This window comes from Myotis myotis, unplaced genomic scaffold (genome assembly GCF_014108235.1).
Source record: "Myotis myotis isolate mMyoMyo1 unplaced genomic scaffold, mMyoMyo1.p scaffold_m19_p_9, whole genome shotgun sequence".
Lineage (NCBI taxonomy): Eukaryota > Metazoa > Chordata > Mammalia > Chiroptera > Vespertilionidae > Myotis > Myotis myotis.
This window is the reverse complement of record NW_023416401.1, coordinates 32,564,679-32,853,036: the sequence shown is the minus strand read 5'-3', so window position 1 is coordinate 32,853,036 and position 288,358 is coordinate 32,564,679. Positions and strand designations below refer to the sequence as shown.

The window sequence follows — 288,358 nt, the reverse complement described above, 5'->3', positions numbered from 1 at the left end:
AATATTTTTCCTCCTCACGGTGCAGTTTCCCTCTGACACAACCAAAGATTAAAAACATCATATGCTCCTGCCCAGAGAAGGAGGCGGGTGCCTCTGGAGTGCCTGGCAAGTCTCCGTTAAAGGACCAGCCACCAAGGGAGAAAAATCTTCCAAATCGCTACTGGCCCAAGCAGTGGCATGGCACCATGAGGCTGGCACTCTGAGCTTTCCCCCAATTGCCTTCTCTCTCTCAGGCTCCCTGGGAGATGAGCTGTGAGCCTCTGAGCTGGACGTGTTACGGTGCAGTCCCAGCACTTGCCTGGGGAGGTGGTCCTCAGTGGAAGCTTTGTCTGCAGGGCTGGGCGAGTCAGGGCTGGCTCACGCACAAGCATCATGCAGCAGCCCCAGGGGCTAAGGTGCTAAGGGAGGTGAGGAGCCATCCCTTCTCCTCCCATCTCAGTGGGGCCCACAGTTCCTGAAACCTGAGCCCATGCAGTTCATTTCACGGTGAGAGAGAAAGCTTTAAACACAAATTGTCTAGCAGCGCACAAGCAAAGACCACGAACTGGCTGCGTCTTGTCATAAACTCCGTGAGACAAAACACAGCCAGGCCCACACAGAAAGAGGTGGTGTGGCTAGCTCACACCAGAGGACCCAGGCTGGACTGGAACGACCCCTTTGGTCACATTGCTTCTTACCATTTCCTTAGCGAGAATGAACTGAAGACAGATTTCAGAGCTTGCTTTTTTGTAGAATGTATAGTACATTGCATGTAAGTAAACTCATGTGATTCTGATCCTGTAGAACTGAGTCAGCCATTTTTTTAAAAAAGTATGCTATTGTCTCCAGAAAGTTTGGAGTTTATAATAATCTCAGCAGGCCCTACCTTTTAAATAGTTATTATTAATTTTATTTTGAATAGATAATACATTCATATATTTAGATGTCAAACCTATATAGATTATCTATATTAAGAGTTCATCTCTACCCTGTTCTCATTCCCCACTGACCCCAGAGATAACCATTTCTATTACTTCCTTATATAATCTTTCAGTGTTCCTTTATGCACACAAAAATGTTTTTATATGTGTTAATCTGAATAATGTCCCCCAAAGAGGTTCATGTACTAATTCCCAGAACCTGTGACCATGCTACCTTAACCTAGCAAAAGAAGCTTCGCAGATGTAATTAAGTGAAGGATCTTGAGATGGGGAGAGTATCCTAGATTATCCAGGTGAGCTCAATCTAATCACAAGGGTCCTTACAGATGAGAAGAAGGAGGGTCAAAGAGAAAAAAAGAAAGAGAGAGATTAAAAGATACTACATTACTGGTTTTGAAGATGGGGGAAGGGGCTACGAGCCAAGGAGTGCAGGCAGCCTCCAGAATCTGAAAAAGGTAAGGAAATGGATTCTCTCCATAGAGTCTCCAGAAGGAACACAGTCGTGTTGATCTATTTTAGATTTCTGACCTCCACAAATAAATTTGTATTGTTTTACACCACTACATTTGTAGAAAGTCATTACAGAAACAACAGGAAACTAACACAACTTATTTTTACCCTTTTTTTAAAAAACAAAAGTTAGCACACTTTGTATAGGGTGTCCCATTTCTTGGTGCAATTGTAGACTTTAATAACCTTAGAAGTATAACTGCTACAGACTTACAAACAACATCATTTAAAAGTTCTATTATTTGAATCTCTTTTACACTTATTTAGTTGTGTGAATCTTAAATAATATATTTTAATTTTGTTTCAATATTTCTGACTGAACAAATACTGACTGAATCAAAAACATTAAAGTTAAATTTTATTATTCCAAATTCACAAGCGTAAATAGCGGAATAAGAAATGTACACAATTAAGTTTTCAAATCATGTTTTTTTTTAATTTATAGTATTTCTACTTCTGATATCCTTACAGTTTAAAATAGCACAAAACTTTTTGGATATGGTGTACATTCTTCAGCACTTTGATTTTTGTCCATCAACAAGATATTCTAGAGATACTTCTGTGTCAAAACATAAGAGCTTCCTAATTCTTCCTACAGCTGCACACTGTCCTGTCATGTTGGTGTACAGTCCCTATTAATGGATATTTGGGTTATTTCTAATCACACAGAGTGCTGCAGTGGATCTGTATGTGTGGATCTGTAGGGCACATTATTAGAGGTGGGGATGTGGGGGTCAAACCTACTTTTTTGTAACAATAGTAGGATGTGCACATTGTTGGCAAAGATGGTAGTGGTGACTCCTCCCACCTGTGTGTGCACGATCTTTTACACTGTGACCTTGCTGCTCCTGTCATCCAGAGGACTTGCTTTGGCTAATAAAATGTGGAGAAAGCGACTTCCAAGCCTAAGCCTCCAAAAGCCCTCCAGCTCCTTCTCTCTCTCAGAAACCTGAATCTTCCATGTGAGGAAGCCTGGACTAGCCTCCCTGAGGCAGTGAGACCAGTGGAAGAGGTGCAGCCAACAGTCAGTGAGGAAGGTCTTAGTGGAGCCAATACATGACTGCAGCTGCATGAGTGACCCCAGAAGAGACAGCAGCAATGCCAAGCTAAGTCAGTCCAATTGCCAACCCAAAGACCTGCCGTGAAGTGTAAACAGAGTGTAGCCCTGGCCGGTATGGCTCAGTTGGTTGGAGCATCCTCCCAAACACCAGAAAGTGGCAGGTTTGATTCTGTTTGGGGCACATGCCCAGGGTGCAGGTTCGATCCTTTCAGGGTACATGGATGTTCTCTCTCTCTCTCAAAAAAAAAAAAACAAAAAAACAAAGTAGCTTTTTTTTTTTTCAAATAAAATGAGTATAAAGCTACTCATTTTTTAAGGCATTTATTATGTAACAATAGACAGCTGCTGCCTCAGGGAAGTAGTTGCTCTCAACAAGATTTATTTTGAAAGAATGTACAATATGTTAGCCACAGTAAGGCAAAAACCAACTTTTAGGACAGTCTGTGGACTCTCCGAAGTTGCCTAAGAAAGTCCAGTTCAGCTAGTCTTGTGGTTAGTGGTAAGTGTAGTAACTATTCAGATACACCTCAACCCTGAGCATGCCAAAAAACTGGCTAGACAACCAAAATTTCTCACTTTCAGAAAGAGAAAATAGAAGCTGACTCTGTATGGAGCGGTGACTAGATTAGGAGAATTTTCTCTAGGCGGCATCACATTTCCTTGTTGGGCAATTTCCATTGTTAAAGGAAACAACTCTGCTAATTCATCCCTTCTGACACATACTGAGGCTCTTCTCAGTTCAAGGAAGGAAAATGAAGATCTGATGGTGCCCTGGTCACCTTGATCTGGCTCAAAGGGAAGAGTACATTTGATTGAACTAGCACTCCAGTGTTTTTCAAAGTCAAGATAATCAATTTAATGTGTTGGAAATAGCATTTTAAAATGATATTTATACACCTTTGTTCACAGCAGCATTATCCACAAACACAAAAAGGCAGAAGCAACCCTGTTGCCCAAGTGGATAAGCAAAACATGGTAAATACACACAGTGGAATATTAATCAGCCTTAAAAAGGAAGGAAATCCTGACAGATGCCAGGACATGGATGAACCTGGAGGACATTAAACCAAATGAAATAAGCCAGACACAAAAAGGCAAATACTAGTACTGTATGATTCCACTTATATGAGGTACCTAGAGTAGTCAAATTCATAGAGACAGAAAGTAGAATGGTGGTTTTCAGGAGCTGAGGGAAGAGGGGAATGGAATTTCCATTGGGGATGATGAAAAATTTTCTAGAGACGGATGGTAGTAATAGTTTCACGACAATGTGAATGTAATAAATGCCACAGAGCTGTATGCTTAATAACAGTTAAAACTGTAAATTTTATATTATGTACTAGAGGCCCAGTGCATGAAATTCGTGCACTGGTGGGGGGGGGGTCCCCTCAGCCCGGCCCGCACCCTCTAGCAGTCCAGGAGCCCTCAGGGAATGTCTGACTGCCCCAGAGGCAGGAGAGGCTCCTGCCACTGCTGCTGCACTCACCAGTCGTGAGCCCGGCTCAGGGCTTCTGGCTGACTGGCACTCCCCCTGTGAGTCCTCCTGCATTGAGCACCTGCACCCTGGTGGTCAGTGCGCAACATAGCAACTGTTCGTTCCACAGTTCAGTCGATTTGCATATTAGCCTTTTATTATACAGGATATTTTACAGCAATAAAAATAATTATTAAAAAATATAGGTTATACGGGTGTGCTCACTGTTCAAAAATATATCAGGCTCTAAACTTACAATAGAAAGTGTCAAAGTACATTGCCCATAATAAGGGTAACTGTTATTTTGTGAAACTTTAGGTACAGTTAAGGGTATATGTGTGTGAGTACTAAAACATGATGTAAAATGTATTTCTGATTGTGGTTTTAAAAAACTGGGGGGGAAATATGCTAGGGGCTAGTCCCCATTTCTCATTGTTGTAGTTCCTCCCCACGCCCTCCTTTGTTGTTGTTAATCTCACCTAAGGATAGTTTTTCCATTGAGTTTTAGAGAGAGTGGGGGGGTGAGGGGAGAAAGAAATATTGATTGGTTGCCACCTGCATGTGCCCCAACCAGGGTCAGGGATAGAACCTGCAACCCGGGTATTGCCCTTGATCGGGAATCAAACCCGAGACCCTTTTGTTGTGTGGACCGATGCTCTTACCACTGAGAACACCATCCAGGGCAGTGCCTTCCTCTTTTAATTTGATGCACTTTTCTCAGCAGAAGTAATTTAATTTTGACGTTTATTTATTCAAACAGAAAAATCCTTTCCCTAGGGTCTTCTCTTCATGACAATCATTTTTCTCCTCCTGGCTGCTCATGGTAACTAGATTTCATATGCTAGATTAGCCAGTGAATTCATGTACAGACATTTGATCATTGTGCTCCATGAACTGTTAACGAACGCATTAGCATACATTGTGATGAGAGATTATGACATGGGCTTTCTGCTTCAACCCAGAAAAAATGGAGTTCCCTTCAGTCATACAGTGTTTGAATTTAAAAAGTCCTTGGTGGTTATGGCTTCTAAACCTCTCCTGCTCATAGGCATCTTCAGTATAATATCCAAAAACAGTGGGTTGTTCATCTTGTGCCTAGCATTTCCAATGACCATGAGGCACACAGACTCATTGTTGAATGGCTTCCATTATAGAAAGTGGTAAGAGAGCAGTTTCATGGCAGAACTTAGAGGTAAGTCACTCTGGAACCTGGGGAAACATCTTCTATTATCTGAAAAACAGGTTCTGAATATATCCATTACCCACATTTCAAAGTTATCCTTCATGGGGAGTTTGTATTGGCTTAGAAGAGTGCACTACATTCTTTTGCATGAGGCTGTCCACTTTCCCAGCACCATTTATTGAAGCTACTTTCCTTTCTCCATTGTATATTCTTCACTCCATTGTCATGAATTAATTAACCATATAAGCATGAGTTCATTCTAGGCTCTCTAGTCTGTTCCATTGATCTATGTGTCTGTTTTGATGCCAGTAGCATGCTGTTTTGATTACTATGACTTTGTAAGATCAGGGAGTGCAGCTTTGTTCTTCTTTTTCAAGATTGCTTTGGCTTTGTGGGGTCTTTTGTCACTCTATACCAGTGGTTCTCAACCTTCCTAATGCCACAACCCTTTAATACAGTTCCTCATGTTGTGGTGACCCCCAATTTCAGTGTTACAAATTGAACATAATTAAAGCATAGTGATTAATCACAAAAACAATACGTAATTATATATGTGTTTTCCGATGGTCTTAGGCGACCCCTGTGAAAGGGTCATTTGACCCCCAAAGGGGTCACGACCTACAGGTCAAGAACCGCTGCTTTATACAAGTTTTAGGATTTTTTTTTTCCTGTGAAAAATACCATTGGAATTTTTATAGGAATCTGCAGATAGCTTCGGGTAGTATGAATGTTTTAACAATATTAATTCTTTTAATCTATGAGCATGGGATATCTTTCCATTTAGTTGTGTCTTCAATTATTTTATCAACATCTTATTGTTTCGGTATATAGAGTAGACGATGTTAATTTGCAGTCACGTCAGATGTCATGTCCCCCAGGTGCACTGCTTTTCAGAGAAATCTAAGTAATGATCACAAGCAAGGGGCACACACACATCAAAGGTCATTTGAGCTGAGGTTATTTGATTTGGGAATTCGGTAATGTTCTTCATTATTGCTACTGCTTTTTGTTTGTTTTGTTTAAAAAAAAAAACAGCAATCAAATGCACAAGTTTAAGATATTTTAATCACAAGTTTTCTGAAGAACAACTCATTATCTTCCTAGCATTTCAAGCTTCATTTATTCCTTTCTTATATCCTGTCCCCATGGCACCAGTACTCAGGCGCTATTTTAGCAGATTTTACTTAGTAACTTTTAGCATCAATACAATTTTGCCTTTGTTGCTGTTGTTGTTTATACCAAATTAGAAAGGTTAACAACAAAATGACACAAACAGAAAACAGGATAGGATACACTTCAAAGTACTCAGAAGCAAAATTTACATAATACCTCTGGATGTTCTTTTTCATTTTTAATCTTTATTGTTGAAAGTATTACAGATGTGCCCCATTTTTCCCCATTGACCCTCTCTACCCCGCATCACCCCATCCAGGACTTCACCACACTATCGTCTGTGTCCATTGGCCATGTATATGTGCATATAAGTCCCTCCCCCCACACTTCCCACCTTCCCTCTGAGATTCATCAGTCTGTTCCATGCTTCTATGTCTCTGGATCTATTTTGTTCATCAGTTTATTTTGTTTATTAGATTCCACATATGTGTGAGATCATGTGATACTTATCTTTTTCTGACTGTCTTATTTCACTTAGCATAATACTCTCCAGGTCCCTCCATGCTGTCTCAAAGGGTAAGAGAGCCTTCTTTTTCACAGCTGCATAGTATTCCACTGTGTAAATGACCACAGCTTTTTTATCCACTCATCTACTGATGGGCACCTGGGCTGTTTCCAGATCTGGCATCTGAATGTTCTTGGCACCTTGACATATTAAACATCTCAAGCTGAAGGGATCTGAGGAATAACAGGTGCAGGAAGAACTTTATGACCTTCCCCTGAAGCAGATTACAAGACACTCGTGTGAGAGGTGCCCTCCCAATTCTCCTCCCCTACATCACCAACTAAGTTGGGTTTTAGACTCCCAAAGATTGAATATTTACTAACATTTTTCACTATCTGGAGTAAAAACTGGAGGTTTTATTTTCAGATATTTTGTTTCATTCAGAATTATTGTAAAGTCAGGACCTACAAACAGATTTTACCAGTCTCTCTCCAGGCCTTCTGAGTTCACCCAGGTGCCAGATTAAAAAAGAAAACAACTCGGGCCTGTCTCTTAAAATAGGACTGCAGAACTTATGTGGGCTTTTTATTTTTTTAAATCAAGAACTATTAATCCATGGGGGGGGGGGGGGGCAGATACAAGCCACCTGGGTTTGTTTTTTCTGCTTTTTAAAAAAGTAATTTTACTTTTAAGAGAAAGCTATAGCTCCAACTTATCTGCTTTTTATACTAATAACAAAATCTATTTCAAGCTTAATTGATTACATAAGTTAAAATGCATTTTGTTTTTATATTAAGACCAGTAATAGCAGAGAAAATGTAGCAGGGGGAAAGTAAAGCAAGTGAGAGAAAGAAGCAAGGATTCACACACCCCTGTCAAGAAAATTACAAGGACCACACACACAGAAAAGAGACCCAGAAAACAATAGGGAGTTTAGACTTTTATGGAGCAATGTCCCTTTTCCCTTCACCTGGATATTTCCCCCAAGACTTCATAAAGTCCCTGTTTCATTACTACAGACTTCAGCATACATACCAATATCACCAGAAGAAAAAAAAAACAACCTTGAGTGTGAACACAGAACTGCTCACTGGAGCTTTGAAATTTCAGTCTCTGAAACAGCTTACTTCACTTACCCAGGGTTTAGAACTGTCTTTAAAACTCACTTTTCAGGATTTGGTAAATCAAGAAATGCAAAAGCAGCCAAGACTCCAGATCAAGTCCTTACAGGGCAACTTTAGGCAGCTATTGTGCGTTTCTGGTCTCTATTGGCTCTAAAACCACTAACGCCACCCATTGTGAGAAAAAAACTATTCTAGAGCAAGGGTAAGGAGGTTTTCAAAGTGGCCTACCAACTTCCTAAGCATAGAAACAATGGGGCGGGGGGGACTGAGAATATAACTCATTACATTGGACTAAATAACGTTTTCGATCTTTTTAATATTAAAAGTCAAATGGCAGGGTGGGAGTTTACAATACAATCAGGATTCTAGCAAGCACTGTGGAAAGTGTTGGGAAGGAGGTCTACAATAGGAGAAACTTATAGAGAAAGCACAGCAATAAGGAGATGCAGTAACAACAGGAATGAAGGAAAATTGGCATTTTGGGCAACGGTGACAGAATATGATGAAACATAGTACACGTCCTTCCACCAAGGTTGGTAATCAAACTGATAGAGCAATGACCTGTGGCCATGAAAACTAGAACCCCAATTAATGGTTTCGGTCTGAACAACCTGGAAGTCTACAGCCTTTCCCAGTTTTAACTCAGGGATGGAAATAAAATATTGAGCAAGGTTATCTCATACCTGGAAAAGTTGGCTCCCTGGCTGAGAAAGAGGAGGATAGTCATTTGCCATGAAGATCCTCACCTTTTGGTGGAAATAATAACTGCTCATAGAAAAATGGGGAGTTGAGGCTTTTGAAGAATTCTAAATGCCCTCCAATATCTCAATGAGCAATGAAATGTATCCAAAGTCACTCACAGTCTCAGAATGGGTGATCTGCCAGTACAGGGGTTCAACATTTCTGACATAATTTTTTGCTGCCCTCACCATTTTTAGATATACTCTTCTTTGCCCACTCTGCTTTTTTTCTCTACTTTGTTAATGTCTCAGCAATCAAGGTCACCCCAACGCTTTTCCTAAACATATCCTCCTTCAGCAATAATTCTGGTCTTTCTCTCTGAGTCCAGAGGTTTCTATGAAATAAACTAGCACTGTTGCTGAGCTTTATTTTTATTCAGTATTTTCTCGTCATGTATAGACATGAATTGCCATTCAGTGAAACCTACCTAGTCTTTGTCATTTGGGATGAATAGAGATTTTTTGGGTGCACTGTTTTAAACATTCAGAAATAGAAGCAACCATGCAGTCTTCGAAAAGTAAATCAAGAGAAGAAAATGTCTTGTATTCTTTGATATGGAAGTATCTGTATCAAATTACTAATGTTGTACTAAAGAGGCTTGGGACATATTGTATTTATTTGCTTATGACACTTATTCTCACTATTTTCATCTTGTGGTGAGTAAATAAAAAAATGGACTAAGAACAAGATGACCTTTCCATTTTGTCCTAAACGAGAAAACAGGAAGAGTGAGTACTGCCATCTCTTGGTTACACAATGTAGTAATTTTAAATTGTTACATTTAGTAGCCAGAAGAATGCTGTTAGTCATCAAGTGACCAGAAACATTTGTCTCGTATGAGTCAGTTCTTTAAAGTATTTCCTCATATCTTTCTTCTTAAAGTAATCACGGATATTTCGGAACCTCACTTTTCTTTCAATAGTAGACATAGAGAGAAAGTGCTGGTGGGTTGAATAGGTTCCCTTAAAGACTAACCGTTCTAATTATATTTAATAATTCTAAAAAATTCTCAGTGGGGAAAGAGAAGAAGTGGAGAGCTTTTTTGTTTAATCATTAAAGCCAATTCACAATAGCAGGGGCCAAGAACTTGAGTGGAAGGCTGGGCTTCCTAAGCCAATAAAATGCTGTGGCAGAAGCTCTGAAACCCACTTCCGGGTTTCAGCTACACCAAGCAGGAGAAGAAGTATAGGAAGTGTGGGCAGGGACTAGGCACATCCTGGGAATGGTCTATTTTTGAAGGAAACATTGTACTACTTGTTGGAAGGAAGCTCTGAGTTCACCACAGGGCACTGTGGGGCCAGCCTCTTAGTCAGCTGGGTTAGCTGCTGGGGAGCCACAGACACTGTGACTGCACGACACATATTTTGCTAAGTAGGACTAAAGAAAAGACTTGGAGTGGGTTGGTAGAGAGCATGTATTTTTTTAATAAGAAAGTTGTGAATTTGAAGAGGAGAGAATTCTGGAATGGCAATGTAAACCTCTCAGAGTGTGTGTGTGTGTGTGTGTGTGTGTGTGTGTGTGTGTGTGTGTTTATCCAAAAAGGAAGCCATCAAAATAAGCTTTTTAAAAGGCTCATTGGGAAACAAAAAAGGCTCATCCAGGTAGCATGAAATAGAATATAAAACCCAAGTGAGGATTTTAGGAATATTTGGGATAATAGAGGAAATATGGAAATGTCACAGCAGTTGAATGAAAGGAAGTGAACGGAACTTGACATTTATCTGGATATCCTCAAGTCTACCCTGATATTCTCCTTTTGCTGTAGAGACACATGATACTTTTCCACATACACTGACATGTTTTTGGAGATAAAAGAGTGGAATTTACTTCTCCTTGTTATATAGCGCACACAGATACACACACACACACACACACACACAATTTCCATAGGGTGCCAGAGAGCAGACTGGGTATACTGGACCTGGTTTATAGTCATATATCTCTACCACATAGCCACATGTCTCCACATGAGCCTTGCATTTCTAATCTACAAAATAAGTTTGTTGGACTCTCAAGCTGGGGTCGGAGGAGATCCCTGCATCTATGGATCATTTTCAAAGGTTCAAGTTTGAGAATTACCAGACTATTTTATTTCTAACTAGAGACCTGATGCACAAAGATTCGTGCAAGAATAGGCCTTCCTTCCCCTGGCTGCTGGCACGTTTCCCTCCAACACCCAGGACCCGGGCCTTTGCTCTAGCCACCGCTTCCTGCCTTCGCTCCGGGACTGGGAGCCACCTCCCGCCTTCGCTCTGGGCCAGCCGCCGCCATCTTCGTCACATTAATTTGCATATTCCCTCCTTATTGGCTGTGGGCACCGCCATATTTGTTGCAAGGTGATGGTCAATTTGCATATTCCATCTTTATTAGATAGGATGGCCTTGCTAGCTCTCAAATTCTAAGACAAAATTTTTTTTTTCTTCACTAAATCCCTCTAGACCTAGAGAAGGAAGAAAAGTCAACAAGCTTATTTTTTCCCCTCTATATTTCTTCTCCCTTTATTTTCCTTTCTCTCTTTTTTTAAAAATTGATTTGAGAGAGAGAAGAAAGGAGAGAGCAAGAAATATCGATGTGAGAGAGAAACACTGATTGGTTGCCTATGCATGTACCCTATCGGGGATTGAACCCACAACCTGTATATATGCCCTGGGAATCAAATCTGCTACTCCTTGCTGGATGGGACAATGCTCCAACCAACTGAGCCACACCGGCCAGGGCTCTTCTCCCTTTCTGACATGCACTCATACCATTGTTCTGGATTTCTAGAGCAGTGCTTTCCAATAGAAATACATTGAATATAAAATTTTCTAGGGACCACATTCTTTCAAGTAAAAAGAAGCAGGTGAAATTAATTTTAATAATATATTTTATTTAACCCAATATATCCAAAATATTTTTTCAATGTGTCATCATTGTAAAAATTAATGAGAGAGTTGAAAGCCTTTTTTAGAACAAAAAAATTGAACATCCAGTCTGTATTTTACACTTACATCTCAATTCAAACTGACCACAATGTGAGCGCTCAGTAGTTACATGTGACTGAGGTCTGAAGATCCTAAGTCCAGGAGCGGACGCCGCACAAATAGAGCCCTATTGATGAGAGCTGACTCCCTGCAGTGCAGACTCCCTGAAAACGGCCCAGTTGACTTACCTAATCCCAGAACCCACAAAAAAGGTTCAGAACTGGAAGGCACACCTCTCCACTCAAAACTCCCCGGTGGGAATGTTTCCTTCCTCTAGCCAATAGTCCATCCCTTCCCAGGACACTTGAAAAGTGGTGTTGCTTTCCTTCCTCAACCTAATGCTGCTTCCTCACAACACACCCAAGTGTTCTTCTCGACAAGCCATTCAATGGGGAAGAGAGTAATGAATCCATCTTTGGACTCAGGCAAATAGTGATTACCCGCAAACCCCCTGCTGTCGAAACAATGAGCATGTGCATTCGTGTTCTTCATTTTGTAAACAATGGAGAAACTTCCGTTCATCCCCCAATTCTATTGCAGGAGACCTGATTCAAAGACTACTTGCAATTAATGTAAATATTTTTTTGCTGTTATTGTATGTCATGATAGCAAACGAGCATGGGGATAATTAAAATCTAATTTGGACGTCAGCAATCTAGATTTCAGTTTGAGACATTATGCCTGTTTTTTATTTAAACACCTGGAATAGTGAGTAATGGGAGTAAATAAGGAATGTTGCAAATTGAGATGAGGTAGACTGTTTCATATGAGAGAAGATAAAGATTTTCTTTTTCATTCAGCCAACACACTACCGTCTTTCCATTCTCTTATATACTTGGGCTGGCAGCGTAGTTCAGAGGCGTAAAGAGAAGCACTGGATTCAAGTACAGTCAAGCCTCGTTCATCTCAAACCTCTCCCATCTCGAACAAATCAGTTTTCCACCAAGTTGCTCATGGGAAAAAATGTCTCTGTTGTAGAACAAAACTTGGAATCAGCCTGGCAACACTTTCATGCTGATACCTGTATGATCAGTCATGTGTCTCTCAGGCCGCAAACAAAGGAGAGAATGCATGAGTGTGAGTCAGTTTACCACTAAACCTGGCGCTGTTAACATATCAGGAAATTGTGCTGCGAATATTTTCTTTCTCTTTTTGCTTTTGTTTGCTGCTTATTATTACTAAATATTACAGTAAGTCACCATGGGTCCTACGAAGGTTAGCGATAGCAGCAAAGTGAAAAAGAAAGTTGTGAGAACAATAGGAGAGCTAAAAAATAAATAATTGCAAAGTATGATAGAGGTGTTCATGTGTCTGATCTGGCTACCAGGTATGGCGTGGCAAAATCAATGATTAGCACAATTTTAAAACATAAAAAGGCCATCAAGAGTGCTGATGTTGTTAAGGGTAGAGAAGTGCTCACAAAACAACAATCACAGGCAACTGACAAGCGGAATCATTTGGGATCTGGGACAGATTAATTCAATTTACATTATTTCTAATGGGGGGGAAATGGTTCTGTTTTCGAACAAAACACTTCTCAAACAGCCTTCTGGAACAAATTAAGTTTGAGAACTGAGGTTCAACTGTATTTCCTATTTTCTTAGGGGAAAAAACATGAGCACAGATTATCTAGATCAACATCAGCTTACTTAGGTATAGTTTGTCACAGTGTGCCTCTCCCACTCTCTCCTTCATCCCTCTAAGAACAGATTTATACAGACCCTGGGGAGTGGGGTCGGGGTGGGGTGTGACATCAACATCAGATACACCTCTGAGGAAATCACTGGTGGAAAAACGAAGTCTCATTATATCACACCAAACCCACTGCTGTGATGCCGATTAATCTGTGTGCTCTTGATGTTGATGGTTCCACACAAGCACCATCAATGCTCTCCCTCCCTTTGTCATCATTGGTATCAATTCAAAAAGAGCTCCAAGAGAAGGAAGAGAGATTGCAGTGTACACAGTGTAAAGATCAGAATTACAACACTGCCTGAATTCAGTACATTACATTAGTACTGTACATTTTTGAAGAGTTGACACTTGCTGAAATGATGCCCCATTCCAGTGTTCCCTTGGACAATTACTAACTCTTCTGGGTCCTTGTACTCTTCCCAGTTGCTATGGGTATCTGAGCATCAGTTCCACAGAGGAGGGAGGTGGACTCTAGAATAATTAATGTGAACAGGGAAGGTTAAACAGTTCAGTGGCCTCATCAGTCTTAAATTTCGTAAAAATAAATGCAAACAGATTTTCTTTGTAAAAATAAAAGTCCTGCATTTTTTGTGGCCTGGTTACCTGCCTATCCCTAGGCAAAAGTGGACTAAGACTTCCTTCATTTACACCAGCCATTATCTTCTACTTTTACCCCAAAAATGATCTTTCCTCCTATTCCCATCCTTTACTCAATCCTAAGAGATTGTAGAAAAGACTCACATTTACCACACTATACTGAGTAAATTAAAAATTAGCTTAAGTCCTTCAAGATTCATGTAATCAGTTTTCTTCATTTTGCCCCCTCAAGTATTTCATTCAGAAGCAAAGTCCTTGGCGGGGGCGGGGGGGGGGGGGAATAGAGTCCTTCCCCAACTTATTCTGGCCATCTGAGGAGTAGAGAGTTGAGCCTATCTCTCTACTCCTATAAGGAATAAAATGAAGTAAATCATTCCTTCACGAAGCACAAGACTCCACCCTTTGGGACTGGGCTCCGCCCTTAGGGATAAGGTTCATCTCTGAGGGTCTTGACTCCACCCTTCGGGTCGGGGCTCAACTCTACCCGGCTAGGTTGGGTTCTCTGGGTCTAGGTCAGCGGTTCTCAACCTGTGAGTCGCGACCCCTTTGGGGGTCAAACGACCCTTTCACAGGGGTCACCTAAGACCATCGGAAAATACATATATAACTACATATTGTTTTTGTGATTAATCACTATGCTTTAATTATGTTCAATTTGTAACAATGAAAATACATCCTGCATATCAGATATTTACATTATGATTCATAACAGTAGCAAAATTACAGTTATGAAGTAGCAACGAAAATAATTTTATGGTTGGGGGTCACCACAACATGAGGAACTGTATTAAAGGGTCACGGCATTAGGAAGATTGAGAACCACTGGTCTAGATTCATGCATTACAGACTAGCTTTACCTTTTCAGGCCTTGAATAGGCTCCTTAGGGCTACTCTTTGGGGTTAGTTAGGCTCATCCTTCTGAACTGGGCTCAGCTGTTCAGGGCTAGGCTGGGCTCTCTGGGTGTAGGCTCAGCTCTTAGGAAATAAGGTTATCCCTTCGGGGCTAGCTTCAGCTCTTAAGGCTAGTCTCGGCCCTTGGGGGCTAGGCTCAGCTCTTTGGGGTTAACTCGGCTCTTACTTACACTCTAACAAGTTATCCTGTTACTGTTCTGTGAATGCGGCAGAAGACAGAAAACTCCTGGCCATAGACAAAAGACTTTACTACTAACAGCACAGCCTATAACATCAGCACATTTGCATCAATTTCCCTGGCCCCCACATGACACCTGCACAAGCAGTGGCTTACATTATAGGGTCAAGGGCCCAGCAGGTAGCAAACAAGCCACTTCCCCACTGTGACCTACTTAATCACCTCTGTGACTAACCAGAGAAACTGCTCTGTATCAGAAGACAGATCAGCCTAACATGCTCAAGAGCATGCTGGGACAGTCAGGGCCCTCGGCGGACTGCCTCTCCCAACGGCGCTCACACACATTTATCATTCCCAGCTTCCATTCAAAATTACCTTAATCCGAAAGCCCACAACACCGAGGGCTCATAGCCCTGGGCTGACTGTCGAAGACTGCATAAAGTGTTGTATTCATCACTGAAGGAAAATGGGATTGTAGGATGTGAATCTGTCTTCCTATGTTTGAACAAAAACACCCAAACATAACCCCCAACCCTTCCACAGTTTCAATTCCTGCCAGACTGTTTACATAAACTCTCAGTTCCCGTTAGATTGTGATACTGAAAAAGAAACACCACCCACTCTCCAATTTGGATGGAGAAGTCAACAACAAAAAAAGAAATATATGTCCAATAAGCAATTCAAACTTCATATGTCCAAAAACAAAGCTTCTGGTCTTCCCCATACCTCACACCTGCTCCTCCTGAGGTCCCTGCATAGCAGAAGGCAGCTCCATCCTTCTGGTTGCTCAAACCAACAATTTAGAATCATGCTTGCCATATCTGTCTGCCTGTCTGTCTGTCTGTCTATCTATCCATCTATCTATGTATCTATCTGTCTCATTTCACAGCCTGCTCAGTGAATCCAGACCCTAACCTGTGCGCTTGCTCCATGGTGAAGCCACCATCATTTCTTGCCTGGGTTATTACAATCACCTGCCAACTATTTTGCTACTTCAGTCTTTGCTTTCTTGTGTTATATCTCAATCCAACAGCTAAAGTGATTCTTTCAACATGAAAAGCCAGATCATATCACTCCTCTGCTCAAAATTTCCCATTGACTCCTCATTCAGAAGTTTTAAAAGCTCTTACCCTGGCCGGCCAGGTCTTATACAGTCTGCAACCCCTGCTTACTTCTCTGATCTGATCTCTGACTACCCTCCTAACTGCCTCCCCTCCAATCACTCAGACTTCCTGTCTGCTCCCGAACACACTGGGTGCACCCTGGCCCGGGCACGTGCACTGCTATTTCCTCTGCCATGCTCCTCCCCTAAATGTCCACAGGTATCTGCTCACTGCCTGCCCAGCAGCCCCCACACCTCTTCTCTATTTTTATCCATGGCACTTACCAACATTTGACACACTACAGATGTTGTTTCCTTATTAACTCTTTCCTCCCACTAGAATGAAAGTCGAGGATTCTTTCTCCACTTATACTCCGTGCTATATCCCCAGTAACTAGAACTGTGCCTGCCATACACTAGGAACCAATAAAAGATTGTTGACTTCATTAATTCAGCAAGTTCAGCATCTATCTTTTCAGTTTGCAGTCCAAGAGCAAGAGAAAGACAAATCAACAGGAAACTATAATACAGTGGGTTTAGAGCCAAATTTAGAGGAGTGTAAAGTATTCCAGGGTCATAAAGAAGGACTAGATTGAGGAGAGCCAGATGGGAATTATTTTTTTTTTAAAAAAAGGACTCTCATGCCCTAATTCAGTGGTTGGCAAACTCATTAGGCAACAGAGCCAAATATCAACAGTACTTCTTCAAAATAGACTCACCCAGGCCAAAAACCGACTTCTGCACATGGGCCACGAAGTTTCAATCGCACTGTACACGTGCCCGCACGTGGTATTTTGTGGAAGAGCCACACTCAAGGGGCCAAAGAGCCGCAGTTTGCCAACCACAGGGCCTAGCTAGTTTGGCTCAGTGGATAGCGTTGGCCTGCGGACTGAGGGTCCCAGATTCGATTCTGGTCAAGGGCACATGCCCGGGTTGTGGGCTCGATCCCCGGTAGGGGGTGTGCAGGAGGCAGCCAATCAATGATTCTCTCTCATCATTGATGTTTTTATCTCTCTCTCCCTATCCCTTCCTCTCTGAAGTCAATAAAAATATATTAAAAAAACACACAAAACAAATAAGGACTCTCAGAGAAGGCCCTCTGACATCCTGCTTTGTCCTAGTTTGGCCTACCCAGAATCCTAGCCCACCCAAGGAGTTCTGGTGGTTTTGTTTTCACCGTGATTATAAATGTCAGTCATTGTCTTCATAGGTAATAGCAAAATGAGGGAACATTTACTTATAAAAAATGATAGTCCAAGCCCTGGCTTGTGGCTAAGTTGACTGGAGCATCATCCTGGAGACCAAAAGGTTTCAGGTTCAACTGCCAGTCAGGGCACATCCCTAGGTTGCGGTTCCATCCTCGGTCAGGGCAGGTGCAGGAGGCAACAGGTCAATCAATGTCTCAAGGTCAGCATAAATGCAACCCTCAGTTCTCAGCAAGGGTAAGCACCTTATCTGAGGTGCTTTTTTTTTTCCTTTAAGGGTAAAGATTTAATTTTGAGGAACTTCACACTGCACATTTTTTAAGAGTCACATGAGAAAGAAAAAAAAATGTTATCTTCCCCTCATCCTAGAAACAAACAAGTAGGGCATAAAACTTCTTTTTAAATCACAACATTTAGAAGTTTAGTAACAGCATCCCAAAATGAATAACAATGGAAGGGGAAAAGCATTAACTATCTATTTTATATTTATTTACTTGGGGGTTTCCCCATGTGGTAATGATATTTCTTCTTTCAATTCATGTCACCAAAACAGTAAAAACCAGGCCCAGCCGGTGTAGCTCAGTGGTTGAGCATCAACCTATGAACCAGGAGGTCATGGTTCGATTCCCAGTCAGGGCACATGCCTGTATTGTGGGCTCTATCCCCAGTAGGGGGCGCGTAGGAGGCAGCCAATAGATGATTCTTTCTCATCATTGATGGTTCTCTCTCTTCCTTCCCCCACCCCTGAAATCAATAAAAAATGTTTTTGGAAAAATAAAAGCAGGAAAAAATATATAAACCTAGTGGCTGCTGAAACTGAAGAGGTTGCTCTAGAGTCTGTGGAAGCATTCCGGGACCTCTGCTTGCTGGAAAATTTTGCTGACATTTTTTCTTTGTAATTGTTTGTTTTGTAAAGAATAACAGTAAACATTCTAATGTCCACATCTTGGTTAGTCTTCCACTTTATTGCTTGGATGTGTCTTTGGTTTTGGTAAGGCCACAGTCTGCTTTTTGCTTCGTTTTGTTGTTGTTGTTGTTTTGAATGGAGATTGATTCTTTAGGTCACCTGCTGATGATAAGGGTGACTGGGAAGGCTGGTGGTAAACCATGCAACACTGGTCCAGGAAGCTGACAAGGAATAACAAAGAAGTGAGCGAAATTGCAGCTGTCACGGAAAACTTCAGGAATTACTGACTTGTACAACAGTGGCAATATTTGGTCCTTGTCTTTGAGAAAAGCTGATAGGATTAGCTTGAGAAAGGTTCCGTTCCTAGTGCCCCTGGTTTTTCTCTGGAATGGGAACCCTTTAATTCAGTAGAATGGTGGTAAAGCCCCTCAGATGCAGGTTCCAGGATCATGCAAGTGGCACCACTGATGAGCACAACAGTGAAATCCTCAGCAACTTGCAGGACCTGATTCAGCATACCTGCTGCCTTCCACCCATCATCCCTCTGACCAGGACCAAGGACCAAGCATATTTTGTCTCCTAAGGACAGTCAATCCTGCAGGATTCTGCCCTGGTCTCTGGGTTTTCTGATAGGACCCTCTCTATCTGGTTCAGAAGGTTCCTCTTCTTGAATTCAAGCTAACGCCGGTCTGAATTGACTGGCACCTGTTCTCCTTCCCCTGTAACAAGCCCAGGCCAAAAGTTGCTATGGCTCTGGTTTCTAGACAACCAGAAGCTGCTCGTCTTTTTTTCTATCCTTTTAGTTTGTGCAATATATTCATCACCAAACCTTTCTGGCTGGTTTGCCTTTAAATGCGTCTCCCCCCCCCCCTCCCCCCCACTTTACAATACTGTTCCGTTGGCATCTGGAGCCATGGAGCCTGCTGACCACAATGGCAGGTGCTACTCTTGGGGAACCCATCTACCTTGCATAGGACCTTCCAACAGCAGCTGCTACTTTCTGTTTGAAAGCTCATACCCCAAGTAGACCCACCACTACGTCAGTCTCCAGCCTGGGGGATTTTTCTGGCCCTTAGCTCATTTGCACAACAGAGATGACACTAAACCCAGGGGCTCCCATGTCCCCCCCCCCCCCCAGCCCAGGTGACCGGCTCTTTCTGATTATTCATCTGTGGATGACACATCTTCCCCGTTGGGAGGACTGAACCTTTATGTCGTAAACTGCCCAACCCGAATCCGTTCTGGAAAGACCCACTTCAAACATTTGAGCCCAGACCTCGAAACGCTGTAAATATTCTTCCTTGAACTTTCTTTCTGAGACCTAACTAACTGAAATTGTCAAGGTGGTGAGCTCTTTTCGCAGTGAGCCTAATAAACAGCTTTGCTTGCTCAACAGGTTTTTCCGATGGTCTTTTGGGAGCTGACCGAAACTATGAAATTTTAAAACGTTTAACTGTGTACCAAGTAAAATCGCCTCATACACTATGAATGGTACACAGAGTACCCATTGACAAACATTCCCTTTAAAGCAAACGAGAGGGAAGTGGTTGTTCCAGCACTGTGCTCTCTCCCACTCTCCGCCCCCCCCTCCCTTATTTTCTTCTCATGTCCTCATCACCAAGGTCCTTTTGGTGCCTAATCTCTCCCCTCCTTCTATGACTTTAAAGGCAGGAACTAAGGGAGAAAATCTGACTGTTGAGCAGATAATATCGTGAAAGTTAGAAAGTAATACCAGACACTGTGGTTTGAAAAGATTGTTAACCTAAGACAGAATAATAAACCACTCACGGAGCCACTTATTACATTGGCCACTCTGTAGTCAAATTTCAAGTAAATGTGAAAATTTACCACTCCAGTACAGAGCAGTATCAAGCCCGGATAGTTGCTCACATGGTATGATTTTTTGTTTGTTTGTTTGTTTTATTGCTTAAAGTATTACAAAGAGTATTACATATGTCTCCTTTTTTCCCCGCCTTGACCTTCCCCGGCCTCCCCTACCCTCCAGTGTCTTGTGTCCATTGGTTATGGTTATATGCATGCATACAAGTCCTTCGGTTGATCTCTTACCCCCTCTCCCACCCAGCAACCCTCCCCAGCCTTCCTGCTGTAGTTTGACAGTCTGTTTGATGCTGCTCTGCCTCTATATCTATTTTTGTTCATCAGTTTATAATGGTCTTTATTATCCATGAATGAGTGAGATCATGTGGTATTTTTCCTTCATTGACTGCCTTATTTCACTTAGCATAATGCTCTCCAGGTCCATCCATGCTGTTGCAAATGGTAAGAATTCCTTCTTTTTTACAGCAGCATAGTATTCCATTGTGTAGATGTACCACAGTTTCCTAATCCATTCATCTGCTGATGGGCACTTAGGCTGTTTCCACATGGTATGATTTTAGAGTGTCAAGAAGGCTCCTCTGCCCAAAATTTCTGGCTTTTCTCCCATTTCCTCCACAATGCACAGGTGTTTTTTTCTTTATTGATTAAGGTATTACCTATGTGTCCTTAACCCCCATTGTCCCCCCACCCCCCCCGCTCGTGCCCTCACCCACCCCCTAGTGTCATGTCCATCGCTTATGCTTATATGCATGCATACAAGTCCTTTGGTTGATCTCTCCTCCTTACCCCCACCCTCCCCTACCTTCTCTCTGAGGTTTGACGATCTGATCGATGCTTCTCTGTCTCTGGATCTGTTTTTGTTCATCAGTTTATGTTGTTCATCATATTCCACAAATGAGTGAGATCATGTGATATTTATCTTTCTCTGACTGGCTTATTTTGCTTAGCATAATGCTCTCCAGGTCCATCCATGCTGTTGCGAATGGTAGTTCCTTCCTTTTTACTGCAGTGTAGTACTGTGTAGATAAGATGTACCAGTTTTCTAATCCACTCAACTACTGATGGGCACTTAGGCTGTTTCCAAATCTTAGCTATGGTGAATTATGCTGCTATGAACATAGGGGTGCATATATCCTTTCTGGTTGGTGTTTCTAGTTTCTTGGGATATATTCCTAGAAGTAGGATCACTGGGTCAAATGGGAGTTCCATTTTTAGTGTTTTGAGGAAACTCCATACTGTTCTGCACAGTGGCTGCACCAGTCTGCATTCCCACCAGCAGTGCATGAGGGTTCCTTTTTCTCTGCATCCTCACCAGCACTTGTTGTTTGTTGATTTGTTGATGATAGCCAGGTGTGAGATGGTACCTCATTGTCATTTTGATTTGAATCTCTCGGATGATTAGTGATTTTGAGCATGTTTTCATATGTCTCTTGGCCTTTTGTATGTCTTCTTTCAAAAAGTATCTATTTAGGTCCATTGCCCATTTTTTAATTGGGTTGTTTATCTTCCTTTTGTTAAGTTGTATGAGTTCCCTGTAAATGTTAGAGATTAAACCCTTATCTGAGATAACATTGGCAAATATGTTCTCCCATGCAGTGGGCTTTCTTGTTGTTTTGTTGATGGTTTCTTTAATGCACAGGTTTCATAGAACATGAAATTTTAACTTTAACTTAAGGAAAACATTAACTTTAACTTAAGAACTCCCTTTCTGGTGCTTTGAAAGCACAAAATCTGGGAATAACAACTATTGGTGCTTATTGATCAGTCAGTTCAGACTAATATTTGTTAGCTTCAACAACAAATATTGATTGTTAAAGTTCTGGAGGCTAGAAATCCAAGATCAAGGTGCTGACAGGTCTGTGTTTGATGAGGACCCTCTTTCTGGTTTGCAGATAGCTGCCTTCTCGCTGTGTCCTTAGAGACAGAGAGAGAGCAACCTCATATCTCTTCTCAAAAGGGCACTAATCCCCATTCATGAGGGCTCCCCTCTCCTGACTTAATCACCTCCTACAGGCCCCACCTCCAAATACAATCACATTGGGCTTCAGTATATAAATTTTGGGGACAAAAACATTCAGTTCCTAGCAATCATTTACTATTGCTAGGAGCTGTTTAAAGGTATTTGTGTGTGTTGTGTTTACATTTTTAAAGAACCCTGTGAATGGAAGGTACTGTTTTACCCAATTTAGAGATGAGGAAATCAAGGCTTCAACGTGTTGGTTAACTTGCCCAAATTCACACAGCTGGTAAGAGGCAGGCCCAGGCAGTCTCACCACATTACTGCTTCCCTAACATTATGGGGAGCGGTTGAATAATACAAAAACAACACATGATATCCCTGGCCATTGTAGCTCAATTGGTTAGAGCGTTGGCCATGGGAGGCGGGTTTGATTCCCAGCCAGGGCACATACCTAGGTTGTGGGTTCAAACCCCTATGGGAGGCAATGGATCTATGTGCCTCTCTCAGATAGATGTTTCTCTCTCCCACTCTCTCCCACTTTTCCTCCCTCTCTAAAATAAATTTTTTTTTTCTTGGCCGCTGGGCACTTGGCACCAGAAGCCAGAGCCCCTCGGGGCTCCCACCCCGCCCCTCACCCCACCCCCCGCCTCACCAGGTCAGTGGAAAAACGATCAGAGTAGTGGTATTTCACTGGCGGCCCTAAAATAAAAATTTTTTAATCTGACATTGGTACAATCCTCATTGTTCTTACAGTTTATACATTCACTTTCTTTTTTTTTTTCACTCACAATCTATATTTTAGACCATTTTATTTTTTTATTTTTATTTTTTTATTAAATCTTTATTGTTCAGATTATTACATTTGTTCCTCTTTTTTCCCCCCATAACTCCCCTCCACCCAGTTCCCACCCCACCCTCCGCCCTCACTCCCCACCCACTGTCCTCATCCATAGGTGCACGATTTTTGTCCAGTCTCTTCCCGCATCCCCCACACTCCTTCCCCGCCCCCCCTCCAAGAATAGTCAGTCCATTCCCTTTCTATGTCCCTGATTCTATTATAATCACCGGTTCATTCTGTTCATCAGATTATTCACTTGATTTTCAGATTCACTTGTTGATAGATGTGTATTTGTTGTTCAAAATTTGTATCTTTACCTTTTTCTTCTTCTTCCTCTTCTTAAAGGATACCTTTCAGCATTTCATAGAATACTGGTTTGGTGGTGATGAACTCCTTTAGCTTTTCCTTATCTGTGAAGCTCTTTATCTGACCTTCAATTCTGAATGATAGCTTTGCTGGATAAAGTAATCTTGGTTGTAGGTTCTTGGCATTCATCACTTTGAATATTTCTTGCCACTCCCTTCTGGCCTGCAAAGTTTCTGTTGAGAAATCAGCTGACATTCGTATGGGTACTCCCTTGTAGGTAACTGACTTTCTTTCTCTTGCTGCTTTTAAGATTCACTCTTTGTCTTTTGCTCTTGGCATTTTAATTATGATGTGTCTTGGTGTGGTCCTCTTTGGATTCCTTTTGTTTGGGGTTCTCTGCGCTTCCTGGACTTGTAAGTCTATTTCTTTCACTAGGTAGGGGAAGTTTTCTGTCATTATTTCTTCAAATAGGTTTTCAATATCTTGCTCTCTCTCATCTTCTGGCACCCCTATAATTCGGATGTTGGTGCGCTTGAAGCTGTCCCAGAGGCTCCTTACACTACCTTCGTATTTTTGGATTCTTTTTTCATTTTGCTTTTCTGGTTGGGTGTTTTTTGCTTCTTCGTATTTCAAATAGTTGACTTGATTCTTGCAATCCTCTAGTCTGCTGTTGGGAGTCTGTATAATATTCTTTATTTCATTCAGTGTATGCTTAATTTCTAGTTGGTTCTTTATCACAACACTGAGGGTCTCATTAGATTTCTTGTAGATCTCATTAAGTTTATCGGCAGTTTCTAGAAAATTATTGAAAGACCTTAAAAGTGTGGTTTTGAACTCTATATCCAGTAGTTTGCTTTCCTCCATTTCTGTCATTTGTGTCCTTTTTCTTTGTCTCCTCATTTTTTATGCTTCCCTGTATTGATACAGTGGTTTTCTGTGCTAAGTGTCCTCTAGGGCCCAGTGGTTCAGCCTCCCCAATTACCTGAGGAGGACACTCTTGGTGCACCCCCTTGTGGGTTTTGTGCACAGTCTTGTTGCAGTTAAGCCTTGATGGTTGTAGGTATCACTGGGAGGAATTGGCCTCCAGGCCAATTGGCTGTGAGAATCAGCTGTGTCTGCAGTGGGAGAACTTCTGTGCTGGAGACACCCCTCTGGGGCAAGACTTGCTTCAATGGGGCTTTGGTGGACACTGAGTCTGCCCCCTGAGTGTGTCCTTTATGGTTCCACAGGGCTGCAAACTGGATGGTCCCACTCTGACCTCTGGGCTTCCTGGCTCCTGGATCTCTAGGGAGGTGCTAATCTAGCATCTGCCTGAGGCTATCCAGCAAAAGCCTCCCTGCAGGGTTTGGGCAGGGCGGGTCCCACGGGATCAACAAGGTGGGACTAGCAGTTATGGCTGCTCTCAGTCCTGCCCTCAGAGGCTTTGCTTCTCAATGTCCCGGTAATCGCTGCAAGCCCCGAGAGAAAGTTCCGACTGCTGCCAGATAGTCCCGCTTCTCCCGTATGAGTCTGGGTCCCTAGAGACTCGCCTGGAACTGGAGCTCAGAGCCTGAGACTCCCTCCCAATTGAAAATGACAACCGCGCCCTCAGCTGCCAGCCCACTCCACATGTACCTCCGCACCTTAGTATTTGACTTCCGCACTGTGCCCCCTCTGAGTCTCGGTATGCTTTTCTCTTTCCTCCTAGTTGTAGAACTTCCACTCAGCCAGCCTTCCTGTGGTTCTGGGTGATGTCCGTTCCGTCTTTTAGTTGTATTTTTGAAGTGGTTGTGCGAGGCAGCAATCTCTGGTGTTTACCTATGCCGCCATCTTGGTTTCTCCTCACTTTCTTTCTTTTTTCAATCCTTACCCGAGGATACATTTTTCATTGATGAAAGAGAGAGAGAAAGAGAGAGAGAGAGGAAGGGAGAGACAGAGGAGAGACATCGATGTAAAAGAGAAACATCACTTGGTTGCCTCCTGCACATGCCCCTACTGGGAATCAAACCTGCAACCTAGGTATTTGCCCTTACTGGGAATTGAGCCCACAACCTTTTGGTGTACTAGACGATGCTCCAACTAACTAAGCCACCCAGCCAGGCCTACATTTGTTTTCTTTTTTCCTCATCAGGACTCCCCCTTGAGGAGGCAAGATAGATGCTACTTTTAGCCTCAGTTTGTCAGTTCAGTTTCCTCTGGGATAAGACTGCATGCAGCAGGTTGGGGAGGGAAGAAGGAAGAAGCAGAAAGGGACTGAGGAGAGACCAAACTGAAGGGAAAGGGTGCAAAATTCAGTTGAACACAGATACAAAGAACAGATTGGAGGTTGCTAGAGGTGGTAGCTGGGGGAGAGGAGTAATAGGTGAAGGTGGTCAAAAGTTACAAACAGTTATAACATAAATCAGTCCTGGGGATAGACGGTATAGCATGATCACTATAGTCAATAATGCTGTATTGCATATTTGAAAGTTGCTAAGAAAGTAAACCTTTAAAGTTCTCATTACAAGTAAAAAAGTATTACTATGTGTGGTGATGGATGCAAACTAGACTTATTGTGGTGATCATTTAGCAAGATAAAAATATCGAGTAATTATGGTATACATCTGAAACTAATACAATGTTGTATGTCCATTTATATGTCACTCTTCTGCTGGGACCTGCTCTGCTCACACAAAACACTCTTTTCCTGTTAGTAAGTCCCCCAGAATGGCAACCCACCTTGAGGAGGAAAAACCATAAGAGAGCCAGGTTCTCTGTAAAATATAGAAGGCATTAACAAAGCAAGAACACTTCCAGAGACTTACCATAAATGAAACAGTCATCAACAGAATAAGAGAGTGCAGAGTTAAGGCTCTCACTTGACTGCCCTGAAGATGAAGGAAAAAAAAAATCCATATTGGGGTTTGAGCTAGTGCATAGGTTTTAAATTGCTTTAGGGAGACTTGCAATTCCAAGAATGAGAAATCTATGGCAATGCAGCAAGACAAGGACTATTTAAAATGGTGTCCATGAATGGGTGACTCTTGCAGTTTCTAATAGCTACTTAGATTGCACACTTCCATGTGGTGGGCACATCACCTACTTACCCATTTGTTTCTCACAATGACACCATGCAGTAAGAGTTATTAGCTTCACTTCTGATTAGGCTGCTGGGACTCAGAAAGGCTAACATAACAGCTAGAAGTTTCTGTATCGAGATTCAAAACCAGGTTTGTCCTGCTCCAAAGGCTGTGTCGTATTCCGATAAAGCTCCCGGATCAGTCCTACCTTATCCTTACATCAAAGAGAAAATACTAGACTGGGCTGGCAAACACAGAGTCCCCATTTATGCACCTCTGATGCTATCCCATTCACTGCCTCGGGGCATCTTAAATCGCCTTTTTTAATAAACAAAGAAGCATGAGAGGGCTTACCTACAAGGAAATCTAATTCATTTGAAATACAACATAGATTTTTAGCTTTAGTTAGATTTATTTTTAGAACAATAGAGTAGAGGCTTTTTAACTCTTTTGAACCCGATCCACGGAATGAAAAGCCCTTTACATCACGTCTTAGTTCACACGAATGCGCACACGTGTAACAGAAGTTTCACAGGACAATCCTCGCTACACACTCAAGAAGCACTCAGACATTTTAGTTTCTAGTCTAGTCTTAGTTGGTGTTCATAGTCTCCCTTAACGATCCTTTATTTTTATTACTGTGGTAAGAATGCCTAACATGAGATCTACCCTCTTAACAACATTTTAAGTTTACAATACAGTGTTGTTAACTACGGACACAATGTGGTTCAGTGGGTCTCTAAAACTTATTCATCTTATATGACTGAAACTCTGCACCCATTGAACATCTCCCGATTTCTCCCCCTGGCCCCTGGCAACCAGGAGCGCCTGTGCCTCTATTTTAGAAATCTCCCATTAGTGGGATTCTGCAGTGGGAAACAGTATAAAGACGCCTCAGAAATGTGAGACAGATCCTTTCTTTTTTCAAGATAGTCATGATCCACTGTATTGATGTCAGGATCCACATACGTGTTTGAATTACATTCATTGCAAGGGACTTTGAATTATTATTTTTTTTTTTTGCTTTAAATTAAATAGTACAGTAAAGGTGGTATGGAAGACATGTGACATAGGTAGGAAGAGACAGAGGAGGCACAAAAAGAGAGAGAGATTTTTAAAATGAATTATTGATGGCAACACAGTGGAAATATTAACATCCTCATGCATTCTTAATTCTTGAACTGAGGAAGAGATGCCGCTTTTATAAATGCTGCTTTTTTTCCCTACAGGCTGATTAAAGATGATGAAATACCAGATTGGCTTCACTAAGTAGACATCTTAAAGTCCAAAGAAAACTAAAGCTCAAAGATTAATTCATCTTCCGAGTCTCAAATAGTATTCATCAGCTCACTTGCTAACCAGGGCAAGTCTCTCTCTGAAGCAAAATGCACCAAAGAGCATGGATATCATTGTCCACTAGATGGCGACATAGAACAGGAGTAGCCCCTTCCTTAGGGGGTACTCTTCCTTAGGGGGTACTTTACTGACTGGTAGGTTGATATATGCTACAGAATTTCTAAACCCAGGGCTACCCAAGAATTCTCGTGAATTTAGCCTGAAAGTTTACCCACTGCTCCTGGCATGTTCCTGCCTCCTCTTGGCCCATCCCAGGAATTTAGCTTTATTCTTGCTGACAAACTGCCATTTACAATTAGTAATATTCTTGGCTATTTCCTGTGGCAGTACTGATGAACTGCTGCTGTGTAAAGTCGAAGCCATCATAATGTCTGCACTTATTAATAATCTGAAAATTTACCATATGCCATTAAGCTTTTATTTCTTGCCTCTTCCATGTAACATTTAAGAAACATTATGGGTCACTGTGTCATTTCCCATTGTTAACAATTTCTATCTCTCTAAATTATCCTACATATAATAAAGTTGCCAGAAATATTTAATGGACATTTTAGTTTTTATCGTTTAACTGAAAAAAAAAATGGTAACGGTATTTTCAAATACACATGGGAAAGCCATTTCCCCTGAAAGAACTAATAACTGGTAAGTTGAAAATGTATCATAAACAAAAATGTATGCTTTTTGCAATATGGAAAGAGTCTTTTAAAATAATCATATGTGTGAGAGACTTTTTAAATTTTCATCAAATGATGCCTGTTCATAAGACTTATTTACACTTACTTGCAACTCTCACTTATTTGAATAATTTTTTAACATAGGCAAAGAAAATATATTTATGAATGATTGTCTCTTGCTAGTTGTATTTGTATATCATTTGAATTTTTGTGAGTCCATATTACTTTTACAAAGAGGAAAATAAAGATGTTTTGTTATAAAAATAATATGTAATGATGAGGGAAAACATGAACTTTATTATGGCATCATTTGGAAAGTTATTACTAACAGATTAGTTGAATGCTCACACAATTTAAGTGCCATGTATGTTAACTTTGGCTGTGAATTGCTGGTTTTAGAAATAATATTTCTTAATTTAGGTCATTTCCACTGTATTCTTATCAATAATTAACTATCCTTCTTAAAGTGGAAAGAATATCAAGTTGTTCATTATCATTATTGCAAAACAACTAGTAAGACAATTGGTAGAAGCACTTCTAGTTGTTAAAAACAGAAAAATCAGTATATTGAATATTTTACCATGCTTCAAGCTGCACAGTAACCCGCTTACATTAGCTCATTTTATACTTGTAATAGGTGTGTGACCTACGGGGGGCGGGGGCAGATCAAGGTTCTAAGAAAAAAATTTCTACATAAGGTCATACATCTAATGAGTTCCAGAGCCAGGAAAGGACAAACCCCATGATTCTTTTTTTAAAAATATATTTTGATTTTTTACAGAGAGGAAGGGAGAAGGATGGAGAGTTAGAAACATCGATCAGCTGCCTCCTGCACACTCCCTTGACCGGAATCAAACCTGGGACCCTTGAGTCCACAGGCTGACGCCCTATCCACTGAGCCAAACAGGTTAGGGCCCCCTGATTCTGAGTTCAGGCTATTTGTTTTTCATTTTTGTGTGCTTGAAAACTGAGCCCACAAATGTTCCCTACACATGGATGAGGAAGTCTTTTTAGCAGACATTTAAAGTATTGGATGCTCCTTCTTGCTTTTTCTTCACCTACGTGGGGAGTGAGCCAGGGGAGGCACAGGAATGATTCAGAACAGGCTGTGTGTCCCCATCATGCTCACACCCAGTGGTGATTGGGCCCTTCCCGACACCTGTGGGGTAGAGTGTATAGGTCCTAATGATGCTGAATCTTGATGTCATATTGATTTGTCACATTGTCCATCATCACCTTTCAAACTGCAACTCCCTGAGGTATATAGCATGTGTTCATTCAACTGATAAGCATGTTGAGTGCCAGGGACTTGTATCTGGTGCTGCATGCACGGAGGTGAGCGCAGACAGGCTCCCGGCCCACGTGGAGTCTGAAGTCTAGCAGGGTACACAGACACTGACAAAATCAGCACACAGACAAACATACAATCACTAATTCCACTGTAAGACCAATGTAAAGGCTATATGAGAGTCAATTGCAGAGTCAGGCATAATTTAGAGGGAGGGGTGTGTCAGGAAGTTTCTCTCAAGAAGCATTGTTTAAGCTGAGTGAGTCCGGATTTACCAGGGAAGATTGGAGGAAATGTTCCAAGAAGGACTGTGCTATACAAAGGCCCTGAGGTAGGAAAATGCTTTACTTGTTGGAGGAACTGGAGCTCCCGTGGCCCCAGTAGAGTGAGCAAAGGGAGGTGGTAGAAGCTGGGGACAGAGAGGCAGGCAGGGCCCCAGCATTGGGACCTTGTTGTCCATATTAAGAATTTTGGATTTTATCCTAACAACAGTGGTAAGCCATTGATAAGTAGAGAATATATGGAATCTTTATGTTTCTAAAAAATGACATCAGCAGTTTTGATGAGATTGAATGGAGTAAGGGTTCACAATGGAACAACAGCTCAGAGGTGCCTACTGTAGTCTGGGAACAGGTGGCAGCTGATGGATGATTCTCTCTCATCATTGATGTTTCTATCTCTCCCTCTCCTTTCCTCTCTGAAATCAATAAAAATATTTTTAAAACACACACACACACACACACACACACACACACACACACACACAAAACACACACACACACACAAATCAGCAGCCTTAACCATTTTGCTCAGTGGATACAGCTTCGGCCAAGGGACTGAAGGGTCCAGAGTTTGATTCTGGTCAAGGGCAGGTACCTCCGTTGCAGACTCGATCCCCAGCCCTGTACTGGGATGTGCGGGAGGCAACCAATTGATGTGACTCTCTCACATCAATGTCCACCCCCCTTCCTTCCACTCTAAAAATCAATGGAAAAATATCCTCGGGTGATGATTATTAATAAAACAAACAAACAAAAAAGCACAGCAAGTGTTAATTCCCTTCTTCCTTCTGCCAGCGGACTCTACCGCCACTCATATAGATTCACCCACATTTCCACCAAGATAGAAATAGACATTAAACTCTTCCTAAAAGTGCTATTGTACACATTTTACAATAAACTCTTTGTAGAGAAGGACAATGGTGTCCAGTGAACCCACCCCAACCCGGGAAATCATAATTCCTCCAGCAGAATCCTGCTCTGCTGGTGCTGAGCAAGCTTATGCCGCCCACCGTCCTCTTATTTGTAAAACCAGAACAATAACCATCTGTATCCTACAAGGACAAAATTAATTGGTATTTTCATATATTAACTAATATAGCCCTGGGGTTCATAGCAGGCTGTGAACATTTCGCCTAACCTGATGTATTTTCAGTTTGCCCCACGGGTGCTCTGGTATTTTCATATATTAACTAATATAGCCCTGGGGTTCATAGCAGGCTGTGAACATTTCGCCTAACCTGATGTATTTTCAGTTTGCCCCACGGGTGCTCTATCTCCCCCCAGTGCTAAGGTGAGGCCTGGAGGACACAGGCCTAAATCAGGGACCTTCTGTGCAGAGTGTTGCACCTGCTCAGATTTGGCAGCGGAATCAGGACTAAAGTTTCTAACTTGGTCTCCCCAGTTCAAATGTCTATTATTAACCCCTGAAAGAGGTTACTGGGTCAGTTATTTGTTTATTTTCTTGCTTTATTTGTTTGTTTTGTAACTCTGGGATTTAAGAAGATCATACATGAGAGTGATTTGTGGAAGAGAGGGTTTCTCAATCCTAAACCTGGTTTTAAGGAACCCAGAGGCACAGTTGAGGTAGCAGCACCTTTTAAGATTCAATTAAAATTTGCTTGAGCCTTTTCCCCAATCTCTGTGAGAAGCCTAATGATCTCCCCAGATTTGTTTATTAATTGTTGAGAATTTACAGACTTGTCTTTACTTCTGGTTCCAAAATTCTGGTCTTGCTGAACTCACATCCCTCTTGGGGTCCACTCCTACTTCTGACTTTTGTTCTGTGCTGGCCAACCCAGACATAGAATTCAGCCTCTGCTTTGATTTCCCCCAACAACTTTCCCAAGCAGAGCCTTTTGGAATTCCATTTCTCTCTTTAATCTCTCTCCCTTCTACTCTCTTGACTGTTGTGCCCCCATTCCCAAACTCCTGTTGACGTTTAGGTTCAGATTGATTTAGCTATGACTTTACTTCCTTGTATTTTCTATCCTTGGCCCAGGGCCTTACTTTCCATCTACAAGTGGATAATCGAGGTATTATTCTAAACAAAAATAGTTCTCTTAAGAGTAACTCTGGTGCAGCCTGGCCAGAGTGATTCAGTTGAGCTTCATTCTATGCACCAAAAGGTTGGAGGGGGGGCCTTACTTGGGGGGTGGGGGTTGAGGTGGGGGAGTAGCTGATCAATGTTTCTCTCTCTCTTTCTCTCCCTTCCTTTCTTTAAGTATGTCCTTGGGTGAGGATTACAAAAAAAAGAGTAACTTTTGTGCAAATTTTTTAAAAAAGATATATGCACACACACATAGAAACACAAAAACACACATATATACACATGCATATACCTAATACATATCATACATGTGCATGTGATATAATACATAGAAATATATAAATAATTGCATAAATAGGTAATTGAATATATAATACATATTTTTAAATATATTTTCTTGATTTTTCTACAGAGGGGAAGGGAGAGGGATAGACAGAAACATCGATGAGAGAGAAACATCGATCAGCTGCCTCCTACACACCCCCCACTGGGGATGTGCCTGCAACCAAGGTGCATGTCCTTGACTGAAATCAAACCTGGGACCCTTCAGTCCATAGGCCAATGCTCTATCCACTGAGCCAAACTGGTTAGGGCTATAATACATATTGTATATACATATACATACATACATATATACCCTGCTGCATGAATTCATCTACATAATCTAATCTAAACCACGATGGGACTGTGAACTCGACCTCCTGTCTCCTTCTGTAGGGTTCTAATTCTCACCTTTCTGTTTGTGCATTGCTGCAGACCCTCCTCTCAGGGTGAAATACAAGGAAGTAAAGTCATAGCTAAATCAATCTGAACCTAAACGTCAACAGGAATTTGGGAATGGGGGAGAGATTAAAGAGAGAAATGGATCCCATCCAGTTTGCACTGTTTAGTTTGGGAAATGGAACTGTAAATATTTGTTCAGTTAGTCATTTATTCAACCACACATTCATTCAGCATACAGTAATCAAGCACCCACAATAGAATGCCATATCGAATCCTATGGAAGAGAAAAGATGGGTAAAGAAAGGAGGGGTTCATAGCTTTAGAAACTTAAAATCCAGCTGGATGTACAATGCTTAACACGAAACAAAACGTTCCCAAATGCACAATTCTCATCAGAGGAACAGCAAATTAGAGCAGAAAGCTAAAGCCTCGCAGTGTACACCAATGCTGCTGTTTCAGCAGAATGAGCGGGAGGAAGAAGCCACTGTGGTTAAAAGAAACTGCTGGCTTATGGACTTTTTGAAATTACAATTTGCATGCTCTTCTAACAGTGTTAGTTCTGCTTAGGTGGCAGAGTGGCTTTCATGAAAATTTGAGCTCAGCCTTGCCTTAAGCCTGTTTTAAAAAAAAGAGGTCAGGTAAAATGACTGTAGTAACTGCACCAAGCTGGTTGAAAACCACAGTGTCTTTCAGATGAAACAAAAAAACCACATACTGGAAATTTTTTGCCCGCTAAAAACCCCTCGAAGTTGTCTCAGAAACACACATACAGGCAATTTCCTCTTTTCTCTTTAGGACTGTCCTCAAAGGAAACAGCTTTCCAAATCTGCAGGGTTAGGCCAGTGGGGCAGTTTAGCAGCCGGGGTTAATTCTGAATTGAGCAGTAAGTGCTCCCTGAGTAGTAAAGTAGCCCATGGTCAGGGAGAACCTGGGCGTGCCAGTGGCTGACTAAATTGCATGTGCCTTGAAAAGGAGTTATTCTGATTCACCTGGGTCTACACAAACTCATAAGGCAACTAAGAATACGGTCCCACTAACAGCCGGTTGTTGTTTTCTGTCAATTTGGTTTTAGATTGTGGCAAAAGGGGAAGATGAGAACTGAGACAAGGCAAAATAATAAGGGAAGTAACTTATTTTTTAAACTCCCTAATGTGGTTATATTGGGATCAGGGACTTAATCCTTACGTAGCTCTTCCAAATCTCTTCCTATAGTGCTGCAACTTATAACTGAACTCTACACTGAATATTCTTATCGTTTAATACATTTTAAACGACCTTGGGACAGAAATGAGCAATGACTGAATACTTTTGTAAAAACCCCCTGCCTTGTGTTTCGTTAGAATGTCTACATAAAAGCTGAGTAACTTCATCAGTGTTCATTTCACATCAGGTAAGGGCAGAAAACAGGAGTCTTTTTATCCTGTATGTTGATAAACATGGTCTATGTGTGTAATCAATGATATTTTTAATTCACAAATCAGATGTATACTGAATGTACCCAGGGAGGAATTTATATACGAATTTCGTGAAGAACAGCAAGTATTAAGATAATGAAGGGAGAGTATTAGTGTGTACAGAGGAGAGATATGATCGCCTATTTCTCGGTGGTAAAAAATATGATAAATGAACCTCAAAAACAGAGTGATACAGGTACAGGAGTCTCCCCTTATCCACAGAGGAGATGTCCCAAAACCCTCCGTGGAGGCGTGAAACCGCAGATAGTACCGAACCTCGTGTAAAGTGTTTTTTCCTACATGTACATATTTATGCTAAAGTATCATTTATAAATTAAGCACAATAAGAAATTGACAATAATAACTAATAATAAAATAGAACCATCATGACAATACAATAATAAAAGTTATATGAATGTTGTCTGTCTCTCAAAACATTTTATTGTACTGTACTCACCTTTCCACTTAAAGGAAGTATTTTACAGCTTCTCTGGCATTGGCAGCTTCACTACTCTTGCACTTTGAACCATTACTAAGTAAAATAAGGGTTCCTTGAACATCAGCTCTGTGATACAGCTACAGTCCATCTGATAACCAAGTTGGCTACTAAGTGAGTAACAGGGAGGAGTATACACAGCATGGAGATGAAGGATGTTGGGATGAGTCACGTCCTGGCCTGCCTGAGACTCGCACAATTTTATCACAGTACTCAGAATGGCACATAATTTAAGCTTATGAATTGTGGAATTTCCCATTTATTTTCAAACCACAGTTCTCTGTGAGCAACAAACCACAGGAAGCTAAACTGAGGATGAGAAGGACTACTGTATTCATGTTCTATTGAAGTTAGACAATGCTCTTCTAGGAATTGGTTCTGTTTTTCCTTGCACGCTTCTGTGCCAAAATTCAAGAGGAAATACTAATTGTCCTCATTTGAAAACATTTGCAAGATGAACCTGGCATGCTGGATGTGAACCTGAGAGAGCCGTGCCTCATTCTCATAAGCTTGCAGTTTCTAGTTTTCATATTTCCCAAATCATAGAAGAACTGCCATTCCTGGGGGATCCTTACTTCTCACATAATGCTCCATTTTATTCTATTTGCTTATTCATTACTGCTGGATGAAATCAGGCAGTCACATGATGTACTCTATCTTGAAAATCCTTTAAGCTGATGCTTCAAATTCTATAAATTATGTCGAGATTTAATATTAATTCTCTAAGTTTGTCTGAATGCTAGATAAGTCCTCTCCTTATATTAAAGAAGTGATATTATAAACAAGTGGGGAAAGGACAGACTATCAATAAATGATGTTAAAAATATCAGTGGTGCCCAGCAGGCACGGCTCAGTGGTTGAGTGTCAACCTATGAACCAGGAAGTCACGGTTCAATTCCCAGTCAGGGCACATGCCCAGGTTGTGGGCTCAATCCCCAGTGTGGGGTGTGCAGGAGGCAACTGATCAATGATTCTCCCTTATCATTGATGTTTTTATCTCTCTCTCCCTCTCTCTTCCTCTCTGAAATTAATAAAAATATATTTAGCCCTAACCAGTTTGGCTCAGCGGATAAAGCATCGGCCTGCGGACCAAAGGATCCCTGGTTCAATTTCGGTCAAGGGCACATACCTCAATTGCAGGCTCCTCCCTGACCCCAGCCCTGGTCAGGGCGCATGCAGGAGGCAAGCAATTGATGTGTTTCTCTCAGACTGATATTTCTTTCTGTCTTTCCCTCTCTCTTACATTCTCTCTAAAAATCAATGGAAAAATATCCTTGGGTGAGGATTTTTTTAAAAAGCCTTACAAATAAAAAATAAGAAAAATATATTTTAAAAAATACAACAGTGGTGACTATCTAAGAGCAGTAGGGTTTCAGATGACTTTAAATATATTTCTTCATATTTTAAATAATTGCTTGAATTTTAATAATGATCATGAATTGTTTATATAATCAGAAAGTTATTTCCATTGTAAAATTTACAGTATTGAAAAAAATGGTTTCCTATATGTAAGTAAATAAAATGAGATCTTCACCTAATACTCTCTTTACAAATGTAACAGAAAGGATAAAGCCCAAAATATATGAAGCAAACTTTTACTAATAGAAGGAAATATACAGATTATCTTCATGACCTTGAGTTCAGCAGAATTTCATAAAACAAGGCAGAAAGCGCATGCAACATAAATGGCAAGGTTTATAAATTTGCTTATAATTAAAAAAAAATTTTTTTTATTGATTTCAGAGTGGAAGAGAGAGATAGAAACATCAATGATGAGAGAGAATCATTGATGGGCTGCCCCCTGATAGGGATCGACCCTGCAACCCAGGCATGTGCCCTTGACTGGAATTAAACCTGGGACCCTTCAGTCCGCAGGCCAACGCTCCATCTCCTGGGCCAAACAGGCGAGGGCTGCTTATAAATTTTAAATGACACCAAAATTAATGCTTAACTTTAAATTTTGATTTAAAAACAAGCCACAGATGAGAAGATGTTTGTAATATGTATTAAGTATTTAAACTACAAGAGTTAATATTACTAAGCAATAAAACAAAGCCCCAACTTTTTAAAAAATGGGCAAAAATATGAAGAGAAAAGGGAAACAAAATTCACAAAAATATGCTCCTCACTATACTTAGAGGAGTACAAATTAAAGTAGATACCACCTTATATCCCTCTGATTATCTACAAAATGCTTAACCTGAAAATATGCAGAATAGATGCAGAAAATATGAAATTGTGTGGAGTGAAAATAAATGCAACTATTTTGATATCAATGCACAATACAATAAAACTAAAAATTTATGTTCCTCATGACCTTGAAAGTCCTCTTCTGGAGAAGCTTGCAAATATGTGCACAGGAGACAGCTACACAAAGTTGGGAACAATCTAAAATCCATTAGGGGGGGGATGAAAAATAAAGGACATTATATCCCCAAGGTCATTAAAGGAGCAGTTTTAAAAAATGAACTAAGTCTCTATGTCAGGGGTGGGCAAACTTTTTGACTCGAGGGCCACAATGGGTTCTTAAACTGGACCGGAGGGCCGGTACAAAAGCATGGATGGAGTGTTTGTGTGAACTAATATAAATTCAAAGTAAACATCATTACATAAAAGGGTATGGTCTTTTTTTTTTTTTAGTTTTATTCATTTCAAACGGGCCGGATCCGGCCTGCGGGCCGTAGTTTGCCCATGGCTGCTCTATGTAAATTAACATTATTAATATAGATCACAAAAACATACCATTAGGAGGGAAAAAACAGATTGCAGAAATATTTAAACAGTATGATACAAATTATTTTAAATTTAAAAAACACTATCTATTGAAAATATGCAGAATAGATGCATATTTAAATTAAATTATTTAATTTTTTAAATTATATAATAAATAGAATAGGTTCTATTTATTATATTCTTATATAATAAATAGAATCATTTACCTAAAGACACTATAAGAGTTATCTCCTGGGAGAAAAGTAGAGGGAGGCAATTGAGAAGAGGAACAAAACGGATCTCAATTTTTTCTTTTCTTTTTTTTAAAAAAATATATTTTATTGATTTTTTTTTAATATATTTTATTGATTTTTTACAGAGAGGAAGGGAGAGAGATAGAGAGCTAGAAACATCGATGAGAGAGAAACATCGATCAGCCGCCTCCTGCACACCTCCCACCGGGGATGTGTCCGCAACCCAGGTACATGCCCCCGACCGGAATCGAACCCGGGACCCCTCAGTCCGCAAGCCGACGCTCCATCCAGTGAGCCAAACCGGTTCCGGCTATTTTATTGATTTTTTACAGAGAGGAAGGGAGAAGGATAGAGAGTTAGAAACATCAATGAGAGAGAAACATCGATCAGTTGCCTCCTGCACACTCCCTACTGGGTATGTGCCCACAACCAAGGTACATGCCCTTGACCAGAATTGAACCTGGGACCCTTGAGTCCGTAGGCCGACGCTCTATCCACTGAGCCAAACCAGTCAGGGCTCAATTTTTTTCTGAATATTATATTACTGTTACTAAAACACACACAAAGCATATTGCAAAATACAAAAGTAATATACTTGGACTCTCGTTTCCACTGGTCACAGATGCAACCAGCAGACCAGAGTCACAGAGCACCCGGTCTGCAGGGCCCTTGGGTGGGACTGCAATCTAGCACTAATTGGACAGAGCAGTGCTCCAGCCTCAATTTCTATTCATAATCATGACATGGATAAAACACTACTGGATGCCCACAAGAAGTTGGTGGTGTCCCCCTAAGAGCACCCACTGTGACCCACCTCACTCATAGACACTACAAGATACTAATAGGATGTTCTGAAACAGAATCCCATGGCTGGAGGAAAAAACAGCTCTCAGCCTGAAGAAGATTATACTGAAAAAAGAAATTGAAAGCATTTTGAAGGAAAACTCAGATTAAATACGGGATTGGTTAAGTCAATCTGAGAATATCTCGCCTCTGAAAACAACAACAACACCTGCCTTTAAACATCTGTACGCAGCCAAAGCACACCAGGCTCTCTCAACATGAGGACCACACATTATGGAGACAGAGGGCATTTCTGCGTCAGGCTCTTCATCAGTGCACGTTGCTCTGTTTAACCTTATCCTTTGTCCTGAACTTTTGGAGGCTCTTACAATCAGCCTTATTCTAAGCATGTCTGTGGCGATGTTAAAAAAAAACTGGAAATAGAAAAAAAAAATCTTTGCCAAATCCTTCAGAGATTACTGTATTTGCATATGGTTTAAAACGAAACTTTATCAAAGCTTTTTTATTAAATCATAAAAAGGGTAATTTACTTAAAAATAAACATTTGTTCTTTCCCAATGTTACTTGGGGACCTTTCTGGCCGGGTTGGGTGATTACAGCTGGACCCAGTAGCAGCGACAGGAGCGACCGTATCTTTGGCTTTTAACCATGCAAGACCTCAGAGCGCTTAGAAGGTCAAGAGACCAAAACAAGAGCACAGCCACTCCTCTGGGACCTCACTGGACGCTGCTTGGGCAGAGGTGGGGCTGGTGGGATGACAAATCTTCCCCCGGCTTTGCTGAAGGAAGCCAAGCTCTGTGTTGATTTATAGCTGTTAGTGACTATTTTTATTTGTCAATATTCTAAAAGATTATTGGGAAATCTGCATCTTTAAAAAATTATCTCTCAACTCAAAGATAAGGCAAGCAGTTTTCTTTAAAGTCGTCAATATTCCTTGCTGTATCTCAGCCTGGCTTTTTAATTTTATTTTATTATTGATGAGGGGGAGAGAGAGAGAGAGAGAGAGAGAGAGAGAGAGAGATCGGTTGCCTCCCACATGCACCCCAACCAGGACTGAATTCACAACCTGGGCATGTACCCTTACTGGGAACCAAACCTGCCACCTTCTGGTGCACACACTCCAACCAATACAGCCATACCGGCCACGGCAGGTAAGAGGTTTTCTTTTGAGAAAAGTATAGCTTGATATTTTTCCCCTCTAGATTTCTAGGTCAGTATAAGGATAAACTGTTGGATGTTTGATACGAGCATCACAAGTGCTGTGATTGAAATAGCTACATTTCTCAGAAGACTCCTATGTTTTTTTGTAACCTCCTCTCCATTTTAACAGGCCTAATTAAAACAAATTAAGCCTGATGTGTCTTGGAAATTGAAATTCCACCAGTGTTGTGTATTAATGATACCTGAGGCACTCATAGATATGCACTCTGTGTTTTTGACAGGCCCTGGAGACAAGGCCGGTGATCAGCAGGTGCTGACACCCATCTGGCATACCGGCCAGTGTCCCTTTTAGTTGGCTAGTACCTGAGCCTTACCGGGAGTTCAACGCTGTGCCTACCACCCTGTCCTGGAAGATCATTATGGGCCCAGATGCGTGGGTCTGGGCAGATTTATATCTCAGGACTGAAATCTGGTTGAGCCCTTCCTGGCCCCTTGCTTTTCCAGCCTTCCCGTTGCTGGAGCACAGTGTGGTCCTCATTGCCACCCTTAAGCTCAACCGGTTTCTGGGACCAATCAGAACTTCGGCAGGAAGCATCTGAACTTCTCGAACTCACCACCTGGATGTAGTGCTGAGTCTCTAATAGGGAATACAAGGTCTGACACCTGAGGACCTCTACAGCCTTTCTTCCCTCCTTCCCTCCTCTTTACATACACACACACACACACACACACACACACACACACACACACACACACACAGTTGTTCTCAGGATGTGCCAGCCTGTTTAATAACCCAGTCATAACCTCAGTCACACTGCTTTCCTCTGCCTGGAACGTTCTCTCCTCTGCCTGAATGCATCATTTTTCAGCAAAAGTGGTTGGCTGATACGATAGTCTTTGATCACTCATGTTTCTTTGAACACTATTACCTTTTTTTCTGTGCCCAAAGCAAGCTCTAGTTCCAGCGGAAAGCGTGGCCTCTGCAGGCTGCCCCGGCTGCCCCTGTCATACAAGTAATACACTCACCTTGTACTCCTACTTTACATGCTATCATTAAAATCCTTCTACAACTTTTGTGAGGGAAGAACCATTACAATCAAACCTCAGTTCTCGAATCTCTCTCATCTCAAACAATTCAGTTTTTGACCAAGTTTTTCAAGGGGAGGAAACATGTCTCAATCACTGAACAAAACTTTGGTTCTTGACCTGACAACTATTTCATGCTGATGCATCTCTCCTCGGGACACAAAGGAGAGAATGCGAGTTGATTTACCGCTAAACCTGTGCTATGAATATTTTTGCTTTTGTTGCTGGTGAAATGGATGATTAGCACAATTTTAAAACATAAAGAGGCCATCAGGAGTGCTAATGTTGCTAAGGATGTGAAAGAAACATTGATCACAGGCAATTGAAGAGGTAGAAAAAGAGTTGTTGATTTAGATAAACGAAAAGCAGTTAGCCTGTGATAGCACTTCAGAGGCGGTGACAGATGGGAAAGCAGAGATGCCACAGACTGACCTCCTGAAAAATACCCCTGGACTGAGTGCTGAAAGTGATTCGTTTGAGGCTAGTAGGGGGCGGTTCAATTAATTCAATAAAAGAAGTGTTTGTTTATAGATTAAACAGTACATTATAAGAAAGGTTAAAACGGAATCCATTGGGGATCTGGAACAAACTAATTTAATTTACATTATTTCTGATGGGGAAAAAATGATTCAGTTTTTTAACACATGCTTCCCCAACAGCCTTCTGGAACAAAATTAAGTTTGAGAACCGAGTTTCCACTGTATCCCCATTCTACTGATGAGGAGACTGAGCTCAGAAACGCTACACTACTCACCCAAAATCACCCTTTTGGGAAGTTAGGAAGCTAGCTTCTTAGATTTCAAAGCTCTTCATTACTATCTCCATGGCCCAGTCTTAGACTCACTTCTTTTTTGTCCCTGTTGCCAGAGTTCACGTGTTGTTACATGGTCAGTACCAAAGTCTCTAGGACTGCCGCCCGGCTTTGTCCCACAGCTCATCCTCCACGAATGGAAGGCTCCCTCTGACCCTGACTGAGCACCCACACCTAACTCTGTGTTGGCACCAGTCCCTCTCACTGCCTGACTGCCTGGCTGCCTGGCTATCCAAACCCCACCCGACCCCGCAGTGATCATGCTCCCTTCCCGGGTAGGGTGGTAGACTCACGCAGGCCAGAATTTGGAAGCTGACTGCTGGCAGAAACCACATCTCTTATTCCACACCCTTTGCCTACTGCCATGGAACCTAATTTTCTCTCCACCAGCAGCTGGAGCGGAGTCTCCAGTGTTCAACCCACCCCAGCAATCAAGTCCACCTACCAGTCTGCCCCCCTCCCCAGCCTTCTCCATTGGATCCCACTTCAACAAGCTGTATAGTTCTCCCCTGAGGCCCTGAGCAGGACAGTCTCAGCGGAACTAATTCAACAAGACTCTGACTTAAGCCTCTTATCTTTATTTGTTCACTGGCGTCATAAGTTGGGTTTCCCCAGAAGCCAGCTTTCAGACAAAGATTTGAGGCCAAGAAGTTTATTTTGGGGGTGACCCAAGGAAATGTTGAGCGGGTTTCCCCTGTGAGTACCTAGGGTTCAGTGTCACTGAGGAACTATGGATGACAGCACAGAACATACCTCTGAGTCAACCCACTGAAGTAAGGCAAGGAAGCTTGGGGGTTTTTTCCTCCCATTCTCATGGTCATTGGCTAAGGGCTGCACCCTGCACTTTGGGCTGAAGCCTGCAAGTGGAGAGTTGTGGGTGTTTACAGTTGGTTGCTCTGGCATAAGCTGTTATGACAAATACCTAGGAGTTATAGACAGAGCACAGATAGCATCTGATATACTCAGTAAAAAAAGCATTTAAAGCTGCTGTTTCCGTGATTCTGGAAAGCCTCTGGAGGAACTATTCAGTCACAAAGAATATTGCCTAAGCCCTAGCTGGTTTAGCTCAGTGGATAGAGCGTCAGCCTGAGGACTGAAGGATGCAGGGTTTGATTCCGATCAGGGGCACATGCCTGGGTTGTGGGCTCGATCCCCAGTAGGGGGCGTGCAGGAGGCAGCTAATCGATGATTCTCTCCCATCATTGATGTTTCTGTCTTTCTCTCCCTCTCCCTCTCTGAAATTTTATACACACACACACACACACACACACACGAATGAATATTGCCTATGGAAGTCTTCCAAAGTTTCTTATATTTGGCTCATGAATTATACATCAGAGTCCATTAGGATTGCCGTAGAGCCCCCTCCCCATCTTCAGAACATGCACCAGAATCCTCAGGTCTTTCAGGAAACTCAGAGGTCTTTCCCGTGTTTTTTGCTCTTTTACTAACTGTGAGAATATAGTTCATCATTCATATTTAGTGAGTCCTCTCCTCATATGAAAGGGATGAACTAGTGGTTCTAAAGAGCACTAATGAAATACTCTTCCTACTCTCAAGGAACCTGTAGTCTAGTTGGGCAATTATAATATGTATTGTTATTCTTCTTTGATGGAAGAATATGGGGTAAGAACTAAAAGGGTGAGTTGCTTAAAAAGTAGAAAAACTAGATTTTCCTGCTAGGAAATCTATAAGAACAGAAATCAAGTTATCTTGAGACTAGAATTGAAATGCCGGAATCACAGACTTGAGTCCCTTATTTAAACCTCTTCCAAGTTACTGAAGATGGCATGATTTTTCTTTTAAATTTTTTTTTTCAAGTATAGACTATGAGAGAGAGAGAGAGAGAGAGAGAGAGAGAGAGAGAGAGAGAGGAATGAGAGGATGTATATCAGTTCTGAAACCAATGATTAATTTCTCTGTATAAAAAACTTTCTTTCCTAACCAGCATTTCATCTGAGGTAATAATGACACATTCTCTTTTTTGAAATTAAATTTATTGGGGTGGCATTGGTTAATAGGATCATATAGATTTCAAGTATACATTTCTATGATACACGATCTGTATATTGCATTGTGTGACCACAACACAAAGTCAAATCACCTTCCATCACCAAATATTTGGCCTCCTTTACCACCCTCACCTTCCCAGATGAAATGCTGGTTAAGAAAGAAAGATTTTTTATACAGAGAAATTAATCATTGGCCACAGAACTGATATACATCTTCTCATTTCTCTCTCTGAATCTCTCTCTCCCTCTCTCTCTCTCTCTCTCTCTCTCTCTCTCTCTCTCTCTCTCTCCCTTCCCCTCGCTTTCTCCCTTTCTTCCTCTCTCCATCTCCATCTTTATCATTTCCTCTATTTCAGGGAAGAGTACTCATGTCAGATATTTGTGAAAATCATACATATTCCTGGTCAATTCAGTCGTCTTCTCTGTTTTGGGTGATTTAAATCATGCATAGTAATACTAGCATTTCTTAGCTGTTGACAGATGAGTAAGTCTCAGATTGTGTACTTCATAGGAATTACAGGGGGGTTCCCAAGAGCTACAAATTCTGCAAAACAGATCCCTTAAGTAAATAATGGAAAATGATAGTTTATTTTAAGTCCTTTGAAAAGTTGAAAAATGATGCAAATGGAAAGGACTCATCTGTTCTTAGTCAGCTTTTGACCTTTGACTATATAAACACAAGAAACACATGAGCTAGATAGAGCTAGGAAACAGTGTTCCTTCCCTGCTATCTAGAAGCACTAAATGAATCTTTCCATTGAGCTTTACAGAGATATATGAGAGCACCGTCACACAGAACACTTGATTTAATAATGTATTATTAAAGAAGAAGGCAGTTTTTAAGATCTTGGCAATCTCGGCAACTTTAAAAAATCTGTTAAGTGAGTAAACTGGAACAGATCTTTTCTAGTTTTTTTTTCTCTCTCTCTAAAATGTTAATGTTGGGACTCATCAAATCAGACTATCTCAGAGCCCACACATGCCATCTTGACATTAACACACAACAGTTAACACACAGTAGTGTGCAAGTCCCCGCCAAAAGCATCTTGCTTCTACTAAAGACAACAAAGGCCCTAGCACTGACATGAAGTGCCCTGTTACTATGCACTGAAATTACCTGGTAAGAAGTGGCCTCCAGAGGAATAGGGGAAATGTCTCCTCCAATCTTTTTTTTTTTATCTGAAGAATCAGTTTAGGAGGTTATTTGCCACCTTGACCTTTTAGCAGCTAATAATGCTTTTCTTCCACTTCTTTTAGGTGAAAATGTCTCTCCTAGAAATCCTATTTAAGGCAAATTCCTATGGAGCCTTCAAGGGGCAGCCCAACACTAACACCCCCAGTAAGACTTTGGCTCCTTCCTCTAAGTTCCAATTTCATCTGTATCATAATTGTTTCTCTGTAGTGTGTAAGATCTACCCAAGAAGGTAGCAACCGAACTCAAGGGGCTCACCTCTCCAGTGCTTTATTCAAGAACAAGATATGGTTGTTGTGGGTGGTTTTATTTACTTGGTGCAAGTAAAGGAGACAAGTCATTCATATCCAAAGCTCTGTTTCTCTGAAGGGAGGCTAAGTCATTGCTTATAAACACTATTTAGTCAATTACATGTTGATTTCTTATTTGCAGTTGGCTACATTTATCCTATTGAGTTCCTGTTAAATTCATCCTTACATCTAGTCTGCAAAATACTAAACCACATTTTTAACATTTAGCAAGAACAACATCTATATCTTACCTAATAATAGACAAGCATGTAAATTGACCATCCCTCCACTCCGTTCATCAGCCAATCAGGAGAGTATGCAAATTAACCCAACAAAGATGGCGGTTAATTTGTATACGTAGGAGCGAAGCAGCGGAGCGGGAGCGGCGAAGACTGAAGGCTCTGGCCGGAGCGAAGGCCTGGGTCCCGGGTGCTGGAGGAAAACTGGTGCCAGCAGCCAGGGGAAGGGAAGGCCTATTGCACAAATCTCTTCGTGCAACAGGCCTCTAGTATATATATTAAAGCCTAAGCAACCGTTACGACTAAATGACCAGAATGACCAGAATGACCAGTCGACCAGACACTACGATGCAGACTGACCACCAGGGGGCAGACGCTCAACACAGGAGCTGCCCCCTGGTGGTCAGTATGCTCCCACAGGGGGAGCGCCGCTCAGCCAGAAGCTGGGCTCATGGCTGGCAAGTGCAGCTGTGGTGGCAGGAGCCTCTCCCGACTCTGCAGCAGTGCTACCGAGCAGCAGGCACAGTGGGCCGGATGAGCACAAGCGGAGCGGCGCCAGCTCCTCCCTGGCTGCCTGCCACTTGGCACACTGCTACATCCCCCAAGGGGTCCTGGATTGCAAGCAGGCACAAGCAAGACTGAAGGAACCCCCTCATCCACCCCCCCCCCAGTGCACGAATTTGTGCACGGGGCCTCTAGTAAAACTATGAAGAAGATATGTACTGTTACTAAACTGAAGCCCAGAAAGACTAACTTGCCTAAAGTCACATAGCTAGAAAGCAGCAGAGAGAGGATCCGAACCAGCAGTCTGATTCTAGAGCCGATTCTCTTAACTATCATGACAGGTATGCCAATGAGACAAAGAAATCAGCTGAAGGCACATCTGGGACACTTGAGGTAAGAATTATTTTCCTGGAAGCAGAAGTGGAATATATACAAGCATGGTGCCCACTGTAAAAAAAAAAAAAAAAAAAAGGAATTATTTTCCTTCTTGGAAAGCTGTCATCTACATAGAATACCTGGAACTGCTGCAGCTATCTTGTGAGTCACAGCTGAGTCTGGTGGAGGAGAAAGATGGAAGGTACTCAAGTTTTTGAGGACATCCTTGAGCAACTGAATTATCTAGCCTTGGAACTGTTCTACCTCTGGAATTCTTTTCATGTGAGATAATGAATCCAATGCTGTTTAATCTATTTTAGTTAGGTCTCCTGTTACTTGCGGCAAAAAGCACTCTCACTGATACACATACATATACACATAAATTCAACCTCAGGCATACAACACATGTAGGGAGGCCAAATATTGGCACCATGTACAGCTTTTCATTCAGCCAACAAATATTGAATATCCTTCATATGCCAGGTACATTGCAAATTGTTGAACAAAACAGGTTGGGAAGGGCAGGTTTTTGTACCTATGGAGGTTATAATTGTGTGGTAAATGTGGACATGAAAGTGAAAGCAGGCATATTTAGGGAAGCTATCATGAGGACTAATCTAGACTAGGAAGTTAGAGAAGGCCCTAATAGAATCTAACAAAAGCATACATACCAGATTCAAAGAATCCATGCCATATCAGTTAGTATCATCCACTTTTAGTGTGCATGTATTTAATTGGTGATATACTTTGGTTTTAGTTGTGTAAGAACTGTAAGTACAATGTTGTGTGCATAATTGTGTTGGGTTTATATGTATTTAGGTAACTTCATAATAAAATAATTTAAATCAGCACCAGAATATTTTCCCCTTTTAAAGGGGAAATACTGCAGCCAATTTTGGAGAAGCAAACTAATATAAAAGACAAAACAAAGGAAAGGGAACCAGGGTATTTGGCATCTATTTCTAGCTCACTGGCTGGCAGCCCTCTGTGACTTGAATTCCATAATTTGTAAAATATGATTCATCAGGAGTTGCAATAGAATATTTTAGAGTGTTTAAATTAATGAGGAATAAATCCTAAAAACCCTTGCAATGCTGTGAACGTTCCAGAAGTTATTCATAATTATTTCTTTGTTATAGCAAATAAAATGGGCAAAATAAAGGAGGTGGATACAGGACATGAAACACAAGAACAGAAAGCAGAGGAGGGAAAAATCAGGAGGCAGTAAGTGGCTGGCAAACCCTCCACAGCAGGAAACTTGCTGTGCATATTGTAGCTGTTACTGAATAAGTACTTACTGGAACTTCCAGAGATGACCAAACATCAAGAAGGAAGTGATTTTTTTTTTAAGTTTTATTATGGAAAATTTCTAACATGCACAAAAGTACCAAGAATAGTAATGAGAACTACCACGCAGCCTCAACAGTCAATCACTCGTGCTCAATCCTGTTTCATTTATATCTCCCACCCCTCTTATCTGAAGCAAACTCCAGATATCATATTATTTCACCCTTAAATAAGTCGGCAAGTATCTTTAAAGCAACAGAATGGGAACCAAGGCATTTGGGGGGTCTATGCCTAGCTCACTCGGTGACAGCCCTCTGCATCTTCAATTCCATAATTTGTAAAATGATTTGTAGGGAGTGAAAGGGATTTTTTTTTTAAGTAACCACGGTAAAAAAAAAAAAAAAAAAGAAAGAAAAAAAAAGATGATTACATCCTAATAAGGCTCTCCAGAAGGGAATCTCACCCCATAAATCCAGGTCCCGGCTTCATTCCCCCAAGAGCCCAAGGCGCCCTTCCTTTCAAGGCTGGGACCCCAGAGCAGCTGGCAAGACCCAGCCTTTTAGGGCGCTGGCTGGTCCTCGCCCCGCCCCTCTCCCCGGGAAGTCTCCGCCCACGAGGCCCCAGCAGCCCCCGCGCGTCCTCGCGCGCCCCCGCGGCCTCGGCGTAGGGAGCGGCTCGCCGCCCCGGACGCGCTGGGCCTGGCTCCGGAGCGCGCACGCCGTGCGTCCCGGGCTCGCCGGGGATCCGCGCCGGGCGCTGCGGGGAAAGACTGACAGTTTGGTCCGCCATGTTCTTCGCCGCGGCGTTCCGGGCCCGGGCGGCTGGCCTCACCGCCCAGTGGGTAAGGAGGCTCGGAATGAGCCCGGGCACTGGCGCCGCCCTTCTCCCTCTCTCCTTGCCTCTTTGGTGGTGAGCACACGAGAGCCCTGGGCTCCGGGCCAGCCTTCAGGCGGCGGCAAGGACACTGCGGCCTTCGCCCTCTCCTGGGAGAGGTTGCTGCAGCGAGGAGCTCCGGGGGAGGGTCGGCAGATTTAACGGAGGCGGGTGCGTGGCCTCCTCTGCAGGACGGGGAAGTGCCCGCCTGATTTTGTGAAGAAGAGGATGCAGGAGGGCCGCTCGGTGTTGTGTTTTGCCCTGTTTCACTGTAGCGCCTGGGTCGGCCTAGTGCCCGTGCTCCCGAAGCGGGCAGCTGGCACGGCGAGCCTGGTGCCCTTGTGGCCGTCGGGTCGCATTGTTCTGGAGAGAACTCTGGGTTGTAGGTCTGGCTTGCTTGGTTTAGGAGCGTCTCCCGAGGCCAAGAGAAGGATGACCACAGTGTTTTCTTTTGTGCCTTGCATATCGGAAAAGTTCGGCACGTTCGTATCGAAGGACGTAAAAGAACAGCACCAATACTGCACAGCAGGATTTTAGAGCTTGAATGGTGGTTTTGAGATCCAACTGCATCTCATTTTAGGCCAAGAAATGGAATCTCAGAAAGGTTGCAACATTCAAGTTCACTTAAAATGCAGATCCCAGAAACTGTAACCACGGGGCATTTACTGGAAAGAACGCAGCCCTTTTGTCTCTGCAGTAAAATAGAAGGGTTGATCAGTTCGCAGCGGAAGAGAGGGATGTAGATGGTGCCCAGGAGTGTAGAATGAGCTCGGGGCTTTAGAGCGACACCAGAGTTTGGATGGTGACCTCACTGCGTTTTTCGCGTTGTGACTTTGGCTGTTATTTTTCTCAGTTTCCTCAGTTGTAAAATGGGAATACTGTAATGTGCTGAGTTTAGTCTTTTAATAAACGTTTGTGGTCCCACTGTGGGTCATGCACTGATGGACTCCAGGTTACAATGTGGGTAAGGAGGATAGGTGACACTTGGGGACGACGTTCTATGTGCCAAGCACTGTGTTAAATATTTACGTTCTAAATCTCGTTTGTGAGGTTGGTACTCTGATTTCCCCATTTTACATAATCAGATTTAGACAGCCCCTGTTCTTGTGGCGTTAATAGTCTTGTATAAGAGGAAAGACAATGCAAGAAAAGACTATTGATAGTTGGCAAGAGAAAGCTTGAAGGTATGAGAAGCACAAGCTGTGTTGCTAGACTCCATTGTTGGGAGGTAAGGTGAGTTCCAAGATGAAATGAGAGAGGTGGCAGGGCCCAGATCTTGGAGGTCCTTGCGTGCTATCCTGAAGAATTTGACTTTATCTTAGAGGCAGTGGAGAATCAGTGAAAGGTTTTAGAGGAGCAGAGGGGCATGGTCAGGTTTCTGCCTTGGATGGATCACTGGATGGGACTGAAAGGAAAATAGGTTTGATGGGAGCCAAAGGCAGGGAGACCAGATTAGAGGCTCTTGCAGAACCCCAGGTGAGACTAATGAGGATCAGACCTTGTCTACTAATAGAAAGGATATAGAATACAGATAGATTTTGGTTTCTTTTGTTTTTGAGGGAAGAGGTTAGAAGGTGTAAATTGAAAAACAGTGTTAACTGAAAAAAAAAACTTCAGGTAGTGGAAGAAAATCAAATTGGTGGGTTTTTTTTAAAATATATATTTTTATTGATTTGAGGGAGGAATGGAGAGGGAGAGATAGAAACATCAATGATGAGAGAGAATCATTGATTGGCTGCCTCCTACATGCCCCACACTGGGGATCAAGACGGCAACCTGCGCATGTGCCCTGACCGGAATCGAACCATGACTTCCTGGTCATAGGTCGACATTCAACCACTGAGCCACACCAGCCAGGCAAATCACATTGTTGTATGCTAACTTTGGCAACTTTCTCTTTTTTTATTAATCATTACCTGGTATGTAGTATGTACCTAGTAAATATTTGTTGAGTTGATGAATAAGTTTAATTTTTTTGTTCATTTTCCCCTCAATTTTATTGAGAAATAATCAACATACATTACTGTAGAAGTTTAAGGTATACAGCATGATGGTGTGATTTACAAATTTAATTTTTTAATTACACAAGTAACATTGTCAGAAAAATATAATATTAAGAACAGCAAATAAAATAAGCTCAAAAAATGAAAATCACCCATAGTCTCATCAACTTGGAAATTACCAAAATGTTTAATATTTTGAAGTCTGCAATTAATAGACCTTAACAGAACTTTAAAAAAATCAGGTGATATTGTTCACACAGTTTTGTAGCCTGTTTTATTCCTCATAATACGTTTTGATCAGCTTTCCTTATCAGCAGACATTTTATACGGTCATTTTTAATGCTGCATAGCATTCCATTGTATGTTCTATAATTTATATAACTTGGCCCGTCTTCTAATATTTTACAAATAGTGGGATATCAGATGACCTAGGGAAAGTATGAATAAAGAGGTTCCTAATAAAATTGCTTTCCTAAAAGAGAACCCTTTAAAGAAACCATTTACATTTTCAAACCATTTACATTGCTTATTCTGTTATAATTTATGCTTTGTTAGCTAGCTGCTGTTTTCTTCAGCAACAGGCTTTTCAGCTCATCATTGCTTAAAAAATATCAAGAACTTAGTACTATGTCTAGAATTGCTTGAAAGACACTACTTCTATAACCTTGAGCCATATTTCTTAATCTCTTTGATCCTCATTTTCTTTTCTGTAAAGTGCAGTAATACCTTGAGTGATTGTCAAGAATTGCCTAAAAATTATGAATTATGGATGAATAGGTACTCAGAATAGACTTTTCTTCTTTCCTTCAGTAATTGTCTGTGGCTTTCTGTAATGTTGACACCACTGTATACAGCTCATTACTGCCTCACACCTAAGTCAGTACTTAGTTTTGTAGGGGTGAGAGGATTGTGGCATTTTCAGGGGTTGTGTTTTCAGTTTTAGAATTTTCATGTTTCATTTTTATGGTTTCTATTTCTGACTTTTCAGTCATTGATATTTTTCTTTATGTCCTTAAGCAGAATTGCAGCTGTTTTGAAATTGTCTGGTAATATCCATTGATTTTTTTTCTTGAAAATGGGTTGTTTTCTTTTGTGTGTATGCGCATATGGTTTTTTTGTTGTTATTGTTTGTTTGTTTTTTATGTTGAGTGATTTTGGATTGAGGATTGTATGTCATAGAGGCTTTAGATTTTGTTAATTCCTCCAAAGAGTTGTTGTTGTAAGCAGTTAATGTAATTGAACTCAAACTGCAATTCAACTCCCTTGAGGGCAGCAACTCAGATATTGGTTCAGTTCTTTCACCAGAGCTGCTTGGAATCTGCCTCATGAGCATGAATGATTTGGGGTCATCCACAGATTTTGGGTTTTCTCCTCGATATTCCTTTTTTGGGATTTCCCACTTTCCCATGCCTGTGATTGTCCCAAACTCACCCTGTGTTTATTCATACCATCAAGGTTGCAGGTTTTCCCTTAGGAGTTTACTGCCCTGTACTGTTGAGGGTCTGCCTTCAGGCTAAAAGATGTAAGGAAAAAACAACTCACTTCTCTTCTAAGTATAGGCTTCCCCTCCCTCCTGTGTTTGCATGCATTTGGTTTTTCTCCAGTGCTTTCAGAAAGTTTTTTGTCCTCTTATTTTTTAAAAGAAGTATTTCGTCCAGAGTTTGTAATTGTTACTCAGTGGTTTGGACTGATAATATCTATTCAACTACACTAGAAGTAGAACCTTCTGTGGTGGCATTTTTCTTTCTAAATTTTAAGTTTTATAGAATGAAATGCTCTCATTCCATTGGAGACTCATTTTTTATATATTGCTTTTCTTAATTTTCTGTCATTGTTGAGAGTATTACAGATGTCCCCATTTTTCCCCCTTTGCCCCCCTCCACTTGACTCTCACCCCACACCAGGCCTTCGCCGCATTATTGTCTGTGTCCATGGGCTATGCACATATGCATATAAGTTCTTTGGTTAACCGCGCCCCACACACCCCCAGCGCCCCACACACCCCCAGCACTGCTGCCTTCCTCCCTTCCCTCTGAGATCTGTGAATCTGTTCCCTGCTTCCATGTCTCTAGACCTATTTGTTGATTTTTAAACCTGATTTTGCAGTGTCCGAAGGTATCTCCATTTTGCCTTAAAGATTCTAAAATTTTTAAAAGTAAAAAGAAAAAAGGCATTTGTGTTAATTTTCTATTGCTGCTGTAACATTACCACAAGTTTGGTGACATAACACAACACAAATTTGCTGTCTTATGATTCTGTAGGTTAAAAGTCTGACATGGTCTAAAATCAAGGTACACTTCTCTCTGGAGACTCTAGGGGAGAATCTGTTTTCTTAGCTTTTCCAGCTTCTAGAAGCTGCTCTCATTTGTTGGATGATGGCCCTCTTCCATCGTCAAAGCCAGCAAGGGCCGAGGAGTTTCTCATGTCACGTCATGTCATATCACTCTGGCCTTGCTTCTGCCATTTGTCACATATCCTTTTCTGACTTTGCTCCCTCTTCCAAATTTTAAGGGCCTCTGTGATTACCTTGGACTCTGATTATCCAGAATGATCTCCCTATTTTAAGGTGAACTGATTAGCAACCTTAATTCCAGCTCCTTTGCTGTGTATATTAACATATTCACAGCTCCCCAGAATTAGGACATGGGTATCTTTGAGGCATTATTATTCTGCCTAACACAGCCCTAAACAATTTCTTTTTTCAGCCTTAAACAATTTAGGGGAAAGAGAAAATGACAGATTTTTAAGTATTCAGTGAGGTTCAGTAGGCCATTTTTGGCATACTACAAATTCAGATCTTTCTATTGGATATGTGAACTCAGTCTCCATTTCAAATATCTAAATAGCTGAACTTCCCTCTCTTTAGCACTGTTTAATATCAGTGCAGTACATTTGGTAATAAATTGTAGGTTCATTTACCATGTTGGTCTGGTTTTCTATTGGGAAACCTTGACTCACCACTTTTGGAGTCAGGTCAGGAAGCATGTTATAAATCAGGAAATTTCTTTCAGTAAACATTAAGGACCATGTTCAAACACTTTTTGCTTTGCCTTGTTGGGGGAGAAGGAAAGCACCTTTATATGTGGGATACTTTGCTGGGTGTTACCCCATTTTGTAGGTGAGAATCTGAAGATGCCCAGGCAAATGTGCCCAACATTACATAGAATACGCCTGAACTGGGTTTGTTTGCAAGTCCTATTTTAAAAAAAATATTTTTTTAACCTACCTTTCTGAAATCGCTCAAGTTTACTGAGGAAAGTTGGTGAGTATGGTGAAGTTTTAAATCTAATAGGTGCTATAAAGTGGTTTCACTTTGCTTAAGGAAGAGAGACTCTGGTTCAGGGGCCTTAGAGAGATAAGAGGAGGAGGTTAACTTTGGTCATGATGGATGAGGGAGGTATAGGGTGACATAACGTTGTCAGTACAGGTAGCTCCATGTACAAGGACAGTGAATGTGAGAGAGCATGACACTATGGACAAGAATAACCTGCTGTGGAAGGTGAGACTGGAATAGGTCACAGAGTAGAGGCCTTTGGTATGTCATACCACAGAGTTTAGATTTTATTCTGTAGGCAGTGATTTTAGATTGATCCCCACCACGGCCACCTCCTTCTCCCCCATCATAATTTTAGGACAAACATCTCTGGAGATGTGGAGAAGGGTGAGATTGCAAGGCAAGAGACAGAAGGCTATTGCTGTAATCTAAGAGGGAAATGAAAAGAGTTTGAACTGGGGATAGTTGTAAGAAACATGAAGTAGTATGAAAAACAGAATTGAAAAGTTGTTTAGGTAGAATGGGTAGGACTTGGTGACTGTCTAAAATGAGAGAGAGTAAGTGAGAGAAGGGGATCGTGGAATGTTTTTCATGATCATAGTTTAAGCCACTGTCTGTAATGACTGTCTAAAGCTGAATTACCATTGGGTTAAAAGAAATATTTTGTTACTTTTTTTTAAGCAAGGTGAGGCATAATTTTTTAAAAGTTGTCATGAATAGCAAATTGACATAAAGATAGGAAAAATGTAATCATAATATGGCATTTCTCTGCATCAAAAAGTTACTAGGTTTCCTTGGGGATCAATATAGTAGGCAAACATATTTGAAAATTTCAAAGGTGAAAAGGTGCAGAACCTACCTATTCGTAGAAGTATATGACAAATCTATGAATCCTTTCTGTAGAGAAGCAGTTATTTGGAATTAAATCTCAGAATTACATAGCTATGATGGCTAATAAATTTAACTATCAGGAACAGGTAAATATATGATTGTGTTATATCACTACCTTTACTTGTTATGTTTGCCTTCTTTGAATTGTTCAACTCTTCGCCAGTTCCATACTTGGTAATCCAATGTTCTACCATCTGTGTTTAGTAGAACTCAGAAATTGGAGGATTTCTGGACCATAGTTGAACTGCTTTTGGGGGTAGTGGGTGTTGGGTGGGGGAGAGGTGGAGAAGGTAGGAATGATTGGAGAAGCAACAGAGCAAAGAGAAATGAAATGCAAAGGAGAGGGGATTCCAGTGGGTTTCTTCCAAACAATTGAGTATGGTCAGTCTATAGAGCATCCATCATAAGCAGCTTTCTGAAACTTTTTATGGCTGGAGTTTTTAAACTAATTTAGTAAAGAATTGAAAAGGAGGATGCAGTTGACTCATTAATACAGAGTATATGACTCATTTGTACAGAATGAAAACCTGTTTATGAATATCCACACTAAATGAAAGCTGGCCTCCAACTTGATTCACACAAAAGTGAAAGGCTGTAAGTTAATGGTATATTAACTCTTCAAATGTATGCTAACAGAGTGTTGTAGAAAGGATACATGACTGGGTTTGATCCTGGCTCTTCCACTAACTCTATGTGTGACCTTAGGCAAGTAAATAACCTTACCTTTGGACCTCTGCTTTTTTATACCTCTCCTAAAATAGAATGGGCAGGATGTAGTGTAGTAGACTATAACTCTTAAGATCTTTTACTTCTGTAAGTTGATTCGATTGTTTTTAGTTATGGATCTTAAAGTATTTCCATATGAAAAATTTCTTAAGGCTTGTGATTTACAAAATTTTCTTAAAATTTTTAGGGAAGACATATAAGGAATTTGCATAAGACAGCTGTGCAAAATGGAGCTGGAGGAGCCTTATTTGTGGTAAGTAATTAACTTAGATTTCTTCAGAATGAAAAGACTTGAAAATTTGGGTAACTTTGTTATAATAATCCAAATATCTTAAATAGCCATGTCTTTAGTATATCCTGGCCATTGTGGGAATTTAAATATAGATAATTGAATTCACTACTTTTAAAAAGATATATGTGGTTCCAGCTGAACTTCTCAAGTTTAAATTGGTACCAGAGCAAATCTAAGAATAAGAATTTAGATTATTATTCGGTGAAATTACTATGAATGAGCTTTAACCCAGTTTCACACTTTGAATTTTTAAAACTCAGTCATTTTGGTTCACTGAAGATTCTGAGGCTGCAACTTGGGGATTCCCAAAATGGCACTAGTTTGAAACTTACAGATTTTAGTAATAGAATGAATACGTTGGTAGTTGGCCTTTGTATTTTTGGTTCCCAGGGTTAACTACAGGTAAAGGTCAGTGAACTCCCTAGCTTAGTTGCACAATTCAGAAAATATAAGATAATTTATCCCTCTTCTCTGGCAAAGGTACAGTGTTCAGGAATTAATCTGGTGTTGTTTAAAGGCAATTTACTGGACTAGTATGATTTAGAGTTAGTGGTATAGTCTTGTAAACTGAGTTATTCCAAAGCTGAATCTTAATGTTAGTTGGCATACTATCGATAAGTAGATTCCTGCTTTATATTTTATCATCTTTATCAAATATGCCATGTGTTTGAGATCATTGTCCAAAGTTTTAATTTTCTTTTTTCTTGTGTGTCTTTGAAAAAGAACTGAGAGTTAACATATTAAGAGATTCAGTTCTGTGTTCATCTTACGTACAAAACATTAATCATTGTAAGTGTTAATCTTAGTGTGACTCATTTGATTTCCTGTTGACATGCCATTTCTTGTCAGTTTTTAAAGAGGGCTTGCTTTTTTATGAAGAAAAAAATAAAGCTTCTTGCTGTTGGCTAGTTTCTATTACAGAAAACTAGCTGTTGGCTAGTTTCTGTTACGTGGAGAAGGCTTTTGTACCTTCCCTAAAGTAAGTGAATCCCTTTGACAATTTGATACAGTCTCTTTGGAAAAATACACGTATGTTCACACTGAAAATTCTGTCTTCATAAGGCTTCCAATACTTAGTAATGTTTTGGTAATTACATTTGAAGATCCTATCCTCTAATCAAGTTGGATAACCCTTTGTTTTTTGGTCCTAACGCTACTTCTCTTAAACCATTAAATGGTAATTTCTAAAACTGTCTAAAATTTTGAATTCTGCTAACATTACTTGGGTAATTATACTCATCACATGTGTATTTACTAATTAGTTTAGCCATTCTTTTTGATGCAAGGATAGATTGATTTGTATTGTGTTGAAAATAAAGTGAAGAGATTAAATGAGCAACAGTAATGTGCAAAATTATTCACACTTTTGAGGAATTTTGATCATTTTGGAAAATATTTTTTTCCTTTTGTGTAGCACAGAGATACTCCTGAGAATAACCCAGATACTCCATTTGATTTCACACCAGAAAACTATAAGGTATGATAAATTAATGTTAAATTAATGGTACAAAATATTTAGTATCTTCCAGATGTATAAAAATGGATGCTTTTCCTTTGATACAGAGGATAGAGGCAATTGTAAAAAACTATCCAGAAGGGCATAAAGCAGCAGCTGTGCTTCCAGTCTTAGATTTGGCCCAAAGACAGAACGGATGGCTGCCTATCTCTGCTATGAACAAGGTACTGAATTCATTTTTGCCTTAGTTCAAAAAAAGGAGATTGTGTATGAAATTTCTTGTATAGAAGTTCCTCTGACAGCCATTAATGTCAAAATATAAGAGTTTGAATTCCTTTAATTATGTTTTCTCAAATTACGTATGTTTTTGTTGGTTCCCTTAGTAAAACAGAAAAAGTAGAGTTTTTTACCCTTGTAAGAAATAATAAAAGCATTATAATGAGGTTTTCTTTTTTCCCCTTCTTTTTGGTCATACTACAGATAAAAGATCCCAAATGTGTATAATTTGCTGTCAAGATATTCTGAAAATCAATGTACTATAAACACCAGAATTAAAGAAAAAGGATCTGCTTATAGCTAATGGTGAATCTTTACAATATTTTTATCTTTGGTAACAGGCTTTAACAAAAACCCATACAATATATGATATGTGACACTTGATTGTGGCACCTTGGAATCAGCAACCCATAACAGAAATGTTATGAGTGACCCATTTAAATGAAGTTAGTCTATTCATACATATTCAAGATTTCAGGTTTCTTTTACTAGTTGTATTTTCAGTACTAATCCAAATATCAAGTTTATTCCTATTCTATTAATATAACTGCATTTGTGTGGTATTGTGTTAAAGTGTATAGTTTACAAAGTGCTATACAAAACCATATACGGTATTTGATTCTTACGAGAATCACAAAACTAATAAGTGTGATGTAATGGAAAATATATTTGACTTTGAGTTAAGTCATTTTTCTTTGGACATCCTTCCTCAACTGCAAGTAAGATTTTGAACTAAGTAGGTATTTTCTAAGTGTTGTTATGATTTCTAAATGATAAGAGCTGGGGACTACTTCTAATTCTTTACATTTTCTAATTGACTTACAGGGATTCTGCTCTACTTTATTTCTCTTTTCACTTTTTAAATTTTATTTGGTCTGTTACCATTGTCATCTTTCTTGGAGAGTAGGAATGTCCTCAATTTATCTAATGGAATCCCAAGTGCAGATTTTTTATTTAGTTCATTTATCTCTTACTTGCTTTGTATAGTACCCTAACACTGTTGTGGACCCTTAGTATTTTTTTGACTATGAAAAAATGTTATAAAGCAAGTTTGGTTGGTACCATAGTTAGTAAACATAGCCAGATGTGTGTGTGTTTGTTTGTTTCTTTAATTAATCACATATTTCTTTGGTGGTTTCTAAATAACTTATATTGGTTTCTATATTATAATAGCCAACTTTATAAATAATTATTGAGATGTTTTTAAATCATAGATACTTTTTAGCAAAAATGTATTTTTTTAAATAATGACAAGCTTGTTGAAAGTCTTGCAGCATGGCAAATTTAGTAGAGCAAAATAAAATAAATGAGAAACTAATGTGAGAACATTTCAGAAATACTGTCCTATTTCAAATTGGATGTGTATGTGTAAAAGCAGAAAATAGCATATAAAGAATAACAGTGATGGTGAACCTATGATACGCATGTCAGAGGTGACACGCGAACTCATTTTTTTGGTTGATTTTTCTTTGTTAAATGGCATTTAAATATATAAAATAAATATCAAAAATATAAATCTTTGTTTTACTATGGTTGCAAATATCAAAAAATTTCTATATTTGACACGGCACCAGAGTTAAGTTAGGGTTTTTCAAAATGCTGACACGCCAAGCTCAAAAGGTTCACCATCATTGGAATAGGATCAAGATTCTTTCCACTTTACATCTGAGACTTTTAATATTTCTGTTTCTCTCTGACCCCAAAGAAAAGCCCAGCCTTACAACAATAACAAAATCCAAAAACTCACACATTATTTCCGTAACCATCACTATGGTGCACAGCAGCAGCCCCAGGGAAGTTTTTTCAAAGTAGACGTCAGGGCCTTACTCCCAGTGATAGGGCTCCAGTACATATATTTTCAGGCTTCAGCATGTGTATTTTGAGAGAGCTCCCCAGATTTAGAGGTACATGCCTGGTTTAGTATTACCAAATTAATCTTTTCACAGGTGAGCTGTGTTTAGATGTCTTCTAAGAACACATCAGAAATGCAATTTAATGAGCTCTTCTTTCATGTCAAAACGAGAATATATACGTAATTTTTAAGAATATCAGCTATCAAATCTTAAGACCTGATCAGGTAATATTAAATCACCCAGAAAGTTGTAGCCAGGATTATAGTCATGATAGACTGTGTGTGGACCAGCCCTAGCAAATAGCTAAAAAACCTGTTTTCTCTAACAGACTTGCCCTGACCAAGAGAGTTGTGCTCAAATATTGAGTCCCTTGGTCCTGAACACCCCCCACCCCCACACCCCTTCACTCTCCACCTTTCACCTCCCCACTGCCTCCCCAATATATCAGAACAAGTATTTTCTGTAAATTCATTGATGTGAAAGGTTGGGAAGTAGTAGTCCAGAAGATCTATTGGAAATAATAAGGTTTGATTGTTCTGAAGGGGTGTGTGTGTGTGTGAGTGTGTGTGTGTGTGTGTGTGTACCAATACGAGCTAGTAGGTAAACTTTGATTCTCAACTTTTTCTGTACCCATACCATTTGCACACACTATACTTCACCAGTTACATCAAGGCCTTTTTGAAAAATGGGTGAAAGGTTGAAAATATAATTTAACTTATTAGGGTTTGGTCACCAAATTTTTGCTATTTAGAAATTTTAAATTGCAAAATATCGAGTTAAATGACCAAAGTAGAAATTCTTAATGAGAGACTTAAAAGTTTAGAGAAAAAGACACTTTTGCAGAGATAAGGGCTGGGGTAACCATTAATTAGCCTCTGGGCTTTGTAGTGTAAGTGTAAGATGTCTGTAAAAATTAAAGGATTTATACTTTGCAAATAAGAAATACAGGTATATTTTCTGCTTTTGAAGAACTTTTCTGTTTTTACCAAATTGAAGCAGTAACAAAATATGCTTTTAACCAAGCTCAATTATTAAACCTTATAATTATGTTTTTTTAAAATTTCCTACTATTTTTAGGTTGCAGAAGTTTTACAAGTACCTCCCATGAGAGTATATGAAGTAGCAACTTTTTATACAATGTATAATCGAAAGCCAGTTGGAAAGTATCACATTCAGATCTGCACTACTACACCTTGCATGCTTCGAAACTCTGACAGCATACTGGAGGCCATTCAGAAAAAGCTTGGTATGGGACACATTATACGTATAACTTTTATGAAAATTATAATTGTCTTTCTAGAGTTGATCAATTTCTACCTAACTTTTCCAACTTTTGTCATCTTATTGGATCTCTACTTCATGAGTAAATTTTGTCTTACTGTTTGTCTACATTTATTTCTTATTTTGTTCTCCTAGTTCTCAGCCTCAAAGTTGAATTTTCATCTTATCTTTTTCTAGTCATTAAGTATGTTGGAAAAGCTAGGAATTTTAAAGTTTTCATTATTTACAAATTAAGTTTCATTGTGTAATAATAGCATGTGGTATGTAAAAAGTGACTATCTTATCCTTAGGTCCTTTCAAATTAGCCTTTGGACAAATAAAATAGTAAGAATGTGTCAGGAAGAGAAATTTGAAATGGGGTTTTATTATAGTAGCATTTACAAAATTGAAAGGGCATTTTTCCACACAAAACTGTCATTACTGCACATATAACTTTACATAAGTAAAGTAAAAGGAGGTTTTTGGTTTTTTTTAAAATTTTTGTTACTGAATATAAAGTACTTGGATGTGGTAAAATTTGAGCAGTATTGAAGTATATATAACAGAAATCTGAAATCTGTTCATAATCGTACCCTCCACCTTCAAGATACAAATTCTGATAATAGTTGAATAATTAGTTTCAGGTTTTATATTGTTTTCATTATTGAATACATAAATGTAATGTGTCTGTGTGCTTTTTGTACTTTTTTTGACTACAGCATAATAAGTATGTCTGCCTCATATTTCTATTATCTCTTAAGTTATTTTGCGGTTACTTTTATGTATATTCCTCTTTGCATACCTGCTATATATACTGAGATTATTTACAGGAAGTAGAATTGCTGTGTCAGGTTTTGACAAAATGCCTTCTCTAAAGATATTAGAGTAATTGTTTTCCTCTCATTCTATTTTTAAATTTATTTTTTTTATCCTTATCCGAGGATATTTTTCTATTGATTTTTAGAGAGATGGAAGAGAGAGGGAAAGACAGAGAGAAATATCGATGTGAGAGAAACACATTGATTGGTTGCCTCCTGCAAGCGCTCAACCAGGGCTTGGGCTGAGGAGGAGCTTGCAACCATGGTACATGCCCTTGACCAGAATCAAACCCGGGACCCTTCAGTCCACAGGCCAACGCTCTATCCACTGAACCAAACCAGCTAGGGCGTCACATTCTTAATGATGTTTGATATTAGCAGTTTTCTGAGTCTTTGCTAGTCTTACAATATGATTTTAGTAGGTTAATTATCACTGTCAAAATGAAAATTGTACTGTTGGTTTTACTGCTATTTGACAACAAACACTGGAGATAAGTCACCTGAAATTTGATTGTTTTAAAGGAACGAGTTCACATAAGAAATCCTTGAATTTTCTAGTATAATTGTGCAGGCTTGTTTTGTTTAAGAAATTTAGTGCTCTTAAATATTTTTTGTATATCTCCGTAACATGTCGTTGGTTTTCTTTTCTTTTTTTCTTAAATCATATTGCTATTAAAATATAACCGGGGGGGGGGGGGGAGCAGGGGCGAGCTGAAGGGGATCAGTGGGGGAAAAAAGGGGACATATGTAATACTTTCAACAATAAAGAATTATTTATAAGTTTAAAAAAACTGGAAAAAATATAACCTGGTCCTAACAATGATCATTTATATTTTTAGGAATAAAGGTTGGAGAGACTACACCTGACAAACTTTTCACTCTTATAGAGGTGGAATGTTTAGGGGCCTGTGTAAATGCACCAATGGTTCAAATAAATGACAACTACTATGTGAGTATTTCATTTAATATGAATTAAAACTGTCTGATGTCATGTTTAAAATACTTATTTTCCCGGCCTATAAATGTTGGTTTCTAAAGTATGCATTTAGAAGAAACTTGGCATAAATATCCAAGGTTTGTTTTGTTTGTTTCTTTCTTGGCTTCCTACTTATAAAAATGTCATAGGAATGGAAAACCTTTCATAAAAAATGTCAATTTTAGCTTCCACGTTATTGCCCATCAGGTAGTTTTTAAAAATTTATCTTTAAATATTTTTGCATTTAAGTCTTGGAGGTAATATTTTTAAAACTTTTAAATTATGAAAAATTTAATTTACATACAAATACAGAAAATAGCTATCAAGATTTAACAGATAATAATACTTTCCACACTTAAGGAAATTATTTTTATCCTTATTATTATTTGTAGGATTAACCTACAGATGCAAGTAAACTATTCTCATTACCACCAAAAATCCTATTCCTTTCCATTCATTCCCAGAGGTAACCACTATCATAAATTCAGTGTATATTCTTCTTGTACATGTTTTTAAACTTTTAAAATATATGTATAAGTTACACTAATAATGTAATACTATATTGCTTTTTCTAACAATTTTATAGAGGTGGTATCATACCTGTCTTTTAGTACTGTTTTAGCCAGGTCTCACAAGTTTTGATAAGTAATATTTTCTTCATTTAGTTCTAAATATTTTTAAATTTGCAGTTTTTTCTTAAACATGTTTTTAATATCCAAGTGGGTGGAGTATAGTTATCTTTTTTTAATTGCCTGCTACCCTAATTGTATCACGGTTTTCATTCATAATATCTTGTTAGCTCATACTTCTTAGAAATTTGCTCATGGAAATTCTTAGAGTCCTGTATTAAAGGTGGATTCTTCAAGAAGAGATTTGCTTTGCTACTGTCTTGCTCCTGGAAATGCTACTGTCCCAAAAGAGAGACCCTCTCTTTAAACCCTTCCCTCAGCCTTCAATGTGTAAGATTCTAAGCTAGCAGACTTTTTAGGGACAGTTTAATTTCTGTTTACACTTATATTGAGGATATAGCTTTTTGGGGTCTTAACTTCATGTGATTTGGATGTTTCTTGTGACCTGGGGCTTTGTCCCTTGCCCCTCCAGACCAGTGGGGGGGGGCAAGGGACAAAGCACATCTCATAGCACATAAACTAATTACTAAAATTCTGCAGCATCTCATAGCACATAAACTAATTACTCATCTCATAGCACATAAACTAATTACTAAATTAGTAATTTTCATCTCATAGCACATAAACTAATTACTAAAATTCTGCAGTATACCAAAAAATATATATTTTTGCCAATCTGACCAAAAAAAAAACCCCAAAGGATATAATTGATTCATTCACACCAGACAGCTATTATTGTATTGGCTGTTGTCATTTTTTTTTTTATTTGACAACCTAAGGGAAAAGAGTTCAGTGCCCCTGACTAAGGAGTCAGGTATTTCATATTTTAAAAAATTCCTGTGGCACACCAGTTGAAAATTGCTGCTCTAGACTATGAAATCCTGAAGCCAAATTTGCATGGTGTTCTACCTCTCTCTACCTGAATTTTGAGGTTTTGGTTTCTGGGTATTTCTTTGCCAGTATATTGATGAAATTTAAAAGCACCTGTAGTTGTTACAACAAGAAGTTCAGTCAGGATAGTTATTCTGCCATAATGCCTGAAATGGATATCTATAACTTTTTTAATGAAGATGAAATTATATTTCTTTGGCCTTTTAGATTTCTAGGGTGTTTTCATTCCCTATAGTGATATTCTTTATTTTAATGATCAGTGATTTAAATTTCTTCTCCATTTCCCCTACTTTAAAAAAAAGTCCTTAAAAAATATGGCAACAACTTTCTCTTTTCCAACATTCTGCAATTTATTCATAATAATGAGGATCTTGATTTAAGCAAGAATTAGAGTGGCCAAGGCTTTCTTTGAAGCATAATAAGTCTAAATATGGTAGCCTATGGACTTACCCAAGAGCTAAAGATTCTTTCAATTAGTATAGTCTTTGGCAAGGCAATTAGTAACTTGTATGTATCTCAGTTGATGAGTGGATAAAATGAAATAGTCACATAAACTTGGATTGGATCCTACCTGGGGAAAACACAGTTACCACATTTTGATGATGGTTAGATAGATTTGAATATGGACTTGACATTTGATTTTATTAAAGGAATTATTGTTAGCTAATGAGGTGTGGAAATGGCATTATGTTATTTAAGAAAATTTTCTTATTCTTAGGAAATGGCTTCCTGAAGTATTAGGGATGAAGTGTTATAATGTCTGCAACTTGCTTTCAAATGGTATAGCCCCAAAGCATGTGTGTACATAATGAAAATATGGCAAATTAAAAATTGTTCAGTCTAGGTGGTAGGGATATGGTATTCATGTATAGTTTTCAAATTCTCATAATAAAGATTTGGGGGAGGAATAAAATCAGTAGATAATTTAAAGATGTATTCTAGCTATGAAGTTCTTAACATCTGTTAAACCCTAAGCAGTTTCAAAGCAGCTTTTTAGTTTCAAAAATGTTTCATTATTAAACAATATTAAAGGCAATTTTTGACTAGGCACTGGAAATATAGTATTGAATCATGATTTCTCTAGCATTTTCTCATTTAATTCTCAAGTAAGTTTACAAATGAAGAAACAGACTTAGGGAGGCTAAGTAACTTGCTAGGTGGTACTGCAAAACATTTTGTTAAATACTGAACAGTTTTAGAGGGGGATGAATGGATATAATGTAGTTTAGATAGTTTTCTCCTAGTTTAATCTTACCATTCTGTTTGACTCTTTTGATTAAATGTAGGTTGCAGCAACTAGGCATACGAGTGGGCATGTGTTTATGTGTTTTATTTCTTTTTTTATTTTAAATAACAGAACCCTTTCTTGAGTCAAATATTTTACACAGGTGTAGTGTGTAAAGTATAGAGCTGTTCTAGTTGAAATGGGGTTTTGAGGGTCTGCATCATTAAAATGTGTCAAAAATAAGGTGGGTTTTTGTTGTTGTTTTCTTACCTTTCCCTTTGAAAATTAAATGAATTTTGAAATGGTAAAATTCACCTGGGAAAAGAAGATATCCCTAGGATATTAGATCTTTAGGTTAGGGATAGATATTAGTCATCTACTTTTAAGTTACTATGTCTGCTGGTGCTATTTTATTTACTACTAGAGGCCCAATGCACAAAATTCGAGGAAGGGTAGGCCTTTGCAGCCCTGGCTGCCTCACGGCCCTGCCCCCCTCCCACACCCACCTTGGCCTGGTGCTGCCCACATCCGCTGCCACATACCCCCGGTTCCCCGGTTCCGCAGAGCCCCCCGATGATCGCCCCACATAGGGTGGTCTGGGCCTCCCTCTTTGGGGCAATTGCGGAGCCCCCCCATTGATCGCCCCTTTGGGTGGTGGCCTGGGCCTCCCTCTGCAGGGAAATGGTGGAGTGATGGTGGGCCCCCCGACCAATCACATCGCACCCGCCTTGGCTGGCCTGGCACCAGTGCGTGTCGCGTAGCGTGGTAGTCCAGACGGTCGTTCTGCTGTTTGGTTGATTTGCATGTTACACTTTTATTATTATAGATGTGCTGCCTCAGCATTGTTGAGCATGTGCCATAGATAGCACCGTTCTGCTTTATATATTTTCTCATTTAATTAATTCTCAAGTAGGTTTACAAATGAAGAAACAGACTTAGGGAGGCTAAGTAACTTGTCTGAGATTACTAGCTCGTAAGTGATAGGGTTGAGGACTCAAATGCAGAACTGTTTCGCTCCAAAGCACTACTCTATTGCTTCTTTAGCTGCAGCTCTTAATACATACAGCATTTAGCAGTTTATACTATATGTAGAAGTTACTCCATTGCTGCTATCTTGGTAGCTAACTTGTAAGTTGAGAAAGGCAAATAATAAACTAATTGATATTAGGGATTTGCACAGAGTTCAAGTAGAAAGTAATTTTTTTAAAAAAATACATTTTTATTGATTTCAGAGAGGAAGGGAGAGGGAGAGAGAGATAGAAACATCAATGATGAGAGAGAATCATTGACTGGCTGCCTCTTACATGCCCCCCACTGGGGATTGAGCCTGCAACTCAGGCATGTGACCTTGACTGGAATTGAACCTGAGACCCTTCAGTCTGCAGGCTGATGCTCTATCCACTGAGCCAAACCAGCTAGGGCGAAAGTAATTTTAATATTTTTTTTTTATAGGAGGATCTGACACCTAAGGATATTGAAGAAATTATTGATGAGCTCAAGGCTGGCAAAATGCCAAAACCTGGGCCAAGGTACGCTTTTATTTTTATATAATAAATTTTAATGGTTTAACCTAAAGTAGTCTTTCATGTAAACTGATGGTAAGACAACACTTTCTTTATTTTGACATTATAAACAAGTATTTGTGTGCTGAGATTGTTCTTATTTTAAGTTAAAGTATTGAAAATAACTTCTAAACTTGTTTTCAAATTATTAAATAGAAGTTTATTTTTCAGTATGGATTAGCTAAAAATAATTTTGAATTCTTCATGTTTAGTTTTATAAAGACATCTTAAATTTTGCAGAATTCTGTGGGATGCAGAATATTTTAGATGTAAAAAATATATAGGTAGGCTATAAGTATACATAAAAATATATAGGTGGTGGCCAATGGATAACTCTAGACATTAAAGTCACTTTTTTTATATAATAAAAGTAGGGACAGTGGTGGATATATCTCAACAATATTAGCACTAAACTTTCATTAAATAGATTTTCTTTAAAAAGCACTTTTTTAAGCCATAAAATCTGTATAGAGCTGCTCTTTCTATGGAGCATGTCTGCCCTCGCCTTTCCCTAACCTCTTCCCTCAGGTGCATTTTCCTTGCCTTTCTCCTAAGCTCCAAAGGCCCTTTTTATACCTAGGTAACCTGTTTCCTGAGCTCATTTCTTCTACGGCTCACTTCTTCTACCTCTGTGACTTTCTAAATAAACTCTTATTAAAAAAAAAATATATATATATATATATATATATATATGTATATGAGATCAAGCTTTCTAGAATGCAAATGAGTTAAAATGATGAATGTACAAATAGTGTTGGAATGGCTAGAAAAAACAGATTTACCTCTTGAATTGTGATGAAGAGAACAGTAATTAGTGGATGGCATTTTAATCATAAATTATCAGGAAAACAATTTTTGGTTTTTATTAAGTGAAAACCCTAATTTAAATTGTAACTGTCAGGTGAATGAATAGGGCTTAGATCACTGCCTCTCTATTTGCGTTCTGAGGAATGCTTACAGATAAAATGAGGAAAGTTACAACTAGTAGATAAAACAAAGTTTGTAGGCTTTACTGGAAGATTTTACTGCCTTTATAATATTTTAGTATGTCTTTTGTGAATGGTAGGGGAAGGAGAACATTTGTAGGCAGACATAAGAACCCCTGGGGCTCTGTTTTTCCCCTCAAGTATGTCATGGGACTGTCATTTCATAGAACAAACTTTAGGAATCTGGACCAGGTTATTCTTAAAATAACTGTCTTCTATAAAATTCTATAATCCTGTGAAGAACTCAGGCAGTATACATAATTAACTCTTCCATTTATTCCAGAAATTTTGGTTTTTATAATCTTCTTAAATCAGAGCTTTGTGTGGATAAAGAGCTTAAACCACAAGGGGGAACCTAGTAAAAGAGCAGCAGGTATACCTGTGTGACTAGTTAACATAAAAAAATTACAAAGCCAAGTATTGTTTTTATTAAAGCTAAATGTTATTTTGCCATTTACCCTGAAACTTTCAGGCTTTGACATTACACAGGGTCTGCTTTTTGATCTGGTTTTCATAGTAACTTATAATACAAATATACTAATTTCTGACTTTGTAGCCATTCTTCATTATAATACTCTACTTAGCTACTTGCATTATGTAATGTACTAGTAATAGCTAGAAAGATCTTATAAATGATTGTGGTATCACTTTTCTGTCCTCTCAATAAAAAATGATTTCCTAGGACTTGAAAACAGACTTACAAGATTAATGACAGAATGTGAAGGGCAAAGCCAGAGGGAGTAAAAAGATGTAAATTGAACAAATTCTTCAGCTAAAATCGATGGGAGGAACAAAGTAAATGAACAAAGCTAGGGAATAGGAGGTGTGAAATGGTAGGTGCTGAGTTGGGCTCTAGCAACAGAGGTTAGACAGGGCAGAGGTTGAGCGAATACCTGGGAAAGTATGTGTGTGGGTGAAACAAAAACCAGACAGGTTCTTCTACCTCTGTGTTGCTTTTCTTCATAGATTCCTATATAAGTACCTGTTCTTGTTTCCTTTCTGGCTATTAGCAACCCTGGTCTGGGTCCTGTTTTTGAAAAATTAGTACTATTATGGCCTAAAAACATAAATACAAATAGATTTTGTATTTACTACTTCTAAGAGACATCCCTCCCAAATCTTCAAATTCCTCAAGGAATCCAGTTTCTATTTAAAGTATAATATATAAGTGTGTATTCCCTCTGTTCACAATGACAGATCTCATTCTAAATAAAATCCAAATATAAAAGATGTAGTGTCTAGTTTATTAAAACATGATTTTTTAAAATGTCCTCTGGGTTAGGTTATTTTCCTGTAGTTAAGCTCTGATACTGGGGCACTTGCTGAATCCCCCAATACTTGGTTTCTGTATAAAATAAGGCCAGTAATCACTTATCTCATGGCATTGTTGAGATTAAAGGAACTAATACTGTATATACACTGCTCAATAAATGGGAGCTAGTATTAGGTTATTTTTATATTTTTCATATTTATATAGTGAATTTGATATGTCAGTTTTCATGTTTAACTTTACAAAGAGAAAATCTTGCAGCAGTTGAAATGTTTGGATTAAATAATATATGCTAGCTATTAGGTGAAAAATAGTTACTTAACTGGGCTGTTGTGAGGTAACAGTTACAATTTTTTAAGTAAAAATTTATAAATAGTAATAATAATAGTCAATTTAATGTTAACTTGCTTTTCTTTTCAGGAGTGGACGCTTCTCTTGTGAGCCAGCTGGGGGTCTTACCTCTTTGACCGAACCACCCAAAGGACCTGGTTTTGGTGTGCAAGCAGGCCTTTAATTTATATTCAACTGTAAATATGTCACTGGAGAAATAAAATATGAATTTCCTATCTACATAAATTTTTAATATTTATTTCAACCTGTGAACACCTTATTGGTAACTTAGCAACTTATAGTTCTGTAAGTATCATGTCAAACTTAATAGCTCCATTTTTTTTTTAAATCCTCACTTGAGAATATGTTTCCATTGATTTGAAAAAGAGAAAGAGAAACATTGATTGGTTGCATCCACCTTTTGGTGTATGAGACAACACTTCAACCTACTGAGCCACACCGGCCAGGGCTTCAAAGCTCCATTTTAAAGTCTTCTGCTAGCTTTGGCTAACTATGAAGACGTTATTCCATAATCTAGTTAATAGTAACTCCAAAACCCCATTCCCACTCCTATTTTCAACTGCCAGGTTATTTTTATCAAGATTACAGGTTATTGTGAAATAAAAATTCAAATTTCAAATACATTTTGCTTTTCCATGTTTAGCCATAGCCAAGTCTTAAGTTAACATGATCTTTCTATAAACTTTATTTATGCCAGTGCACTCTTGAAATATTTTTATATTTACAGCATACAATTGTTACTGTATTTCCAACTGTGGTGATACTTCAAGTAGACTGTAAGTGTTAGGAGGATAAGGTAGTTGTTTGTAGGTCATTTGAGTTGAATCTTGCTTAATTTTTTTTGCCCATTTTTCTTGAAAATCTATTATATTCAACACAAAAGCACTGTTTCTAATGATGATGTCCTGAATAGCTTTTAAAAACATTTGGCAGGTAAAATTTCACTACAATAATCCAAGATGGTTCCAAAATGTATATGGATACAGTGAGTAAAATTTCCTTGCCAATTTCCAGGAGCTGGAGGTAACAGCTATGTCCTAGCCTATGTGTTTACCACCACTCAGTCCTTCACTTCTTCTCAGTTCTTAACTGTGCTGGTTTTAAAAAGGTACATTTGGGGAGGAAATTTACTTATTGCTATTTAATGGCAAAAATAAACTAAAAATTCAACTTTTCATCCTCCCTGTTGGCAAAAAATCTTAATATCTGTTTTGGTTTTTGAATTGCTACTGAAAGTTATTAGGGGAAAAGTTACTGATTGCTCAGATTTACTTGCTGTAACTGGAAGAGGCCATTGCTCCAGAAAATTCTACAGCACATAATAGTTTTGCAGCCCTGGCCAGTGTGGCTTGGTTGGTTGGAGTGTTGTCCCGAACACCAAAAGGTGGTAAGTTCGAATCCCAGTCAGGGCAGGTACACAGGTTGCGGCTCCTGGGGGAGGCACCTAGATGTTCTTTCTTTTCTCTCTCTCTCTCTCTCTCTCTCTCTCTCTCTCTCTCTCTCTCTCTCTCTCTCTCTCCCCCCCCCTTCTCTAATAATTTTAAAATTTTGTTTAAAAAGTACTCATTGCAAAGGCCTTACATCTGTAGAGACTAAGTCATATGATAATTTATCATCTGAGATTTTATTTTACATTTATTATATTCACCTTCCTGAAGTATGGCAGTTGTTAAAAAATTTTTTTTAAATATTTTTTTAATTGATTTTTAGAGAGGAAGGGAGAGGGGGAGACACAGAGAGAAAAACATTGACTTGAGAGGAAACATCAGGGGAAAATCAATTGGCTACCTTCTGCACACCCCCTACCTGGGGCCCAGCCAGAAAGCCTAGGCATGTGCTCTGATTGGGAATTGAATGACAACCTTTCAGAGCATGGGGAGATGTCCAACCAACGTAGCCATACTGGCCAGGGCTGGCAGCTTTTTGAATGATCTAACTGGACTTACTGTAGTTCAAACATAAGGGTCATTAATGCTAAAAGTGTGAAGCTCTAAATAAGTTGGAAAGTAGATTTTGTAGAATGGGTTCTAGTTCATATAAATCAAATATACACATTTTGGGTGTCTGCTAATAATAACTACTCCTAATTATATGTGATAAAATTTTTCTTTGACTAAGAGTGATGTTTAATGCTTGAGGTCCTTGATCTCCTGGTACTGTAAGGAAAACATATTTTACCCACTTGCTGAAGATGGATTCTAGGACTTGAACCAACGAAAAACCAAGCTATACAGTTTGAAGCCTTATTAGCAGCTTACTAATCAACTAGTTTTCTTCAGGCTTCTTTTGAGACCTATTCATAATATCTATAATAAGAATTACTTTCTTGCCCTGGCCGGTTTTGCTCAGTGGATAGAGCGTCGGCCTGCGGACTCAAGGGTCCCAGGTTCGATTCCGGTCAAGGGCATGTACCTGGGTTGCAGGCACATCCCCAGTGGAGAGTGTGCAGGAGGCGGCTGATCGTTGTTTCTCTCCCATCGATGTTTCTAACTCTCTATCCCTCTCCCTTCCTCTCTGTAAAAAAATCAAAATATATTTTTTTTTTTTAAAAAGAATTACTTTCTTGATTTATATTTCTAGTTTCACATCGAAAAGGAAAATAAGGTCCTCTTGTCTTCATGAGTTTCATTAGAACCTTTCAAATAACAGATTGTTCCTGATTTATAATTTTCCATGTATAATCTTAATATGAGCTTCATTAAAAGATTTTTTGCAACTTGATTTCTACAAATAACTTTTACAGGTAGTGTCCTATTGAGCATAGTCAATAACAGTAACTTGGATCATGATTGCCTATGAGTCTTCCTGTATTCATTGATTTTGATAGGTTGTATATATGGCTGCTGCCATAAATTATGGTTAATGTACTTCAGCAAATTCAAGATTAGCTACCTTTCAATTTTTAAGTGAGGTACTTAGTGTTACAGAAATAGCTATTCCCATTGAAATCAATACTACTTGACCTCTATGACAGTGACTTAAATGAGAACCAATTCAAATGACTTAAGCGATATCAGTTATTTAAATGTTTAATGGATTTCTTTTTTCTTTGTATTTCATGCCAAAAATATCCAAATTAAATTTAATAATCTTCCATCTCTAGCCACAAGGTGCTCAATTAATATTGACCCTATGTTTTAGAGTAGGGAAATGAGGAACCTAGGGGGGGAAAAATAGTGATCTTTAATGCAGGTTTATGCTTTATGTAGTAATTTGTTGGGATTTAGCTTTCTCTGTCAGGTCTGAAATGGCACATCTGTGATTGGTGACAAAGTTGTAACTGTACTCGTCACAGGTGGGTGTTGTAGCTTAGAGGCCACTATTAATGATGCAAGAAGTGGTTTCACTCCAATTATAATCCCTTTGGTGGTTAAATAAGGCATGTACACAATTTCAAGAGTTACCCTCTTTTTAATTGCTCTTGACCGGAATCGAACCCAGGACCCTTCAATCCGCAGGCCGTCGCTCTATCCATTGAGCAAAACCGGCTAAAGCGAGAGTTAACCTTGATGTAAATAAAGCGCCCAGAAGGAAGTCAGAATAAAATGGTTTCCTTCCGATTATGTAACCCTTTTGGTGGTTAAATAAAAGCATGTACAAATTGTCGCAGATTAAACTCAATATAAGTAAGACGCGTCCAGAAGGAAGTCCACCTGCTGCTGGGAGAGGGTAAATTTTCCTCATGCACTCTTCTCCAGTACCTGAGAAGTTCCCTCTTAAATACCAAACTCGATGTAGAAAAATGCACTTAAATTTCTTTACGAAGGTCATTGGGAGGTGTGAATGGGAGAGCGTATTGAGTCTGTGCTGTCTCAGGTGCACGTTCACGTTCTTTCGGGGCGGCATTGCGGACCCACCTGGCGCTGGTGAAAGTCCGCACGCAGCGGCTCCGGCTCCGTGGAACTCCCAGGCACTGGTCGGGGTCCCGCAGGGTCCAGCACAGGTGTTGCCGCGCAGGCGCCCTGCTGTGCGGGCAAGGGCGGTCCGCCTCCCCCGATGCCCACAACATAGCGGTAGATACCCCTCCTTTGCCTCTAGCCGAGATCGCAGCATCATTTTCCCCGACCGAGCTCGCAAACTTGTCCACATGCAAAAATAACGTGAATACCCTATCTAGAGTCTCATTTTCATCGCCGTCGTCGCCATTTCCTGAAACTTGCAGTCCTATCCATTGCCCTTGTCGCCACAAAAAGCTATTGCAGATCCCGCCTGGCCCAGCAGCGTCAGCGTCAGCGGCGCCTGCGCCTCTTCTGCTCACCCTTCGATTCCTCTTCCCCGCGCCGGCTTAGGGGAAGCAGTGACAGCCGGGTGGGGTGGGGAGGCGAACCAGAGCGCCGGGAGGAGTTCCGACCGCACCTCCCCACCTCCACCCCCCACTTGGTACGCTCCCACCGCCTCGCCCGCCGCTGACACTGAGCTGAAAGAGAGGCGGGCCGCGGGGAGGGGCCGGCGGAAAGGGCGGGGCGGTCACGCCGCCTGTCCCGTGCCCGCGGAGTCACGTGCCCGCGCCGCAGCCAATCACCGGGCGGCGCTGCCCTGAGAGCGAGGAGGCTGTGGTGAGAGACAGACCGAGACCGGAGATGTTTTTAAGCCCGGCGCTGGCGGCGTTAGTGGCGGTTGCAGCGGCGACGAAGACTACGACAGCGACGGCAACACCTAGGCACTCGCTCAGGGGCTAAAGCCGCCGGTGTCGACGGTGCCTGGGGTCCGTGAGTGTGAGGGGGGCGTGGCGACAGGCGAGGAGGAAGGAGGGGCGCGGTTTCGACCCCGTCCCCGGCGTCCGGGAGGAGACCGTCAGTTCTGCGCTGCACCCGTCCCCCTCCCCAGAGCAAGGTAGGGGACGTGCCCTGCCCACCTCGTTCCTTTCCGCGCCACCGGGCTGGCCCGGGGAGCCGCCGGGCTGGCGGTGACAGGCCGTTAGTGGCCGGGCGCGGGGCCACCCCGCCCGCCGCCGCCCCTCCAGCCGTGTTGGGGAGCCGCGGCGCAGCTGGCAGCTGCCGGCCGGGCGAGGGGCGCCGCGCGGGGCGGGGGCCGGGCGGGGTGCCCCCCGCCACCACTCCCCGTTCCCGGGGCTGGGCTGCCGCTGCCGCCACTCGGAACATGGCGGGGTCGGGAGGAGCGTGTGCGTGTGAGTGCGCGCGACCGAGAGGGCGCCGCCGGCTTGCCGCGACCGGACCCGGCAGGGCGGGGCGGGAGGGGGCGGGGGCGCGCCCAGCCCGCGGCCCTGCCGCGGTCCGCTGGAGACCGCCGCGACCCCTCCCGGGGCAGCCTCGGAGGCGCCGGGGTCGGAGGAGAGGGCGGCGAGGGGAGAATCGCCACTTGCATACTCTCAGGGGAGGGAGCGCGGCCGCGCTGCAGTCCTGTCTCAAATGCCCGTGCGGTCCTGGCCGCAGCGGGCAGTCGGCTCTCCCTGGTTTCGCGAGTGTCCCTTGGAAGGATGTTCTACCTTCAGAGCGCGTCCGGCTCTCGGGGCTTGTCTTGAGGTGTAATATGGTGTGACGTATCCCGGGAGATCGCAGAGCGTGGAGCGAACGGTTGTACAAAGAGGGTGCCGGAGCCCAGCTGACAGCTGTTTCGGTAATAACAGGAACAGATTCGGATGGGAAGTTCACGCTGCCGCACCAGTTGAAGTCGTAGGACACATTTTAAGCAGCGTAGTCATCGAGGCTGTCATTTCCACTGCTCACCCGCGGCCAGGAGGCGGACACGGGTGAAATGGGTTGCAGATCCCATGGTCTGGAACGTTTTGCAATTACTCTCTCTAATCCTGAAGTTGCAATGAATCGGTGTTTTCAATCATGTATTTCTTTTTTTTTTTAATTTTAAAAACGGTTTATGTAAATAAAGTAAGACTAATAAAGTAGCTATTTTTAATGGACTATTAAAAACACATGTTAAAGTAGGCTGTTAAAAAATCTTGGGCACTGATGTGTTTCAGTTTCTTCAATCATACAAAGGCTTTCCTGGAGATTAGCTCAGAACTGGCAGAACATATGTTCTATTGGTGCCAAGTGGCTTAAAAACAAATGAGATAGTGTCGGACTGTATAAGATCAAGTCTCTATATTAACCAATCATGTTGTTGAGCAGAGTCTTTAATTTGGGCTAAACACAAAAACATTTAATGATTTGAAATGTTTCCCCAGGAGATTATAGGCAAAAGTAGAAGTGTTTTACTGCTTAAAGATCTTTTATATTTGACACAAGCACTAACTAAATATCTAAAGATCTGTATACGGTTTGACTAAGGTTAAGCCTAACTGTTCAGAGTGTGTTCTTTTTAGGAACAGGCACGGTGTTAAAATGAAGTAAAACCCAAGTTAAGTTGTATTCATGGAAGGAAAAGTAAAACAAACAAAAAAGCAGGATGCCCTTAATATCTTAATTTCTATAGTTTCCATGGTTGTTGCTAGAATGGCTTATGAACAAGTAGAGCTGGGAAAGTGGGAATCTTTAGTGTGTATTCCATAAAGAATAATTGAGGAAGAGTAGAGAGAACAAAAATATTCAGATAAGGAAAAAATTAGTTGGATATATGTTGTGTGATCTCTGCTTTTCGTTCTTTAATATCAAGAAGGGCGGGCTCTCACCTCCTCTCCCCACCCCTCCTTTTATGTTTCTTTTTTAAAAAAAATGTCACTTTTTTTCTATAGAATTGTTTGAAAATGTGACATTCTTCTGAGGTAGACTGGAGAAATGGCAGTCGGTAGGGATATTTGGAAAACGTTAGAAAAGAGGCTTTTCTAAATAATAATAATAAATTTAAATTTCTTAGTTGAGTAGCAGTTACATTTTCTTTAAACTGTTCTTATGTTTTAAGAACATCATTTTAGTCTAAAAAGAGAATGATTAGTGAGATAACTGGATTTTTTTGTTTTGTTAATCCGCACCTGAGGATGTTTTTCCACTGATTTTTTTAGAGAGAGGGAAAGACAGAGAAACATCAATGTGAGAGAAATACATCTACTGGTTGCCTCCTGCAAGAGCCCTGGGGAGGAGCCTACAACCAAGGTACATGCCTTTGATCAGAATCGAACCTGAGACCCTTTGGTCCGCAGGCAGATGCTCTATCCATTGAGCCAAGCCGGTTAGGGCTAGACTAGACTATTTTCTTTATATAAACTTGGTGATACTGAAGCAACATCTATCAGATAGGCATGAAGAATTTATACAGTAATTGTAATAGGTTGCCTAAGAGCTAGTGACACTACTTTCTGACTTGGAACTTGTTAAAACTAATATCAACATCTATTTGTAAAATACCTTACTGTGTGAAGAGTACAATCTTGGAGATTCATCCTTAAAACTGGAAGAAACGTCATATTTTCTAATCTCTTTTCCTCATTTTACAGATGAGAAAATAAAGGCCTAGAAAGGATCCGGCCCGTTTGAAATGAATAAAACTAAAAAAAAAAAAAAAAAAAAAGACCGTACCCTTTTATGTAATGATGTTTACTTTGAATTTATATTAGTTCACACAAACACTCCATCCATGCTTTTGTTCCGGCCCTCCGGTCCAGTTTAAGAACCCATTGTGGCCCTCGAGTCAAAAAGTTTGCCCACCCCTGGGCTAGAGGTTTCTTTCTGTGAAGAAGCTAATTTGCCTCTTTCTTTAAGAAGTAGCTTTATGGAGTAGTGGAAAGAACATCATATATATATATATAATAATGCCTAAGCGACCAGTAGACCGGCCAGTAGCTATGACGCACACTGACCACCAGGGGGCAGACACCCAATGCAGGAGCTGCTGAGCTGCAGTCACTTGGCAGCTGTAGTTCTCAGATGACACCCAGAACCAGAGTGGAGGGAGACCAATTCTGGGGTGCGTCGCCCGAGAACTGCCCTCTTGCAATCTGGGACCCCTCGCGGGATGTAGGAGAGCTGATTTCAGCCTTATCCTCGCAGGCCAGGCCGAGGGACCCCACGAATGCATGAATTCGTGCACCGGGCCTCTAGTTGAAATATAAGTGAGCAGGCCAGGGTTTAAATTATTGATTTGTGACTTCCTAACTGTGGTTTTTGACAAATCACATTAACTTTCAGAACCTTGCCTTCTTAATCTATAAAAATTTTTTCTACATAATTTACAGAGCTGCTGGAAGGAACAAATGTGATTACATATGGACAGCACATTGTATGTTATAAACTTTTTATACATATACGAAGTGGTGATGCTATTTTTAAAACAAATACAGATCTTACTGTGTAAGAAGGTGTCAAGATCCCTTGGTTTTTGCTTAGCCTTAGCTTTGTTTTCAGCACCTGCTGTTTTATAGGTTATAACTCCCTGCAGATATGTTTTCTGATCCCTACTTCTAATCTTAGTAAAGCCACTTATGGAACATTTTAAAAATTGTAGTTGACTTCCTCTGGAGAGAATATAAAATTTCTTCATATAGCATTTGAAAACATTCTCCTATACACTCATGCATACATAATCAGTTTAACAGTGGTTTTTTAAAAAAGTAATAGTGAAAGTATCTTAGTTGCAATGCTGTCTGTTACTAGTTTCCAGATACAGCAATAACAGGAGATAATTTTCCTTTGTAAACTTAGCTTTGAGTAGTTCATGTTAAGGTTATCTTGTAGAACTAAAATACATTGAAATGTTAAGACAGAGGTTTTGTTTACTGGCTTATGCTGTTAAGTTTAAAGACCTTTTTTTCTAGTGCTTTAAATTGATAATATTAGAAACCAATATAGCATATTTTAGTATTGCACAGATTACTTGTAAATTTGAAGCTAAAGTTTACAATAAACAGTTGTTGAGCATCTATATATATAAAAGCCTAAGTGACCGTTCGGTAGCTATGATGCACACTGACAACGTGGGGGCAGACGCTCCATGCCCAGGCATGGAAACATGGAACAGACTGATTAATCTCAGAGGGAAGCAGGAGGACAGGAAGAGATTAACTAAAGATCTTATAGGCATAGTAGAGGCCCAGTGCATGGATTCATGCACCAGTGGGGTCCCTCGGCCTGGCCTACAGGAATCGGGCTGAAACCAGCAGTCTGACGTCCTCCAAGGGGTCCCGGATTGCAAGAGGGTGCCGGGCCAGGCCAAGGGACCACACCGGTGCATGAATCCGTGCACTGGGCCTCTAGTTTAGAATATCTGTGTTCAAAGTTTTAAGTGAAACATTCAGACAATTTTTATAACAACTTTGTAAAACAGATACTATTATTCTAACATATTGCTGAGGAAAATGAGGCTTTGAACATTTATGTGAGGTGTAGATATTCACAGGCCTAAAAAAGTGACATTTCTGTTGTCCCCATTCTTAATCACTTCTCTGTGTTCTGCCACGAAGAGTCTTAGCTGAAAAAGAGGCAGTTTCTTAAATTTGGGACTTAATGAAAAATATTTAGGGACCAGCTATTCTACTTTTTACTTTTGGGTCAAAAAATAAAAAAGAAAAGAAAAATACCTTATTAGAATCATGGAAGATTGGACAGTAAGCCTATGAGATCCTGATATAGTTGTTGTTGGTGGTTGTTTTTTTTAAAGCTTTTTATTGATTTCAGAGATGAAAGAGGAAGAGAGCGATAGAAACATCAATGATGAGAGAATCATTGACCGGCTGCCTCTTGCATGCTCCCCCCACTGGAGATCGAGCCCACAACCCAGGCATGTGCCCTTGACCGGAATCGAACCCGGGACCCTTCAGTCCTCAGGTTGATTCTCTAGCCACTGAGCCAAACTGGCTAGGGCAGTGGTTGGTTCTTTTTATGTGAGCTGTCAGAAGCAAATTATTTTCAATAGCTACAGAAGGACTACAGTTAACATTTCAAGAGGCTATTCTAATAAACTTCACCTTGATACTGGTATCATTGTCCTAAAGAAACATTTTAATCAGAGTGACTAAAGAAAAAGATAACTCACTAACCTCCTAAATTGTATTGGGGCCATAATTGGGGAAATATCACAAATATTAGTGATAAATATCTTATTTTTAAGCTACCTTATTGCTTGAAAGAGTGGTGAAAGTTCAGATTTCAGATTGTTCTCCCTCGTACATAGGAGTTTTGTTGACATTCTGACTTTTAAAGTATTTATTTTTAATGATTTCAGAGAGGGAGGTAGAAACATCAATAATGAGAGAGAATCATTGATCGGCTGCCTCCTGCAAGCCTCACACTGGGGATCCCGGGCATGTGCCCTGACCAGGAATCGGACCGTGACTTCCTAGTTCATAGGTCGATTCTCAACCACTGAGCCACGGTTGCACCTCCAAGTCCATCACACTGTAAAAGGTCAGTGTATATTTATTGATTGGCTAAGAATGTCACGAGAATGGTCTGACTGACATAAGAGGATGAACTGGGAGTAAGGGAGAAAACATGGGTAGCAGATGAAAAAGGCAATGATTACTAGAATAAGGGGCTTAATAGAAATGAATTTCCAAAATGGGGAATGATGTAATACCATTTTTTATTTTATTTTATTTTATTTTTTTAAATATATTTTATTGATTTTTTACAGAGAGGAAGGGAGAGAGATAGAGAGCTAGAAACATCGATGAGAGAGAAACATCGATCAGCTGCCTCCTGCACATCTCCCACCAGGGATGTGCCCACAACCCAAGTACATGCCCTTGACCGGAATCGAACCCGGGACCTTTCAGTCCGCAGGCCGACGCTCTATCCACTGAGCCAAACCGGTCTCGGCTGTAATACCATTTTTTAAAAGAAAATAATTCTAGAAGTATGGAATTCAGAAGGCAAGGAGATTATTGAAAAAGTTTTTAGGTTTTAAGGTATTAGGTTCCAATGCTAAGTACAAGCAGAAGACACTGCGTGTATGGAACTTAAAATTTAGCAGAAAAAGATAATTATGTAAAACAAGGTTCCATAATTAGGGAGAGGTCCTATAAACATTGTAAAGTTATATTGCAAATTCTTTACTAAATAGGTGTTCAGGAGAAAGGACCTAATGACTTTCAGGCTCTGAAACAGGCCTGTCCATAAAAGATTAAGAATCACTAACTTGCAAATTTAAGTTCAGTTGTTTTTTTGGTTGTCCATGGTTTATTGATAATATTACAGCATAGCAAAAGATTCAAATGGCTCCACATGGTGTTTTGAAATTCATCTCAACTGTAGGCCGAGTGACCTGCAGGTTGGACAGACTGCCAAAGTCCAAGAGCTTCAGCATTTCCTTAGTGTCAGGATCAACTTCAATGATCTCCTGATCCAAGGCTGAGACCTCAGGCACATAGTTGTCTCTCCTCTCCATCTCCTCCTCCTGCAGCTTGATGGAGGTGCCTCTCACGGGCCCCCATAGCCCAAGACCTTGTTTTGGAGCTTCTTGCTGGGATCATGGTGATCTCGAACTTGCACTTGTTGGTGTGGAAGTCGTTGCCCAAGCACGTGTAGTACTTCTCGATGATGGCCCCGGCACCTTCTTCACGGTCTTGGTGCGAATGCAACCCATATTGCCGAGTCCCTGGTGAAAAAGCTTAAGTTCAGTTTTTTGATGTAGAACTATACTATTCTTAAATAGTCCTAAACTTATGTTTTAGGCATTTTTACAGTATATTTCCTTTAATAGATAAAGCTTTTTAATATTGGTACCATCAGTGGGGCTTGTCTATTTTTCCCCCAATTCATAACATTTGTGTGATTAAGACATGTTTTATTTTAAAAGTAAAACCAAATAATGCACATATTCTTTCCCAGTGGGGTTGGAGTTTTCACAGTACCACCTTTTTCTTGTTACTTTCTTAACAGCTATTAGAATACAGTGAATTTACTCTGCACTGGTCCCTCATTACCATATTTCTCTTTATTCTTCTCAGCATACTTTGGCAGGGAAACAGTTTATAATTCTAAACTGGTCTGGCCAGAAGAGCTACCGATAATACATACTGCTACCCTCAGCCAGTTTAGAGCATGTTTTCTTTTAAATTCCTTGAAATATGCAGTTATCCTGAATTCGTGTGTGTACTATAGTAAGTAGATTTATGTTGGAAAGGGAGCAGGATACAGAAAAAGTGAAATAGCAGATCAGGGCTTAAACAGTTCAATCCTGGTGTGAAGTCATATGGAAGCTTTAATTTTGTCTATGATTTAAGCAGTATTGTTTATAACCTACACTATTGTTGGGTTTGGGTGCAAATAGTATGGTATGCAGATTATAAATAACTTAATATTGATATTAGCATTGCTCTGTCATATAGGGTACTGATTTCAGCTACCTAAAACTGCAAAAAGAGTTTGGGCATCAATAAAGCTGATTTTCAGGATCACAGACTTATATTTCAAAAGCAGTGATTATGCTTAGCCCATGTGGCTCAGGGGTTCAGCATGGACCCAGGAACCAAAAGGTCATAGTTCGTTTCCGGCCTGGGTACATGCCGGGGTTGTGGGCTGGATCCCCAGTAGCAGGTGTGCAGGAGGCAGCCAATCGATATTTTTCTCATTCATGTTTCTATTTCTCTATACCTCTCTCTTCCTCTCCTAAAAATCAATAAAAACATTTTTTTTTTTAAAAAAAGCAGTGATTAAAAAACTATTCTGGCTTTTTATGTTGTGACCTTTATCCTAAATTAAATCTCTTCTATTTCCATGTGCCACTATTAAAACTACACCCAATTTTGTAAGCAATTAAAAGTCCTTTCCTTTCATTTAAGCCTAAAGTATGTGCTGATCCTTTTTTTTTTTTTTTTTTTTTTTTTTTTTTAACAAAAGCAGTTAAAGTGAGTTAGGGCATTATTTGGGATTAAATTTTGAGTAGTACTTAGAATGGCACCTGAGGTATATGTTGCAAAGATCAGCTGCTTGTCTTTTGAGGGAAGGAGAGGGGGCAAACTTACAATATCAAAAACTTTTTACTTTGAAATATTTCAGATAATTTAAAAGGCACAGAAAATAGCAAAATGAGCACCTGGGTGCCTATCACCAATTAAGAATTAAACATTATAAATTCAGTTGAAGGCCCCTATATACCTTTGGTCTAGTTCCTAACTCCCCCAGGGGAATTTCTATCTCCCTTCCTATGCATAAACTTTTTTCCAACAGTGACTTTTCCCTTTCTCTGTAGACACTGTGTAAATTAGTTTCTTTCTTCAAATTTCACCCCAATGACCTTTTCATTTTAACTCTATTTTATATTATTAATATAACAGTAAGAGTGGTCTGACTAGGGGAGTTGAAAATAAGTTGTATACATGAGGTAGAAATCTGACTTAAAATCTAGGCAAAGGAAAGTTAGACTTCAATGCTGCATAGTGCAAAACAGAATTGATAAAGTAGATGTGAAAGTAACCTAATGAAATAATTATTTTAGGATTATTAGTCTGGTAGTAGCGTGTGGAGCAGTGGGTCTGAAAGGAAATAGAGAATTGCTAACTCATTTTGACTGACCTTTTCTCCTAATCACTGTTAGTGAGATTTTATTTGGCCTCCAAACACTTTACCATTTTGAAAGGAGAAAGGAGCTGGTGGCAAAGTGCTGAATTAGTGGTGGTTCTAATTTTCAGGATTTGGGAGATTATTCCTGTCCCCTTTTAGAATCTGTTGACAGCAAAGTGGAAATGTAATGGCTCTTAGATTTTTTTCAGCTCTAAATGCCGGAGATACAAGTAAAACTGCCTAACCATTTCTCTGAGTTGTTGCAGCCCTCTACTGGTCTGTTGAAGCTGCACAGTGTAGAACCCAATAGAGCTAGAAGGAGGTCAGTAAACTCAGCAACTTTTTTTAGAACTTTAGACAACATTTATGTCAACTGTCCCAATTGGAAATGAGTATTTTATATATTCACCTTAATCCTGGAAGTAAATATAGATACAGATATAGATATTAAGTACCCAGGACAAATAGATAATTATAAACACAACTGCCTGTATTACTTTCTTTTTAAAACTCTAAATGTATTGTTAGAATGTGGTCCTTTATGGTCCAGTGTTTGACAGTATAAATAAATATTTTTCCCACTAATCTTTTTTTTGTTACCATTATCTAATGAAGTAGTGAGAATTAATTTATTAATTTATTTATTTGTTATTTTTTAGTCCTCACCTGAGGAGATTTTCCCATTGACTTTTAGAGAGAGTGGAAGAGAGAGAGAGAGAGAGAGAGAGAGAGAGAGAGAGAGAGAGAGAGAGAGAGAAAGAGAAAGGGAAATAGACACATTGATCAGTTGCCTCTAGTACATGCCCCAACCAGGGATGGAATCTGCAATCTAGGTATGTGCCCTGACTGGGAATCCACCCACAACCTTTTTGGTGCACAGTATGACTCTCCAACCAACCAAGCCCACCCAGCCAGGGCGAGAATTTTATTTAAAAAAAAGTTGAGCCGAAGCCGGTTTGGCTCAGTGGATGGAGCGTTGGCCTGTGGACTGAAGGGTCCCGGGTTCGATTCCGGTCAGGGGCATGTACCTGGGTTGCGGGCACATCCCCAGTGGGGAGTGTGCGGGAGGCAGCTGGTCGATGTTTCTCTCTCATCGATGTTTCTAGCTCTCTATCTCTCTCCTTTCCTCTCTGTGAAAACTCAATAAAATATATTTAAAAAATAAAAAATAAAAAATAAAAAAATAAAATAAAATAAAAAAAAGTTGAGCCCTGGCCAGTTTTACTCAGTTGTTCATTGGACTGAAGGGTCACAGGTTCGATTCCCAGTCAAGGGCACATACCTCAGTTGCAGGTTCAATCCCCGGCCCTCCGTTAGGGCGCCAGCGGGAGGCAACCAATCGATGTGTCTATCTCATGTTGATCTTTCTCTCTCTTCCCACTCTCCCTTCCACTCTCTCTAAAAATAAATAGAAAAAATATCCTCACTCCTTGGGTAAGAATTTAAAAAAATTTTATGAGGTATTGTTTAGTTATTACTATTAGAAGATAAATTACTATTTGTTATAAATTAAATATAACAAATGTCAATTCTTTTAAATTATTTTCAAAGCGTTTTTACTTCTTGTTGCTGGAGTCAGAAATGTGGGTGTTGTTCTAGCCTACTTGCTTATTTATTGTTTCTTTCTAACACACAATATAGTCATTGTACTTTAAGTGGTCTCCTTGTCTCATCTAATTCCTCTAGTCTGCCTTCAAAGTTTCAGCAAGAGCATATTTCTATTCGAATTGTTACTACTTTTTTAAAAGCCTTAATTTGTTCCTTTTTTTAATGTTTATACTTTAGAGAGAAAGGAAGGGAGAGGGATAGAGAGAGAGAGAGAGAGAGAAACATCAATGAGAGAAACATCGACTGGCTGCCTTCTGCACACCCACTACTGGGGATCAAGCCCACAATCCTGGTGTGTGTCCTGACCTGGAATCGAACTGGCAACCTCTTGGTTCATGGGTTGATGCTCAGTCACTGAACCACATTGACCAGGCTTAATTTGCTTTTTGTCATAATGTTGAAACAATACAAGATGCTTCATGATGTGACCCTTTGCTACTTTTTTTATGCTACTTTTTTTAGCCTCATTTTCTACTGCACTGTTTTTCAATTTTTGCTGTACCTTCAGTGTGGCCTGCTTTCTTGTGGGTTGTGTGCGTTCACACTTGTGCTGATGCTCTTTCCTCTACAGCACCATCTATGTCTGTTCCATCTGTGTCTATCTCCTCATAGTCATCCTTAAGACTCTATTTCAGTATTAACCTCTTCTCTAAATTCCCCACCTATACCCCTATATACAGCACCCAAGTTGGGTGATCCCTTTGTGCTAGTACTATCATTTCTGCAGCATTTATTATTTCATGTGGTAATTAACTTATCTTTTGTTCCTTAAAAACTGTAAATTTCGTTTAGACTAGAATTGTGACTTATTCATCTTTAGTTCTATTGCTTGGCATTTAGTAAATGTTAAATGATTGAATAATTACATGAGGAAATGGATATGATAGCTAAAGGAAATAACCATACTTGAATAATTTTAACACTAATTCTTTTTTTGCTTATTTCATACTATATATTTAGGAAAAAGAGGAGGAGATAAAGAATTTTAGAATTTTAGGACTGGAATGGACCTCATTTTAAAATGTAGAAACTGAAACCTATAGAGTTTACTAGAAAAAGTTAGAATAACCCAGGTGTTCTAGTACATTTTTATATTGCTCAATTCCTCCTAATATATTTTGCCTTAGACTTGGCTAAGATTAGTGGGTATTGGTTGTTTATATTTCAAGCATTGGGCTATCTATATATTATTCTTTTATATCATAGGTTTACCTTTGTGGAATTTTGAAGGTGATACACTCATTTAGCCAAACCAAGTTGACCATTTATAATGTATTTACTTTGTATAATAAGTCTTGAGTTATCTGCCATGCTCAGATTCCTAAAAGATATAATATTTAGCAGCACCAACCCAAAGTGCAGTCTCTCTTTATTGGGTTGAGCTTCTGTCCTGAATATTTGCGTCCTTTATATTCTGGTGGCTGGGTTAAAAAACATAAAACACCTTTTTATCTCTTTTGCTCTACCTTTGTCTGAAGCAGTCTCTCATTTGCCATCTTATTATTATTCTTTCCCCTTGTGTTCTACCCAGAGAATTGTAATCATCTAGAGGAAATCAAGTGTAAGTCAACCTATTATGTATATATTTTTAATTTATATTTGAAGATTATACAATACATGTTCATTATAAAAGCTAATATAGAACTGTATAAAATAAACTATAAACATCCGTTAAGGACTTTTAAGGACATTGTTGAGAACGGTTTATTTTAAAGGATGTGGATGTTTTGTCTTCATCTTTGGCATGCTGTTGATTAAATTTGTGATTTTATTATACTAATTTCTTGGTCTGAAATTACAGCCATCATATTCTTATGGGAAAATGGTATGGAATAGCTGCCAGAAAACATTGTGGTGAAAATCAACCTGGAAGGTGTGATAAAGAAAGCACTCATCCTTTTCAAGATCTAAATTCTCCCTTGCATGATTTAAGTAGTTACTGTAATGGGGAGGTGGGGGCAGGGGCGGGTAGTGGAGAGATAGGGGAATCTAGTAATATTCCAAAAGCACACCATTTATTTTAAAGCCTTTTCCATTGTTTTTTTAAAACCACTTTTTAAAGTATGATGACGGCATTAAGCTCTTTGGTGTTTGTTTAACTAGGAAATACTTAGTTTTTATTTTGGTTTATTCTTTATTCTAATCGTTTATTTTTTTCTGTCTGGGGGAGATAATAATTATTTAATAATTTAAGCTATCATTTTTGCATTCATAGAAATATAGAATTTGGAGTGAAATTTTTCTAAACCTCTTAGTCTGGAATTAGAATTTTGGAAGGATTGATGATCTTCAGTGTTAGTCATCTAACCTAACTTTACTTTTAAGAAGAAACAGGATCTATAATACTATCAACAATAAAAAATATTTTTAAAAAAAGAAGAAGAAACAGTAATATTGAGTATTGATGAAAGTCAACCAAAAAGCCAGTGGTAGATCTCAGAATAGAATAGTGGACTTAAAGTCCCCTGCTCAAATCACTGAGAATGGAATGGTCACTTTCCTAACTGAATGACTGTTAAGGATCATTGAATTCTGTTGCTGTGATTTGATCCTTTACCAGTTGCCTTTATTCTCAATAATTTTGGAGGAAGCATTTTTTTCCCCCACAGCAACTTCAGTTCAGTGAAAGCTAGAATAGGAAAAGTGTTAGCAATTTCCATTCCATCCTTATGGTTCTGCCTTTACTTTCTTTAAGAAGAATGTAAAATTGATAAATTTATAGTGCAGCATTTGAATATTTTTATATACACCAAGTACTGAGCTAAGACATCATTTTAGTTCTCATAGCCTTAACAGTTGAGCTTTATCATTTCATGACAGATGAAGAAATTAAATAACTTGGACTTTGTTTTCAGTTGTATTTAATCTAAAGTGCATGTTTTGAGGATTTCAGGACAAGAAGGTGGACTGAATGAGCTCCTTTTTTCAAATATATGGAAATGCTAGATAAAAATAAAAGGTGTAAAAAATACACAGCTCAGCTTCAAAGCAAGAAAGATGAATCTGTAGGTGCCTAAATAGGAAAGAGAAAATTCAAAGTCATAATAGAAAACAGAAATTTAAGCCCTGTCCTAAAAGGAAAATAGACAGATACGTCTTAGTGTGTGAGCTTTAATGCAGTACTGGAATCTACAGGCCCAGGAATGACAGGGAGCTGAGCCCAAATTAGGAAGAATATGAATTATTCATGAATGGGGCCTTTAAAAAAAGTTAATCTTCCAACCTGGGTTTATATTTCCTGATAAAACTTCTTCCAATTATTTTACTTTTAACACTCTTTGTGGTCTCTTTTACAAAGTATATTGTTGAATCTTATTTTTATACAGCCTTACAGACTTATATTTTTATTAATGACCTTAATCCATTTTCATTTATTGTAATCCTATATAATAAAAGCCTAAAATGCAAATCGACCCAACTAAGGAACAACTGGTGGAATGACTGGTCACTATGACACACACTGACCACCACGGGGAAGATGCTCAATGCAGAAGCTGGCCCCTGGTGGTCAGTGCGCTCCCACAGAGGGAGCTCTGTTCAGCCACAAGCCAGGATGACGGCTGCCAGCACAGCAGTGGTGGCGGGAGCCTCTTCTGCCTCAGCAGCGCTAAGGATGTCCAACTGCAGCTTAGGCCTGCTCCTTGCTGGCAAGTGGACATCCCCTGAGGACTCCCGGGCTGCCAGAAGGATGTCTGACTGCCAGCTTAGGCCCAATCCCCCAAGGAATGGGCCTAAGCCAGCAGGTGGACATCCCCCGAGGGGTCCCAGACTATGAGAGGGCACAGGCCTGGCTGAGGGACTCCCCCCCAAATTTTTGTGCACTGGGCCTCTAGTAGCATATATTGAAAATTATTTATATTTTATTTACTATACTTATATTTATTTCCCATAGTCAGCGTCTTAATCTCAAATGTATGTTGTGTATACACACATATATACAGAATGTCTGCAGTTTCTATAGCATTTTTACAACAAAATGTATTTTAATGAATACCACCTTTATAATTATTCAAAATGTGTATACATTTTTTGGGACACCCAGCATGTATATACGTGTGTGTGTGTGTGTGTGTGTGTGTGTGTGTGTGTATGTATGTATTCCTCCAAGGAAGACAAGTGCTTTAATCACTTTCTCACTCATCTCTAGTCTTTTCCACTCCACCCCTTACCCCCAAGTTTCCCAACAGGCATGTTAATGTTCTGTAGAATTTTAGTTCTGGATTGTTAGGGGTGTTTTCCTCGATAATTTTCAATCAGTCCAGTCTACATTCTTTTTCATGGAATAGCATTGACAGCTTTGATGTTCTATTTCTGACCTTTTCAGAAGTAAGCAGGTAAAGTTTGTGGAACAGTGTTTATAAAGTCTGCAGTAGTATGTAGCAATGTACTAAGCCTTCACATTCATTATGTAATCATTTACCAAGAGCAGCTTCCAGTCCTGCAGGCTCCAGTCATATACCTGTACAAGTGTACCATTGTTTATCATATATACCATATTTTTACTGTACCTTTTCTATGTTTATCAAAGTTGCCTATGGTATTCAGTACAGTAATGTGTTGTATAGGTTCATAGCCTAGGAGCAATAGGCTGCCATACCATATAGCCTAGATGTGTAGCACGCTATACAATTTAGGTTTGTGTAAGTGCACTCTATGATCCTTTTTTTTTTCATGGCAAGAATTTCAAATTTTATTGTACTTTATACATGACCATTAAATATTACTGGGCTCTATGTCCAGAGTTTTGGATGGCAGCTCCTGTAAGGGTGAGGTTATACAGTAAGGAATTCACATTTAGGGGCTGCCCAAGGAAACCAGAGACTGATAATCTAGTTGCAGTTGTTGGAAAAACCCAATCAGGGCTGAACCGAGGTCCTTGGTTGCTGTCAGCAGTTGGTCCTTTCCCAGCCTGTACCAGGAGAAATAGCAAAACCTGTTAAATCTCTGGCTCCTGACAACCGGTGGTGGGTCACAGGCAGGAAACCTGGCTAGTGGCTGCAGCTCATGTTCACAATCTAGGGAGAAACAGTAGATTGCAAAAATCTAGAGGCAGAATGGTTATTTCATGTCTTACATCCTTTCTCCACACCACCTCCTGGATGCTTTCCTTAAACGGGGCATGCTATAATCTTGACACAATATCAAAATTGCAATTAGGTTAGAAAAATAAATAAGAGACATATAAATCAGAAAAGAGGAAGTTGTATTGTTTGTTTGCAGAGGCATGACCTTATATATAAAAAAATTCTGAAGACCACAAAAAGAAACTGTTAGAACTAATAAATGAATTCAGTAGTTCATTTATGTATTCATTCAATAAATGAATACAAATTCAACATACAAAAAGCAATTGCATTTCTTTCTTTTTTTAAGTCCTCACCCAAGGGTATGTTTATTGATTTTAGTGGGGGGGGGGGGAGATCTATGTGAGATAGAAACATCAATCAGTTGCCTCCCTCCCGTATGCACCCTGACGGGATCAAACCTGCAACCCTTTTGGATGACGTTCCAACCAACTGAGGCACTTGGCCAGGGCGCCGTTGTATTTCTGTACACTAACAATGAACTGTTTGATAAAGAAATTAAGAAAAAAATCATTTAAAATAGCATCAAAAAGAAATAAGAAATAAATTTAATCAAGGAGATGAAAATCTTTACACTGAAAAGAATAATGCATTGATGACAGAAATTGAAGACGCAAATAAATGGAGAAATACTCTGTGTTCGTGGATAGGGAATAATCAATAATATTAAAATGCCCATACTATCCTAAGCAATCTATAGATTTAGTGCAATCTCTATCAATCTTATAATGGCATTTTTCACAGAATTAGAAACGCCAATCCTAAAATTCACGTAGAACCACAAAAGATCTTGAATAGCCAAAGCAACCTTGAGAAAAAGGGGACAAAGCTGGAGGCATCACACTTCTAGATAAAATATTACAAAGCTGTGGTAATCAAATCAGTATGGTACTGACATAAAAACAGACACAAGGATCAGTAGAACAGAATAGAGAGCTCAGAAATGAACCCATGCATATATGGTCAACAACCCTCTGATAAGAATGTCAAAAACACAAAATGGGTCAAGAATAGTCTTTTCTGTACATGGTATTGAGAAAACTGCATATGCTCATGCAAAAGAATGAAATTGGACCCTTATACAAAAATTAACTCAAAATGGATTAAACGCTTCAATGTGAAACCTAAAACCATAAAATTCCTACATGAAAACATAGGGGAAAAGCTTAATGACATTGGTCTTAGGAGTGATTTCATGGATATGACACCAAAAGCAAAAATAAGTGGGACTACACCAAATTAAACATCTTCTGTACAGCAAAGGAAACACAAAATGAAAAGGCAACCTATGGGGGAAAAATCTGACAATGGGTTAACATCCAAAATATGTAAGGAAATTATACAACTCAATAGCAAAAAATAACCTGGTTTTAAAAATGGGCAAAGAACCTGAGCAGACATTTTTCCAAAGAAGATACACAAATTGCCAAGTATATGAAAGGTGTACTCAACATCACTAATCACGGAAATTCAAATCAAAACCACAATGAAATATCATATTTGGCCTTTTAGGGTGGCTATTATAAAAAAGACAAAAGATAGCAAGTGTTGGTGAGGATGTGGCAAAAAGAGTTCCATGTACACTATTGGTGGGAATGTAAATTGGTATAGCCAATATGGGAAACAGTGTAGAGGTTCCTCAAAAATTAAAAATAAAACTTCAGTGTGACCTAGCAAGGCCACTTTTAGGTGTCTGTTAATGGATGAGTAGATAAATGTTATATATACATATATGTGTGTGTGTGTGCACATATAGGTATACACACACACACACATACACACACACACTATTATTATTCAGCCATTACGTTAAAAGGAAATCCTGCCATTTGTGACAACATGGATGAACCTGGAGGACATGTATGCTAAGTGAAATAATCCAGACACAGAAAAACAAATACTATAGATCTCACTTATATGTGGAATCTAAAAACATTGAACTCACAGAAGCAGAGAGTAGAATGGTCATTGCCTAGGACTGGGGATGTGGGAAATGGGGAGATGTTGGTCAAAAGGTACAAACTTTCAGTTATAAGGTGAATAAATTTTGGAAACCTAATGTACAATATAGTGACTATAGTTAATAATACTGTATTGTATACTTGATATTTGCTAAGAGAGTAGATCTTACGTGTTCTCACCACACACAGAAAATTCTAACTGTGAGGCGATGGATGTGTTAATTAGCTTGATTGTGGTCATTTTGCAATGTATATGCATATCAAATCATCACATTGTACACCTTCAATATATACAATTTTTGTTTGTCAATTATACCTCAATAAAGTTGGGGGGGTGAGAGCTGACATCCTTGCCTCATTGTTGATCTCAATAGAGAAAGAAGGCATTCAAGTTCTGTTCTATTGTTAACTAGAAGCCCGGTGCATGAAATTCGTGCATGGGTAGGGTCCCTAGGCCTGGCCAGCAATCAGGGCTGATCTTCCCTGACTGCCAGCAGCCAGCCCTGCCCACCGCTGCCACCGCCACCCACCCTCTGTGTGTGGGTGACCGGGGCCCCACTTGCACCCGCCTTGGCCTGGTGCCACCCGCATCCACCACCACCAACCCCAGTTCCCTGTTCTTCATGGGGTGATTGGGGCCTGCAGGCTGGGGGCAGCTCCTGCATTGAGCGTCTGCCCCCTGGTGGTCAGTGCGCATCATAGCAACCAGTCGTTCTGCTGTCTGGTCAATCTGCATACTATACTTTTATATATAAACTAGAGGCCCGGTGCACAAAATTTCATGCGGGGGGGGGGGGGGGATCCCTCAGCCCGGCCTGTGCCCTCTTGCAGTCCAGGAGTCCCCAGGGAATATCCTACTGATGGCTAAGCTGCAGTCTGGCCTCCTTCTGTGGGAGATGACTGGGCCGGCCGATCAGGGGACGGTGCCGCCCCCATCACTCCGCCACTTGCCGCCGCCCACCCTTCCTCTGCGGGAGGCGACTAGATGGGTGATCAGGGTACAGTGCCACCCCCATCACCCTGCTGCTGCCGCCACCTGGCCTCCCTCTGCAGGAGGCGACCAGACGGGACCAGGGGATGGCACTGCCCCCATCACCCTGCCATTGCCACCTGGCCTCCCTCTGCGGGAGGCGACTGGACAGGGGATCAGGGGACGGCGCTGTCCTCATCACCCTGCCATTGCTACCTGGCCTCCCTCTGCGGGAGACAACCAGATGGGCCGATCAGAGGATGGTGCTGCCCCCCATCTCCCTTCTGCCGCTGCTGGTTGCCGCCCCCCCCCCCCCCATCACCGTTCCCTCCCTCTGCCTGCTGGCACACACCTTGGCTGGCCTGGCGCTGCCTGCTTGCCGGCCCCACCCCCGGCTGACTGGTCGTTCCACTATTCGGTTGATTTGCATATTATGCTTTTATTATATAGGATGTTTTTAAGAGTTTGTCATTAACACATTTCGTACCGCATAGAAATCTCTAAGACATACGCTGGGACCGCACGTTTTGGGGCAAACTGCACGTTATTTAAATCATCATAACTACAGATCATAATGCACTTTAGGTGTTGTTTTTCAATAATTATGACATTTTTATTTACAAAAACACTTAAACAATTAAAGTTCCTAGTACTTTTTTAACGTATGGTACCGCGTAAAACATTTTCCTCTATGAAGAGGGACCAAACAAAATTTACGTAAGTATCTAGATTCGCTCCTTTTTCCATGGGCGGCACAAACTCTGCAGGCTCTCATAGGAAATTTTTTCTTTCCACTCACTAGAATACACGTAGTTTCATGTTGCTTCATGTCACCTGACAACCTTTTGGGTGGATCTTTACGAGGTACTCTCCTTGCACCCCCAGGGGAAGGACTAGACCGATTTGTTTCTGGTTCCGGAGAGCCTTCATTATTGTCATCCGTTATCCAGTCTCTCTCTACCGATAGCAGAAACTGTTTATACTTCATTTTTGCTTGTGGATTGAGGACGTTGTACACTCTAAATGAATTGAAAAGTCCACAGTTTATAAGGTACAGCACTACTTTTTTTGTCCATTTCATCGTTTTCCTTAGAATGGAACAACACGAAAGGAAGTGTATCAGTTTCGTTGGTTTCCTTCCTTTTTCTGAGAGAGGGCATTTCTAAAAGCGCCGGGAACTTGAAGACGAAGACTATTCGAATGACCAAAATACAATGTAACTGCAATGCTTTATGGGTTCGTGCAATTATATAGTTTTTCGTAGATTGAACTGCACGGTTTCCACCAATAAGATCGCTTCATTCAATGTGGACAAGACAGTGTGTTGACATTTAAGGTCCATAACAGATGGAGCATGAAAAACGAGAACACTCTTGAGCGGTCCTTAACAGATGGCGCGCGAAACACGAGAAAACTCGTGAGCGGTACGAAAGGTGTTAATAGGTATTAAATCTTATCAAATGCTTTTTCTGTATCTTTTTGAGATGATCATTTGTTTTTTTGTTTGTTTTAAGTCTGTTAATTTAATGAATTACTTAAGTTGATTTTCAAACATTAAGCCAACCTTAAGTTCTGGGTAAGTCCCAGTTTGTTATGGTGTGTTATCCTTTTTATGTGTAGTTAAATTTTATTTGGTAATATTTTGAGGATTTTTTTGTGTATGATCATGAGGTAAATTAGTTTGTAGTTTTTTAATAAAAGACTTATTCTGGGTTTGGTATCAGGATATTGATGGCCTCATAAGATATTTCTGCCTCTTTTCTATTTTATAAGTGTTTGTGTAGAATTGGCATTATTTCTTCCTTACATGTTTTGTAGAATTCACCATTGAAGTCATTTGGCCCTGGAGTTTTTGTTTTTAAATATGAAATCAAAATCTTTAATAAATATCAAGCTATTGAGATTGTGTGTTTTTTTAGTAAGATTTGATAGTGTGTGCCTTTCAAGGAATTTTATTTAGTTTGCTGGATTTATTAGCATAAACTTGTTCATAATATTCCCTTGTTATCCTTTATGTGTTTATAGGATCTGTAATGATATTTTCTCTTTCATTATTGATTTTGGTTATGTAGGTCTTCTCTCTTTTGTTTCTAACTAGTAGCCCAGTGCACGAATTTGTGCACATTGTAAGGAAATTAGAAGAAAGATTTTAATATCGCTATTTGCCCTTTTTCTATAATAGAAGTGTCAACCAAATTCATGATCGACAATGACAGATGGAAACACGCCTGCGATTGGCGCCAGCAAGAGCTTTATTATGTGTCGCGCATGTGCAAGTCAACTTAGCCTTTTATAGATATAGAACAAATTTGCTTAATTAGGCCTACTTTTTGATTTAGCTAAACTTTTTTCAGCCCAGTGAAGCACCCCAACTTCTCTTTCAGATAATTGTCTGTAACACAGCAGTAAATATCAGCACAAAGCAGATTATTATTGTAGATCACGCATGGAGAACAAAGGGTAAAATATTTAACTGCAGCAGTGTTTGACTATATTCTGCGCAGTGAGAAAACCTGAAGTCATTTTCAAGGTCCACCATTTTTTACTTCTTTTCAGTCGGGTCAAGTTTCTGAGCTTTCTAAATCTCCCTTTTCCGGCCAATGAAAAGAAAATAGGATTCCACCGAGTCTCCTATCTACCTACTCCAAGACTTCTGTGAAGATCAAATGAGATGAGGCACGGAAAAACACTTTACAGACATTTGGTTACAGTGTGAAGTGTTTGCACCTAGGTATAAAGCATGCCGTTTTCCTGGGCTGAAGAAACTGCAAGGAGGCTAGTAGTTACTAGGGAGAGGAAGCTAGGTGTTGCTACTTGACGTCATTACCCAAATGGAGGGAAAGACACTTAGCCTTTTATATAGATAGACTAGAGGCCCATTGCATGAAAATCGTGCACTTGGGGGAGCCTCAGCCTATCCTGCACCCTCTCACAGTCCAGGAGACCTTGGGGGATGTCCGACTGATGGCCTAGGCCCGCTCTCAGCTGTCAGTCAGACATCCTCACCACTGCTGTGGAGGCTGGAGAGGCTCCCGCCACCACCACTGCACTCGCCAGCTGTGAGCCTGGCTTCTGGCTGAGCAGTACTCCCCCTGTGGGAGCGCACTCACCACCAGGGGGAAGCTCCCGCATTGAGTGGGAGGATTGGGCCAAAACTGGCTCTCTAACATCCCCTGAGGGGTCCCAGATTGTGAGAGGGCGCAGGCCAGGCAGAGGGACCCCTCTGGTGCACTATCAGGGCCAGAGAGGGACACAGGGGGGCGTGTCCAGCCCGTCACACTCAGTCCTGATCGGCCGGACCCCAGCAGCAAGCTAACCTACCAGTCAGAGCGTCTGCCCCCTGGTGATCAGTCACATCATAGCGAACGGTTGAGCAGCCTTAGCATATCATTAGCATATTATGCTTTGATGGGTAGAACTGACAACTGGACACAGCATATTAGGCTTTTATAATATAGGATAGGTCTGGCTAATGATATATAAACTTAATTGATCTTTTAAGAACCAGTTTTCAGTTTCATTGGTTTTTCATTATTTTTTAATTTGGCAATAGCCCTGATACCTTTCTATAATTGGTTCTCTTTTAACTTTTTATTGTGTGAGAACAAACTTTGTATGATTTTAATTTTAATTATTTTGAATTTATTGCATTTACTTAGGACCCATGATGCTCTATCTTATATATTCTGTGTGCCCTTGAGAAAGAAAGAGTATTCAACTGTTCTTGGACAGATTTTTCTATAAATGACAGTTTGAATCAATGGCATTTTTTTTTTCAGTTTTTTAATATCCTTGTTGATTTCCTGTCTCACTGAAAGAGTAGTTGAAACCTCTGGCTATAATTATGAATTTGTCTGTTTCTCCTGTCAATTTTGTCATTTTTTGCTTCCTGTATTTTGAAGCTCTGTTGCTAGTTGCATACACAATTAGTGAACTGGCTCTTTTATCAGTATGTAATATGTAATGTCCTCTTTCATGGGATATCTTCTTTTCATTCTTTTATTTTTAATTATATATGTCCTTATATTTGAAGTGAATTTCCAGTTAGTACCATATAGTTTCATTATTTTTTTCCCTCCTGAAAATCTGTCTCATAATTGGCATGGTTAAACCATTTGCTTTTCATATAATTATTGATATTTTTGTTATGCCTCTTATTTTCTTACTGTTTAGTTTGTTTCTTCTATTTTTTATTCTGCAAGGTGTTTTTCCCCCCTGCCTTATACTGGGTTATTTGTGCATTTAAAAATATTTTAATTTACCTAATGTGATTTTGATTATCCCTGTAGTTTATATAGTGGTGCTCTAGTGATTATAGTAGATATTGTGGGCCCAGACCTGTATTAAATGTAATATTTGTTGATTGATGTAATATTTTGGAATCTAATTTTTATTTTTATTGTTAGTGCTGAAATTTCCTAAATAAAGTTATTAAAAATAAAAGTTTTTTCTAACATATAGTATTAACTAGAGGCCCGGTGCACAAAAATTTGTGCACTCTGGGGTGGGGGGTCCCTCAGCCTGGCCTGTGCCCTCTCGCAGTCTGGGACCCCTCGGGGGATGACCACCTGCTGGCTTAGGCCTGCACCCTGGGGGATTGGGCCTAAGATGGCAATCAGGCATCCTTCTGGCAGCCCGGCAGCCCTCGGGGGATGTCCACTTGCCAGCGGGGAGCAGGCCTAAGCTGCAGTCAAACATCCTTAGCGCTGCTGAGGAGGCAGGAGAGGCTCCCACCACCACCGCTGTACTGGCAACCATCAGCCTGGCTTGTGGCTGAGCAGAGCTCCCCCATGTGGGAGCGCACTGACCACCAGGGGGCAGCTTCTGCATTGAGCATCTGCCCCTTGGGGTCAGTGTGTGTCATAGTGACCAGTCATTCCCAGTCTTTCGCTCTTAGGGTCAGTTTGCATATTACCCTTTTACTATATAGGATAGAGGCCTGGTGCACGGGTGGGGGCCAGCTGGTTTGCCCTGAAGGGTGTCTCGGATCAGGGTGGGGGTCCCGCTGGGGTGCCTGGCCAGCCTGGGTGAGGGGCTGATGGCTGTTTGCAGCTGATCACACCCCCTTCAGGGTGGGGGTCCCCACTGAGGTGCCTGGCCAGCCCTGGATGAGGGGCCAGTGTTGCTCAGTTGGTTGGGCATTGTCCCATGCACTGAAAGGTTGCGCCAGTCAGGGCACATGCCAGGTTGCAGGTTTGAGGGGGGACAACGATCAATATCTCTCTCTCACATTGATGTTTCTCTCCCCTCCCTTCCTGTCTCTCTAAAATCAATAAAAAAACATTTATTTTTTTAAAAGAAGGGTTTAATTAACTTTATTTAATTTAAAGTAGAGTTAAATGTTGTAAAATTACCAATCAAACCTATAAGGTTCTTAGTTGGACCTTCAGAAATAACTGCCAGATCAATACAGAACTACCAGGGAATATATTAGGAGTTCCTACCTCTGGAGCCATGCTCAAATGACAAAACCTTTGTCATTGCTTCCACTCAGTTGCTTCTGTTACCCAGAAAAATGGAGGTTTAATATTAGTTTAAAGAAGGTGGGAAGAATTATAAAAGTAGTTCCCTTTTTTCTCTTCAGTCGAGTAGACTTGAACAAGAAAACTTTAATTAGAGGCACAAATTGTTTGATGAAAACTTATTTTAGGTTATGATAGCCTCTCTGAGAAAATAAATTATCTTATAGAGACATAGAGAAAACCTAATTGCACTAAACTGTATAAACCTTAAATAGGTTTTATTGCGGAGGTATACACATAACCTTTATACATTCATTCTTTATAGATCCAGAATGAGAAGACTGATAAAAGAAGCAGCTAGCTGAAGAGCTATAAAATGCCCAAATCTGGGTTCACAAAACCAGTTCAGAGTGAAAATTCTGACAGTGACAGCAATATGGTAGAAAAACCATATGGAAGAAAGGTATGATATACTAAATATTTGTTTATTGTTTATTCTTGGATCCTATATCAACAGTGACTTTGCTGAACTCTTGGGGAAAAGAGTTGTGCAACCATCATCACAATCTAGTTTAGACTATTGCCATCATTGCTAAAAGATCCTCACACCCATTTACAATCAGTCCATTCCTACCCCAACCCTCAGATAAACCCTAAATCTGCTTTCAAAATCAGGAATTGTAAGTTTTCAAATTTCTTTTCAAAAATTGTTTTGGCTGTTCAAGGTCCTTTGAATTTTCATAGGGTTAGTTTGTCAGTTTATTTTAGAAAAAAAGCCTGCTGGTATTTTAATAAGGATATTATTGAATCTGTAGATCACTTGAATGGTATTACCATATTAACAATATGTCTTCCTATCCATCCCCACAGAATATCTCTCCATTGATTTAGATCTTCAGCTTCTCTGAGAGATGGTTTGTCGTTTTCAGTGTACAAATCATGTGCTTCAGTTGTTCAATTATTCCTGTTTTGTTCTTTTGGACACTATTGTAGATAATTTCATTTTGGATTTTTCATGGCTAGGATATAGAAATATATTTGTTTTTTATATAGTGATCCTATATCAACAGTGACTTTACTGAACTCATTTTTTTAATTCTAAAACTTTGTGGATTCCTTAAGATTTTCTACAAATGAGATGATGTCATTGGCATATGAAGATAATTTTACTTCTTTTTAAATATGGATACTTTTATTTCTTTTTCTTGCTGATTGCACTGGCACTTTCTGCTTTTTGACTGTAGTGTTTAATCTCACATTTACTGTAATTGTTGATAAGGTGGTATTTATATCTGCTATTTTGCTCTTTGTTCTTATATGTTTTATGTCTTTGTTTCTTATCTATGCTGCCTTTTAAAGGATATTTTTCAGTTTATTATTTAAATTTCTGTGTTTTTTAAAGAATGTTTCTTGAATTATCTTAAAATATTGATCTAGGGATTATAATGTGCATCCTAATTACTACAGGTTAATATTCACTTAATTCCAGTAAAAATAGCAACATTGCTCCAATATAGCTTCATTTTCTCTCCTTCATGTTATCTGTAATATGTTATATCTATATTTGTTAATTAATGCGACAACAGAATGTTAAAATTATTTTACACAATCTTCTCTTTTAAAAAAATAAGAGGAGAAAAGAAAAATACGTTTTTTTTTACTGGTTTTTGTTTTTACCTACATACTTACCAATTTTGGCACTCTTTCTTTCTTTCTATGGATTAAAGTTACTGTCAGTATCATTTCCTTTCAGTCTATGAGAATTTTCCTTAGTATTTATTGTAAAATCTTCATCCATGATTTCTCTCCGTCTTCATTGATCTAGGACTATCTTGATTTTACCATTAAGAAAACAAACAGTTTTATTGAGCTATAATTCATATACCATACAGTTTACTCATTCAAAGTGTACAATGCAGGAGTTTTTACTGTATTTACAGAGTTGTGCAATCATCACTATTATCAATTTTAGAATATTTTCACCTGAAAAACACTTTGTACCCATTAGCAGTCCTCGCTGTTTTGTCCCCAACTTTCATAGCTGTAGGCAGTCACCATTCTGCTTTTTATATAGATAGACTTGCCTATTCTGGATAGTTCATGTAAATGAAGGTATGCAATAGGTGGTCTTTCATGATTATTTGCCTTTATTTTCAAAGGATGGTTTTGTTGGATACTTGAATTTTTAGTTGACTTTTTTTTTTATAAGATTGAATATGTCATCCCACTTCTTTCCTGCTTTAACTGTTTCTGATGAGAAAACTGTTAAATAGTTTAACTGTAATGTGTTTACGCTCCCTTATTTTATGTGGGATTTGTTCAGCTTCCTGGATGTATAGATTAATGGTTTTTCATGAAATTTGGGGTGTTTCATTTATCTTTTTCTTTTCTTTTTGGCCATCTCATACCTACTGTTGAACATATCTAATATTTTCAGTTACTATTTTCAAATCCAGTATTTCCATTTGGCTCTTTTTGTAATTTTTTAAAGTTGATATTCTCTATTTGATGTCATTGTTGTCATATTTTAATTCATTAAAAAATTTTTACTGCTTTCTAGTCTTGCCACATATAATATCTGGGCTCACTCAGAGAAGATTCTATTGAATATGTGTTCCTTGCCTTTTTATATATCTTAATTTTTATTAAAAACTGGACAATTTAGGCCATATATTATAGCAGCCCTGGATTCATTCTCATTACTTCCCAAGGATGTTGTCATTGTTGATAGGGTTATTGTTTTGATTTGTTTTTAGTAAAATGTCAGGAGCTTACCTGTGGAATTTGTCATGATACTGGTGTCCATTTTTCTCTCTCTTTTTTTTAGTCTTGCTTCCTAGGGATTGCCCCTGTGTCTGCATAGATAAGTCAGCAGCCATTGATTGGTCAGAGATTGTACTCAGACATCATGAGCCAGTAAGACTTTCTTTCACCTTCATTTTTTTTAAATTTAAATCATTTTTACAAAGTTAAAGTTGACATACAAAATTATATTAGTTTCAGGTGTGTACACTCCAGTGATTAGACATTATATAACTTGCAAAGTGATCATCCCAATAAATCTCATACCCATCTGACACCATACATAGTTATTATTACTATAGTCCCTACGATATACTTTATATCCCCATGACTGTTTTGTAACAACCAATTTGTACTTCTTAATCCCTTTACTATTTTCACTTACCCTCAATCCCCCTCCTCTCTGGTAACCATCAAAACTTTTTGTATTTATGATTCTGTTTCTTCTCTGCTTGTTTATTTTGTATTATAGAGTCAATAGTTGGTAGATATATATTACCATTTTACTGTTCATATATTTTATATTTTTCTTATTAAAGAAGACCCTTTAATATTTCATGTAATACTGGTTTGGTGGCAGTGAACTCCTTTAGCTTTTTCTTGTCTGGGAAGCTCTTTGTCTGTCCTTCAATTCTAAATGATAGCTTTGCAAGGTAGAGTAATCTTGGTTGTTCTTCCTTGCTTTGCATCACTTTGAATTTCTTGCCAGTCCCTCTGGTCTGCAAAGTTTCTGTTGAGAAATCAGCTGACAGTTTTATGGGAGCTCCCTTGTAGATAACTAACTGCTTTTCTCTTTCTATTTTTAAGATTCTTTGTCTTTAACCTTTGGCATTTTAATGATGATGTATCTTGGTGTGGACCTCTTTGGATTCATTTTGTTTGGAACTGTTTGCACTTCCTGGACTTGTATGTCTATTTCCCTCAGGTCAGGGAAGTTTTCCATCATTATTTTTTCAAATAGGATTTCAATTTTTTGCTCTCTCTCTTCCCCTTCTGGCACCCTGATGATGTGTCAGATTCTTTTTTCTTTTTGCTGTTCTGATTGGGTATTTTTTGCTTCCGTATATTCCAAACCGCTGATTTGATTCTCTATTTCAACTACTTAACTGTTAATTACCTGTAAATTATTCTTCATGTCAGTATATCCTTCATTTCTAACTGGTTCTCTTTTAGGGTTTCCATGTCCTTTTAAGTTCATTGAGCATCTTTATAACCAATGTTTTGAACTTTGCATCTAGTAGTTTGCTGTCTTTGTTGTGTTTAGTTTTGGGGTTTTTTTCTGGAGTTCTTTCATTTGGGACATGTTTCTTTGTCTCCTCATTTTGGCAGCTTTCCTGTGTTTGTTTTTATGTATTGGGTAGAGCTGCTACATCTCCCATGCTTCATAGAGTGTCCTAATGTAGTAGCTGTCCTATAGGGTACAGTGGCAAAGCAGTCCCATTCCTGAACTGAGCTTTCCAGGTATTTCCCACCCCTATGTGGGCTGTATACACTTTCCTGTTATAGTTGACCCTTGATTGCTGTTAGCACGTCAATGGGAGGGATTTACCTCTAGGCCTATAAGCTATAAGGACTGGTTGGGACCACCAAGGAGGATCAGCCGTGCAAGGGCCCACACCATAGAGTAGGATTTACTTCAGCAGGGCTCTGGTGCCACCTGAGTCCACCCCTTGAGTGTGTCTCTTGTGGAGGTGGTTGGGTGGTGCTTCAATGTGGTCTGAAGCTGTCCACGATGTGCACTGGCCTGGATCTTCCCAGCGGTGCAGGTCAAGGTCAGCTGCCACCTGTGTTCTGCCACCCAGGCCACTCAGCATGAGCTACAAAATGATTTGCAGAGGACTGCTACTTGTGCTTGGCTCAGAGGTGCCCAGGAGAGGCCAAGGTGCAAACCATGGCCAGCTGTCACTAATGACAGGCCTAGGATCATTTAGCAAGAGGTACAGGGCTAGCAGAGGCCAGATGCTGCTTGTTTGAGAGATTTTAGGAAAGTCTGAAGCATGAGCCAAGACAGGCCACTGGTATGGAAAAACCACTGGAAATAGCTTGGGTGGGCACCCAGGTTGGGTGAGGCATGGTCTCAGGAAATCACCAACATGAGATGAACAGTGATAGCCATGTTGATGGACACTCAGATATGGCAGCTGACTGCTGACTCTGTGGGAGGAGTCCCAGAAAAGGAACCGTGGCCTTTTTCTGCCCAAAACCACTGGGCATATGCTACAAAGCTATATGTGGATGTCTGCTACTTGTACTGGGCTTGGAGGTGCAAGGCAAGGCAAAGCTACAAACCAAGGCCAGCTGCTGCTAGTGCCAGGCCCGGGGCAACTTAGCAAGAGGTTTGCGGCACTTGGAGGCCAGATGGAACTTGTTTGATGCTACTTGTTTGAGAGATTTTAGGAAAGCTTGAAGCATGAGCCATGACTATTTGTTTTGTTGGTGTTGTTTTAATATATTTTATTGATTTTTTTTACAGAGAGGAAGGGAGAGAGAAAGAGAGTTAGAAACATTGATGAGAGAGAAGCATCGATCAGCTTCCTCCTGCACACCCCCCACCGGGGATGTGCCTGCAACCAAGGTACATGCCCTTGACTGGAATCGAACCTGGGACCCTTTAGTCCGCAGGCCGACGCTCTACCCGCTGAGCCAAACCAGTCAGGGCAAGCCATGACTATCTGTAGGAAAAAGCCTCTGGAAATAATTTGGGTGGGCCCTCAAGTTGGGTAGGGTGGGGTCTCTGATAATCACCAGGTCTAGGCAAACATTGTTAGCCATGATGATGGAGATAGAGATATTGGGAGTGCTTGCCAGCTCTGTGGGGGGAGTTTCAGAAAAGGAGCAGTGACCTCTGCCAGCACTTCTGTCTGGTAGAAAACTGCCCCTCCAGCTCTCACCCTGATGCTGGACAATTCAGTTTCTCCCTCTATGTCCCTGGTACCTTTTGAGCCACTGTCTCAGTACTGAAGTGGTTCTCAACTTTCTGGCCCTTTAAATACAGTTCCTCATGTTGTGACCCAACCATAAAATTATTTTTGTTGCTACTTCATAACTGTAATGTTGCTACTGTTATGAATCGTAATGTAAATATCTGATATGTAGGATGGTCTTAGGTGACTCCTGTGAAAGGGTCGTTCGACCGCCAAAGGGCTCACGAACCACAGGTTGAGAACCACTGCAGCACTGGAACTCAGGGAGTGAGTCTGAGTAAGTCTTCGGTGAGCTTTTGAGAGGAATTCCTGGGACTCTGCGGCCCTTCATCTCACTGAGCCACAATCCCTGCTGGTTTTTCAGCCAGAAGTTATGGGGACTTTTCTTCTTGGCTCTCAAACCCTAGTCTGGGGAGCCAGGTAAGGGGCTGGGACCCTTAGCTCCTCAGGGGGGACCTGCTCAGCTGAAATATCCCTCCCAATTTTTATTCACCATGTGGGATCAGCTTGTTTTGCATTAAATCCTTAGTTGTAGGACTTCCATTCAGGTAGATGTCAGGTGGTTCTGAATGATGGTTTTTCTGTAATTGTCATTTTGATGTGGTTGTGGGAGGATGTGAGCACTGCATTTACCTATACCACTATCTTGACTGGATAACTGTCTTTCACCTTCTGCTGACAGACTTATATGTGTGTTGAGAAGTACAGGCATTTTTCAAATCATCCCTAGCATTTTCTTTCTGCTGGGCTCACCCAGATCTTGGGTTTACTTGTGTAAAGCATCTTAGTCAACCAAGGATGTGTAGATCTCTCCTGCGCATGCATACAATCTCCCAGTTAGAGAGCTATGGGTGGAGAACTTAGCCCTTCTTAAGTCTTTCCTGCACATTTACATAGCTTCCCTGTCAGCAGGGCAGATGTGGCAATCTTATCAGCACCCCCTACATCTCTCATTTCTGCTATCTCCCTATTAAATTTCTGCTTATCCACAAGCTGCTGCTCCTCTGCAATGGGACCACAACATTAGGGTACTAGAACTATGTTTTTACCCCCCTACTTTTGTGTTCTACTATTTGATATTTTTATTAACAATATGATTGGGTGTGTGGTTTTGACTCTCTATATCAGTTCAAGTCGGCACTCTGGCAGCAAAGATTCTGGTTTTTGTTACTAACCCAACCCTAACAATAATTTCCATTCCAAATTTTCTGCATATAGACGATGTTACTTCTACTTCTTACAAAATTAAGTTAGAAGGGAGTTTAGGAGAGAAGAAGACATGACAGTATTACTCACCTGTACATTTGTAAAGCATATTCTCACAATTGTCTTTTTGTAGTGAGTGATTGGCCTTGAAGCCAGCCTCTAGCTTCTGCTAAGTTTTTCTTCCAACAACTTTTTAGAAATGAATATGCAATTGTTCTGTTATGTAAAAGAGACTTTATTTACAGTTTAATGTGGCACAGACTATTGCTATTATGAGATCCCAAATTAATAAAATAACCTGAACCAAAATTTAATTTCTTAAATGCATTTAAATAGAGCATAATTTTAAATAATACATTCTATAGTAATATACTTTTATATAAAGTGCTTTCATTGCCTCGTTAAATATGTCAGTAGTTAGAGCTTCATCAAAAATATCTACTCATACAAAAATAAAAAATTCAGATAGGGGAGGCTAGGGGACTGTCTAGGGCGGGGGGGATAAAATGGACACATATGTAATATGCTTTGTAATACTTTAAGCAATAAATTTAAAAAAAAAATAAAACATTCAATGAACCTTAAAAAGAATACCTACTCACAATTCTTCAAGCATCTTCTTGTTAACCTGTGAGATTTTCCCCCCATTAGTTTTAGTTTAGAAATTTTCCCACTATAGTTTTTAGCAATAAATTAGTATTTACAGCCCAGGTGGTGTGGCTCTCTGGTTGAGCATCAACCTATGAACCAGGAGCTCACAATTTGATTCCTGGTCAGGGCACCTGCCCAAGTTGCTGGCTTGATCCCCAGTCGGAGGCATGCAGGAGGCAGCCGATCAATTATTCTCTCTTATCATTGATGTTTCTGTCTCTCTCTCCCTCTCCCTTCTCTGAAATCAATAAAAATATTTTTTTTTAAAAAAGAAAGTGTTTTTTCTCATATCTGAAAATAATTTTTAAAGTATTAAGAATCTCACAAAACTCTTAGTTTAAATAACACGTCCAAAAGCAGTTTTATTTTACAGAGAACAGGACAGGTTGGTGTCAATTATGAATAGTCATACCAATCACCATATTACACAGAAGAGCCTGATCAATATATTCATGTAAGCATTTTCCATTTAACATGCCACCAAGTTGGTTTCTTTCCACTTGTTATATGGCACAGGTTCTTTCATTAATAACAAGATTCGTATTTTTTAAGGGAAGTCTCTTGAATTTTGTTGGTGTTAATCATGCCTTTTTATTTATTAGTAGAGGCCCGATGCACGAAATTTGTGCAAGAGTAAGCCTTCGAAGCTGCAGCGACTGCAGCCCTGGCTTCATCTGGAAGGTTGTCCAGAATGATGTCCCAATGGCCATTCGGTTGATTTGCATATTACGCTTTTATTATTATAGATATTTTGACATCTGGGGCCTTGCAGAATATGGGGAGACTGTCCTTCCCAGTGCTAGTCAATTTCTAGAGATAGTAAACAATTCCCTTTTGTTCACATCTTTCATAAGCAAACCAATCAATCCAGAGTCCATCCCCAACCACCAAATTTATTCAGCTCTTATACTCTGGGTCATACTATCCGTCTGCCCTAAGCACCCCAGAGCCAGGTATCAGATAACTAGAGAAACAGTACCTATACCTTCATAGCCTGTTGAAACCACAATAAAAGCTTTTGCCCACACTCCCCTCCTCTCCCTTTGCTCTTTGACCTACCTTGGTGCTTCCTGATGTGGCCCTGCATAATATGGCTTGCCCCCTCTTGGGAACTATGAGGAGCAAACTGTCTTTCAATGGCAGCGGTCTCCTGATCTATTGGCCTCATCATCTATCTATCTATCTATCTATATGTAAACTAGAGGCCCAGTACACAAAATTTGTGCATGGGGTGGGGGTGGGGTCCCCTCAGCCCAGCCTGCACCCACTCCAGTCTGGGATCCCTCTCACAGTACTGGACCACTGACTTCTAATCGCTCACCTGCCTGCCTGGTCAGCTCTAACTGCCCCCTCCCCTTCCTCCCACTGGCCTGATCACTCCTCACTGCTTCTGCGTGCTGGCCTGGTCGCCCCTAACTGTCCCCCCCGCTGGCCTGGTTGCCCCCTGCTGGCCTGGTCACCCCCAACTGCCCCCCTCTGCCAGCCTGGTTGCCCCTCACTGCCCTCCCTGCCAGCCTAATTGCCCCCAACTGCCCTCCCCTGCTGGCCTGGTCACCCCCAAATACACCGTTTCCTGCTGGCCTGGTTGCCCCTAACTGCCCCCCTGCTGACCTGGTCGCCTCTTACTGCCCCCCCCCGCCTGCCTGGTTGCCCCCAACTGCTCCCCCTGCCAGCCTGGTCACCCCATGCAGCCTGCTTGTTCAGTTGTTTGGTCGTCCCTCACTAACCCCCTGCTGGCCTGGTCATAGGCAGCCATCTTGTGAGGGTGTGAGGGTTAATTTGCATATTACCTCTTTATTATATAGGAAGCCTAAGCGACCCTTATGGCGGAACAACGGGTCACTGTGACACATACTGAGCGGTTAGGGGCGAGCAGGTAGGCAGGCGGGCGAGTGGTTAGGGGCGAGCTGGCAGGCAGGCGAGTGGTTAAGGGCAAGTGGTCCTGGATTGCGAGAGGGATGTCCGACTGCCAGTTTAGGCCTGACCTGGCAGTTGGACATCCCCTGAGTGGTCCTGGATTGTGAGAGGGCACAGGCCGGACTGAGGGACCCCCCCCCATGTACAAATTTTGTGCACCGGGCCTCTGGTATATATATATAAAAGCCTAAGTGACCATTGGACCATTCGATCGTTCCACTGTTTGACCGGTAGCTATGACACTCACTGACCACCAGGGGGCAGATGCTCAATGCACAGGCATGGAAACATGGAGCAGACTGATGAATCTCAGAGGGGAGGGGGTGGAGGGAGGGCGGGAAGAGATTAACCAAAGATCTTATATGCATACTAGAGGCCCAGTGCACAGATTTGTGCACTTATGGGGTCCCTCAGCATGGCCTGCAGGGATCAGGCTGAAACCAGCAGTTCCACATTTCCCAAGGGGTCCCAGATTGTGAGAGGGTGAATCCATGCACGAATCCATGCACCGGGCCTCTAGTATGTGAATAATAATTAAACCTAAATTTTAAAGAATCTTTATGAACAAAATGCATGCCTGTTAAGCTCCATTTCATTGGCAGAAGTGAAAAAAACAAGTTAACAAGATTTTACTTTATAACTGGGAAATAAGAAGCTTTTATTTTTAAGCAATCTTTACCACTTAACACATTGTTTGCGGGAAGTTTTTATCGCGCGCTAACAGGTGGCGTGGGCATTTTTGCTAATTTTTTACGCAAATGGCAACGTTCAGTAAAATTATGATAACTTTAGTTTACGTATTTATACGTTACCCGCATTCTACCGCTAGTCTATAAAAAACGTATTAATACGTGTCCCGCGCTCTACTACCAGTCAACGTAAAACGTATAAGTAAAACGTATAAATACATTTCCCGCATACAATGTGTTAAGATATAAGGTAGTCACCTTCTCTTCCTAATTTGCTAATAGATTTATTAAGAATTAATGTAGTCTATTCAGATGATATCACCTGTCACTGGTTTTTCTTTAATATTTTTTAAATATTATTTTATTGATTTTTTAAAGAGAGAGAGGAAGCGGGGGAGAGAGAGAGAGAAACATCGATTTGAGAGTGAAACCTCAATGGGCCATCTTCTGCACGCCTTCTACCTGAGATCGAGCACCGCAACCTGGCCATGTGCCCTAATCCTGGAATCAAACCAGCAGCCTTTCAGTGCATGGGATGACATTCAGCTGAACCACACCTGCCAGGGCTTTCTTTAATATTTTGATACAATGAATTGCTATAAGATTATCTAATAATGAACTATTCTTGCATTCTTTGGATGAATCCTGCTTGACTATGATATACTAGTACAGTAAACCTCAATTTTGTGGCCCTTGATTTTTCGGACCTTGGACTTAACCAACCAAATGTCCAGTGCATATGTCATATGTGAAAATTAACACCCTGTTAATTTTTAAATGATTTTAATCACAATTTGCTTATAATTAAATTAACAGATTATTTTTTGTTATTAATTCACTATTATTTTTAACAAATTTTAGCAAATAGGCCATATGTTGGGAAAAACACTGTAGTAATTTCCCCTACATAAATAAATATTACATATCTACAACTATTGTCTGCATATTTTAATCTAAGAGTCACCACTCCTAAACAATGTTTGGTGAATGATTAGCATGTGATCACAACACACTGTGCACAATGTAATTGGTTCTCTTTTCCCATGGCGTGACTTCCTACAGCAGTTTTAACACATGCACTAAGCCATTCTCCAACTGTGTGCATTTTTACTTGCAGTGACTGGTGAATGCACACATATACTAGAACTATTCAGTATAAATTTAAAATTATTATAACACATATAGAAAACTGTGAAATTAAACTTTTCATACATACTTAATTTTAATTACACAAGTGTGCCTACATAAGTAAAAAACGTAAACTAACTAATTTGTCAATTTTTTAACGTATGCGTTCTGAAAACCTACTTTATTATATATAACAGACTTTTGGCTTTAACAGACACCCAGACTCCCAAATTAGTCCGATATATCAAAGTTTTACTGTATTATCTTTCTAAGATACTAATTTTATTTCACAGTTTATTTAGGATAGTTTATGTTTGCATTTATTTTATAAGTAATTTAGTCTGTAATTTCTGTTTTGGACTCTTCTTAGGTATCAGTTTTATTTTAGACTTAAAAAAATGAATTGGGTACCATCTTATCTTTTATGCTATATAGTATTATTTATATGAAATGGGAAATATCTGTTTCTTGGATTTTTCTTTCATAAACTAATTTTAGAAATGCATGTTTAGAAAATAATCCATTTTTCAGGTCTTAAATTTTGAATGGTAGAAAAATGAATATAGTATTTTTCTGTATCTTTTTAACAACTCCTCTGGAATTGTATTTAGGTCTCTCAAGTTTTATTTTCCTCTTCTCTCTCATTTTTATTATTAGACTCACTAAAAGTTGTATTCTATTGCTGTTTTAGAACCACTTTTTGATATTAACAAATTCTACATTTTAAAAAAAAGTCAGTACTTTTATTTTTATGTCCCTTTTTCCCACCTTGTTCTTCCTTTAGTTTGTTTTCTGTTTTGGGTTGAAAGCTAGTGTTTTCTTCAATCTGAGTCTACTTCTAATTTGCTTCTGAGATTCTCTACAATTATGATGTCTATTTATTATTGTTTGAAGACTATTCTTTTAAACTCTCCTGCTAAGGTGATGTCACTTAGTTCTTAGTATCTAGCATATTTTTCACAAAAGAGTCATCATCATAGCACAGTTTAGCTGTGCTGCACCAATTTGGATGTTAGATTATAAGAGGGACCTTGGCCAAAACCGGTTTGGCTCAGTGGATAGAACGTCAGCCTGCGGACTGAAGGGTCCCAGGTTCTATTCCGGTCAAGGGCATGTACCTGGGTTGCGGGCACATCCCCGGTGGGGGATGTGCAGGAGGCGACTGATCGATGGTTCTCTTTCATCGATGTTTCTGACTCTCTCTCTCTCTCCTTTCCTCTCTGTAAGAAATCAATAAAATATATATTTAAAAAAAAAAAAAATAAGAGGGACCTTGGTAATAACTGTAGACCATGAGGGTAGGACAATTCACCTGAATGGGTGAGCACATGATATTAATAAAACACACTGTTTAATTAAATACAGAATCAATTTTTCAGATTTATATTCATTCATTGGTATTAATATATTAAGTAAAAGTATGGGAACAAATTAAAATAAATTGTAATTGTTGAAAGTAGTCTTGAATGCATTGAGGTCAATGATGGTTTATAATACCCTCTCTACTTTTGTGTATGTTTGAAAAGTTCCTTCATAAAGTGTTTTTTAATACTTTATTGCTTAGCTAATATTGTTATAATTTATTCATATTTTATTTTTTAATAGAGTAAAGATAAGATTGCATCCTATAGCAGAACTCCAAAAATTGATCGAAGTGATGTGGGCAAGGAGGTGAAAGAGAAATCGTCCATGAAACGTAAACTTCCTTTTACCATTAGCCCATCAAGAAATGAAGAACGAGATTCAGACACAGGTAGAATAATTTGTTGTTTTCTGTAAAATGTTAATCATCTTTTATTCTGATTTTTCTCATATCATTCCTCTTTCACCTTAATAGAGAAATTTTCGTATTTCAGTTTTACCGTTTTTGGGGCAGAAATTCAAATAGTTCTCACCAAACATGATTTCTAATCCAAGATAGAAAAAAAAATTTCTTTTTTTCTTACTCTCTCAATGTTTATTACAAATCTCATCACTTTCAGACTTAATTTTGGGGGGCGTATTTAATAGTGAAATTTACTCAGTGATAGGGAGCATAGGATATGGTACATGTGAGAAAAAGTTGAGTTATTGTGGACATTGTTGAACCCACCAAGAAAAAAGTTTAGGCATCTTAGATTCAGAAATAAATCACCCTCCACTAAAAAAAGAAGGGGAAATTATTGAGGCTAACTTCCTAACTCATAATACTTTTTTTCTAAAAACTCTTGTATATCAGAAATAATACTTGACATCAATCAATTTCAGTTATTCATAATAGATTAGGACCTTATTACCACTGATAAATTACTAGATTTTGTTTTAGCCCTGAACTAACCATTTCTTGAAACTAATTTAAACTTGAATGTTTATATATTTATCATAATCCTTTTATACCTTGCATTAAGTACTATATTAATGAACCAATCTTACCACTGTTTTAGCTTCACTCACAGAAAATTAGTGTTCCATTCTGAGTTTATGTACATAAATTATGTGCTATTTCTAACTTTGTAACCATCTTAATCAGCAATATGGAAATGATCTTGATTCTGAAATCTACGAAAATACCTAAAGACTTTTGAAATGCCCTATATTAACAAAGCATTAGAAAATATTTAATTTTTAGTATACACTTTTAGAAGTAGGTAGGTAGTAGGTAGGTTTCTTAGCTTGAACTATAAATTGTTCTTAAACACTCATGATATTTTTAAATCTTGAAAATTACTCTTTGTTTTGAAGTAATTAAGAACTTGTGTGCTTTGTTCATTGTAAGTTACAGTGGCTTTTTCTAGAAATTCAAAATCTTTTTGTTTTTTCTGAAATGTGATTCTCCTTATCTTTAAGCACTGTTTCCAAGCTGTTACTAAATCACTTAGCTCAGAAGAAGGTGCTTATGTACTTTTAGATTAATAAGATTTAACTTATATTTTCTCCCTAGAGATCCTTTTGCCACACACAGGCTCTGACTCACTCTCTCTCTCTCTCTGTCTCTCTTCCTCTCTCTTTCTCGCTCTCCATCCCTCTCTCCTTCTCTTCATCTCTCCCTCTTTCCCTGGCCAAAGCAAAATATTTTCTTTACAATCCAGCTGCCTTATTTTTATTATTTAAAAAAATAAAATAGCCCTGGCTGGTGTGGCTCACTTGGTTGAGAGTCATCCCATGCACCAAAAGGTTGCTGGATTGATTCCCAGTCAGGATACATACCCAGGTTGGCTCGATCCCCAGTTGGGGGTATGCAGGAGGCAGCCAGCCAACTAATGTTGCATTTTCACATCAGTGTTGTTTTTTCACATCAATGTTTTCTTATCTCTCTCAGTCTCCCTTCTTCTCTCTCTAAAAGTCAATAAAAATATTTTTTAAAAATAGAATGCAAAGTACCATTCAGTGATACTTTTCATATAAAAATAATTATAACATCAAACCTCACATTTGACATTGATCTTTTTTATACAGTGTACTATATTTTAAATTAGCTAAAATTGTAAAGATAAAACTTCAGAAGTAAGATTTCTATTTTAAGATTTTTTATTTTTTTTCAGAGAGAGAGGAAAGGAGAGGGAGACAGAGAGACACATTGATTGGCTATCTTGTGCACACCCCTACCGGGGATTGAGCCAGCAACCTAGACATGAGCCGTGACTGGGAATCAAACAGGCAACCTTTCTGTGCATTAAATGATTCCCAACCCACTGAGCCATACCAGCCAGGGCAAGATTTTTTTTGTATATATAACAACCCGTATCTTAATATATTTAGTATTTTAAAATCTCTTAAATGTGAAAAGAAAAACACAAAAATGGAAAAATGGACAAAAGGTACAAGGAAGTAGTTTAGAACAACAAAATTACAATTGGCAAATAAATATATGAAAAAAATTTATGACGATTGATAAAATTACTGTTGGCCTAAATCATATGAAGTGGTCCCTGGTTGGAAATAGGAACTTGCTTTATTTAGTAGGTTTTAATTATAGTGATACGTTGTTGGAGGTATATATGACAGCATATATAAAAAACTAAAAATTTGTTAACACTTGACTTATTATTCTTTGGCAGTTAGTCTATAAATAATTATGGATGAGAGCAAAAATTATCTTTAAGTACATTTATCTCAGCATTGTTATAATAGCAAAAACAAAAACCAGGAAAATACTGTTAAGTAATACAGGATTTGTTAAATTACAGTAAATTAAAAAAAGAAATATTATTTTATCCTTAAAAACAATATTGCAGAAGAATGTGCAGTGTGCAAAGTTGTTCACAGTATGTAAACTTAAAAATCTACACTAATAAAAGAGAAACATGGTAATTGGCGTACGACCGCTACCCTTTTCATTGGCTAATCAGCGAGATATGCAAATTAACTGTCAGCCAAGATGGCGGCCGGCAGCCAGGCAGCTTGAAACTAACATGAGGCTTGCTTGCCTCAGTGACGGAGGAAACCAATGTTCCCCGCCTGCAGCTGCAGGCCTCTGAGCCTGCAGTTTCAAACATTGTAACAAATACTGCCGGACTTCAGCCAGCAGATTCGCAACATTGTATGCAAAGGCCAGAAACCTACTTTCAGGAGCGGAGGACTAAGAGCTGGAGCCAAGCCTCAAGCTAAAGCTGGCCCAGAATAAAAAAAAAAAAAAAAAAAGGAAAAAAGGAGCGTTTGGGAGTTCAGTCACCCCCAGCCTGAAAACAGCCCTCAGCCCCTCACCCAGACTGGCCAGGCACCCCAGTGGGGACCCCCACCCTGATCCAGGACACCCTTCAGGGCAAACCAGCCAGCCCCACCCATGCACCAGGCCTTTACCCTATATAGTAAAAGGGTAATATGCCTCCCAGCACCGGGATCAGCGGAGCAGAGAGGCCTCCCGGCACCAGGATCAGCATGACAGGGGGCAGCGCCCAAACACCCTGATCAGCCCTGCGGCTCTGTGTGCGACAGGATGCGGCACCCCAACCCCCACCCCCCCACGGGCCCTGGTCTGTGTGTGACGGGGTAGAGCCATAACCTCCCCATCAGCCCTGCCCTGAGTGTGAGAGTGGCGGTGCCCCAACCCCCTGATCGGCCCTGCTCTGTGGATGATAGAGGGTGTCGCCCCAACCCACTGATCCGCCCTGCTCTGTGTGTGACAGGGGACAGTGCCCCAACTCCCCTATCGGACCTACTCTGTGAGTGACAGGGGGGAGCTCCTCAACCCCCTGATGGGCCCTGCTCTGTGTGTGACAGGGGGCAGTGCCCCAACCCCCGGATTGGCCCTGCTCTGTGCGTGACAGGGGGTCATGCCGCAATCTCCCCATCGACCCTGCCTTGAGTGTGATGGGGCGGTGTCCCAACTCCCCAGTCGGCCCTACCCTGAGCGTGACTGAGGGTGGCATCGCAACCTCCCAATCTGCCCTGCTCTGTGCATGACAGGGGAAGGCGCCCCAACTCCCCAATCGGCCCTGCTCTGAGCTCGACCAGGGGCTGCACTAGGGATTGGGCCTGCCCTCTGCCACCCGGGAGCAGGCCTAAGCCAGCAGGTTGTTATCTCCCAAGGGGTCCCAGACTGCGAGAGGGCACAGGCCGGGCTGAGGGACCCCCTTCTTCCCCCCGAGTGCACAAATTTTTGTGCACCGGGCCTCTAGTAGGTTATAAAAGAATATGTACTCTTTGGTTGCATTAAAGATCACATTCTGTGTATTTATATGTATGTGCATACAGAACAGGTATTAACACACATATGGAAAGAAGATTGTTTAAAAGACTGTTTCATTATAGAATGAGATACTACAACTTAGTGGATGTTTTGTGGGTCTCATACCAAACGATTCACTGATATTGTCTAAAACTGAAATACATATATATTTTTAAATGATTGCTTAAAATTTTAAATCTTTCCATATTCAGAAATTTTTATGTGTTTATATATGAGTTTATATTTAGTATATGATACAGAGAAGTAATTTCTTTAGTTAATTTCTTTAGTTTTTTTCTTTTTATATTGGATTAAAATAAAATTAATCATGACAGCTTTATATTTTAAAACTAGAGGCCCGATGCACAAAAATTTGTGCACTCAGGGGGTCCCTCAGCCCAGCCTGTGCCCTCTCGAAGTCTGGGACCCCTCGGGGGATATCCACTTGCCAGCAGGGAGCAGGCCTAAGCTGCATTCGGACATCCTTAGCGCTGCTGAGGAGGCAGGAGAGGCTCCCACCACCACCGCTGTGCTGGCAGCTGGCAGCCTGGCTTGTGGCTGAGCAGAGCTCCCCCTGTGGGAGCACACTGACCACCAGGGGGCAACTCCTGCATTGAGCTTCTGCCCCCTGATGGTCAGTGTGTGTCATAGTGTCCAGTCATTCCCAGTCATTCTGCTGTTAGGGTCAATTTGCATATTACTCTTTTATTATATAGGATAGTGTATGTATATGATATTTTCCAAATCTTAAATAAATTTTTTTCTGTCTCTTTCTCTGTCTCCTACTTCCTTTGACTTTACGTATATTTAAAGGGGTACTCAAATGTTAACATTTTATATCCAGGATTTGGGGTGATTTGTTACTTTCTTTGTATATTTTTTATGGCTGGAATTTTTAAAATAATGAACATATTTGAATGAAACAGTCATTTCTGTTTTTTAAAAAGATATTCATATTGTCCAAGGAAGGCTCAGTGGTCCCAAAATCAGCAATAACGCCATCAGCAGAATGAGTCATTCTCAGTCTTCATTTGGAGATACCCTGGTATGAACTGCTATGCCTATGCCATAGCAGTTCAGTAATGCCATCAGGGACTGGGCTGTTTTTATCTTTCTCTTCTGCCACCGTTAGCTCATATATGGGGTTTGTCTTTAGCATTTTGCCTTATAGTCACAAGAAATTGCCTGCTTCTTCTTGGGCAGAAAATAGGGAGGAATGACCAAGGGCAAAGGAATCTTTCTACCAGTGAGACTTTGCCATTTTTACTGATGAAACAACTTCCCTAGGAACTTCTGCCTGCATCTCATTGCTTAGGCTACCCTAGTTTCTGGGGAGTCTGGAAAAGTCTAATACTTTTAGCTGGGCAGATTATCACACTAATCAAAATTAGAGTATTTCTGGTAAGAAGGAGAAAATTAATATTGGGTAGGTGCCTTACAACACTGCCACTGTATAGTATAAACTTTTTAGCACAGTAATTAGTAACTGATGTTTCTCCCTAAGCAAGTTTTATTCCTACACAATCAGTCATAAAATCATAGTTATTTTCTTTCCTAGTCTAATGGCATCCAAGGGAAAGCCATAATCCCTTGACATCAAGTACTGAACAGCTATCTTGAGTCTACACATGAGAGAATCTCTTCTTGACCTCCAAACTAAATTTTCAATTATTTTATTATTAGTAATGCCATAAAAAGCATTTTTCACAGTGTATTTTTATTATACTGTGAATTCTTTCTTTTTTTTTTAATCCTCACCCAAGGATATGTGTGTGTGTTTTTAATTTTTATTTTAGAGATAGAGGGAAGGAGAGAGAGAAACATCAGTTGGCTGCCTCCCACATGTACCTCCATCAGGGATCAAACCCAAAACCTACGTACTGATGATATATGCCCTGACAGGAATCAAACCCACAACCTTTTTGGTATACTGATGATGCTCCGAACAATTGTGCCACCCGACCAGGGCTATTTTCTTTCTTTTCATTCCTAGAAGAAGGGTTACAGGCTTAAAGGATTAACCATTTCTGTGATGTTTCTCCAAAATAATTATAGTTACTAAGCCTCCAACAGTATATGAATATTCTTTAATCTCAAATAACATTGGGACACATGTTTTTCTTTAGGTTTGATAGATCTATGTTCTATAGAGGTAAATGAGTAGTAATTCGGCATTTTAGTTTATATGCTTATATAAGTGGAAAGTTATAAAATTCTTCACTTTTAAAATATTTGTTTCCTCTTATGGTGACAGTTATAGAGCATGTTCAAATGTTTTGCACTAAATCTTTTCTGCCAGCTAGCCTTAGAAGCTTACTTTCCTTAAGCTTTAGATGCCATTAAAGGATTTACTTTATTTAATATGACTTAAGCAAATTTGGAAAGAGGAATTTTTTAACCATTTGTATGCCTTTAGCGTCTATAGATGCAGTCAGCGGACCTTTTTTTTTCTTTTTTTAAATATATTTTATTGATTTTTTACAGAGAGGAAGGGAGAGAGATAGAGAGTTGGAAACATCGATGAGAGAGAAACATCGATCAGCTGCCTCATGCACATCTCCTACTGGGGATGTGCCCGCAACCCAGGTACATGCCCTTGACCGGAATCGAACCTGGGACCTTTCAGTCCGCAGGCCAACGCTCTATCCACTGAGCCAAACCGGTTTCGGCGCAGCGGACCTTTTTAAATTCAGTTCAAAATATCATGGCAGTTAACTGGTTAAACTAAGAAAACAAAGCCTGCCCTGGCCAGTGTTGTTCAGTTGTTAGAGCGTCAGCCCATGCACTGAAGGGTTGCTGGTTCATTCTCAGTCCAGGCACCTTCCTGGGTTGCAGGTTTGATCTGTCGCATTATTGGGTGTGTGTGGGAGGCAGCCAATTGATGTCTGTCACACTGATGTTTCTCCCTCTCTCCCTCCCTCATGTTCACTCTCTAAAAATCAGTGGCAAAATATCCTCAGGTGAGGATTAAAAAAAAAAAAAAGAAGCAGCAGGAAGAAAGAAAGCAAGGCCCTGGCCAGATAGCTGTTGGTTCGAGCATTGTCCTGATACACCAACATTGCTAGTTCAGTTCCTGGTCAGGGCACTGAATGCATAAATAAGTAAAACAACAAATTGAAGTTTGTCTCCCTCCCACTCTTCCTCTTCCCCCTTTCTCTCTCTAACAACAAAAAAACAAAAACAAAACAAAAACCACAAAAAACAATAAAAATGTTTTTTAAAAAACAATTTTTCTGCTAACTGTTAAAATAGCAAATAAAATCAATGCTTATCACCTTTTGAAGATTTTCATGGAGATTATCTACTACAGACTTACTCTCATCCTTTTATTATAAAATTTTCAAACATACAGTGCAAACCTTTTAAATCATTCTTGGTATTTTTTTCTTATTCTCCTACAACCCAAAACAGCATATTAACTTTAAAGACAGCTTTTAAAATATAAGTATTGCTTGTCTTGCCTTGCTATGCATAACATATCAGGGAGAGATAATAGCTCTGCTTAACCCTTAAGAGTTTTACAAAAACCTCAGTAGGTAGCAATAGTCTCATTACCGTCTAGATCAGTGGTTCTCAACCTTCCTAATGCTGCGACCCTTTAATACAGTTCCTCATGTTGTAGTGACCCCCAACCATAAAATTATTTTCGTTGCTACTTCATAACTGTAATTTTGCTACTGTTATGAATCATAATGTAAATATCTGATATGTAGGATGTATTTTCATTGTTACAAATTGAAAATAATTAAAGCATAGTGATTAATCACAAAAACGATATGTAATTATATATGTGTTTTCCGATGGTCTTAGGCGACCCCTGTGAAAGGGTCGTTCAACCCCCAAAGGGGTCGCGACCCACAGGTTGAGAACCACTGATGCAGTATATCATAGAAAGAAATGGCTTGATTGAAGGAATAGGATATGGTAGCATATAATTTTCCATTCCTCAATTAAATCTTCGTAGAATACACATTCAGATGCCCCAAATATGAACATACTTTTTTGAGTAAAATCCAAGGGGTATGTGGAGTTCAGATGTGTTGATTACTTCCAAAGGAAGATCTGGATAAACTGTTAACACTACTACATTAAATTAATGAATGTAATTGAAAGTTAAGTTTATCCACTGTGCTTTTATCTATCACAATAATATTATCTGCTTTTGATAATCCCTTTAATTCTATTAGTTTGTCACTTTTTCTTTGCTATGTAATCTGTGGAGACCATTTTGAATTTTTGCTTTTTCTTAAATGAAATTTTAAATATTCTTCATGGAATTCTTCTAGTTGTTAATTTAATTGTGTTCTGTTTTGAAATATAAGTGTCCATCAAAAGGCTTGTCATTCAATCCATTTACCCACTTGCTTTAGAATTGGTCTGAATGTTTTTTTATTAGATTTCACTTTCAGTTGAGTGAGCCTTCTCATTACTAAACTTTTAGACTTATCTTTAAATTTTTCAAATGCTATATTTTGGGGTTGCTTGGCCTCTAAATGGTTTTTTAAATACTTTTGTTTTCTTATACCTGACTGAGCTCATAATGATATAATGTCTATAATAATGATACTGGAAAGAAAAGTATGTCTCAATAAGTTGAGAATATGAATATCAGAATAATATTATTGTAGGTTAAAATGGCATATCTGCTATATGCCATATTACCAAAAGTCAATTCTCCATATTGTATATGTCTTGAATTGTTAGGCAGAATTCCATATTCTTAGCTGATAAACATATTTTGATTTAGCTACTCTTTCCAAAAGGTCTTTAGTAGTGGTTAGTGTAGTAATGCAAACCATTAGAAATATGTATAATTTATAGAAAGTTCTGTGGTCTAGAATGATACTATACTCCCAAGTATTCCATTGTTTTCTGAATATGTTTGCCCTTTTAAAACAAAAATGCTGATTAAAGTCCATTATTCAAGTTTTCTAAAGACAAATTCTAAACAGAAAAACAGTGATAGAGTACTGCATCTTTTATCATTATTCACAAATTTAAAAATGTATATAACTTTAAAGGCCATGATATGTTTTAATAAACAGCATCAGTAATATCTACTGAAAACTGCATGGTTGATTTTCCTAACTTTAATATTCTAATTGAAGAAACTGAAATCTTAGGTATGGGCCAAACCTGTGTTTTACTTATGTGTACTTTTGGCTTTACCTAAAAATAAACTTTTGGAAAAACAATGCATTATCATTGACTAACTAGTGGTCTTTTGAAAAATGTTGGCTTGTTGAATTCTGCATTTCCCTTCGTGTGCTTTTTTCTTTTCTCCTGTCTCTTCTCATTCTGTAGATTCAGATCCAGGACATACAAGTGAAAATTGGGGGGAGAGACTTATATCTTCTTACAGGACATATTCAGGTAATTAGATTATCAGGGGCTCCTGTTTAGCCAGTGGTTTCTGTCACATTTAAAAATAAGTATTATACTATAAATAATTTCTTTTCAAACCAGTATATAGATATCTTCGGTTGAATAAATGAACTACATCATGACACCAGATTTCCCAGCTTTTGTTTGAGATATCAGTACATCACTTCCAACAAATGCTATGTATGAACATAAGCAGGATTACTGTTTAACTGCCACTCACGTGTTGTGCGGTACAGCATGGGGCGTCATTCACGTAGAAAATAATGTGAAAGTCAACCCCTTGTAACAGCCCCCCTATGGAAAGATACCCAAGGTGCTTAGTCTCTTTTGCTGTATACCCTTCATAAGGTATACCAAGTTGTTTTTTTTTTTGATAGACAATGTCATGTGACCCTTCAGTTATGCAGCATTTTTTAAAAAACATGTTTTAGAAAATTTTGAATTTGAAATCTTGAATCTATAGACTTTGCTGCCTATGTTGAAATTAAAAGTGAGTTAAAACACCAGATTTCCTGGAAAACTGTCATCACTATTAGCTGTGTTGGAACCTCTCTATTTGGTTATGACACCAGGTATTATGCTTCATAATTGCTCCAGATAGAAGAATACAAGAGAATATATAAATAATATTATTTTAAAATAAAAAATAAATGTATATTTTAGAATGTGACAACACACTCAGTCTTTTTTTAATGGACTTGCATTTTTATGTTTGAATGTTTTTTAATATAAAATGTTACTTAGTCCCTAGGTCTCTAAGTGTCTACTTTTCAGCATATGACATTTAGCTATAAAATATGAAATAAATCTTATGTTTCTGATATACTGTATTTAATAAATTTGTAGTGGTGGTCTAGAACCAACTAATTATTTTGAAAATTATTCTGAAAACTGTTAATTGAGTTGATAAGTCAGTTTTATTTGATTATCCAAATTTGGGGGTGAGGTCATGTTTATAATCGGCATTAAATTTAAAAGACCTACACTTACTGTGGAGTTAGGTGTACTTTTCTAAAATGAGACTCCTAAGTGCCAGGGTGCATCTGAAAGAGCTGTATGTGATGAAGCCATTCATTATTTGAGTATCTTTGATGGAAATACAAATTTATAGGCACCCAGCTGTTAGAGATTTGGATAGATAGGTTAGAACCAAAGAATAATGGGAACATTTTTTTTCCTCAGCCTTTAAATATACACATTCCAGACATGATTCATGTAGTTATGTTCATCTGTATTTGAATTGTTGTCTTACACAGTGGTTGCTTAGTGGAAAAATGCCATATTCTCTAGGTTTTGAGACACTGGTAAATTTATCAACCAATTTCCAAAGAAAAACACATTTTTTTACGTATCCTCACCAGAGGATATGTGTTAAGAGAGTGAGGAAGGAGGAAGAGAAAGAAAGAGAAACATTGATGTGAGAGAAAAACATCAATCAGTTGCCTCCTGTATGCACCCCCACCAAGAATCAAACCTGCAACCTTTTTGGTGTATGGATGGCACTTCACCTAACTAAGCCACCCAGCCAGGGCCCAAGGAAAACAATTTTGTCTCTTTTCCTTAATATACTCTACTTAATTTGGATGTGACAGTGTTGAGCTTTCTATTCTGACAAGACCTGGGAAAAAAAGCATTTTTGAGATTATAAGACTGAAACATCTCCATATTTCTAAAGATCCTCTCTGAACATTGAAATAGTGTTAGATTGCTGAAAAGTTTATTTTTCTGTTTTTCTTTAGTCATAAGTGAATCACTTGAATTAAAATATATAAATATAAGGTGGCTGACTGCAATTTCAAGTCTATAGTAGACTGTACCTTAAATGAGTACATGTGTCAGTATTCCTGTGTTTAAATTTTTAAAATGCTGATTGGCTGTTCAGACATATAAACACATACTTCAGTTACTGAAACTTGAGAAGACAGGTCAAAGGAAACAGGTTTTTCACAAGATAGATCCAAAATAGCCAAAGTTTTGTTCAATGCTTTAAACTTGAAAAATCATCCTTAGAGACATGTTAATGTAACACTTTTATAATTTTGAAGAATGGTATATAGTTATCTTTAACCTAACTGTTTACACCTGCTACTGTTTACTTACCTTATTCTTCTAGCTCATTTAAACATGAACTCAGACAAATGACTAGAGACTCTCAAAGGAAAAAAAACAGAATTCAGATTGGATGCTAGTATCTAATTTGAATATTTGCTTGAATATTTGGAGTATATCCAGTTTGTGTATTCTTTTTCAAAATGTAATGATTATATTATTGATCATTTGGCAGCATAGAATTCTAATAATGAATTTGTAAATGTCTCATGTTTTCTCTAAATGGAGTGTATATCACTTAAGAGCATTTTATTCATTTATTTTTAAGAGCATTTTCTTTTTAAAACATTGTATTAAAATGCAATAAAAAACAAAAATAATCAATTGTTTTGCAAATGAGAAAATAAAAGTTTCCCCCAAAATTTTAGAAATTATTTTTAAGGCCAGATATTATGCATTCTTTATTTTGTTTCCTCCAATTACTAGCTTTAACTTAATTACCTTAATATATTTTTTCTACTTTCTATAAAATTTTCACATTGTAAAATATTTTTAGGTGAAAACAAAATATTTTAAGAATAAAATATTTTACAGTGTGAAAATTTTATAGAAAGTAGAAAAGATATATTAAGGGAAATAATACAAGAGAACCAAAATGAACAGAACATTAATAGGAGAAAGTATATCTTTTGGAAAAATATAGGCTTCTCTAAAAGACCTGTTTAGTACTTTATAAGATATTTAGTAAGTTAGATGAAAGCTTGCTGAAACTGGATTTATACTAAATTGGATCATTAATGATAATGAAATGAGGAAAATTAAGATAATATATTAAGAACTCAATAAAGACTGACTTAAATCTTTTAAAAAATTTAAATATATGTGTGTGTTTTTTATTGATTTTAGAGAAAGGGAGAGGGAGAGAGAGATAGAAACATCAATGATGAGAGACAGTCATCGATCAGTTGCCTCCCACACCAACAGGGCTTAAGCCCGCAACCTGGGCCTGTGCCCTGACCAGGAATCAAACCATGATCTACTGGTTCATAAGTTGACACTTACCCACTGAACCACACCAGCCGGACTTGAAATGTTTTATTATAGAAAATCAAATATCAACAAAAGGGCCAACTTAGGAACTATTGAATTTTGAGTGATTTGTGGGCAGAGGAGTTTAAATAGTAGGAACTCGAATTGTTCTAGATCATTACAATGCCAATATATTTTAATTAATTAGTACACTGCAAGAAGTATTACTTTAAGTTCTATGCTATTAATAATATTTAATGTTTAATATCAAGCTTTTATTGGTTTCTTGAAACTTGCTAGATTAATAAATGCTATCTCCTAGAGTAGTTTAGCTGCTGGCCACAGTACTTATGAATAAGCCTTTTCTTCCACTCATTTTTGCTGCTTTTAAGTTTGTTTTTAAATTTTACTTATTTATTTATTTTTGTAGCCCCTCTGCAAGACCCTCAAATCTGGTTCAGTAAATCCCAGATATTTGTTTAGGGTTTCCCAAGAAATACTAGTAGATGCCTCAATAGTTAATAGGCTGACCATCAGCATTAATTCTTTTTAAAATACATATATATATATTTTATTGATTTCAGAGAGGAAGGGAGAGAGAGACAGAAACATCAATGATAAGAGAGGATGATTGATTGGGTGCCTTTTGTATGCCCCACACTGGGGATTGAGCCCACAGTCCAGGCATATGCCTTTACCTGGAATCAAACTGTGACCTCCTAGTTCATAGGTCGATGCTCAACCACTGAGCCACACTGGCTGGGTTGCATTAGCTCTTTTAGGACCTCCTGAATTAACTCCCAGAGAAGTCCAAAAAAAAAAAAAAAAAAAAAAAAAAGAACAGACATCGGTATCTTTTTGACCTGTAGAATCCAGTTCCATCTGATTTTTCTCACATCTTAATTATTGGGGAATACTGTCTGTATTGCCAAAGAATTTCCCAAATAGCTAAGTTTAGCACTAACTTAAGACAGATCAAATTGCTTTGAAAAATCTTTAGACATTTTTGAATTTTTCCCAGCTCTCTCTTAACCCCCCCGCCACACACACACACACACATATACACAGAATCTTTAATTTGTTCATGTTTAACTTTAATATTTCTTGTTCAACTTTCCTATGACTGGAATAAAGTGATTCATTGTTTTTTAAATCAATAATAGGTCTGTGTGATGAGACTTGTCTCATGTACTTATCTTTTTAGAAGATTGTATAAATCATTAGTGAAATTCAGGAAGTAATTTGAAGGAGCATTGCTATGTAGACTTCCCAATAATTAAAAAGTGTAAAATTATAGTGAGTGAAAGAGAAGTTTCAAAGATGTAACACTAAGGAATGTTTGAAATGTTGTTGAAGTTAAATTTTAATAGAACAAATCATTAAATACAAATTTTACTTGGAGTAAATTTCCAAATGTTATTAGTTCTCTGAAAACAATAGAATTAATAACATTTTTAAAAACATTCAGTAAGAAAATTGATTGTATAATATAATAAAAGTATGGTACTCTTTCATCTGCCTATTGTTGGTTCATACACACTTTCCCATATACATGTATGACATCTATTTTTAAAAAGTCATGTTTTGCTTTTTTTATCTTTATTGTTGAAAGTATTACAGATGTCCCCCATCCCCCCCCCCCGAGTTTTGCTTTTGAGTGCTTACATTTGTTTCAAATTCTTATATACTTATTAATAATTCCAGAGAAAGAAGGTCCAGAAAAGAAGAAAACAAAAAAGGAAGCTGGAAATAAGAAGTCCACACCAGTTAGCATTCTTTTTGGTTATCCACTCTCAGAGCGAAAGCAGATGGCACTTCTTATGCAGATGACAGCAAGAGACAACAGTCCAGGTGAAATTTACCATCACTGAGTTCATGTTTACTCTTAGTTTTCCTCCAAATCCAGCCTTGTCTTAACAGTTATTTTTAACTACTTTAAATTTTTATTCCTAGATTTAGTCAGAATTTCTTGTAACATAAGTTTGTAACTACATTTATTTGTGTGACAGTTGTTTATTGTCTGTCTGTATCCTCCACTAGATGAGAAACTACGCAAGAGCAGGGATCATTGCATTAGTGGACATTCAGTAAATACTTGTCAATTAAAATGAGCAATTTAGAAATTGGTCAGTCAGCTTGAGAAATCTGTTGCTGAACTGGGTGCTTTTATCTCACTGAAGAATTTCTTTACTCCTGTTTCTATAAAGCTGCTTCTAGGTTTATAGTTTACTTTTCAGTTCACTAGCATCCTGGTGATAAACTGATGATCTTATCATATTATTACTTTTAGAAGTAAGAGTTTAATTCATGTTTTATTGTTATTTTATTGTTTAAGATCTAGGTAATTATAAAAGAAAAAATATCTGCAGTATGTTGTATAAATTTATCTCATATTTCATTTCACACTTCCAGTTAAGGAAGTGTGTGTGTGTTTTTTCATGTACTGTGTCCCCCAGAAATAATTGAAAATGGCTTACCAGCAGGACCAAAGCAAAATGGAACAAACAAATCAACCTGTTGATTTAAAAAGGAACTCAGATAGCTGGACTGATATAGTTATTACTTTGAGCATTGAATTTTGCTGTGCATTCTGGCAGCTAACAACACAAAAGAAAAGTTTTGAGTTGTATAATTCTCATTGAGTGATACAAGAAAGTAAATCTCTTTTGTCTATAGAAAAAAATTATTTTAGCTCTAAATTCAAGGCATCTTTGCATAAGACTTTGGGTAACATAACAGACCCTGTTGAAGTGCACTGAAAAAGACACAATTTTTCCAGTGAACTTTTCCTGTGTTGGCTCTTTTTTTAAAAACTGAGACAGCATGCTAAAATTCCTAGAGTTTATGTATCAAAGCATGTGTGTACCTAATATCTTTCACTAATAAAAATGTTAGGGCTTTCTGCCATTTTAAGTAGAACAGGTTTTGGTTATTGTCCCACCTTTCCACCCCTACCTTGGTAAAGAATGTAGCCAAGTTAAGGATTTTTTACAATGTTAAAACTTGAAATGTTTCTGTAAAATACTGACTTTGAATCAGATATAATAGATGGAAAGACTTTTAATTTTTAAAACTGATTTTTTTATAGCATGAACTTCTATCCTTAAAATAAGTTAAAGAGTTAATGCAATAAGGCATTAAGTTAAAGCCCTTCCTTATCTTAATAGCCTCCTATCTTGACAGACAATGACTATTATCAGTTTCTTCTAGAAATGTACTAGCCATAAGCATGTAAATATATTACATCTTTTGTTATAGATTTTTTTTAACTATAAATAAGATCATTTTTTAATACTGTTCTGCAATAGGTTCTTTTTATTCAAGGAAATATCTTAATCAACTTATTAATATACTAGAGGCCCAGTGCATGAATTTGTGCACGGGTGGGGCCCCCTGGCTTGGCTGGCGATCAAGGCCTATGGGGGGGGCCAACCAGCCAGGGGGAGGGACCCCGGAAGGTTGGCCAGCCAGCCCCCCAATCGGGGCCTAATGGGGTGGGGGGGAGGCCGTATGAGGTTGGCCAGCAGGGGGTGTGGGGGGCGGGGGAAAGGGCCATGGGGGGTTGGCCAGCTGGGGGGAGGTGCCACAGGTGGCTGGCTGTGGGAGCGCACTGACCACCAGTAGGCAGCTCCTGTGTCGCACATCTGCCCCCTGGTGGTCAGTGCGCACCATAGCAACTAGTCAACTTGTCGTTCAGTCATAACGGGTGCTTAGGCTTTTATATTTATAGAATATAGAATTAGAGTGAAAAGCTTTAGAAATATCAAACTATTTGCCAACAGCACATTGATATATTGTTCATTGTTTTATCTGTTTCATAATTAATTTTCCATGTTTTTGTTATGTTTAACCTGCTTGCCATTATGGATAGTACTACTTGTATGTGTTTTGGTATGGCTAACAATATTTTATATAAATTCCTTGCAAGTTGTATGAATTAAAAAGTATGTTCTTTTGTTTTTAGGAAGTTCAACAATTAGTTTTCTTAATAAATAACGTGACTATAAAAATTATAAAATACATTTATTCATTCAGCAAATATTGCATGAGTACCATGTACTAAGGAGTCTAAGACATCAAGATGTAGTGATAAATAAGATAGACAAAGTCCTTGCTCTTATGGAGAGTATGTTATAGATACAGATAGGAAGCTTATAATGACAAAATATACTTTAAAAGTCAAAAGGTGCCGAACCGGTTTGGCTCAGTGGATGGAGCGTCCGCCTGCGGACTCAAGGGTCCCGGGTTCGATTCCGGTCAAGGGCATGTACCTTGGTTGCGGGCACATCCCCACTGGAGGGTGTGCAGGAGGCAGCTGATCGATGTTTCTGTCTCATCGATGTTTCTAACTCTCTGTCCCTCTCCCTTCTTCTCTGTGAAAAATCAATAAAATATATTTTAAAAAAAAAAAAAGTCAAAAGGTAAACTTTAACCTTTTTTCTTATTGAGAAAAGGATGATGTTACGTTAGTGCTCTAACTACACTAGAAAATAATTTTCCATGGACTTTTCTCTTAGAGCAGTTGTTTCTTTTAAATAGTTGTAAATTTTAGAATTAATTATTAATGTTATACATACGTCTTGAATCCTTAACTGATTAAGAAACTGGTTTTTGTTTTTCCCCCCAATAGTTATGAAATGTGGAGGAGAGGACATTGACATCATCTAGTTTACCATTCTTGTTTGTGATAGAGAAACTGAAACAAATCAAAAGATGGGAATCATAGCAAAGCACTTTTTTTTCTCTTTAAAGGCCTTTCCCCAGCCTCTTCTTATTTCTTATAGTTGTTAAATTTCATTTTCATACTAAAATCGTCACAACCTTAGTTTGCACATAATATCCAAGTACAACTCCAATGCTTTGTCTGAGTCAGAGGTGTGTCTCTAGTCTTAATGTCATTTCATCTAGGTCTTAGAATAATAGCAGTTTTATCAAATTATTCATTGAACAAACACTTTTAGTATGCATACCTGATACTTTATTATTCATTTTAGACCAATTTTATGAATAGAATGAATAAAATATTTTTTCTAAATTGGTTCATGCAATATTTGATAACCCTAAAGGAAAATCTACTCCAAGTATTTGGGTAAAATCCAAGTCAAGTTTTGGATTGTGAAGGTGAGAAGATATTCTTCCTGTTCCAGAAATTAGCACATTATCTATAAAAGCCTTTAAATGAATATACAAAATATTTAGCCTAGAACTTTTAACTTTCTCTTTCTTATAGATTCCACACCAAATCATCCATCACAATCAACACCAGCCCAAAAGAAAACTCCCAGTTCCTCATCTCGACAAAAAGATAAAGTTAATAAACGAAATGAACGTGGTGAAACGCCTTTACACATGGCAGCTATTCGAGGAGATGTGAAACAAGTCAAAGAATTAATAAGTTTAGGAGCAAATGTGAATGTGAAAGATTTTGCAGGTAAGACTTGTAATTAAATACTAATTATCAGGAACTAAAATTTAAAATTTATCTAAACAGGTTTTGAATACAATTTAATCTACATTTTTTTATTCTTCTTGTTAAAAAAAAAAGAATTCTAAAACCTTACTTTATTACAGAACTGTTTTGGATTGTGTACATAAAACCCTGATCTTTACTACAATTCCATGTCAATCAATAATTACTCAGATTTTTAAATGTTAAATTTTTTTTTAGTTGACAGATTATAACATTTTAAAATCTTATTTAGGTTTTATTCTAGGTGAATTAGAGTTATATAATGTTTTCATAGTAGTTAATTTATAAGTCTTTCAAGATATTAACTTGAACATAAAGGACTATAAAGAGGTGTGGTGGTGTTTTATTTTTTATTTTTTAATCCTCAAAGGTTAGGTTTTTCTTTATTTGAGAGAGAGAGAGAGAGAGAGAGAGAGAGAGAGAGAGAGAGAGAGAGAGAGAGAGAGAGAGAGAAACCTGACCAGGGATCAAACTTGCAACCTGGGTTTGTGCCTTGACTGGGAATCAAACCCAAGACCTTTCGTTGTTTGGGTTGATGCTCCAACCAACTAAGCCACACTGATCAGGGCAGTGGTGTTTTATTTTAGTTACTCAAATATATCTATCAGCCTTCAGTTCTACAACCTGCCTTTTTTTACTTAATGCGTTACAGATATTTCTGTCAGTACATACAGATAGTTCTACTTCATTCATTTGAACAACTGTATGGTATTGTATAGTATAGATTCTATGGACAATACTTTAGTGAACACTTGTAGAAATGTCTTTGTGTATAGTTATGGTGGAAGGATTGTCAGTATTCCAGTTAGAAGGAAAACCGTTGAATCAAAGGGATTGCATATTTTAAAATATTTGAAATACAGGCACATGACCCTCCAGAAAAATCTTTTATCAGTTTACCCTACCATCAAGAGTACTATAGAAAGAGCTCTTTTCTTCACATCTTCACTAAAAGTGGATATTATAGATTTAATTATTAGCACTCTGGCAATTGAAAAAAATATCTTTAATTTGGACTTTCTTAATCAGTAATGACAGTGAATATTTCTTGTATTCTGTGATTGTGAGATTCAGTTCTTTGCCCATTTTTCTTACGTTTGGTAGTATTAATATGTAAGAGCCCTTCATTTTAGTGTAGATTTTAATGATTGAATATGTAAAGGTTTTTACTTTCTGTGGCCATGTTTGAATTTTCATTACAGTGTTATTGTACTAAAGTTTTTAATGTAATCATATAAGTTATTGTTTTCATTTTTGGGTTCTTTGGTATTTTATTTAAGGCAGCCCTTTCTGCCCCTAAATCATAAAACCATACCCTTATATTTTCTTTTTTTCCAAATTTTATTTTTGTTTTACTTTTACACATAGCCCTACTAAAATACATCTGGAATTTATTTCTCTATTGGGTGTGAATTAGGGGAAGGGTGATATAAAATATCAACTTTAAAGAATGAACTTAAACTTGATATTATCTATCGGAAACCAAAAATTTGTACTTTTTTTTTTGGTCTAACAATTCACTTCCTAGCATTTATCTTAAATGTATAATTATGAATGTGCATAAAGATTCAGTTGTATGGTTATTTGTTGCAGCATTGTTTCAAATTTTTAAAAATTAGAAATAATTTAAATGTCCAGCGACAGGTACTTGTTTAAACAAATTATGGCATGTTCAATCAATGTGATACTATATTGTAGAAAAGTGACATGGGGGATTATTTTCATTGTAGTAAGTAAAAGAAGCAGGTTAAACAATCTTCCAAGTTTTGTTTTAAAATTATAGATATGAGAGGGACAGAATCTAGTAGGATTTATGTTAAATTATTTAAATTATTGTATCTAGGTGTTGGAATTATAGGTAATGCTTATTTTGTGCTTTGTAGATTTTTGTTTCTTTTAAATCCTCACCCTAGGATATTTTTCCATTGAATTTTAGAGAGAGTGAAGAGAGAGGGAAAGACAGAAACATCGATGTGAGAGAAACACATTGATTGGTTGCCCTCCTGCATGAGCACCAACCAGTCCTGGGCCAGGAAGGAGCCTGCAACCGAGGCATGTGCCCTTGACCAGGAATCAAACCCGAGACCCTTTAGTCTGTAGGCTGACGCTGTATCCACTGAACCAAACCAGCTAGGGTTGTGCTTTATCATTCTTATGTTTCCTAATTTTTCTTTCATGAACATATAACTTTATTTTAATATAAAAGTAATTAAAATGATAAATTTATTCCAGTTTAAATAAATATTAAATTCAGAAAAGATGGTATTGACTTAACAGATGAAAGCCCTTAAAACAAAGGGGTTTTTTTTTTGCTGAATGAAAGACCCTTACAAGGTTAATATTTTGCCTCTTTTTCTATTTGTTTTCTATTTTTTCTATAGTCAGTTGATTATAAATTTTAGCAAGTTTATATTTATTGGATAAGCTTAAATGTTTAATATTTTGCCAAATAATTTAGCTTTAATGGAAATAATATTATCATGAATGAACCTTCTGTAAGATTAGTGGTGTTCCCAGGTATTTATTTCTTGTTCGTCACTCCTTTTTCTTTCTGTAGTATGTGTATTTAAAATCAGTATGTCACACATGCTTATGTATATGGAAATATATATATATAATTATTTTTATTACAAGGCCAATCTGTCAAATAGCTAGATGTAGTGGTTAAAGTAGATGTTATTTACAATAAAAATTGTACAGTGTCATGCTCCCTATCTTTTTTTAGACTTGTTAATATTTAATGATCCCTCTATATATATAACATTTATTCCTGCATTTTAGTGAACTATATGCTTAAGTTAGTATTCTAACTTTAGGTTGGACACCACTGCATGAAGCCTGCAATGTTGGATATTACGATGTTGCTAAGATACTTATAGCAGCTGGAGCAGATGTTAACACACAAGGATTAGATGATGACACTCCACTCCATGATTCTGCTAGTAGTGGGCATAGAGATGTAAGTATGATAGAAAAATCAATAATACTCATTTTCAAAATATAAATTCAACCCAGAGTAATTTCTTTTCCTTCTTAGTCATGCGATCTCCTGTCATATTTCACTCATTGCTTATCTGTATTTTATGTTTCTTTTTATCTGCCTTTGAACTGTTAATTCCTATCGTAGTCCGGTTTAGTATTATACTTACATAAAATTTATTTAATTTGATAATTAATTATATAGGTTGGCAAAATTTTATTTCCAGGCCATTCACCACACAACTAGATATAGTGGTTAAAGTGGATTTTTCTTACAATAAAAATTGTACAGTGTCATACTGCCTATCTTTTTTTAGACTTGTTAATATTTAATGATTCCTGTATACATAACATTTATGCCTGCATTTTAGCTGACATTATTTTTCAGATGGTTTATTTGTATAATAATAATAACATGATATTATAATCAAACATTATAAATGCTCACAAACTAATGGTATCTCTAAACATCATGTTTAGTAGTTTTGCTGTAATATTATGAACCATACTGGATTTTAAGTTTCATTTGCATTTTCAACCTTTGGCATGTTGATATCAAAGCTAAACCATTCTTGGTGTGGGCCTCTTTGGATTCATCTTGTTTTGGACTTCTTGTGCTTCTTGGACTTGTGTGTTTATTTCCCTCACCAGGTTAGGGAAGTTTTCCATCACTATTTTTTCAAATAGGTTTTCCTTTTTTTTAAATATATTTTTATTGACTTTAGAGAAGAAGGACGAGGGAGAGATAGAAACATCAGAGATAAAAGAGAGTGATTGGTCGGCTGCCTCCTGCACGCTCACACTGGGAATTGAGCCTAGGCATGTGGCCTGACCATGAATCGAACCCTGACCTCCTGGTTCATGGGTTGACACTCAACTACCTAGCCACACCAGCAGGGCAGTTCTTTCTTTTTCTTTTTTTCTTTTTTGCTCAGTCCCTTTACCCCCCAAGCCTCCTCACCCCAGAGCTATCAACTCTTCTCTATTTATAAGTGTCTCTGTTTTGCTTGTCAGTTCAGTTTGTTCATTAGATTCTATACGAGTGAAATTATATGGTAAAGGATAAATTTTTCTTCTTTTTTATAGCCAAGTAATATTCCATTGTGTAAATGTATCATAGCTGTTTTAGCCCATCATCTACTGATGGACACTTGGACTGCTTCTAAATCTTGCCTATTGTAAATAACTGCAGTGAACATGGGGGTGCATATATTCTTTCTAATTAGTGTCAGTTTGATTCGGGTTTCTTTCTATGAATTCTCAGAAGTGGAATTGCTGGGTCATAAAGCAGTTCCTTTTTTAATTTTTTGCCATAACTTCATACTGCTTTCTACAGTGGCTGCATTAGTCTACATTCCTACCAACAGTGCATAAGAGTTCCCTTTTCTGCACATCCTGGGCAACACTTGTTGTTTGTTGATTTATTGATGATAGCCATTCTGACAGGTGTGAAGTGTTATCTCATTGTGGTTTTATTTTGCATTTCGTAACATTGAGCATCTTTTTGTATGTTTACTGGTCATCCATATCTCCTCTTTGAAGAAGTGTCTATTTTTTAATTGGGTTATTTTTGGGGTGTTTTCTTTTTTTTGGTGTTGAGTTGTATAAGTTATTTATATTTTGGATATCAAGCCCTTATCAGATGTATCAGCAAATAATGTTCTCCCATTTAGTGGGCTGTATTTTCATTTTGTTGATGGCTTTCTTTTTTGTGCGAAAACTTTTTAGTTTGATGTAGTTCCATTTATTTTTTCTTTTGTTTCCCTTGCCAGAGGAGATATATCAGAAAAAAATATTGTCTGAGAAATGTCGAAGATTTTACTGCCTGCCTATGTTTTGTCGGATATTAATGGTTTGAAGTCAAACATTTAACTTTTAATTCATTTTGAGTTTATTCTTGTGTGTGGTGTAAGGTGATCTAGTTTTATTTTTTGTATATATCTGTCCCATTTTCCCAGCACCATTTATTGAAATCTTTAGCCCATTGTATGTTTTTGCCTCCTTTGTGAAATAATAATTGACTATAAAGGCGTTGGTTTATATCTGGGCTCCCTGTTCTGTTCTCTTGATCTATATGTCAGTTCTAGTACTTTTTTGATGGAATCTTTATAGTTCTCTATTAATAGTATCATGTCATCTGCAAATAATGACAGTTTTACTTCTTCCTTTCCAGTTTGGATGTCTTTGTTTCTCCTTCTTATCTGTTTACTGTGATTAGGACTTTCAGTGCTATGTTAAGAGTGATGAAAGCAGACACCCATCCCTGTCTTATTCCCAGTTGAAAGAGGAGCACTTGTAGTTCTTGCTTATTGAGTAGTTTAGTAGTAATTTTGATAAGGTTGTGGGAGGATATGAGTACCACATTTTCTTTCACTGCCAATCTTGACCAATCCTTATGATTTTCTTAATAAAATTTTATTTTTTCTGGCTTACTGTATGATAAGAATACAGTATGTAATATACAAAATATGTGTTAATTGATCATTATTGGTAAACCTTCTGATCAACAGTACACTATTAGTAGTCAGGATTTGGGGGGTCAGAAGTTATATGTGGATTGTCAGCTGTGCAGGGCTGGCACCCCTAATCCCTGCATTGTTCAAGGATCAACTGTATATGTTCCATGAAGCCAAGGAACTTGTTATACTTGTTTATTGATGTATCTTCAGAACTTGGAGCAGTACTTGTTAATAGGTTCTCAATAAATAATTTATTGAATGCATGATGAAAAGGGAAGAAACTGATGAGATTCACTGCTAAAATTGCCCAGTTTAAATTTTAAGGAGGAAATTTCTTTGTAGCAGGTATAATCATCAGATGGGGGAAGGCAATGAAAATGAAACTTGAAGAGAGTAATCATGATTTAGAAGAGACACACTGTAAGGAATGGAGGCAGAATAAATGAGGCAGAATGATGTTATGAATGTTATCAAGAGAATGGTCAAAATGATACAAAATATGAAGTGACTAAATCTTCCTACTATTTAATTCAGATAGTGAAACTGTTACTTCGTCATGGTGGAAATCCATTTCAAGCTAATAAACACGGAGAGCGTCCAGTGGATGTTGCAGAAACAGAGGAGTTGGAATTGCTACTAAAACGAGAGGTGCCTTTATCTGATGATGATGAAAGTTACACAGGTTTGTTTCAGATAATCTGTATTCAACTGTTTGTTTGACATGATGTTTAGTAGGACATTTTACTTCTACTTTATAGTACATAAAATGTTTGAATACCTTAGAATAATGCTAGCTAGCTAGTAAGACTGGTGAATTTAGTAACCTAGTTATTTGCTACATGTCCTCTGTGTAAATGGAGTCATGATGCCATTGCCCTATTTTCATGATTTTCCTCCCATAAATTGCTGATATTACATTCAAGCCCATTGTAGAACCTTTCCCCATTAATAGCTACCACCACTGCTCTTCTGATTTCTTTACATTCTTTCATAAATTAGAGATACACTAACCAAACCCTTTCTGTCTTTTCCTGGCATTAATGAATTGTCTTTACATTTTTAACTTTTGTCATTTAGGTGGTTGAACTCTGGTCATTGTTTAAAGGTAGGGGCACAGTTTCACAAACACAGTTTTTAAAAGGAAGAGCCAAAATAATATTTCAGAAAACTTTTGGTGTACTCAGAATTTTTTTAAAAAGCATAAACAGTTTAAAATATAACGAAAAAAACTTCCTTGTATTGAAGAAAATCTTTTGTGTACAGACTAGAAATGTTCACCATGTTTCAGGTAAAAATCCATTAAAAAGAATGTAGTGAGTTTCATAATTGACCATATGTCCAAAATATCTAAAGAATTCCTAGGAACAGTTAAGTCATATTGCTATTATATTGTTATATGTAAGGGAATAAAAATCAAACCACACTCATTTAATCTCAGTCACTGCCCAAAGGCAATAGAATGACATCTATAGTTTTGAGGCAAAAAAGGTCTATGATATAAACATCTGTACTTTTTTTTCCTTAATTGAGGTAGAAGTGAACATTATATTAGTTTCAAGTATACAACATAATGATTCTGTATTTGCATATATTGTGAAATGATCACCACAATAAGTCTATTTAACATCCATCATTATTCATAGTTAAAATTATTTTCTTTTTCCTTGAGATGAGGACTTTTTATTTTTATTTATTTATTTATTTATTTATTTATTTATTTATTTATTTTTATTTTTATTTATTTTTTATTATTAGTTAAGGTATTACAAATGTGTCCTCATCCCCCCCATTAACCCCCAACCTCCCCACCACACACAAACTCATGCTCCCATCCCCCTGTTGTCCATGTCCATTGGTATGGCTTATATACATGTATACAAGTCCTTCGGTTGATCTCTTCCCCTTACCCCCGCCAGCAATCAGGCTATCAATCCCCAGAAGGAAAGTAGGGGAGGGCGGGGGTAAGGAGATGAGGACTTTTAAGATCTATTTTCTTAGCAACCTTCAAATATGCAATACAGTATTAATGGTAGTCACTATGCTGTAGATTACTGCCCCATAAATTATTTTATATTTAAGTTTATACCTTTGATGCTCTTCATCTGTTTTGCTCACTCCCACCATCCTCAACTCTAGCAACCACCAATCTGTTCTCTGTAACTGTGAGCTTACTTTTGTTTTTAGGTTTCACATATAAGTTAGAATATATAGTATTTGTCTTTCTCAGGCTGATTTATTTCACTTAGAATAATACCCTCTAGGTCAGCCGTGGGCAAACTACGACCCGCGGGCTGGGTTTGAAATGAATAAAACTATTGAAAAAAAAGACCGTACCCTTTTATGTAATGATGTTTACTTTGAATTTATATTAGTTCACACAAACACTCCATCCATGCTTTTGTTCCGGCCCTCCGGTCCAGTTTAAGAACCCATTGTGGCCCTCGAGTCAAAAAGTTTGCCCACCCCTGCTCTAGGTTCATTCATGCTGTTGCAAATGGCAAACTTTCATGGCTGAATATATTCCATTGTGTATATACTGTATACTACACCTTATCTATTCATTCATCTATGGATACTTAGGTTGTTTATCATATCTTGGCTATTGTAAATAATGCTGTTCTGAATATGTGGGTGCATTTATCTTTTTAAATTAGTTTTTGGTTTCTTTGAATAAATAACCGAAATTGCTGTTTTCTATATGGCTATACCAGTTTAAATTTTGATCAGTGGTGCACCAGTTTTCTTTTATTTCACATTCTTACCACAACTTGTTATTTTTTGTCTTTTTTATAATTGTCACTCTAACAGGTATGAGATAATATCTGATTGTAGTTTTGATTTGCATTTCCCTGGTGCTTAATGATGTAGAACATCTTTTATGTACCCATTGGCCATCTGTATGTCTTCTTTGGAAAAACGTCTATTGCGATCCTCTGCCAGTTTCTCAGTCATTGAAATCCTCTCTCCATTTTTCAATTGAATTGTTTGTTTGCTGTTGAGTTGAATGAATTCTTTATATATTTTAGATATTAACCCCTTATCATATATATGATTTGCAAATACTTTGTTCCATTCAGTACACTGCTTTTCATGCTATTGATGATGTCCTTTGTTATGCAGAAGTTAAAATCCCAATGTTTTATTATGAAAATGGTCAAAAATACTGCAAAGTTCAAAGAATTGTACAGTGAACACCATGTACCCACCAACTACATTTTACAGTTAACTTTTTGCTGTAGTTCCTTTACTACATTATCACATACATCTCTCTCTACCCTTCAATCTATCTTATTTATTTTTTATTTGTTAATTTATCTTTATTGTTGAAAGTATTATAGATGCTCTCCCCCTTTTTTTCCCCTTTGACCCCCTTCACCCTGCACCCACCCCTCCCAGGCCTTCACCACACTATTGTCTGTGTCTGTGGGCTATGCATGTATGCATATAAGTTCCCCATTTAATCCATCTTAATTTTTGATGCATTTCAAAATAAGTTGCAGACCTCTAAATACTTTAGCATGCATTTTATTCATTAACTAGGTTCAATTTTTGTGTATGAATATTTTAGGTAATATTTATATTTGAGAAATTAATTTTTTTATTTAATAAAACATTCTTTTAGTTTTGAGAAATTCATAGACCTATATAATTCAGTCTTATAAAGATACAGACTATATCATTCCAGCAAGTTTCTTTTTTTATTTTATTTTATTGTTTTCTTATGCTGCCCCTTCTTACTCAATCCCTGTCCCTACCTGATCATGTATACCCTTTATGGTAAATAGAGATTAGGCAGGAATCACTAATAGATAAATCTAGGTGGAATTTTTTTATGAAAAACAGGATATTTACATTGTCTTCTCCAGTTCTGAGAGAGGAAAGGATAAAAACCAATGGTTGTATAGTGGAGAAATCAAGCAGCACCTGAACTGTGATCAAAATTAACATCTTCACCCCTGGCTGGTTTGGTTCAGGGGTGGAGCATTGGCCCACGGACCAGAGGGTGGAGGGTTCAGGGTTCTATTCCTGGTCAAGGGCATGTACCTGGGTTGCAGATTTGAGCTCAGCCATGGTCTGGGCTTGTGCAGGAGGCAACCAATCTGTGTGTGTCTCTCTCACATCGATGTTTCTCTCTCTCTCCCTCTCCCTCTCTCTCTCTCTCTCTCTCTCTCTCTCCCCCCTCTCTCTCCCTCTCCCTCTCCCTGTTTTTCCCTCCCTATATTTCTCCCTTCCACTCTCCCTTAAAAAAAGTCAGTGTTGCCGAAACCGGTTTGGCTCAGTGGATAGAGCGTCGGCCTGCAGACTGAAAGGTCCCAGGTTCGATTCCGGTCAAGGGCATGTACCTGGGTTGCGGGCATATCCCCAGTGGGAGATGTGCAGGAGGCAGCTGATCGATGTTTCTCTCTCATCGATGTTTCTAACTATCTCTCTCCCTTCCTCTCTGTAAAAAATCAATAAAATATATTTAAAAAAAAAACAAAAAACAAACATCAAAGGAGAGACAAATGCACATCATGTTTCTCCAGATATGATTTCATGAAAAGGGTACATTATCACTTTTGTGGCTTTCTGAGAATGCATAATTATGAGGAATGTTCTGGGTTTTTTCTTTTTAAGACTGGTGAAAGATTAAGAAATGGCAATGTCATGAAAAACTAAAAAGGCTATAGAAATGTTCCAGACAGAGATAGTAAATTAAAGGCAATACCTGTTCCCAGACTGAATCCTGTACTGGAGAGGGAAAATGATTATAAATAACATTATTAGATCATTTAACAAGGAATATGGACAGTAAATTAGTGTTGTATCATTGTAAATTTTGAAGTTGACAACTGTACTTTGTTGACAAGAGAATATCCTTATGTCTTAGGAAATACTTATTTCTTAGGAGTTACTCACTGAAGTATATAGGGGTAAAGAGCCATGATGTATATAATTTGACCTCATCTAGTTCAGGAAAAAAATATATGTACATATTTGCATATATAGTGAAAGCAAATTATAAAGCAAGAGAATGAAAACATTAACAATGGGCAAATCTGGATAAAGAATATAAAATTTTTAGTAGTTTTTATTTTTTAATTTCTGTGAGTTTGAAATTATTTGCAAATAAAATTTCAAATATATACAAATACATAAAATTGCCTTGCTTTGTCCATTGAAAAGATCTAAAAGCATTGACCCCACAATTCCAATAATCTTTCCTAGTGCCCAGATTATAATCTTGACATGCTTTCTACTAAAAGAAAACCAAGGCTTTTTAGAAAAAAATAGGTGATTTTAAGTCTGGGATAGGAAATATATAAGATGAGCTGTCAACATCTTGTCATTGCTGATTACAAGGAAGCTATGAAAGATTACTATAAGGTTTTGTCAAAAGGCCTTAGGAGACAACTTAGATCAGTTTCCCATTGACGAAAGATGGGATAGTTTGAGCTTCAATAAGGCTATTAATAACAAATATTTGAAATTCATTAAATAAGTTTAAATCCATAGTCCATGGTCATAATTATTTTAATTAATCTATCATAAGAGAACCAATTTATTTTAAAAATTAGGCAGAAATAAAAGAAAATAATAAATTATTTATCTTTTCTTACATGAACTCTGTCACTGGGTAACCTCATTATAGGTGAGAAGTTTTTGGTTTTGGTCTTGGTTGTTTTTTAGTATGTTTTTATTGATTTCAGAGAGAGGAAAGGAGAGGGAGGAGAGATATAGAAACATCAATGATGAGAGAATCATCAATTGGCTGTCTCCTACATGCTCCCTACTGGGGATCAAGTCCGAAACCCTGGCATGTGCCCTGACCAGGAATCAAACCATGACCTCCTGGTTCATGGGTTGACCCTCAACCAGTGAGCCACATCGGCTGGGTGAGAAGTGTTTTTTAAATAAGGTTAATGCAGGTAAAAAAGAAAAAAGTTTGACCATTTTGTAAACCACATATCAGTTAATATGTGTAAGCATTGAGCATCAACAGTTGCTAACATTAGATTTTTTAAAAAGAGGGGGAATAAAAGCATTGCATGCTCCCTGCTGAAAGAACACATTACACTACTATTCTTCACTCCTCAGGATCCAGCTGCCATTTTCAGAAAATACCAAAGTCAGAGGAACATCCTGCTGAACTGCACCAAGCAAAATCTAGACTATGGGAAACTCAAATGGCTTTGATTTTTCAAGAGATAAATTGTATGGGAATGAAAAAAGAAGAATCTGTAGGGAAAAAATGTTAATGTTTAAAAGTCATATCAAAGCTGAAAAATAGGCAGCACTAAAAAAACAATGTATTTAATAGGTGATTTATACTTCTCGGGGAAATTTGTACAAAATTTAGTTAAGATAAATGGCACATACAAGATCCAGAATATTCTTTAAAAAATATGTTTTTATTAATTTTAGAGAAGGAGGGAGGGAGAGGGATAGAGAGATAGAAACATCCATGAGGGAGAAATCTCAATCTGCTGCCTCCTATATGCCCCCTACTGGGGATGGAGCCAGAAACCTGGGCATATGCCCTGACCGGAATCAAAACAGTGACCTCTTGGTTTATGGGTCAACACTCAACCACTGAGCAACACTGGCTGGACAGGATATTTTTTTTAATTCAAAGAAATTCTTATGTTAAGGGGAAACCTAATATGTTGGGGGTTTTTTAATCCTTGCCTGAGGATATGTTTATGGATTTTAGGGAGAGAAGAAGAGAGAGAAACATCAATGTGAGAAAGATCTATCTGTTGCCTCCGTATGTGCCCCAACTGGGGATTTGAACCCACAACCTTTTTGGTGTGTGGGACAATGCTCCAACCAACTGAGCAACCCATCTGTGGTCTGCTAGGTTTTTTAATAGTTTTGAGAAGGGTCCAGCAATGGTGATAGTTACTTTATTTTACTTAGGAAATGATTAGGACTTCTACTTAACTATCACGTATCCAAAAGTGGGACTAATTATAAAATGAGGAGACCAGGGTTAGAAGGGTGAATAAAAAGACAAAAATATAACATTGGTTAAAGCAGTATTTATTAGTGGTAATGTTAACAAATGGAGCAACATCCCTTTTAGTATATATTTTCACCTTCCAATAAATGTAAATAAACTCCTTAAGTGTTTGGTACAAAGATATTGCTCAATAAATATTTGTTAAATTGGTGGAGAGTGGTTACTGGCCCTTAGGGATTTTTTAGGACTCTCCAAATTCCACAAATCCAAGAAATAACTGAATCTGTAAGCCAGGTTCATTCATTACTGAGACTGGAAAAGTTTGAGAAGACCTAGAATCAAACAACAGGAACGGTTCCTCCTGGTGCTTCAGCTGCTAACTGGCAGTCACAGGTGTGAAGACCACTTTACCTTCTACCTCCAACAGGAGGGCTGCCTCTTAGACTACTCCAATAAACTACTCATGTTTCAATGAGTTATTGAAGAAAGACAACAGTCCAAGAACCTAGAAACCTAAGAAAACAATCATTTGAATAAACAGAATGTTAACCCAGCTAAATAAAACTACCAGATCGTTCAGCAAACAACAGAAATGAATACTTAAGAAAATTCAGTTATAGCTCAAAAGACTTTTTGGAGCTAATAAAAAAAAACAAAAAACATGATTATACAACCAGACAACAAAGTGGATGATTGAGAAATGATCATTGTTGGGACTTAAATTATTATTGGAAAATCAAGTAAAATAAGTCCTCACAATACAGCAATATTATAGAGAACGACTTCTTAAAGAAGATGAAAAATACTTAGAAAATAAATCAAGGAGACCTAACAGATCTAACATGTGAATAATTTTTGTGGGAATTTAAAAGGCAAATAAAGGTGGAATATAGTCCACAATTATACAAATAGAAATTTTTCCCAAGCTGAAGAAAGCCTAAGTTTTAGTGGCAGATAAGATCCCAAGAAAACAGAAACACCAATCAGAAAGGATATATGCACCCCTATGTTCATAACAGCACAATTTACAATAGCTAAGATTTGGAAACAGCCTAAGTGCCCATCAGCAGATGAGTGGATTAGAAAACTGGTACATCTACACAATGGAATACTACGCTGCTGTAAAAAAAGAAGGAATTCTTACCATTTGCAACAGCATGGATGGAACTAGAGAGCATTATGCTTAGTGAAATAAGCCAGTCAGAGAAAGATAAACATCACATGATCTCACTCATTTGTGGGATATAATGAACAACATAAACTGATGAACAAAGATAGAATCAGAGTCATAGAAGCATCAAACAGACTGTCCAACCTATGAGGGAAGGTGGGGAGGGGGGTGAGGGGATAAGAGGTCAACCAAAGGACTTGTATGCATGCATATGAACATAACCAATGGACACAGACGGGGGTTGTCGGGGGATAAGTGAGGACATGCACTGGGGGGTGAGGGCAGGCGGGGAGAGGTCAGGGGGAAAAGGAGACATGTAATACTTTAAACAATAAAGAATTGAAATTTAAAAAAAATTAAATGCTTTAAAAAAATCAAACTTGCCAAACCGATTTGGCTCAGTGGATGGAGCGTTGGCCTGCGGACTGATGGTTCCGGTCAGGGGCGTGTGCCTTGGTTGCAGGCACATCCCCAGTGGGAGGTGTGCAGGAGGCAGCTGGTCAATGTTTCTCTCTCATCGATGTTTCTGGCTCTTTGTCCCTCTCCCTTCCTCTCTGTAGAAAATCAATGAAATATATTTAAAAAAATAAAACTTGGAGAAAAAAACTCCTCTACCTGACTACGGTATTATTTACCTGTCAGGATAAAAGAAAAATCACTGTAGACATTAAGGATTTAAAGGTACATCAATATGTATATATTATACATTTTAAAAGAAATAATGGAGGGAGGAGGTTAGATGGAGGTGAAAAAAATGAAAGGATTAAGAAGTACTAGAAAATAGTCATGGGGATGTAAAGTACTGCATGAGGAATATAGTCAATAATCTATAATAATAAAAGCATAATATGCTAATTAGACCAGACAGCCAAACGACCTTCCAGACAAAGCTGGGGCTGCGAGGGCCAAGCCCTTTGCATGAATTTCATGCATCGGGCCTCTAGTATGATAATAACTGTATATGGTGCCAGGTGGATACTGGAAGTACTGGCGGGAACATTTTGTAAGTATATGATTGTCTAACCACTGTGCTGTACACCTGAAACTAATCCTATATAATAAGAGAGGAATATGCTAATTAGCCATTATGCCCTGAGGTGTAACGACCAAGCACATCATGACCAGATCACAGATCTGCAGGAGAGTGGGCCAGTAAGGTACTAGCGGGCTGTGGAGAGCTACAGGAGGGGGCAGGGAAGCAAGCTATGGGCGGGGGAGGGGGGGGGCGAGCAAGGGGAGCTACAGGAGGGCAGCAGCGACTTACTGGCTACAAGTGGATGGCAGAGAGCTACAGGACGGGGCAGGGCAGCAAGCAAGCAGGAGGCAGAGAGCTACAGGAGAGGGCAGGGCAACAAGCTATAAGGGGATGTGGGGGGAGCTACAGGAGGATGGCAGTGACCTACTGGTGCACAGATTCGTGTGCAGAGCTACTAGTGTAAAATAATATTGAATGTAAGCTGTCATTGAAAATTTAAAAAAAAATAATGGAAGAATAAACCAACAACTTATAAACTTGGTTACCTAATAGGAGAAAAGGGTAAATGGAGGTATGTGTGAATTGTTACAGTCTTGAAAAACAGTCTGACAACAGCTGGTGAAACACAAGAGCTCTTATCTTTTGAAGATACATGCTGAAATATTTCTAGATAAAATAACTTGAATGGGGATATGCTTCAAAATGATAAAGCAGTAGGATGAATAGAGAGTATGGATTGGCCAAAGATTGATGCCTATTGGAGCTGAGTAATGGGTACCTCGGGGTTCAGTATAACATAACATTCTGTCTACTATGTTGAGTTCAAAGTTTATTATAAAACATTTTTAAAGATACTTACACACTTTGAACTATCAGTCACTTCTGGGAATATCCAGTGTTTATTTTAGCGCTGTTTTGACTAGTAAAAGCATAAATATATAGTCAGATAGGGCATTGGTTATATAAATTGATGTATATAGCCATACCATGGGTTATTGTACAACTATGAAAAAATATATTCTAATGCTATCCCAGTTACTTGGAAGGATTTTCATAAGAAATTGACTTAAAAAATTAAGATGAATAATTATATCTAATTTTGTAAAATGAACAATGTTATAAAAAGCAATATATATGTTCATATATGTACATATATTTGCAAAATTTTATAAGCATGGAGAAAATCCAGAAGCATGTATATCAGGCTGCTAATAAGGCATGTGTCAGGTGAGGGGTGGTGAGTGGCAGAGAAGGGGGTAATTTGGGTGGAAGGAAGGGAGCTGAACGCAATCATGTGATAATATTTTTGTATACATAAATATACAACTCAGCAGAATCTTCCCTTACCCTGCATCCCTGTTTATTTAACCCCTTATGCCCTTCCCTTCACAGTGAATCTTCTTAAAGTGCATTGTAGTACACTCTATTGAATCTATGTTTACTAACATCATTATTACTAACACTAGAAGCCCGGTGCATGAAAATTCGTGCACAGTCCGGGAGCCCTCAGGGGATGTCCTGCTGAGGGCTGGGGAGCGGGCCTAAGCCACAGTCTGACCTCCCTCCGGGCTGATCAGGGAAAGGCACCGCTCCCATTATCCCGATGCTGCTGCCACTGTTGGCCCTCCTCGGCTCTTGCAGCCACTGCAACTATACAGTCTAATTAGCATATTACCCTTTTATTAGTATAGATGATCTAACTGCCAGATCCCTTAACTGTCTTCTCGGTCTCTCTGTAGAATTTTGACAGTGTTGACCATATTCTTCCTAAAATTCTGTCTTGGTTTCAAGACATAATTCTCTGGCTTTCATTTAGCTTTCCAGACTGTTTCTTCTCAGTTTCCTTCTAGAATCTCATCTTCATTTTTCCCCTCAATCCCTTCACATACTCCCATGTGTTGATTTTTCTGAAGATTTTACTTTTTGGACCCTCTTCTCTTACCACCCACACTTATATTCTCCCACCCACACTTATAGTTCTAACTGCCATCTATATGGTGAAGCCTTCCAAATATCTCTTTATTCCATACATTTCTCTTGAGCTTTCAAACCTATATATTTAGCTGCCCCTCTGGCTATTACCACTTAAGATTTCCACAGAAATCAGAATACCTGAATGGAACTTGGTTCTCTATTTACACTCCTCTTGTGTTTTGTTTTTTTTCTCTCAATGGTAATGTAAATCAGCTATACTTATGTCATATGCTTGATAGTCATCCTAAACTCCTCTTCCTTCAGCTCAATTATTTAGCGACTATTTTTGAGCACCCATTATGTGTTGGGCATTGTTTATGCACTGGAGATACAGCCTATTAAGAAAATGTATCGCCGAAACCGGTTTGGCTCAGTGGATAGAGCGTCGGCCTGCGGACTGAAAGGTCCCAGGTTCGATTCCGGTCAAGGGCATGTACCTGGGTTGCGGGCATATCCCCAGTGGGAGATGTGCAGGAGGCAGCTGATCGATGTTTCTCTCTCATCGATGTTTCTAACTCTCTATCTCTCTCCCTTCCTCTCTGTGGAAAATCAATAAAATATATATATAAAAAAAAAAAAGAAAATGTATCTACATAACATAATTATCTACTAATCCCTGTCATTCCTACTTTAAAAGAATTTTTTTAATTAAATCTTTATTGTTCAGATTATTACATTTGCTCCTCTTTTTTCCCCCCATAACTCCCCTCCTCCCAGTTCCCGCCCCACCCTCCGCCCTCACTCCCCACCCACTGTCCTCATCCATAGGTGCACTATTTTTGTCCAGTCTCTTCCCACATCTCCCACACCCCTTTCCCCCCCAAGAATAGTCAGTCCATTCCCTTTCTATGTCCCTGATTCTATTATAATCAACAGTTCATTCTGTTCATCAGATTATTTATTCACTTGATTCTTAGATTCACTTGTTGATAGATGCATGTTTGTTGTTCATAATTTGTATCTTTACCTTTTTCTTCTTCTTCCTCTTCTTAAAGGATACCTTTCAGCATTTCATATAATCCTGGTTTGGTGGTGATGAACTCCTTTAGCTTTTCCTTATCTGTGAAGCTCTTTATCTGACCTTCAATTCTGAATGATAGCTTTGCTGGATAAAGTAATCTTGGTTGTAGGTTCTTGGTATTCATCACTTTGAATATTTCGTGCCACTGCCTTCTGGCCTGCAAAGTTTCTGTTGAGAAATCAGCTGACAGTCGTATGGGTATTCCCTTGTAGGTAACTGAGTTTCTTTCTCTTGCTGCTTTTAAGATTCTCTCTTTGTCTTTTGCTCTTGGCATTTTAATTATGATGTGTCTTGGTGTGGTCCTCTTTGGATTCCTTTTGTTTGGGGTTCTCCGCGCTTCTTGGACCTGTAAGTCCATTTCTTTCACCAGGTGGGGGAAGTTTTCTGTCATTATTTCTTCAAATAGGTTTTCAATATCTTGCTCTCTCTCATCTTCTGGCACCCCTATAATTCTGATGTTGGTACGCTTGAAGCTGTCCCAGAGGCTCCTTACACTATCCTCGCATTTTTGGATTCTTTTTTCATTCCGCCCCTCCGGTTGGGTGTTTTTTGCTTCTTCGCATTTCAAATCATTGACTTGATTCTTGCGCTCCTCTGGTCTGCTGTCGGGAGTCTGTATAATATTCGTTATTTCAGTCCGTGTATGCTTAATTTCTAGTTGGTTCCCCATCATAACATCGAGGGTCTCATTAGATTTCTTGTAGATCTCGTTAAGTTTATCGGCGGCTTCTAAACAGTTCTTGAGAGACCTTAAAAGTGTGGTTCTGAACTCTATATCTTCCATTGACAATTTTGTCCTGTTTCTTTGTCTCCGCATTTTGTTATGCTTCCTTGGTGCACCCCCTAGTGGTCTTTGTGCGCAGTCTTATAGTTAAACCTTGATTGTTGTAGCTAATACCAGGGAGGGTTTGACCTCCAGGCCAAGTGGCGATGAGAATCAGCTGTGTCTGCAGTGAGAGAACTTCTGTCCTCTAGGGAGGTGCTAATCTAGCCTTTGCCTGAGGCTATTCGGCAAATGCCTCTGTGCAGGGCTTGGGTGGAGCGGGTCGCACAGGATCAACAGGGTGGGCCGGAGAGAGCAGTTATGGCGGCTCTCAGTCCTGTCCCCAGGGGCTCTGCCTCTCTGAGTCCCAGCACCCGCTGCAAACCTCGGAGAGAAAGCTGCACTCGCTCTGACCAAAGCCAGACAGTCCCGCTTCTCCCATTTGAGTCTGGGTCCCTAAAGACTCGCCCGTATCTGAAGCTCAGAGTCTGCGACTCCCTCCCGATTGAAAACGCCAACCGTGCCCTCCGCCGTCAGCCCGCTCCGCACACTCCGCACCTCAGAATTTGACTTCAGCACTGTGCCTCCTCTGAGTGTCCGTATGCGTTTCTCTTTCCTCCTAGTTGTAGGACTTCCACTCAGCCAGCGTTCCTGTGGTTCTGGGTGATGTCCGTTCCGTCTTTTAGTTTCACTTTTGAAGTAGTTGTTCAAGGCAGCAAACTCCGGCGTTAACCTATGCCACCATCTTGGTTCTCCGGTTCTGTCTGGATCCTTTCAAAGAATTTATAAGTCCATCTAGCAGTGACAAGCTGAAGGTCACTTGAACATCGTTGTGTAAAATGAGGATTATGATAGCTGAAATTACATTGGCTTCCATAAGAAAACAAGAAAATACGATTTGAAAAATAGAAATTTTATATGGTATGTTAATTTTTACATGTTTTGTGGCTACAAACTCTAATTCTGGTCTCTTTAGAAAGCAGTAGCTGTGGAAAGCAGCCTTGTTATAAAACTTTCTTTTAAAAATCTGCAACAGATTTTTTCCATGGAAGAAGAAAGCTGTTTTATTTGAACTTACATATTTAATTAGAGTGGAACACGACCTTCTAGAACCTTTTTTGATTTTCATTTATTTTGATTATTTCATGTGTTCATTAGCTATCTGTTGATTTTTCAGAATATTTATTTTCTACATGGTGAAAGTGCCTGAATTATTGCTTGATCAAAGTCCTTCAAGGAATGATGCAAAAATCATCAGTAAGTATCTTACAAAGATTTTGGAGTTGCTAAAAAAGACTGATGAAAATACCCAAATTTATTGCTTAATTTACATGAGGTCCTTGTTAGACTTGACTTTATCAAACACCATCCAATCTAAATTCAGAATATGTTAATATTTAATAGAGAATTAACTGCCCAGAGATGTTTGTGTATAAAGTCTGATAGCATTGTTACCCATCTGGTATATCATGTCATCCATGTGACAGATACACTTTAAGTGTTGCAAAGTTAGAGAATAAGATCAAGACTATGAATTTCAAAGAAGTTAATACATTTGGAGTAAATAAAGGGTGTTATATATGTAGCATTTAAGTGTGGTTTATTCCATTAGGCATTGCGCTATGCTTTATGACAGTGCTACTCAGAGTAGCTATTCCACAAACTATTGCTGTTTCTCATGATAAAGAACTTTTGCCAGAATGTAAATGTACTGCTTTCTTCATCAAAAAGGTAAAAATGCTAAAAAAAAAAAAAAATTTTTTTTAAATGTTAGCTGAACTCAGTGTTCTAGTGACTAATTAATTCCCATTTCTGGTACAAGATCCTATTTCACCATGGATTTGTAATAAACAATATGCAGACTGGCCTCAGTTCATGAGCTACACTGCATAGCAGTTTTATGTTGTGCATATCAGACATTTACACTATTGTTGCAGGAATACATGTCCTGGTTAATACAGCTTATTTGTGTACAAATGTGTGACACTTTTAAGTTTGCATAATTCTTTAGTCTTTTCCCCCCTTAACTTCTGCCCTTTTCCCATGGTTTCATTTCAATTACATTCCTATACAGGAATTCCATTTAATAATAGTATTTGCTACAGACAATTGCTTCTTGCTATTCTGCTGAGAATTCAGTTATTCCGAGATTGTGCTCATAAAGCATAATTATGGTAGTAGAAATGAGGGTAGTAACTCTGTGTCATGTAGTATCCCTGCCCATACTTTCAGACATTCATTAATTGCCAGAGTAGAGATTCTGTTAAAGTTTGCAGACACCGATTTTATTACTTAAACAGAGCTCTCAGTGTACAATGTTGAAAATGCCAGTCATTGTCAGAATTATTAACCTTTTTCTTATCTTACTTTGACTACTAATAATCTGGCCTTATTTATTTAGCAGCTGCTATAAACTTCCCTTACTTGCATACTTAAACTTAACTTAGGAAATGCTCAAATGCTCCATCATAATAAACAGACAAGCTACTTTTAGATACTGATATAAAATAGATTAGGAAACTGGTGCTTACTGAGAGCATCTGTGTGTCAAAAAATACACAAAATGACCAATATTTTGAAGCCTTATTTTCTTAATGTTAAAACAGTAAATTGTAACTATTTTAAATATATTGTCATAATTTTTTAAATTCACTTCCTCAGTTTTATATTTCAGGAATTGTGAAATACAAGTGTTGATGCATGCATATATGGAACTATAACATTTAATAATTCAAGAGCTCCAAAAACCAATTATTTAAACCAAAATATACCATACATTTTTACTAAATGGATTATGTGATGTTAACAATTTATCCATAAGGAAGAAGAATCATCACCTTAAAAAGTTTTAAAGCAAACCAAACTTAGAAGTATAAAAACTACAGGAAGACGTTACATAGGGTGTTTTTAGAGTATTAAAATCTATATCAGGGGTCCTCAAACTACCGCCCGCGGGCCACATGCAGCCCACTGAAAACATTTATCCAGCCTACTGGGTGTTTTTGTCACCGCTGCCTGTTGCTTAGCAGCCGACTAGTTTTTTTTTTAAACTATAGTCCGGCCCTCCAACGGTCTGAGGGATAGTGAACTGGCCCCCTGTTTAAAAAGTTTGAGGACCCCTGATCTATATCGTAATTGATCATTAGAAATTTAAACTTGATAGAGCATTTTATAGGGAAAGGAGTTTGTGTACTAGTGTATACCTAAAATTCAAGATTACTCCATTTAACCTGTAAAAAATATTTTATCTTCTTGCTTTCCAATTGGCATTTTAAAATCAATTCCAGTGTCTATGTTAGATAACAGATTAGGCCTAGTATGAAAAATTATAATCCATTTATAACCCAAGAACCTTATTTAATTTAACTAGTGCTGTAAACAACTTATTTGATTAAATCTATTTCTCAACTTGTTGAGTAGCAACAAGCACCATGTTTGGTACTTATCACTTTTATTTTTTACATAGCCCTGTGGTATCAGTACTTAGAAGAAATGAAAAGGCAGTTAAGTGTCTATGATGTGCAGAGAGGTAGCATACAGCATGGATAGACGATGAGATATTCTTTTATTTAATGACCAATTAAAAGAAATTCCATTATAGTGTTTTGCATTCTCTACTTTTTCTCCTCTGCTTTGTGATTTATGGTACATTTTTTTCTAAATATCTTAAACAAACCTGAATCTTAAACAAAACCTCTACATTTAACTTTTTTTGAAAGCCAATACTTTTAAATCAGATTGTATCATGTGTTTTATGTGTAAATAATATCAACCTAGTTCCAAAGCTTAAGAATTTTTAATTCTAGGTGGAGTGTTTTTTAAAGAGAGATGTCTATGTCAAATTTTGCTAAGTGGAGAAAAAGGGAAAGAAGTTAATGAATACCTAAATTACCATATATTGTAAACATTCACCCTTTATCAGTATAAAAATTATATAGTTCTATATTTTTTACATGCTTATATATCAGAAAAATAAATAGAAGATCGTGGTTGCATCTAAGATGTTCTTTGGATATCTGCAAATTAATGTATGTCTTTACATTTTGTATGTTACATAAAACAGTAGGCTGCCAAGTATCTCTCTTTGAAATTAATATAAATATAGTAATCAAGAAATTTCAAGTGTATTTGCCCAAAATATGTAAAACTGTTTATTGCAAATACCAAAACTAACGGGTTTTTCATTTAAGTATGTTAGCTTGATGGTTTTCCTTAAAAATTGAATTTCTACTGGTGCCTAGCAACTTAAAGTGAGTCTGTCACATAATTATAATAGTTGAGATATTGCTGAATATTTAAAACTAAAACTCTATAAAGGGTACATTTGGGCAGAACCCTTAAATAAAGAGATTTGAATTAAAAATATTAATTTTATATGCGTACATTTAAATGAGTTCGGCCTTAGCTATATCATCCTGCCTGCAGAAAAAAAATGTTTTATCTAGTCATGGTTAAAAGGACCTCCATGTAATATCTATATTTATGATGGAATAGCTAAGACTGGGTGATTTTGTCAGTTTCCTTTAGTGACATCAAAATTTTTGTAGTGATACCACTATTATCAGAGGGGGATTGAATATCTTGATAAATTTATATTTTATAGAATCAGCTTCTGTTACTGGTATTTTAGTAGAAAGACAGTGTAATAACTAATTGAGGGAGTATACAGAGTGCTTTGGTACTTTATTTTAATTCTTATGTAGATTTTCTTTTAGACAGTATTTTCAACTTATTATATTCTCTTCCCTCTCAGCTTACCCCTAAATTAACTTAATTATCTACCTATATCTAGTATTATAGAAATAAAGTGAAAATATGTTCTTATATGGAATATTTATTTCCAACTAGATGTATAACTTCTCTTCTCTTACAAAATAAAATTAAAATACCTAATCTTTACTTAGGAAAATTGAGGTAAAGAAATGAAAATTTAGACGAGACTGTATAAAATTACCTAATATTATATTTCCCTATCTGTGAGCTACATTTCTCAATCATTTTAGGAATATGAAACCTATAAAGTTTTGTTTCTGAAAATTCAAGTCTTTTTCTAATGTTACTTCTTTGCCTAAGTAACATAAATAAGTTATATTTGTATAATTCTTAAATATATTAGTTGTGTTAGTGAATTATTGCAGAGCAAAGGAACAACCCAAAATAGACATGAGAGGCCTGCAACCATTGTGAAATATTCATCCCAGTGAAACCCCAGAGATCCTCTGAAAGTAAGACTCAGCTTGTTCAGGTAATGGTCTTAGCAACAGGCTGAGATTAGAGAGAACCAGAGATCACTATGAACAGGCCTCTAACTCAAGGGTGAAGCCTGTTTTAAAGATTCTCCACAAAATGCTGAAGAAACTAGTTTCTCTCTCTATTAATATGAAAAGAAATCCAGATATTTTAGGAAAACCAACTGAATGAAAGACAAGAAGGGCCAAGATGATCAAACAGAACCATTGATCCTGGAAAATGTAAATAATATAGGAAGCAGAAGGGTAAGTTATTCTCAGTATTTCTGGAGATTCTTGGTGGGAATTGATCCACTAACCATAATAACAAAAGGCTACTATGAAAAATTAGACCAGGAAAATCCTTAGAATTAATAATAATTATAACTGCTGAAAGTAAATATTCTATATAGGACTAAAGAGTACACTGGGCATTGCTGAAGATCTGAGAGGTCTAAGAGAAGGGCAAAATATAAAACACTTTTTAAAAGACATTGGAAATATAAGAAAAATGATTTTAAAAAAACATAAAACCATACCCAGGATTTATAGTATTTATCTTACAAAAATTAGTAAATAGAAAATATTTTTAAATTAAAGAAAGTGCCCTTTAACTGAAGAAAGACTTGTCTGTAGATCAAAGGGGAATGGTGTAAAAAAAAAAAAGAGGGGAGCAGGGGTAGGAAACCTCACATCTTGATAAATCACAACCTCAAGGATAAAAATTTTTTAAAATCCTACAAGCTTCCAGAAAACATGGTAATTAACCGTACCCCCGACACGCTTCCCATTGGCTAATCAGGGCGATATGCAAATTAACTTCCAACCAAGATGGCAGCCGGCAACAAGGCAGCTGAAGGGAACAGGAAGCTTGCTTGCTCCAGTAATGGAGGAAGCCAAGGTTCCCTGCCTGCCGCTGCCGGCCTCTGAGCTGCACTTTAAGAAACAATGTTGCAATTATAGAAGCTAAACAAACCCCAGAAACCTGCTTTCAGCCAGCCGGCCTCGGAGCTGGAGCTGCAACAGTGTTTCAGTTATAGAAACCAAACCCAGATACCTGCTTTCAGCAGCCGAGCCTCAGAGCTAAAGCCAGCTCTCAGTTCCAGTGACAGCCATAGAAGGTAAATAAATCCCAGAAGAAAAAAGAAAAAAAGGAGAGGTTGGGAGCTTCAGTCACCCGCCAGTCTGAAAACGGCCCTCAGCCCCTCACCCAGACTAGCCAGGCACCCCAGTGGGGACCCCCACCCTGAAGGGGGTGTGACCAGCTGCAAATGGCCATCATCCCCTCATCCAGGCTAGCCAGGCACCCAAGCCGGACCCCCACCCTGATCCAGGACACCCTTCAGGGCAAACCAGCCAGCCCCCACCCGTGCACCAGGCCTCTATCCTATATAGTAAAAGGGTAATATGCATACTGACTCTAACAGCAGAAAGACTGGGAATGACTGGTCATTATGACACACACTGACCACCAGGGGACAGACGCTCAATGCAGGAGCTGCCCTCTGGTGGTCAGGGCACTCTCACATGGGAGGAGCTCTGCTCAGCCACAAGCCAGGCTGATGGCTGCCAGTAAAGCGGTGGTGGTGGGAGCCTCTCCTGCCTCCTCTGCAGTGCTAAGGATGTCCCACTGCAGTTTAGGCCTGCTCCCCCCTGGCAAATGGACATCCTCCGAGGGCTGCCGGGCTTCCAAAGGGATGTCTGATTGCCATCTTAGGCACAATCCCCCGGAGAGCGGGCCTAAGCCAGCAGGTGGTCATCCCCCGAGGGGTCCCAGACTGCGAGAGGGCACAGGCCGGGCTAAGGGACCCTTCCTCCCCCCCGAGTGCACAAATTTTTGTGCACTGGGCCTCTAGTCTATAATAATATAAGTGTAATATGCTAATTAGACCAGACATCCTTCCGGACGAAGCCGGGCTGTGAGGGAAGCCCGGGACCCAGGTGCCTGCCGGTGGTCGGGGAGAAGCCCGGATCCCGGGTGCCAGAGGGAAGCTGGTGCCAGCAGCCAGGGGAAGGAAGGCCTACTCTTGCACGAATTTCGTGCATTGGGCCTCTAGTCTATATATATAAAAGCCTAAGGGACCATATGGCAGGTAAACCAGTTGTTATAATGTGCACTGACCACCAGGGGCAGACGCTCAATGCAGGATCTGCCCCCTGGTGGTCAGTGCACTCTCCAAGGGAAGCGCCGCTCAGCCAGAAGCCAGGCTCACAGCTGGCGAGTGTAGAGACAGTGGCAGGAGCCTCTCCTGCCTCCACGGCAGCACTAAGGATGTCCGACTGACAGCTTAGGCCCGCTACCCCCGAATTTCCTGCACCAGGCCTCTAGTATTTAAAATAAAGCTATTAGTGCCCTGGCTGACTGGCTTGGTTGGTTGGAATGTCATCTCATACACCAAAACATTTGCAGGTTCAATTCCTGGCCATGGCACATACTTTGGTTTCAGGTTCCATCTCCCATTGGGGCACATATGGTAGGCAACTGACCAATGTTTCTCTCCCTTTCTCTCTCTCTAAAAATCAATAAACATCCTTGGGTGAGGATTTTTTTTTTTTAAGTTAAAATCTGTTGCAGCTTTCAAATAGACAATACAGTATTATTAATTATAGTCACCATGCTGTACATTATATCTTCAGAGCTTTTTCATCTTATCACTGGAAATTTGTACCCTTTGACCACTACCTATTTTCCCCATACTGGACTTTTTTATTTTCTATAAATTGAATTGCTTTATAGTCATGAATGAGGTGTTTTTAATCTATGTTATTTCATGTACATATGGAATATATAAATCAAGGTATTGTGTATCTAAGATGTGAATATTTCAAGATCAAGCAAAGAATAGACAAATAGCACGTTTATATTTGAAATTCAACTGTAACCTCAGGTGGGTATGTTTAAAGCATTGTTACTGCTTTTTCTTTTTTGTTCAAAGCCTTTTATATGTAAACTAACAATAAACCTCATTTAATACCATACTTTATTTTAGATCCTAGATATTGTGGCAGAGTTGTTTATTTAATCATGAAATAAACATAGAAGTGGAAGGTATTTATTGAGGTCTTATGAATGATCACAAATTATGGCTTTATTTTCCTGGGTGTTTGTATAGTTCATCTTGACTACATTTAGTGTCTTTTATGTACTCAGAAGTAATATGGCATAATGGTTGTTAAGTACCAGTTTTGGAGTAAAAAAAAAAATTGGATTTGAAGACCTTGCTCTGCCACTTACTAACTGGTCAGCAAAATTTTTTTTGACATTATTACATAGTCATATTCTGGGCCTATAACAGTGATGGCGAACCTTTTGAGCTCGGCGTGTCAGCATTTTGAAAAACCCTAACTTAACTCTGGTGCTGTGTCACATACAGAAATTTTTTGATATTTGCAACCATAGTAAAACAAAGACTTATATTTTTGATATTTATTTTATATATTTAAATGCCATTTAACAAAGAAAAATCAACCAAAAAAATGAGTTCGCGTGATACCGGTTCACCATCACTGGCCTATAAGGTAGATACAAAGATGAATAAGACAACTTGTAGACTTGCATGAATATGGTGTTCATTTTAAGCTTTTGCCAAGGATAATTTTCTTCCACATAAGTTGTAGAAACTCTTTTTAAATCATGACATAATGGGATTTTATTACAGTTAGCACATGAAATAGAGTTTATGTAATTGTGTCCCCTCTTCACTATCTCCACTCCCATTTCCCTTCTCCCTTCTTTGAGGAATACTAAAAAATATTTTATGCAAGTGGTCATCAATTATGACTAGTGCTTTTATTTATAAAAATATAAATTCCACCAGACATTAATATAAGAAAATTATTTCTTGGTTCGTTCTATTTCTTCTCTCCCCTCATTACCCTCCCTTTTCCCCTCCATGAAAAATCCATATTTGTATATATGCTTTTTGTTTACTTGAAAGACTAATGTTTTCCACTGCCCTCAGTCTAAAGGACCACTGCCTTCCATTGTAACCCTATAATAAGTGAAGTGCCTAGAGTTAGCTTGAATCTTCATGTCTTTAATCTTCTGGTACAAAGTTAAGCAAATATGAGAAATTCTGGAATTCAACTTTGGCATTTTTAAATTAATGTGTGCTTTATTGAATAAGGCAGTATTTGATGTTAAACATATATTTTATTTAAATATCTTAATTTAATGATAACATTTTTCTTGGCAGTGAGTTAATATTTATCACATTCATGGTATGTGTCAGGATATGCTAGGCACATTACATTAATAAGTTCATTTAATCCTCACAATAACCCTATGAGTTAATCCCTCATAATAGATTACTGACCTATTAAGTGACAGAGCAAAGATTTGAACCTCGAGTTAATGGCAGAACCTGTATACATTCAGAGTCAGATGACTCTAATGTCAGCATATACCTGCAGTATGAATTTAGTGTGTGTTTATTTGACTTAATGATACCTGTTATGATGTATGCTGAGACTACAGCCTTCATTATATTTAAGTACTAGAGGCCCGGTGCACAAAAATTTGTGCACGGGGGGGGGGGGGGGTCCCTCAGCCCGGCCTGTGCCCTCTCGCAGTCTGGGACCCCTCGGGAGATAACGACCTGCTGGCTTAGGCCTGCTCCCGGGTGGCAGAGGGCAGGCCTAATCCCTAGGTGCAGCCCCTGGTAAGGCTCAGAGCAGGGCCGATTGGGGAGTTGGGGCGCCTTCCCCTGTCATGCACAGAGCAGGGCAGATTGGGAGGTTGCGATGCCACCCTCAGTCACGCTCAGGGTAGGGCCGATTGGGGGGTTGGGGCACCGCTCCCTGTCCCACTCAAGGCAGGGTCGATGGGGAGGTTGCGGTGCCACCCCCTGTCATGCACAGAGCAGGGCCAATCGGGGTTGGGGCGCTGCCCCCTTTCATGCACAGAGCAGGGTCAATCAGGTTGTTGGGGAGCTCCCCCCTGTCACGCACAGAGCAGGGCCCATCAGGGGGTTGGGGAGCTCCCCCCTGTCATGCATAGAGCAGGGCCCATCAGGGGTTGGGGAGCTCCCCTGGTCACGCACAGAGCAGGGCCCATCAGGGGGTTGAGGAGCTCCCCCCTGTCACTCACAGAGTAGGGCCGATAGGGGAGTTGGGGCACCGCCCCCTGTCACACACAGAGCAGGGCGGATCAGGGGATTGGGGCACCGCCCTCTATCACCCACAGAGCAGGGCCGATCAGGGGGTTGGGGCGCCGCCACTGTCACACTCAGGGCAGGACCGATGGGGAGGTTATGCCTCTACCCCGTCACACAGAGCAGGGCCCGTGGGGTGGGGGGGTTGGGACGCCGCACCCTGTCACACACAGAGCCGCAGGGCAATCAGGGGGTTGGGGAGCTCCCCCCTATCAGGCACAGAGCAGGGCTGATCAGGGGGTTGGGGCGCCTTCACCTGTCACGAACAGAGCAGGGCAGATAGGGAAGGTTGTGGCCCCGCCCCCTGTCACACACAGAGCTGCAGGGTGATCAGGGGGTTTGGGCGCTGCCCCCTGTCACGCTGATCCCGGTGCCGGGGGGCATATTACCCTTTTACTATATAGAATAGAGGCCTGGTGCATGGGTGGGGGCTGGCTGGTTTGCCCTGAAGGGTGTCCTGGATCAGGGTGGAGGTCCCCACTGGGGTGCCTGGCCAGCCTGGATGAGGGGATGATGGCTGTTTGCAGCTGGTCACACACCCTTCAGGGTGGGGGTCCCCACTGGGGTGCCTGGCCAGTCTGGGTGAGGGGCTGAGGGCTGTTTTCAAGTTGGAACTGAAGCTCCCAACTGCTCCTTTTTTTCTTTTTCTTTTTTTATTCTGGGCCAGCTTTAGCTCTGGCTCCAGCTCTGAGGCTTCAGCTGCTAAAAGCAGGTATCTGTTTTGTTTGGGTTCTATAATCGAAACAATGTATAACTCCAGCTCTGAGATCCCGGCCAGCTGAAAGCTGGTTTCTGGGGTTTTGTTTAGCTTCTATATTGGTTAAAATGTTTCTTAAACTGCAGCTCAGAGGCCGGCAAGGCAGGCAGGGAACGTTGCAGTCCTCCGTCACTGAAGCAAGCAAGCCTCATGTTCAGTTTAAGCTGCCTGGCTGCCGGCCGCCATCTTGGCTGGCAGTTAATTTGCATACCGCCCTGATTAGCCAATGGGAAGGGTAGCGGTCGTACGCCAGTTACCATGTTTCTCTTTTATTAGATAGGATAGCACCTTCTGTTGGGCAAAAGGGTTCTGAAAATGAAAGAAACTAGTTGGTGGGTTTTTTTGCTATAGAGCCTACCATTAACTAATTTAAAATCTTTGATGAAATGATATATGCTCATATATAATGTATTTCTGAAAATATTTTGCATCTTTCCTGATTTTGTTCAGAAAATTAGGAAAATTATATTTAAAACTATAGTATATGTATTAAAGGGTTTTCGTTTTATTCTGTACAAATGTTTTTACTTTCATTATAGAAACCTTCTAATATATGCAAAAGTAGAAATAGTAGTATTGTAAGCCCACATATTTATTATTCAGTTTTAATAATTATCACCATATGTTCAATCTTGTTTTGCCCCTCACAAGTCTACATACATTTTTCTACATTGTTAAATATCTATGATATTAAATAATTAGAGACAAACCGAATGTCCTGTGAGTAGAAAAATCAGTTTAAATGATTACATATTAATTCAAGGTAATACACTGCCCTTAAAAATAGTAATAAAGAAATGTAACTTTAAAAGAAAATTTCTGTGATCTGTTAAATGAAAAGAAAAATACATGAAATGGTATACATGCTGTAATTTGAGCTGCTTGTTTATACCCTTAAGTTCTACCTGAAATTTTTATATATCCTTTATACCTTAGTTTCAGTGCTATGTTTTTGAGAAGTCTACTTTCATTCTCCAGTTCTCTCAAGCTGACTTTCCCAAGTACACTCTTTGGACCTAGTATCTACTGCCATTTTAGCAATTGGCAGATTATATAACTGTTAAGGGGCAGGATTGGGTTTTTTCATCTTTTCACCCCTATCTCCTAGCACTGTGTGCCTGGCAGAGCATAATTAATATTTAAGACTCATGCTTAGTGTAGAACTGATATTTTATGGGATATCCAAAGGAAAAAATTATTCCCAATTTCCAGTAAAATTAATCATTTGATGAGAAACAGAATATAAATAGAATAGTTATATATAAACATAAGAATTAAATCCTTGAAGACTGCAAGTATGGAAGTCCTTAAGAACAAATTATAATTAAGATGTTAACAGAAAAAAATAACATCTGCTGTATAAGTACATATTTTTGTATTCATTTAATCAAGGACCAAAATAAATACTCCCAAAATAGTTGTTCCTTTTTTGCAACATAAAGTTTTGTAGTTTGGTATTATGTATTGCAATATTGGTAATTGGGAATGAAAAATTATATTTTTTTACATATGTACGAGTAGTTAAAATCCAAAAATGTTCTTTTTTTATATCATGTGTCAGTATAACTGTATCACTCATTGGCATTTAGTAACAATATTGTCTTAGAATATTACCATATCATCTCCAAAAACAAGGTTGTGATCTGTCTAGATCTCCTCTATAGTAGTGCCCAGTAACTTTATAGATTCTCCGAAATACTTGTGGAATTTAAATTTTCATGTGAAGCAAATATTTGAGAGCTAGATCACTTTAGAAGAAACAATATATTACAATAAATTTTTAATTCTTTTATTAAATACTTAGCAAATGAAGTTTTATCATATTTGGAATGATTTTTTGTATTCCCTTCCCTTGGTCAGAGGCCTCAGTTTTCTTTTTTTTTTAGTTAGAGACCTGGGTTTTGTTTTCAGTTAGAGGCCCATGTATGCAAAATACATTTCAGCTAAGAAAAGGTGCTTTCCCTGGCTGATGTGATTCAGTGGTTAGAGCATCAGCCCACACAAGGAAGGGTTGAGGATTTGATTCCAAGTCAAGGGCATGTATCTGGGTTGCAGGTTCAATTCCTGGCCCCAGTCAGGGCATGTGCTGGAGGCAACCAATTTACCCGTTTCTCTCCCTTTCTCTTTCTCTCTCTCTCTCTCTCTCTCTCTCTCTCTCTCTCTCTCTCTCTCTCTTCTCTCTCTGTTTTTCCCTCCCTTTCTCCATCCCTCCTTTGTTTCCTTCCTCTATTTCTTTCCCCTTCCTCCTCGCTCTCCTTCCCTTCCACTCTCTCTAAAAATTAATGGGAAAAATACCCTTGGGTAAGGATTAACAAAAAATATGCTATGAAGTAGAATCTAGCAGTGCTTTGGCTATATTAATGCAAAAGTTTGGATGCAATTAAATTTTCACGCACTTAATATAAATATATACTTAAAAACAGGAGTTGAGCCTGTTATTTCCTTTATTGTACATATATATTATTATTATCAAGATTACTATAGATAAGAAAATTAAGAAATAGAGTAGCCTTCTTCAGATTGTGTATTTATTTGTCATACTCTTGATTATGGGGATATAGTTCTTTTAATTTTTCTAATTTTTTAAAACTAGATAGCCATTTCTTGTATAATCAAAATGATCTACTTTTACTTAAGTTACTGTCCTTTATGGGAACCACTTGATACCTTTATTAATAAAAATTCTGAAACATAAAACAATCTGTGATATTTACATAATTAAACCCTTTAAATCAGTGGTTTTTAATCTTTCTTTGCATCAAAGAATATTAAGTTAAATATCCTTTCCAGAAAAACAGTACATATATGTAAAATTTTTATATAACATTAGTAGTCAGTATTTCCCCTGAAACCCAGTCCCCTGCTTTATATTACATATTTCTGACACATGTATTGTAAATTCAGTATATCATGTGCTTTTAGATGTATTAAGGAATCCTATCCTGAAGTAGATTCTCTATAAAGCTTTTCCATGACACTGTAGCAGAGTTCTTACATGTTTTTATTGCATTATTCACATGTAATTCTGAAATTTTTTTCTGAATTGTTTGAAATGTTTATTGTATATGCTATGTTTTTCTCAGTCTTATTTTTCTGACATTTGTCTTTCAACCAACAATAGATTTTTTTTTTCTTATTCTAGATTCTGAAGAGGCTCAGTCTGTAAATCCTTCCAGTGTTGATGAAAATATTGACTCTGAGACAGAGAAAGACTCTATCATCTGTGAAAGTAAACAAATAATTCCCAAAGCACCTCTTTCAACTGCCCTGGATGAGTATGAGTTCAAAGATGATGATGATGAAGAAATAAATAAAATGATTGATGATAGGCATATTCTTAGGAAAGAGCTCCGAAAAGAGAATGAATCTGAAGTAGAAAAGAATAGCTTATTTGCAAAACAGGATAAAGCTTTCTACCCTAAATCATTTAAAAATAAAAAACAAAAGCCATCTAGAGTTTTGTATTCAAGTTCTGAAAGTTCAGATGAAGAAATTCTACAAAACAAAAAGGTTTCTACTCCATGCTCTATACCTGAAACATCAAATTCCGACACACAGACCAAAAAGGAATATGGGGTTTCAAATGAGCACAAACAGAAAGGTAAAGTTAAAAGAAAATTAAAGAACCAGAACAAAAATAAAGAGAACCAAGAGCTGAAGCAAGAAAAAGAGGGGAAAGAAAATACCAGAGCAACAAATTTGACAATTGCTACAGTAGATTGTTCAGAAAAGACAAGAGAGGAGGGGAATTTTCGGAAATCTTTTAGCCCTAAAGATGATACTTCATTACATTTATTTCATATTTCCAGTGGTAAATCTCCCAAACATTCTTGTGGACTAAGTGAAAAACAGTCAACACCACTAAAACAAGAACACACTAAAACATGTTTATCACCAGGAAGTTCTGAAATGTCATTACAGCCTGATCTTGTTCGATATGATAATACAGAATCGGAATTCTTGCCAGAAAGTTCAAGTGTAAAATCTTGTAAGCATAAGGAAAAAAACAAACATCAGAAAGATTTCCACTTAGAATTTGGTGAAAAGTCAAATGCTAAAATAAAGGATGAAGACCATAGTTCAACATTTGAAAACTCAGATTGTACACTGAAAAAAATGGACAAAGAAGGTAAAACATTAAAAAAGCATAAATTGAAACATAAAGAGAGGGAAAAAGAAAAACATAAAAAGGAAATTGAAGGTGAAAAAGAAAAATACAAAAATAGGGATGGGGTTAAAGAGCTACAGCGGAGTGTTGAATTTGATAGAGAATTTTGGAAAGAGAATTTTTTTAAAAGTGATGAAACTGAAGATATATTTTTGAGTATAGAACATGACCCCCTAACAGAAAAAAAATCAAAATTGGAAAAAAATATAAAAGATGATAAATCAACCAAGGAAAAGCATGTCTCAAAAGAGAGGAACTTTAAAGAAGAACGAGAAAAGATTAAAAAGGAAAGTGAGAAATCATGTAAGGAGGAAAAAATAAAAGATTTAAAAGAAGAAAGAGAGAATATACCTATAGGTAAAGAAACAGAATTTAGTTCTTTAGGTATAAGTGCCAGTGAGGAATCTATAGGGTTACATTCAATGGAAAAGGAAATAGAAATTGAAAAACAAGAAAAGCACATAAAAGAAAGTAAGGAAAAATCTGACAAACGATTTCAAAGTAAAGAAAAGGACATTGAGAAAGCTGAAAGAAGAAATTCTGAAAAAGAGAAGAAAATAAAACATGAGCATAAGTCAGACAAAGACAAATTAGATCTTAGTGAATGTGTTGACAGAATAAAAGACAGAGACAAACTATATTCACATCATACAGAGAAATGTCATAAAGAAGGCGAGAAGATAAAAAATATTACTATTAAAAAACCTGATGACAGAGAGAAAAGTAGAGAAAAAACAGACAGGAGACATGACAAAGACAAACCTGAAAAAGAGAGACACCTAGCAGAAAGCAAAGAAAAGCACATGATGGAGAAGAAAAGCAAGCAGTCAGATAATAGTGACTACACCAAATCAGAAAAAAGCAAAAATAAAGACAGGGAGGTAGATAAAAAGGAAAAATCTAGAGATAAAGAAAGTGTAAATATAAGTAATTCCAAACACTTTCAGGAAGAGAAGAGGTCAAGTATAGCAGACAGTAGTAAAGCACAACAGGAAAAAACATCCCTTAAGGAAAAAACAAAAGATGAACCTTTCAAAACTGATGGAAAGGAAAAAGATAAAAAAGATAAAGACATAGACAGATACAAAGAAAGAGATAAACATAAGGATAAAATTCAACTGAATAGTTTATTCAAATTAAAATCTGAAGCAGATAAGCCCAAACCTAAGTTATCACCAGCATCAAAAGATACTCGACCTAAAGAAAAGAGGTTGGTGAATGATGATTTAATGCAGACAAGTTTTGAACGAATGCTAAGTCTTAAAGACCTAGAAATAGAGCAGTGGCACAAAAAACATAAGGAAAAAATAAAGCAAAAAGAAAAGGAACGGTTGAGAAATCGTAACTGTTTAGAACTTAAAGTAAAAGATAAAGAAAAAACAAAGCATACACTAGCTGAGTCCAAAAATAAAGCGCTTACTAGGTCAAAGAGTTCAGAGTTGACTGAGCCTTATACCAAGGAGAAACAGTCTAAAGATGCTGTAAGTAACAGATCGCAATCTGTTGACACCAAAAATATAATGAATTTAGGGAAGTCATCTTTTGTCTCAGATAATAGCTTAAACAGATCTCCTAGATCAGAGAATGAAAAGCCAGGTCTCAGCTCCAGATCTGTATCCATGATTTCTGTTGCTAGTTCAGAAGACTCCTGTCATACTACAGTAACCACCCCAAGACCTCCAGTTGAGTATGACTCTGACTTTTTGTTAGAGGGTTCAGATTCCCAAATGTCCTTTTCCCAATCACCTTTTCTGCCAATTGCCAAATCTCCTGCACTTCATGAAAAGGACTTCGATAGCCTAGCTGAACTGCCAGAGCGGATTAAACCACCATATACAAGCAGACTTCCAACATCCCATCTCCGATCATCTTCTGTAGAAGATGTTAAACTTGTTATAAATGAGGGGAGAGCAGCTGTAGAAGTTCGAAGATGTAGCATGCCATCTGTCATTTGTGAACATACAAAACAATTCCAAACATCAGAAGAAAGCAATCAAGGTGGCTTAGCTGTGCCAAGAGATATTTGCCCTTCTCCCAGATCTGAGGTATCCTCAAATGTGCCTGAAAGAGAACTTTCAAATGTATCAAACATACATTCCAGTTTTGCCACCTCTCCAACTAGATCTATAAACAGCAAATATATTTCAGCTGATATAAATGTTATCAAGAGTTCTGCTCCAGTGGGCACTTCGATGGACAGTCCTGTTCATTTAGAGCCATCTAATCAGGTTGGTGTGATCCAAAATAAATCATGGGAGATACATGTAGATAGACTGGACTCATTAAGCACCAGTGACTTCATCGGCCCAAATTCTAGTACTTCCGGTCAAGATTCTTCTGTTCAGGTTTTTTGTAATTCTGAAAACAAAATACAGAAAGAACAGAATACTGACCTTTTATGCCTGCGCCAGACTGAACTGCCAGTAAACTCTTGTGCTCAGGATGCAGCATCCTTTCTACCTTCACAGCAACCAGGCTCTTTCCACAGCCAATCACTTTCAGATACTGAATCAATTTCTAAACATATGTCTTCATCATATGCTGCCAATCAAGATCCAGGTATTTTACAACATAAAAATGCAGTTCAGATTATCAGTACTCTTTTAGATACTGATAATGAATCTACAAAAGATACGGAGAATACTTTTGCCCTAACAGATGTTCAAAAGACAGATACCTTTGTTCCAGTGTACTCTGAAAACTCTGTTCAAGAAGTATCACCAAATTTTGAGAAGGCTAATACTTTGCCTATGTTACCATTAGAGAAGGACTTTAATGGAAGTGATTCCTCTTCCCAGCTAAATATACATTATGCATTTAGCAAACATATATATAAGTCTTCCAATAGCCATGAAGTTGAAAATAGCACTTCTGATATTCAGGTTATTTCACACGAAAAAGAAAGCAAGCTGGAAAGTTTGGTTTTAACTCATTTGAATGATAAGTGTGATTCTGATTTATGTGAAATTCATGCAGGAATGCCAAAAGGAAACCTAAATGAACAAGATAATCCAAAGCTTTGTCTTGAAAGTGAAAAGTGTTTGCTTTCCATCGAAGAGGAAGAATCACAACAAAGCACTTTATCATGTCTGGAAAACCATTCACAGCAACCAGCTCAACCAGAAATGCATAAATATGGGCAATTAATTAAAGTAGAATTAGAAGAAAATGCTGAAGATGATAAAACTGAAAACCAAATTCCTCAGAGGATGACTAGAAACAAAGCAAATACAGTGGCTAATCAAAGCAAACAGATTTTTGCTAGTTGTACAATATTACCAGAAAAAGACAGTGAATCTTCATCTCCTAGAGGAAGAATAAGATTAACTGAAGAAGATGATCCTCAAGTTCACCACCCACGGAAAAGGAAAGTGTCACGTGTACCTCAGCCTGTGCAAGTGAGTCCCTCTTTACTACAAGCAAAAGAGAAAACTCAGCAGTCTCTGGCAGCCATTGTAGATTCTCTGAAGCTAGATGAGATTCAGCCATACAGTTCAGAGAGAGCAAATCCATATTTTGAGTATTTGCACATAAGAAAAAAAATTGAAGAAAAGCGCAAATTGTTATGTAGTGTTATTCCTCAAGCACCTCAGTATTATGATGAATATGTGACATTTAATGGATCATATCTCTTGGATGGAAATCCCTTAAGCAAGATTTGCATTCCCACAGTAAGTAAGATTACTTGATATACATCTGCAATGCTGTACAATAGAAATAATAATGCAAGTCACATGGAGTATTAAATTTTCTGGTAGCCTCATTTTAAAATGTAAAAATAAACTGGTAAATTAATTTTAATATTTAACCAGCTATATACATATTTCAAAATATAATCAATATGGACAAGTTATAATTGAGACAATCGATATTCTTTTTTTGTTATACTAAGTATTTGAAATCTGGTGTGCTGGTGTATCTACAGTACATCTCAATTTAAACTGCCCACATTTCAGTAAGTGGTCAGTAGCCATATGTGGTTAGTGGCTGCCTTATTGACCAACACTGAGGTACAGTATTTTGTTTCTTATTACCTGCTTTTCTTTCTGTCCCAAAGATATGTTTTTATTGCTTTAAAGGATAATTCCTTTATATGTGCTTTTGATTCCACTCAGTCCACTCTTCTCTGGAACCTTCCTCTATTACAATATTTCTCACTAGTATATTTTTCAATTTTCCTTCTACATTGGCCTATATCCCCCCATTTCAAACATACTTGAGTCCCCTTCATCCAAGGGAGAAAAAGTTACACCTTGGTAACTCTGCCAGGTTGTCAAGCTCGCCCTCTCTTTCCTTTATTGCTGCACTCTTGGAGAGTAGTCTGTGCCTCCTGTGTCCTCTGCATCACTTCCTGTTCCCCCTTGACTATTAGGTATTGGCAGAGGTCACCAGTGAGCTTGCAACTGCCAGATCCATTGCCCTCTTTCTTTTTCTTTCTACTTGACTTCAGTTATTGACATTGTGACCATCTTGGTCTAAATCAAATTCTCCCTCTCCCACTCGCATGCTGGTTTTTTGGTGGCACTCTTTTCTAATCCCCTTGCCCCACTGATGAATCCTTTCTCTCTTTTAATGTCTCCTCTACCCACCCTTTAAACATCAGAGTTCTCTAGGAATCAATTATTTTGTCAGCTTTTTGCCAGTGTGGTCTTACATATTGCTATGGTTTCAGTAATTTTTCATGTGCCAGTTAGTCCCAAAAAATTATTATTTAGCTACATATCATTTTTGTTGACCTCCAGAATCAAATATAGGTGCCTCCAGGCATCCTTACCTAAATGACTTTCCGATACCTGTCATAGGAAGCTAACTTGCACATAAGCTAACTATGGAATTGTGTGCGAGAGACTTATTAGTTAGTGCTATCAGGAACAATACCTATAAGTGTGTGAGGGAAGCCAAATTGGGCAGAGCAAGAAATTAAACTGAAATGCAGTTGCAGCAGTGACCTCAGCTGAAACCACAAGAGCTCTACAGGGATGGCCTTCCTGATAAGTAGCCTGCACTCAGAGAAGAAACATAACCTTGGCCAGGCCAACTCACTTCCCTGAAAGGTAATTCTTATAGAGGTACTCCAGTGAGAGCTGTCAGCCAACACTCCTAGATGCTGGGGGATGAGTGTCTTATTGCTGAAAGCAGGCGGAAGGGGAAGATTTAACCATGCACCATGGCATTCACTCTGACCTCATACTTAACATAGACTATAAGGAATGATTTCTCTCTCCCTCAAAAACACATTTTATCCATTAGTGATGATACCAAAGTAGAAACCTACCAGTCACCAAATTCTAACCATTCTACCTTAGGACTTTCTGCAGAATCTATACCTTCTTCTACCACTGCCCTGGCTTAGGGCGCTCATCATTATCTGTCATTTAGAACATTACAAGAATTTTTTCACCTTTTTTTTTTTTTTTTTTTGAGAGAAACATTGATGTGAAAAAGAAACATCTATCGATTGGTTGCCTCCTGCATTCTCCCTGACTGGGGATTGAACCCACAATCTGGATATATGCCCTGACTGGGAATTGAACCCACTACTTTCTAGTGTATGGGACAACTCTCCAACCAGCCGAGCCACACCGGCCAGAACTTTTTACTACTTTTTTCTCTTCATGTCTTTCTGCTGGAGCGTTTTCTTTTGTTAAATTTATATTTCTTTTAAAAAAATAGAAAGCTATTTTTTTATGTAAAGATCTCAGCTGTGATTAGCTGACTTCCCGTCTTCTACAGCTTAAAATCCATATCTAAGTATAGCACAACCATTCATTTCATATTCTGACCCCAATCTACCCATCTGGCTTCATTTTCTTACTGCTACTTCCAAACTCACCCACTACATCAGCCAATCTGAACTCTTCTATGAAAATCTCTTGTTCATTAGTTTTGGTAGTTTGGCAGTGTTCTCCCTGCCTGAAATGTTGCTCTCTTCAGGTCCCCTTTGTTAAGCTTCTTTCATGCCTTTGTTCTAAGCTGTGATGTCACCCCTATATGAAATCTAGTCAAGGCAGAATTGCTTCTGTCTTCCTTATACTTCCCCTATAATATTGTAGGTAACTGTTTAGGTGTCTGTCTCTGTCTCTCAGTGATAATTTTATTAAGGGCTAGGGCACTATCTCTTGTAGAATAGTTCCAAGTTTATCTTCAGCCATGAATACACTACTGATTTCTATAACCATGTTTCTAGCTGCTTCTAGACAGCTGAATGCCCCACACTATCCTTAAAATCAGTATATCTAGCCCTATATCTAGTGTTTCTCAGTGGTTAGAGCATCAGCCCACACACCAAAGAGTTGCGGGTTCGATTCCCAGTCAAGGGCACATTCCTGAATTGCAGATTGGATCCCTAGCCCTGGTCAGGGGGTGTGCAGGAGGCAACCAATTGATGTGTTTCTTTCACATTGATCTCTCTCTCTCTCTCTCTCTCTCTCTCTCTCTCCCTCCCTCCCTTTCTCCCTCCCTCCCTCCCTCCCTCCCTCCCTCCCTCCTGACACTCCTCTCTTCCTCTCTCTCTAAAACAAAAATATAAATGGAAAAAAATATCTTTGGAATGATTAACAAAAAAAGAAATCATATCTAATACCAAACTTGTCTTATCTCAGAAGTGCTCAGTGGAACATATTTTAAGAAAAGCTGGTTTACAGACTAGACTACAATCTTTATTACTTTGCCCCTGCTGATCTCTCTATCCTCATATCCATCATTCTTTCCTTCCTGTTATGTTCCTGGGACTCAAGCCTGCTTATAATTGCCTCCAAGCTCCATACTGTTTGTTTCATGCATTTGATTATACCATCCTCTCTTCTGGGAATTACCTCCCTCTTTTCTTTCTCTTTCCTTTTTCCTCACAACTCATTTCTCTTAACTCTTCTTTTAGGTTAAGGCTCAGGCATTACTCTCTGAAAGAAGCTTTCTCTGACACTCCAGCCTCAAAGGAATAGATACTTTTCCTCTGTGTTGCTTGAAAGAGGCCTGCATGATTGCAAACTACAATAGCACCAAACACTCCACTTAACTCTTCTTGTTATAAATGTAAAGTTTACAGGACATAGAAATCAAGCAAATGTATCATTGCAATTAGAGGCCAGCTCATTGAAAAATGATCAGCCCCCAAAAGTTATGTCTTGTATTTTCCATATTGATTCTACTAATTGAATCCGTATGATATTTAACAGGTTTTTCAGTCTTCCATAATTCCTGTAAACTGTTTACTGATTATAGAGTCTTGATTAGATCCAGGTTTGATTCTTTGGCAAGAGCTTTTCATATATGGTGTTGTATAATTCCTGTTGAACATCATGAAACACACTATCTGTTTCTCTTAACCTTCAGAAAAGTCAAAAGAGTCAACTAAGTTAGTATACTGTGCCAAATATACTGAGCTATCCTACTTTGTCCTAATAATGCTGACAATATTATAAGCTGGGATGAGAGAGGAGGAAATACAGATTCTCTAAGGCAGCAGTTGCCAACCAGTGGTCTAAAAGTTTGGTGACCCCTGCTCTAAGGTGGAAGAATATTTAGGGTTTCAAACAGGTGAAATTGAAAAGTAATTGTATAATTGTTACTATATTATTTAATTCAGAGAACATCTGAATTTATATCTTCATTTTAAGTTATCTACTAACAGGTTTTAATTTTATAAGTGTAGCCCATTATTATAAATAAAACCTAATACTTTTAACTATTACATTTTTAAAATTAGATTACACCACCCCCTTCACTGTCAGATCCGCTCAAAGAGCTGTTTCGGCAACAGGAAGTTGTAAGGATGAAACTACGCTTGCAACACAGCATTGAGAGGGTAAGAGATGTTTACATTTATGCTAAGAAATAACTTTTAACAATATATTACAATGGCCTACAGTTTTTTATTAGTGAATTTTTCTTATTTAGGTCCATTTTGAGATATGGTTTGTTACCTTGTGCATATCTGATTAGATGGAGAATTTGTAAGCCTGTTTTAGGGTAGCTGCCCCCATGTTACAAAGCCTGTTTTAGGGTAGCTGCCCCCATGTTACAATTTATGTTCAGTATATTTTCAATTTATAAAAATTTCTAATAATTTTCTCTTTAAAAAAAAATACTTTTACTGATTTTGGAGAGGGAGAGAGAGAGAGAAAGAGAGAGAGAGAGAGAGAGAGAGAGAGAAACATCAATGATGAGAAAGAATCATTGATTGGCTGCCTTCTGCAAGCCCCACACTGGGGATTGAGCCCATAACCCGGCATGTGCGCTGAACGGAAATTGAACCATGACCTCCTGGTTTGCTCAACCACTGAGCCACACCAGCCAGGCTAATTTTCTTATTGAATTTGCAGAACTATAACAGTGAATTCCTAGTTGGACATTTGGATTTCCACATTTTAGAACTGTTGCTTGGTACCAGTTAGTTTAGTGCAAAATACTTACAGAGGCTGTGCTTACTGATCCTTACTTTAGTATTTCAGTTTCTAGTGGTTAGTCTTGGCATGAAATTACAGGGGGGGAAACCTATATAATTATTTATAAAAAATCATAAAAGGCCCTGGTCCGTGTGGTTCAATTTGTTGGAGCATCGTCCCATGCACCAGAAGGTCACAGGTTCAAACCCAGTTAAGGGGAGAGTACTGAGCTGGGGTTAGGGAGGTGTAGCCAATTGATGTGTCTGTTTCACATTGCTATTTCTCTCTCACACACACCCTCCCTTTCTGAAATAAAAAAACACCTTCTTAATCTTTTGGGATGGTCAGGGACTTCTGCAAATGTGATATAACATAGTTATATACAAACAAAACCTTGTCTACAAGCCTTTGATTCATACATGATCAATTCCTGAGGGTAGAGCTTAATCTTTTTTGTGCCATGGACCCCTATAACAATCTGGTAAATATAAGACCTTTTCTCAGAATAATGTTTTTGTGGGGATTTTTTTCAGAATAATGTTTTAAAATTAATAAATTGATAGCATTACACTGAGAACAAATAAAAGAAGGAAGCACTGATACAGAACTTTCAATGCATGACCCATGTCATTGAGCAGTAAGTTAGATCATATAACACATATATCAATAGTTGTTTTAACTGTCAAGCACCTACTACAGAAGCCATGCTTTTTACAGACAGTAAAGAATTGTCATTTGAACTGTGCAACTTGCAGAATCTTGATAGTGAAAATGACTCTTTCTCCTTCGTATTGACCATCACACACTTTAGAATTGCATAATACTACTAAGCAATTTAAATGTCTGACCAATATGAAGACAAACAGCTTAATCATTTGTTGACTGAATAAACTACTGGCTACAGAATTGCTTGATAGTTGGCCGCTGTGTTGCACAATTTACACAGAAAGCTGCTGTCATGTGTCATGAAGTTGCAGGTCTAATAACTATAGAATTTCAAAGAAGAAATGAGTATAAAAATATGGGAGCAATATCTGCAACAACTGTAATAAGAATTGAAAATATTTGTGATTTTTCTGTTGGGTTTTGTTTTTGTTTTTAATCCTTACCCAAGGATATTTTTTTCCTTTGATTTTTTTAGAAAGTGGAGGGGAGGGAGAAGAGAGAGAGAGAGAGAAAGAGAGAAACATCAATTGGTTGCCTCTGTCATACACCCTAAGCAGGGATCAAATCTGCAACCCAGGTATGTGCCCTTGACTGGGAATTGGACCCACAATCCTTTGGTATGCAAGCTGATACTCTAACCACCGCACAGGGCTAGAATGGCTGTAATTTTAAAAGACAGATAGTGAGTATTGGCAAGGATGTGAAAAAATTGGAACCTTCATACATTGGTGGGGGAATATAAAATGGTACAACTGCTATTTAAGACAGTGTGGTAGTTCCTCGACACGTTAAACATAGAATTACTATGTGACCTAGCAGTTCTCTTATTTACCCAAGAGAAATAAAAACATACATTGAAACAAAAACTTAAGCATGAAATATTCATAGCAGCATTATTCATGATAGCCCAATGCTAGAAACCACCCAAAAGTTCGACAACTGATAAATGGATGAATAAAATGTGGTATATTCATACAATGGAATATTATTCAGCCGTAAAAAGGAACAGTGTACTAATTAATACATGGTATGACATAGATGAATCTTGAAAACATGTGACATGAAAGAAGCCAGTTACAAAAGATCACATATTATATGATTCCATTTATATAAAGTGTTCAGAATAGATCAAATTCATAAAAGCGAGAAACCAAGATGGCGGCATAGGTAAACACCTGAAATTGCTGCCTCACACAACTACTTCAAAACTACAATTAAAAGACAAAATGGCCATCATCCAGAACCACAGGAAGGCTGGCTGAGTGGAAATTCTACAACTAGAAGGAAAGAGAAAAGCACACTGAGACTCAGAGGAGGTGCAGAAGTAAAGTACAGAGGTACGGAGGCACACGTGGAAAGGGCTGGCAACTGAGGACACAGTTGTCTTTTTCAATCGGGAGGGAAGAGGAGAAAACCAAGATGACGGCATAGGTAAACACCGGAGTTAGCTGCCTCAAACAACCACTTCACAAATACAACTAAAAGACGGAACGAACATCGCCCAGAACCACAGAAAGACTGGCTGAGGGGAAATTCTTCAACTAGAAGTAAAGAGAACAGCATACGAGACTCAGAGGAGGCGCAGTGCGGAAAATACAAAGGTGCAGAGGTACGCGAGGAGCGGGCTGGTAGCTGAGGACGCGGTTGTCATTTTCATTGTCGTTTTCAATCGGGAAGGAGTCACAGATTCTGAGCTCCAGTTCTGGGCGAGTCTTCTAGGGACCCAGACTCAAACGGGAGAAGCGGGACTGTCTGGCATCGGTCGGAACGCGAGGGCAGCTTTTTCTCCGAGGTTTGCAGCGGTTGCTGGGACTCTGAGAGGCAGAGCCTCTGGGGACGGGACTGAGAGCAGACATAACTGCTCCCTCCACCCGCCCTGTTGATTCCGTGCGACCCGCCCCGCCCAAGCCCTGCGCAGAGCCATTTGCCAAATAGCCTCAGGCAAAGGCTAGATTAGCACCTCCCTAGAGGACAGAAGTTTTCCCACTGCAGACACAGCTGATTCTCACAGCCAGTTGGCCTGGAGGTCAAATCCCCCTAGTATTAACTACAACAATCAAGGCTTAACTACAGGAGGACTGCACACAAAGACCACTAGGGGGTGCACCAAGAAAGCGTAAAAAATGCGGAGACAAAGAAACAGGACAAAACTGTCAATGGAGGATATTGAGTTCAGAACCACACTTTTAAGGTCTCTCAAGAACTGTCTAGAAGCCGCCGATAGAGTTATTGAGATCCTCAAAAAATCTAATGAGACCCTCGATGTTGTGATAAAGAACCAACTAGAAATTAAGCATACACAGACTGAAATAACGAATATTATACAGACTCCCAACAGCAGACCAGAGGAGTGCAAGAATCAAGGCAAAGATTTGAAATGCGAAGAAGCAAAAAACACCCAACCAGAAAAGCAAAATGAAAAAAGAATCCGAAAATACGAAGAGAGTGTAAGGAGCCTCTGGGACAGCTTCAAGCATACCAACATCAGAATTATAGGGGTGCCAGAAGATGAGAGAGACCAAGATATTGAAAACCTATTTGAAGAAATAATGACAGAAAACTTCCCCTTCCTGGTGAAAGAAATAGACTTACAAGCCCAGGAAGCGCAGAGAACCCCAAACAAAAGGAATCCAAAGAGGACCACACAAAGACACATCATAATTAAAATGCCAAGAGCAAAAGACAAAGAGCGAATCTTAAAAGCAGCAAGAGAAAGAAACTCAGTTACCTACAAGGGAGTACCCATACGACTGTCAGCTGATTTCTCAACAGAAACTTTGCAGGCCAGAAGGGAGTGGCAAGAAATATTCAAAGTGATGAATGCCAAGAACCTACAACCAAGATTACTTTATCCAGCAAAGCTATCATTCAGAATTGAAGGTCAGATAAAGAGCTTCACAGATAAGGAAAAGCTAAAGGAGTTCATCACCACCAAACCAGTATTATATGAAATGCTGAAGGTATCCTTTAAGAAGAGGAAGAAGAAGAAAAAGGTAAAGATACTAATTATGAACAACAAATATGCATCTATCAACAAGTGAATCTAAGAATAAATAATCTGATGAACAGAATGAACTGTTGATTATAATAGAATCAGGGACATAGAAAGGGAATGGACTCACTATTCTTGGTGGGGAAAGGGGTGTGGGAGATGCAGGAAGAGACTGGACAAAAATTGTGCACCTAGGGATGAGGACAATGGGGGGGGGGGGGAGTAAGGGTAGAGGGTGGGGTGGGAACTGGGTGGAGGGGAGTTATGGGGGGGAAAAAAGAGGAACAAATGTAATAATCTGAACAATAAAGATTTACTAAAATAAAAACAAAAAAAAAAAAACAAAAAAAGAACCTCAGAAATTGAAAAAAAAAGAAATTAGAGCCACTCGGTTTAAAGAAAGAAAAAAAAAATTGGGAGGGAGACACAAGCTCCCGACTGCTCTGAACTCCAGTTCCAGGCGAGTCTCTGGGGACCCAGACTCATATGGGGAGAAACTGGACTGTCTGGCATTGGGTGGAACTCAGGGGCAGCTTTCTCTCAGAGGTGCTTGCAGAAATTACCATGGGACACTGAGACCCAGGGCCTCTTAGGGTAGGATTGAGGATCAGCCATAGCTATTTGCTCTGCCCTGTTGATTCCCTGAGACCCGCCCACCCAAGCTGTGCACAGAGGCTTTTGCATATGAATGGGCTGGCCCTTTGCAATCTAAAATTACCTAACAAACTGCAGCTGGGTCAGAGAGACCTAGAACATCCAAAAGAAGGCCCAAGGCCCCACAGCAGCTTGCATTGCTTCACAGCTGGCCCTCATCTGGGCACCTCCAAACCCCAAACAAAGAAGGGGAATCTGAAGATCTCTCCGTAGCTCCTGCTGGGTAGCCTCAGGCAGAGGCTAAATTAGCACCTCTTTAGAGATCCAAGAGCCAGTGTACCCAGTGGTCAGAGTGGGACCATCCAGATTACAACTCCTCAGATCCATAAGGGACACACTCAGGGGGCAGACTCAAGTGAGCACCAAAGCCCCACTGAAGCAAGTCTTGCCCCAGAAGGGTGTCTCCAGCACATAAGTTCTCCCACCATAGACACAGCTGATTGTCACAGCCAATTGGCCTGGAGGTCAATTCCTCCCAGTGATACCAACAACAATCAAGGCTTAACTACAACAAGACTGTGCACACAGCCCACAAAGGGATGCACCAAGAGTGTCCACCTCAGGTAATTGGGGAGGCTGAGCCACTGGGCCCTATAGGACACCTAGCACACAAAGCCACTCTTATCAACACAGGGAAGCAGCCAAAATGCGGAGACAAAAAGGTCACAAATGACAGAAATGGAGGAAAGCAAACTACTGGATATAGAGTTCAAAACCACGGTTATAAGGTTTTTCAAGAATTTTCTAGAAACTGCCGATAAATTTAATGAGACCCTCGAGGATATGAAAAAGGACCAACTAGAAATTAAGCATACGCTGACTGAAATAAAGAATACTATACAGAGATCCAACAGCAGACTAGAGGATCGCAAGAATCAAGTCAAAGATTTGAAATACAAAGAAGCAAAAAACACCCAACTGGAAAAACAGAAAAAAGAATCCAAAAATATGAAGATAGCATAAGGAGCCTCTGGGACAGCTTCAAGCATACCAACATCCAAATTATGGGGGTGCCAGAAGAAGAGAGAGAGCAAGATATTGAAAACCTATTTGAAGAAATAATGACAGAAAACGTCCCTTACCTGGTGAAAGAAATAGACTTACAAGTCCAGGAAACGCAGAGAACCCCAAACAAAAGGAATCCAAAGATGACCACACCAAGACACATCATCATTAAAATGCCAAGAGCAAAAGACAGAGAATCTTAAAAGCAGCAAGAGAAAAACAGTTACCTACAAGGGAGTACCCATACAATTGTCAGCTGATTTCTCAACCGAAACTATGCAGGCCAGAAGGGAGTGGCAAGAAATATTCAAAGTGATGAATAACAAGAACCTACAACCAAGATTACTTTACCCAGCAAAGCTATCATTCAGAATTGAAGGTCAGATAAAGAGTTTCACAGATAAGAAAAAGCTAAAGGAATTCAGCACCACCAAACCAGTATTATATGAAATGCTGAAAGGTATTCTTTAAGAAGAGGAAGGAGCCGAAACCGGTTTGGCTCAGCGGATAGAGCGTTGGCTTGCGGACTGAAGGGTCCCAGGTTCGATTCCGGTCAAGGGCATGTACTTGGGTTGCGGGCACATCCCCTGTGGGAGATATGCAGGAGGCAGCTGATCGATGTTTCACTCTCATCGATGTTTCTAGCTCTCTATCTCTCTCCCTTCCTCTCTGTGAAAAATCAATAAAATATATTTAAAAAAAAAAAAGAGGAAGGAGAAGAGAAAGGTAAAGATAAAAATTATGAACAACAAATACACGTCTATCAACAAGTGAATCTAAAAATAAAGTGAGCCGAAACCGGTTTGGCTCAGTGGATAGAGCGTCAGCCTGCGGACTGAAGGGTCCCAGGTTCGATTCCGGTCAAGGACATGTACCTGGGTTGCAGGCACATCCCCAGTGGGAGATGTGCAGGAGGCAGCTGATCAATGTTTCTCTCTCATCGATGTTTCTAGCTCTCTATCTCTCTCCCTTCCTCTCTGTGGAAAATCAATAAAATATATTTAAAAATAAATAAATAAATAAAAATAAAAATCAAGTGAATAAAAAATCTGATGAACAGAATAAATAAACTGGTGAATATGATAGAATCAGGGGCATAGAAAGGGAGTGGACTGACAGTTCTCAGGGTGAAGGGAGTAGGGGGAGTGTGGGAAGAGATTGGACAAAAATCGTACACCTATGGATGAGGACATTGCAGGGGAAGGGGGAAGGGCAGAGAGTGGAGTGGGAACTGGGTGGAAGGGAGCTATGGAGGGGGAAAAAAAGGAACAACTGTATTAATGTGAACAATAAAGATTTCTTGTTAAAAAATTCATAAAAGCAAAAATAGAGTTAGTTGCCAGGGAAAGAGGGTAAATGGAGAGTAGCTTTGCTGATGGGTATGGGCTTCTTTTTGGAGTGATGAAAATGATCTGGAATTAGTGGTGATGACTAAACATCTTGTGAATAAACTAAAAGTCACCATTGTACACTGTACAAGATCATTTTTAAAAAGAGACTGCCAGTTTAAAAAAAAGAAAGTTTACTTACACTTTTCGAACACTAGTTCTCAAATTTCTCAAGCTTACTATAAAGAAAAAACTCTGAGATTAAAGTTCTTTAGCATATTTTAAGTGTTTTATATTTTATTTAAAAACAAGTAGTTAAAGAATTATTATTTTTTTTAAATTCTTTGTTCAACTAGGAAAAACTCATTGTATCCAATGAACAGGAAGTTCTACGAGTTCATTACAGAGCTGCAAGAACACTGGCAAATCAAACACTGCCATTTAGTGCGTGCACTGTTTTACTGGATGCAGAAGTCTACAGTGTGCCACTGGATGCTCAGGTACAGTGCTCACTGAAACAGTTAGAATGTTCTTAATACAACTTGGGGTTTTTTGTAATGTATTTCCATTGAAGAAATTTGAGTTCAACAATCAGTAAAGCTCAAATGAGAAAAACATTTTCTAAAGTCCTCTAATACACCAGTCGCCAACATTTCGGACCTCACAGACCACAGAACCACTGGTTGGCGACTGCTGCTCCAAAGGTTTCCTTAAATCAGGGGTCGCCAACCTTTCAGACCTCATGGACCACCAGTGGTCCGTGGACCACCGGTTGGCAACCACTGCTCTAATATAATACCATGTCTAATAATGTTTATAGCATAAAAGTTTATCCTATATAATAAAAGGCCAATATGGAAATGGTATAGAAAGGGAGTGGACTGACAATTCTCAGTTCGATTGCTTGCTGTGTTGTGCCCTGACTACCAGGGGACGGCGTGGAACATGGTGGGCAACCAGCGGCGGTGGTGGGGCGCTGAGGGAGCAAGGGAAGGAGGAGGCAGGGAAGCTGATCAGCCTTGATCGTTGGCCAGGCCTAGGGACCCTACCTGAGCATAAATTTCGTGCACCGGGCCTCTAGTGTATTATATATACTAGAGGGGGTTCCCTCAGCCCAGCCTACACCCTCTCGCAGTCCAGGAGCCCTTGGGGGATGTCCCCACAGGAAGCAGGCCTAAACCAGCAGTCGGACAACCTCAGCACTGCCGTGGAGGCAGGAGAGGCTCCTACCACTGCTCCTGCGCTCATCTGCTGTGAGCTTGGCGTCTGGCTGAGCGGCGCTCCCCCTGTGGGAGCACACTGACCACCAGGGGGCAGCTCCTGCGTTGAGCGTCTGCCCCTTGGTGGTCAGTGCATGTCATAGCGACCAGTCGTTCCACCATTCAGTTGATTTGCATATTACACTTTTATTATATAGGATGTTTATTAGATTGAGTGCTTCCTGTATGTACAAGTGTTAAGAGACTCTTACATTCTCAAAAAAAGATTAAAAGAGCTATTTTTATCCTATTTTACAAAAAGTGAAAAGTGAGAGAGTACATAATGAGTTCAAGATTACACAGTATGATACAAAGCTGACAGTTGAATATAGCCTACCTCAAAACTAGTATATAAAATTTCATTATGAGCACTCCAAAATACTGGTCCTGTAAAAAAAATATCTGCCTCAAAGGATTGTCTCCCACCTTAACACTTTTTCTCCCTACATTAATGTTGATGATAAACTTTAACATTAAATTAAATATGAAATAAGTTTTACTTTAAAAAGAATGTCACAGGCATAATACTTGATATGGCATGCCTTTTGGAGAAACATCTTTGACTCACAGAGCAATAGGATTCTATGTATTTAATAACTAAACCCAGCATCCTAAGAATTCTAATAACTACTCTGTCTACTCAATATGGAAATAAATGCTTTATCAAATTTTTAAAATATTCAGATAATATTTTATCCTTTTTCAAAATATATTTCCATCATTCCTTAAAAAATGGAATATAACATGAAAAGATATGACATAATAGATTTTAAAGTGGGTTTTGTATTTTATTATATTCAACTATATTTAATGTTCTCTTTCAGTCTGATGACAGTAAAACTTCTGTGAGGGATCGCTTTAATGCAAGACAGTTCATGTCTTGGTTACAAGATGTGGATGATAAATTTGACAAATTAAAGGTATGTATATTGAGAAGTTCAGTTTAAATGGATACTTCCCCTTCTTATTTTTTCATTTTTAAAAAAATATATATTTTATTGATTTTTTACAGAGAGGAAGGGAGAGGGATAGAGAATTAGAAACATCGATGAGAGAGAAACATCATTCAGCTGCCTCCTGCACACTCCCTACTGGGTATGTGCCCGCAACTAAGGTACATGCCCTTGACCAGAATCGAACCTGGGACCCTTCAGTCCGCAGGCCGATGACACTCTATCCATTGAGCCAAACCGGTTAGGGCTCATTTTAACTTTAAAAAAAAAATGATTGATTTTTAGAAAGAGAGAGGAGAGGGGTATAGAGAGAGAAACATCAATTTGTTGTTCCATTTATTTATGCATTTATTGGTTGATTTTTGTATGTGCCCTGATCAGGGATCGAACCCACAACCTTGACGTATTGGGTAGACATGTTAACCAACTGAGGTACCTGGCCAGGCTGCTTCCCCCTTCACAAACAGATACTGCAGCTGTATTAGGAATGATTAGGAAAGGAAATACTGGTCACGAATCCTCACACTAGGTCACACTTGGAAAATAAAAGCCATATTATTCTTCAGGACCAGTGTAGAAAAATGAGTTTCTAATGGGGATCTTTATGTTTATTATCCAATATACAAGTCTGGTTATAGTTCTAACATATGAAAGAATGGGAAGACAATAAGAGAAATATATTTTACAAATCTATAAAGAAAAGTATTTAGTTTTAGATCCTCAGTACAAATCACTTTTTAGATTTTCTTGATTCTTTTGTTAATTTGAAATCTCATTATTTGAAGCAACAGTTTTAAATATTAAGATGTGGGTGAAGTTGAAGACCCAGAAATAGTTGGCATATGATACAGACAGGGTAAAACACTTAACCTGTATAACTCAAAAACTTTTTATACCTCTACTATGTCCCTGAAGTAAACAAAGCATATTTAATAGAATAATCGATTAACTTCTCTCTTCTATTTTAATAGACCTGTCTTTTAATGAGGCAACAACATGAAGCTGCAGCTTTAAATGCCGTTCAGAGATTAGAATGGCAGCTCAAACTCCAGGAACTTGATCCTGCCACCTATAAATCTATCAGCATTTATGAAATCCAGGAGTTTTATGTTCCCCTTGTTGATGTTAATGATGACTTTGAATTGACTCCTATATAGCAGCCATTACTTCCTCATGTGTCATCTTAAACTGATGGAGACTCAAGAGTGTTATATTATGGAAAATTGCTTTTTGACAAAAATACTGGTATCATGCCTTTACAATTGTTGGTAAAGTTCAACTAAAATTGGTTATGTAGCAAACACTGTCATTTTATAAAAAATGAAAAGAAATATTTTGGCTCTTGGGTCCAAACAGTTTCTAATTGAAAACTATTATTTATATCGGTGAAAGGTCATGATTACATTTGGCAGGCTGTGGTAGATATTAAAGTTGAGAATCTGCTAATGGCGCTGGAAGTTGTTAGCACTCTAAGTAACGAAATAACCACTAGTATGCAAATCTTTTTCAAGTTTTATTAAAATATATCAGTAAACTAAAAGGTTCAATTCCTACCAAATAGTTTCTAATGTGGAAGCAAAACTTGGCACAAATTTTCTTCAGTTTATTATATTTGTAAATTGTACAGTTTTCTTTTCAAAAGTTTGATATTGTCTTTCTTTTTAATAACTTATTTTATACATATTGTGCAGATGTAAATCTTGTAATTAATGGTCAAAATGTATACAAAGGGATTGGTAGTCAAAACATGTACAAAGGAATAATTATAAACCTGTTTTGTCTGATGTTTTATTGGACCAAAGTTGTAGTTTGTATGGAGTGTAGCAGTAGTGTGGTCAGATAGCAGAACTTTTAAGTAAGGCATGCATGTGTTTGAGTGAGCTTGTTTTTATCACCATAACTGTAAAGTTGTGACTTAGTTGTATCGCATGCTTTTTCCTATAATTTAACTCTCCATAAGTGATGCCTAAAGTAGTGTAAGGTGTTCCATACTAATCTCCTGGCATAGTACCTATGACTTACTATGTTGGGTGTATTATTTAGAATTAGTCATACAAAGAAACAGCTCCTTTTTTCACCTCATAGTAGAGCTTATTCTCTCCTCCCACCCCCAAATGCCTTTGAATGAAAATTCTGAAATTGTAAATGTCTATTTTAATACTCAAGTATGATGAATCTGTGAATATATGTAAAATATGTTTAATAAATTTTATTGGTCATGTTAAATCATTGTAAAACTTTTTTACTTGCTAAAGCATAATGTTTTAAGCTTAATAACCTTTGCACTTTTAAAATAAAAACTGAGTACTCAAATGAAAAAAGAGATATTTGGTAGTCAAAATGAGTAAAAGAAACAGGCATATTCCAATTGATCTCTACAATGTTTATGAAAAATTCATTAATATGCTGTATTTTTTTCCTTGTATCAAGATATAAAGCAAAATTTTCAGAATTTTATAATTAAGATTTGGTATACTGTTTTTAATAAAATAATTAGCAATATACTTAGAAAAAGTCCAGCTCCTCCTATACCATGATACAGATTAAATATTCAGGAATATTTCTGATCTGAAACCTGCTGCTAAACTTATTAAACATTTTTGAAAGGAAAGTTAGGTTATGTGTAAAATTGATTATAAGTGTATGAGATTAAAATTTATAGAACTTTCCACAATACTTTCTTGAATTAAAAAATAATACTGGGTGTTTTTTATTCTGATAGAGCAAAGTAAAAAGAATATATGAGAAATAAAGTGTTTAAAATTCAGCTTGCAAGTTGGAAATTCCAGCTGATGGAAAAATTGAAGTTGTTGAGTGCAAAGGTACATATTAAGCTTAGGGATTTTTGAATTTTTACATCAATTTATATTTAAATTCATATTGTACTTGGCATGCGCAATAAAGAAGCACGTGTAAAAAATACACAGTGCAAGGACTTTAATATAGAGGTTGGATGTAGTAGTGTTTAGAAATTTAGATGAGATATTTTGGCCTTTTTTATTGGATAAATGGGGCCAAGAAAGGCAGGGTAGATTTTGAAGCACTGGTTTTGTTGAAGTTAAGTTTATTAAGTCTGGGAACATTAAAAGCTAATTTATAAAAAGCAATACTTTTTAATATGAAAAACTTAATGCAAATTTTGTGTATTCTTTTGCCTAAACAAAAAACAAACAGATTTTTGAGCATTGAAGTCATAGAAAATATGAGAGGGTAAGTTTGTAAGCATTTTGTGCTGATGGTCCAACCTGAGAAGGGGGTGTGGGAGAACAGTTTGGCCAAACAGAACAAGCTGCAGAAGAGAAAAAGCACGCAGGAATCTGGCATGTTTTAGTCATCCCAGCTTTTTAGCATTAACCACAGTTCTCACCCTCTACAATGGTACCTCAAGTCGCTGGAGCACCTCTGCCATGATTCTGCTTGTGCAAATTTCCTTTGTAAAATAACAAAGCTAATCAGGATAGCTTAAAAGAAAAGTGAATGCCTTTCCTGGAAACACTTAAGTAAGTAGCTAAGGGCTTACGATATTAAAAATATTCTGAAGCTCTGAAATGCTAGAAAAAACTTGGAATGTAGTATATATGCTTAAAAAGATTTAGGATCTGAAAGAGGAACAAAGGATGGTTAATTTAATCAGTGGTTTTTTTCTTAACTATTCAAATATCATGAACAAGATACTAAATTGTACCTAAGGATTTGTATTTCTTTAAATCTTGTTCTCAATCATATCTGTTTAATAAATGACTAGATATTTGTGCATGTTATTTAATAAAGAGTTATATTTTTATAGAAAAGTGAAATGTGTGCTAATTTTTTTTTTTAATTTTCCACTCCCATATGACTCTACACCAAACACTAATATTTACCTGGGCAGCTAGCAAAATGGAAGAAATACTCATTTGGGGGAAACAAACAGCATCTGAAGAATTGGTCTTTCAAGTCTATTCAGTAATGAGGTCTCAAAAATGAATTTTAAATGTTACACATGCTGCAAAACTTCATAACTGCAAAAACCTTATGGAAAGACCCCATGAAGCTCATTTTAATGGACTTATGAATTATACAATTATTCTAGAAATTGGGTACTGTACTAAATATTTTCCTTAGTTATCCAACATGTGAGCAGTATTTTTTATTCTATGGTATCCTGACATAAAACCCCAAAACTTGATACAGAGGAACTTATCCATTTGAAACTCATGATACAGTTTTATCTTCTTGTATTTTAAAGAAAGCATTTTCATATTTAAAAAAAAATCAAACATTCAAGACAAAAGATTATTACAAGAGATACTAATCTTTGGAAAAGCTTGTTTGAAGTTTAATTGGTTAAAATACCTTGTAATTCATTTCTTAGTGGCTTCTTGGGACCATAGTTTCCTTTGTACCTAAAATGGTGATACAAAACCTCCACCGAAGTAGTTATCCAAAAAAACAAAAATCAAAAAGTAAACTTAAGAAAACTACAAACTAACATTGGCCTTGAACATATTCATGTCTTAGTGACATTCAGTTAGGCAACAATTCCTTAATTAGGATAGAAAAATTACAAACCATAAAAGAAAAAACTTGATAAATAGGACTTCATTAAAATTTAAAACGTTTTTTCTTTAAAATCACTTAAAATGAAAATGTAAGCCACACTGAGAGAAAAGATAGGTTAAAAACATAACTGTTCCTAGCCGGTTTGGCTCAGTGGATAGAGTGTCCGCCTGCAGACTGAAGGGTCCCGGGTTCTATTCCGGTCAAGGGCACATGCCCGGGTTTCGGCCTAGGTCCTCCGTAGGGGGCGTGCAGGAGGCAGCCGATCAGTAATTCTGATGATTGATGTTTCTATCCCTCTTCCTTCCTTTCTGAAATAAATAAAAAAATATTTTTTAAATACAAAATATTTTATTCGGGAAAATGTAAAGATAAAGTTTTCAACTCAATAAGAAAATTAACATTTTACTAAAGATATATGAATGGCAAGGAAAAAAACATAGCAAAGTGCTCAACATCATTAGTCATTAGGGAAATCAAATTAAAACCACAATGTTATACCAGTATCTACCAACTAGAATGGCTAAAATTAATGTTTAAAATACCAAGAATTGGAGAAACTGTTGAGCAACTAGAACTCTTCGATTGCTGGTAAAAATGCAAAATGCTACCACCATTTTGGATATCCATTTAGTAGTTTACAATATAAAAAATACACTTACTATAAAAAATACCATCAATTTCACTCAAATATTTACCCAAAAGAGAGGATAACTTCGTATTAAAATAATTTTTTGTTAAATTTACTATTACCAAGTACTTTTTTAAATTTATTTTTATTGTTGATACTATTACAGATGTCCCCATTTTCTTCCCCTTTACCCACTTCAACCCAGCCCCTGCCTCACCTTCCCTCTGGCCATCTCCACACTGTTCTCTGTGTCTGGGTGTCATGCATATATGTTCTTTGGCTAATCCCTTCACCTTCATCCAGTAACCCTTCTCCCACCCCTCTGACAGCTGCCAGTCTGTCCCATGTATCCATGCCTCTTTTTCTATTTTGTTCAATTAATTTTGATAACAGGATTCCACATATAAGGCATTTAAGACTGCTTCTAGCTTAAGACATTAGCACTAGGTCAGTATTTCCAAGGAGAAATACCTTGTGGATCATAGTCCAATGGGCTCCAACTTAATCTTTCTGGAATCTGTTTTTAAAATATATTTTTATTGATTTCAGAGAGGAAGGGAAAAGGAGAGAGAGATAGAAACATCAATGATGAGAATCATTGATAGGCTGCCTCCTGTAGTCCCCTACTGGGGATGGAGCCTGCAACCGGGCATGTGCCCTGACTGGGAATCCAACTGAGACCTTCTGGTTCATAGGTCCACCCTCAACCACTGAGCCACACCTGCAAATTCCCAGGGTTGTGGGAAGGAACTGAGTACAATTCTCCATTGCCTTTATCTACATGCTAGCTGTTGTTGAAATGAATTCACTTTCTTGAAATATGGGCTGCAATGAGTTCTGGCATCCTGCTTGCTAGGTCTGCCCTCTCCTATTGAGGCTTGGAGTGGTGCACTGTAGCCATTTGTGGAGCTGTCTGTCCGTCTTCTCCGCAGGCCAGTAAGCTTTTTCTTGGCCTGCTCCTATGGCATGTCCTCACTTCTATTTACAATGCTAAGCACGGTGCCAGGCACTCCCTCAGGGCACAGCAGACTTTAGTGAGCTGCTGGAAAAAGGCTCTGCCCTGGGGGATCCTTATTCAGTCGGTCTCATGCAGATCCCAGAATGCTGGGGTCCAACCCCAGCAGGTCCAGAGGTCCCAAAAGGTGTGGACGGAGTTGGCGAAGAAGGAATGACACGGAGACAGCGTTCAGTTGATCAGCAGCCCAGCCAGGATCTCCAGCCAAGTTCTGGTTCGGTTCTCTCACTAGGTTCTCCAGCCAAGTTCTGTCACCAGGTTCTCCAGCCAGGTTCTATCCAGGCTCTCCTGCCAAGTTCTATTGCCAGGTTCTGTCCAGGTTCTGTTGCCATGTTCTCTAGCTAGGTTTTCCAGCCAGGTTCTGTCGCCAGGTTCTGTCCAGGTTCTCCTGCGAGGTTCTGTAGCCAGGTTTTGTCCAGGATCTTTTGCCAGGTTCAGTCACCAGGTTCTAGTCAGGTTCTCTTGCCATGTTCTATCCAGGTTCTGTAGCCAGGTTCTGTCTCTAGGTTCTTCAGCCAGGTTCTCTCGCAAGGTTCTGTCTCTAGGTTCTGTCTCCAGTTTCTGTCCAGGATCTTTTGCCATGTTCTCTCCAGCGAAGTTCTTCTGTCTCTAGGTTCTGTGTCCTGTTGTCTTGTTACATCTGTATTTATACCAGTTGATTCCAATCCTATCAATCTCTATTCCAAAGGTTAGGGCGTTTCTTATCTCCATTCCAGGGAGTAAAGATTATGTAGCTTAAGCATGATTGTTCGTAGTTAAAGTGATTAATTACCCACCTGGCACTTAGTTAAGGGGTTTTATTCCCTCCCTAACTTCAGGGGTAAATCCCTACCTGGGGAAACAACCTTTCTCAGAGAGGTGACCTTGGTTAAAACACATAGTGCCAAGAAGGTGAGCAAACATATTAAGAACAGTATGCCATATATGCCAGGTCCCTTGAAACAGCAAGGATGGACTGGCTCCCGGCACCAGAATCCTGTATTTTAACATCCCCGACCCCTGATGTCAAAGAACAAGGTCAGCTCCCCTGATCACTCAGTGCCTCAGTCTTGCATCCCTCTAGTCCAGAGGTTCTCAACCCGTGGGTCGCGACCCCTTTGGGGGTCGAACGACCCTTTCACAGGGGTCGCCTAAATACATCCTGCATATTAGATATTTACATTACGATTCATAACAGCAACATTACAGTTATGAAGTAGCAACGAAAATAATTTTATGGTTGGGGGTCACCACAACATGAGGAACTGTTGAGAACCACTGCTCTAAGAGGACATGTAACAGCTAGCTGCCTCACAGGGTTGCTGTGAGGATTCAGTGAGCTCAGTTCCATGACTAGCACATAAGTGCAGAGAATGGGCCTGACAGTAGGGCCTGCGAAGCCTGATGTGGGGAAGGGAAGAGGGCTGAGAGAAAGCGCGCGGGGGCGCCAGAGTGGGTGTGTTCCTGGGGGCGGGGTCATGGCCCGGCGGGGGCGGGGCCGGGGGCGGGGCGTGCGCTCTCCGCAGCGTCCAGAGCGTGAGAGACGTCTCCTGGCCGAGCTGGCGGTGGCGGGGGGCCGAGGGCGGGCGGAGGAGGAGAGGGAGGAGTGCTGAGCGGGCGGGCCTGTGCCTTTGAGGTGTCGGAAGCTCGCGGCGTCGCGCGGAGGGACTGCGCGGAGGCGCGGCCTGCCTCCCTCGCACAGCCCCGCAGAGCGTCCGAGCTGGGCCGAGCCGCCGCGGAGCCGGGCCAGGCCGCCCAGCGGTGCCGCGGCGCACGGTGAGCGGGAGCGGGCTGGCACTGGCGTCCGCGGCCGGGAGGGTCAGTGCCCCGAGCTCGGCCTCCGGAGGCCGTGCCCGCGGTGGGCTTCCAGGGAGCCGGGAGGAATGGGAGCGCTCGCGCGGCCGGAGCCCCGCCTCCGCGGAGGACAAAGTGGGGTACCGCCGCCGGGGGGTGCCGGGCGGCCCTGGCGCCACGACCCGCGGCCCCTCTGCGCCTCTTTTCCTGCACCGCTCGGGCCCGCGCTCCTGGCCTGGTCCTCCGCCCGCGGGGAGCGGGGGCGAGGGCGAGGGCCTCCGCCGCCTTCCCCGGCGGCACAAAGGCGGCTGTCAGCGCCTGCTCCCCGGGCCACGCACGGTCGCCGGAGCCGGAGCAGCAGCTCAGGGCGGGCGGAGACCGTTGTGATGGGGCTTGTTCTAAACTCAGAAAGACAGCAAGAAGCCGCTTAGATCATGCTGCTGCCTGCTTTGTGTATGCCCTGTTTACTCGAATATCTTCCCAGTAAGATTTTGGGAGTAGGATGAAGACAACCGTAAGAGACGAAAAAATTAAAACCCCCTTTTTGGTAGCTGTAGGATGAAAACTAGTTCTGGATAAAATCAGTTTCAGATACCTTCCTCGGCCTCCACTGGTGGCTCCAAAAGTCATTCCACTTGGTACGTGTTGTTAAATAAATTAGGTAATTGGGTTGCTAACGGTCTTTAAGAAAACCTGTGGCCTCGGGAGCAGTCAGCAGGGCTTTCTCTTTCAAGATTGAGTCATACTGGGTACGAAGCCTTCTATTCTTTCACCTTATTGTTTTTGCTTAATTTAATTGTACTTCGTAATACTTAGTGTAAAAGTTTACGGTAATTATAAAGGCCCTATAAACGTACCTTTTATCCCTCTTACATCAGTAGTCATTTATTTTAATTGGTTCTATTGGGGGGGGCGTTTTAACCTTAAGAAGTTATATCTTCGCTTTTTAAAAATTTTAATAGCCACATTGGTTGTTTAACCACTGTCAGAATTCGTCCTGGTTTTTTGGTTTTTTTTTCTTTCTTTGAAAGTGTGATATCATCTTAATGATTTTGAAGAGTCTATGGTCCCTGTGGTATAGAATCAAAAGAAGAGCTTCACATAATGCAGTTAATAATTTACCATCCCTTTGTTACTTGCTAAATTAGTTAAGGAATGACTGTCAACTCCTTTCTTTGAACTGCTTCATTCTGATTATGTTAAGGAACAATGAAATAATCATCATTACTAGAATTATTTGCATTTAAGATCTTTGTTTTAATTCTAAGAATTAAAATATTGTTAAATGTTTTTAGATTAGAATACAATACTAATAGTTTTTATACCGGCATAAAGTTGAATAATAGGCCTAAAACTAAAGTTGAATAGTATCAGTGTAGTTTTAAAATTAGTTATTTGCTTGATATACTCTCAAGTTACTGATGACCTATAAATACCTACATATATATAATATATATATATATTTTATATATATATATATATATATATATATATATATATATCCACTTTAACAGTCACTGTTTCTAGGTAGTCTGAGAAATTTATTCTAAATCTTTGAAGATGGCCAACAAGACATTATTATATAAAATTGTAGGGTGTTTTTTCATGCTTAATCTTTCATTGAGTGACCTTTAAATGATCACTCAAAAGTCTTCTAACACAATGAGTTTGGTTTATTTGTGTTGTTTTTCATTTTTGTATTTTGTTTTTACCCTAACACTTGCCTTTGAATTAAAGTTTTTTGTTTGTTATTTGTTTTGGTTTAGCTTCCTGGGAATTACTGATTGTCTTTGAAGAAACATGAAGTCACATTCTGTTGTTATGCTTACTCTAGCCATCTTGGTGTTCCTGACATGGATCCCTGTGTCCCTGAGTTGTAACAAAGCACTCTGTGCTAGTGATGTGAGCAAATGCCTCATTCAGGTAGGACTAAGAATATTATTATTAATATTAAAGTGTATTGTAGAGCAGAGATAGAGCACAGATATATAGATATAGAGTGTACATGTAATACAGTGTATTAGGTGAGTTATGACAGACACAGTGGTCTGGGTTTTTGCCCCCTTAGTTCACTTGCATACAAGCAAGGTTAGATTCAAGAGGTTTAGTACTAAAAATAATATCCAGCTTCATAAACATGCTGTTACAAGGTGATGAGCACTCTCTTCAGAGGAATTAAAGGGTTTCTCCTGTGTACTCTAGTTTACATAGCAAAGAGACTAAATAACTACATTTAGGGGGGAAATTTAGCTAGTCAAATAATATACAAATTGTACGCTACACGTAACGTTGTTTATTCTATGTTGTCTATTCTATGTAAGAAATTACCTCCAAATGTAGCAACTTAATTTATAGACATTTATTATTTCATGCAGTTTCTTTTTCTTTTTTTAAATATATCTTTATTGATTTCAGAGAGGAAGGGAGAGGGAGAGATAGAAACATCAATGATGAGAGAGAATCATTGACTGGCTGCCTCCTGCCTGCCCCCTACGGGGGATCGAGCCCACAACCCAGGCATGTGCCCTTGACCAGAATCGAACCCTGGACCCTTCAGTCCGCAGGCCGATGCTCTATCCACTGAGCAAAACCAGCTAGGGCTCATGCAGTTTCTTAGGGTTGGGAATCTGGAGCAGTTGATCTGGGTGGTTTTGGCTTAGGGTTCCTTACAGGGTTGCAAGCAAGTTATCTGGGATTGGGAAATCAGCTTCCAAAATACATGATAATTAACTTTTTTAGTCATCAAAGCAAGCCTAGTGATGTAGCTACCACTGTCATTTTCTCATTTCAAGAGAAAAGTGAGGTTAAGTAATTTGGCTCGGTTCACATAGCTAGTAAGCGGCTATAGAATGTGGGTCTGTGTTTGACTCCAAAGCCTGTGGCCTTTCCCCTAATCATACTGGTTATTACTCTTCATAAAGTTGTGTTCATTAGTGGTGAACTTCATGTCTTATATAGCTGTTCTCTCTTTTCCATCCTATTAGATCATCAGTAGTCTTATGCTCTTTGTGTGTGTGTTTATTAGCCTCCCTTCTAATTATTGGCTGTTGGCTAAGAAATTTAGTAACCACATATACTAGAATTCTATGTAAGTATGAGTCAGCTACCTCTTGGCTATAACCCTGACATAAGAGCAATTGTGTGTTTGTACTAGAAGTAATAAGGATTTTTATAGATTAGAGGCATTTTGTGCTTAATTCTGACAATTTGGTTCTTTTCATTAATAATTGAAATTCCAGGAAGCATGGCCTTTATGTGAGTGTAGTTTGCCACCATCTCAATTCTGTTCACTCTTACTTTGCATTTCAAACCAAAACATTTAATAGAAAAGTTTGTTAGTTCAGTGGTTGGTTTTTAATTTTTTTACTATGAACATTTTCAAGCACAAATAGAAGAGATGAGGGTATAATAAATAACAGTTACAGCAATTATTAACTCATGGTTACCCTTGTTTTATCTCTATTCCTCTACCCTGACCGCTGCGGTTCTGTTTTAATTTCAAGCAAATCCATGATACTATTTTGCCATAAATCTAATACCCATCTCTTAATGATACGAACTCTTTAACACATAGCTATTAGCAATTTTAAAATTACCAGTAATTCTTTAATATCACCTAATTTTATACATGGAAGTTTTGATATGGCATGTCTGCTTAGGCTTATGCTTGCTGAAAATTTTAGAGTCTGTACATTAATTCCAGCTTTGTGCTGTGGTCACATGGGGAATCTGTGTTCACTTCCCAGTTGTTTCAATGGAGCTTCGTTGTTCATTAATAGAAATAAAGTCTCATAACAATTACTATATTCATGTTTAGGTGGAAATTCACTTAAATTCCAAATTATTTTTTGACTCTCAGAGGTCTGTAATTTCCATTAGTTCAAATAATGAAAACTAGAACATTCCCTTTTATTATTATTTTTATATATAATATCTTATTGAAACTCTTATTAATATGAGTCTGTGATCAATGTTCTTAGATTTTTTTAAACAGCTTTATTGAGATATATAATTCTAATATTATAAATTTCACTGATTTAAATGTATAATTCAAAGAATTTTGGTGTATTCAGAGTTATGCATCCATCACCACAATGTAATTTTAGAACATTTCCATCACCCTAAAAAGAAACCTCATACCCATTAGCAGTCATTTCCCATTTCTTCTTCCCCACCTCTAGGCAATCAGTAATCTACTTTCTATGTTTCTATATGCCTACTCTGTACATTTAATATGAATGGAATCATATAATATGTTATATTTTATGTCTATCTTATGTTATTGAATATAATGTTTTCAAGATTCATGCATGTTATAACAGGTATCAGCACTTCATTCTTTTATGGTCAAACTAGAGGCCCGGTGCACGAAATTCGTGCACTTGGTTGGGGGACAGGGTCCCCCCAGCCTGGCCTGTGTCCTTTCACAGTGCAGGAGCCCTGCAATCAATCTCCCCAAAGAGGTAGGCTTCACCCACCCATCTGGGGCTCCTCAATGGATTGCCCCAAAGACGTAGGTTGGAGCCGGGGGTCCCGCCTCCATGCTGTGCATGCAGCGTCAAGTCCCCATCAACCCACGTGCGCCTGCTGCGCATGCAGCCTTCTGGTGATGGATCGTGATGGTGTGAGGGCATCATGGTGTGATGGTGTGAGGGTGTGATGACCATTTGCATATTAACTCTTTATTATATGATCAAATAATTTTCCACTGTATGGATATACCTACTTTAATTTATCTGTTCATCAGTTGATGGGTATTTGGATTGTTTATATTTTTTGGCTATGGTGAATAATGCTGCTGTGAATATTCATGTGTAAGTTTTTATGTGGATATGTTTGTATTTCTTTTGGGTATATACCCAGGAGTGAATTGCTGGGTCAGATTTTCTGTGTGTGTGTGTGTGTGTTAATCCTTACCTGAGGCTATTTTTCCCATTGATTTTTAGAGAGAGTGGTTGCTTCCTACACGCCCCTGACCCAGGGCTGGGGATTGAACCTGCAACCCAGGTATGTGCCTTTGACCGGGAATCAAACCTGTGACCCTTCATTTGGCAGTACGATGCTCTATTTTTTGGATGTGCCACAATTTGTTTATCCATTCACCTATTAAGATTCATCTTCGTTGCTTCTAGGTTTGGGCAATTAAAAATAAAGCTTGCCTGGCTGGTGTGGCTTAGTGATTGAGCTTCAACCTAAGAATCAGGAGATCACAGTTCAATTCCTAGTCAGGGCACATGCCCGGGTTGCAGGTTTGATCCCCAGTGGAGGGCATGCAGGAGGCAGCCGATCAGTGATTCTCTCTCAATATTGACGCTTCTATCTCCCTCTCCTTTCCTCTCTGAAATTAATAAAAGACATCCTATGTAATAAAGAGGTAATATGCAAATTGACCATCATACCCTCACACAAGATGGCCGCCCCCATGTGGTCAAAGATGGCCAGCAGGGGAAGGCAGTTAGGGGCGACCAGGCCGGCAGGGGAGGGCAGTTGGGGATGACCAGACCTGCAGGGGAGGGCAGTTGGGGGGGACCAAGCCTGCAGGAGAGGGCAGTTAGGGGGGACCAGGCCTGTAGGGGAGGGCAGTTAAGGGGGACCGGGCCGGCAGGGGAGGGCAGGTGGGGGCAACCAGGCCTGAAGGGGAGGGCAGGTGGGAGTAACCAGACTGGTAGTGGAGGGCAGTTGGTGGGGACCGGGCCTGCAGGCAAGAGCAGTTGAGGGGAACTGGGCCAGCAAGGGAGGGCAGTTAGGGACAATCGGGCTGGCAGGGGAGCAGTTAGGTGATGATCAGGCTGGCAGGCAGAAGCAGTTAGGGACAATCAGGCAGGCAGGCGAGCAGTTGGGAGCCAGCAGTCCCGGATTGTGCGAAGGATGTCTGGCTGCCAGTTTAGGCCCGATCCGGGGCCTTAACCAGCAGTTGGACATCCCCCAATGGGTCCTGGATTGGAGAGGGTGCAGACTGGGCTGAGGCCCCACCCCCCCACCCCAGTGCACGAATTTCGTGCACCGGGCCTCTAGTATAAAAATAAAGCTGCTACTATAGCTAAGATCTGGAGACAGCCCAAGTGCCTCATCAGTAGATGAGTGGATTAAAAAACCTTTGGTACATTTACACAGTGGAATACTACCCGTTCTGTAAAAAAAGAGGATCTCTTACCCTTTGTGACAGACAGCATGGATGGACCTGGAGATTATTATGCTAAGCAAAATAAGCCAGTTAGAGAAAGACAAATATCACATAATCTCAGTTATATGTGAGATCTAATGAACAAAAATAGGTCCAGAGGCATGAATGCATGGCACAGAGGGTAGTCAGGTGGAGGGGATGGGAAGAGATTAACACTTTCATTTGTTTTTGAATGCACTCTTTTCTCATCAAGTATTTCTGAGGATACTTACCGGAAATTTATTCTGTTACTTACCTGTATTTATATTTCTTCCAAGGTTATTTTTTTAACTTACATCTCTGGTATGGCAGGCCTTCCCCAATTTTTATTTAGTTGTCCATTATAGTTAAGAATGAGGCATTCAAAGCATGGTTGGGAGACTATATGTGGGCAGGGCTGACGGACACAGACTGGAGGGGCAGGGAAGCCCTTCTGCTCTGAGACTGGTCATTTTCCTGAGCAGAAGTTTTTGGTGTTTGTTTTGATCGGCTGGTTTTATTGCTGTGGTTGGAGTGGGCGGGTGGAAAGTAGATCCCCGTTCTTGTCTTTTGCTCTAGTGTGGAGGGTAGCCTAACAGGACTGATAGAAACTTGAACTTTGATGCCCTCTTCCATTCCTGTTTTCTTCAATTGAAGAACAGGTTGGCTATTGGTGTTTCATGTGCCAAGAATGGTTAAGTGGGGTCCTTGGATCTCTTAAAGGCTTATGGCATCTTCAGAATCAAAAATTGTATATGTACAGTATGAAAAAGGAAAAAATTCCATAGCTTTCAGAAGGTTCTCAAGGTCGTTGTTGCTCTGAAAGATTAAGAATTGCCAGTGTGGTTCAGTTGGTTGGAGCATTGTCCCATACACCGAAAGCTTGTGGGTTCCATTCCTAGTCAGGTAACATTCCTGGGTTGCAGGTTTAATCCCTGGTGGAGCATTTCTCTCTCTGTGTGTCCCTTCCTGTCTCTCTAAAATCAATCAACATATCCTTGGGTGAGGATTAAAGAAATAAAAAAGAGCGTTAAGAATTGCTGGAGTTTTGCTTTCCATTGCACATAGTAAGTTATTAAAATTTTGCTTTTATATTCATCAAAGTACAAGGCATATTGACATTTTAGATGATAATAGTAGCTTCTCTCCTTACACTTACAGAAAAAGAACATGTACAAAAATGAACATTGGAGAGTACTTTAGGAAAGGCAATGCTATTAAAGTTTAAAGAAAGGTATTACTTCCTACATCTTAGAGGGAATTTAGATTTTCCTTTTGTTACTTTGGTTTGGTTTAAACAGCATCTGTAGTGTTGAAATGATGTACTGTTAGGATAAGCTAGAACATTTGTTTATATTGAGCTCTCTGCAACTCTTGAAGTAACTAAATATAAAAAAATTTCCCTGGAAGCTCATAGTTATGTAAATATTTTTACCAGCGTGGCCACAAGCAGCACAGTCATTCCTGCCACTCCTACCAGTTGCTACAAATAAGGGTAGTCCCTACATAAATATTTATTTTGTGCTTCTGACAGGAAAGAAATCTAACTTTAAACATCAAAAAAGTAAAATTGTCATCATGGTGTATTTCCTTGCTGATGTAATGAGTGGTTTTGTTTTCCTATGTCAGGAAAAAAAAATGGTAATATAGGATTTTCCTTTTAACAAGATCTTTCGCTGTGGGAAAAAAATATAAAATTTGGATCAATATTATGCTTTTACCTCAGAAATCTCAAGACCCATTTTTGTATTAAGAACTAAAAAAAAAACCAAAACAAAAAACAACACCTAATTGACTTGTGAGTACTTTTGGCAAATATTTAGAGTCATATTTAGGGTGATGTAAACATTATATTTAATGAAAATATTCAAACTTAGGTTCAGAGATTGTTAATGTATTATTATTTTAGCTCTTTACTGGTTATCTGTGTATTTACTTAGCACCTTTTTTTTTAATATATTTTATTGATTTTATAGAGAGGAAGGGAGAGGGATAGAGAGTTAAAAACATCGATGAGAGAGAAACATCGGTCAGCTGCCTCCTGCACACCCCCTACTGGGTATATGCCCGCAACCAAGGTACATGCTCTTGACCGGAATCGAACCTGGGACCCTTGAGTCCGCAGGCCGATGCTCTATCTGCTGAGCCAAACCAGTTAGGGCTACTTAGCACTTTTATGCACTAAATCAACAGTCTGCTTTTTTATTCTAAAAACTTATTTAACTATTAAATAAATCTTAGATTTATTGGAATAAGTTGCAATATCAAAATAGTTTATTAATAATTATAATTTTTAAATGTATTTTTGTCTTAGTTAAAAATATAAATAGTTCAGATAACTTAAGGACTTTCTTAATCACAGTAAACTAAAAAAATAAATTAACTTTCTCTTCCTTTTTCCTTAATCAGTGCTAATTAAACCTACATTATTTTCTTGCTACATTATCTTGGTTTGTCACTAATACTAGTAATATTTGGTTTATAATATACAGTGTTTCCTTTTTTCTCTTAAAAACATTACCTTATTTCTTACAGTGTTTTTTTCCTCTTCATTTTACTTCCTGCTCATAAAAGTTGTGGCTCTAACTCATTTTTGTCCTCTTTTGCTTCTGTTAACACCTCATGAAAATCTTTGAATTAATGTCCAAAAGTAATGAATTAGGCCTGATGTAATTTAAGAGAAGAATAAGTCATTGTTTTCCTTCAAATGTTTAATGCAGTTAGAATAGCTGCTAAAATTTGTAAGTAGAGACAAATTTATTTTCACTGGCTGTTTCACTTTGTTAAATTATTATATTAAAACAAAAATTAGGATTTCATTGGAAGACATGGACATTTTCAAATATAAAACAGGGAGAAATTTTCAAGTATAAAATAGAAAAAAATAAATAGTCAAATAATCCCCCATTAACCTATCACTCAACTTCAACAGTGATTCACAAATAGCCAGTCCAGTCTTATCTATACCTACCTCCACCTTACCCCAATGGGAGTATTTTAAAGAAATTTGTCGGGGAACTTATACAGTAAATTAAGGTTTAAAATTTTATTACTAGGTTTATGTAAGAAATGGGTGCCATTTGACATATGTTGGAAGTTTATGTATGTACATGAACTCGTATGCTGATATATTTCACTGACAGAGAACACTACTGTTCCCCGTAGTGTTTCATTTAAGTTTATATTATTTTCAGAACAAAAGTTTACCAACCAGTTGGAATTTATAAAGAACAACATGATAATAAGATTCAGCTGAGATATTTTTGTTCAGTTTGGTGAAAGTTTGTCTGATGGTCTCCTTAAAGAGTATTAATATGTCAAAATAGATTTGTTGTAACCTAGCATAATATCATTATGTTTATTCTTTTGAATAAAGGCTAATTGTTTGAAGATATGTTTTATATATTTTTAAATACCCATTTGATCTAAGAAAATGTGTAAATAATATCAGCATAGGTACAACCTAATGCTTCCTTGATTACTGATGCTTACGCATTATGCATTTACTGATAACTAGCTTTGTTCTTACATTCCCGGGGCCTTTTTTTTTCCTAATAAAGATATTATAAATATTTAGAGTTTGCTTAATTTAGTATTTAAGGACCTCAGTTTGTGTTTTTAGTGTATGTTTTCATAATTGTACAGACATTAATCTGGCTCTTAAGTCATACTACCCAAATAAATTAAATGTTTATTTGCCATTATAAAAATTTTTCATATTTTTTAAAAAATTACAGAATGCATAGGAATAGAAAAAAAGTAAATCATTCATAGTTATGTTTTACAAGCACAGATTACTCTAATATTTCAATATAGTACTTTCCAGGTTTTAATTCTACGTTAAGGTGATTTTAACAACTGTATTATATATATAACTTTTCTGTTCAGTGTTTTTTATTAGCATTATTTTATGCTTCTTTATAAAAAGAAAGTACAGTATTTGTTAGTTAAAAGAAATATAGTTTTAGCTTAAAAATAAAATAGCCCTAACCGGTTTGATTCAGTGGATAGGGCGTTGGCTGTGTACTGAAGGGTCTGGGGTTTGATTCTGGCAAGGGCATTAATCTTGGTTGTGGGCTCATCCCCAGTGGGGGGCATGCAGAAGGCAGCTGATCAATGTTTCTCTCTCACTGATGTTTCTAATTCTCTATCCCTCCCTTCTCTCTGTAAAATCAACAAAATATATTTTTTAAAATAAATAAAATAGAGGAATATGTTTTCAGAGTTAGAACTATCTTCAGTATTGCTTTCTTTAATATCAGCTTACATTTAAATAGTGCTTTATATTTTTTAATTCTGGTTTATTAAAATAATAAATTTATGTACTCTAGTATACCATTCTGGTCTTTCAAAGGTGAAATAAGGTGTTCCCTGACCTCCCAGTGCATGTTGGGGGGTCAGATTTATTGAGATATAATTACATACAATTTTCTCTTTTTTGGTATAGAGTTTTATGATTTTTGACAAACATATGCTCTATAGTATACAGTCAAGAGAGGGAATATTTTAATCACTTTTACAAGTTACCTCGTGCTCCTCTGTAGTCAAAACTAGCCCCTCCACAGCCTCAGTGCCTGGCTACCACTGATTTGATTTTTGTCTCTATAGTTTCACTTTTTCCAGAATGTCATTTAAATAGAATCGTACAGTATGTAGCCTTTTGTTTTTCTCAGATTTCTTTCATCTAGTATAATGCTTTTTAGGTTCATCCACATTATTGTGTGTTTCAGGTATTTCTTTCCTTTGTATTGCTGAGTCTATTGTATGGCTGTACCGTAATTTGTTCATTCATTTACTGGTTGATGGACATTGGGTTGTTTCCAGTTTTTGGTGATAATGAATAAAGTTGATATATACTTTCACATATGGGTCTTTGTGTGAACATGTTTCATTTCTCTCAAGTAAATATCTGCGAGAGGGATTGCTGAGTCACAAAAGCATTTTGATAGCCATTATCTCACTTGGATACCAAAGTTTATAAGGGTAAACCCAACAATACCACTTCCTTTTTATGACTGACAAAATGAGACTCAGTGGTATATGTTGCAAATCAGATTCTTCCTCAATGTATTAATTTCCATCTCTAGCCTAGAAATTTGGAAGTTCATAAAATAAATTTTTACTCTTACAGTAGTCTTAGTCTTAGGTGAATGATAGTCCCCTCCCCCATTTATTTTGCATAGAGGATTAAGATCTCACCAGAACCTTGAGTAACATTTTCTGTTAAAGTTTATTAAATAGTTATGATAAGCCTTAGCTGGTTTTTCTCTGTGGTTAGAGAGTCGGCCAGAAGACTGACAGATCCCAGGTTCGATTCTGGTCAAGGGCCTGTACCTTGGTTGCAGGCTTGATCCCTGGCCCGGTTGGGGCAGGTGCGGGAAACAACCAATCAATGTGTCTCTCTCACATCAATGTTTCTCTGTCTCTCACCCTCCCTTCCACTCTCTCTAAAAATCAATGGGGGAAAAAAAAAAATCCTCGGGTGAGGATTAACTAAATAAATAAGTAAAACCTCTGTCTTTTGGCATTCAAAAATTTGAAATTCTATGTCATATTGTAGTTTTTTCTAATTAAAATGTAGTAAAATACATTTTTAAATGATTAGGCTCTTTCTCAAAACTTTACATCCTGCCAGATTTTCATTTCCTATAAGCTTTTTGAGGATCTTGCCGAATTCTCTAGATACCCGTGCTGGTAATATGGGATAGCCCAAATGTATAAAATTTTGTTTTCCATTTAGTATAAAGTTTTTGTTTTTTCCATTATAAAATTATTGAACAGTGTGATTACCCAACTGTAAGGAACATTTAGTATAGCCCTTCACACAGAGAACAGATATCGTATTTCATTATTACGCTGGCTCTCACATGTAAGAGCAGTAGTAGTCGGAACAACTTTGAGTCAGAAGACCTGTCTCAGAGCCTCACTTCGTGAACTCAAACGAATCAGTAACCCATTCCCTCCGCCTTTTCATCGGTACCAGCACCGTGAGCAACGGCCACACTTTTTCTGAGAATTGCAGACTAGGGAAGCAGGTGATATGGTCATTAACTGACTAAAGCAACAGAAGAATTAACCATTAAATTCCAACTCACTGGTTTTGCAGCTCTTGACCAATGATGCTTACTTTACCTTTACAAACAATGATTAAACTTGGGCAATAGCAGTTCTAATTGTATTCAGGTACTGAGAATGAATTATGTAATACTATTAATTAAACAACCTAAAGGATTATCTAAATTTAATTGTGGGCTCATTCTCTCTAAGAAATAACAATAATTATTGAAATGCTAAATTAATAAAAAAAATAAGTTTCATATATCTCATTCCAAAAACAGGCATATCAAACCAAAACTTGGGTCAAACCTTAGCCACTTACTAATTGAATGATATACAGATTTCATAACCTTCCTTGAAAAATCAAATAACTATCTTATTAGGACTCTTTGAGATTCAAGAGACTGCATTTAAAACACTTAGTACATTGCCTGTTAGTGATAAAATAAAACCCTGTTAGGAACTTGGGGAGGTGGTGCAGTAAATAAATGGAAGCATTGAGTCAGTCTTTTTTGGACTACTGTGAACTTTGTGATCACATGTTCCATTCAACTGAGCAGTACTCAAGTTTAGTTATAGTGAGGTTAGTAAAACATATAAATAGTCAAATTTTCCAAATAGAAAATTCAACATCTCAGCACAACCTTTTTTTTTAATTTAGTAAATGGGAGACTTTGAAATAATAGTAAAATGGAAGATAATGAAGTCTTTGAAGATAATGATATAGGGTGAGAACATGGGCAAGGTGTGCGTCAGGAACTTAAGTCCTATTATGCAGCCACTAAATTATGTTGACAGATTTTTATAATAGGGAATTGCTTTTTTTTTTAGCATAGGACAGAATACAATCATTATTTTTTTAGAAATGCATAGGAATTTACCAAAATGGGAGGAATTTGGGTGTTTTTTCCTTGTATTCTAGTAAATATTTTAAAAAATATTTATAAATCAAATAAATATCTAAAAATTGTTAATGCATTACCTTTATCATGACTCTAGCCTCTTTCTGGTTATGGTGGATTTATTTATATCCTCACAACTAAAACAACTAGCGGAAAAGATTTCTTTTTAAGTGTCTTGGAAAGATTCTGCTGAACATTTTTAAATGGAGTAATTTTTTCTGTGATCCTTGATTCATCACAGAGAATTACATTTTGAGTTGTTTTGTATTTCTAATACTTAGGTTCAAAGCACTTTAGAAATGTGTTTTATATTTTGAAACATTCATCCTAACCACAGTTTGCTTGCTGTCAAAAAATTAAAGTATACTTTTTCAAATATGTTTATGACCAAATATTATTCAATAGTGTGATTTTAAAAGACATGTAAATTGAATAGGAAAGATGAATTACTTGGTGCACTACATGTGACTATTATAATTATTTACACATGGAAATTAATTGTTTCCATTTTTTCTTGACTTAATAGTCATAAAGCAAATGATTACCATATTTTTGTTCTCTTGATTTAAAGTTAGGTTTTTGAGATCCTAAATGTCATATGTTAAGTTTGCCTGGAATTTTCTCCTGAAAAGTGAGAAGTTAAATGTATTTTCGAAAACTGAAAAGCTACAAATGCTGTCGAAAAGGTTGGTGTGAGGATCTCGTTTTTCTTCTTTCCCAATCTCCTGAAAAGGATACTGCATTCGTTATGAAGAATAGAGATTTTTAAAATATGTTCTGAGGCTTATTGTAAAATTTCTTAGTTTATGTGATTAAATTTGTTTTCTTAAAGGTTTTTTCAGTGTTTAGTAAGATGGAAAGACAGAAAAATATTAGCTAACATGTTGTTACTTGGCATTCAACTAGTTTTAACAGTCATTTTAATAGTATGGTAATAAAGTTTATATTTAAGTCATTTCCCCCATGTCTCAGCTTTCTGTAGCCTCTCACTTTGTATTCTATCAGTAAATTATAATCATTAAGTATATCACTACTATACATTGTTCTATCACACTGACATGTAAAAGTACAGGCATCTAGTAAGAGGGTGTGAAGTAGATTTGAATCTTGAGGGCTGGGTAATCCAGGCAAGTTCAAGCATCCTTAATTTATTTTTATTTTTTAATTGATTTTTAGAGAGAGAGAGGAAAGGAGAGGGAGAGAGAGAAACATCCACTGATAGTAAAACATCAATCGTCTGCCTCCTGCATGCCCCCTACCTGAAATGGATCCGACAACACAGGCATGTACCCTGACCAGGAATCAATTTCAGTGCATGGGATGATGCCCGACCAACTGAGCCACACCAGCCAGGGCTCAAGCAACCTTTGGTCATAGTTTTAACCTTCCATTAGTTAGAGGTAATCTTAGGATATCACTCACCCTTTCATTCCAATTTAAAACACCTCACAAATACCTGACTTTAAAATAAAAGGCATAATGAATGCTTTACAAACTCAGTTTTTCTAATGGAAGCTATTAAATTGACATTTATTTAAAAATTATTTAGCATAACATATTAATTCATTTAACAGGCTACCATTTGGAAATTGATAGAGAAAAAGGAGAAACATATTCTTTGAATAAATTTGTTACTTTTCTAAATCATTTCTCCTGAGCTAAATAGGTAATGTAAATATAAGCAACTAAAATAGTGAAGGGATATTTTCTATGTAAAATGTAAATTAAAATTTTAAAAGAACCTTTATTTCTTGTGACTAGGTGGCAATCTTTATAATACTAAAAACCAAAAGTATCCATATCCTTAACTCTGATGGTATTTTTTTTAAAAAAAAAATGTATACTCAGAAAATGTTCTCTCATTCCAAAAACAGGACTGACAGGTTTTCATGGAGAAACAAGTCACAAAGATTACTTTTAGTGACTGTTTTTTCTAGATTTCCAAGTAAGTTTTAGCTTCTCTGAATCAAGCATCACCAGTTTTGTGATGAGGCATCTGAAATTCTCACAAAATCTTTGCCCATTTAGTCCTCTTTCTCACAGACCTAGGAAAGTTACCTATACATGAAAAACAGCCCAACCCTACAGAATTCCACAGTATTAAAATATTCTAATTTGTACTTATTGTGTCTCAGATATACATTGACATCAAACTAATTAAATAGAGTTAGTACGAGTGTTGGTTCTTGAAAGTGCTGTGTAACAGCTAGGGGACTTTTGGAGAAGAAAAAGTAGGAATTACATGTCAGTGTTTATTATCAGTATGATTAAATATCAGTGACAAAAACATGTAATTTTAGAATGATGAAGTGACTCCAGTAGTATATGAATGTAATAAGATGAATTTAATAGGGATAAATATTATGTATTGTGTTTTAAGTTCTCATGACCCAGGGAAAGCCAAGTGGGCAATGGTGGCTACAGAATTTCCCTTTAAGTTGGGTTTGTTTAGGAGTGTCTGTCTGGTGTTAAGGGCTAAAGGAATTACCTGGAATCTTCAATTATGAAGCAAGCTGTATTAATTAGATTTCACCACCTCAGAGTTTAGTGGTTTAAAACAATAATCATTTCTGGGGTCTCTGTTATTTCCATTGATCCATATGCTGGTTCTTGTGCCAGTACCAGGCTGTTTTGATGCAATAGATTTGTAATATAATTTTTTTAAAATAAATCTTTATTGTTCAAATTATTACAGTTGTTCCCCCTTCCCCCCCCCCATAGCTCCCCTCCACCCAGTTCCCACCCCACCCTCTGCCCTTACCCCCCCACTGTCCTCATCCATAGGTGTACCCTTTTTGTTGCCAGGTTATACACATGGAAAATGTAGCTATTTCCATCCGTGACGTGTCCCTGTGTTTGGCCTCACAGGGACCATCTCAGCCTCACAGGGGCCGTCGCATCCTCACATGGACCATCTCAGACTCGCAGGGACTGTCTCAGTCTCGTGGGGGCCAGCGCAGCCTCTCGGGGCGCTGCATCCCACGTTGGGGGTGAAGGTTCGAGACAGAAGCTCCTCTCACTGTCTCTCCTGTTGCTCCCTTGCTTATCGCCAATGCTGGAAGTTTCTGAGAGCAGTCTGCAGGTGGTGGACATCATACTTTAACTAGTCAACACGAAGTTTGGCATTCTGTCTTTTGTTGGGCGGCTTCTTGCTGGACCAAACCTCCAGGTGTTCTTGCTGGCTGAATTTCTGGTATGCTTGCTTGGATTTCGTTTTCTACTAAGTGCAGAGACTGCTTGTCTGCCATCTCCTGGCGTCCCAGTGAGACTGGATCTGGTAGACCTGTTTGTACATTTGCTGGTACAGCGGTTCCATGTTGCCGGCCCAGCCGGGTCCGGTTCTGGCTTCCCCCGAACCTGATTCTGCCTCTTGAGTGTGTCCCTTATGGATGCGAGGAGTTGAAATCTGCAGTTTGTTGGGTTAAGCTGCAAAAGCACAGTTGGTTCCTTTTGTGCCACTAGCACAGCTTGGGCGGAGATGTAAATTGAGTAGGGCGGGGTCTCAGGGAGTCACCAGGGTGGAGCAAACAGCAGTGGCGTCTCTGCGACTCCTTGCCACTCCGCGACTCCGCGTCCCCGAGTGCCAGCGAGCAGCTCCACGAGAAAGCCGCCCTTGCTTTCCGACCCGCTGTAAGGCCGTCCCACCTCTCCCCGTAAGGGTCTGGGACCTCAGAATCCCGCCCCAACCAAGCTCAGTGAATTCAAGAGTTTGTAACCCCTTTCAATTGAAATAAACCGCGCATCCAGTTGCAGCCCGCCTGGCGCGCATCTCCGCACCTCTGTTCTTGGCGCCTCTGCATATCCTACTCAGTCTCGATGCTGTTCTTTCTTTCCTTCCAATTGTAGAACTTCCACTGGGCCAGCTTTCCCATGGTTCTGAATGATAGCTGTTTTGTCTTATAGTTGGTATTTTCAATGTTGTTGTGGGAGGCAGCACACACAGGTCTGTACCTTACGTCGCCATCTTGGTTCTCCTGTAATATAATTTGATATCTGGTATTGTGATTCCTCTAATTTTGTTATTCTTAAGATTGCTATGGCTATTTAGGGTCTCTTTTGGTTCTATATAAATTTTTGGTATATTTATTCTAGATCTGTGAAGTATGCTCATGGTATTTTAAAAGGGATGTGTTGGAATCTATAGATTGCTGTGGATAATATGGACATTTTATCTTTTTTTTTTTTTTTTTTTTTTTTTTTTTTTTAAATATATTTTATTGATTTTTTACAGAGAGGAAGGGAGAGAGATAGAGAGATAGAGAGTTAGAAACATCGATGAGAGAGAATCATCGACCAGCTGCCTGCTGCACATCTCCTACTGGGGATATGCCCGCAACCCAGGTACATGCCCTTGACCGGAATCGAACCCGGGACCTCTCAGTCCGCAGGCCGAGGCTCTATCCACTGAGCCAAACCGGTTTTGGCAATATGGACATTTTAATGATGTTAATTTTTCCAACCCATGAACATGGTATATACTTCCACCTGTTTTTATCTTCTTGTGTTTCTTTTTTCAGTGTTCTGTAGTTTCCCAAGTACAGGTCTTTTACCTCCTTGGTTAAGTTTATTCCGAGGTATCTTATTTTGTTGTTGTTGCAGTGGTAAATGGAGAGTGTTGGTTTTTAGTTTCTCTGATAGTTCATTATTGGTGTACTAGAGGCCCGGTGCATGAAATTCGTGCACTTTGGGGGGGGGGCGTTCCTCAGCCCGGCCTTTGTCCTTTTGCAGTCAGACATCCTTAGCACTTCTGTGGAAGCGGGAGAGGCTCCCACCACGGCCACTGCGCTCGGCAGCCGTGAGCCCAGCTCAGGGCTTCTGGCTGAGCTGCGCTCCCTGTGTGGGAGCACACTGACCACCAGGGGGCAGCTCCTGCATTAAGCGTCTGCCCCCTGGTGGTCAGTGGGCGTTATAGTGACCGGTTGTTCTGCAGTTTGGTCAATTTGCATATTAGCCTTTTATTATATAGGATAAAAATGCTATTGATTTCGGGATGCTAAATTTGTATTCTGCTACTTTGCTAAATTATTTATTAAATCTAGTAGCTTTTTGGTGGAGTCTTTAGGATTTTATATATACAATATCATGTCATCTGTGAATAATAACAGTTTTACTTCCCGCTTTCCAATTTGAATGCCTTTTATTTTTTCTTTTTGTCTGCTTGCTGTGGCTAGAACTTCCAGCACTATGTAGAATAAGAGTGGTGAAAACAGGCATCCCTGTCTTGTAACTGTTCTTAAGAGAAATGCTTTTAGTTTTTGCCCACTGAGTATGATGTTGGCTGTAGGTTTTTCATATATGACCTTTATTATGTTGAGGTATGTTCCCTCTATTCCCACTTTGCTAAGAGTTTTTATCAAAAATGGGTGCTGGATTTTGTCGGATGGAGAACTGAAGTTTTGTTTGAAAACAGAAACATTTTTTTCCATGAACTGAGGTTTTACTGTACAATGAGGTATCACTTCATACCTGCCAGAATTGCTACCATCAATAAATCAACAAATGACAAGTGCTGGCAAGGATGTGGAGATAAGAGAACCATAGTACACTGCTAGTGGCAATACATACTGATGGAGCTACTGTGCCACACCGACCAGGCATTATGATTCTCTCATCATTGATGTTTCTACCTCTCTCTCCCTCTTTTTCTTTCTTCTTTCTTTTTAAGGTATTTTTTAAAAATTATATGAAGAGTAGCCCTGACCGGTTTGGCTCAGTGGATAGAGCGTTGGCCTGTGGACTGAAAGGTCCTGGGTTCGATTCCGGTCAAGGGCATGTACCTTGGTTGCGGGCACATCCCCAGTAGGGAGTGTGCGGGAGGCAGCTGGTCAATGTTTCTCTCTCATCGATGTTTCTAACTCTCTATCCCTCTCCCTTCCTCTCTGTAAAAAAAATCAATAAAATATAATCTTTTTAAAAAATTATATGAAGAGTAAATTACTATAAATGCAAATATTGTATGTTTTTTACTGTAAATAATCAACAATTTTAAATATAATTATTTGGAATTTTAAATTTGAACATCTATTTGTAGGAGCTCTGCCAGTGCCGACCTGGGGAAGGAAATTGTTCCTGCTGCAAGGAATGTATGCTGTGTCTTGGGACCCTCTGGGATGAGTGCTGTGATTGTGTTGGTAAGTTGACATGAAATAAAGTTTCTTAATATTTCTTATCTGAGAGTCCTGACTGCAAGCAATTTAAAGAACATAAATGTGTAGACTAGGGTGTGAATAAGATATAATAGGTAGCCCTTGCTAGTGTGGTTCAGTTGGTTGCGCATCGTTGTATGCACCAAAAGGTCAGAGCACATGCCCAGGTTGCAGGCTCAATCCCCAATGATGAGGGGCTTGCAGGAGGCAGTCATTCGATGTTTCGCTCTCACATTGATGTTTCTCTCTACCTCTCTCTTCCTCTCTCTCTCAAATCAATAAAAACATTTTTTTAAAAAACGTAATACGTATATAGAACATTATTTTATATTTGCTTTATTAGATGGTATTTACATATAGGGTGGGGCAAAAGTAGGTTTACAGTTGTGAGTACATAAGAGTTTATTCTTGTATTTTATTATATTATTTTCCATATGAACAACTATAAACCTACTTTTGCCTTACCCTGTTTATCTGTATTTTTATAGAAAATGGTTTTAGAGGAAATTAAAAGCTTATTCTTAGGAAGTAGGAATGGAGGAAAAATGGGATTTTTTTTTACTTTTTAATTTTTTTACACTGTTGAATTTTTTATAAGAAGCATGTCTTATAGTTGTAAATAAAAAATAAGTACTTAACATGTTAAAAAATACAGATTATTTTCCTTTATATAAGATTTCACTAAAAGATCCTTCAGAAACTAAAGTCTGTTTTTAAGGTTTTCTGAGGAACAGTCTACATAGTGTATTAAATAAAAAAATAGCAAGTTGCAAAAGTGTGTTTATGGAATACTATCATTTTTAGGTTGGTTGGTTGGTTTGTTTGTTTGTTTGTTTTAGAAAGTGAGGAAGGGATGGAGAGATAGAAACAATGATCGGCTGCCTCCTGTATGCCCCTACTGGGGATCGCGCTCACAGCCCGGGCATGTGCCCTGACAAGGAATCAAACCAGGGACCTCTTGTTCATGGATCAATGCTCAACTACTGAACCACACTGGCCGGGCACCATTTGTGTTTTAGAAAGAAAGCTTAACATAGGCTGTTGCTAGAGAAATACTCATCATCCTCTCTCTGGTCAGTTAATTCTTTTCTGTCCTTAAAACTGAAGTTCAGGTGTCTCCTTGTCTCAGGAACCTTCCTCATTTGACAGAGTTGGATCCTCTGTGCTCTTCAGATTGCTTCTGTTACGTGATGTTGTACGTGCTACTGTAATTGTTATTTTGCATGCCCTTTCTAATAGAATATAAACTTTTTAAGAACAGGGATGGTGTCATATTGACACCAAATTAATCTTGTAAAATTAATGTCTATTTTTATGAAAGTGGGATATATGTACATATTTTAGATATATGCATACAATGCCAAAGTAAGGCTGTGTCATGCTTCTTTTTCCAATCCTTTGATCCTGTGCCAGAGACAACCACTTTCATCTTTTCGATATTGTATTTGTTCTATAATTCTAAATAATATCCTTATGTTGTTTTCGTGATTCTTTGATGTTAGAAACTATTGACTTCTTATTATGGTAGATGATGATTTAACTCTCTTTATCGCTTATCTTTTCAATATAGTTTTATCACTACTTCTAGTTAAATCAGTAATTTAACAACCCATTGAGTAAAATAGTATTACATACTAGTTTGATACATAATGGTGTAAACACTGATTGATTAAATGAATAATCCTAGTATTTGTCTTTTTGTATTGGAGTATACATACTGAGAGATTGCCTTTTCTTTCAGGCTTTGTATTAATGTTTAAAATTTTGACTTTTATTTTTAATTTCCAAGAGCCCTTCTGTGAATGTCCCTTTAGGGGAACATACTGTTCTTGTGTTATATATCTTTCTGGGACTAATAATTACAGAGTTTTGTTGTTGTTAAAGTTTTTCCTTCTACTCTTTGCCCTATTTCCATTTCCTCAAATGTCTGGTGATCCTGGGCCATCTATTCATATGTAAAACTTAGTCCCTTTTTAAAAAAAATTTGCTTCCCGAATTTGGGTGTCATCCTTGCACAGGGGCCATGCTAATCTTCTCTGTATCATTCCAATTTTAGTGTATGTGCTGCCGAAGTGAGCACAGGCTTAGTTACTTAGGGCGTGGAGTCTATCTAGTTTGCCTCATTCTCAGGTGAGTGGAGGATGCGCTGGTTTGTTCACGGAGGAGCCCTCTCCGTCTCACTGTCTATAGATCTTTCCCTTCACGGTTGTGCAGCTTTTTCAGAGAAGGACCAGTGAGTTTCTTGCCTGGGGTGGAACTGGAGTGATTTGGCTGGCTGCAAATGTTCTGGGTTTCTGAGGGGCCATGTCAGCATACTGTCATTTACTCTTCTGTTTCTTTTCATCCTCATCTCCACTCTCTAGTTCAGGGCTTCTTTGGTTTAATTTTTGTAAAGAATAGCCCTCTCATCTCTTGTAGTTGTGGAGAAGGGAGACAGGGTCGTGGAAGCATAACTATTCTCAAATAAGCTTGCCTCTGCAATAATCCCTGATGTCTCCAGCTCCTGAGTCTTCCCAGAAGTCTGTGGCTGCATTTGCCTGGGAGGGAGACTGCTGAACCCGATACATTTCGCTCTTATGTTCTTCCAAGGTGGAGTTGGTGTTTCAGTTTGTTCTTCCTCACTGTTTCGTAGTGAATTCTGAGAGAACCAGGACAGAAGTATCTTTTCCTCTGTGGTTTTAGATTAATCTGGTATTTCTAACAGCTAGTATAGTATCTAGCACATAAAAGATATTCCAGCACATAGAAGTGTTTTATGACTGTTAATAAATGAATTCTTAATGAATTATTCTCCCAAGATGAACAGTTTATTCTATGCATTTGATGGCTATAATTATTTTTTATTATGTCAGGTCAGCTAAAAGAAGCTTTGAATTATTTTACATCAATAAATGTAAGTTAATTTAATATGTACAGTGAAAGCAAAAAAGGAAATAAGCATATTAACCCCTAATATGCATATGTAAGCATTTAATTTAAACATGGATGCCAAACACACAAGTGCATTGCACTTATAGCATTGCTAAAATAACATGTGTATGTGTGTGTGTGTGAGTGTGTTGTGTGTGTGTATTTTAACCATCGCATAGTGGTAACAGTGCCATTCAACTTCTAGGAAAGGAGGTCTGTAATTCTTCTACTGAGTAAGAATAATTACACATGAGGGGTAAATAACTGGAGTGGGTTCCACCACATCTCGCGGAGAGTCACTGCTGGGGCACGGGGGCTCTGCCAGGCGTTGATTTTGATGGGTCCCAGCAACAGGGAGGACAGGATGGAGGAGATGCCTGCTGGGAACAGGACTTCTATAAGGACCAATATGTCTGGAAGGCTGTGGTCCAAGGCCATTTTTGCTGGCTATAAGCGGGGTCTCCGGAACCAGAGGGAGCACACGGCGCTTCTTAAAATTGAAGGTGTTTATGCTCGAGATGAAACAGAATTCTATCTAGGCAAGAGATGTGCTTACGTGTACAAAGCAAAGAACAACACGGTGACTCCTGGTGACAAACCAAACAAAACCAGAGTAATCTGGGGAAAGGTCACTCGTGCTCATGGAAACAGTGGAATGGTTCGTGCTAAATTCCGAAGCAACCTTCCTGCTAAGGCTATTGGACACAGAATCCGTGTAATGTTGTACCCCTCAAGGATTTAAACACTGAAAATAAATAAAATGGATTTGTTTTCTTGTGTTTTGGTCAAAAAAAAAAAAAAAAAAGAATAATTACACATGCTCATATCTCTACAATTTTAGAAGCAACTTGTGTTTTTCTGGGCTAGTTACCATTAAAAAAAATTATTGTCCTTTAAGGATTGAATACCAGTTTTAAATTTTGAGTGAGTTTATAATGTAACTTAATCTTTCATTTTAAATTCAGTTAATCTTTCTATTCTCTAGGATAAAATGTAAATATTTCAGTTTCTTTGTACAGCAGTACTCTTTCCCTTGTAGGCATTTCTCTTCTTTTGATGTCCTTTGCAAGCCTGTGGCCACTCCTCCCTTCTAAGTTGAAACAGTCCCCATACTTTTCATGGGTGGTGCACAGACCTCTGAAAGGCTCTAGAGTAGAGCCTTCCCTTCCTGTTTAACTGTGGGCTTTCAGCTCATATGTTGTCTACCAAGCTTTGTCCTCCAACTGCCTTGTACAAGAAAATTAGTTTCTCTTTTCTGACTTTGTCTTAAGGCAAGAGGAACCACTACAGCTCATTTTCATCCCTGCCATCCAATATATTCCTCAGATCCCATGGATTTTGGAACCTAGATCTCTACCACAGGTTTTTTTTTTTGTTTTTTGTTTGTTTGTTTTGTTTTGGTGTAAAATGGGGACATCTGTAATAATGTAAACAATAAAAATAAAGTTAAAAGACAGAGAAATAGTATCAGAATTCTGTGTACTGAAAGGATTTGAAATGCTTGCCTTTTCAATTGTTGCCATCTGTTTCCTGATTATTTGGCCTCCCTGACTGTCATATGCAGAGCCATTTTCTTTAAAGTTTTTAGTATGATTAGTATTTAAGTTTTGTTGTTGTGTGAAAATGCCACTAAGTAACAAACTATCTCAAGAAGATGATCATGAAAAGAAAGGAGAGCTCCAAAAATAAACTCTCTAGTCAACTAAAGAAAAGCTCTGTAACAGTGATAAACATCAGGATAATGGTCAGATGTTTTATTAACTGATTTAAACTGTGGGTGGTTAGTAATTCTCCATAGAAATTGACCCATTGTACATAATGAATATGGGCAACTAAAGAATTTACAGAAATTTTAAAAGGTGACTCCTCCCTCCAGTAGGATAGCCCCCACGAAAAAATACAGAACTTGAAGAGTGCTTCAGGCAGGCAGTGGAGGGTGCCACAGAAGCTGTTACCTGGCACACATTTACTTCATGCTTATAGGTTTTAATGCAGTGTATTGAGAGTTAAATTAGAATTGTTTTTGACCTAAGTTTATTAAATGCACAAAACTCCAAAACAATTTTTTTTTTAATGCAATGAAATCTGTAATGACCACTGGAGTTTCTTTAAAGTCTCAGCAGATGTTGAGTTAATTCTTCTGTTGAACTAAGTTGTTTGCCTTTTTATCTCTGATTACTAATTTTCATTAATTATAGAATCTGAAAGAATATACCATGCACATTTATATAAACAAATATTCTAAGTATTATTCAACTTATTATCAGAGAAGTGGACACGAAATCAGGCTGCATCATAATCTTGGCTCTAGTCCTAGATTATATAACATTGGACAAATCATTTAATTTAACTGGGCATATTTCCTCCTTTATGAGCATAGGAATCATATTTGATCATTTAATCCATGACTCTGTCACACAACCTGAATCATAAACTTTCAGGCATATTGAAAGATTTTACAAAGAGCACGCACACAACCTTGTTATCCTCGGTTCTGGCATATTCCTTCAACTAAAATGTAGAAAAGACATGAGATGGTTTTTCCTTCTAAGTTTATAAAATATAGGAATTTATAAATTTCATCTAACTTTTCAAACTTTTAATCTAGGAAAGAAGAAAAACTCCACTTTGACCTAATAGATGCTAAGCAAGAATGAAACATAATTTAGTCTTTAAAAGTATAATACTGCCTGGACTATGGGTCTCGGTTGGGCATTGGTTCCCAGTACGATTCCTGGTCAGGGTACATGCCAGGGTTGCAGGCTTGATCAGTGGTGGGGGGTGCAGGAGACCGCTGATAGATGTTTTGCACTCAGTTCGATGTTTCTCTGTCTCTCCCCTTAATTAAAAATCTTTTTTAAAAAATACAGTATTCACAAAAGGAAGTCCAGAGAACTCTGTTCAGTGTTATTGCTACTATAAACAACCTACCCCAAAACATAGTGGTTTACAGTAATAATAATTTAATTAGCTCTCAAACCTGCATTTTGGCCATGGTTCTTTGGGGTAGCTCTTTTCTACTCCACATAGTGTCAGTTGGGACAGCTAGAAAGCTAGGTTTGGTTAAACAGCTCTCTCTTCTATAGCAAGATTCCTTTAAGAAGTTTCTATGGTCACCATTTCTTATTTTTTTCTGCCATTTTCTCTTTTTAAAAATACTTTTTAAAAGACGTCATTTTGAGATAATTTCAAATGTAGAGAAAATTTGCCAGAAGGGTAAAAAGACTCACTCACCTCTCACCCTGATTCCCCAGTTATTAACATTAATGAATTTGCTCCATTACTTAGTACCCCTGACTCTCTCCCTTTCCCTGCACGCGCGCGCGCGCACACACACACACACACATTTATGGGCACACACCCCCATGACCATTCATCTCTTTTGAACATTTGGAAAGCAGGCTTGACCGATGATGTCCCATCATTACTCAATAATCCAGTCTGTATTTTCCAACAACAAGGACATTGTCCTACATAACTAGCATATAATCCTCCCAATCACAAACCCCATATATATTTTGCCAACCATTTCAACAGTATCTCTTGTTCCTTTCTGGTCCAGGATCTTTTCCATTTAGTTGTCTATCTCTTCAGACTCATTCAACTGAAGCATTCTCTCAGTCTTTCCCTTGATGGTTTAATGACTACAGACTTTATGTTACGTAGGATGATCCTCAGTTTTGATCCACCTAATGTTGACTGATGATCATACTTAAGTCACACATTCTTGGCAACACTATCACTGAAATGAAGATATGCAGGACATTAAGGGACACACAACATCAAACTGTCCCATAACTGGCGATGCTAACCTTCATCTCCTGGTTACACTGGTGTCTGCCAGATTTTTCCACATTAATTAACCCCTTTGTAATCGATTAGTGTTGTGTAGAGTTATCCAAGAATACATCAATATGTTCCTCATCAAACCTCCACCCACTAGTCTTACCACCCATTGACAACTTCCATCTGAATCATACACTTCTATGATGGTTGCCAAATGATGATTTTCTGTTTCAGCGGTTCTCAACCTGTGGGTCGCGACTCCTTTCGGGGTCAAACGACCCTTTCACAGGGGTCGCCTAAGACCATCGGAAAACACATATATAATTACATATTGTTTTTGTGATTAATCACTATGCTTTCATTATGTTCAATTTGTAACAATGAAATTGGGGGTCACCACAACATGAGGAACTGTATTAAAGGGTCTCGGCATTAGGAAGGTTGAGAACCACTGTTCTATTTCCTTCATTCCTTCCACATTTATCAGTTGGCACTCAAGTAAAAGGAAGAGCTTTCCATTCTCCTCCATGTCCTCATTCATTTAGTTATAATATAAGGACTCATCAATTTCTATTTTATTCACAGAGTGGTAATCCATTTCTGTCATTACTTATTTTAGTGGTAAATTATTGATTTGGCCAGTGGGGGAGCCCCTTCTGGTTGCCTCCTGTGCTTTTAACATGTCCCACCCTTCTTTACTTTCTGGCATGCAAAGGGTCCTTTTGTACTTTCCAGGATCCATCCCTAGAATCATTCTTTTCTCCAAGGACTTCTGGTTCCTCTTAGTGGAGGATGGGTACTTAGAAAACAAGTATGGGCACTCAGTGTGCTTGATGCTCCTGATGTGTCATCTCTTCAAGTCCCTCTCAACAGCAACAAAAGCTAGAAAAATATGTATAATGCTAGACTTCACATAATTTTAATATGTTGGAACTTTGATTGCAGGGCAATAACTAACAAGAGTTCAAGACATTACAATTAGTGAAAAGAGTAAACTTATTCTCTTTGCCCCTCCCACCCCCAGGTATGTGTAATCCTCGAAATTATAGCGACACACCTCCCACTTCAAAGAGCACAGTGGAGGAGCTTCATGAGCCAATCCCTTCTCTCTTCCGGGCACTCACCGAAGGAGACACTCAGCTGAACTGGAACATCGTTTCCTTCCCTGTTGCTGAAGAACTTTCACATCATGAGAATCTGGTTTCATTTTTAGAGACTGTAAACCAGCCACACCACCAAAATGTGTCTGTTCCCAGCAATAATGTTCACGCACCTTATTCCAGTGACAAAGGTAATTATTGCCAACAGTTGACTTTTTCTATCCTGCCTCCTCACTTTCTGTGTGGTCTGTGAAGCCTATATTAAGGTTATCTTTTTAAAGTAGCTTTTTGGTTTTGAATTTGTGTACTCTTAAGTAAACTCTGGATTTTAACAACCACAAATCCCTGAGTAGATAAGGAGGCATGTCAAGCATATTGTCACAAGTCCTTCATACACGCAGTGATAGAGGCTATAGTAGGTGATAGATACATGGTCCTAATTTTGATATTTGTTTTAGATTTTAATTATTCTTTTCATAAGATAGTAACAGAGATGCTTACTACAGTATTGCTAACCATCAGATAGCATTCAAACTGTCCTTAGAAATCAGGTTTTCATGATAGCCTTGGTACCACAAACGATGCCGGGTTATCAGCTAAATTTCCTTGTAAGCAAGACGTTATTACAGACATCTAATTTCCAGGTATAAATTAACCACATCCAGTTCTCCGTGAGTAATATTGGTCAGAAGGGAAACTAAAGGAAAGAATGACATATACAACTTTGAGAAACATATTAAAGAACATTTGTTAGGATAGGTCATACGTTTATTTTGGAATGAAAAAGGCACGTAACTTTTAAAGTCTATGATATTTAAATTGTGGAAGAATAAGGCAATTATGAGAATTGCAGTCATTTTTCAAACTGTGAGGTGAATTATGCATAAGCAGTATAATTTGTGTGTGCTGTGTGTGTCTGTGTGTGTGTGTGCACGTGTGCGCGCGCGCGTGTGCACATGCCTTCCATTTCAATCCTACCTGTCTAAAATAGTATGAACTTTGGCCATTGATAGTAAAGGCAAAACAGCAGTTGTTAATCATACACAAAGTAAGAATTCTTATTTCCTTTTAAGTTGAAGTACTCCATAAGACAAATTCTTATGGAAGATATCATAAATGAATGGAATGTGTCTTGCTACCATTTTCCCCATGATAATGTAAATAATCAACATAATAGATATTAAATAATAATTCATAAAATTTTCTCAAAGGTTATTTAAATTCATGAAATAATAATCAGGAAGGTTATTATCCTTCAAGACAGAGCTATGACACCTCCGCTGTGACACCTTCCCTAGATGCCCCTCCCCCCAGGTAGAGTGAGCCACTTCCTACTCCTCCCACATTTACAGTTTGATTTGTCATCAGTTAACTCATAGGTCTAACATTTTCTATTTAGTTTCTTGAATTCTCTGATTACTCTTTGATTCCCTAATAGCTATTTCCTAGTAGATATTCAATAAATACTAGCAGAATAAATAACAAAGTGAGTTTGGTAGGCACCAATCACTTGGAGATTTAAATGCTCCCCCATCCGACCGGCTCACTGGTGACCCCTGTAGTTTGCCTGGTGTAGTGCTCTGCCAGTCTCCTCATTTTCCCTCTTTAACCAGATCCCATCTTCTGGAGCCAGTAGTGGTTCTACTATCTTCTGATGCGAGCTATCCACTGCAGTCGGACTTGCCTCCACTCCATCCCTCTGCACACTACACTCATCTCCTTGTGACTTTCCTTATTTTGTTACATGGTAGCTTTGCTTTTAATTCTTCCTAATACAAGTCCAGTTTTGGGCCATTAAGCCTTCCCTTATTATTCAGACCCCTGGTGATTTATCAGTTCTATAAATGGCTCTTTAAAATAACTTAGCCTTTAGTCATATACTTTCTATTAATGGTTTGTATTGTCCGTTATTTATTTCAGATAAATAAATCCTCCTACCTAGGTAGTTATTTTGGGGTTTACCACCAGGAGAACTTAAATTGAAACAATCAAAAGTGGTTGCTTGGAAAGCAGGACTAGAAATTGTTAATAGTAAGAAAAGTATTTTCTCTTTTTTTTGAATCTGCAGTTCAACTTTTTATTTTAATAAAATCAGAATATGCACAACACGTACAATGCTAGCATCTAAAATAATACAATAAGCAATTACTAAATCTACAGTGACTTGAGGTTCAATCCTTATATTCAGCAAGTTTAAATCCATTTTTACATTTTTGAAACCTTATAACTGAAAATATTGCTTACTGATAGAACTTACTCAAATGCTATTGCTGGTTGTACAAGTCCCTGATTATGCCAGTACAGCAAAGACAACCACATGTTTGAGGACTGCGGTGTTCCAGACATTTCCTGGTGGAAAATACACACAACCAAACAAAACTCGCACAACAAACATCTGAGAATCTGGACACTACATATCAGTGTTTTGAAGTATTTCATTAATATCTTAAGACAAGTGTATCAAACCTTGGAATGATTTAATTTCAAGTCAGTTTAGCTTTTACTAACATCAGAAAGTTAAGACTACACTGCCAATGCCCAGTCTGCTTAGTATGACTTAAGAGTTTAATAGCTAATGCTGAATTGTACCAAGCATTGCTAGTCATTCATCATCATTTGAATTACTTAAGTTTGTTTTATTTTATTATAAATTCTCTGTATAACTTTAGAATAGTATTCTTCAAACCTCTTTTAGCTGTAAAATTCTCTCATAGGAATTTTCATCAGAAATGTCCAGTTTAAAAGGCACATGTTGTTAAGCCCAGTAATCTAACTTTCAGATCAAAGTCTGAAACCTAACGAAGTGACTAAGTAAGCCCTTTGCGTTCTTCAGCTGGGGTGGGAGACTCTGGCTTCCTTCTCCATGTAGTTAACAAATGAGATCTTTTTTCCTATACTTCATCTGTTGTTCTGTGCAGACTAGCAGTAAGAGAACTAAGATAAAATAACTGTTAATAACATCCAGCTAAGTACTAAAGCATTTTATTATTTCTTGCTCTGAAATCTTAATTTTTATTTTTCAGAACACATGTGTACTGTGGTTTATTTTGATGACTGCATGTCCATACATCAATGTAAAATATCCTGTGAGTCCATGGGGGCATCCAAATATCGCTGGTTCCATAACGCCTGCTGCGAGTGTATTGGTCCAGAATGTATTGACTATGGTAGTAAAACTGTCAAATGTATGAACTGCATGTTTTAAAGAAAGCAAAGAAATGGAAACCAAAACAATTGAATCAAAAAGAAAGGTACGAAAAGCTATTCACTGATGTCTGCTGGTTGCATCAGAATGCCAGCAGGTTAAGAAGATGTGAAGAATTTGGACTGAGTTGCTTTTAAAGTATGTCAAATTCAGCAATGTTTTAAATTGTGGTAACTGCTCATATTGATTTTACTGTCCACCAGCAATAAGCCCTTTCTCCTGTTTGTTTCCCATTAGAATACTGGGGATCCTAATGGGAAAAAACGTAAAAATACATGTCAACTTTGGTCACATGAGAAGCAATTGCACAGAGAATACTTGAAAGAGCTGAGGTTTCTAACAGAAAGCCTGATGTCATTTTCTTCTAACATGCCAAAAACCTTTTGTGTTGGAAGTGTTAGAGCATGTTAGCATAAGTTATGATTTCTTCATGTACTACTAGGACACTGAGTTTTTATAGTTGTATGCCATTCTTTACTGTGCCTTGCTTATCTGTTCTATAAATAGTGTAGCTACTTGATGCATTACCCTGAGAATTCATTAAAATCGCCATAAAAAGCTTAATTTCAAACCTTTTTATGTTGGTTTTAAAATTTAAAATTCTTACATAGTGGAATCCATCCTATAATACACATACTTTAGGGAAGGTTTCTCCTTCTCTTCCATTCCCCTGCTCAAAGTGCTGATGTAGGTAGTAATGAAGAATATTTATCAAGAATTTCAGGACACACCCAGGAAACCGCAGTAAATATACTGCTAGAATAAATCGTTAGGAAGTTCAAGCATTTCTCTCCCTTAAGGTACCAGCTTAAAGAGCACTAAAATTGGGAAATGACTGCCAGGTCAGACTACGAGAAGAGCAGCAAAGAAACAATTTGTCCCTTATACAGAAGGCGAAGTTGGAAGATGAAGCTGTGCTCAGGCAAAGCCTGAGCCCACTCGGCCTCAGCACACACAGCCACATTCTGCTATGGATGAGTGATCGGAGGGGCTAGAGAAGAGAACTCACGGGTATGAATTGGGAAGGTCGAAAATACTGGGGATTCTAACAGGAAACAAACTATAAAACTATTTACATTAATTATTTTGTTACTTTGTAATCTTTTTTTAGGTTTATATCTAGATCAAATGTCCTTATTAAACAAATATCATACAGTAGGAGGTTAAGATTTTGAAACAAAAAAATCTTTGTTCAAGATAATATTAACTTCAAATACACTACAGAACATTTTGTCAGCTTTTTATATAATGCTTCAATAAAGATAAGCTTAGCTACTATGTGCCCTTGTAATCTTCAAGCATCTAGAACATATTTATATTACAGAGACTCTTAACTTTACAAAGTTATTAATTTCTCAAATAGGACACATTTGAATTACACATAACTTTTTAGGAATACCTTTGTATGTCTAAATATTTTACTACATAAAAATAGATGATGCTGTTAGACACTGTATTTGTATTCATTATCTGAACAGTAGTTAGTTATAAGATCATATGTAATACTATGAACTATCCTCATAAAGTTGGAAGCCTTAATATCTTTTCTGCTCTTTCAGATAACTCTAATGAATACTCACGGTACTTTAGCTTTTTTAAAAGGTTGAAATTTAGATAATGAATTTAATAGGAAGACATTGGGGCTATCCTTTTCTTACTTGTACCTAGAATGCCTCTGTTTAAAGTGCCTTGAAAACATTTTAGCTCCCTTTCTTCATTAATACCAAAAAAGGTGAAGGTTTTCTTGGACTTAAGAAAATTTTAAAGGAATCTGTAGCCTGTTGATTCATTCAACTTTGCAGTTTTTCAAAGTAATTTTATATTTATCTGTGAATAGAGGAATACTTCTGAATTTATTAACAACATGCTTAATGTTTTTTTAAATACAGTAACAAACTTTTTTAAACATACATTTATCATCTTTTTTAGGTCTTCATCATTAAATTTTTAAATGTACTTTATCTTTTTCCCCTTACATTGGGAAGATAATTTCTTGACCCATATTATGTTTTAACTGATTTTTCATATTCTTTCTCCCAATAGACATTATCCCTAAATGTAATGCTTAATTTTTCTGGATTATGAAGGTGTTGAAACACAGAGTTCACCTGAAATATTCCATTTCAGGTTTTGAATAACAATATTTTTTTCAAATTAAAAGTATAACATTTGGGAAGCAAGTAGCACCACTAAAATGTAGACCTTCTATTACCATTCTAAGCACAATTCACTACCATACAGAGGCCCTGGTAAAAAAATTTTTTTCTTTTAAATGAAAAATTAGGTTGTTACCTTTTTTATGACTAGATTAAAAAACACTAAATTTTAAATCAGTAGGCATTATAAAAGCCATATATAAAAGGTTCTTTCCTATAGTAAAACATGTCCTTGCTAGCAGGTTTTTCTGCCCCATCTTCTCCTAATAACATCTAATTATTACTGAAATTATAGTGGCACCAAATCAAATGGTAATTCAAATAAAGTAAGTCTTTGTTTACATAGAATGCTGTAAAGGAGAGGCCTTCATTTAGAAATATGATTTCGGAAGTTTCAGAAAACAAAAATTTATGAGATGTTAGGCTATTTGAACAATTATTTATAAATCACAGTAGCATTAAAATGGAGAATAGAAATGAAACTTCTGAAAAATGAGGTAAACATATAAATAAGCCACATATTTAAAGTTTGTTTTTATTAATGCTTCTTTGAATATTTTTAAATATTCTGCATTCCCATGACCCTCTGTTTGTTGTATTTTACATGATCTACAACATACAAAATTATGTACTTTTTCCTTTGGTTGTCCCTATGAACAAAAAAGTATTTTAATAAAAAATTGAAATGAGTGTGTATATTTTGTAAACTTCAGCATAGAACATCAAAATAAGTTTGAGGTTTCTGTCTAGTGAAGTTATTGTTTAAGGTATCAGCCGAAGCATGTCCCCTTCTCTGGATGTCCCTACAGACTCTGTTGGAACAAAGGATCTGTAGCAGTTTGCTCTCTGCTTTTCAAAAATATGCTTTATTCCAACATGGCGCAACCTTTGAAATGAAATAATCAACTGTTCTCCTTGCTCCGAAGGTCTTGTGATGCCAACTAGCCTCACAATTATCTGATGGTTGGAAGTAGTTACAGAAAGATCACAGTAGGAAAATAGCTCCCAGCTCTCCTGTAGTCGTCCTCTCAGGGCGATATTAGAATTGGCCATTTCACAGAATCCACATTTTTGACAGCCTAATGGGTAGGGGACCTAGGGACCAGAAAATTCAAGGAGACAAGATTACCAGCCTGAGTGACTTAAGGGTATGACAGATCTGATGATTTTGGGGGTGTAGAATTAGTTTCAAGAAAGATAGTACATTTGGTCAGGAAAGCTGTCTTTTCACTGAAGGTGTCCCCATGGCAGTTTGTCTGTGGAGCCGAGAGGCAGAGGGTCAGCCTGGAGATGCAGAGTTGAGAGGGAATATCTCCAAGCTTGAAAAGTCAGCAGGACCTGACAGGGCCAGGCAGGTGCACTGGCCTGGCCACACCTGGCATGTTTTGAGTTTCTAAGCTGCCAGACACGCCCTTAGCTGTGAGTGTTAGGAGTGATGACTCAGACGTTTAGATTTTTCCTAACCAATAAAAAAAAAAATAAATTAATCTCATTTATTTTACTTTGAACTCTGTGCTGGAAGGATGGAGTCAGCAATAATTCTAAGGTCTTTTGAAATGAGAACTCTCAGTGCAGAAGCAAAGAGAAAAGATTCCTGCCCTCCCACACTGGCACTGTGACTCAGAGTGCAGCCTGGGAAAGTGCAGAGCCCCCACCCGTCACTGGGACAGAAATCCCCTCACTTGACTGAAGGTAGCCACTGAAGTTAGACCCAGTCACCACTGAAATGTCCTTAGGGCAGAAGCTGTGTTTCCGACCCTCCTCACCCCTGTACTCGACGCTGCAGCAGAGAGATGGGTCTCAAATATGGGAGCAGCAGTTAGTGCCCCAGCCCAGTTTCAGTTTGAGCAAATAGCAAGGCCTTTTTGCTCCTTTACCTCAGAGGGTTTGAGTTACCCAGTAGGAAGTAGAAGCAGCACAGACAACCTGCCTTTTGGTGTATTTTTAAATATATTTTTATTGATTTCAGAGAGAAAGAAACATCAATGATGAGAGAGAATCAATTGGCTACCTCCCACATGCCCCCCACTGGAGGCATGTACCGTGACCTGGTTCATAGGTGGAGGCTCAGCCACTGAGCCATGCCTTTTGTTTTCCAGAAGCCTTGCCCACTCTAAGGGATTTGGCTGGGGCAGGGAGAATGCAAGTGACTTTGGGGCCCTGAGAGAGAAAACTGGAAGTAGTGTGGGTCTCCCAGACCCTGCAGCCTCAGCCTGCCCTAGAAGAGGCTAAAGTTCTAAGACTTGCCCAGCAGCTCACGAGGAGGCCTGGGTCCTGAGCCTACAGTTGCCTTTTTCTAGAGGTTTCAACCTGTGAATATTAGCAGCTCAGCTCAGCCCTCACTGTCGAGGGCCCCCCAAACTCTAGGATTATGTGAGACCCCAGCGAGATAGATGACAGATCCTCTCTCATGACAGACGTTGGGTGAGATTGTGCTCAGAGCCAGTTCTTAAGTTAAAGAAAATGATGAAGTGTGAAATATTGCACCCTTGAGTTTGCAGAAAGGCAGCTCTATTCCCTGCCACATCATCTCACACCACCTTCTCTCTTGTTCTCTCCATCCCCTTGCTTCTGGCTGTGCCCTCTGCAGCACACCAAGTTCATTCCACCCTTGGGTTTTGCATGAGTTGTTACCTCTGCTCTGTATGCTTTTTATGCAGATTTTGGTTTCTTGTTCTAATTCAGGTCTCAGCTCAAATATGTCCACCACCATTTCTAAAGTAGCTGCCCCCCCCAAAAAAAATTAATAAATATTAAAGTAGCAGCCCCTTCCTTCATCACTCCAATCCTTTTACCCTGTTTTATTTTTTTTTTATTTTTATTTTTTTCTGTTTTATTTTTTTAACAGCAAGTAACTCTCCAAAAGTATTTTTCAGCCCAGTTGGTGTGGGTGAGTGGTTAAGCATCAACCTATACTGCAGGAAGCGGGTCATGGTTCAGTTCCGGGTCAGGGCACATGCCCATAATTGCAGGCTGTCCCCGGAGAGGGTTATGCAAGAGACAGCTGATTAATGATTCTCTCTCATCATTGATGTTTCTGTCTCTCCCTCTCTCTTCCTTTCTGAAACCTTAGACACAGTTCCCCAGCACCCTAAAACGGCAGGCACAAACTGTTTTATGGATGAATGAGTGATAGCACATCCTAGCACACTTCTGCAACTCCTCAGCAGGCCTCTTCGGGCCCACCCCGCCAGGCCTGCCTGAGACCTCTTCATTTCACAGTCCAATTGCAGTCGCACTGAGCTGCATAGGTCCTCCTGTAGATGCTGTTTCACCAGCCTGGGACACTTTTCCCTCTGCGCCCTCACCTTACCACTTTCACTGACTCACTCATAAAGGTCTCAAATCATTATTCTGGTCCTCTAAATCATTCCAAGGTTGAAAAACAGGTTCCTATTGAGCAAGCCAGTTAACTCATTTCTTATGACTGATTGAAAATGGATGGAGGCCAGATTAGAGGACAAGACTTGAGCCAAGATTTAGCCAGACATGTCCCCCAAAACAAGGCCTAAAGGAGGGCCTGCCCCTGGAGGAGTAGGACAAAATATATGTCCTTTATGGACAACTGACTAACAAGAGGAAGAGCATGCCCATTTTTCTTCCCAAATTTATCAAGTTATTCGTCTGCCCCCCACCCCAGGGGTGGGAAGTGGGGGCTGTGGCAATAAATATAGAGAGCAGAGAAAAGCCCAGTGGGACACTACATTATTTCCTACCTAGGAAGGAAACGTCAGGGTCAGGGGGAAAGTATTCTGAAACAAGTAGCCCCATAACCCAGGTCCTTTAGGTCCAAATTGTACACATTACGTACTTTTCCCAACTTCTCAGAGACGTCTGCACATCCCACTGAGGTTAATAACAAAATTGGACTTTGCATATCTTTGACTATTAAGATAAGTTTTTGTCTTTTTCTCTACCCTTTGATGAAATCCTCAGGTATGGAAATGTCTTTAGGCAAAACTCAAGAGCTCTGAACCTGATGAGATCTTGTATCTTTTCATGTTCCAAAGATCATACAACTGTTTAGTATTTTTTAATTTAATTTTTTAAAAATATATTTTATTGATATTTTACAGAGAGGAAGGGAGAGGGATAGAGAGTTAGAAATACCGATGAGAGAGAAACATCAATCAGCTGCCTCCTGCACACCCCCCACTGGGGATGTGCCCGCAACCAAGGTACATGCCCTTGACCGGAATCGAACCTGGGACCCTTCAGTCCGCAGGCCGACTCTCTAGCCACTGAGCCGAACGGGTCAGGGCTCATACAACTGTTTTAGAATAATATCCTACTGAATTTGAGTTATCTCAAGATGATTTTGACTAGTGGCACAACTTTGAGGTTTTTCTGTAGCTACAGATTTTTGCCAGAGTAGCATTCTGATGTGTTTCATTTCAGTGGTTAAACTTTTATGTCTTGTTCCTTCCTGGTGGCCTCTTTTGTATACGTTTTACACTTTTGGAGTGTAAGCTTGTGTTCATCAGGACTCCTTGCCAGTCCAAGGTAGCCTGGATTGTGGATATATACTTTCTGGAAAGAGTTTTTGTATCTGAAACTCCTCCAGGGGTTACCAACCCAGAAAACCTTGATGTGAATTTCCTGGTTTACAGGACTTCAGTATACATCAGTAGTAGACATCTGAACTCCAGAGCAGCACGAAGGTGCATGATCATGAACTCTCAGGGAGACAGTTGCCTCATCCTTTGTTCTCCCATTGCCAGAGAGAGAATTATTTCCAGTCCATATTTTGGGGGACTCTTGAAAGGGTTCCAGCTTCCTGGGGGTGGAGAGTGGGGGTAGGCTTCTAAGCTATACTTCCTACATTGTATGGGCCTGTCCTTCATCCTGTTTTTTTCTTGCCAAATTAAGGTTCGAGTATCTTGGTTACTGAGATCAGCTAATACCCCCAAGGCAGGAGTAACCACTGCACCAGTCTGGCTTTTAGCTTCAGAGTCAGTTTTTTTGTTTCTGATCTGGAGAGCTGCCTTAAATAAAGGTCTGAACACATACTTTTCAATATAAAAATTTACATATTAGCAAAGTTGAGGATTCAGAGAAGGATAGTGTCAAGAATTCAAATTTGTAGTAGACATTAACTAGGGTAACTTCCTTCTCCCTGTGACCGCGAGGTGGCCTCTTCTGTGTTGTAATTACCCAGCATTCCAGTCACAGCTGATTGACCCTGTGGTCAAGACACCTGACCTGAGTGAGGAAAGCCCACTTCTAGCTCAGGAATTTGAAAGTTGAAGACAGTGACCCAGAAACCCAGTCACATTTATGACACACTCTGGAGAGCTGCCCTTCCCAATTGAATACCTTTGATTCCTAGAGCTATCCCAACAGCCTTCCAGTTAAATGCTTTATCTTGCTTAAGAATCTATTTCTGTTGCTTGCAACAATACTAATTTATTTTTTCTGCAAAAAGCTTTATTGTTTCATTTGGTCCAATGCATGGGAGAGGGCTTCAGGGTGGTTAAAAGAATGGCTAGTAGTTTCAGGGAGAGGCTCAGGTAAAAGCCAGACACCAGGGGATGCAGGGGGGCCTCGCAAAGGCCTCTGGGCTCCAAAGGCTCCTAGTCGTGCTGGAGGGTGAGCCTTTCCAAGAGATACTCGCCCAGCCCAGCCTGGGGCCCGCAGAGTGCGGATGTGAGTCAGGTGTGGCCCATCTTCTTGATGAGTTTCACCTCCTCCCCCGGAAGTGGTTCTGCAGGAAGTCACGGATGAGGGGCTGCGCGGGTAGAACTCAGGGCCCGCAGCTCCAAAGGGCCTGGTTCAGGTGCCTCTCCAGGGCGTCCTGATTTTTGCCCACTTGTCTTGGGGAGGCTTCAGCGCGTCCTGGAAGAGAAGGCGGCCACCGCGCTGGTTTTGCAGCTTTAAGAGATGCTCAGCGCCCTCGGCCTCTCCGGCTTCTCCAGAAGAAGGGGCCCCCGCCCTCGAGAGCCACATCATAGCAGTCAAAATAGAAGCCCAGAGAGAGGTAGGTGTAGGCCTGCAGATGCAGGCTTGGCAGGTGCTTGACCGCAGCCTCCACCTCGGTGGAATAATTCTGACGAATGTGGGAGCTCATGGTTGTTTGGCAATAGGGTGTTAAGGTAGAAAAAACAAAAAACAACAACGGTATGTTGGCTGGTCTCAGAGGTGGTTCTGAAGGTGGGGACTGGATAAGACGCTGGAGAGTGGTTGGAGGCTGGAAGAAGGGGTGTCCCTGGGTCTGTTCCGTCCAAACACTATTAAAGCAAGAGACAGATCCGGGACACCAAGAACACTACAACAATACTATATTTTTTACAAAGTATATTTAAAATCAGGGTAGGGACATTCAACATGTGATAAGTGTTAGAGTAATTAAAACAGAATGGCACTGACATAATAACATATCTATGGTACAAAGTCCAAAAAAGTCCCAAATGCATAAAATGTGAAGTATAGGATAAAGGTGGTGGGAACAACTGTCCAAGTCAGTTTGGGCTGCTCTAACAAATACCATAGACTGGATGGCAGAAACAGCATTTATTTTCTCACAGGCCTGCAGGCTGGGAAGTCTGAGGTCAGCATGCCAGTTTGGCCAGGTCCTTGCTGAGGGCGCTCTTCCTGATTATGTGCTCACAGGGTCTTGGTATGTGCACACAGCGAAAGAGATTCTCTGTATCTTTCTTTTATAAGCTCCTCCTGGGAGCTCTAATCTCATCATATAAACCCATTTACCTCCCAATGGCCCCATCTCCAAACACCATCACTTTGAGGATTAGGGCTTCAACATGTGAACTTTGGGGAGAACACATTCAATCCACAGCGTTAACCATCCAGAAGAGAATAAAACTGGAATAATACCTCATATCTTATTCCAAAAGAAATTCCAGCCCTAACTGGTTTGGCTCAGTGGATAAAGCACCGGCCTACAGACTGAAGGGTCCCAGGTTTGGTTCCAGTCAAGGGCATGTACCTTGGTTGCGGGCACATGCCCAATAGGGGGTGTGCAAGAGGCAGCTGATCAATGTTTCTCTCTCACTGATGTTCCTAACTATCCCTCTTCCTTCCTCTCTGTAAAAAATTAATAAAATATATTTTTTAAAAAAGAAATTACATATCAATCAAAGATTTTAAAAAAAAAACTTAAACTACAAAATTTCCCCCAGAAAAGAGAATTAATGTTTAATCTTAGCATAGGGCAGGCCTTTCTAATGATAATTAAAATTTTAAAAGCCAGTAAAGATTGATACATTTTACTACAAACCCAAAATTTGAATTTGGGAATTTAAAAAAAGACATCATAAACAATGATAAAATATGATAAAATGGGAAGATTTTTTTTGATAAGTCAGTAAGAAAAAAGAATAGCAACCTGATATAAAAATAGTTGAAAGTATATAAATGGACTATGCAAAGAACAGGAAATAACAATTACTATTAAAGGTTCTCAACCTCTCACAAAATTTAATAAATGCAAATTAGAATATGAACACAAAATAAAAACATGGAAATAGCATTTTCATCTATCAAATTGACAGTGGTCAACATTTTTCACCTATGCAGTCGACAGTGTTAACCTAAAAAGAAGTGAGAGGCAACAAGAATGTGTTGGAGATCCCAGAAATAGCTCCTCGGGAAGCACTGATTCAGGCAGAAACTCAAATAGTGTTCCAATTAGGAGGCAAAGGCAAGGGGTATTTATGAGAAAGGGAAGAGGAATAGTTAAATTGACAAAAGGGGAAAATTACAATAGAAGGAAGAGATTTCTATGGATGCAGTAAGCTAGCAGTGATGTTAATCTAAAGAAAGTTTCTAATTTTCAGTCCATTAGTCATATCTGCTTTCTTATTACCTTTGCAAACAGTTGCTTAGAAAACAATGTTACTTTAGACTCAGTCCAAAGGTTATTTTGCCCAGTGTTTTTGTTGTTGTTCTTGTTAATCCTCACCTAAGGATATTTTTTTCCATTGAGCTCTCAGAGAGAGTGGAAGGGAGGGAGGAGGGGAGAGAGAGAAAGAGAAACATCATGTGAGGGAGACACATCTCTCTTTTTTTTTTTTTTAATATATTTTATTGATTTTTTTACAGAGAGGAAGGGAGAGAGATAGAGAGTTAGAAACATCGATGAGAGAGAAACATCGATCAGCCGCCTCCTGCACATCTCCCACTGGCGATGTGCCCGCAACCCAGGTACATGCCCTTGACCGGAATCGAACCTAGGACCTTTCAGTCCGCAGGCCGACGCTCTATCCACTGAGCCAAACCGGTTTCAGCGGGAGACACATCTCTTGATTGCCTCCCACGTGCACCCTGAATAGGGCCAGAGGTTGAACCTGCAACCCAGGTGGGTGCCCTTGACTGAAATAGAACTTGAGACCCTTCAGTGCACAGGCTGATATTTCAACCACTGAGCAACCCAGGCCAGGGCATTTTGCCCAGTTTTAACATTCCAAGTCCAAAGACATGCAAGGTAACTCTTCTGGATGGCAGCTCCAACTCCATTTTAAAATGGCTCCGTTTACATTATTATTTTTTATAGCAGTTTAAAAAACCATAAACACTGATATTGAGGAGGTTGTGGGAAACCAGTCATACATTATTTTTGGGAATGCAATTTTCCACAACCCCTGGGGAAGGGATGGGTCCATTTGGCACTGGCCCAACTATTTCATGTCTGGAAACCTATCCTACAGATATCACTCAAACGTGTGCTACAGGGCATCCACTCAGCATTAGTTGTCATGCAAAACATTGGATCTTAGTGTCCAAAAGTAGCTGATGCACCATGGCACATTCTTATAATAGAATGCTGTGAAGAATAATGGATAATACCTAATATGCATTATTAACAGAAAAAAAGGTGTAAAACTGTATAATATTCTACAATCTGTTTAACATGGAGAAAAAAATTATGTACATATTTGCTTGTATACAAATAAAATATCTGGAAAGATTCACGAGAAAGTGAAAACGCTGGCTGTCTCCAGGGAGGGGCACCCAGAGGCTGAGGGAGGAGGTAGGAAGGAGACGCCATTCTACCCTTTTATACCTTTGAATTGTGAGCCATGAGAATGTATTACTTTTCAAAAAATAATAACTAAAATTTAAATTTAAAGAAGACATGAACAGAAATATATTTTTTAAAAATATGTATTTTGGCCCTAGCTGGTTTGGCTCAGTAGATAGAGTGTCGGCCTGCAGACTGCAGGGTCCCAGGTTTGATTCCAGCCAAGGACACATGCCTGGGTTGCAGGCTTGATCCCCAGTGGGGGGGCGTGCAGGAGGCAGCCAATCAATGATGTTTCCATCCCTCTCTCCATCTCCCTCTCTAAAATCAATAAAAATATTTTTAAAAAGTATGTGTCTATTATAAAAAATATATGTATTTTATAGCACCCCCCCAAAAAAATTTATTAGGTACCTACAGTCTCTAATAAAAATGTTAACATCAGATGGGGACAAAATGCTCACTGGGAGCTTGATTTTAACTGATCCTACACTGAATCTGGTCATGTCTTTGATGGACAATGACATCTAGTCAGTTATCAAATTCTAATGAATAGTTTTTAAATAGGACCTAAGATTTGAGCAATATGATTTTAGGACAGAAGTCCTATGGTTTGCACCTTATACTACCATGGGATTTACATCTTTGTCATTATAAAGGAGTTCAAGAGTATAAATTCAGTCCATAGCATTCATTGAAACAACTGCATTCCACTTCCTTAAACTAATCAGAACCAATAAAAACACCAAGAAACTCCAAACATTGATTTTTAAATTCCACAGAATGACCTTTAAGAATAATGTATTTGTACCCGGCTGGCGTGGCTCAGTGGTCCCGGGTTCGATTCCTGGTCAGGGCACATGCCAGGGTTGCAGGGTGTGCAGGAGACAGCCAATCGATGATCCGCTCTCATCATTGATGTTTCTCTTTCTCTCTCTCTCTCTCTCTTCCTCTCTGAAATTAAAAAAAAAAAATAGTTTTCAAAAAAGAATAATGTATTTTCTGATCACATAAAACACACCAACAACTTTATCTGTTGCTACATTTGTAATCTTTAAAACGACTGCCTTCCAGGCTTTTCGACCTCCCCTGTTCCCCCTGTCCCCAAAATGGCGCCTCCTTCACATTATTGAGGTGGAATATCCTTGCTATTGCTGGTTATAAAGAGCTCCATCTATTTGGGCAGGACCCAGCGCTGCGAGGGTGGGGAGGAGGAACACGAGAGTATACTCACTTAAGGTAACTGTTAATTTACAACAAACCTTGTCTATCAGAGTGTTTACAACTCTCCCTCTTGTGAGTTGTTCTGAATAGACATTCCAGATCCCCTCCGAGGACCTTGCTGCTCAAGTGCAGAACTCAGAACAAAGAGCTGGGTGCAGAGGGGCCCGGAGCCCAGACTCTCAGGTGGTTCCCGGGCCAGGGGCAGGAGGCCAGGGCAGGAGGCCAGGCGTACTCCCGCTCCCGCAATGGAGCTGCGCTCTTGAAAGCACACGTTCTCTCATTGGTCAGGAGTTCTGGATGGCCTTCGAGAGGTGCAGGTGCTCGGCAGCTCTGGAGGCGAAATTCAAACCGCAGATCCCCTCCCTCCCCTGCTGCCGCATAGAAAGAGGTGCATGTCAGTGAACCTCGGCGCTCCCTCAGCACTTCTGCACCCACATCACCAAACATCGTGTCTTTTTGTCAGACCTGCTCTTCTGTTTCTCTTGTTATCTAGGTAAAAAGAAAAAGAAACATTCACTGAAAGGGAGGGGCTCTATTTTTCATTTAACGCTTGATTTTCCTGATAATAATGGGTTCATAAAACAGATTGAAAAAGCACCAGCCCATAATGCAATCATTTGCAGATTCAGATTTTTCTGCTGGGAAACAGGAGCACCGAGCAGACAGGCCTGGCGGGTGAGGGCTGGGCCTTCTCTGAATGTTTCAAGCCCAAACTTGAAGCGGAGAGCCGCAGCAGCCGGAAGCGGGGCCAGGCAGGCTCTGCCACACGTGGGTGCAGGCGCTGCCGAGGGCACTGCAGGGCAGGGTGCGTCTCCTGCGTGGAGCCACGTCCTTTCTCATTCCCATGTCAGTTGGTTAACAGGTTGTGCATATTATCTGTGTCGTGTGTGTTACCTGCGGCCAGTGGGGCAAGTGCACCTCAAATTTCCCCACTGGCCACAGCACCGAGGGGCTGCCTCGCAGTAACCCATGTCACCTTGCCAATTGGATCAGGGAGCACAGGTTTGCCAAAGCAGCCCAGTTGTCAGCGCTGGGCTAATCAGGAGGCTGGCACACACGAGGTGGGCCATGGCTATTCTCTCCTGGGCATGAGGACAGGAAACTGCTGAAAGAATGGAGGTTAGCCGTGGGGACTTAGCGGAAAGAATCACATGAGGAGGACCAGCGCAGCCCGGACGGCCCTGTGCAAGCCAACGTTGTGAAGGCACAGAAAATCCCAGTAGCAGCTGTGAGAAAGAAGATGCAGAAGATGGTGTGAGGGAGCTAGCTGGCCCGTGAAAATGGCAGAGAGAAGCCCCCCCCCCCGCCCCCCCCCCCCCACCACCACACACACTCCATAGCGCAGGCTCATCCTTTAGACCTGCCCTGAGTCCAGAATGACCATCAGTCCGGGCGGTCCTGGCTGTTCCTGAATCCTTGTGTAGGTGCTTCCTGGCAACGAACCTCTGTGTTCTTGAGAAGTTTCTGTGAGTCTCTGTTTTTTTATAGCCCCAGTTCCTAAGTCATGCAATGTTCTGCTGCTCTTTTTCTCTCTGCACACATCTATGAGCGTTTTCATATGAAACTGGACCATGAAATGCTATTCTTTTAACCGGACAATGTATTATGAGAATTCTAAATATTGCTAACACTTTATAGAATTTCCTTGCAAGTTACTCAAACTTCTGAATAGCTATCACCACACAACGTCCAATTTGCTGCCGTCCTACTAACAACATGTCACCTCGCACAGAAACCCACCGCAAAGTTGAGTGAAGTTCTCTCCATTCCCCGGGGCCCCTCCAGCTGTGGGTATGGGTTGCCTTCCCAGGAAGTCCCCAGGGAGCTCTTGCAACAGTTCTCACTTTCGGGGCCCAAAACCAATTTTTATTTATTTTTATTTTTTTAAATATATTTTATTGATTTTTTACAGAGAGGAAGGGAGCGAGATAGAGAGTTAGAAACATCAATCAGCTGCCTCTTGCACACTCCCTATTGGGGATGTGCCCGCAGCCAAAGTACATGCCCTTGACCGGAATTGAACCTGGGACCCTTCAGTCCGCAGGCCGACGCTCTATCCACTGAGCCAAACCGGTTTCGGCCAAAACCAATTTTTAAATAGCAGAAACATATTGGAACTGTCAGAAGAACATAAAATGAACCCCCAAATGTATGAAGCATAACTTACAGGTCTATTTGTTCTGTGACATTTTAAAAATAGCAAATCTGGCCCTAGTTGGTCTGGCTCAGTGGATAGAGTGTTGGCCTGCGGACTAAAGTGTCCCAGGTTTGATTCCGGCCAAGGGCACATGCCTGGGTTGCGGGCTCGATTGCTCGATTCCCCCTCAGTGGGGGACATGCAGGAGGCCGCCAATCAATGATTCTCTCTCATCATTGATGTTTCTATCTCTCTCTCTCCTTTCCTCTCTGAAATCAATAAAAAGATATTCAAAATAGCAAATCTGTCATCAAAAAAACAAAAACCTGAAACAGAAAGTCTGAGCACTCTGGTATAACTCAAGTGAAGATGATTCTGCGATTGAACCGTCTCAGAGTGCTGCCAAAGAAAATGGGCCCGCCCGCCCCTGGGCTCAGTGCTGAGCGTCGACCTATGAACCAGGAGGTCATGATTCAATTCCCGGTCAGGGAACGTGCCGGGTTGCGGGCTTGATCCCCAGTATGGGGCGCAGGAGGCAGCAGATTGATGATTCTCTCTCATCATTGATGCTTCTCTCTCTCTCTCTCTCTCTCTCTCTCTCTCTCTCTCTCTCTCTCTCTCTCTCTTTCTCTCCCTTCCTCTCTGAAATCAATAAAAAATATTTTTTAAAAGAAAAATGGGCCTTTCAGACAACATTTAGTCACCTTCAGCCCACAACTTTCATGCTACTTACGGCTTTAAATGTCCGCTCTTGGAGCATTTACAATGGCAGCTGCAGCCAGGAGGGCATTAGTGGCACTGCAGCCTGGACCTAAAGACCCAGGCCCTTTTACTAGTAGGTCTTGTACAAGCACCATCAGTCCCTGGGTCCCTCCTCAGCCTGTTCCTTGCACAAGCTGTGTGGTGGCCTCTCCCTCCAGCCCTTGCTGCCCCGGGCCGAGCTCCATCTCGGTCCCTGTGCTAAAGGATGTGAGGAGCTTGCTCTGTCACTGTTTCGGAGGTGCTTCCCGGGAGCCCTAATGGTTGAACACTGACCTGGGAGTTTCTAAGAAAAGTCCATTGTGCTTGACTGCTTGCTGTTCACTCTTGGTTGCCAGGAGCCTCCTTCATTTGCTTGACCTAAGAACACACACAGCCTCTGAGGACAGCTCTGTCCTTCCTGTTTTACAGTTTGGTTGTGAGGCTGTGCCATAGGGAGATGTCAGGGCCATGATACTGTCACCATCTGGCATGCAGTTTACACTGGTGCTCAACTGAGGTTTCTTCCTGTCCCTCCCCCTTCATAATTTCTCTAAGGTCATCCAGAAGAGGGAGGAAATTAAGAACTCAGAAGGCTATAATGCTGGCATTGTTCCAAGGCAATGTGTCTTAGATGAATGGCAGGGAAAAAAAGTTTTAAATGTTGCTCACTCCTCACAGTGTCTGAACCTGGAGTTACCTGTTAACCACCATCCTGGTGGTCACATAGGTTATACAACTGTCAAAACTTATTGGGCTGGCCCTGGCCCAGTGGATCAGTTGGTTGGAGCACTGTGTATGTGTGTGTGTGTGTGTGTGATTCCATTTTTTTTTACAATCATGCATACACATACATCTTTTTAAAAAACGTGAATAGAATCATATTGAATTGATTTTCCTGTCACTTGCTCTTTTCACTTATGCTACAGTGTTCCGTGTCAGTATATGTAGAGCTGTCTCATTCTTTTTAACGCATACTGCCTCTCTTTAAAAATTAGAAGGTGGTTGTGCTCTGTTGGTTTTGTTGTAGTTGATTTAAGATTAAGAGACTGGCGATGAGAGAGTGACCTGGAAAGGGCTGGAGAGAGACTGGTAAGGCCACCTAACTGGGCGTGAAGAAGCCTTGCTATTAACTGGGATATGTCCTAAGGGGGTTGGGGCGGCACCAAATGTTACTTGGCCTCAGCCTCTACATCTCTGCAAAGGAGGGTGGGAAAAGTTGGGGGAAATCCCCCCATTTGAACCTTTTGAAAGTATTTCCATTTCATCTAAGGTTTCCACAGCACAAGCCTATCATGCCTTCAAAGACACTTTAATGACATTAAATGGTTTTTTCTTCCTTTTATTTCTTTTCCTCCTTTTTGAAAGAATCAAAGACAAACTTCAAATCTTTTGAATGTCAAGTCATCCAGTTTTAAGCTTTTATATGTGTTGCCAAGGAAGAAATTCCCGGAGGCAAACGTCAAAATGATATTTGTGAAAGGGAAAAAAATTAAAAATCTTATTTCAAATGTCAGTGGTCAGCAATATTCTTGAAATATGATCATAGTCTTTGAAAATCATCTGCCTTAACATGAATTGTCCCAAAATCACAATTGGGCTTTTGTTTCACAGAATGTTCAAATAACCTGAAATTTAATATTAACTGGCAATTTATTTTTCATAAGAATGGCACTGAATCTTCTTAGCTTGCAGAAGTTAATGAAATGGGGCAACACCCTGACCCTGGGGCAGGACTCAGGGCTGGGCGCCAAGCAGCTGTTCCTCCTGTGGGCCTGCCTCCCCACCAGGAGCTTCTCGGGCAGCTTTGTTTTCCTCGCCCTAGAATTTACCCGTTTCAACAACTGCTCAGGCAGCAGAGGAGACCGATGAGCCTTAGACTGAGAGTTGAGATTTGACTCTTCCTTGTTAGTGCACAGGGGATTTCTCTTGGCAAAATGCAGATTTTAAATTGTAAAACTGTATTTCCAAATTCTCCTCACCAATGTGGGTGTACGAGAGGACCTGTGTCAATGGCTCATCCATCCCATAGAGTCTGAGGGAGGAAATGCTTGGGGGGCATTTCCCGCTCCCGGTGAGGGAGCCCCTTGAAGGGATCTCCAAGCAGTGACTTCATAAATCAGAGGGGTAAAGGGCTTTGTTAGAAGATCGAGTTTAAAAAAAGAATACAGTAATGACTTTTTTAAAATTTCAGCCTTAAAACAGGAAGTTTAAGACACACAAATGCCTATCCAATGAGCAGATCAGATGAGCCACTCACATTTTGTTACCTGGGGAGGTCATCGCTCAGACACAGCTGGCTCACTGAATGGGGTGGACCATTATATAGTTTTCATTCTGTTACCCTTAGTTCTGTATCATTTAATTTAGTCTATATAAAGGGTGGAAGCAGAGTGAAAAGGAAACTCACTTAATGGGAGAAAATATTTGTAAATCATGTATCTGATAAGGGATTAATATCCAGAACATATAAAGAACTCCTAAAACTCAGTAACAAAACAACCAGATTAAAGTAGGCCAAGGTCTTGAATAGACATTTCTCCAAAGAAGGTATTCAAATTTTTTCCACCAGATCTGTAACATGCACTTATCTGAGCACAATTCTTATATAGCACATCAAACTCTTTCTGCTTCTTTAAAAATCAATGTAAAAAGAGAAAATGTAGTAAAAATAATCCAACTTGGCTTTTCACTTATAGAGAGAAAAAAAAGGCATCTCTTCACAATGTATGATTTCTGAACAAATAATATCAAATAGCAGGTCGAAATCTTCTCTATCTCCTCTTTTAGAAACTCAACAGAAAAATTATAAAAATAAACCAACTGGTGTTTTCTAACCAAAAACTACTTGCATTTAAGACAGCTGCTTTGATCTATTTTTGATGTCATAACATAATGCAGAACATTTTAATCTAAATTTTTTTCTCATTTAAAATTTTATCCACATAATAGATGTAAATTACTTTTTTAAGTAATTTAAAAAAATCATGGACTACAGCAGGATTTGTGGAGAAAATCATCACATCTCTCACAACCCAGGCCTGCACTTTTCTATCTTTTGTTTCTCTGGTAGTTGCCTTCATAATTTTAAATAATGTGTTCATATCTCTACTTCTAGATTAGAAAGGTATTATCTAACAACTTTCTGCTTCAAGAGATGACTTCCATCCACACTATTGCCCTTCTCTTCTCAATTTTTTTTTTAATATTATGATGTAAGATATTTAAATGCTTCATGGAAAGTTAATTTAATTTTATTTATTTTTTTAATTAAATTTATTGGGATGACATTGGTTAATAGGACCATACAGGTTTTAAGTGTGGATGTGTTATGCCCAGATTTCAGGATCCCCATAAGACCACCAGGGAGCCAGCTGAGTCCCATGCAAAAGCAAAAAGAGTCTTTATTCGAGCTAACTCGAGCTCTCCATCCACCACACTCGCTGACACAGCGGCAGGGGGCAGAGAGAGAGAGCCCTGTGGGAAGAGGGGTTTTATAGGGGGGTTGGAGTAAGGGGAGGAGAGAGGACTGTGGGCCCTGCCTATTGGCCAGGAGCAAGTCGGGGTCTTGTTACACAGGATGTGGTTGTGTCTATGGCATGCACTTCCCTTGATTGTCATTGGTTAGTTTAAAGAAATCCTAGGTGTGGCTAGCAGAGGCTTGGGCTTCCGGGAAGAAGCTCCTTGCTGAGCACATGGCTAATGACTGCTGCCCAAAAATGGAGGATCCGGGGCAAGATGGAGGGTGTAGCCCTCGCCCTTTCAGATGTCTAATCACAAGATCTGTGTATTACACTGTGTGCCCACCACTCAAAGTCAAATCATCTTCCATCACCATATATCAGGCCCCTTTCACCCGCCCCCACTTCCCTAGACCCTTCCCTCTAGAAATCCCCACACTGCTGTTTGTGTCCAGGAGTTTCAGTTTTATATCCCACATATGAGTGAAATCATATGGTCCTTAGCTTTTTCTGCCCGACTTGTTTTACTTACCATAATATTCTCAGTTTTTTATAGTTATTTTATTTTCAGTTATTCTTTTTTAAACCTGTATAACCTAAAGTAATATACTTAGACCTCTATTTCTTGTCCAGTTAATTTTATGCAGTATTCTTTGCCTCTCCAGGATGTAACCTTAGATTTCTCCAACCTTCATCTCTCAACTTAGGTGTTTTAGTCTTCTGTGGATTGTCTGTAGATTAATTTTTAAAGTTCAAACCCATTAAACAATATGTTCATTATTATCACTAGGTAGGTATTATTAACTGCATAATTTTTTAAAATACATGTATATATTTTTATTGATTTCAGAGAGGAAGAGAGAGGGAGAGAGAGACAGAAACATCAATGATGAGAGAGAATCATTGATCGGCTGCCTCCTTCATGCCCCACACTGGGGATTGAGCCCGGAACCTGGGCATGTGCCCTGACTGGGCATTGAACAGTGACCTCCTGGTTAATGGGTCACCACTGAGCCATACTGGCTGGGCTGCATAAATTTTTTGTTTAATGCTAGGATTCTGTTTATTTCTGTACATGGTCAATGTCAGCACTCCAGTGTTACCTGAAAGAAGTGTTCCTAGAATCATAAGCAAAAAAGATCCTTTTTTCTAACACTTCTACCAATTGCTCAAAATCATGTACCATCTAGATGGCTTCCTGTTTGAACCATGACTATTTTGTACAACTTTCTGTTTTTCCTGAAGTTTCTAAGTGTCTTTCTTAGATCTTGTAAAAAAAAAAAAAAAAAAAATAAAAAAAAAAAAAAAATAAAAGAAGAAAGAAACAACCCTTCTTGATAATAGGCTTCTTGGTCAGTTTTACTCTTTCTTGTATCCCATGCCTTCCTTTTTTTTTTTTCTCCATTCATCTCGCTGAAATATATCCTCAAGAGCTTCCTTAAAAGGAATATGTGTGAGGCACATAAACAGATTTTTGCATGTGTGCAAATACCTTTATTTTGCTTTCTCATTTAATTGATGACAAATTGACTATATATAAACATTTTGTCAGGGTACCTTGACTTACCACTTCTTGCTTCAAAATAAATTTATTTTGGCACTTTTTGCTACTTATTTTTTTATATATGTGTGAATTCTTAGTTATTCATATTTACTCTCTGGCAAACTAGTCATGATTCTACCCTTCATGAAGGGTTGCCATGAATTACAAGATAGCAGCAGAGACTTTTACTAGTATTTTCACGCTTGTGGTGTAATGAGTTGAATTACTTTTAATGTGATGGTGTGATACAAACCACAATGTTGAATTAATACTGGCACATGTGCCCAGCCGGTGGGGTTCAGTGGTTGAGCGCTGACCTCTAAGGCAGGAGGCAACAATTGGATTCATGGTCCCGTCACATGCCCAGGTTGGGAGCTTAATCCCCAGTAGGGGGTGTGCAGGAGGCAGCCGATCAATGATTCTTTCATCATTGATGTTTCTAGCTTCCTCTCCCTCTCCCTTCCTCTCTGAAATCAATAAAAATATATATTTTTAAAAATCTAATTTGGCTTTCTGTGTCATCAATTTAGAAATGTAAAATAATTATGAAAATTAATATATAGTCACTAAAATGTTTTTCTTATTGTGATACTTAAAATAACTGCTCTGTTATATACCTTGCAAACCTAAATATCTACCTATATTCTAATATTCCATGGGCTGATTTTAGAATTTATATGAAAATGAAAATGACCTGTATTATCCAAAGTAATTTTGAACAAGTAGAACAAAATTTAAGAATTTACACTGTCTGACTTTAAGAATATCATTAAGCTATAGTAATCAGTGTGGTACTGGTGTAATGACAGACAAGTCAATGGAACTGACTAGACACAGATTTACACAGTTATTTAATTTTTGACCAAAGCAGTTCAATGAAGAAAGGAAAGGTTTTTCAATAAATAGTGCTGGATCAACCGGATTTTCATATGGAAAACAAAACAAAACCTTTCATATGTACCTCATCCTTACCCAATAAATAATTCAAAATGTATCATAGACCTAGACTTAAGAGCTTAAATATAAAGCTTCCAGAAGAAAACATTTTAAAAAATATTTATGACTATGAAATAAGCAAAGATTTCTTAGACAGGACCCAGAAAGTAGTAATCATAAAATAGTAAGCTGATAAATTAAACTTCAGCAAAATTGAAAAAAGCCTATTCGTTGATAGGCATACTTAAGATAAATAAGCAAACGAGAAGAAAACACTTGCAAAATACACTATATATTTAATAAAGGATGTGTATCCAGAATATAGAGAACCCTCACAACTCAATAATAAAACGACCACCCAAAAAGCTATTTTTTAAAGGCAAAAAAATTGAATAGACATCTTACAAAGGAAAATGCATTAATGGCCAATAAGCAAATAGAAATGTCCAACATTGTTAATATATCAAAAAAATGCAAATTAAACTATAATGAACTTGTCACTTCAACTAACCAGAATGGCAATAATTAAAAACACTGACAATACCAACACTGATAGAGTTGAAATAACAAGAACTCTCAGACATTGTTGGTGGCTATAAAATGGTTTATCACTTTGGAAAAAAAATTCTGATATTAGAGAAACATCTACCTTGTGACCAGCAATTCTACTCTTAGGATTTTACCCGGGAGAAATTAAAAACATGTTTACAGCCCTAGCTGTGAAGGGTCTCAGGTTCGATTCCGGTCAAGGGCACATGTCTGGGTTGTGGGCTGGATCCCCAATAGGGGGCATGTAGGAGGCAGCTGATCAATGATTCTCTCTCATCATTGATGTTTCTAAATCTTTCTCCCTTTCCCTTTCTCTCTGAAATCAATAAAAAATATATTTTAAAAAAACATGTTCACAAAAAGGCATGTATAAGAAGGTTTTGTTTAGGGACAGTTCTGCATGGGCCTCTGGTTTTTTGCATGTCTTGTGAGCTTCACTGGGTGCCTTTGTTCTGAGCTGTTTGTATAAAGAAAATCTTGGAAGATCAAGATAATGTCTTTCTCCAGAGCAGTCATAAATGATTCAGGTTCCCTAAGATCAGGGTTTGTCTCCTGTCACATAACTGGGTGTAGCAGGTGTCACTTGGCTCTGTTACATCACCCTGTGGAAATGGGGCCTAGGCAACTGGAGCAAATACTGAAACTCTGGCTACCACTATTCCTATGAGCAATAAAACCCTTTATGTCTGACTCAGGAGTCTGTGTGTCTTCTGCCAGCATCCATGAAACTGGCAGGTTACTTTGTTATCATGCATGAGATGCGGCATGAAACTTCGGACTCTGCATAGTTCTTGACCTGTTCATAGCAGCTCTCCCCCTGTCCCCCCGCCCCCCGCCCAAGTGGAAACACCCTAAATGTTCATTAATGGGATGAGATGAACTGTGATATGGTACTTAATGATGGCATGCCACTCAGTAGTAAAAAGTAATGAACTACTGGAACCCACAACAAGAATGACTCCAAAACAGGCAGAAAGAAACCTTACACAAAATAGTACTAACTGTCTGACTGCACTTATATGAAGTTCTCGAATAGGCACAACGGATCCGTTGTGTAACAAATGAGGCAGCAGTTGTTTCTTACTGAGGGTAAAGCTGGGGACTGACTAGGATAGGGCTTGAAGAAACTTTCTTGGGTGACGAAAATTTATCTAAGAGAACAGATTGTCAGCTGTCAGAGAGGAGGGGGGCTGTGGGGCCAGGTGGAAAAAGTGAAGGAATTAAGCAAAAACACAGACAACAGCATGGTGATCACCTGGAGGTAGAAGAGGGTATAGAGCAGTGGTTCTCAACCTTCCTAATGCCGCGACCCTTTAATACAGTTCCTCATGTTGTGGTGACCCCCAATCTCATTGTTACAAATTGAATATAATTAAAGCATAGTGATTAATCACAAAAACAATATGTAATTATATATGTGTTTTCCGATGGTCTTAGGCAACCCCTGTGAAAGGGTTGTTCAACCCCCAAAGGAGTCGCGACCCACAGGTTGAGAACCGCTGGTGTAGAGCAATAAATGGTGATGGAAGGAGACTTGACTTGGGGTGGTAGACACACAGTACAATTTACAGATGATGTATGATAGAATCATACACCTGAAACATATACAATTTCATTAACCAATATCACCTCAAATAAATTCAATAACAAAGAACTTTTGCATATGAAAAAAACTAGAAAATTTATCTATCTAGATAGGGGTTGGGTTGAGTGTTGCATATTTCTGAACCCAGAATGGTTCACTTAATATTTGTCTATTTCACTGTATGTAAATTTTACCTTAAACTAAAAAAGAACTATAGAATAAATATTGCAAGCTGAAATGTTTAGGAATAAAGTGTACTCATGTCTGCAATTTACTTTGAAATGCATACAAAAATAATTCATACAAAAAATAAGAGGAATTGATATATGTCTTTTTGAATTTATGACACAATTTTGATCAGATCTGTAATGCTTTTAATATTAAAATAAATTATATTATTTTTGGAAAAAACACAATTTATTCTGTATCACAGTTCTCAGCAACACATTTTTAAAAAAATAGGTACTATTTGTATTTTCAAGTTAAGAATTATGTTATATGAGTTTTTTGAGTGTCTTACTATCTATATCCCATGTGAGGAAATTGAATTGGGTGACCATAGATCTCTTCAGTCCAATATTCTGCTTTTTGCTCTGTTTCCTGAGCAATGAAAATACAAATTACAGCTGCTTTCTTTCCAAACAGAAAGCATCATTTTTCTCCTTCATAATGCATCACTTTCATAAATAGTTCAAATAATACAGAGACAGTGAACACATTCTCATACACATTCTGTCCAGATAACTAAGTTTGCTGTTTGCTGTCTATCAGGACATCTTTCATGCCAAAACATACAGATACACAGTACTTTTTAAAAAATATTTTTATTGATTTCAGAGAGGAAGGAAGAGGGAGAGAGAGACAGAAACATCAATGATGAGAGAGAATCATTGATTGGCTGCCTCCTGGGGATTGAGCCCACAATCCAGGCATGTGCCCTTGACCAAAATTGAACCTGGGATCCTTCAGTCCGCAGGCCTACACTCTATCCACCGAGCCAAACTGGCTAGGGGTACACAGTACTTTTTTTTTCTTTTTTTATAAGAAACATAGTATTCTACTGCAGTGGATGTATCATAATTGATTTAATCAATCCCTTGTTGCTGGACCCCAATGTGTTCATTATTAAAAATAACGATAGTATAAATAGCCTTGTGTATATCTTGGCCTTAGGATAGCCTTGGAATAAGTTTTTGGATCACAGTTTATGCATACTTTAAATTTTGTTAGAAATCCTCCATTTCTCTCTTGTAAGGCCGTAGCAATTTATAGTCCCACCAACGTCAGCTTCTAGAAACCTGCAGCTCCTATCTTGCAAAGTAAAATATTTAACAAAGGAACTCTTAAATATTTACTAGGAGAAGACTTCTCATCCCCTACTTACCAAAGGCTCCTATTTCAATCAAAGACTCTCTAAAGATTATTTCAATTGATACTCTGTTGTAATTAGACCCACACATAAACTTCCCAGGGAGATGGCAACCCACCATATTTTTAAAAGCCTATGTAGGTTTAAAAGCTTTCAACAGCCACTACAAGGAAATCCTTTTGATGGGGAACTTCAAAGCCTTGTTTTGGTTAAGGCTCTTTTCTTTTTGTTCCAACTTCAGTAAAAAGATGAAATACCTGATTCCTTTTCCTGAGAAGTAGATCTTCAGTCATTAAAGGCATGTCTCCACAAGCAGAGCTGCACCAGGGCCAGACCATAGGTAGGTCAGTGAACCAGAAATGCTACTGCTCCATTCAACAACCCTGCAAAATTAGAGTGTGTCAGCTGTTGTCCAATCTAGCCAGGCAAGAGCTTAGAGAGGTTAGAAACTTGCCCAAGGTCACCTGTTACTAGTTAGTGACAAATCCAGACTCAGTCCAAAATCTATCTGACTTTGGGACTCATTTCGGTGCCTTGGTTCATATTTTTCCCAACTTCAAATAGGAGTTTTATTTTATTTTTATTGAGATAGAATTGACATATAACATTAACTTAGTTTTGGGAGTACAACATGATTCCATATTTGTATATATTGCAAAATGATCACCAAAAAAAGTCTAGGTAACATCCATCACCACACATAGTTACAATTTCTTAAAGAACTTTTAAGACTCATCATATTATTTTCTATAAGTGCCAGAACAACCTTACAAAGTAGTTAGCATTAGGACCATTTTTGCAAATGAGGTAAGAATAAATATGTTCACAGAGCAGAAGTTAGCAAAGCACCTGCACTTGCTTTTCCAAATAAAGAATTTTTGGAACATAGCCACACTCATTTGTTTAAATGTTGTCTTTGGCTGCTTTTGCATTACAACAGCAGAGTTGAGTAGTTCTAACAGAGACCATATGGCCCCCCCAAAACCTAACAACTTACTTTCTGGCCCTGTAATAAAAAGTCTGTTGCCTGGCCTATGGGACTCAGTGGTTAAACTTTGACCTGTGAACCAGGAGGTCACAGTTCGATTCCCGGTCAGGGCACATGCCCAGTTGTGGGCTCAATCCCCAGTGTGGGGCGTGCAGGAGGCAGCCAATCAATGATTCTCTCTCATCATTGATGTTTCTTATCTCTTTCTCCCTTTCCCTTCCTCTCTGAAATCAATTCAAATATGTCTTTAAAAAAAGTTGTTGACTCGGGCATATAGTAGAAATTAGAGCCAATAATCAAATTCCAAAAATGTGTGCCCCATTACTAAGTCTAATTATGCCTGCTCATTGTGTATACAGATTCTTGCAAAGTTTTTGACAGTATTCCTCTTATCCTTGTGGACACGTTAGAGTACTGTGGCCTGGATGACAGTATAGTTACATGTTAATTCTGTCTATAAGTGAGGTCATCTCACAGTCATCCCAACTGGACTTGCCCAGTCAGCCACATATATGTTTGATCTATACAGTACTAGTAGTCCTCTCCCATTAGTGAGGGATACATTTCAAGACCCCCACTGAAAGCCTGAAACTGCAGATAGTACAAAAGAACCCTATACACACTGTGCTTTTTCCTATGCATACATACCTATGATAGAGTTTAATTTATAAATTGGGCACAGCAAGGGATTAACAATAAATAATAATAATAAAATAGAACAATGATAATATACTGTAATAAAAGTTTTGTGAATGGCTTTTGGGGTATAACTAAGTAAAACTGAACACAGGCACTGAGATACCACAACAGTCAAATCTGATAACCGAGATGGCAACTAAGTGACTAAGGGGCAGGTAGTGTACACAGTGTGGGTACCCTGTACAAAGGGCTGAGTTACGTCCTGAGTCACGACCTGGCAGATGGAGCAGGATTTCATCATGCTACTCAGAGCAGCATGCAATTTCAAACTTCTAAATGGTTTACTTCTGGAATTTTTAATATTTTCAGTTCACTGTTGACCGTAGGTAACTAAAACCACAAAAAATAAAACCATGGATAAAGGAGGACTACTGCAGTTATTTTGGTGGTTTCTTGGAGCTGAAGAAAGCCTTACCATGCTTTCTTTTGAGGAGGGGTTCGATAAGCTATTTCAAAAACTCAGAAGGAAAGGGGAAGTTTTAGAAATAATGCTATTTCAACTTCAGCAAGAAAGAGAAAGAAGAAAGAATTTGGCAGAAGTATAGACAAAAAATAAGTAAATCATTTTCCATCACCCCCTCACCCCACCCAACTTTGAGTCGCATCATTTAGTATAGCTTCATTGTTAATTTGAGTGATTGCAAAGAACATCCAAACACAATAATTAAACTGCATTCTAGTATTAACTATAAATTATTTGGTATAATCTGGGATTTGTATAAATATAGGGTTAAATCCAGGCAGACTGGCTCTAGAATCCATGATCTTAATCACTATGTGATATAAATATTTATTTAACTGAACGTAAACATACATTTAACTTAAATGTACAGTGCTTGGCACAGAAAAGTCAAGTCTATGAGTAGCAGATGTTATTTCAAGTAGAGGAAGAAGACATATACAGTTGTAGGGTATCCTATCTAAGAATATAAACTTGGTGTGTTTGTTATTACATGGAGAGAGTCTACCAGAAAATAAACCCAACACAAAGAAAGAAGGACCAAAAGATGGTAAGGAAGAATCCTGATGATGTATTTGAGGCCCAAGAACCAGCTGTGCCTGGAGTCAGTATCTTGGACTTGGTTATGTGTGCCAATAAATTCTCCTTTTTTTTTTTTAATCCTCACCTGAGGACATGCTTAGAGAGAAGGGAGAGAGGGAAGGAGGGATGATGAAAGCGAGGGAGAGAAAGAGAGGGAAACATCAATATGAGAGAGAAACATTGATGTGAGAGAGAAACATCGCTAGGCTGCCTTCTGTTTGCGGCCGACTAGGGATCAAACTTACAGCCCAGGTATGTGCCCTGACCGGAATCGAACTGGCAACCTTCTGGTGGACGAGATGGTGATGCTCAACCAATTGTGCCACTCCAGCTGGGCAAATTCTCCTTTTTTGTTTAAGCAAAATTGAATTGAATTTCCATCACTTGCTACTGAGAGTTTTAGCAGCTTTACTATACAAAAATTTATCAGGCATGTATTATGTGTCAGGCACTTATCAATAATCAGAACGGTGAACATACTTATGATTTTTGTTCTTGGATTTGCTTTCACAGTGCTAGCCAATACCTGAAGCAGCTGGTTCAGAAAAAGGTGTCATTTCATGGTAATTTACAGATGCTTGGAGGGTAAACAATCATCCCCTCAGAAGCCAAGGAAATTTGAGAGTTCTTGTCATAGATTGCAAATAAATGACCACTTATTTTTGTGGGGGTCTATTTCTACATCCTGGGTTTTGGCTTGTGACATGCTCTGGCTAATATGACATTAGTAAATGACATCCAAACATTTGAAATTTTGTGTGTAGAGCAGTGATTTTCAAACTTTTTTATCTCATGTACACATAAACTAATTACTAAAATTCTGTGGCACACCAAAAAGTATATATTTTTTGCCAATCTGACAAAATAATATAATATTGATTCATTCACACCAACGGCTATTGTGTTGTTGGCTGTTGTCATTTTTTTTATTTCACAGTCAAAGGCAGTGGTTCTCAACCTGTGGGTCACGACCCTTTTGGGGGTTGAATGACTCTTTCCCAGGGGTCGCCTAAGGCCATTGGAAAACACATATATAATTACATATTGTTTTTGTGATTAATCACTATGCTTTAATTATGTTCAATTTGTAACAATGAAATTGGGGGTCACCGCAACTTGAGGAACTGTATTAAAGGGTCGCGGCATTAGGAAGGTTGAGAACCACTGGTCTAAGGGAAAACAGGTCAGTGCCCCTAACTAGTCAGTTATTGCATGTTTTAAAAATTCTTGCAGTATACCAGTTGAAAATCGCTTGTGTAGAGGAATTGTTGGCCATGTCACATAGCCATAGCTGAAAGTCTCTTCCACAGTTTATTTTTAAGTATTAATTTGTATTCGACAGGACCTTGCAATGTCATGTAAAGAAATCCAACAGAATTAGGACGGTTAGAGTTTTGAATCACAGAAAACCCCCAATACAAGCCTGCTTAAACAACACAGGGCATGTATGACACCGTTCTAAACAGTAGATATTAGTCTGTAGGCCAAACAGGTGAGGTCTGATAGTGCAGCTCTAGTGATGCCACCACACACTCGGTTCTTCTCTCTCCAGAACGCATTTGACAATATTGACTGCATCTGCAGGCTCTCTGGTGCCTGTCCCTTAAGCCCATTTCCTCAGGCTTTCCTCTCGTAGGAGCAAAACGGTTGCACGTTTTTAGCCTTCATGTACTTACCTCACACCAGAAAAACAAGGGCACTGCAATTTACTGCACTCCTCAACTGAAGGCTCTGTGGGGCTCCTTGGTTCTGATTGGGTTACATGACCATCTCCGAAACGCTCAGGCACTCGAGGGTCTGGTTATGCTGCACGGCTTCAATTGGGAGGAATGAAGACTCAGGAGGCAAAAAACAAGTATGTTCTATAACCACACAAATTCGTCCTAAATAATAAAAAACAAATAAACGTATCAGCTCACCCAGCTAGGCTCACATGCTCAAAGCACTTAAAGAAGAGCTATAAAAACCACGGCCTCTGAAACGGAAACCAGTTTTCATGCTGCCAGCTCTTGGTTTCTCTCCCTTCCCATCCACATCACCTGCCTCCCCCGCACCCCCCTTTGGCGTCATTCATTCCTACTGTAGACAGGCCTGTTTTTGTGATGAAGAACATGGCCAGCAGCTGTTACTGTTAGGCCTACAGGGCAATCCAACCCTTCAGGGCCATTAGTTAGCCTCCGGGCACAGGAGAACAAAAGACCAGGAAAAACTCGCTGGACACCAGGGCTAAGACCATACAAGGAATGAAAACTTCCTGGAGGCACCGGATGGCACACCTGCATTCCTTTCCCATTCCAACCCACCAGCTCAGCCCCCAAACCCACCGAGGACAAGGTTCCCACCAGTGACTGCATTTAAGGATGAGACTCCAGCTCCTGGGAGCTGCCATCACTGACCCGATGTCCCCTTGGCTCGGTGCCGTGCAGCCCTTCCCTTCGAATATCCCATCCCCCACCCCCTTCCCTTAAGTAAATTCAATTAAACCACCATCTGAGAGGGCTATTTAGCCTCCCCGGGCACACCACCATGCCAACCATCCACCAGGTTCACCTTCGGGTACCTCAGTAGAAACCTTTCCCCCTTCCATGTCTACGCCCACTTAACAATTTCAAGCAAGGGCTCAAAAATGCCCCAACTTGAGTCAGTGTCTACCTTCGGCCCAGTTAGTGTTGCCAGAGGCAGAGAGTATGGGGACTTGCCCATCTTAGTAACCAGGAGACACTTTTGTTGACACTTTTGTTGCCAAAGGGAAAACCAGAAAGCTCCGCACGCAGTCTGGTGTCTGATGGTGGGTGAAGGTCAGGCGGAGGGGGCTGGCTTCACGGGGTAGAAAATGCAGAGTACACAAGGGAGAGACCTCCTGTGGGATCTGAGGGAGCTGATTTGGGAGGTGCCCTGCAAGATGGGTTACAGAGGTCTAACATGCAAGGAGGCGCTGAAGGGAGTATCGACCTAGGAATGGGAGGGGTTGGGAAGGACTATCTATCCCAAATCCTATTTCCCTCACCAGCTGCCAAACTTTATAAAACAGGAACATTTCAGAAGACCCCGGACTTCCAGCCCTGCAATAACAGAACAATTCCTTAAGATTTTATGAAGGACTTCCGGGGGAACTCCTTATTTCCACCCTTCCTCGAGATTCAGTTCTACTTGCAAGCTCAAGGTGCACTGCGCAATTCTGTTCTAACTCAGATGTTTCTTGGTAAATGTTGAACCAAAGAAGGTGGCAGGAGAGCAAACCCGACCCTTGTCAATACCGATTTTTAAAAGATGTATATTTTAATTGATTTCAGAGAGAGGGAGAGGGATTCATCAGTGAGAGAGAACTGATCAGCTGCCTCCTGCACGCCCCCTACTGGGGATCGAGCCCACAACCCGGGGCTGTGCCCTGACCCGGCATGGAAACCAGACCCTTCAGTCCACAGGCCCACGCTCCAGCCCCTGAGCCAAACCCGCCTGGACTTTTTTTTTTTTTTTTTTTTTTTTTTTTTTAGGAATTCTGAGGATGGTCCAGAGCTTCATGCCTTTCCTCACGGGCCCAGATGCTTTCTTTAACCAACAGCCCTCAGAGCAGGAGTCCTCGCCCTAAGCCAAAGCTGCCCCACCCAGCCCCAGGCCGGGAAGATGTCCCACCCAGGCGCAGGCTGGGCCGGCCTTCCAGGCTGGTTTAACTGGTTAGGACGGCTGAAGCCGCTGGCACAAAAGGCCTGATCTTCGGTAGCTGAGGAACAGACTGGCCAGAGCGTGCAGAGGGAAGGTATGTCCTCTCTCAAGGCGATGCCCCCAAACCAAGAGCAGCGGCGGTAGGTGTACGTCCCACCCAGTCCCCCAAGACCAGGAACTGCGCAGGCGCCTCGAGGGCACCAGCGCGGCGCGTTCTTTCGCGCGCTCCCTCAGTCTCCTCCGCGAGCTTCTGGGCCGCAGGAGGCGCGGTGCTTCCTGGGAGTTGTAGTGTGCGTCCTTCACAAAGGGCCCTCCTGTGGACTGGGCTCTAGGTTTCCGAGAACTACGCCTCCCGACGCACCCCGCGCGCGGGCACGGGGCGTGTGCCCAGGTCGGCCTTAGCCGTCAGCGCAGAGTGAAGGACCCGGGAAGCCGGCTGCGGCGGGAGGAGGGAATGCGCTTGCGCGCTGGGCCAGCCTGTCGCGTTCGTCCCAATCATTGTAAACAGGCGGAGGCAGGGCGGGGTGAGAATGGGGCGCCCGAGGCCGGCCAGGGGCGCAGCGCAGGAGGAGGCTTCGGTGGCTGCGGCGGCAGCGTGAGCGCGAGGAGGCGGTGGCTGCGGCGCGGGTGGGCGGTCGCGCGGCGGCGGGCACAGGTTAGTGAGGGGCAGCGGTGGCGCGCAGGGGTCGCAGGGCGCCCCCCTCGCGTGCCCGGCGAGCCCTCTCCGCACCCGCCTGGCAGTAGCTTCTGTCAGGCAGCCTGCGGGGCTGGGCTGGATGGAGTTGGGGGTGGGGGGCGTGGCTGCCCCTAGTGCGGGTGCTTCCCAGGCTGGCTTTTCCTCCGATCTCGCCCTTTGCTGCGCGTTCCTCCCACTTCCCGGCCGGGCCTCCCTCGTGGCAGCCGCGTTTGTAATTTGGTGCTCGAGGTCTGGAGGAGCGCCGCCTGGAGCCCAGCCCCTCCCCCCCGTGGGCTCCAGGCCTCAGGGCAGCTCTTGGGCACCTCGGCACGGGAGAGGGGCTCAGTCTTTTATGTAACTACTGTTTTCCAGTTGCACCCCGAATATTGGCCCGTCTCCAGTGCTTGCCCAGCGGACCGGGAGGGGCTCCTGGTGTGTCCCACCGCCGGTGTAAGCAGTGGGGCTCCTCCGCGTGCTGCGGTCCTTAGTTCAGGGCTCGGTGGGAATGGACGGACAGATCTGGGGCCCAGACTTCCTTTCACAGCACATTTCCACCTGTGCTTTTGCCAAAATGCTGTTGTTGAGGTCAGCTGTTGTGTGTGTGTGTGTGTGTGTGTGTGTGTGTGTGTGTGTGTTTAATCGTTGTAAAACAGGTTTTACAAAATATTCCACACCCCAGTCCTGCCTGAAGTAATTATGCTGTTTCAAGTTCGGGAATTCATTACTACAGAGCCTCCCTCTTGAGCAAGCATCATTATTCCCCCTAGGGCCTGATAGAATTCTTGAAGATGATTAAAATGTTAATTCGAGACGGCGTGCATGGGCGTACCAAAGAAGTCCGGCGCAGTGGTGTGGACAGTGCGTTCGAAAAGCTCTTCCCCAGATTTTTGTGTGGAGTGCAGTGGGCATGTCCGGTGCTGGAACACTTTAGTAGCATTCCATCGTCCCTGGCAGTCAGTCACAACATAGTTAGTTGGCGATAAGGAATGGGCCCGCTTTTGGTTTGGTGATCCCAGAGGCAGCACTTCCAAATGGGGCGGCGAATGAGAAAGTAACCTCACTTTCTGTGCGTGATCTCGGTGATTTGATCATTCCTTTCTGAGTGTTTTCCCGAAGGTGAGTAATTGTTGTAAGCTGTATTGGCAGTCGGAGGGAATTAGTGGAGCGGTTCCCACTTTTCAAAGTGACCCATGATTTCAGTGGGGTAGGCAAGTGTAACAGTAACCATAGAGAATTCTTTAAACAAAGTATCTTCAAGTAGTGGACCATAACTTAAATGCTTTCTCTTCAAAATAGTATTTCTCACTTTAGATCTTTTCAGGGACCGTTTATTCCCTAATTTAGAGAAAGCAGTGGTATCAGAAAATGCATAATAACTTTAATTTGTACAGTTGTATTTGCACAGTTATTTGCTTGTCCAGAAGAGATTGGGTCCTGGACATAACCTAAAAGTATGTTCTTTTTTGGAAGGGAGAGGGAAGAGAGAGAGAGAAACATCAATGATGAGAAAGAATCATTGATCTGCTGCCTCCTGCACACCCCTGCTGGGGATGGAACCCACAACCCGGGCCTGTGCCCTTGACCGGAATTGAACCTGGGACCCTTCAGTCCTTAGGCCGATGCTCTATCCACTGAACCAAACTGGCTAAGGCTTTTTTTAAAAGAAAAATCACAATAGAAACTTGTGTTAGTATATGTGGAGAGAATAAGGGAAAATGTGGATCATTTAGTATAGAGGAATTACTGTGTAGCAGCTGCTGTACTAGGTGAAGAGGACTTGCAGAAGGAAAAGGCAGTGCCCCTTCCTTCAGAGTGGTAAGACTATCTCTTATTTGAATTGTCAACAAGTACAGTATGTTTTTAAGATTGCTTTAATTGTAGAAAGTATGGGGTACGATGGTTGTAGAAAGGAGAAGGAGGTAGTGGTCAGTTTCTTAAGAGAAAAGAGATTGAGGAAGGGAGCAATAGTAAGGAAAAAGTATATTTAGGAGGGATGAAAACATTTAAGTATACAGGCATAGAAAGTACACAGACAGATGGGCATTTAGGTAGAAAGAACAGTGTGAGCCAAGAAGCACAGGAGTCTAAACTTACATAATGAATTGGATCTGCAAGTATAGCTAGAGAGAGTATAGGCTGGTGGCAAGACATGAAATTGGGGAGCTAGGCAGAACCAAATTATGGATAGTCTTGCATACAGTTGAAGTGATTTCAATTTTATTTTGTAAGTAAGTGGGGGTCATTGAGACAGGATAAACAAGAGAGGCTTAAGCCAGCACAACCTGTTTTAACCACCTGCTGTGCGTTAAGTATTGTATCAGGTTCTTATACCTTAGGTCCTTAAACTTAGGCATAGGCATGACTGAAGGAAGAAAGGAACTTAAGACAGAGGGAAAGTTGGACTTGATGAGAGAGAGCATGGTACATTTTTACGAGTGGAAAGTTGCTCTCTACCGCTATATCACCGGGTTTATTATAAGTTTTGGGTTTATGGTAAGTAGCAGAAGATGAGGCTGCACAGATAAATCCTCAAGTATCTGGCATTCTAAGGGTTCTAGAAATCTTTTCCTATAGATAGTAATAGAGTTTATGGATTTTAATCAGGGGAGAGTCATGATAAGGGTTTTATTTAGAAAGATCATTCTTGGTATTGGAGAATATAAATTTCAGAAGGGATAAAGGGAAGATAAGGCAGCAGGCAGAAAGGCTGGTTAGAAGTTTTTGTAATAATTGAGGTGACAGATAAGGGCCTAAACAAAGGTAGTGTCAGTGGAGACACAGTGGAATAGGTTAATACCACAAATATTTAGAAGGTAGGATTCATAGATTTGGGAAATGAGAAATAATAGGATAAGATGACTTGGATTTTAATTTGGGTAGTTGAATAAACAATGGTAAAGTATACTGGGACAGAATTCTGGAAGGGGTCCAGATTTGGGGAGGAACAGTATTTTGCTTTTGAATATATTGAGTGGAAGTCACTTAGGAAGCATCCAGGTGGAAACCCCTGCTGTAGAGTTGGATGTGTGGGTTTAGAGTACAAGAGAGGTCTTGGTAAGATCATCATCAGGCTATACATATTGTAAATGGTCGCTGAAGCCTTTGATGACACTGCATAGAAAGAGCTTACTGATGGAGAATAGTTCTGGAAATAGGACATGGAGAAAAAAAACAAACATGTAAAGCCAGATAGAAGAAGAACTGGGAAAGGAAATGCCAAAGTGTTTCGAGTTGTGGAGAAACCATAAGAAAATGTCGTAGAAACCCAAATGGGATCATTTTAAAAGGAAGCTATACTTCATAACCAACTCCAGAAAAGATAAAAATTGAGAAAAGGAAGCTGTACTTCAAATGCTGTGAGAACTTTAGTTAAACAAGGATTATGAAGGTTCTATTGAATTTGACAATAGTTTTGTAGCATTCTACTTAATGCTAACAATTGGGAAAGAAGCTAGGTTTCCTTTAATTGGGGGGTCAGAGACAGAAAGCAAATGTAGACTACTTTAAGAATAAGCAAATCTTAGCTGTGAGGGGAAGACTAGAAGGAGGTATTAGAAGGGGGTAATAAAAGGTTAAAGGAGGGATTTTTAACATGGCAAAGACTTGAGACTGCTTTTTTTCTGACAGTTTTGTTGATATATAATTAAGATAACATAAAATTTATTCTCTTAAAGTTTACAAATGACTCAGTGGACTGGTCATGGTTTGATTCCAGGTCAGGGCACATGCCCAGGTTTTGGGCTCTGTCCCCAATAGGGGTCGTGCAGGAGGCAGCCAATCAATGATTCATCTTCTGCTGCCTGCATCTCACTGCCAGGGGGAGTTAAAAGATAGTGAGATAAAGTTTAGTCTTCAAACATTATTTTACAACTACAGGACCGGTGCACGAATTACTGGGGTGGGGTGTGGGGCTCAGCCCAGCCTGCACTCTCTCCAATCCAGGACCCCTTGGGGGATGTCTGACTGCCAGTTTAGCCCTGATCCCGGGGAATCAGGGCCAGTCAGGCAGTTGGACATCCCTCTCACAATCCGGCCGGCTGGCTCCCAACTGCTTACCTGCCTTCCTGACTGATCACCCCTAACTGCCCCCCCCCCCCCCCCGCAAGCCTGATCACCCCTAACCACCACTGCCTGCCAACCTGATCGCCCCTAACCGCCCCCCCCCCCCCCCACTGGCCTGGTTGTTCTCTCTGATTTTTTTCTCCTCCCTTCTCTCTGAAATCAATATAAATGTATTTTTAAAAAATAAAGTTTACAATGCAGTGGTTTTTAGAATATTCACTGAGTTGTGCAGCCATCTTCACAATAAATTTTAGAACATTTTACTCCGAAAGAAAAACTTCTTATTCATTATCAGTCATTCACCATTCCCCCTCTCCCATCCACTAGCAACCACTAATCAACTTTCTGTCTCTCTGGAGTTGCCTACTCTGGACATTTCACATAAATGGAATCATATATGTCAGTGATGGCGAACCTTTTGAGCTCGTCGCGTCAGCATTTTGAAAAACCCTACCTTAACTCTGGTGCCGTGTCACATATAGAAATTTTTTGATATTTGCAACCATAGTAAAACAAAGATTTATATTTTTGATATTTTATATATTTAAATGCCATTTAACAAAGAAAACTCAAAGAAAATGAGTTCACGTGTCACCTCTGACACACGTGTCATAGGTTCGCCATCACTGATACATGTGATCATTTATGACTGACTTCCTTTCCTTCGCATAATGTTTCCAAGGTTCCTCCATATTGTAGCAGATAGCAGGACTTCATTTCTGTTTTTTGTTTTTTGTTGTTTTTTTTAATCCTCACGTGAGGGTGTATTTCCATTGATTTTTAGAGAGAGGAATAGAGAGAGATAGATGTGAGAGAGAAACATCGAGGGATCAAACCTGCAACCTTTTGGTGTACTGGACAACGCTCCAACCGACCGAGCCACCTGGCCAGGGCTTATTTTCTTACACCTTCACCTGGTGTCCTGTAACTTTCAATAGTTCCCTTGTGTATTCTTTTGGGTTTCCTATATAAGGTCATGTCATTTGTGAATAGAGAGATATTTACTTCTTCCTTTCTAATATAAATACTATTTATTTATTTATTTATTTATTTCCTTGCCTAATTGCCCTGACCAGAACTTTCAGTACAACATTGAATGAAAGTGGGAAGAGCAAACCTTGTTTTGTTCCTCATCTTAGGAGGAAAGCTTCTAATCTTTTACCATTAGGTCTGATGTTAACTGTGGATTTTTCATTGATATCCTTTACTAGTTTGAAGAAGTTCCTTTCTGTTCCTAGTTTGGGCAGGACATAGCCAGATGGCATGAGATTTTATCACACTGCTCAGAATGATGTACAACTTAAAACTTATGAATTGTTTGTTTCTGGAGTTTTCCACTTAGTATTTTCAGACCATAGTTTACAGTGGGCAGCAAACCACAAAGCAAAACTGCGGATAAGGGGGAGACCGTTGTACTCCTGTTTCTCTCAAATTCAAGATAACCCCATGGCTCCTCTATCAGTTTGCTGACCAGTTGGTGCTCTGGGTGCCTCAGGGCATTGTTTTGGATCATGGACTGGATACTTTTAGCCAATTTCTATTGTAACTGGTGGTGTGCTTTTAAAAAGGTTAATAAAGTTTTTTCTCCTCCTCCCCCACCCCTTAGTTAAATTCTAATTTAAGATTTACTTGAGGATAGAGCCTGTGATTATGAAATGTGGCAGAAAAGAGGCCTGCCTTCCACCAAAGGATATATCATCCCTGTGAAAATAATGTTTCACTGGTAGGTACCAAATGGTATTTATTGTTTTTTATCAAAAAAATTTTTTTTGTCTTCTGTATTAGAATGACTGCTAGTGATAACACTTTGGATTTTGTTAAAAGGCAAGAGTCCAGTGTGGGTTTTTCCCCAATACTTAATATGCAAATATATTATTTTATTTGGGCAGCTATTTGTAGAACTGAATTTTTTCCTTTCCAGCCTTTCTAACCTTGTAGGCTGACGGTGGAATTATTTGTCTGCTAGGTTCAGTATGTTTTGGCTGCTTATTTTCTAGCACCTGACACTCTAATCCTTAAAGAGTTTGAATTTTCATTTTAAATAATAGACATAATCTGTGCTCTTTATATTTCGGTCTCATCTGGAGGTTGATTTTACATATTTTATTATGCCAGTCTCCTAAAATAACTTGTTAAATTATTTTGTTTTCATGTTATTAATCATGTAATACTTGTCAGCATTAAAAAGTATTTCATATTCATTATGAAGAACTTTAGAATTTCATATTTTTAAAACTGATTTTACGAACATGTCTTAGGCATGTTTTAATCAGTAACACTGAGAATGTTGGGAAGCTGAGTGAAAAACATTAATTCACTGTGTCATTCATTGAATTTCTGTGAGTGGCATATGGGATTCTAATTAAAAGTTTGGATAAGCACCTGGGGGTAGGGGAGAAACTAAAATAGATTAAATCTGATTATGTATAAGAAGGATACAGAAAAGAAATAACCTAAATCAAGAGTAAAATCTCTATTAAAGTACAGCCTTAAACAAATGTTAGGGGATATGAAGGGACTGATTATATAACTAAATTGGATGACATTTGGTCTGTGAGGATGTGCATGAGAAATTGCTGTCAAGGCTGTAAATGTGAATACTAGTTTACATTTTTACTGGGTACCAGCCATAAAACCTCAAACATTATCATGGGAAAGATTTCACTATTCATGATGTGAAACCCTTTAACCCTAATCTGCTTTGTCTGAAGGATTATTTCTCTCCCATTTCAGTTTGTAAACTTAAAAATTTGAGAGAAAGCTCTATTTCTTTTATTAGATTTTAAAATAAGATTTGCAATGATTTTTTTTTGGTGAGAGATGGTTTTACTTTTTGTGTTTTAAATTTTTTCAGAGTAATTCGTGAGGATGGTTTAACCAATCAAATAGTACTGGAGCAGAAATACTGAGGCAGGCCCGGAACTGCTGTCTTTAGAAAGGCCTGCTTGTGAGGTTGGCCCTTTGGCCCTTGGCTGGCATCTGGGAACTTGACTGCTAAAGTTCCTTATATATAAAACTTTCCTAAATGCGTAAGAGTGGCTCACTGTGCCTAAACCATTTATAAAAACAATGTGGTTTATGCTGAGTATCTGCTTTCTTTCTGGGAGTCTGGAATTTTGGTACATGCTAGATGGAGCGTGCCTACATGATCAGGCTCCACAAAGGCCTTGGCCTCTGAGCCTAAGGAGCGGCCCAGCAGACACTTAACACATGTTGTTACTGTTGCCGAGAGAATTCCTCTTACTCCTCTCTTTTCCTTTGCTGTTTCAGCTTTGTATCCTTTTATTGTAATAAATCTTAGCCATGAGTATATACTGAGATATGGGAGTCCTTCTAGCAAATCACCTATCCTGGGGGTGGTTTTGAAGACCCCCAACATAGAACTAAAAGACTTACAATGGAATGCTATGCCCTGCTTCATTCTTGTATCTCTCTCAGTCTTAGTTTTTTTTCTTGACTCTATTTCTTTTGGTATTTTCTTATTTCTAAATAATACACTTCAACTGCTGATTTTTAAGATACTGTTTTAGACATTGTCTATTAAACTAGATATTATGGTAGATGAGAATTTAGGTCTCACATACCCTTCCCCTAGTTTCTGCCTCAGTCCTCTGATAGAATCATGTGGGGCACATTGTTTGATTGGATCATTATTCATTGTTTTCATTATGATGATTAGAGAAATACTGTCTAATGTTGAGCCAGGCAGTAGACTACAATTTCATTTTCTCACCTACCTTTTTATTTTTCTTAGAGTTAATGGTTATTTTTATTTGCTATTTTAGTCTATTCTTATGACAAATTTATTCTAAATGCACCAATGGCTTTTTACCACATCTTACTATTCTTTTCCACATGGTCAGATGTGTCTTTGTTTCCCATTGTCCCCTGGAGCTCTTTTTTCCTCAGGGTCAGTGTGAAATGTGTCACATTTTGGTGACAAGCCTGCTTTTTCTGGGGCTTCCTTTGCTGCTCTCCAGGGTTGCATTTCAGGTAATCAGAATTTTTGAGAAAATGTATGGGAACTACATTCCTTGCCATGGTGTGGAAATGCCTTTATTCTACCTATATACTTGAATGGTTATTGGAACTAATTTTCTTTCAAAATTTTGAAGATATTCCTTTATTGTTTTTAAGTTTCCAGTGTTTCTGTTGATAAGTTGGTCCTGGTCCTTTGTATGCAAGTTGTTTACCCTGTCCCAGATCCAGCAGGAATCTTAGCATCATCTCTCTATCCCTCATGCTCTGAAACCTCATGATGTGCTTTGCAGGGTACTAGTAGTCCCTTATGATCTGGACACTCTTGTCTTTTAATTCTGAAAAAAAAATTTTTCACACCATTTTAAGAAAAATACTGCTTACAAAATTTGGCATTCTCAAATAGTATGTTAATACTGGTTAGTGTTTAGTATGTAATATATTAATGAGCTGTATTTGGATTCCCTGGTGGAGTTTTAGATTAGAGACTTTTAATTTACAGATGCTTTTTAAAAACCATAAAAATGAGAAAAAGCTGTTTCTAGTGAATTTTAGCCTGGTAGTTATTAATAAAGAACATTTATAAAATATTTAATTTGTTTAACTTATAAGCCAGTTAAGCTGTTTGTTTTCTGGAATAGGCCTTTTTCTGTGTGTGTGTGTGTGTGTGTGTGTGTGTGTGTGTGTGTGTGTGTAATCTCAAATGTGTTCTCCAGGCCTTTTTGACTTGATTATTTTTCTTTTTCTTTCCTTTTTAAAAAAATATATTTTATTGATTTTTTTACAGAGAGGAAGGGAGAGGGATAGAGAGTTAGAAACATCGATGGGAGAGAAACATCGATCAGCTGCCTCCTACACACTCCCTACTGGGGATGTGCCCGCAACCAAGGTACATGCCCTTGACCGGAATCGAACCCGGGACCCTTCAGTCCGCAGGCCAACACTCTATCCACTGAGCCAAACCGGTTAGGCTTGATTATTTTTCTTATAGTGTCTTTTGATGTGCAGAGGTTTTTACTTTTCATAAAGTCCAATTTGACAAGTTTTAATTTTTTACTTAATGGTTTCTGGTCCTGTCTGGAAAATTCCTATCCCAGGGCCTCAAAAATATGGTTTATCTTGGAAGTCTTATGGTTTTTAGCTTTTAAGTTTTAGGTCTGTGATTTATCATTAATTACATCTTGTGCATGATGTGAAGGAGAGAGCCGAGCTACTCTCTTTTTCCACATGGTTATTCAGCACCAGTTGTTGAAGTCTTTCCTTTCCCGCATGAATTCCTTTGGAATCATTGTTGAAAATCAGTTGATGCCCTGGTCAGGTAGTTCAGTTGTTTAGAGCATTGTCCCAATATGCCAAGGTTTCGGGTTTGATCCTTGGTCAGGGCATGTACAAGAATCAACCAGTGAATGTATAAATAAGTGGAACAACAAATCGATGTTTCTCTCTCTCTCTCTCAAATCAATCAATTTTAAAAATTGAAAAAAAATCAATTGACTATATACATGTGGGTCTCTTTCTGAATTTTCTTTTGTTCCGTTAATATCATTACTTTGGCTTTAATAACTTTGTTCCTTTTCAAGATGGTTGTGGCTTTTTTAAGTTCTTTCCATTTCTAAAAAATTTAGTATCAGCTTGACAGTTTCTTTCAAAAAGATTTAAAAAAAACTTATCTATATATATAAAAGCCAAGTGACTGGAACACTGGAATGACAGGTCGCTATGAGGCACACTGCGGTTGGCCAGCTGGCCCGATGGGGGGGGAGGGGTGGCCAACCTCCCGCGGCCCCTTCCCCCTGCTGGCCCAATCAGCCTCTGTCGGGGTGGGCCAGCCGGACCCACCTGTGCACGAATTTGTGCACTGGGCCTTTAGTTGATGTATATATACTGCAAAATATACCCAGTGGAAAGTGTGGTTCTTTGTGTTTTGACAATTGTGTATACCTATGGAACCACTACTGCAGTCATGATATAGAACATTTCACCGGTATTGTGCCAAAGACTCTGTCATGTTCCTTTGCATTCACTTTCCTAGCTGATCACATCTGGCCCAACAGTACCACTGATTGGCTTTCTATAGATTAGTTTTGCTTGTTCTGGAATTCCATATACATGAACTCATTCAGTGTGAGTTCTTTTGTGTCTGGAGTCTTTCCTCATTATTGCTTTTGAGACTCATCTATATTGTGTCTAACAGTAATTTGTTCCACTTTATTGCTGAGTAATATTCCATTTTAAGGATATATCATAATTTATGTTAACTATTTACTTTGTTGACATATATTTGGACTATTTTAAGTTTTTGTCTATTGTAAATAAAAGTACCATGAACTTTCCCTGACAAGTCTTTGGTTGTCTTAGATTTTCATTTCTCTTGAGTAAACATCTGGGAGTGGAATTTTTAGGTGAATAGTGTATATTAATTTTATAAGAAACTTAAGCAGCTTTCTGAAGTGCTTGTGCAATTTTACATTCCCATCAACAGTTGCTTCACATTCATACCAACACTTGGCATTGTCAGTGCTTTTAGTTTTAGTAATTCTAGTAGGTGTATAGGTATTTTGTTCTTTTAATTTGCATTCTTCTGATGAGTAATGATATTGAGGATTGTTTTCATGTGTTTTTTTTGACTATATGTTTTATTGGGTGAAGTGCCCAGTCATATTTTTTGCTCATTGCGTTCTGAGTTGTCTTAACTGATTTATATGATACATACATATATCTTACATATATAGTACAGATATATGTATCTTATAAATCAATGATATGTACACATATACACTTTTTCCCTGAAGAAATGAGTAGTCAGCTATATGTATTACAGGTATTTTAACCAAGTATGTGACTTGCCATTTGATTTTCCTAATTTCATTTTCTTTCAAAGAGTGGAGGCTTTAAATTGTGATGAAAACCAATTTATCAATATGTTCTATAGTTTGTGCTTTTAGTGTCCTAGCTGATGTACTCTTGCCTATATTTGTCTGCTTGTTCTATTGTTTACTGAGAGAGGAGTTCTGTAATAATGATAATTGGGGATTTGTCCCTTTATTTCTGTCAAAACTTGCTTCATATAGTTGAATCTGTTATTAGGCATGTACATATGTAGAATTATGTCTGTTATGGTTGTGGGAATATCCTTTTTTATTTCAGACAATACTTCTAGTTACCTTTTTATGATATGTGTTTGCATGGTATATCTTTTCCCTTCATTTGCCTTTTTAAAAAATATATATTTTTATTGATTTCAGAGAGGAAGGGAGATAGAAACATCAATGATGAAAGAGAATCATTGATCAGCTGCCTCCTGCATGCCCCCCACTGGGGATCGAGCCCACAACCCTGGGGCTTGTGCCTTGACTGGAATCGAATTGGGACCTTTCAGTCTGCAGGCCGATGCTCTATCCACTGAGCCAAACTGGAACTCCCTTTATTTGCTTTTAACCATTCTGTGTAGTAGTATTCTTAAAGCACATCTCGTGTAAACAACGTATAGTTGAATCTTGTTTATTTCATTCAGTATGATTATCTCTGACTCTTAATTAGAATGCTTAGTCCATTGCATTTAATGTAATTATTGTCTCCCCCCCTCCACCTTTTTTTTTTATTGTATTGCTTTCAGAGAGGAAGGGAGAGAGAGAGAGAGAGAGAGATAGAAACATCAGTGATGAGAGAGAATCATAGATCGGCTGCCTCCTGCACGCCTCTCTACTGGGGAGCAAGCCCAAAACCCCAGCATGTGCCCTGATTGGGAATCAAACCCTGAACTCCTGGTTCATAGGTTGAGGCTCAACCACTGAGCCATGCCAGCTGGGCTTAATTTGTTTTAAGAATTGTAATTGTAGCTAAACATTGTTTTTGTATAGATATTAGTCATTCTTCTATGAGCTGCTTGTTCATATTCTTTGTATAGGTCTCTTGATTTGTTTATGTTTTAATTGATTTGCAATTTTTTCCCATATTTGCTTGTTTTTTGACTTTGTGATCAGAGGTTTATCAGTCTTGTTATTTATGGCTTATGGATTTTTAAAATTGCAAATTAACTTTAAAAGTGAGTGCAAAGAGAAACAAGTGATTCCAATAGTATTTCAATTGAATATCATGAGAACTAATGCAAGTAACTTATGAACACAGTACTTGACTATGATGTACCCTCCGTCTAAAGAAGAAAAAATGCAAACAAACCTTGACTTCTTATTAATGTTTATCTTTTGTAATGTCCATTCTTGTGAAACTATTTGTATTTTACGATTGAGCAAATGAGGTAATTGCAGTGCAAAATGAATAGTTATTATCAACACATGGACTGTTTGCAACATAGAACTACAGTTACCGATCTATGTGTCAATCATTAAATATATAATTTTAACTATATTGTAAATTTTGATACTGAACTATTCATGTGTAGGTATATAGTCTTTTTAATTTATTATTTATAGTTGTTTGGTCATAGCTTAAAGGAAAACAGTAATATTTTAAGATGCATAGTAATCTGTATTCTACTTTGAGTACTCTAACTCTGATTTTTATTTGGTTTATTTTTCTAATGCTTGAAGATCCCAGGGCTTCTAACTCAGAACTAAAATGTATGATGCGTGGAATGTAACTTGAGATGATAAAATGAAAGCATCTTTTTAAAGGAGGGTAATGAAAAAATACTTTTGATTTATAAATGCAAGGTTAATTGCCCTGTTGTGTGTGTGTGGTGCTTTGTGTTTTGATTGGCGTTTGATGACTCTGATGATCTTTTTCCCTCTGTGCAGATGTAATGGATAGGTAACAGAGAAGCCCTCTGCACTGTATCAGGGAGGCAGAATGACCGAGTGCTTCCTGCCCCCGACCAGCAGCCCCAGTGAACATCGCAGGGTGGAGCATGGCAGTGGTCTTACCAGAACCCCCAGCTCTGAGGAAATCAGCCCTACTAAATTTCCTGGATTGTACCGCACTGGTGAGCCCTCGCCTCCCCATGACAGCCTCCATGAGCCTCCTGATATAGTGTCTGATGATGAAAAAGACTATGGGAAGAAAAAAGGAAAATTTAAGAAAAAAGAAAAAAGGAGTAAGTGCCATTTTTCTCTGTTTTTGATATATTTTAGATAAATGTCTACTCCAGTTATATGTACCTGGTGTCTTCTGGAAATATATCCAAAAACTTCTATTATTGTTCTTTATTTTTCAAGGTCTCAATTTTTGTATACTAGAGTTATATTTTAGGGTCTTTCTCAAAGAATGCTGAATTTCCAGGAATGGTAAAGTTTTCTCGTAGAAGTATCTTAAAGTGGTCATTTTAATTAATGTATAAAAAGTACATATTGGAATTTTGCCCTTATAGAATTTTACTTTTTGGCTAAGTTGTGTAGGCAATGGGGGTACACATTATTGGAATTATGACAAAGTTATTAATTTGTTTTAAGTAAATGCCATGATGCATTTGTTTATAGTCACTATTTGGTAGGAAGGATGAATTGTTTAAGCATATATCTTTAGTACATTAAAAGCAAATCAAGTGAGTTTTTAAGTATTGCTTTATTTTGAGTTTCACAGTATTTTTCAGTTAATTTATTTTTGAGGCATAACATTCAGATAGAAGGCATAGATTGTGTACAACTTGATTAGTTATCACAGAACGGACACTCCTGTGCAGCTACCACAGGATCTGAAATGGAACATTATGAGCACCCTAGACATTCCCTTTACTGCCCTGCACCGGGGCTCTCCCACCCTCCCGAAGGCACTCTTCTTTCAGCGTAGCTTGGTGCTGCCTGGTTTTGTATTTATGTAAAGGGAAGCAGATTTCCTTTTGTGTCTAGTTTCTGTTGCCCAATGTTATGTTTGTTAGATTCACCTGTGTTATTTCATGTGGCAGTAATTTGTTCATTTTTTATTGATGAATTTTGTTCCATTGTGTTATATACTAGAAATACTAGAATTTATTTATCCATTCTGTTACTGGTCATTTGGATTATTTTCAGTGTGTGACTGTCACTAATTGTGCTTCTATAAACATCACTGTACATGCTTATGTATTTCTGTTGTGTACATGCCTAAGAATGGGATTGCTCACTCACAGGCATGCTTATTACAGGTAGATCCTGTAAAACAGTTTTCCACAGTGGTTTATCAGTTTACATTCCCACCATCAGTGTCCGAGAACTCAAGTTGCTGTGCATCATAGTAGTATGACCTTAAGATTTCTGTCATTCTGGTTGGTGTGGGGTTTGTGATATTTTAATTAGAAGGGTATTTATGAAAAACTTGAATCTTTTAAATAAAATAGCTAGTAAAGTAGCTAGTAAAGTATCTTAAAAAAAAGAATAGGAGAGTTATAGGTATTAAAAAACAAAACAAAACTAGGATAACTGATATGATATAAAGTAATTGTCAGTGTGTGTAAACTAGGGCTTCTGATGCTGGGAAGTGGGCTGATGGATTTGGCCACCATCTGGAGATTAGGGAGTTTCCTGATTTTGTCCTCCACCCAAATGAGACTTCAGTCTCTGATGCAGCCTTCAGAAGGAACTAAACAGTGACAGGAGAGCAAAGTTTGATAGAGGACTGACTGGAGTATCTAAATAGCAGTACAGTTCTGTCATGGTTTGAACTTGACTCAATACAGGGACCAAATATGAGAAAAATCTAAGCTAAATAAAGTAAATTCAGATGACAAAAGAATGCTCTATTTTATAGGATTCTTTTCCTTAGCCTTCCGTGTAGAACTTTCTGGTGTATTTGTAATACTAAAATGCCACTTAAACACATACAATAAAACCATTTTTCACCACCTACTAGTCAAGAATAACTAGCTCTCTCCGTGTTGCCCTCTTGTGGTCAGGAAATGTCATTGCAACATCTCATTTTAGCTGAGAGGAAACCCATTTTTGCTAGGAGTGAGTACCCAGGAGGGATTGGCCATGATGTGAAAAGGTCGGTAGCTAGTGCCAGGTGGATTTTTTTTGTCCTGTATTTAAAAAGCACATGAACAGTTTGACATTAAACAAACATATAAGTTATACTCCCTGCATTTCTTTGGCAGCTGAAGGCTATGCTGCCTTTCAGGAGGATAGCTCCGGAGATGAAGCTGAAAGTCCTTCCAAAATGAAGAGATCCAAGGGAATCCATGTTTTCAAGAAGCCCAGCTTTTCTAAAAAGAAAGAGAAGGATTTTAAAATAAAAGAGAAACCCAAAGAGGAAAAACATAAAGAAGAAAAGCACAAAGAAGAAAAACATAAGGAGAAGAAGTCGAAAGACTTGACAGCAGCTGATGTTGTTAAACAATGGAAGGAAAAGAAGAAAAAGAAGAAGCCAATTCAGGAGCCAGAGGTGCCTCAGATTGATGTTCCAAATCTTAAACCCATTTTTGGAATTCCTTTGGCTGATGCAGCAGAGAGGACCATGATGTATGATGGCATTCGACTGCCGGCAGTTTTCCGTGAATGTGTAGATTATGTAGAGAAGTATGGCATGAAGTGTGAAGGCATCTACAGAGTTTCAGGTATTGGGGACACATTGGTGGTTTTTAAAAATTAGCTTCATTTTCTTTTTTTTATTTGTATCTTTTTAAATATATTTTATTGATTTTTTACAGAGAGGAAGGGAGAGGGACAGAGAGTTAGAAACATCGATGAGAGAGAGAAACATCAATCAGCTGCCTCCTGCACACCCCCCACTGGGGATCTGCCCGCAACCAAGGTACATGCCCTTGACCGGAATCGAACCTGGGACCTTTCAGTCCGCAGGCCGACGCTCTCTCCACTGAGCCAAACAGGTTACGGCTCTTTATATCTTTTTTAAAAATTAAATTTATTGGGGTGACATTGGTTAATAAAAGCATATAGGTTTCAAGTGTACAATTCTATGATATGTCATCTGTGTATTGCATCCATTTTTTCAAAGGAAGGACAAATATTAACTTGTGAGGAAAATTGTGACATGAGTCCTAAGACATTCATTTCCTTGATTCTTCCATTTGAGAAAAAATCCCTCACTGTGTGTGTGTGTGTGTGTGTGTGTGTGTGTGTGGGGTGTATTTTGGCAGTTTGATTTTTTTATGATTCTCCTTTTCATTAGGAGGATTTACACACATGAGTTGATTATAGCTTGCAGCAGCCAGGATTGAGTTAGTAATACACATTTAGAATATATAAAGAAATTAGACTTAGCTTTCCCATTTAATTGGTTCATACACATTTCTAGAAGGTAGATTTGATATTTAAGTTTTATTGAAAAAGTGCAGGCATTTTTTTAAATTGGGGAAACCCTTTACATGATCTCAAAGATAATATACCATTTAAGAGTACTACTTTATAGAAAAAAAAAACATTAAAAATTGAATACGACTTATTTATAACTCCTTAGCAACATAAAAATAAGCATTTAAATAAGTTTAAAATCTTGACTTTTAAGAATAATTTATGATGAATTGATTTTTAAAGAATTAAACAGTAGTAAAACAAGCTGCTTCTCTCACATGGTTTTGGTAGGCATGAAAAAACTGGTTTTGGTGAAAGTTTCTCTGAAGAGTTTCTATAGCTTTGTTCAAAAAATTATTTTGTCTTTTATCTTTACTTATTTTTGATGTCTGTGTTCTTTTGGGGAGACAAAGTTGCAGAACCCTTCATTTGCATATCAAAGCATTCAAATTGAGCCATTCCCATGGACTCTTGGAGGTTGAGCTCCTGCTCTGATCAATTTGTTATTTACCTTTTTAAGCTCTGGTAGTGTGCTGCATTCAGCACACTGTACTACAGTTTAAGGCTGTGACTTTTTGTTTTTTGTTTTAATGTTAATAATATTGTTTTCTGCTGGAGATTTCTGATTCTCACTTATTCATATATAAGTTCCAGTTTTAAAATTTAAAATACATTAATATTTTTTATGTGCTCTTTCTCTACCTGGAATACTTTATTTGAATTGTCCAATTTTTAAAAGGAAAATATTTAAGAAAATAGGGATTATTTTCTAACTTTTCTGCCTCAAAATAAAGGTTATACAAAAATGAGATTCATAATACTTTCATCTTTGGAGTGACTGATTTTATTTTGTCAGTGCTAGATAACGTACACATTGATTATCATGCCATTAAAAGGTTTTCACATAAAATAAGGAATGCCAAAGCCCAGATGTCAGTGCTATAAGTTAAAATGCTGTTTAGGCTAGATGACATTTTAGTATTCACATTTGCCATTACAGTTGCTCAGCCTTAAGTTGTTCTTGTTTCAAATAATTAGCCTAAAGTCTTAAGTATTAAAAAACAACAGAAAGCTACTTTGTATCCTTATGAGCAGTCACTGTTACGTTACTTAAATACAGATTGGATTTAAGACTTAAAAAATTTATGTAATGTTCGAAAAACATTCGTTTTCTGTGTCAGTGTTTCTTTCAGTCTAGTAAGAAAAGCAAAACCTAAATTTTAGAAACCCAAATTTTACCTTTTTTTTTTGTTCCAGCTCTGTTCCGGATTAAGAAAATATGTAAAGAATTAAAACTTAAAAATAAAAATTAGGTGGGCATTATTTAATGGAGAATAATTTTCAAAGAGTTTGTTTTGATAGTGAACTCACTGTTTGCATTTTACTTATAAAAATTGGAACATGCTTATATATACTGAGTTGTCATTTTATGTTGTCAGTCTTGTGACTATTTAGAAAAAGCAATTGGCTGCCCATGTAGAGCAAGACTTTATGCTTAGATTGTAGTTTAGTTTTTGCCTGAATTTTTACCTACTTACCTTTAACTTTCAAAATAATATTTTCCTGAGTTGATTGGCATATTTGTTTAAAATGTCCGTGATTGCTATGACTTTTTTTCTGAATATTGAGTTTCTGTTATCATTTAACTTTTGGTAGAATTCACCCTCCAATTATAGTCTTTCCTATTATCTTGTTTACAGAGGAATTGTGTGAACCTTGTATAGATAAATACTTCATAATTAGAGATTTGTCATTGTCAGATTGGCTTTTCTTATATGTTGCCCCAAGGGGTGGGCACAAGGGTAAATAAAGCTGTTTGATTTTTCTTCTTCTCGATATTCTCTTTTTCTCTGAATTTGGATGTTTTAAGGAATTAAATCAAAGGTGGATGAGCTGAAAGCAGCCTATGACAGAGAGGAGTCTCCAAATCTGGAAGAGTATGAGCCTAACACTGTAGCCAGTTTGCTGAAGCAGTATTTGCGAGACCTTCCGGAAAATCTGCTTACCAAAGAGCTTATGCCTCGCTTTGAAGAGGCTTGTGGGCGGAGCACAGAGAGTGAGAAAGTGCAGGAATTCCAACGCTTACTGAAAGAACTGCCAGAATGTAACTTTCTTCTGATTTCCTGGCTGATCGTGCACATGGACCATGTTATCGCGAAAGAACTGGAAACGAAAATGAATATACAGAACATTTCTATAGTGCTCAGCCCAACTGTTCAGGTACATGTGCCATGGGGGTGGGGAGGAACATTTTCATTGCTGAGTTGCATACAAGCAATTAACCAGCAAAAGTAGATAATGGTTTAGCCTGAATATTATTTTTTTCTTTCACAATGTGGACAATGTCAACACAGAGGATGATGAATGTATTTTCCCATTCGCTTGTAGCTATGTAATATGAATATTGCAGTCTTTGGTGTGGGTTTATAAACCAGTTCCTGATAATAGTGGTCTCTCATTAGAAGAGGAACCCATGCTACCTGCAATTACAGAGTTCATCCATAGAATTTCAACTATTTCTGCAAATAGCATTATTGCTTAATTATATCACACACACATATCAGACTCATGCACAAAAGGATCTAGCGTTTGCTTAGTTAGGGATTTAAGCTGAGGATTCCATTCATAAAGATAGGTCCTAGAGAAGCATTTCATAGAATCTTAATCTGAGAAGATTTCAGGGAATTGGGTAATGTGTTAATTGGTATCTCTTTATAACAAAAATATTTGGCCTTCTTTTATTGCTGCTCACTTGGTGCTGGCATAGAGGATGTGTTTTCCTTTAATTAGATTTATTGATATTTTACTCAGGTCAAATACAAATGACAAAAAATCAGATAATGTTTATATTTTTTTATTTTAAGCCTTTTGGGCCAATATACTGTATTATTATTAGTCATTGTCTAAATACACTGTATAAGTGTGTATTTCCTTTTATTAAAGATTCTTTTATTGCTCATTGATTATACTTTGGAAGCAAAATGTTTCTCAAATTTCAATGTTATCCTTAGAATTTCAGAATTTGGTAAATATTACATTGTTATTTAATATTACTATAATAAGGATGATAGTATCATAGAAGATTCAAGTGTGCTGTAGGAGTAAGTTTTAGGTAGAAAGTAATTTCTTACTAGCTTTTCAGCCAACCTCATGTCCTGATCTAGCATATGAAACATCATATTTAAAAACAGGCCATGCAAATGTGCCCAGATGATATTGTTTCTGGAGGTCTCAGACTCAGTCCAGCTTTACAACTGCAAGTGCTCTTACTTCCTTCATATTCTTCAATAGATCCAGATGTTTGTGTTAAAAGGTCTCAAAATAACTTATAAGAAAGAAGGTAAGATTTTTAAAAAATCAGTTAATATTATAGTGCTAAGAAGAAATAAATTGGTTATCAGCTTCTGTATCCTTTTCTTTCCAGTTCCTTATGGTGATTACGTACGGACTTAAGTCATATTTTTTCCATTCTCTTCTTTAAATTGTCTGCTAATTAGCAAAGCATGTCTAGTCACTATCGAGGAGAATTTTCATTCTCGTGTCCAGGATTAAAGGATGCACATGCAATAAATACAAATTAAATGAAACAAAACAATGTTAATAGTTTTCTTGCAAATCCTTTTTTTTCCTTTTTTTCCCCTTAGATTAGCAATCGTGTCCTGTATGTGTTTTTCACACATGTGCAAGAGCTCTTTGGAAATGTGATGCTAAAGCAAGTGACAAAACCTCTTCGCTGGTCTAACATGGCCACTATGCCCACACTGCCAGAGACCCAGGAGAGCATCAAGGAGGAGATCAGAAGACAGGTGTGTGAGCTCAGCCTGTGCGGTAGCCCTGAAAGAGCCTACCTTTGCTCTCACAGTTTAGGAGGCTGATGATGATGATAATGATGAAGAAGATGAACTGTTGTTCATAGAGTACTTTTTAAAGGATGTCTGGAGCTATGTTAGGCACATGTTATGGAGATAAGTCAGTATCATGGAGAGAGCACAGGTTTTGAAATAAAAAACCTGGCTTTAAATTCTTGCTCTGCTTCTAATTAACTGATGGATTTTAGGCAAATCGCTTAACCTTTTTAAGCTTCAGTTATCTCATTTTAAAATGGAGTCTCTCATAATTTGATGTGAAGATTACAATAAATGAAATAATGCATTAAAGACGCTCAGCATGGTTCTGGGAATGTCTTAAGCAATCTAAAAATGTTAGCTTATCTAGATAAGATTGCTGTTATTGACCATATATTAAATATAAGAATATTGACAGCTATACTAATAAAAGGGTAATATGCTAATTAGGGCAGATGTCTTCTGGATAACCTTCCAAACGTCCTTTTGGACAAAGCTGCAGCGGCTGTGAAGGCTGAGGCGCGGCCATGAAGGGCCCAGGCTCAGGTTGGCAATGGCAGCAGCAGTGGGGTAATGGGGGCGGTGCCTTCCCCTGATCCTCCAGGTCGTCTCCTGCAGAGGGAGGCCAGACTGCAGCTTAGGGAGGGGGCTGAGGCAGAGGCGGTTAGGGGTGATCAGGCCAGCAGGGGGGCAAGTTAGGGGCGATCAGGCCGGCAGGCAGAGGCAGTTAGCCTAAAACGGCAGTTGGGCATCTCCTGAGGGGTCCCAGATTGGAGAGGGTGCAGGCCGGGCTGAGGGACCTCTCCCCACACCCTGTACACGAATTTTGTGCATCGGGCCTCTAGTTATAAATAACTTACTCTGTGTCACATGGTTACTAAGCTATAGAACCAGGACTTGACCCCATATCCTGTGCTTTCCCACTTGCTACTTTGATAGAAGAAAACAGCGCCATTTGGTTATATGTGTTTGCTTGGCAAACTAAGAAACTCAGGACCAAATAAGAAACTTACATTTTATTATTATTACATCTTTTATTTGCATACAAATTATCAAATCCTTGCTTCTTTCGTTCCATCGGCTCTGAGCTCCCTCATTTTTTAGTAGTTGATGATGTGTTGGGGGAAGGAATGTAAATAAACTACTATCGAGCTAATGTAAATAATGAGAACCCAATGCCTTGGCAAAACAAAGAAGAATGATTTTTTAGTCATATCCTTAAAAAATAATTTGTGCTGCTACTTCATTCCTTTAATGATTAAAAAAATAGTGGAGCCCTGGCCCAGTAGCATCGTCCTATACACCAAAAAGGTTGCAGGTTCAATCTTCAGTCAGGGCATACAGCTAGGTTGTGGGTTGGACCTCCCCCCCTGTCAGGGCACCCACAGGAGGCAACCGATCAATGTTTCTCTCTTACATTGATGTTTCTCTCTTTCTCCCTTCCCCTCTCTCAAATCAGTAAACATCCCCTCAGGTGAGAATTTAAAAAAGAGAGAAAAGAAAAAACAGTTGATGCTACATCTTTAGAAATTGCATGGTTTTATTTTAAGGTGATAGGATGTGAATGATCAGAAGTGTGTGATTTATTGTTTTCTAGGAGTTTCTTTTGAATTGTTTACATCGAGATCTGCAGGGTGGGATAAAGGATTTATCTAAAGAAGAAAGATTATGGGAAGTACAAAGAATTTTGACAGCCCTCAAAAGAAAACTCAGAGAAGCTAAAAGACAAGTGAGTACATTTATTATTTTTGGTACATTATGTTTATAATAAAATATAAAAAGAATGTGCTAGGATCTTTCATATACTCTTTTAAGTTATTTTTTAAAAAAATACAATCTATACACATTTCTTGAAGCGAAGGTCCTGATGGGAAATTTATTTGTTTAGAAGTTCCCAGTTTTAAATTGCTGATTCTTCAGCTTGGCATCAGAGAAATGTTTCATTTGAACAAATTATTTTACTAAAAGATGTTTTGTCCTTTCCTGGTTGGTTGTACCTATAAAAGGAGCTTCCTAAGCATGAGAAGCAGTTGGAGAGTGATACTTTTCACTGGGGAATTTGAGTCAGATATTTGGAAACACATGGAGGTACTAAAGATCAGGAGGTATTTTCTTTACCTAGGAATAGGAAGAGTGGCATGTGACTCCTGATAAGTGTGGGTACGTGAGTCAGACTTTGGATCCCCCCCGTAGTTTAGTGTATGTTGCTTGGCTCTGGGACTGAGTTTCCTAGCCACACCAAGGCTGAGTTGAAATTTCTGGACCATCTTACAACCCACATGCCAATTCAATGGAAGGATCCAAATAACACTACCAAGGAACATTAGCATTTATCAGACTGGGAGAGCATGATTGCTGGTGGGTTGCCATTGTGGTTGTGCCAAAAGACAACCCAAGGACTTTTATTGTCTTGAGGCTAGAGATTTACATTTATGTGGAGGATAGCTTTGTCAGAAAAGAAACTCAATATCACATGTGGAATCTAAAGAACAAAATAAATGAACAAACAAAACAGAAACAGACTCATAGATGTAGAGAACAAACTGATGGTTGCCAGAAGGGAGGAGGTTGGGGACTGGGTGAAAAAGGTGAAGGAATTAAGAAGTACATATTGGCAGTTACATAGGAGTCATGGGGATGTAAAGTACAGCATAGGGAATATAATCAGTAATATTGTAATGACTGTGTATGCTGCCAAGTGGGTACTTGAATTATCGGGGGATCACTTTGTAAATTATATAATCGTGTAACAATATGCTGTACACCTGGAACTAATATGAAATAGTATTGAAAGTAAACTGTGATTGAAAAAGAGAAACATTCATGAATATTTTTACACATGAACCCCAGGACTAGCCGAAGCCCTCTGTGTGTTTCTCTTCCTTCTTTTCTCCTGTTTACCAGATTATCTTATTTTTATTTTGCTTCCCATGCCTATTTTTATTGTTGTTATTCCCCCCATGATTCAACCTGGAATCAGGTTTTAGATGACCAGCCAATCCTCATGGTTGCAGTTGTTAACCAGGTAGCATTGTCCATGTCTTTAAATGAAGGGCCTCTGACTTAGAATAGAACTAATGTAGGTTTGGCTTTTATTTCTCTTGCTTCTACATATTTCTTGGATAAAGGAATCATGATTTAAACCAGAGTCAATAATAGAAAGGAATGGATTACCATTATCAGTTTTTCTTGATGCTAACTTACCATGCCTGCTCATTAATACACAAAATACTCAAAGATTCTATCAAGTGTTTTTCAACTTTAAGGAATAAATGACTTAAAGATAAAAGTAAATAATCCTATATAATAAAAGGGTAATATGAAAATTGACCCTAACAGACCGATCTGGTAACGGCCGGTCGCTATGACATACACTGACCACCTGGGGCAGACGCTCAACACAGGAGCTGCCCCCTGTTGGTCAGTGCGCTCCCACGGGGAGCTCTGCTGAGCCACAAGTTGGGCTGACAGCTGCGAGCACAGGGCTCCCAGTCTGCCAGAGGGATGTCTGACTGCCAGCTTAGGCTGATCCCCCAGGGAAGCTGGCCTAAGCTGGCAGGTGGACATCCCCCAAGGGCTCCTGGGCTATGAGAGGGCACAGGCTCGGCTAAGGGACCCCTCTGAGTGCATGAATTTTCATGCACTGAGCCTCTAGTTCATTATATTAAAGGATTAAAAATAAGAAAAACCACAAAATCACATCAACAGAACAGAAAACCATTTGACAAAATCCAACACTTACTCATGGTAAAAAACAAAAACAAAAAAAAAACCCTCTCAGCAAACAACTTTCTTAACCTGATAAAAGGTGCATCTGTGAAAAATTCCATGACTAATGTGCTTAATAGTAAAACTCTAAATGCTTTCTCCTAAAATTGGGTGTATAAGGCAAGGATTTCTGCTCTGACCACTTGTACTCAACATCATACTTGAGGCTTGTTCAGGCCAGTGCAACAAAGCAAGAAAAAATAAAAAAGGATACAGATTGGAGAGAACTAAGTCTACGTATATGACATGATCAACTATCTATAAAATCCTAAGGAATCTATAAAAAACTAATAAGTGAGGCCCTGGCCTAGTAGCTCAGTGAGTTTTAGAGTGTCATCCCAATACACCAAGATTGTGGGTTCAGTCCCTGGTCGGAGCACATACAAGATTCAACCAAAGAATGCATAAGTAAGTGGAACAACAAATCAGTGTTTCTCTCTCCTCACACTTCCTCTCAAAAATCAATCAATAAAACCCCCCAAAAACTAACAAGTGAATTTAGCAAAAGTTATAGGATATAAGATCAGATATACAACAGCCTATTGTATTTCTGTATATTAGCAGTGGACAATTAGATATTGAACCTAAATAGAAAAAAGATCTAAATAACATAGAGCCGTATATCTTAATATTGTTAAAATGTTAGGTTTTCTCAAATTGATCTGTGGATTCAATAAAAATCTAAACAGGTGGTTTTGTAGAAATTAACAAGTTCTTCTAAAATGTATATGGAAATACAAAAGACCTAGAGTAGCCTAAACAAAAACATTAGAGGACTTGCACTACCTGATTTTAAGACTTACTATGAAGCTACAGTAATCAAGGATAGACATATAGAATAGAATGTCATAAATAGACCCACACATATAAGGACAATTAATTTTCAACAAAGATGACAATTCAGTGGGAGAAAAATGTTCTCTTCAACAATGGTGCTGAAACAATTGGATCTTTATATGCAAAAGAAGAACCTTTCATTAAAAACTAGAGGCCTGGTGCAGGAAAATTTGTGCACGGGGGTGGGGGGGGGGGGTCCCTCAGCCAGGCCTGCCCTCCTCACAGTCCAGGAGCACTCAGAGGATGACCTATTGACAACTTAGGCCTGGAGGCTCCCTCTGTGGAAAGCCACTGGGTGATCAGGGGAAGGCACAGCCCCCATCACCCTGCTGCTGCTGCCACTGCTGGCCCTCGATCCTTGCTTCTGCCCACTGGTGGGTGGGGGGCGACCTGGACCAGGCCAGCTGGAGGAGGGGCTGTGGGAGGTTGAGGCACAGCAGGTCACACCCTGTCCAGCCTCTGCAGAGGCGTGGCACTGGGACCAGCCCGAGCTGCGCCTCTGCGGCTGCCTCTGCGGAAGGGGCAGCACTGGAACCGGGATCACGCAGCCCCCTCTCCCACTGCCTCTGCAGAAGGGGCCGTGACGCTGGTCCAGCCTGCGCAGAGGACTCTCCCGTGCCAACTCTGAGAAATTAGCTGTGTCCCCACCCTCTCGTGCGGCCCCACCCTCTCATGCAGCACCGGGCTCTCCCGCGACCTCTGTGAAAGGCGCCACAGTGCGCTGCTGCCTCCTGCACTGCTGGCCCTCGGCCCTCGCAGCTGCTGTGGCTTTGTCTGGAAGAATGTCTGGTCTAATTAGCATATTACCCTTTTATTAGTATAGATCAGTGATGGCGAACCTATGACACGCGTGTCAGAGGTGACATGTGAACTCATTTTTTTGGTTGAGTTTTCTTTGTTAAATGGCATTTAAATATATAAAATAAATATCAAAAATATAAATCTTTTATTTTACTATGGTTGCAAATATCAAAAAATTTCTATATGTGACACGGTACCAGAGTTAAGTTAGGGTTTTTCAAAATGCTGACACGCTGAGCACAAAAGGTTCACCATCACTGGTCTAGATGAATCATACACTAAGACAGCGGTTCTCTACCTGTGGGTCGCAACCCCTTTGGCAGTTGAACGACCCTTTCACAGGGGTCGCCTAAGACCATCCTGCATATCAGATATTTACATTGCGGTTCATAACAGTAACAACATTACAGTTATGAAGTAGCAACGAAAATAATTTTATGGTTGGGTCACAACATGAGGAACTATATTTAAAGGGCCAGAAAGTTGAGAACCACTGCACTAAGATTTAAAGAAAACACAGATCTACTGACTTGCTTAGGTAGTGATTTGTTAAATAGGACTCTAAAAGAAAAATTTGATAAATTACATTTCACCAAAATTTTAAAACTTCTAAAGACACTGTTAAGAAAGTGAATATACAAGCCAGAAGCTGTGTCAAAATGTTTGCAAAAAACACATATCTGATAGAGGACTTGAACAAAAATCTATTTTAAAAAACCCTCTTACAACTAAATAGGAAGACAAAACAGTTCATTTTTTTTTTTAAAGATTTTATTTTTCTAGAGTAGTTTTAGGTTCACAGCAAAATGTGAGGAAGGTACAGAGAGTTTGCATATATTCCCTCCCAACACACATGTGTAGCCTCTGCCATTATCAGTATCCCTCACCAGAGTGGTATATTTATTACATTAACAATTCAATTTTAAATAGGCAAAAATTTGAATAGGCAGTTTACCAAAGATGATACACAGATGGCAAATAAGCATGTGGAAAGATGTTCAACATCATTGGTTATTAAGGAAATACAAATTAAAACCACAATGACATAACACTACACAACAACCAGAATGGCTAAAATTAAAAAAACCAAGTGTTGAACAAGAATGTGGAGCAACTGATACTCACATTGCTCTTGATAGTACAAAAATAGTACAATAATTTTGGAAAACAGTTTGGCAATTTCTTAGAGTTAAATGTATGATTGTCATATAACCCAGCAATCTCACTTCTGGTTATTTAAGAAAGCATGTACCCACACAGAGCTTTTACAAAATGTTCATGACAGTTCTAGTTATAATCGGTCAAAACTAGGAAGGACCCAGATGTCCATCAGCTGGTGAATGGATAAACAAATTGGGGTACATTCACATCATGGCATATTATTCAGCAAACTCCTGATACAAACAACAAAATAGAATTGTTAAAAACATTATGCCAAGTGAAAGAAGCCAGATAAAACAGACTACTGATTGATTCAATTTATATGAAACTCAAGAAAAAGCAAAACTATAGCAGTGGGAAGCAGATCAGTGGTTGCCAGGGACAACAGATGGTAGAAGAACCCAAGGGTATTTTGTGTGGTGATAGAACGGTTCTATATTATGATTGTGGTGGTGGTTCCTTGGCTGTATACATTTGTTAAAACTAATTGAATTGTATGCTTAAAATCCCCCACCAAAAAAAGTACCACAGAAGACAATTTGTGTGAAAGGGTTCTGGAAATGGTGAGCACATTAACCAGAATTGCACATTTTCTCACTGTAGCCACAGGTTAAGATCCACATGTTATTTTTCAATTAACATTTCCTGTTAACAAATGTCCATTTATCCAGATGGTTCCTCTGACTGTTAATGTTATTTTTTTCAATTCTAGGAAATGAGAAGGAAACGTCTATAATGGTAATGGTGTGATTTGTTGAATATGTGTTACATATAGGCTGACCAGTTTTGTTTTTTTTCATTTTTCTTACTTGACAGGAGTGTGAAACCAAGATTGCACAAGAGATAGCCAGTCTTTCAAAAGAGGATGTTTCCAAAGAAGAAATGAATGAAAATGAAGAAGTTATAAATATTCTCCTTGCCCAGGTAAGTTAAACTCTTTTTCTCTGTTCTGCAAGCTTCCTTTTTAAAGAAAATTAAAATTGTATATATTTAACGTATACAAAATGATGAGGTGGTAGACACAGTGAGATGGTTATTACAGTCAGGTTAATTAATATTATTGCCTCCTATTGTTAACTTTTTCTTTAGTGATGAGAGTACCTGAAATTTACTCTTAGTACATTTTTAATACTCAACACAGTATTACCCTATATAATAAAAGACTAAAAATGCTAAGCGTCCAGTTGTCTGTTCAACCAATCAAAGTGTAATATGCTAAGGCCGCTCGCTATGATGTGCACTGACCACCAGGGAGCAGACAGTCGACCACTCAAACAATCACTATGATGTGCACTGACCACCACGGGGCAGATGCTCCGACTGGTAGGTTAGCTTGCTGCTGGTCCAGCCGATTGGGACTGAGCGAGATGGGCCAGACATGCCCTGGAGTCCCTCCCTGGCTGGCCAACCTACTGTGTCATTCCCCGGCCCTGATCATGCACTGGTGGTGTCCCTTGGCCTGGCCTGCACCCTCTCACAATCTGGGACCCCTTGGGAGATGTTGGAGAGCCGGTTTCAGTCTGATCCCGCAGGCCAGGCTGAGGGACCCAACTGGTGCATGAATTTGTGCACCGGCCTCTAGTTAACTGTAGTTATCATATCTGCACATGAGGTCTCTAGACTTACTCATCCTATATAACTGCAACTTTGTATCCTTTGACCATCTCCCTATTTCCCCCACCCCTCAGAACCTTTCTACTCTATATTTCTTTGAGTTTTGACTTTTTTTTTAGATTCCACATTCTAGTATAAGTGAGATCATATAATAGTTGTCTTTCTCTGTCTGGCTTATTTTACTTAGCATGTCCTTTAGGTTCATTCATGTTGTCATAAATGGCAGGATTTCCTTCTTTGTCGTGGCTGAATAATATTCCTCTGTGGATGTGTGTGTACACACCACTTCTTAATCCATTTATGTGTTGCTGATTGGGGTTTTTTGTAGTTTGATCTTATGAATAATGCTGCAGTGAATATGGGTGTGCATATATCTCTTCAGTATCTTGTTTTCATTTCCTTTGGATGTATATTTATAAATGGGATTACTGGAGTATGACTGTTCTATTTTTATTTTTTGAGGAACCTCCTGTTTTTCATAATGGCTGTACCAGTTTACATTCCCACCGACAGTGTACAGGGGTTCCTTTTTTCTGCGTCATAATCTGTGTAAGGTGATATCTCATTGTGGTTTTGATTTGCATTTCCCTGATGATGCGTGGCATTGAACATGTTTTCATAAATCTGTTGGCCATTTGTATATCTTTTGAGATGTTAGGTCCTTTGCCCACTTTTTAATTGGGTTGTTTTCTTTCTATTGAGTTGTTTGAGTTCCTTATGTATTTTGGATATAAAACCCTTATCACATGTATGGTTTTCAAATATATTCTATTTATAGGTTGTCTCTTCACTCTGTTGGGAAAAAAAAGCTTTGCTATGCAGAAACCTTTTATTTGATGCAATTCCATCTATTTTTGTTTGTTGCCTGTGTTTTTGGTGTCCTATCTAAAAAAATTAATTGTCCACACCAATGTCAAGGAACTCTTTCCTGTGTTTTCTTTCAATAGTTTTATGGTTTCAGGTCTTAGATTGAAATCTTTAATCCATATTGATTTGATTTTTTTTTATATGGAGATAAGGGTCTGATTTCATTCTTTTGCATGAGGAAAACCAGATTACCAATATAATTTCTTGAAAAGATTGTTCTTTCCCCATTGGGTGTTCCTGGCACCTTAGTCAAAAATTAATTGATCATAAATGTGTGGATTTATTCCTGGGCTCTCTATTCTGCTCCATTAGTCTAGATGTCTGGTTATATGCCAATGTCATAATGCTTTGATTATTATAACTATGTAGTATATTTTGAAATCAGGTAGTGTGATGCCTCTAACTTTATTCATTTTGTTTAAAATTGCTTTGGCTTTTTGTGGTTCTGTATGAATTTTAGAATTTTTCTATTTCTGTGGAAAACACCATTGGAACTTTGATAGAGATTCATTGAATCTGTAGATTGCTTTGGGTAGTATGGGCATTTCAACAATATTATTTCTTCTGCCCTAGCTGGTTTGGCTCAGTGGATCGAGTGTCGGCCAACAGACTGAAGGGTCCCAGGTTTGATTCCAGTCAAGGGCACATGCCTGGGTTGCGGGCTCGATCCCCAGTAGGGGGTGTGCAGGAGGCAGCCAATCAATGATTCTCTTTCATTGATGTTTCTCTCTCCCTCTCCCTTCCTCTCTGAAATTAATAAAAATATATTTTAAAAAAATATTTCTTCTGATCCATGAACATGGAACATTTTTCCCATTTGTATCTTCAAATTCTTTTATCAATGTTTAATAGTTTTCAGTGTCTAGGTATTTCACCTTGTTATATAAATTTATTCCAAGTATCTTTTGATACTATTGTAAATGGAATTGTTTTCTTAATGTATTTTTCAGATGGTTTGTTGTTAGTGATTCTGAATCCTGCAGCTTTATTCTTTATTTATTAGCTCTAACAATTATTTGGTGGAGTCTTTAAGGGTTTTCTTTCTTTTTTATAAACTTTCTTTAAAAAAATGTATTGATTTCAGAGAGAGGAAGGGAGCGGGAGAGAGAGTTAGAAACATCGATGAGAATCATTGATCGGGTCCCTCCTGCATGCCCCCTACTGTGATCGAGCCTACAAGCCAGGCATATGCCCTGTGAATTGAACCTGCAACCTTCTGGTGCATGGGATGACCCTCAACCATCTGTGCCACACCAGCCAGGCTTTAGGGTTTTCTACATATAAGATCATGACCATCTGCTTTTATTTTTATCAAATTTGGTTACCTTTTTTTTCTTATCTAATCATTTTGGCTAGGACTTCCAGTTGAATTTTGTTAACTGTTTTATTGCATCTATTGAGAGGATATGATTTTTATTCTTTATTCTGTAATGTGGAGCATCACATTTAATTATGTTGAGCCATCCTTGTATCCCAGAAATAAATTCCACTTGATTATTCCATCTGATCTTTTTAATGTGGTGTTAGTGTGTTGTTGAGAATTTTTGCAGGGATATTGGCCTGTAATTTTTTTTTTCTTAGTGTCCTCGCCTGGCTCTTGTTATGAAGGTAATGTTGACCTTGTAAAATAAATTTAGGAGTGTTGCCTCTTCTTCAGTTTTCTGGAAGAGTTTGAGAAGGATTGACAGTACTTCTTTAAATGCTTGGTAGAATTCACCTGTGAAGCCCTGTCTTCTGGGTCTTTTTTGTTTGTTGGGAGATTTTTTATTACTGATTTAATCTCATTCATTATTGGTCTGTTCAGATTTTCTGTTTTTTCATGATTCAGTCTTGGTAGACTTTATGTTTCAAGAACTTACCCATTTCTTCTAGGTTCTCCAATTTGTTTGTGTATAAATGTCCATAATAGTCTCTTATAACCCTTTGTGTTTCTCTGGTATCATTTATAATTTTATTCATCTGATAAGTTTTAGTATGTTATGTTTCCATTTTAATTTGTCTCAAGATATTATTTTGATTTCTTCTCTGACTCTTTGGTTATTCAGGAGTTGTATTGGTTATTGTATAATTTGAGAAGCTCATTTACAAAGGTGTAAGTTTTGTTTTTTAATTTAATGTATTATTGATTTCAGACGGGAGGGGAGCGAGAGATAGAAACATCAATGATGAGAATCATTGATCGGCTGCCTCCTGCATGCCCCCTACTGGGGATCAAGCCTACAACCCGGGCATACTAGTATGTCCTGACCCAGGAATTGAACCATAACCCCCTGGTTTGTTTGTTTTAGGTGGATGCTCAACCACTGAGTCACATCAACTGGGCCAAAGGTGTAGTCTTTTAACCAAACTTTATTTTGAGGTTTTAGACTCTTGTCTGCTGTTTGCCCTATCTTTATTCAGGGTGCAGCAAAAGTAGGTGTGTAGTTGTGAATATACGACAGTTTATTCTTGTACTATTGTTATTATTTATTAATTACTGTATTTCCCATATGAACAACTGCAGCCTATTTTTGCCCACCCCCTATGGTGTTTAAATGTTCAACTAGAGAAAACTATCTTCTACTGAATGATTATTGGACACTGTTCTAGATGCTTTACTTAATCTCATTTCATCTACATAGGTCGAATTATAAGTACTTCTCCTGATTTACAGATTAGTGGTACTTGTTTCATATTAATAATATTGGACTTTAATAACTATTTAAAATATATTCTTCCTGATATCACAAAGTTTGGGATCCTTGAAATGTACCATTACAGACAGTTGTTGCTAATAGCACTTTTTAGATATTCTGATTTTATTCTTTGCAGTGAAAGTCAATTGTTGATAAATTGTTTTATTTTTCATTCGTTGATTTGACCAATAGCCCTTGAGTGCCTATTCCAGGAATAGAGCTGAAGATGAGTCTCTCAAGTCAGCCTTAATCTGTTCTAGAAACTCCCAGTTCACTAGTAATAAGGAATGAGGTCTAGGCTTTGACAATAGCCTGTTCCTCCAAAACTCATGTATGTGGGATACTGAAGCCTGTGAAGTTTTAGTTCTTTCCTGTCACTTCTGAAAAATACTTTGTTCTGCCTAACACATAACTCTTCCCTGAAGTCCCAGGTTATGCTTTGATTTCAGAATTTTTCCATCTGATATTTCCTGGAAAATAAACATGTCTGTTTAGAAACATGTCGGGAATACTGCATATTACACCTCCAAGAGATTCCTCATGCATTTTGGGGGCCTTGAGTGGTTCACTTTAGAACTTGACCAGTGTCTTTAAGTTTGATCATAGGTACTTATCCTATTGATACCTATTAGTTTGGGAAGAAATTCTGTAACAGGATGGGGGGATCCTGCCCTCAGGCATTCGCAGCACTTGAGAGAGGTCCTGCCAGATAAGCTCTGGGGCTGGGGGCTGCCTTCCCTGCTTCGTGGAGACCCAGGCTGCAACTAAACTGGGGCTATCTCTGTACCCTTACCTCACGGTGCCCGAGAACCCTTGGCAGGCGCTAGAGTGGGCACTCTGAACTCCAAGGATCACATCTCTGGCCTCCATGAAAGGCCACCCTTGGGTGCACCCAGTGTATGTGGTGTGTGGTGTGTGTGTGTGTGTTAGCAAAACTGTCCGTAACCCCTGCCAGGGCTGAGGATGAAGAGGAGGCATTACTTCCCTTACCTAGGACCCCTCCAAAGAATCTTGTTAAATAAACGAGCTATTTAGGTTAAAAAAAAATGCTTTAGACCTCTGCCTCTTAGCCCTCATTTCTATAGCCTTCCATCTGTTACCTCCTAAGTTTTGTCTGTGTTCTTTATGTTGAGAGGCTAGATCTTGGGCAGATAGGGATTTTCCCCCTTTGGTGAATCGGTCAGTTTTATTTATTTTTTAAATATATTTTTATTGATTTCAGAAAGGGAGTGGGGAGAGATAGAAACATCAATGATGAGAATCATTGATCGGCTGCCTCCTGCAAGCCCCCTACTGGTGACGGAGCCAGTAACCCAGGCATGTGCCCTTGACTGGACTCGAAACTGGGACCCTGAAGTCCGCAGGCTGAAGCTCTAGCCCAGCCGTGGGCAAACTACGGCCCGCGGGCCGGATCCGGCCCGCTTGAAATGAATAAAACTAAAAAAAAAAAAAAAAAAAAGACCGTACCCTTTTATGTAATAATGTTTACTTTGAATTTATATTAGTTCACACAAACACTCCATCCATGCTTTTGTTCTGGCCCTCCGGTCCAGTTTAAGAACCCATTGTGGCCCTCGAGTCAAAAAGTTTGCCCGCCCCTGCCTAGCCACTGAGCCAAACCATCCAGGGCTGAATCGATCAGTCTTAGAAATCCATATTCTGTTAAAGCAGAATATTTACTGTTTGACTGTTATCTCTGGGGGCGTGGTTTAAGGAGGATGGTGGCTTGCGGTGAGATTTCTTCTGTAAACATATTTCCTGCACAGGATCTGCTGTAGGTGATGCTGACAGCAGCTGTACATCTGGTTCTTCTTTTCTCAGTGACACTGTTGGAGGCCGGCCACCTGGGCCCCAAATACTCTCCCTTTTTTGAGAAGTGGAGAGGCATTGAGAGGACTGGGAGGCAAACACTTGAACTTTGGCCTTGTGCCCAGTGTGCAAGCCTCACAGGAGCTTTGCAAAACGAGAACATGGACTCCTGAGTGGCATTTTATGTGTTGAGAAAAACTTAGTCATTCCTCCTTAGTAAACTAAGTAACTTAGTTTACCTTTTCTCAAAGGAGCCTTTTCTTGGCACTAAAGAAACAGGATATTTTTTGGTTGTGCAGTACAGCAAGCTTTTCCATTACTAGTGTGTGTGTATGTGTATGAGGCTAAAGAATTCAAGACAACATAGGAGACCCCAAAAGAGTGACATATCTTACACTCCTACTCTCAAAGGTGTTCACCCTGATCATTATTTTAGGAGAATGAGATCCTGACTGAACAGGAGGAGCTTCTAGCCATGGAGCAGTTTCTCCGCCGACAGATTGCCTCAGAGAAAGAAGAGATTGAGCGCCTTAGAGCTGAGATCGCCGAAATTCAGAGGTAAAGGAGAGGCAAAGGATTTTGAAACTTCCCAGATGTTTATTTAAATATAAGCATAATGATTTCAGCTCTCAGACTTTATATAAAAGAATTAAGCATGCAAAATTAATCACCCTAAGTTTCTTATTAAATGTTAAAAATGGTGTTATATCAAGTAGACTTGTGAAAACCTGGTAAATCTAAAAGAAGGGAGGTAACAGACAAGCATACTTTCCTGGATCTCTCGCCCTTTAGTCGTCAGCAGCACGGCCGGAGTGAGACGGAGGAGTACTCCTCTGAGAGTGAGAGCGAGAGTGAAGATGAAGAGGAGCTTCAGATCATTTTGGAAGATTTACAGAGACAGAATGAAGAGCTAGAAGTGAGTTTTTTGGGGAAAATAACCAAAAATCACACTAACTTCTAGAAAGTTGTAGCAACTATGTATTTCCCCTTAGAATTTTTCTTCTCCTTGGTAACCAACTGGGGAGGCTGAGTAGAGATGAGTTTAGGTGAACGTTGACTGCTGGCCAAGCAGATGGCACAGGTGTGGCCTGGTCCCTGAGGTGGTGACTCTCCCTGACTGTAGAGTACCACACAGACCTCTCTCCCACTTGGGTTAAGCCTCACCTGACGGTGCCAGTTTGAGCAGCTTTGAGTGGTCTGGTCTGTGTTCACAGAGAAGGAGAACAGAAAAAGAAATGCTAATGCAAGAAGGAAAAACCTCCTGAATCTCCCTCTGGGACAGTTTTCTCTTAGACCTTAACCTGTAAAGCAGCCGGAGAGAGTGAACTTGGCACTAAAAAACTGGGAGACAACTGTGCTATAAAACAAAAGTAAATGATCCTGATCAGAATTTCCCTTCTTAACCCAAATAAAACATTGTCTCTAGATGCTTAATCTAAAGGTTCAAAGAGGCCATTCTCTTCTTAGAAAGGAAATATAAGAAAGTGAAACAGCTTAGTTTCCCTCATTCAGCTCCTGGGGAAAACAGAACTTACCTACCTCATAGAAAATTAGATGAATTCCATACAAATCCACCACCCACAAAAGTCCTCTCCACAGAACCTGTGGACAGAGCTCATAGAGGCTGCCCAGTGAGGCTCAAGGTCAAGACACTTGCTATATAGCCAGGGGTGTGGTGGGAAAAGTAGAGCAGTGGTTGAGATCTAGGCCACCAGGTAGCTTCCATTCTTTAGAAAGATTTCATGTTGGCACCTTATTTTGTTTTCTTAACATTTTACAGATTATATTAAAAATCCTATGTAGGAAAACATATTCTAGGATTATAGTACTTGGGATACAAAGACAATACTCTCATGGCTTGAACAAGATAGTTAATATCTTTCATCCAGCAGACATCCAGGTCTGCCTTTTTAAACACTAGAAACCTTATTTAAATAATTGTTTTCTATTAGTACATTTGTCTTAACACATTACATACCGCATAGAAATTTCTAAGACATACGCCAGGGACCGCACGTTTTTGGGCAAACTGCACGTTATTTAAATCATCATAATGCACTTTAGGTGTTGTTTTTCAATAATTACAACATTTTTATTTACAAATACAATTAAACAATTAAAGTTCCTAGTACTTTTTTAACATATGGTACTGCGTAAAATATTTTCCTCTATGAAGAGGGACCAAACAAAATTTACGTAAGCATCTAGATTCACTCCTTTTTCCATGGGAGTGAAAAACGAGAACACTCGTGAGCGGTCCTTAACAGATGGTGCGCGAAACACGAGAAAACTCCTGAGCAGTATGAAATGTGTTAAGATACTCTTGTGTTTTGGAACAGAGTTTATATCTTGAATTTTTATGGGCCTCAGTTGCATATTCATGGTCATGTCTTTCACTTCACAACTAAATTTACTAAAACAAAAATAGATTCTTATGTAGGACTAGAGGCCTGTTGCACGAAGAGATTCGTGCAATAGGCCTTCCCTTCCCTTGGCTGCTGGCACCAGTTTTCCTCTGGCACCCGGGACCCAGGCCCTTCGCTCTGGCTGGGCTCCGGCCAGAACCCCCCCCCCCCCCCCCCCCAGCCATCCGGCTTCACTGCTCCACTGATCCCTGGGCCGGGAGGCCTCGCTGCTCGGCCGGCTTCAGGGCCATTTGGCTTCACTCCACCACTTGGAGCCTACGTATGCAAATTAACCGCCATCTTTGTTGGTTAATTTGCATATCACCCTGATTAGCCAATGGGAAGTGTAGCGAAGGTACGGTCAATTACCCTTTTTGTTTTTTATTAGATAGGATACTCTTGCTGTTCTCTGCTTGTGAATCATTGTCATTTTGAGAGAATGGTTCTTTTCTGTCATTCCTCAAGATAAAGAACAATCATTTGAATCAAGCAATCCATGAAGAGCGAGAGGCCATCATCGAATTGCGCGTGCAGCTCCGCCTGCTCCAGCTGCAACGAGCCAAGTCTGAGCCACAGGCACTGGAGGAAGAGGAGCCTGAGAGGCGTGGGGGTGCTGTCCAACCACCTAGAGACAGCGCCCCAGAGACAAAAGCAACTAAAGAGCAGCCAAAGGCAGGCAAGGAGCAGGCCAAGCCGTCCCCAAGCAGAGACAGGAAGGAGACACCCATCTGAGCATCCTGAGGTCATGGAATCTCCAGACCTGTGCATCTTACTGTAATCCCGAGAGTCAGACTGGACAACTCTCTGCTGTACATTCTGTAAAGATACCTTTTCTTCCCAGAGACTCTTCCTTCTTACACACACGCACACGCACACACACACACAAACTTCTCTGCGTCAGGCTCAGGTTATGGGAGGAGAACACAGTGGACACGCTGTAGGCTTACAGGGGACAGATGAGTTTTCCAGATAGCTTATTTTAAGATTAGTTTTCTTTGTTAACTTAAAATAACTATTTTAACCCTTGAGTGGCTTCTTTTTAAACCAAAAACCATCTTTGCTTTTTTATTACGGCAGAATCGGATCTCTCTCCTTCGTTTAAGGGGAGGAACCAAACAAGGCAAATACTGCTCCTGCCTTGTGGCTCGCCCCCGTCTCACCCTCCAGGGTCACTGCTTACCTAGTCACTCTTGCTTGTGCCTTTTATACCTTTTTGGTGCAGATTATATCATGGGGAGCTGCCTCATAATTCCTGACTGGCCAGAATGGCTCTTACTGGGGTTACCTTTACTCACTCTTGTCACCCTCTCTTTCGACCATCCTAAAACACAATCCTTGCACCTGAGTCACCAGGATGGCCTGGCTGGTGGCAGACAGAGCTGCCTGTGCAGCTGGGCTGCCAGCCCTGGAGCAGCCTGGCTCAGCGTGAATGAGGGCCACCTGACTCCTCTAGGTCCTCATTGCTATTGATGAGCAAATGCTCTTCACTGGGTTGGTCTGAGGTATCCACCTGGACCTAAGGAATCCACACAAAGGATCTGTTTCTCAAACCAGAAATCTATGTTACTGACCTTCCATTACAAACAGAATGACTTTGATTGCTTGCTTGGGCTAGAAGGTAAATGTCTCTTTGCCTGAATAAGCCATATATATGCTGTTAAACAAAAGTTCTCAATTATCCATATGTTTCAGTGAACTGCTGATGGACTCCCAATTGACAAGACTGAGCAATAGAAAAACAACTTTTCCTTTTAATGACAGCTGTGATCCCTGACTCCGTTTTCTTGCTTTTGCCACTTCACTGGTGACCTGAGGGGTCTCTCAGGCACCTTTGTTCAGTCATGCTTTGTTCCGCCCAGATCAATGGCACCCAAGAGGGAGGTCAGCTCATGGCTGTGAAGACCCACAGCCAAGGTGATGGAAACAACCCCCCAGGAGGCTCCTCCTCCCCTCCTCCTAGTTAGTATTTATTTTCAGCACCTGTTTGATGCAGTTTTTTATCTTCTACCTATTGCACTGTTGTGACTTGTTGGCCATTATTTGATTTTTGTACGAAAAGAAAGCTTTGTTATAGAAATCAGCATAATATTTTTTTAAACCTGGAGAGAAGATACTATGGTGACTGAAAATATGATCAGGTGTCAAATATAAATGTATAAAAGCCTTCTTGCTGTCCTGTTGGTCATATTACATTCATTTTATATTTGCTGGCAATATTGGAGGTTTCTTTTTGTGTAAACTCTAATTTCTATCAAGGTATCATGGATTTTTAAAATTTAGTATTTCATTACAGTTGTCTCAGTGTTGATTAACTAATTTTTGCCAGGACCATTATTGATCAAGCAAATAAATTCAACAGCCATTTGAGAAAAAAATGCTTTTCATTTTTTTGTATACATTTTTTCTTTGAAATAATTGAGTAGGTTATGGCTGTCAAGGAGTTGGTTTGATATTTAAGGTCCTAGAGTGAAAAAAATGTTCTCACACACATTGTGTTCCTTACCCAGTTACTTGGTCGCAAATGGAAGCAGCAGCTAATAAAGATGGTTAGCCAGACGGACAGTGGGGCAGCTGGAGCAGGCAGCTACACATCCTGTGTGTGACCCTGTACCTGGCTGGCCCTCGCTGCTTCCCGGCCCCTGCAGGAAAGCTGCCGCTGGATGTTCCTAGGCTTTGGGCTCAGCAGCTGGTGCTGCCATCCCAGCTCCCAGGTGAGTGAAATGCACATTAATGTGAGGCGCCATCCTAACCAATATTTTACTGTAGATATTTCAAGACCAAAACAAAACAAAAAACACAGATCTCAGAATGACCACATAAGATAGGTGGCAGCCCTACAATGTGACATGCACACACCACACCACACTGTTCCGATTCTCATTCTGCCTGAGCCCGAGAACTTTCTCGTTGACTGGCACCGGCCTACTGGGAGGGGCCAGCCCGTAAGCTGGCATCATTCGTAGTTAAATGGCAGTTGCTGTGGCCTCTGGGAAATGGAGGAGTAAGCCAACTGAGTCCCTGTAAGAAGCCTCTCCCCTCCATTTCTGCTGTTCCTCAGGTCTGCCTAGGAAATGTTCCCTACACAACTTCTTTCCTCAGATTTTTGTGCCCAAATTTGTACTTTCTCAGACTAACACTGAAATACCTGATGACAGAGCCATGGGAGCTGAAGCATGACATTCCCCAAGGCTGCATGGCAGCCTGACTCATTCCATGAGAAAACTGCAAGCAGTTCCTCACGATTCCTCTCTCAAGACACTGCCCAATAGATGTTTTGTATCCAATTAATAACAGCTATTGGTATCATTAACAGTGAACACAGCTGATCAGAGGAACAAGACACTGTGTTAGCCACAACAATCGGGCAAAAGAAAAGCCATCCAAATTGGAAAGAAAGAAAATTCAC

At 39.1% G+C, this 288,358-nt stretch overlaps 5 protein-coding genes, 1 non-coding gene and 1 pseudogene across 17 annotated transcripts; 5 read left to right on the top strand and 2 right to left on the bottom strand.

The window, feature by feature from the left end:
* Positions 1–47,877: 47,877 nt before the first annotated feature.
* NDUFV2 (NADH:ubiquinone oxidoreductase core subunit V2) lies at positions 47,878–69,053 on the top strand. Its single transcript, XM_036323242.1, has 8 exons — positions 47,878–48,057; positions 55,171–55,236; positions 56,690–56,752; positions 56,839–56,955; positions 59,938–60,106; positions 61,778–61,887; positions 66,112–66,188; positions 68,898–69,053. The coding sequence occupies exons 1-8, from the start codon at positions 48,004–48,006 to the stop codon at positions 68,989–68,991; spliced, it is 750 nt and encodes a 249-aa protein (XP_036179135.1). The 5' UTR covers positions 47,878–48,003; the 3' UTR covers positions 68,992–69,053.
* Positions 69,054–73,527: 4,474 nt separating this feature from the next.
* Positions 73,528–181,224, top strand: ANKRD12 (ankyrin repeat domain 12). Of its 9 annotated transcripts, XM_036323239.1 has the most exons (14): positions 97,592–97,731; positions 98,139–98,182; positions 100,096–100,184; positions 110,191–110,338; positions 119,537–119,605; positions 124,400–124,546; positions 127,926–128,126; positions 130,982–131,124; positions 134,138–134,285; positions 160,732–165,428; positions 169,463–169,561; positions 177,143–177,286; positions 178,870–178,965; positions 179,970–181,224. In XM_036323239.1, exons 4-14 carry the CDS (start codon positions 110,275–110,277, stop codon positions 180,153–180,155), a joined length of 5,994 nt encoding a protein of 1,997 aa, XP_036179132.1. In that variant the 5' UTR covers positions 97,592–97,731; positions 98,139–98,182; positions 100,096–100,184; positions 110,191–110,274; the 3' UTR covers positions 180,156–181,224. The 9 variants fall into 9 exon arrangements, with proteins under 9 accessions (XP_036179126.1, XP_036179129.1, XP_036179130.1 ...); XM_036323233.1 differs by lacking the exons at positions 98,139–98,182; positions 100,096–100,184 and adding an exon at positions 73,528–73,661 and having other exon boundaries at positions 97,594–97,731; XM_036323234.1 differs by lacking the exons at positions 98,139–98,182; positions 100,096–100,184 and adding an exon at positions 92,692–92,857 and having other exon boundaries at positions 97,594–97,731.
* LOC118663529 lies at positions 79,849–80,264 on the bottom strand (annotated as a pseudogene).
* Positions 181,225–186,750: 5,526 nt separating the features above from the next.
* TWSG1 (twisted gastrulation BMP signaling modulator 1) lies at positions 186,751–220,050 on the top strand. 2 transcript variants are annotated; one of them, XM_036321867.1, is made up of 6 exons: positions 186,751–186,938; positions 187,508–187,594; positions 188,723–188,879; positions 206,089–206,188; positions 213,924–214,190; positions 217,023–220,050. In XM_036321867.1, exons 3-6 carry the CDS (start codon positions 188,757–188,759, stop codon positions 217,202–217,204), a joined length of 672 nt encoding a protein of 223 aa, XP_036177760.1. In that variant the 5' UTR covers positions 186,751–186,938; positions 187,508–187,594; positions 188,723–188,756; the 3' UTR covers positions 217,205–220,050. The 2 variants fall into 2 exon arrangements, with proteins under 2 accessions (XP_036177760.1, XP_036177759.1); XM_036321866.1 differs by lacking the exon at positions 187,508–187,594 and having other exon boundaries at positions 186,752–186,938.
* LOC118663949 lies at positions 208,177–208,283 on the bottom strand. The gene has a single exon (XR_004970230.1). It is a non-coding gene; the product is annotated as a U6 spliceosomal RNA (small nuclear RNA).
* Positions 209,463–209,892, top strand: LOC118662880 (60S ribosomal protein L35a-like). Its single transcript, XM_036321868.1, has one exon. The coding sequence runs from the start codon at positions 209,478–209,480 to the stop codon at positions 209,853–209,855; it is 378 nt and encodes a 125-aa protein (XP_036177761.1). The 5' UTR covers positions 209,463–209,477; the 3' UTR covers positions 209,856–209,892.
* Positions 220,051–248,756: 28,706 nt separating the features above from the next.
* RALBP1 (ralA binding protein 1) lies at positions 248,757–287,327 on the top strand. Of its 3 annotated transcripts, none has more exons than XM_036323853.1 (10): positions 248,757–248,926; positions 261,745–262,040; positions 264,015–264,473; positions 267,041–267,390; positions 268,815–268,976; positions 270,613–270,744; positions 276,399–276,506; positions 282,984–283,105; positions 283,340–283,463; positions 285,418–287,327. In XM_036323853.1, exons 2-10 carry the CDS (start codon positions 261,797–261,799, stop codon positions 285,682–285,684), a joined length of 1,968 nt encoding a protein of 655 aa, XP_036179746.1. In that variant the 5' UTR covers positions 248,757–248,926; positions 261,745–261,796; the 3' UTR covers positions 285,685–287,327. The 3 variants fall into 3 exon arrangements, with proteins under 3 accessions (XP_036179746.1, XP_036179747.1, XP_036179748.1); XM_036323854.1 differs by having other exon boundaries at positions 285,341–285,436; XM_036323855.1 differs by lacking the exon at positions 283,340–283,463 and having other exon boundaries at positions 248,758–248,926; positions 285,418–285,541.
* The last annotated feature ends 1,031 nt before the right edge of the window (positions 287,328–288,358 follow it).

What these genes read in the sequence shown, in the direction of transcription:
- LOC118662880 (XM_036321868.1), top strand. Translation starts at nt 209,478, where the DNA reads ATGGAGGAGATGCCTGCTGGGAACAGGACTTCTATAAGGACCAATATG.
- ANKRD12 (XM_036323233.1), top strand. Translation starts at nt 97,645, where the DNA reads ATGCCCAAATCTGGGTTCACAAAACCAGTTCAGAGTGAAAATTCTGAC. An exon ending in AAAAACCATATGGAAGAAAG is followed by an intron (nt 97,732 to 110,190) that starts GTATGATATACT and finishes ATTTTTTAATAG; the next exon opens with AGTAAAGATAAGATTGCATC. An exon ending in ATAAATTTGACAAATTAAAG is followed by an intron (nt 178,966 to 179,969) that starts GTATGTATATTG and finishes CTATTTTAATAG; the next exon opens with ACCTGTCTTTTAATGAGGCA.
- TWSG1 (XM_036321867.1), top strand. Translation starts at nt 188,757, where the DNA reads ATGAAGTCACATTCTGTTGTTATGCTTACTCTAGCCATCTTGGTGTTC. An exon ending in TGAGTGCTGTGATTGTGTTG is followed by an intron (nt 206,189 to 213,923) that starts GTAAGTTGACAT and finishes TCCCACCCCCAG; the next exon opens with GTATGTGTAATCCTCGAAAT. An exon ending in ACCTTATTCCAGTGACAAAG is followed by an intron (nt 214,191 to 217,022) that starts GTAATTATTGCC and finishes TTTATTTTTCAG; the next exon opens with AACACATGTGTACTGTGGTT.
- NDUFV2 (XM_036323242.1), top strand. Translation starts at nt 48,004, where the DNA reads ATGTTCTTCGCCGCGGCGTTCCGGGCCCGGGCGGCTGGCCTCACCGCC. An exon ending in CTGGAGGAGCCTTATTTGTG is followed by an intron (nt 55,237 to 56,689) that starts GTAAGTAATTAA and finishes CCTTTTGTGTAG; the next exon opens with CACAGAGATACTCCTGAGAA. An exon ending in ATGCCAAAACCTGGGCCAAG is followed by an intron (nt 66,189 to 68,897) that starts GTACGCTTTTAT and finishes TTTTCTTTTCAG; the next exon opens with GAGTGGACGCTTCTCTTGTG.
- RALBP1 (XM_036323853.1), top strand. Translation starts at nt 261,797, where the DNA reads ATGACCGAGTGCTTCCTGCCCCCGACCAGCAGCCCCAGTGAACATCGC. An exon ending in TGCTCAGCCCAACTGTTCAG is followed by an intron (nt 267,391 to 268,814) that starts GTACATGTGCCA and finishes TTTTCCCCTTAG; the next exon opens with ATTAGCAATCGTGTCCTGTA. An exon ending in TAAATATTCTCCTTGCCCAG is followed by an intron (nt 276,507 to 282,983) that starts GTAAGTTAAACT and finishes TCATTATTTTAG; the next exon opens with GAGAATGAGATCCTGACTGA.